A 288,358-nucleotide genomic window follows, 5' to 3' on the forward strand; every position below is an offset into this window, starting at 1 on the left:
ACTTCCAGCTCATAATGAGACAGAGGGACACTATCGTCTAACTGAGCCTTCTGTTTAGAATAGGCTTTGCATGCACACACTGCTGAACTTTTCCACGAAATCCTTCTAGGCTTTTGATCCCATGAGTGACATTCATCTTTTTTGCAGCTGCTTTGCAAGTTTTGCTGAGGATGAATTTTAGGGCTTTCAACTGTTAAATTTGTTATACTGTAAATCTAACCACTACTAAAATGGAGACATTTGTTCTGGGGGAAAAAGCAACACAGAAAAGGGTCTAAAGTAGACACTAGGGGGGAGGTAGTTTGGAGAGTGAATGCACTGATCTCTCTGGCCAGAGGCTAAGTGGGGATTGGGTCACTGTTTCTTGGGGTTCCCTTGAACCCCAAGCTTGAATAATGCAATAGCATCAATTATTTTACCAGCAAAGTGAGTTTATTCATTAATGCCAGAGGAATTGCAACCCGGGATACGGAATTATGGAAGACCACAGGCAAACCCAGGGAACGAGGAAGGGAAACTAGCTTTTATAGGGAAAAGGCGAGACTTGGGAGGACCTGTAATAACCAAGGAGCCATTGGAGGAAGCTGGGAATCCAAAGTATGGAGGCTTCTCATTGGTTGGACTGCTACAGCCTCGGATTGGCTGGGCTGTCCTTCAGGGAGAGGAGTTTTCTTCTTCCTGTTGGTTTGCGAAGTAGGCAACAGGTTCCTGTGGGAGATGCAGCAGAGGTGTAGGGGTAGTCCCTTCCGGTCTGGAGTAATTGAAGATGCATGGAGGGCGCAAGAGCTCCCCCTACAGGCCTGTGCTGACTCTATTTTAGCTGCGGCTTCTTTTAATTCCGCACCCGCCCGTTTTCTCTTTTTAGGAACTGGCATAAGGAGACCTTAGGAAAAAAATTTTAACTTTTTGATTGTTTAACACTCATACAGAGAAAACATTTTACCATGTTGTTTTAAAGCTAACACCCAAGTCAAGAAGCTTTTATCAGAGCTATCAGAGCTTTTATGGGAATCACTTCTTTGCTTTTTTAAATAATTATTTTAGCACCTAAATGTGCGTCTACATAGAATAGAGCTTAATTTTGTGTGTTGGAACTTTATAAATGGAATTCATGCCTTGTTCTTTTGTGTTTGGCTTCTTTTTGCTCAACCTCCTGTTTGTAAGAGTCATCCGGGTTGTGTGTAGCTGTAGTTCATATTTATTACAGCACACTTTTTATCTACCCACGTACTGTTGGTGAACATTCTGGTTATTTCTAGTTTGGGGATGTTGATAATGAAGCTGTTGGGAGCATTCTTGTGCATATACACAGGGAGCATGAGAATTTGCTCAGCTTGCCTGGTTGATATCAAACAATTCAATTTGAACACATCTTGAATCACGGCTTGTCCTAGTTTTAAAGGCAAAATGGGCAAGATCTGTCACTTGTTCATTCAATAAACACAAACCAAACTTCTACTGTAGGAATAGAAAATATAAGACACAGGCTGCCTGTCCTCTCTTCTGTGCTCAGAGCAGACATTACTAGTTCATAAGAGTGTGATTTCCTGTTACATCTGGATGTGGCTTCAAAATCGTTTGCAACGTGGTCCTCAAGGCAGCCACTGCTAAAGATTAGAGATGAGGGGTGTGATGGTTAATTTTCTGTGTCAACTTGGTTAGGCCACAGTACCCAGATATTTGGTCAACATTATTCTAGATGTTTCTGTGAAGGTATTGTTTTAATTGAGATTAACACTTAAATACTTGAGTAAAGCAGATAGCCCTTTATAACGTGAGTGTGTTTCTGCCACGGAGTTGAAGTCCTCAGTAGAAAAAAGACTGACCTTTCCCAAGGAAGAGGGAATTCTACCACCAGACTGCCTTTGGACTCAAACTGCACCTCTTCCCTGGGTCTCTAGCCTACGGCCTACCACCCCTGCAGATTTTGGACTTGCCAGCCTCCACAATCATGTGAGCCAATTCCTTGCAATTTCTCTCTGTGTATCTATAGACATCTTTTTGGTTCTCTCTGGAGAACACTGACTAATACCGGTGACATACTATTTGCATAGGGTTGCCTGGTGGCACAGGAACAGAAAGCCTCTCGAGCTAATTTAAATAAAGGAGATTTACTGTTGATAGAGTGGAACTTCTTAGCATCAAATACCAGGAAATACTTTTAATATTCAGGATTACCCCCTCAAAACCAATTCATTATAACACTACTTATGTCTGAGATATTTTCCAAAATAAAATTGCAGTGGGTGTCCCAGTTTTTGAGTGTCATCAGTTGCTGTCAGCCAATGAGATCTAGAGCAAAGAAGCCATTCTGAGTGTTAACACACGGTACCGCAGCTGCTTCCGTTTGGTGAGCTGAGTTGAAAGTGTCCTGGTGTGTATGTTATTTATTCTGCTCTGGGCTCCCTTTCTGCCATTGCTTTTGTGTTCTGGCAAACAGTATGACTCAGACTGGCTGACCAAAGGAGCATAGGTGATAATATTGGACCTACTGTAAAGAAAAGGAAGAGTATCGTGCTAGATGTTAGAACACAGGTTTTCCAGAGGCTATAGATTCTCCAAGTTGGGAGGTCCGCTTATAAATAATACTTATATTACAAAGTGCTAAGTTCTGTAACAGCGAGGTGTACACGTGTAATGGAAGTAAAATAACCATAGGTTGGGGCATCGAAGGGTGGGTAGAAGCTCACCAGAAGAAAGGGTGTAGAGAGGAAAAGGAAAAGGAAACATTAGCAAAGGTATGGGGCGATGAGAGAACACATACTACTCCTTGACTCCCTGGCTACAGCAGCACCTTCCATTTGTGTTTTGATTTCTCCCAAGGAGAAACAGTGAGACTCCATGAGAGAACTTCAGGTGCTCTGGTGAACTTCAGGTGAACTTCAAGCCTCCTGTTATTTTCCACATCTATAGGGAATGTGTCCACATGTTTTGAAGCCAGGGAAAATATTACTTTACAGTAAACAGAGAAAAGGTTTAGAGGAGGTTAGAAAATGGAAAACTGGAGCACAGAGTCAGTGATAAGAAGACAGTTTTATATGGCACATAGCAATTGCTTCTGGAGTCATTAGGAGTAATATTTATAATCAGGATAAGCTAATGCTTTGGATGAGTTCCTGTGATTCTTCTGTTTCTGAGAAGCCAGATTACCTCTGGCTCCTGCAGACCTGCAAGAGACTTGTCCTCACATGGAAGAGACCTGAGAGTAGGAATGACATTCAAAATATTTAACCAGTGGATAGTAGATACCCGACCAGTTGGAAACGACTGGGATGGCTGGACCCAGTGCATATAGGCTGAACTCCAGCCCTCTCTTAGGGACCATTAAACACAACACTTGTTTCACTGAAGAGACTGAAGGATTTACCTGAGACCATGTGGTGGTGGCAGAGCTAGGAGTGGAACCCAAGCCTTCTGTGTTCACCCTCTACCTACGCTGCAGCCGTGGCCTCAAAGCCCTGGTAAGGCAAGTGGGGCGTCCTGTTGGTTTACCATAGATTCTACTCACACCCAGGGCTGTCCATGGGGAGGATACAGCTCTTACCCTGTTCATGAGTAACATGCTGAAAATTCTTTATCCATTAGTAAATAAATACCTCCTGTTTATTTGTAAATATAGCTTATTTGCAAATACAGTGTATTACATAACATACTATAAAGGATTCAGGAAAATAGTCAGTTAAAAAGAAAGCTGCCTGGGCTTCCCTGGTGGCGCAGTGGTTGAGAGTCCGCCTGCCGATGCAGGGGACACGGGTTCATACCCCAGTCCGGGAAGATCCCACATGCCGCGGAGCGGCTGGGCCCGTGAGGCATGGCCACTGAGCCTGCGTGTCCGGAGCCTGTGCTCCGCAACGGAAGAGGCCGCGACAGTGAGAGGCCCGCGTATCGCAAAAAAAAAAAAAAAATTTACTGAACACCTACCAGCTGCCAAGGCCTGCTCTAGGAGCTGATAAGTAGCGATGTGCAAGAGGTCAAACCCCTGCCGTCTGTTCCAGGCTGGGCAGGTACACCTGGGGCCCAGGAGGGGCTCTGGGGCGGCTGGGATTGGGCCTCCCTGGGAGCACGAACAGCCCCTCCCCACTAGATGCTGCCCATCCAGGCACCGCCAGGAGGCAGGGGCTATACCCCCTCTAGACGACTTTGCACTCTTTCCTGACAGGGAATTTCTTCTCCCAGACTCATCACTTCTCAGAGACATCTTCCCTTTGCCCTCTTTCTCCAGAACTCACTTCGTAGTCCCTCAAGGTACAAAACTTTTTTTTATAGAAAATAAATGCTACATTTATTTCTTGTTATCACACAAATGTATCAGAATCCTCAGAACAAAATGATTTGTATTTAATCCAATCAAGTTTTTTTAAATTGTGGTAAAAAGCACATAACATAAAATTTACCATCTTAACCATTTTTAATTGAAGTATATTATTATAATATTCTTTTTAATTCTTTATGTTTGAGACCTTCATAATAATATTTTAAAAAATTAGTTACCAAATCTATATAAAAACATAAGAATGTTTATAATATTAGGTGAAAAAAGCATGTAGAAATTGTTAGTGATGTTCACTGATATTTTCAGTTCTCTTCCTTCCTAAGCACTTCCTTGGAGTTAGGTGTGGCCCTAGGACTTGCCTTGGCTAATTAAAAGTGAATGAAACTGATGTGTGTCACTTCCAGATGGAAGCCCTTAACAGCCACTGTATTTTCTTTCCCCTATTACAGCACTGATGTTCTTCCAATAGTCAAAGCTCCATCAGCCTGAATCCCTGAGTAAGAATCACACAGAGCAGAGGCCCTGCTGACCTGGGATGGACGTGTAGCATAAATGAGAAATAAACCTTTGTTTTTCCAAGCCACTGGAGGTTGTTTCTTGCTGCAGCATAAGGTAACCCATTCTGACTGGTTCAAAGCAGGAGGTAGCTTCTGGCAGTATAGATAACTAGATACTCAGAAGGCCTTCCAACTACAAAAGAACTGGATTACTGTTTTGCCCAAGGGGCTTGCGGGATCTCAGTTCCCCAACCAGGTACTGAACCCGGGCCACAGCGTGAAAGCACAGAGTCCTAACAACTGGACCACGAGGGAATTCCCTGGATCACTTTTTAAATGGACTGTTGGGCTTGTAAGTAGTAAAGTAATTGTCTAGGACAGCTCTTACCCTCAAATATGAGCTGAAACCAGAACTGGGAGCCAAGAGTGCTAAAAAAATAAGAAAACTGGGTTGTCCTAAGGGCCAGTGCCATTGTAGCACAGTATGAACTCTAAAGCATCAGAAAGTGGGGAAGCCAAAGGTCTGACGCTTCTGCATTAGGCCAGGACACTCCAAAAGGGGTGAAGTGTCTCAGGTTGGTGTTTTCCTTCTGCTCCCAACAGAAGCAAATACAAATCTTCACAGTAGGCCATTAAGAGCCATCAAATTTGAGTTCAAATCCAAGATCACTAAGCACAGAAGGAGGCAAACCACCAAGGGAGAGTGAGTTGATGGAAAAATAAGCATCTAGTTTAGACCCCAAGAACTTTGGATATATATTTTCATTTATAAAAGTGTACAGAGCAATTATTAAGCGCTAGACACTATTGTAAAGTGTTTTTTTCCAATTTTAACTTATTTAATTCCCATAACAACTCTATAAAGCAAGTACTATTGTCATCCCCTTTTTATAAAGGAAAAAAACTGAGGGACAGAGAGATTAAGTAATTTGTTCCAGGTCAACATTTCTTAAGTGGTAGAACTACAATTTGGATTCAGGCAGTTGGTTCTAGAGTATGCACTCTTCATCTCTACATTTTGTTGACTTTCTAACATAGAATGTCTATGTGTGACAGATTTAAAGAAATAAGGAGGACTTCCCTGGTGGCACAGTGGTTAAGAATCCTCCTGCCAATGTAGGGGACACGGGTTTGAGCTCTGGTCCGGGAAGATCCCACATGCCACGGAGCAACTAAGCCCGTGCGCCACAACTACTGAAGCCCTTGCGCCTAGAGCCCGTGCTCCGCAACAAAGAGAAACCACTGCAATGAAAAGTCCACGCACCTCAACAAAGAGTAACCCCCACTTGCCGCAACTAGAGAAAGCCCATGCACAGCAATGAAGACCCAACGCAGCCAAAAATAAATAAAATAAATTTTTTTTAAAAAAGGAGTGGAATACCAAAGATAACCAAGCGAAAAAGGACCATCAAAGGATGACCAGGTAGATTTGAAAAAGAATAAAAAAGAGACAAAAATAAAATGGTTGAAAATAAACATTTAATAAACATGTTAAATGTCTGAAGAGATACTTAGTGAATTAAAGAAATATCTGAAGAAAACATCCAGAATGTAGCTCAGGAAAAAAAGGGAGTGGAAAATATGAAAGAGAAATTTAAAGATATGGAAGATAGAATGACAGCTTCTGATATAAATTTAATTGGAGGTTTGGAAGTAGAGGATAGAGAGAATGGAAGATACATAATATCTGTAGCTGAGAGTTTTTCAGAACCGATGGAAAGACCTAAGTCCACAGATCTAGGAAATACAGCACATCCCTGGAAAGATAAATGAACAAGAAATTTATGCTTTAGACATGTTACAGGGAAACTGGAGAACCCCAAAGACACTGAGAAAACCTTAAAAGCAGCCTGAGAGAAAAGAAAGATCACCTGCAAAGGACTAACAATTAGACTGTCAGGCTTATCAAGAGTAATTGTGGATGCAGGGAGTCTGTGAAATAATTATTCAAAGTGTTGAAGGGAAATAACTATCCATTGCACATCCAGAAAAGCTACACTTCATAAATAAGAGTAAAATAAAGTCATTTTCAGCTAAACAAAAGTCAGCAGACATTTACTAAAGGAGTTCACATCCATCTTTCAAGATTCATCTCAAATGCTGTTTCTTCCATGGAACTCTGACCTTTGAATCCCCATAGCATTTTATTTGAGGCTTTCTCATGACACTTCCCAAATTCAGACATAGTCTGAAGTTATTTGTGCCTTTTCATAACATGCTGTCGCCCCTGCCACCGCTCTTACCCCACGCCCACCACCAATATAACGCCCCAGGAACTCTTTGTGTCTAACTCACTTTAACTCTTTGTATAGCTCGTATCATGATACTTGCATGAAGTATAGGTGCATGATAAGTATTTGCTGAAGCTTACTGGTCAGCCTTCTCCTATGGACCATCAGTTCCAAACTATGCTCCCTTCAAAAGGGGTTTTATGAAACTGGTATAGAGAGTCTTATTTACAGAGCAGAAATAGAGACACAGACCTAGAAAACAAACGTACAGATACCAAGGGGGAAAGGGGGTGTTGGGAGGAATTGGGAGATTGGAATTGACATATGTACATTATATGTATACAATAGATACTAATGAGAACCTACTGTATAGCACAGGGGACTCTACTCAGTGCTCTGTGGTGACCTAAATGAGAAGGAAATCCAAAAAAGAGGGGCTATTTGTATACATATAGCTGATTCACTTTGCTGTACAGTATAAACTAGCACAATATTGTAAAGAAACTATACTCCAATAAAAAAAAAGGGGGGGGGAGCGTTATGGCCAAACCCTCTTCCAAATGCTGAGATCCACAGTTTAATTGTTTTAAGCCTACATTTCCCCCAATTTTTTGCCCACAGAACAACTCCTTCCACTCTTTACTCCATGAATATCCCAAGAGACTGGTGTTTCTAAGAATACCTTTTGCAAAAATACTGCAGAAGGCAATAACTTATTTGAGTCTCCAAGGCCTGAAGTCAACATCTTGGATCCTGGTTCTATTCACAGCTAATCATATAATTAGTTCTAAGTCATTTATCCTCAGGTTCCTTATTTGTGACATCATTAGCAGGTGACCCCTTCTAACTCTAAAATTCTATGAATTAAAGGGCATTGCCTTAGATCCTTTTTGACCCACCTCCTAGAGTAATGGAAATAAAATCAAAAATAAACAAATGGGACCTAATGAAACTTAAAAGCTTTTGCACAGCAAAGGAAACCATAAACAAGACGAAAAGTCAACCCACAGAATGGGAGAAAATATTTGCAAAGAAGCAACTGACAAAGGATTAATCTCCAGAATATACAAGCAGCTCAATATCAAAAAAACAAACAACCCAATCCAAAAATGGGAAGAAGACCTAAATAGTCATTTCTCCAAAGAAGATATACAGATTGCCAACAAACACGTGAAAGGATGCTCAACATCACTAATCATTGGAGAAATGCAAGTCAAAACCACAGTGAGGTATCACCTCACACCGGTCAGAATGGCCATCATCAAAAAATCTACAAGCAATAAATGCTGGAGCGGGTGTGGAGAAGAGGGAACCCTCTTGCACTGTTGGTGGGAATGTAAATTGATACAGCCACTATGGAGAACAGTATGGAGGTTCCTTAAAAAACTAAAAATAGAACTACCATATGACCCAGCAATCCCACTACTGGGCATATACCCTGAGAAAACTATAATTCAGAAAGAGACATGTACCACAATGTTCACTGCAGCACTATTTACAATAGCCAGGACATGGAAGCAACCTAAATGTCCATCGACAGAGGAATGGATAAAGATGTGGCACATGTATACAATGGAATATTACTCAGCCATAAAAAGGAACGAAATTGAGTTATTTGTAGTGAGGTGGATGGACCTAGAGTCTGTCATACAGAGAGAGGTAAGTCAGAAAGAGAAAAACAGATACCGTATGCTAACACACATATATGGAATCTAAAGAAACGGTACTGATGAACCTAGTGGCAGGGCAGGAACAAAGACACAGACGTAGAGAATGGACCTGAGGACTCAGGGTGGGAAGGGGAAGCTGGGATGAAGTAAGAGAGCGGCATGGACATATATACACTACCAAATGTAAAATAGATAGCTAGTGGGAAGCAACCACATAGCACAGGGAGATCAGCTCCGTGCTTTGTGACCACCTAGAGGGGTGGGATAGGGAGGGTGGGAGGGAGGCTGAAGGGGGAGGGAATATGGGGATATATGTATACATATAGCTGATTCACTTTGTTGTACAGCAGAAACTAACCCAACAATGTAAAGCAATTATAAAAAAATAAAGTGCATTGCCTCTTATAGTCAATCAGTCAGTCATTCTACACATACTAAGTTCCTACTGTATGACAGTGTGCAAAATCCTGGGCATAGCATGGTGAACAAGATAGGCATAGTCACTGCTTTCATGGAGCTACAAGTTGAGAATGATTTTTCTAGAGCTCACTATTAGAACAGTGACTTCCAGAATCAAATGTCTTCTAGTTAAAAATGGGGAATTTACTGTTTCATGTATTATGTGTATCAGGTCGTGGCGTAAACCTTTAGAATCTAAACGTATGGTCTAACTAGGCTTATGATTCTATTTCACCCAGGAGCTCCATTGTAAGCATCGAGAATTGAACATGTCAAAGATTGAAAACTAAGTGTATCTAGTTTTTAATCTTCATCTTTAACTTTCCTTGTAATGGCTCAGTCCTCTATAGTTTAAAAAGCATATTTTGATCATACAGCATCAACTCAGCACTTTTGTGAGTAGACACTGTTCTAAGCACTTTATACCTCATACAGCTGGTGAAACTAGGCTTTGACCCCAGGAAGTATGGATTTGCAGTCTCTGTGCTCTGAACCTTAACTCTAAACTGCCACTATTCCTAATCATCAAACACTGTTCAGTAGGTTTTCTGCTGGAAATGTAAGGGTTAACGTCTCTGAAGAGCTGAACAATCATATGGGATTTTTAAATGTCTAACTCCAGCCAGGTAGTGTACTGAAGGGGTAATGAAAAATTAAAAGCTTTTTTTTTTCTTTTTGACTGAGCACTAATCTTCGTGGTTATGGATGTATCCATATGCCAGAGGATATTGAGATAATAAGTTAACATAAAATTGGTGATACAGCTTTAAAACTGACAGCTCCGTGTGTCTGATATGTTTTCTGAAAGTAATTTTAAGATAAGACTCCACTCTCAAATCTAAAATTCTGTCTTCAAAGACTGCTAGCACCGCACAGTATTTGTCACTGTGTCAATTATATAGAGAAAAACTACAGTGCTAGGAGTAGAGGACAGTTTTCATCATAAAACAGTAAAATAACAAAATAGAATCAATGAAATGCGAACCACGCAATGTCAGTGAGAATTCTTGGCATTTAGTTTTCGAAGCCATTCTGCATGGAAATGAATAAAATATAAACACAGTACTTTATCTAGGATATGACAAGAAACTTCAAGATTGTAGTGTGCATTAAGATAACATTCCAAACCTATCCTTTCAAGTTTTCAGCCAAGAATTTGTTTTTATAATTTCTTTGCAGTTGGCAAACAGCTAGCCTCTACTTGAGAATATCAATTTTCATGCTTATGGTCCCAATCCCATTGTGTGTAACTGTTAACTTGCTATGTGACCTTGACTAAATCACTCCCCGCCACCCCAACCCAAATGGAGGAGTGGGATCTCTCAGGCCCCTTCTGGTTTTAAAATTCTGTAGTTCTAGCCTATGGATCATGACATAAACACCATAAAAAATGCTTGCTAGAAGATTGGATTTTTAAAAATTTGTGCTATTTAAGCATTTTCAAACGACCGCTCTTATAGCCAGCTGTACAGACCATAAACCACGGCAGTCAGTTCCTATGGGTGATTTACTTGGTTTTGATGCTGGTTAGCAGCAGCTGTGCTGTCTCAAGTCACCAAGCACCTTCTGTAGTTCACAGAAACAGTCCGTCCACATGCTTCCCGAACTCCCCAACACGGACGGGGTCTGAGAGATTCTGGGCAAAAGAAGTAGGATCACAACCGCCATGGGCCATCAGATGACCTTGAACACCCTCCAAAGATGGAGGCAGTGTGGACCCCTTGATCCACTGCTTAGATCCCCACCTCGAGACTGAAGTGCTTATGCCCCCAGCTGCTGGGAGCGTTGGCTGCCGCTGGTTCTTCAGCGGAGACCCTCTCTGGAGATAGCCTTTGGCTGAAGAGAGCTGCTTTGCCCAAACCCACACCCCTGTTGGGGGCAGGCTACATGCAAGGACTGCAGATTCCACTAACAGGCCAACCCCTTGCCCCAGTGGGGTCCAACTCTGAAGGGCCAGGCCAGTGCTGGAGCTCTGGTAGAGTGGCCTTTCATCCTGTAGGGTGATGCACATGTGCTGCGTCACAGAGCACCTTCTCCCTTGGCCCACAGGTGTTGCCCCCGAGCACTCCCCTTAAGCTTCCGGCACCAAGATCTGTGTCTCAGAGTCGGCGCCAGGGATCAGAACCAGCCACAGAGACTTACAGACCTGAGTTCGAATTATATCTGCTTAACTCTGGGTCCAGGAGTAAATGTCCTCTCCATTGAAATGGAATAATAACTACTCGTAGAATTGTTTATTATATGAATATGAGGAAGTGAATCCAAAGCACGTAGTGGATGATTAGTAGCAACAATTTAACATTTATCAAGCAGTTATTATATGTCCGGTGCTGTTTTATGACTTCACCGCATAAGAACTCTATGAGAAAGGTAGTATCCCTATTGTACAGATGAGACAGCTGTGGCACAGAGAAGTTAAATAATTTCTCCAACGTTACACAGCTAATAAAAGTCAAGAATTCAAACCCACGCTGCTTGACTGCAGAAATAGCATTCTTAGCTTAAAAACTCTGCTGCTTCCCACTGAGAAAGGAAAATTGTTTAAATATTTGGATGATGGTACACAAAAGCCTAGTAATGTCACCTGATTCCGGAAGTATCTTTAAAACAAAACAGTTAGAAAACATTTACAAAGAATTTCTGTACTCCTATTGTTTATATTTTTGTGTTGCTATAGATTGTTTATTTTTGCTTCAGATCAACCCTTTTTCATCAAGAGAATGGATGAAACAGTTGGAGGGTAGGAGACCTAATCTGATGTGATAGTGGTTGTTCCACAAGATAACTTTTTGCTATTTGTTTCTATTTTAATGAAACATGTGCTGAGTTTCTATTTTAATGAAATGTGCTAAGTACAAGGTCAAAGAATAAATAAGACAATGACATGTTTCATTATTAGGTAGTAATTTTGTATACTAATAAGGTTTAGGTTGTATCATATTTCCTGCAATTTAAAATATCTCCCTCACCTGGGTCCTTATAATGGAAGTACATTATAACAGAGAAGAGCGCTATGACAAAGACCCCTACTACGCCCCTTCTGACCCCTCGTTGGCAGTTTACACTTGTATTAACTTCAAAGTAGTTATCTGTTAGCATCCGATGGAAAGCATTTGTTTCACATTTCACTTATTATCCGAAGGAATTTATACCATAATTTTTATCTCAGGGGATAATGTGTTAACAGTGCTTGTTTGGATCCCTGTTATACTTTTAAGGTCAGGAAAGTCTCTTTTACTCTTTAAGGCACAAGTCTGTTAAAGTTTTTATGATTTGCCAACAAAGTGGTTTTTCATCTTCTGCTATTCGATAACTAAGGTATAAGAGAGTTCCTTCTACACCAAATAAATTAAACCTCTAAATAATTTATAGCTCCAGGTACATTTGCCAGACTAGCATAACTGAATAAAGCCAACAGATTAAATGTTCCCTTGGCAATCAACAAGGGTATGATATACAGCACCTGGGCTGCCCCATTGGGTCTCATTATTAAATCACAGGCAAGAGCTCAGAATCCCAGGGTCCCGAGTGACAGGTAGGAGCAGACTTTGGGCGGAGCTTTTGCTCCTCCCAGGTATCATAGCAGTCATTACTCCTGATCTTTGGAAGTGGAAAACTCTTAGTACAATGGAGATAGAGAAAGAGAAGGGTGGAGGCAGAGAGGAAGAGAGACAGACTGCATGTTTCAATGAAGAAAGACTCCAGTTACTTATATATCACTAAGTTGGGAATTCATCAACATAACACTGTGTTTTTGCACAATCTCAGAGCAAAAGTTAAGAAGAGTTAGGGAATATTTTGTATATGGGACCACCGTTTATCACTGTCAAGGGTCAGAACAAGAACCGGCTTCAAAAATAGACTACATTTCCCTCTTTCTACTCTCCAGGTTTTGACCAGCACCTGCCTTTGTGTAGGGAAGGAAGGTTTGGTTTCCAGAGCTGATGGCAATGTTTCCAGAGAAACATTAGAACTCAGGATCTAGGGAGTTATGTGTAATATCCAGTCTACCTCTTGGAAAAGTTTTATGTGCCAGAAACCAGTCATCGGCTTTTTAACAAAGGGAATTTATTAATCAAAATGTGGTTTTAAATTTGCACATTTAATGATGGGAGGGTCCAGATGATCAGTAGAAAGATGAGGTGGGAGGCAGCAAATATATATTTAGTCAGTGGAAAGCCCACTTTTAGATCCTATTCTCTGCACCAGGCAGACAAGCAGAGTACCACTTAAAACAGCAGCAATGTCAACAACTTCTCTCCCCTCTTGAAAGGACTTATGGAAATCTAAGTGCCATAAGGAAAATACGGAAGGTAGAACTAAGCTTGTACTTCTTAACTATTGTTGACACAGCTTCTCTGAAGACGAACGGTATAGAGGAAAAGAAAAAACCAAAACATTCCCAGTGTATTGTATACTGACACCTCTAGCAATTACCTGATGTCTGGTCCTGTGATAGCCCCTTTGGGATGGGGGAGAATCGGAGGGAGCAAGGATAAGGGGAGTGGGGCAATGATTTAGAGCACCTAAACTCCTAAGTATCTGAATTTAAAGTAAAACCATTAAATTGGGTTCATTGCTGAATTCTCATGGGGTACACTAATTTTTCATTTTCATTTAGGAAGAAAGGGTGAAAGAGAAGCTTCCCATGCTTGGTTTATGAACGTGGCCTTGAAAATGTCCACAGAACTATTGTTGTCTTGTTGAGTCTGCAGCCAGGAAGGCAGAAATCACTGCAGCAAAGCAGGTGTGAACGTCCCCCTACTTCAGAGGCAGCTCTCTTTGAAGCTGGAAAATCAAGGACGCTGGTACCTTCAAGGAAACAAGGATATAATTATCACAACACCCAATTGGCCCGTGACCTTCCATTCCTCAGGCCTGCCCTACTCCCTTCACTGGCACCAGCCCAGGTCCTCACAGACTGAGCTCTGTCCCAGATCGCTCAGCCCAAGGAGCAGCCCACTCCCTCACCCTTTGAAAGTGTTCTTAATCTCTTTCTACTGCGCTGCTCTTGCTGACATAAATCCGCCAGCCCAGGGGGGCCTCTGAGCCCCCCACAGAGGGAGGCCCTTCAGGCCAAGTGGAGTCTAAGCAGCGAAGGCGTAGAATTTATGCTTCCTCTCACCTGTGCCGTCTGTCTGTGGCCTCTACTGCAGGCTGTTTTTGAAGGTTTGACCAGAACCTCCCAGCTCCCTGCCAAGTCTGCCATCATCACCTCAGTCACAGAAGCAGACTTCTCAAGGCCACTAGAAGCTACTAACAGGGACTCTCAACTTCGTTATTATATTTGAAATGTTGAGAGCCAAAGCCTAATAAAATAAGTTCAGAAAAACAAAAAGAGCTATAAATTATCATTTGAAAGTAGTGGCTAAAGAACTCATGTACTCAAAATACCTGGGGGCTATTTCTCAACTACAGCAATAATCCAGTATTTGGTTTCCTTCCCTTCACTGTGTGAAAGGCTTGGCTGTGTTCTCTTAGCACGGATTCTTTTCTGCTTCTATGATCAAGTGTCTAGAATCAAAAGTTACACAACAGACACTCTCTACCCAACTTTTTCACACACACACACGCACACACACACACACACACACACACATACTCCCCACCCAGCCTTAGTCCTAAAGGGTCCACTGAATTGTACTAATCCTTTTTGACCGCAAGGAATTATCCTGCATTATCACCAATCAATATTCATTGCATATTTACCTTTTATTTATTTTAAGATATGAGTAAAATTCTATTTCCTTCATTTCACAAAGACTACCTATGTTAAACTGATATATTAATGGAAAAACATAATAATGGAAGCATTACTTCCTGTAAAGTCAGAAATAAACGAGGGATGCCCATATCACAGTTATCATTATACTATATTTCGGAAATTCTAGACCAGTGGGTCTCAGCTGGTGGTAATTTTGCTTCCCAGAGGATATTTGACAACGTCAGGAGCCATTTTTGGTTGTCACAACTTTGGGAAAGCTGTTGGTATCTAGTGGGTAGAGGCCAGGGATTCTGTTAAGCACCCTACAATGCACAGCCCTCACAGGAAAGAATTCTCCAGCCTAAAGTATCAATAGTGCTGAGTTTGAGAAACCTTGTTCTATACAATGCAAAAAACATAAATAAAAGAAATAAAGTTTAGAAAATAACTAACTTTCATTAATGGAAAATAACAAGTATCACCTAGAAAAGCAAATAAGAAACAATTAAACATTATTAAAATTTATAAAATAATAAATAACATAGCTGGGTAAAATATTTTCAATTGCGTGAGAGACTAAGAGTCTTTAAATTTTCCTATGGGTCTATTTATCCATTCTACAAAAATTTTCTGAGAACAAAAGGATTAGTTTATAAAAAAATACTCAAGAGGTATGAGAACACTTTTGCATTTCAAAACTATGGAAACAACTAAGAAATTTTAATAATCTAGCCTATAATACTGTAATACAAAACATTATAGGAAACCTAAGTAGACATATCTTCCCAAACCATAAGTTGGACTTGAGGACTCTTTTAATAAATTTATTTATTTGGCTGTGTTGGGTCTTCATTTCTGTGTGAGGGCTTTCTCCAGTTGCGGCGAGCGGGGGCCACTCTTCATCGCAGTGCGCGGGCCTCTCACTGTCGTGTCCTCTCTTGTTGCGGAGCACAGGCTCCAGACGCGCGGGCTCAGTAGCTGTGGCTCACGGGCCCAGTTGCTCCGCAGCATGTGGAATCTTCCCGACCAGGGCTCGAACCTGCATCCCCTGCACTGGCAGGCAGACTCTCAACCACTGCGCCTTTTTTAAAAGGTTATCTGAAGCACCAAAAAATTATTTTGGGGCAGTGAAAACACACACACACACACACACACACATAAATGCCCCTTTGGCAGATAAGAGCTTTCCCAGTGTTTCTAAATAGGGACAGTATTCAAATGCATCATGGAAATCAAGGTCATCTATAACAATAGGTTATTATGATTCAGCAGATCATATTGTAGGTAGATGTAAGTTTCTTGAGAGAAGGGCCCATATCTTACTGATTTTTCCATCTCTGTAATTGACACATATCAGGAACCCAATAAATACTTGTGAATTAATGAAATAAAGAAAATATAAGCAGAGATGATCTTTGAACTCGAGCAGTTGTAATTCGGCATCTAAGAATACACATCTGAAAGGTTAAATGAAGAGTCAACATTTTAAGAGAAAGTTTTGCCTCATGTTACAGCTATATTATATAAACATAGGGTGAGCCAGCAAGAATCAACCAGTGATGTTCTACTGAGAACAGTAAACCCAAGTTTTAAATGTTGAAGACTTGAAAGAATCTATAAATATCTACACGATATACCTAAGTATATCGAAAATTTCCTTCACCTTTCAGTTCGTTTTCATAATAAGCCTTCAAAATTTGAGGGGAAGGAAGGGAGGAAAGAAGCAAAGGAAGGCCAGATGAAAAGTAAAAATAAGGAAATAATCAAAAGCCTTCCCTTTATCCCTTCCATGCAATCTCACAGCCATTCCCTAGAATCCTTGGTCCTGAATGTTTAATAACGAGTGTTCCATAGTTTCAAGGGGAGGAAGGCCCCACAATCCAGTTTAATATAAGGTCATTTGAAATGCTGTAGTGGGACAGGTTCATGGTCCAGGAAGCCTCAGACAGTTTCACCAGGGAACATATTCCAGAAGGTCATTGTTCTCTTTGATATAAACGTCAAAGATTAGGGACAAGAAAAATAATAGTTACTGTTCACTGAGCGCTTGCTCTGTGCCAGACATCTTCCTAAGGATGTGTTACATTTTTCTGGGCTAACCTTCATAACAGCCCTCATCTTCCCATGAGGAGACAGATGTTTTGGAGGTAACACGAGCAGGCCACCATGAGCTGGCAGAGCCACGATGGGAATCAACACCTGTAAACCTCCAAACCCAGGCTCATAAGTACCACACTGTAGATGTCACCACAGCATCACATTTCCCTCAGTAACCCGCTCTTCATGGATTAGTCATAAAAGCTTCAAGTCAGCAAGCATTTGGTGGGAAAATACATAAAGGAAGCACATGTCCTTGGCTAGAAGGACGTGCCATCTTCTTGAAAAGATGTGACAGGAAACAGGCAGCCAAAAGTAGCAACTGTACAGAGTGCTAAAGGAAAGTTCCAGCACATGTCAAGATGGATGCTATAGGCAAAAACACGTGGATGACCAGCGAGCAGAAAGATGAATCACCATATGGCATTAGTAGGGAAAGTCTCACTGAGAAACCGAGTTATGATGGGACTCTCACAGGATTTGGACAGAGAGAAGAAGCAAATGTTGTTCAGGTCAGTTCATGCTCACCTGGCCTGCTAGACCAAATGGTGGCCAGGCTGCAGAGCACGGAGCAGCGCTTGGCCGAGAAAGAGTATTCAGGGTGACAGCTTATCAGACACATAAGCATGTCTGGAGTTTGATGAGCAAGTCGACATCCATGTGATCGGTATAACTGTTTGAGACTTGAGTCCCACTTTGCGTTCGTCATCTGCTAAGAGTGAATCTCAGCTCTGCCATTTACCAACTGTATGACCTTGGGGAAATTACTTATCCTCTCTGTGCCTCGATGTCCCCATCTGCAAAATGAGCATTATCATAGTATCTACCTTCTAGGATAGCTGTGGGTTGAACAGGTTAATCTATATCACGTGCATGGCACGGAGCCTGGCACGTGCAAGTGTGATGTGAGGGTTTGCTATTGTTCCTTTTCCATTTTCACCATTCTGCACCCAATTTTGTGGGGTGTTGAGGTGGGGTGGAGAAGAAAGGAAGGTTTCGCACAGCAATTCCTTCTCCTAATCACCTGATTTATTTTAAATGCCTGTTTTGGATATGGTCCAGCTTCTGAATATCTTTCCTGTGTTCTCCAGAATGGCACAGAGAAACTGTCAAGTTTGCTATGAAAACTGCACCTCTATAACAGCTTTGGGTTCCAATATTCATCTCTGGCCTCTTTTCCCATCAGCAGTGTATTGGGCTGATGTCTAACAGTTACAACTGGCAGCATGGGGTCCTCCACCATTCCTTCTATGTCATGTGCATTATTTCAGCAGACTTAGTAAGAACAAGGATGAGAGTAAGGAATCAAAAGAGGATGAAAGGTAAAGAAGAGAAGAGAAATAAAGTGAGAAAAAGAAGTTCCTTGTATTTCTAGCATTTGAAATGGCTTCTTGGCATTACTCAAATTGGGAGAAGGCAAGAAAGTAAATATTTATTGAAATTACTGGAAGCCAAGCATGGCCCCATATATTTCACACATTCAAAGAGATTAAGTATCTTGCTCGTACTTGCACAGCTGTTAAGTGGGAGAGCCCAGCTTGAGACCCAGCTCTACGTTTAATTGGACTCAGTAAATATTAATGGAGCAGTTGACAGGCCAGGCACTGTTCTAGGAACTGGGGACACCAGAGTGAAGAAAACAGATCAAAATCCCTGCCCTCATGGAGCTCACGGTCCACTGGGCAGACAGATGATAAACCAGACAGGCAAGTAAAACATAAAGTGTATTAGACAGCAATAAGCCTTATATAGGAAAAAAAATAAAATGGAAGAGGAGGATAGGTTGGGATGGGGAGGCTGTAATTTTGGAAAGGATCGTCGGGGAAGGTGTCACTAAGAAGGTGACAATTGAGCAAAGATATGAAGAAACCAAAAGTATGAGACAGGTGTGCATCTGGGGAGAGAACCTTCCAGGCTGGGGGAAGGGCAAGGGCAGAGGCTTTGAGGCAGGAGTGTGCCTGCGATGGTGTTGGAGGAACAGCCAAGACCCAGGGTGGTGGAAGTGAGGCGAAGGAGGAGGGGAGCAGGAGGGAACGCAGCCGGTGGCGGGGCAGAGCGCCTGTGTCTGCAAAAGCCCCAGCAGGGAAACCTTCTAGGGAGGTGAAAGTTAGCTGGAGGTTTCTTTTCTTTCTCTCTTTCTTTCTCCCTTTCTTTTTCTCTCTTTCTTTCTTTCTTTCTTTCTTTCTTTCTTTCTTTCTTTCTTTCTTTCTTTCTTTCTTTCTTTCTTTCTTTTTCTTTCTTTTCTTTCTTTCTCTCTCTCTCTCTTCCTTCCTTCTTTCTTTCCTTTCTTTCTCTCTCTCTCCCCCTTCCTCCCTTTCTTTCTTTCTTTCTCTCTTCCTTCCTTCCTTCCTTTCTTTCTTTCTCTCTCTCTCTTCCTTTCTTTCTCTCTCTTTCTTCCTTTCTTTCTCTCTCTTTCTTTCTTTCTTTCTTTCCCTCTCTCTTCCTTCCTTCTTTCCTTTCTTTCTCTCTCTCTTTCTTCCTCTGCACTGCACAGCTTGCTGGATGTTAGTTCCCCAACCAAGGATTGAACCCCTACCCTTGGCAGTAAAAACTCTCAGTCCTAACCACTGGACCATCAGGGAATTCTCAAAAGGTAGCTGGAGGTTTCTGACATGATCTGACTTGTACACCTAAACAGGCTCATCTTCTTGATGTGTTTGAAATAGACTGAAATGATCAGGATAAAACAAGGGGGAACAATGAAGGGGATATTGTAATAACCAGGAAAGAGATGGTCATAGCCAAGGAGTAGCAACGAGAGTAGTTAATTTAAAAGGGTCAAATTGGCTTGGATATATTTCAAAGGTATAGCCAATAGGATTTCCCTGCAGACTGGACAGGGGTATAAGAAAAACAAAGCAAAACAAAAGGCCAGGAGACAAGAGGGACCCCAAAGTTTTCTGCTCCAGCAAATAAAAGAATGGAATTGTCACTAATGGAGATGGAGAGAGAGGTTCAAGATGACTGTTAAAACATCAGGAGGGGTAGAGCAACCTGGGCTGCAGGTATAAATCGGTCTCAAAGCCCATGCTCTAGCTAATAGCTTAAGAACTTGGAATTTGGGGATTTGTACCTGTTTTGGGGGATGGGAGGAATAGTTTTCCAGAGTAATGAGAATGAAAAAACTACTGAGAAAATCTCAAAAAAATAAGTCATAGTTTGAGCTATGACTTTTTTTTTTTTTTTTTTGCGGTATGTGGGCCTCTCACTGTTGTGGCCTCTCCCTTTGCGGAGCACAGGCTCTGGACACGCAGGCTCAGAGGCCATGGCTCACGGGCCTAGCCGCTCCGCGGCATGTGGGATCTTCCCGGACCGGGGCACGAACCCGCATCCCCTGCATCGGCAGGCGGACTCTCAACCACTGTGCCACCAGGGAAGCCCTGAGCTATGACTTTTAAAGTCCTGATCCACCCAAGCTTTTTCTGATTATCTGGGCCCTTTCCCACCCTCCCACCTCAAATAAAATCTGTATATGCCCAAGTTGGTTCTGGCCGTCACTCTCAATGGGAATGAATGGACCTTTCCACACTAAACTTTAGAGAAACAGTGGTTCTCTACTTGTTGACACTCTTTCGGGATGACCATGAACTCAGGCACCCTTTCCACTCTTCAGTTCGTCGGGCTACTGGCTGCCTTGCAGCTCTTGGCCATTTCAGAGTTTTTCTAGATTGACAAAGGAGGAAGGTGGCAGGTCAACTTAATCATTCAAATAACCCTGCAGTGTGTCAGGAGATTCATCAGTTTCCTTATCACTTGTGTTTTCTTATCTTGGTTATAAGTCAGGGTCACTGTGATTTTGCAGGACAGCATATGAAAGGGAAGACGCAATTGATCATTGTAGGAATAAAAAACTGAGCTAGACCCAAGAGTAGATGTCTTTTCTCATGAATGTAGAAAGTTTCACACGCTCGCATCCTTACTATTCATTGCTTGTGAGCTGGATCTGGGATTTGGATTCAACATTTATTGATCTCCTACACAACAGAGGTTAAGTGCCCCTGCCTGTGTTAACCTCATTTAATCCTCACAACACTGAGAGGTGGCATTACCTTATGTTACAGTGGGGGGAAATGAGGCTCAGAGAGGATGAGCAACTGGCCCAAGGCCACACTGCCTGTGAGTGGCAAGAGCCAGCCTTCCCACCCAGGTCTTTAGGGGCTCTTACTTCCAAGCCACATTTTTTTGCCTCATAATATAAGAAAATAATGAAAGATTCAAATGCAAAACAGTCTGTAAATCCAGTGTTAGTCAAAGATGACTTTTCTTCTCTTTGGAAAGGAATTATCCACGTAGAGAAATTTGACCTTTGAATATGGAAATTACACTCTTATTTGGCAGGAGAAAGTAGAAAAACACTTTATTCAATGCCTAAAAGATGTGATAACAAAGACAGGAATTTTCTTTTTTCCATTTGCTCAAAAGAGTAGCCAAATTCACAACTTAAAGTAACATATTGTGTGTGTGTGTGTGTGTGTGTGTGTGTGTGTGTGTGTGTGTAGAGAAAGAGAGAGAGAGAACACTAATAAATGCTTATTCTGGGTAGGTACTCCGTTAAGTGCTTTCCAAACGTGATTTCTCTGAATCTTTGCATCACTCCCGTGGGGCAAATACTATTATCTCCCCTGTTTTACACATGAAGAAACTAAGGTTACGGTTTGTGTACTTACCTGCAGTACACAAAGCTTGAGACCCGAGATTCCAATCCACGTGGACCTGAGCAACTCCCCATTTCCTCTGCAGCCCAATACACACCATTTGAAAACGGTACCCCTGTTGAAATGGCTACTCTCAAACTTCACGCGTGGGCATGTAAATTGATAGTTTTCAGGCTGGCACTTTTGATTCAATCAGAAAAGTAAGCATATTCTTTTGGCCCAGCAATTTCATTTCTAAGAATTCTCCCCAAGGAAATAATCAGGAATATGTGTGCAAAGATTAATATGTAAGTTCTATACATTCTTATTTAACTTATTTATCATTAAGTTATTAAAATAGATACTATGTTATTAGACTCAAATGTCTACTAGGAACTAGATTAGACCCATCATGGCACATCCATATTGAAATAATATGAAGTCATTAAAAATCAAGGTACATTAAGTGAACACAAGCAAATACTATCTCAATTGTATAATACACATGTAAAGCCTATAGTATGCACTGAAAAAATACCTAAAGAGATACACTAAACTTTCTGTAAAGACATGACCACGTTTAATTTGACCTAAGGCTGACAAGAGGCCTATTTTAGCCAGAGGTTCACTGCAGTGTCTTCGCAAGGTATTGTAGGGATCTCTACATCTTCCCATTGCTCAGGGAACAAAGTCCAGACTTCTTAAGTTGTACAGCCCTTAAAGGACTCTGGTCTTCTAATCATCTATCCTCCTTCTCCCTGCATTGCTCACTATGCTTGACCCACACAGGCCCTTTTTAGCTCCTGGATTGTACCTGCTCAATCCTAGTCCTATGCAGGGCCTTTGCACATGTTGTCCCTTCTGCTTGGAATGATCTTCCCCATTCTTCTCATGGCTGGCTTCTTTCTACAGGTCTCGGCTTAAATGTCACCTCTTCAGGGAGTCCTTCCTTGACTACAAAATGTAAAGTTGGCCTCCTCTTTTCTTCTGCCCACAGCATCCTGCTCCTTTTCTTTTTTAGCACATATGATAATTTGTAATGACATGTTTATGTGTTTCACTTGCTCAGTGTCTGCCTTCCCATAGAAGCGGTGCCCCGTGAGGGTAAGATCCACATCTCTTTTGCTCACCACCGTATACTTGACGCCTGCTCAGAGGTTATTCATGGCAGGTACTCAATAAAGACTTGCTGAATGAAGGAATAAAGGAACAAAGTTAACACCAAGTTATTAGGCACTGACTCTGTACCTAACAAGGTGCGGGGAACATTTAGAAGCTTGCTGGATAAAGAAGACTGGGCTGAGATAGTAGGCGGCTGATAACCAGTTTAAGTCAGTGTAACACACAGGCTATAGGAATTCATACAAGGAAATGCTTCACTTGTTTCTAAACCATTTTCTAAGAATGGCTCATTGGATCTGAACTGTGCCCTGCATCCTAGAAGGAATGTGAACTGGAGAGAAATATCACTGAGCACAGGTCTCCGATTTTCTAAAGGGATCTAGGGCCAGGTACATAGGTTGATGTGGAGTCATTGTACCACTTTGCATGTGTTCACAGCCTCTTTTGCCTCACACCGTCCCTCAAAATCTGACTTGCTTCTTTGCCCAGAGAAAGAGGACCTGCAGTCCTTCAGTCTGAGGGGGCTTGTCCAAATCCCTAGAACAGCGGTTCACAAATATAAGTCATGTCTCCGGAAGAACCGTTCAAAATACTAAAATAGTGGGGGAAGAAAACAGCAAATCACTTTTGTGTTGAAAGAGAAACTTTTATACGTAAAATCTTGTAGGAGGCTTAAGAACAATTATAGGAAAAATAAAATAGATAATTCTACATGTTAACTGAATATTTTCCCCCCTGCAGATTGGAAAATGGCAACACGTATCTGATTTTACAAACAGAACATGTAGGGCTAGCTTAGGGTCCATCAGCGTTCCTAGGGCGTGCTGTCTTCAGATACGAAATTGGGTGTTTGCAGTGGGGGCTGGCATGGCATAAATATTTTCCAAGCCCTATTCAAACAGCAACTTCTATCTGCTACCATGCTATCAATTTTTCCAACAGTTGATTGCAAATTCACCTCATAAATCAATCTGTACAAGAGGTCAGAAGCCAACCACAGCCAATTAAAACCTCTCAGCAATAATTCATCCAAGATCTGAGTAAGGATTTTTTTTTTACAAGTCCTAGGAGGCTCTTGTTTATTCTAATCAGATCAGTAGAGGAAGAACTAAATTGGGTAGGACCCACATTTTTCTCTTATCCCAGGACACAAACTCAGATGTTTTTATAAGGAAAGGAAGAGGAAGAGGAGAAAGATATGAGGAAGGAGTGGGCTGAAGAATTTAGAATGCTTTCTCCACATAAAGGAGTGTTCCCGCGGCTCTCCCCAAGGCTTGACCTCCTCTGACTGCTTCCCCTGCTTGACATGGGGAGCTTGTATGCCAACCTATTTGGGGTCTGAGTCCTGTCAGTGCTGTGTGCGACAAATAAGTACAACTAACTACTATTTAGTGAGGGCCTGTGACACGTCAGACCCTGTGGGAGATTGAAATAAATTCAATATGTTTGTTGATTTTTAGGAGACTTTAGACTAAAGAGGATTAACCAGGTGTGAGAAAGTGCTGGAAAAACTAGGAGACTATATAGCATGTACCATAAATATATAAACATATAACCACACACACATATTAATATACTATAACTCTGCAACTTTAACTACACTTTCACTATAGAACTGTGTTGGAAGCTGAGTGAACTTGGACAAATGACACAGGTTTCTAAACTTCTGTTTCTCATCCGTTAAGTGGGTAATAATAGCAGTACCAACTCACTGGCGTGTGGTAGATTAAAGGAGAGATTTGCAAAGCACTAGCATGCTCTCTGGGCCCCTGAGCACCCGCTCAGTGCTGGCTACGATTAAGAACGATGGTAGACTCTAGGCCTTGCTGAAGTGCTCCCTGCTTATCAGCTCGTTTGGTTTCAATATGCTCCCTCCGGCCCCGGGTCTAGCCAGACTCTTGATTGATTACTCCCGGGGTCTGCGATGCCATCTGCTGGAGGTCAGGACTGAGGACGTGCAGGCTCCCCCAGGCCCATGGTCCACAGCCACCTGGACCTCCTCCTTGTGGCAGCACAGCCCAAGGGGCAGCCCTGCTCTGTCGGAGGGGCCCAGTGAGGCTCAGCCCTCTCCCGTCTGATCAGCAAGTCTCTCGTTTAATCCCGCTCTCAGACAGCCTCGCGCGCACAAGCAAACCTTCCAGCTCCTTTTTATAACAGAATGCTTTATTTTCTGATTATAAATGTAAAATAAACACTTACTATAATAATTTGAACAGATTCGAAGTGTATAAAGGAGAAAATTAATAGTCTCCCTCCACCCTCTTTACTCCCTACTCGCTATCCCCATCCTAAGGTAACAAATGGCAATCATTCTGTGAATATCCTCCCATGACTTGTAAATACATAAAAAATACCTTTGAAGTGTTTATACAAGCACATGCAATCACACAGACATGTGATAAATATTACATCTCCAGTATCGCTTTCCTTTCCCCCACCGTGTAAAGTATTGTGACATCTTTCCCAGCCATTATTTAGGAACTCTAGACAAAACTGTGGGATCTTTACCCAAATTCTGCAGGACATTCAACAAAGTAAATAGAAATATCGGCTTTGTCTTCCTGGTGACTATCTTTTAGGTTTCATCCAAAGAGATCCAAGTCTTTAGGTTCCAAAAACCTCTGGGATGAGGAAGCAAGTCAAAGAACTCATAACTTTTATTTCTCAGTAAAACCGGAGTATTTGTGGCCATTTATGGTCTGTTTCCCATTCCTCAGAACTTCTCTGTCTTCAGCTTTTTTCTAGGTTTGGAGATGTGTCCAAAGGAAAGCTGGAAGCAAGAGACACTGTCTCCCTCTCAGAGGTCTCTCTGTAACTACCCACACATGGTCCTAGCTGAGGATGAGGAAACGTGTGTGCTGTGCAAATTTTGCCCACTCTGTGGTTACCCTGTACAGAGAGACCCAGCCCTCAACCTCACCAGCCAGGAGTGCAGGGCCCTTCAGGAAAACACATCACAATAAACAGGGTATACCTGAGACATTTAGCTGTTGGAACAGTTGGCATTTTCATGAAACTGGCTGAGGCGAGTCCGAGAGTAGTTAGAAGTCACCTTTCTCATCAAGTCCTAGGTAATTCCTGAGAAAATGAACATGAAGCCAAACCCTGCCCCATACCCAGGACTCCAGAGAGACAGGAGGGAAGAGTAGAAGTTCACGATGGTGGTGGCCAACCCGACTGTCCTCTTCCCTTGCTCTGAACTCATCCCCAGCATCGTCGGCCGGGACAGGACCATCTAAAGGGATGGTTTAGATGAATCTCACCTCTTTGGGACAAGAAGCCAACACATCCTCTCATCCACCCTGTGTTGGGGCGAGAGCATGAAGAGAAGCAGCTGAGTGAATCCAGATAAGAGCTAAGAAAAAGTAGTGTATCTTGGGAGAGAAAAAGGTGCTCTGACACCAAGCTTAAGCCTCTAAATCCCGCTGAGCACCAACAAGGATAAGGAGGCTCCTTCCAGCTGGAAAGAGAACAGCCCTCATAGAGTTATTTATCACTGGCCCACCGTGTTTATTATTGTGAGAGCCAGAGAAAGTGACCACGTTAATGGCAGGTTAAAGGGAAATCAGAACACGGGATTTGTGAGACTCCTGGAACCTGATGGAGATTAGAAAGCAAAAGTCACACGGCGTGGAGACCCACCCTGATAGACACACATACACATTCCCTTATCACACTCTGTGAATGTGTTTACCATTGGACTCTGAGCTTCCTGAAATAGGGGTGATGGTTTATTCCGTGTACATCCTCTCTCAATCACCCTTTCACAGAAAATGAGATTTATGAAGCCGGAGCTCAATAAATATTTGTGAAATGAACTCTATCACTGAACAGAATCTTTTCTGATTGTCAGTGAAAACAACTTAACCTTCAGCTAACGCTATTCAGAGTCTGGTATATGAGGGACAAGACTAGCCAGGGCACGAGGAAGAGACAAGCTGAAGTTAAAAAAGATGCTGTTTCCCACCTTTGCAGTGGATTGAGTAGATCAGCTTTCACAAAAGGGATAACTCCGTGTGTTAAAATACATTTTTTTTACTTTCTCACTAAAACTCTCTTAACATGGTGGTCAAATCCCTTCCATGTTTTCATTTTAGACATGAGCCTTAAGATATAAATATATATACCCCAGCACAGTGGCTGGTATATGCCTCCCCCCAAACCCCCCGACCAGTGCAGGTTTCCCTCTCCTTTCCCCTGTCCTGTGGACTTTAATTCATGGAAGTTGGAGTAAACTGAGGCAGATTCTTTCCTGAGAGCGCAATTAGGCAGGAAGAGGGAGGATGAGGGCCCAGGAGGACTATCAGTGAGAAACTGGGGAAAAGGTTCTGTTTTGGTGAACACTATAGTTTGCCTGCAAAAAAGTACACATGGGAACCAGGATGGACGTATTCAAGAAAAGTCCAGCTGATAGGGATCTAACTTAGACTCTCCTCAGAAATCCATTTCTACATTATACGTTGTAGTTTGTTCTAGCTCCTCATCTCTCCACTCTAAAGAAAGAAAACATGTTTACAGACTTTATGAAGAACCCCATGTTGACTTTCTCTGAACAGGACCTAGAAAAAAATTGACAATGGAAGGTGTCCCACAAAAGCTGATAACAGAAAGAAATGAAACCTTCCCCCAGTCCTCCAACCCCACCCCTTCTTTGAACAATGAAATTTAAATTATTTGGACATTTACATTATCCGTGGCCTATTATGGCATTTACGTAGAGGAAGCATGCAGATTCATAATGTTTAGTAATTAAATATGTTCTTTTGTTTGAAAGTGCTTTAAATTCTACAAGGAGACAGAAAATGGAAAGTAGATTCCTCAGATTCTATAAAATAGTAGAATAATATATATATATATATATATATATATATATATTAGAAAATGGTATTACAGGTAACTCTGCTTTCTGGCTAACATAAACTCTGATACGAGCGTTACTCAGTTTTTGAGAAGCCTTTGTCAAATTTGGCATTTCTCAAATTTGTGTAAGACTCCTTAGAAGTGCTTAATTGAAAAGCTACAGAATTAAGACAGAAAAGCCAAAGTGAGACTCTGAAGCCACTTTCCCCTCTGATTTAGTGTGATTCTGTTAATATTTTTTTCTTCTAAATTTTTCTTTCCCAGCCATGTTTTTCCAATGTCATCATTTTAGTTTCAAATACTATTGTAACTGTGTTTTTAGAATATCAACATTTTGCATCGACATTATAAATTAATTCTTTTATTCAATAAATATTGATTGAACTGCCAACACTGTACCTAGAACTGAGTTTTAAAAGATTAATAACATCTTTGAGTCTACCTTTTCCTATAGCCCTGCTTTTTAAACCATAGTAATATTTCATATACCTTGTTTTATATGCCCTAAAAAATAAAACAAAACTAACCAGGATATAGAGGGAACTTAAAGTAGATTTCAAACACTACAAATGAATAACATAACTACACTAAAGGAGTGGGGATGAAAAGAGCTGAGTTAAATAACCATGGAAAACAGTATCTCGACTGAATATTGTCAGGCCAAAGGCAACTACTGTAAACTACTGTATTCTATTTAGTAAACACGTGTTTCATTAAATGTTTACTAGAACAAATAAATAAATAGGTTGTAGATAATCACAGCCTGATTTCTCACTGTTGGTGAAAGACGTTGAAAATAAGGAAAGGGGAAAGGTTAAAATGAACGCTGTGGTGTTGAATTGAAATCCAACCTCTCAGTATAAACTCATAATATTATACATATGTATATGTGTATATGTGTACATACATACACCGACCAAAACATAAATATACATACAGAAATAGACATGGGTATAGATGGTATTGATGTGTATATATGAATGGTTTATAGATATATATATAATAATTTCCTAGCTGTCTGCTGAGAGGGCCTAGAAACCGTGGCACTCAGTCTCAGTGATCACATCTAGTGCCTAGATCTCGGTTTCTAAACATCATTCTCCAACCAGGGCTCCTTGGAGAAGTGGCAGGGCAGGGGCAGGGAAAACACAAGAGAGAAAATGCAAAGTCGCAAAATAATGTCCCTCAAGATATTTATTAGCTACAAAGGGAAAGACGGTCACTCTTCAGTGGAGAAGCTTTTCAGATACCACCTCATCCAAATGATCAAAGTTATAAAATGTACTGACATCATGATCCCCTTGGTTTGAGAAGGACACCACATCATTTCTAGCCTTCTGGCCAAAAATTTATCACCTCACTCTCATCGTGAGAAAACATCAGAAATCTAAATTTAGAGATATTCTACAAAATGAGGGTTACTCCTCAAAAGTGTTAAGGTCATAAAAGATTTAGAAAACCTAACAAATTGCTACAGACTATAGGAGGTTAAGGAGAAATAACAACCAGATGCAATGTAGGGTGCTGGATAAGTTCCTGGAACAGAAAAAGAACACGGGGAGGGGGGGGAATGGTGAAATTCGAATTGTATCGATGTTAATTTCCTGGGTTTGATAATTATGCTGTGGTTATGTAAGACATTGTTAACATTTGAGGAAGCTGGGGGAAGGGTATCTAGGAACTCTCTGCACTATTTTTGCAACTTTTTTGGTAAGCTTAAAACTAGTTAAAAACAAAAGTTTTTAAAAAGACATAAAAAAAAATGTAAAGATATTTTTGCCCTCAAAGAGAACTTAATGGGAAATAATAGTGGAGGAGATTGGGGGTTAGGATGCTTCGCCTACATAGTGCATTGCTGCTTCTGACAGCTCCCCTATTTACCTGTATACTTAACCACCTTCTAACGTATTACATAATTTATTTGTTTATTACATTTAGTGGTTAGCTCCCCTACTAGAAGACAAGTTCCTTGAGGGAAGGTCTTTGTTTACTGGTTTATCTTGAGATCCCAGAACAGTGTCTGGCATAATATAAGCAATCAACATATATGTGTTTGATAAATGAATGTAAACACATTTGCAAAAGAAGAAATGCAAGACAGTTTAATGTATAGAAGATGCAGCAAACTCATATGCTTCAAGGTTTGGCCAGGTAACTTAAGTATGTGAAGGGGTGACTTTGGTTTACTGGTGTATCTTATGTGACCCAGACAGTGCCTGCTACATAGAATACACTCAATAAAAACTTGCTAAAAGAATTAATATGAGACATTTTTTATTAGTTAGATGCAAATTATGCATCTGACATTTTAGTAGCGTTTTAATTATGTAAACATCACTATAATGACTTATACAAGATTTAAGGAGGATAAAACTAAATTTACTGTTCAATGCAAAGATATTTTGAATTTTACTCTTTTTTCTGCTCCATTCTAAGAATTTTACTTCCTCTGTGATTTAAAAAAAGAAACGTTTGTTGAAGGGAAGAGATATTTCTCAAAAATGCTGTACTAAGATGTAGTGATAGTATCATATATTGCTGATGGCAATGTTAATTGCTATAACTTTTCTAGAAAGCATTCAGCACTGTGTATCAGGATTCTAAAAAAATGTGCTTTGGTTTTCACATAGCAATTCCTCTTCTGGAATCTATCTTCCAAATTGAACAATGTAGACATACTCGTCACACAGTTGGTTATCTAATTGAAAGAGTAACCAAAAAAGTGTATCAACAAGGTGAAAATGGGTAAGTACATAATAATATATCCAAATTATGGACCATTTTGCAGGCACTAAAATGCATGTTTATGAATCACTTTTAGGACCATGGGAAAGTTCTTATGCTAGAATGTTAAGTGAAAAAGAGGAGGATACTAAATTGTATTGGCAGTATTATCACAATAGTACAAAATATTATTGTAAAAATGAAAATATGCACATATGTAAACTGAAAATTTTTTCTCTGCTTCTTTATACTTGCTTTTCATTCTGTCTACAATTAATGTATACTATTCTTTTTTTTTTTTTTTTTTTGGCTGCATTAGGTCTTCGTTGCGGTGCACGGGCTTCTCACTGCGGTGGCTTCTCTTGTTGTGGAGCACCTGCTCTAGGCGCACGGGCTTCAGTAGTTGTGGCACGTGGGCTCAGTAGCTGTGGCTCGCTGGCTCTAGAGCGCAGGCTCCATAGTTGTGGGGCACGTGCTTGTTGCTCCGCAGCACGTGGGATCTTCCCAGAGCAGGGCTCTAACCCGTGTCCCCTGCATTGGCAGGCAGATTCTTAACCACTGCGCCACCAGGGAAGTCCCTACTATACTTTTAAAAGCAGAAAAGATGCCTATGATAAAATATAAAAACATTTGACTGATTAATCTTAAAAATACTATTAAATAAAGAAAAAGTCAAATGCCAAACGAAATTTGTTTAAAAACGTACAGTATTACCAGAATAAATGCTAAATGGATCCAAGATCTAAATGCAAAAAATAAAACCAGAACATTACTAAAAGGAAACATGTTGAATTCCTTTATAATCTGCAGTGGGGAAAGTCTTTCTAACCATGACTCAAAGGCTGGAAGCAATAAAAAGAAAAAAATAATAAATTTAAATACATTAAAAACTTTTTAATGAGTAACAAAATAGCACCATAAGCAAACTACAGCAATAATAATAACAAAAGACAAATGGTGGAGGGGGGATATTTGCAACTTTTATTTATAATAAGGGCTAATTTCCCTCATATACAAAGGGCTCTTAAGAAAAAGTACAAAACTTGATAGAAAAATGGGCATAAAACATTACCATACAGTTTATAGAAACAGATATACAAATAACTCAAGTATATTATAAGATGCTCAACTTCTTTCATAGTAAGAGAACTGTAAACTAACACTGCATGAGATGCCATTTCTTACCCATTAGCTGACAGAAACCTAAAAGCTTGATAACTCTGTGAGGCTGTGGGGAAACAGGTTTCTCACACATTACTGGATGCACAACGGTATATTCCTATGGAGGAGAACTTGGCCATATCTATCAAAATTATACATGCAATTACCCTTCGACAAGCAGTCTTACTCCTAAGACTCTGCTTTGAAGACAAGATGAATATGAAACAACGTATGCATGAATGAATAGAGTTATTCACTATATCATTATTTCATGGCAAAAGATCAGAGATGGCCCACATGTCCATTAAAAGGGAATGGCTGGATCAACCACATAACAGCAAGTTTCACAGCCATAAAAAAGAACAATGAACCAATACAGAGACCTCTCCAGGATATATTGTTAAATGAAAAAAAAAAACTCAAGATGCAGAGCTGCATTATAGTACACTACCTTTTACGTGAGAAAGAAGGGGAATATGGATATATACATGTAGTTGCTTATTTTTCTAAAAAGAACTACAAGAAGGATAAGTTGCAATAGGATTAAAATGTTTATTTATGGGGAGAGGGGTTGGGGATGGGAGTGAGACTTCTCTGAGGATATAAAAAAGATACATTTTATATCATCTGGACTTTTGAAGACTGTAAATGTTTTATATATTCTAAAAATACACTTACATCAAATGGAAAAAACAAACAAGCCGTAAAATTGAGGCAAAATAGAAATAAAAGAACTAACTGTACATCAGATTGATATCATAACCACACAGAGAAAAGAATTTTTCAAGGTAACTTTTGAGCATAGTATTCTTTAATGGGATATATTGTAAGGACAAAAAGAATTGTACATAAGTCTTAAACTCTACTCAGGTTTACAGAGAGCAAGAGAGAAAAGTATCAAGCAAATGTGGCAAATATTGAATTTGTTGAATGCATGTAAGTAGCTAGTGGGTGTGGATCAAGAATTCAAACCCAAGACTGTCTAAGCCCCAATTTTATGTTCTTGATTCTTATGCCATGATGCCTGTGGGAAGGGGAAAGTCTGGAAAAGGTGCTTTGTTCCCTGACCCAAAGGAATGAGTTGACCTATAAAACTTTTTCTTTTGATAGTTTTGATCCATTGCTGTTTCATATTTAACATTATTTGTATAAACCAGGAGTTGAAAACTATTCCTAAGGCAAGTTTTTATAGTCCCCACCACCTCCTTTTGGCTTATACCTACCCTGCTTCCCTCATTTACATTACCTGCCTCTCCCCTTTGACAACTGAACTTATGACTTTACATGAACCTTTTACATTTCTTAGAGTTATTCTTGCAAAAAGACTTGGTGTGTCCACACAGACTTATACACAAATGTTCATAGCAGCTATATTAAAATAGAAAAAGACTGGAAGGAAAACAAATTTTGGTACATCCATACAATGAAATGTTGCTTAGCAATAAAAAAGAACAAGCTAGGGATACACATAGAAACACGGATAGATTTTTTTTAAATGTTTTGCTGAATGAAAGACAGACACAAAACAATATATACTCTATGATTCCATTTACATGAAATTCAAATCTATAGTGGCAGAAAACAGATCAGCGGTTGCCTGGGCCTGGAAAGTGGCATGGGTGGGGGCCATGGACCATGAGGGACACAGGGAGATCTGGGGGGTGATGAAAATGTGCTTTATCTTGATTGCACTGGTGGTTACACAACCCTGTGCATTTGTCAAAACTCATTAAACTACACACTTAAAATAGATGCACTTAATTGTATGTAAATTACACTACAAAAAGTTGAATTTTTTTAAAGCACCCTTGTGTCTATTTTTTTTTTTTAATTCTCTTTGCTCCATAACCATGTGTGTAATTTGTGACCATTGTGCTGTAAAGATGTTCTAAGGAGACTGGGTCTTCAACTTGCTACTTTCTACAAACAGATCTTTCTGGGAAAGATCAGATGGGTCTGTTTGGAAGTCAGCACTGTTTTTCCATCACCAAGGGGACTGCTGCGGAACACCGCCCCCAAAGTTCATTATCTCAGCATTTAATGTTTTGTTTTTGTTTTTTCAAAATACAGAAAAGTAATTAGAAGACATGATGGGCAACAACCTCTGTGCCAAATTACCTTGTTTTAATTTGATGATGCTTTTGAGTTGTTCAAGCTCAAATAATTAATTTTAAAACTGCCAGTCTCATAATAGGATTTGTTTTTTGGAATGTGCATGCCAAATATTATAAGGCATGTTTTTCACGGTAAAATCTTAACCCCCTAAGACACACAATGACCACCGGACCACTGATCTGCTTCAAATATTCAAAAGCTAATAAGCCACAAGTTCACAGGGGGGAAATTATTGCCTGACCAGCCTCTAGCAGTCTAGGTTGGACTAATTCTTTAGCGACATTTATAAAACCCCATTCCTTTAATCAGATCATAGGAAGACCGAATCAGGTTTCAGATTCACTCGGGGTTGATAATTGAGCTCATTCTTGAAAGGCCTGAGGAGCACTAAAGCACTGAGGTGAAACCATGGAAATTAGTGATTTGAATAGGAGAATCATGAACTTTGGTAAAGAAAACATTCCCCGTCTGGGCGTTCATGGAACAAGCTTTGCCGAAACCTAGTAAGATTAATGAAGGTAAAATTAAGGAAAACACCGTGAATCTTGTTTTCTGTGGGAGAAAAACAGGGAAAGGGGAAGAAAACCATCAACCTCATTTACAGCCTGAACTATGTAATGAGGGGCCCAAGTGGAGGGGCCCAGCCCCACCGGCCTTCTTGCTGAGGAAAGGCAGCCTCCAATTCTTTGTTCTGCGGCTGCGAGGGTTTGTCTTGGGAATAGCTGGCCTTCCTAAATGACACTGGAGCAAAATTCCACACCATCTTTTGTCAATGTTTGTTCTGCGCAAGGCCAAGGCGAACTACCTAAGTGGGTAAGCTGGCTGAAGATCTGAGCAAGAGAGTCAGGCCTGCCCTTGAACTCCGGGAGCTGAGCACAGCAGCTCACACATGCTCCACCCTGGCTTGGGGCCCGGAAGCAGAGCCCCAGAGCTCCAGAAAGGTCGGGGACATCCAAAAACAGGCCTCGCGTCTCCTTCTAAGTAGGCATTTTAGTGAGGGCAAGTAGGGGATGACCCTGTTTAAATAGGGTTTTTGCTGATACAGCCTTATAGGATGGCCTCTCAGCCCCTGAAAGGGTGGCTGAGTTTTAGTCTCATCTATAAAATGGTTGACAACCTCTCGGGTATTTCATGGAAGATGGATCTGTGAGCCACATAGAACCCATTAAATGTTCGGACTATTCCTTTACCATTTATACCTAGCGCCTGCCAGGCTATGGAGTAGGTACTCAAAAGTGATCGTTGAATATACAGATTTGACTTCAAATTTAGCCTATGAGCAAAGCCCTCCGTCTAATTTTAGCTTTTACTTTTCTCCCAGCATCTTCTCTTCCTCTGGAACATGTTCCCTGAACCTTCAAGTTTACCGTCCCTGCTCTACAGTTGACTACAGTCTCCTCCTACTGCCCCCTCATTCATGTCACCTGGGCCACACTGGCTTTCAGGGAGTCTGTAAACCCAGTAGGCACACCCCACCTCAGAAGCAGCCTTCCCCCAGACATGTGTGGCTGCACTTTGTGATAAAAATCACAAAGTTACATGTCTTTTATGGAGTCAGTGAGAATTGACTGAGGGGTCTCTACTCATTTATTCAGAGCCTTTTCAAGAGTTATCCCTTTGTCCTAAATTCTAGATCTCTGTCTTGGTTTCTAGTGTTGAATGCCACATCATCTACCAGTACCTCTTGAAATCATGAACTGAACTTTTGTCAGTTCTCATGGTAGGTGTAAGAATGGCTTTTTAAATAAAGCATCTGGTGAGATGCTTTAATATTCCTATCCTTAGTTAATACTTTCATGTTCTCACTGCTTTAAGAACTCATTGCATATATTTGGCTTTTATTACTCCGAACTTCCAAACCTGCCAGTGTTTTTCATGTGCTAAGAATGCCCACTATGTGGGCAGACTCTGGAAGCTGGGAACAGCCCTCCGATGACAGCCAGCGAGAAAACGGAGATCCCAGCAAGGTCTATTCTACCAACAAACTGAATAAGCAAGGACCCTCCGGAAGGGAACCCAGTCCTGCCAAAACCTTGATGTTAGCCCGATGAGACACACATTAGACTTCTGACATGTACCGACACGTATATGAACTTACGTAGAACTTCAGAACTCTAAGATAATACATTTGCATCGTTTGAGCTGCTAAAAGAAAATGCTCATGCCCTTACTGATTCTACATTCTCAACAGAAGAGGCATTAAAATATTCTGAGGCTGACCACATTCTGTTTTACAGTATGTTGTTATAACTGTTCTATTTTATTATTATTATTAATCTCTTACTCTGCCTAATTCATAAATTAAACTTTATCATAGATACGTATACATAGGAGAAAACATGGTGTATATAGGGTTCAGTACTATCCGCACTGGCATCCACTGGGGGTGCTGGAATGTGTTCCCTGTGGATAAGGAGAGACTACCGTATTATTTTTTGAGCCGCAAGCATGTAGTATGTGTGAAGCAATGTGCCAAGCATCATGGAGGACACACAAAACAATTCTGAACCATGATGTCGGTGTGCCCTATAACACAGCCTGAATAAGGATCAGATAAAATCCTGGCTCTTCCTCATGGAAGATCTTCCTCACGGAAGAAGCCTGGGGACAGAATTTGCAAACAATGGGCATCACTCAGTATCTGAGCTGCTGGCTGGAGTCCTGACTCTGCTGGAACAGGCTGTCCTGGGGGCAGGCAAACCATGGATCAGGACCTTTTGAATAAGGACTTCCACACTTTAGAACTTCCCTCTTTGTTTTGTAGCAGGATGTCAGAAGCATTCCAGTAAACCTCAAGAAATCAGAAGTGCGAAAAAGAAAGATTTTTAATTACTTCGTGTGCACAGACCTTATCCTAAAATGGATTTGTAAATTTTACCAAAGATCACAAATTCAATGGAAAAAAACCCTTATAAGTCTGTTTCACTACACCATGCCTGCTGATATCATGCTCAGCGCCTGTGCTAAACAGAGGCTTCATTCATTCATTCATTCATTGGTTTGTTCTTTCTTTCACAGATTAATTTATTTAACAAATGTTTACTGAGTACATACACTGTGCTAGGAACTATGGGTGATATAAAGATGAATAAGAGGGCTTCCATGGTGGCGCAGTGGTTGAGAGTCCGCCTGCCGATGCAGGGGACACGGGTTCGTGCCCCGGTCCGGGAAGATCCCACATGCCGCGGAGCGGCTGGGCCCGTGAGCCATGGCCGCTGAGCCTGGGCGTCCAGAGCCTGTGCACCGCAACGGGAGAGGCCACAACAGTGAGAGGCCCGCGTACCGCAAAAACAAAAACAAAAACAAAACAAAACAAAAAAAAGATGAATAAGATACTACCTCTGGCCTTAAAGCACTTGGAGGAAAGAAGGGAAATATAAAACATGTGCTTAAAGAAATATAGATGTAAAATGTGATAAATCATCCAAAAGAATTTAAGTACCAGGGAACAGAGATCTGGCTAGAGAAAAGGGCTTTGTAGAAGGGTTAGCTGGGGCCTTGGAAAAAGGGATAGGAAAAAGCTATGTGGGAATGGGAATGGGGTTAAGGATTGGGAATTAACAGAAATCAAGGCAAAGAGGCAGAAAAATACAAGACCTGGATGTGAAAAGTGAATAGTTTCATTTGACAGGAGCAGAATGTGTATCAAAAAGAAGGAAGTGACAGTTTCTCAAAAAACTAAAACTAGAACTACCATATGACCCAGCAATTCCACTCTTGGTTATATATCTGAAAAAAAAAAAAAAACGAGAACACTAATTCGAAAGGATACATGCAGCCCATGTTCATAGCAGCATTATTTACAGTTGCCAAGATATGGCAAACTAAGTGTCCATCAACACACGAATGGATAAAGAAGTGGTATATAAATACAATGGAATACTGTTCAGCCATAAAAAAGAATGAAATTTTGCTATTTGCAACAACATGGATGGACTTCGAGGGCATTATGCTAAGTGAAATAAGTCAGACAGAGAAGACAAATACTGTATGATATCACTGATATGTGGAATCTAAAAAATAAAACAAACTAGTGAATATGACAAAAAGGAAACAGACTCACAGATACAGGGAACAAACTAGTGGTTACCAGCGGGGAGAGGGAAGGGGGAAGAAGCAAGATAGGGACAGGGGATTAAGAGATACAAACTATTATGTATAAAATAATCTACCAGGATATAGTATGCAACACAGGGAATAAAGCCAATATTTTATAATAACTATAAATGGAGTATAACCTTTAAAAATTGTGAAGCACTATGTGGTATACTTGTAACATATAATATTGTACAGCAACTATATATATCTCAATTAAAAAAAGAGAAGAGAGTGGAGAATCATGATACCCAACTAGGGGAGCTTGGGTTACATTCACAGGTGAGGTGACCACATAATTTATCATCCAGATCACCATGTGAGAGTGAAAGGGGTGTAAAAATAATTTAAATTATATATATTTTTGAAATATTTATTTGTTGATCAAAACATTTTTTATTAGTAAAGTAGTAGTATAGTTGGATATTCATAAGTTTCCACTCTAGTCCTTTTGATACCCACTCTGCTCCCGTCAAGTGAAACTATTTTTTCATATGCTTGTTGGCCATTCATATGTCTCCTTTAGTGAAATTTCTGTTCAAACCTTTTGTCCATTTTTAATTGGGTTTTTGTCTAATTATTGAGTTGTAAGCACTCATTATATATTTTAGATACAAGTCCCTCGTCAGGTATATGTGTTGTGACTATTGCCTCCTAGTCAGTGGTTTATGATTATGGGTGATGCTAGAAGAACAGAAGTTTTCAATTTTAACGAAATCAAATTGATCAAATTTTTCATTTATGATTTGTACTTTGTGTGTGTGTCCTATCTAAGAAATCTTTACTTTCCCCGTTTCTTCTATATTTTCTTCTAAGAGTTTTACTGCTTAGCTTTGACATTTAAGTTATGATGTTTTCATTATGGGATTATAAATAATTTTTTATGTATGGTTTGAGGTAAGGAATGAGGTTCATTTTTTTCCGTAAGAATATCCAGTTGGAACACTTGCATTTGCTGGGGGTAGGGGGAGGTGGGATGGGGACTATCTTTCTTTGTTAGAGTACCTCAACACCTTTGGTGATCAACTTTCTTGAAATATGAAAACTCAGTCATTTTTATAAAACTAACCAACCTCCCTCCCTTCCTTCCTGCATTCCTTCTCATTGCTGCTGTAGTGAATATCGCGAGCTGTGCTGCCCAGACTCCCCCTGCAGGACTGTGGCGAGGTCACCCCGGCTGCTGGGAACATTGGCTGTTGACAGCTCACAGTTGATTCCAGCTCCAGGAATTGCCCTTGGCTGAAACATGCTGCCTTATCAAATGTCATGTTGTTGCCCCAGGGGCAGTTTCCAACCTATAATTGGTCACTGGTAAGGGGGGGTGGGAGATGTAGGTGAAAAATAAAGACCTGGCCTCATTTCAGGACAACCCTGACAGGGCCGCCCAGCACCAGGACTCCCACGGGATCAGCTGAGGCCTCTGCTGCGTCCGCATCACAGTTCAGTTTTCCTTCTGCCCAAACCTGCTTCCGGCACTCCCTCACAGGTGCGGTTCCCAAGAGCATTCCTGAATGAACCTCCATTTCAGAGTCTATTCCTCAGAAACCCAGTCTAAGACAGCTGCTGAGAGGGTTTATTGCAACATTTTAAGAAAGCATTACCAAAAAATAAATGCTATTTTCATCATGCAATAAATGGTAAAACTTCTAAACCCACTTCATGCATTTTTGGTAGGACTGCTCTCCCTGAATTTCCTGCACATGTCTCATGTACACCTAACTTATAACCTCCCCATTTCCCTCTGACCCAGCCCACTGATGGTCTGGCAAGTATACCAAGAGCCCAGTAGGAGCAGCATCGCTGACTGTCTCTCCCACCATCACCGGAGATGGAAGGAAAAAGCTGTCACTAGCTGCTCCTGTCTAAGGATGCTGGTTTTTATAGGCAAGAACTCTGCACACCTTGAAAGGAAGGTGGTGACTGCTTTGCACCTTGAAAAGGCCCAGTAAAGAGAGGAGAGTTAGTCTCCACATTGAACCATGTGTTAAAGTGAGAATTCTATTCATTACACATATGTCTCACATCCAGTAGAGACCATGACAAAAGCTGGCTTGTTCAAAGTGGAGGTCTGTCCAGCTACATGCAGAAGAGTCAAACTGGACTGCCTTCTCACACCATGTACAAAAATAAACTCCAAATGGATTAAAGACGTGAATGTAAGACCCGAAACCATAAACCTCCTAGAAGAAAACAGACAGTACTCTCCTTGACATTGATCTTAGCAATATTTTTTTGGATATGGATCCTCAGGTAAGGGAAAAAAAGGCAGCAAATAAACAAATGAGATTACATCAAGCTAAAAAGCTTTTGGACGTGAAGGAAATGATCAACAAAATGAAACTGCAGCCTACCGAACGGGGAAGATATTTGCAAACGATGTATCCGATTATGGGTTAATATCCAAAATATGCAAAGAACTCATACAACTCACATCAAAAATCCAATTAAAAAATGGGCAGAGGACCGAATAGATATTTTTCCAAAGAAGACATACAGATGGCCAACACACACAAAGAAAGATGCTCAACATCACTAATCGCCAGGGAAACGCAAATCAAAACTGCAGTGAGGGCTTCCCTGGTGGCGCAGCGGTTGAGGCTCCGCCTGCCGATGCAGGGGACACGGGTTCGTGCCCTGGTCCGGGAAGATCCCACATGCCGCGGAGCGGTTGGGCCCGTGAGCCATGGTCGCTGAGCCTGCGCGTCCGGAGCCTGTGCTCCGCAACGGGAGAGGCCACAACAGTGAGAGGCCCGTGTACCGCAAAAAAACTGCAATGAGCTATTACCTCACACCTGCCAGAATGGCTACCATCAAAAAGGCAACAAATAACAAGTGTTTGTGAGGATGTGGAGAAAAGGGAACCTTCCTGCACTGTTGGTGAGAATGTAAATTGATGCAGCCACTGTGGAAAACAGTATGGAGAAGCCTCAAAAATTAGAAATAGAACTGCCATATGATCCAGCAATTTCACTTCTGGGTATTACCCAAAGAAAACAAAAACACTAATTCAAAAAGATATATGCACCCCAATGTTCATTGCTGCATTATTTACAATAACCAAGATTTGAAAGCAACCTAAGTGTCCATTGATAGCTGAATCAATAAAGAAGATGTGGTATATATATATATATATATATATATATATATATATATATATATACACACACACACACACACACTTATACACATATACAATGGAATATTACTAAAATATGAAATCTTGCCATTTGTGACAACATGGATGGATCTAGAAAGTATTATGCTCAGGACTTCCCTGACGGTCCAGTGGTTAAGACTTTGCCTTCCAATGCAGGGGATGCAGGTTGGATCCCTGGTTGGGGAGCTAAGATCCCACATGCCTCAGGGCCAAAAAAACAAAACATAAAACAGAATATTGTAACAAATTCAATAAAGACTTTAAAAATGGTCCACATCAATAAAAACATAGAAAGTACTATGCTAAGTGAAATAACAGAAAGAGAAAGACAGTTACCACATGATCTCACTTATGTGTGAAATCTAAAACAAAGAAAACAAAACTAAAACATTCAGAGATACAGAGAACAAACAGGTGGTTTTCAGAATGGAGGAGGGGTTGGGGGGAAATAGATGAACCAGATTTAGAGGTGCAAGCCTCCAGTTATATACAAATAAATGACAGAGATGTGATGTACAGCATAAGGAATATGGTCAATAATATTATAATAACTTTGTATGGGGACAGAGTGTTATTAGACTTAGCTTGGTGATCATTTCACAGTACACACAGATGTCAAATTACTATGTAGCATACCTGAAACTAACATAATATTGTACATCAAATATATTTCAATTTTTAAGAAGTGGAGGTCTGTCAAAAACATCCCAAGTTTTCATTCCACTGTTAGTAAAAATATGCCATTAGAAAATGAAACATCTGGTAAAAATGCTAGGTGGGAGGCTGGGAAAATGGCATAAACTCAGAGTGTCCAAGGCAAACCAACACAGTGGTCACCCTAATTTATAGGTAAGGGAATGCTGCTGATGCTTTGCACCCAAGAATACTATTTCACACCTTGAATGGATGCAGGACTGCCCTTTGGCAATGCCAATAGAACCAAAAAAGCTCAGGAGAGAAACTAAAATCCCCTACTCTGTAAAACGCCCTTGGGAGATGTCTCAGAAGTTAGTGATAGCCCAATAGCCTGGTCTTGATAAACATTCTGTGGGTAGAGCTGTCCATCAATACAGGATGTAAGATAATCAAGGTCTTAAAGATGCATATCAACAAATGCAAACTGTGAAGAGTCAACAGCCAATTTCCAGAGTTTCCATAATTTGCAAATGTGTACATTTTCTCCAGGCACGTTGAGGATGATGGCACCTATGGCCATTGTGAGCAGACTCAGAGGGTCAGATGTATAAAACAACTATTTCAGACAAAGTAGATTTAATTGGACAGTTTAAATGTGCCTGTTTGAATGCTATTTATGTTAGAAAAAAAAGTAAATACTTCAAAAGGCCACACAGGGTTTCCCTGGTGGCGCAGTGGTTGAGAGTCCGCCTGCCGATGCAGGGGACACGGGTTTGTGCCCCGGTCCGGGAAGATCCCACATGCCGCGGAGCGGCTAGGCCCGTGAGCCATGGCCGCTGGGCCTGCGCGTCCGGAGCCTGTGCTCTGCAACGGGAGAGGCCACAACAGTGAGAGGCCCGCGTACCAAAAAAAAAGGCCACACAAACAAACTTTGGTTTATCAACACAGGTTCTGGAAGGATTTGAATTGGTTATTTATAAATCAGAGGCTTCTGGGAATTCCCTGGCAGGGCAGTAGTTAGGACTCGGTGCTTTCACTGCTAGGTCCCGGGTTCAATCCCTAGTTGGGGAACTAATATCCCACAAGCCGCCAGAAATAAATAAATTAAAATTAAAAATAAAATAGAATAAAATCAGAGGCTTTTGTAGCAATTGTAGAAATATGTAACTTGTACTATTGGAGGATTGGGAAATAGTGTCATTTCTCAGTTAAATTAAATTTAGAAAGATGTCAATTAAATCTCTTAATATTAGATACAGATTTCCATGTTTGTGTAAGAACTTTATACACTTTTAATCTTTATAGCAAACCCATAGCATTGTGATAATTAAATTAATACATGCAAAACACTTAGAACAGTGCCTGATACCTGTTAAAAACTTAATAAATGTAAGTTGCTGATATTAATTTTCTTTTTAAGAGAATTAGAAACAGGAGAAATTTCAGAAGTAGGTAGAGTTTACCGGAAAATTTCAAGCAACTATGTGGACATTTATTTGGTATTTTTTCCCATTCATTATTCATTTACTCAGCAAAACATTTATTGAGTACCTAGTCATTGTAACTATCCTGATTATTTGAGGCTGGTTGTCATGGAATCAATATAACTTAATTCCGTCAATATATGATCAATATAATTCTATTCTTGCATCTAATTTAATTTCTTTAACCAGTCTTTACTGAATCAAATAAACCATATAATAAGCATTTATGAAGAAAGTAGCTTTAAAAAGAGTCTGTAGATTAAATGAATTCATTCTTCTGTTCTATTTCCAGATGATAATTACGCTTCAGAAATGCCAGCAGGACACAAGATGCTGTAAAGCCAGAGAAATGTGAACATTAACGGAACAGCCTGGTCAGTTATGATGTCATTAAATAAAACACACACTCACATAACCCAAAGCCAAATAGACCATAAAACAATTTATTTCTTTCCACATAGAAAGACCAAATGCAGCTACCTTAAGAGCGAGGACTCTTTATGTCAATTAGGTTGTATTTTAGACATTTTCCATAAGTTGAATGATTATAATCAGAAGCTCCTAGGATTTGATAAAAATATATTTAAAGCATGTGGCAATATAAAATAACTTTAGCAAAAAAAAAAAGTATCAACAAAGGAGTTTTGAAATTAAAAATTTTTTTGATATACCCCAAATCTTTCTGAACTTAGTGGGTTAAATAAGATAACAGGTAGGTGAAAATGTAACAGATATAATTAATAGTCATCCAATAAGTTTTGCTAAAAACTTTGGGTTTATGTCCCAGCAATTGAGAAAGCAAATTATTCTAATAGCTAAAGCACAAATCCTTTTACAAAATTAAGGGAGCATATAATATAGTTGTTAACCAAAATAAAATTTTAAATAATTTTTTATGCTAGATAATTATGTTATTTTAAGCACTCATTTTGGAGGGAGCTCAAAGAATCAAATGGGGGGCTTCCCTGGTGGCGCAGTGGTTGGGAGTCCGCCTGCCGATGCAGGGGAGGCGGGTTCGTGCCCTGGTCCGGGAGGATCCCACATGCCGCAGAGCAGCTAGGCCCGTGATCCATGGCCGCTGAGCCTGCGCGTCCGGAGCCTGTGCTCCGCAACGGGAGAGGCCACAACAGTGAGAGGCCCGCGTACCGAAAAAAAAAAAAAAAAAAAAAAAAAAATCAAATGACGTTGCCCTAATAAAACTTTGATTCTGTTTGTGATTGAGGTTTTGCAATGCCTACATGTAAAAGAAAAATTGGAATAGAATTGATGCATTATCGCTATCTCATTTGGGTAATAATAACTATCCATGGATAATATAAATCAATTTTTATAAAGGCCTGTCTCATTAATCATTTACCTTTGTGGTTAATAATTATTTATTAAAATTTTGTAATATATTTTATAATCTTTTGCTTAATTGTGTACTGCCATGTGCTGTGTAACTGTAATGAAAACTTGATCCAGAAAAAAGAAAATGTAACTTTTAAAGGTTTGTGATCATAAGTCTTAAAATTTCAATTTATTTACATATTTCTGTGGCAAAGAACTATGAGTGATCAATAAAAGACTTCCAAGATTAAAATAATTTAATGTGGGTGAAATTCTATGGGAGAAGTAGAACGAAAATATAAATTCAAAGGGAAAGAGAAATGATACAAAATTTCAAACTGTTAAAGAGCGAGTCCATCCACTCTTTAAAAGGGTGATGAAAGGCATAAAATCACTGAAGTATTTAAAGTATTTAAAGTCCAGTTTTATTTTAAAATGTCAATGTTTCCAGCAAACCAGAAATTACCTCATTTGCAACTGTCTAAACTTATGATAACACTTTCTGATGGTCAACATAAATTGTGCAAGGGTGTGCATGGTTTTTTAAATGAATTTGGTACCTATGAAAGCAAAAGCATTGCAAGATCCCTGCTGTGAGATATAACGTCCATGCTGAATCCAAAAAGATGCAGAAGAGATATCCAGAGGAAATGGACTGGGGGCTGGTGGCAACCCCTGTAGGGCATGAGCCAAGGCTGGGAGACTAGAGAGAGAAGATGACATATTTAAGGGAAAAATGTTTTAGGACAGCTGGAGTGGAGCCCCATGAGGGCAGCTGAAGCCATGGGATTAGTCAGATCACCCAGGTAAAAAGTTAGAATAAGCAGAGAAGCAGAATCTAAGGATGGAGCCTAGCAGGTAGAGCAGGTAGAGAGGACCCCCTGAAAACACCAAGAAGGACCCCCTGAAGACACCAAGAAGGTGTCATCCAAGAAGGGGGAGGAGAATGGGGAGAGGGTATCATGAAGATCAATGGTGAGTTTCAAGAAAGGGAACTGACAAAAGTGTCCATTGAATTTAAAGAGAAAAAGGATTACTGATGAACAGGCTGGTTAAGAGTCTCTGGGTGGGAAGCCTCAGAAAGCAGTTTAAGCAAGAAAAGTAGTCATGTAAAAAGTCAGAGGAAGAGTTGAATCAAGGCAGCTGCAGGAACTTGTGCTGGAGCACCTGGTGGCCTCTGTCTCCAGTGAACTGCCATTCACCAGCTCAGCTCCAATCGCTCCCCGTCTCTGTATTTCTATTCAAGTTTCAGAGTTCTGGGAGATTGGCCCAGCTCAGGTTAGGTATCTACTCTTTTTTTTTTTTTAATTTTATTTCTATTTATTTATTTTTGGCCGTGTTGGGTCTTTGTTCCTACGCATGGGCTTTCTCTAGTTGGGGCGAGCGGGGTCTACTCTTCGTTGCAGTGTGTGGGCTTCTCACAGCAGTGGCTTCTCTTCTTGCAGAACACGGGCTCTAGGCACGTGGGCTTCAGTAGGTGTGGCACGCAGGCTCAGTAGTTGTGGCGCACAGGCTCAGTTGCTCCATGGCATGTGGGATCTTCCCGGACCAGGGATTGAACCTGTGACCCCCTGCACTGGCAGGCGGATTCTTAACTTTTATGCCACCAGGGATGTCCCAGATATCTACTCTTAAATGATCAGCCATTGTCGTGGGGTATGATAACCTCGTAGAGAATGGCCAGTGTGGGCCTGTTCCTGCGTTATTTGGGCTGAGTTAGAGAAGGGGGCACTACTGCCAGCCGGGAGTCCCCCTCCCCCCACCCCTGAGCTGGGGCTACCACAGACCGCCTTACCAAAGAGAAGTTTTGGGAGCAGAAGTCAGACTGCAGTGCCCAAGGAGTGAATGGGAAGTGAAAAAATGGTGTTTAAGGACTTGGCCGTGATGAGACTGAGGGACAGAAGGTGGTAATCAGATAGAGTGATTGGATTAAGAGAGCGTATCAGCTTTGCCCACCAATGGAACATTCTATATACAGCCAGTGTTCGCCTCCCATGCACATAAGAATCTGGTCTTAAAATTCACCTGTAATGGTTTCTCAATGTGCCCGAACTATAAAATAGTTGATGTGGGGGGAAAGAACATGGACTTTAGATACAGAAGACATGGGTTGGAGCCCTGGGCTCTGTCCTTGAGTAGATGTATGACTTTAGGCACCTCGCTTAGTTTCTCCAAGTAAAAAGAACTGAGGAATGATCAAATCACAAAATGTATGTAACTATTTTACAAACTGTAAAGAACTAAATAGATAATATGGTGTAATAGCCACAACAAACATACAGATTTGAATTGGCTCACCTACACCACCAGCAGCATCATTCACTCTTCAGAAAATTCTATGCGCTTGTTAGTCTAATAACATTTTTGTTTTGGAAAGCATAGAGCTTTGGAGGTAAGAAAGGTCTGTAGCAATCATCTAATCAAACTCCCAGATTTTGTCAAAAAGCAGCCGATGCTCAGAGAAGTTTAGTGACTCATCTAAAGTCACACAGCTAGTAAGAGACAGGATGAGGACTTGACTCAAGCTTTCCTGACTTCTAATCCCATACTCATTCCACTTTATTATGCTTCTTGTATTTGACTTATATGTTGAAGTATTACATACTCTTTCTGCTGTATCACATGTGATTTTTTTTCAAAGTCTTTCCACCATAGTAAAATCTACTTCTTTGGAAAAAGAGAGAAATCTATACTGCATAGTCTCAAATGAGAAGAGAAATTTCTGTTAGGTCATAGAGTCCTTGGCTTCCAGTCTTGGGGATAAGGAAATTGCACTGGTATAACTGAAGGGAATGGCTACTCAGGGCCAAGAGCAGTATCAGAACATGTAGCCGTCTTGGGAGCACAGGTCTGAATCTTGGCAAGGTCAACACGAGAGCTTAACCTTTTAAGACAGATAAATTGAGTTCTTGGAATGCCCCTGTTTAGTGGGCTTGTAGGGGTCTTTCGGATGAGCCCCTTGCTAAGTGAAGTTCGGTCTGCTTTGCATCAACTTCACACAATCTCAAGATAATCTCAGACTGGATCTCCATGAAGCCAAAGCCAGCAATAGGAAATTCAGTCTATCAACTCTTTATTTGGCATGGAGAAATTGCCATATTATCCATTGCAACGCTATTTATCTTAGTGAAGTTTAGAAACTGCCTACACATCCCCAAATTAGGAAATGCTTAAATGAATTATGATCCATTTCAATGAAGGAATATTGTGTAGTCAAAGAAAATTATGCTTTCTTAGAATCTAAGCATCTTATAGTTAATTTTTTAAAATAATTTACCTTATATTTTTGACAAATGTTGATCCCGTATTGACTCAGCCTGGGTAATATCATGTATGAAGCACTTTATAATGTTTCCATTTACCAATCATATTATCTGGCCCATCCTGTAGCCTCTTACCTATGACTACTACAGAAAACTTCTGAGTTCTGGTGGGATTCATGAGGATGGGGGTGTAGTTACATAACTCTAGAAGTGGGGTATTAATCCTTTACATTATACTGAAAGGTATGACAATTCTCTTAAAGTTAAAAGTACTATCTAAATTTAAATGCTATATCTCTGTTAAACACTTTTTTAGTCTTATTATTTAATTAAATATTTTTTCTACTAAGTAAATACTTTTTTAACGTAATACTTTTTCAGTGTCTAATTCTGGCATTGTAACAATGGTACAAATTAAACTCAGACAGGCTAAAATCAAAAAGACTGTAATAACAAGTTTGAGAAAGTATGTGGCGATATTGGAACTCTCATACATTGCTTGTAGGAATGCAAAAATGGTGCAACCATTTTGGAAAACAGTTTGGCATTTCCACAAAATGTTAAACATAGAGTTACCATATGACCAGAAATTCCATTCCTGGAATATACCTAAGAGAAATTAAAACACATGTCCATACTAAACTTTGCACGCAGATGTTAACAGCAGCATTACGCACCATAGCCAAAAAGTGGAAGTAACCCAAATTTCTGTCAACTGATGAATGAATAGACAAAATGTAGTATATCCATAGAATGGAATATTATTTGATCATGAAAAGGAATAAGTACGAATACATGCTACGACATGAATGAACCTTGAAGACATTATGCTGAGTGAAAGAAGCCAGTCACAAACTGCTACATATTATATGATTCCATTTATATGAAACATACAGAATAGTCAACTTTATAGAAACAAAAAGGAGAATAGTGGTTGCCTAGGGCTGGGGGTGTTTGGGAGAAAATAGGGATTGACTGCGATTGACTGCTAGTGAGTACTCAACTGTTGTAAAACTGATTGCAGTGAGGGTTACACAACTCTGTGAATATACTAAAAACCATGGAATTGCACACCTTAAATGGGTGAATTGTATGGCATGTGAATTATATCTCAATGAAGCTGCTAAAATACAAACTCAGATATTAAAGGGCTGTTCTCTGATTGAATGCAAGGTCACACACATTGGGAAAAGGAACATTTGTTTCTTCTCTGAAATTGAAAGATTCGAAGTCCCTAAAGTCAAGATTTCAAATGAATGAGAAAAGGCGTATGTGAAATCAACAACAAATGGGGAAAATATCCAATCTAAAACTTAGATCAGAAATGCAGTGTACCTAGCTTCATGTTTAAAACACCATCAAATGGTAGAATACAAACCAAAGCATTCTGTTTTATACATCTCTCATAAAAATAATCTAAAGTATCACAAAAGTCAGTGGAAAATGATAATTTGCATGGTATGTGGTGATACCAGCTCAGTGATTTCCTTAACCAATTGATCCTAGTTTTGCCTATCATAAGCAGAGGCAATTTTAATATATCTCTTGCATTTGCCGGAGGGAGGAAGCCATTCCCACATCATGATCACATCCTTATAGAGACTGAAAATGTGTGTTCAAGCCATGGTGGTCCTGCAAAAATGTAAACTCATAAAGGGGTTCTTGATTCATTGCCATCATTCATTTTGTTCACTGGAATAACCAGAGTTTTGCCAGGTTATACAATGACTGATAGCTTTTTCATAAAAGGGTATTTTACAAAATATTGAAACGTAGCTTATTTCTACCTGATAAATGCCTGGACCTGTAAACTTTGAACCCTCATTGGCCTTTGTTGCTTGTGACCTTGTTAAAATGATTAATGTTCTCTTAACAACTGCAGGCTGCGAAGGCAGCATGTACTTACTGTGCGCAGATTCTTTATTCGAGGCAAAATGAGGCCGTTCAAATATAAAATTGCTAATAATATTCACTCTAGTCCCCAGGGAGTTGTATCATTTTTTTAATTTCAGGTACCCTACGAGAGGGCAAGTATGTATTTTTGAGATACGTATTTTTTTTATGTTAGAAAATTACAAAGGACCCTCAGATTTTAATTTCAAAAAAAATGTATGTTAACACAATCTCCTCATCATCTCTAAATGAAAAGTAAATGAATGGACATTAGGATTATCTTATCACACATTTAAAGTTATTATTGTTTTATGAGTGTTTAGTAGCATTTTGTACCAGTGTGCTGTTATCATCAGAGTTGGTGAGTTATATCATTACTGAGCTATGTGAAGTCTCAAACCCGCCAACTCTATCCACTGTTAATATCCATCACTTAAATAGTAAAGAACTGCCTTTGCCAGCAGTCAGCAGCATTGCTTTCAGGGACTAGATGAGAAACGGACTGGCTCTTTCTTAATTAACATCACTCTGGAAATGGTGAAGATGTAACAAATTTTTCTCACTGGCTTTACACCAGAGTTGAAAACAAAACATAACAAAACAAAAAGTTCTGCTGGCCTACAAAATGTTTTATGAGCCCAGTGTTCCCTGAAAAGGTTCATGGGAAATAAAATTAGAAGACTTTAGCAACTTGCTCATGTACATCATTACTTCCAGTGGTTAAAAGGATATTTGCAACTCTGAAAATGAACGCCTTGGACAAAATACATTTTCTTATGACTATAGCAAGGAAGATCCTCCTTGTTTAGGGATAGGAGGAAGCAGGGGGTGGAGGGTGACCCAAAAGTATTAGGGAGAGCAACTTTGTTTTAAAGAGCTCATCTACAGTGGAATCAATGGATTATTACATCAGCGCTACAAACAAGGCATTTCCTACCTCATTCAGGATCCACATCACCATAGGCAGGGTTTTTGTTTGGCAATTTACATAAAATATTACTAGAGGTAAGTTTTTTTTTTTCCTTAATGGCTCCAAGGTTAAAGTTGAAAATACCAACTTGAGGTTGTGCAGAGATGTGGCCATACTGAATGTCATTCCACGTATTCCAGTAAATCATTTCATTATCCATAATAATAATCTTCACTGGCTTTAGAAATAATTGCTTTGCTAAACTTAAAGGAAGTCTGATTTTAATTTGCTATCTACATCTACATTCTCATATTCTTTTTATAGATTTTTTAACAAGTTATCAGTAGGATCTTCCTTCACTCAAACATAAGTGAAAGTTTTATCTATCTTGAGATATCACTAAAATAATTTATTGCTGGGGAAACAAAACCTTTTGTCTCAAAATATATTTCTTCCCGACAGCTGTGGTATTTCAGGGAAAGCACCAAAGCTATGATGATCTGGACTGCAATCAACCACTCTTAATAGGAAATTTTACAGACTTTTAATAAGATATCTTCAAATAATTTATGGGGCGAGGTTTTGAAGTGAAGAGGCATTGTTTGGCAATATGTTCTTCCTCTAATCTCAGGAAATTTAAATAAAAGAGTGCTCATTTCCTCTGAACTCAGCAGTTCTCCTTTAAAAAAAAAAAAAGAGAAAGATTAAGAAAAACACCTGCTACAACAGTCCCAAAACATGGTTTACTTGCTTCAAACAAAATTGTGCTAAAACAAACAAACAAACAAACAAACAAATACTTCAGTACTATTAAAGACTTCTCTTGTAGACTTCCTGGTTAGGAATTTCCACAAACAAATCCAGAGAGCCAGGATTGTTTGAAAATCATCAGAGAATTGTCCCCTGTTTACTAAATGTGTAGAATCATGCCCAGGTCACTCTGCTCCCTTGGACCAGTGGTTCCCAATCTGTCCTATATCTTGACCCCCACCTCCAGCTGTTTGTTGGTTTTGATGTTATCTTGATGTTACTCTGAATTCTTCCCATTAAAGTTTCTACATTCATCTTCTTTGATTTCCCACCATTTTGTTGTGGGTTTTGTCTGGCTGATTGGTTTTGGTTTATAATGTTGTTTTCCTACTTGACAATGGAACTTTAAACTCTCTTTACCTGTCACCACAATGATAATTTCACCATCTCAGGATATACTGACATTCATTCTATTTGGTTCCTACCTAGGGTAGGAGATGGACTACATCCAAGCCTCTCACGCTTTAATGTAGATACATGTAAATCACTTGGGTGTCCTATTTAAAATGTAACTTTGACTTAGTGGTTCTCCTGTGACGCTAGAAATTCTGCATCTCTAACAAGCTCCCAGGTGATACCAATGCTACTGACCCTTGGACCACACTGAGTAGCAAGGACTAGATGATATCAAAGGTCTCTTCCAAGTTTAAATGCCATATCCTAGGAGTTTCAGTGAGGTTCCTGTGGGGTCACTGAAGGCTCTATGAAACGACCCAAAATTCTTATCAGAAAAGTTTTTTTAATTTTGACAGCCACATATAATGCCCTTCTTCAAGAAATGCAACCAGGAGAATAAAAATAAACCAAACATTAGCTGATTAGAAGCAACCATGATGTTGAACATAATCTTTGCCTTGGGTCAAGAGAAAATTATTTTATTCATTTTCACACTAGATCTTTCTGTCCTTCTCTTTTTTCTTCCAATAACCTTGACCCCTCTCCCACACACACATTCAGTTGGATAGCTCCTGTACTTACATGAATTTTGCTTTCATTCATCAACCATCATCCAGAAACTCACAGCTGTACTGTTAAAAGAAAAGAAAAAAGATACTCAGCTACGCCTCTGATAAGATGTACACAAATTTACTCAAAGCCTAGTTGTGTTCTCAAGGAAGCATGGGAGGAAATGTGGATTCATCATGTATGTTCCCAAGATATCCTGAAGCTTTAGCCACTAATCCAGGAGAATTCTTTCTCCAATACCAACTCATTCCTATATCATTCAGACTGTATATAAGGCTAGAGATGGATAACTCTTAAACCTTCAGCCAAGATATAAATTGAAATTTTCTCCAAGCTTAAAAAAGAATTGTCTAGCTTAGAATCTATTGTTGGGGGCTGGGTTTCATGGATTTTTCCTTCTTTTCTCTTATGAGTAAGAGATATAGTAATTTAGAAACATGGAAAACTGATATCCCAGTTTTCTTTTTCTGTTTTCTGTATTTTTCAAGAGTAGAGATCAAGAGTGATGACCTCAGTTTTCCACCTCACCTTGTAGATGAATATCCAATTTAATGAAAGAAAAGATTTCAAGAACATTTATGCTATATTGGACAAATGTAAGTGGAAAGAATTTTTAAAGCCTTCAAGAAATTAACTTTTTGTAAAATTTCCAAATGCATTTGCAGACTATAGGCCTTAGAGCATATTGTTTGAACTATTCAGAGACCAACACAACCAAGGTCGGACATAAATTCAAAGGCCTTCAACAAGAGCAAAGTAAACAGAAACAAAACGATGGAGAATGGGACAGGGCAAGGGAGGGAAGAGCAAGCCAGAACTGAAACTGTTGTCTCTTTCTGGGAAGGCTGCTCTTTGGAGAACATTTAGAGCTGGGAGGGAGGGAGGGAGCGAATATCAGTTTAGCCAGTAGAATCAATCCAAGGGATCAACAGTGTAGCTGATGATGCAGACATTGCTGTGTAACAAGCTATCCTGAAACCTAGTGGCTTAGAACAACAGCTCTTCTTATTGTGTCTCATAATTTTGTGGGTCAGGATTTCGAGAAGGGCTTGGCTGTTCCATGTGGTGTCAACAGAATCCTCTTGGGGGTATTCAGCTGGTGGATAGGCTCATCTGTAGGATCCAAGACGGCTTTGCTTATATGTCAGGTGATTTGACGGGGATGGCTGCAAGGCGAGGCTCAGCAGGGACTGTCAACCAGAATGACTTTATGAGGTTTCTCCAGCATGGCAGCTTGAGGGGTCAGACTTCTTACAAGAGCCAGTGTCTCGGTGAACAAGGCAGAATCTGCATGGCCTTTTGTGACCCAGTTTTGGAAGTCACACAACATCACTTCTCTGTACTCTTTTGGTCAGAGTAGTCATAAGCCTACCCATACTCAAAGGAAGGGACATAGACCACATGTCTTGAGGGGAGAAGTGTCAAAGAATTTGGGGCCATCTTCAAAAACTGCTACACCCTCAAATCCATGAAATACTTCTAGAAATGGTAGAGATCAGTATTTAACTACTGGCTACCATGGGGAATGCAAACTCAAACAAATGTTATCTTTTTTTCTTGGTGTGTGTATGGAAGGATATATTTGAAGTAAAAGCTGTATCTCCTTATTCACAGGATATTCAGAAATACAGAATCAATTGTCTAAAATTTTATTACATAATTTGGCAATAATTCAGTTACTTATTTTTAGATTACTTACTACTGGTATTGTATTCCAGTGCCACCTGCTTTGTAAGGCATGCAAATGTTGTATCCACTGTCAACTACATGACAACATATTGTAGCTCTCACTAATAACGATATACTGTTAGCATATTGTGAGGTTTTATTCATGTTAGGATTTTACTCAATTCCCCTGAAAAATAGAAAATGAGTGGTTTACAAAGTCCTTTGATAGCTATGAATTAAATATTACATGGCACAAATCATCATTGTTAGTAACAGTAGTCATTGTTTGTTTAGTGGTTTGGGGCCAGATGTTGTTTTAGATCCTTTACTTAAAATTTCCAAACTCCTGTCCACAGCTTTGTAAGTAGCTTATTAAAGTTTTATTATTATTAACCAGTAAAATAAATCAAAAGCCAGGGAAGATTTTTTTTGAAAGGGAATGATGTAAAATAATATATAAAACTTTGTACACCACTCATTATCTGACACTTTTAACTGTTCACTGTCCAAATTGTTCTTCTCTGCTCCGGGAGCAGCTGAGATTTGCATGCAGCTAAAAAAAATTTGGCAAGAATCAAAAAAATCGAGAGCAGGCCACAAGCTGGTTCATCAGAGAAAGTGGTATCCTCACACGTCTGAAGGGTCCATCTTAAGTACCTGATTCTCATGCGTGATATATCCTTGAACAACCTCTTCTACCCTTTTATTTGTAGGTCAATTAAATAGAAAAACACTTGGCGAGTGACTGCTAATGGGGATGGGGTTTCTTTTGGGCTTGATGAAAGTGTTATGGAATTATATATGGATAATGATTGCACAACCCTTTGGAAAAAATCCCCACTGAACTGCATGTTTTAAAAGGATGAATTTTATGGTATGTGCATTATAGCTCAACAAAAATATAAATATACTGTTAATAATACATGATCCTTACAGAAAAATTGGGAAAGGACTATTATTAATGATCAAAAACCTTTAAAAATACTTAAACAGGAGGTCTAGTTATTACATACAAGATATCATAGAGCACGATCTAATTTATATTTTCTATCATTGTGTTGACAGTACCAGCCACAGTAAGGTATTAAATTCTGCACTTGGGCAAATGAACAGTGAGTTAATCTTTGCCACTTGTCCCCACTTACTATCACCACACCAGCCATACTCCCTAAACCGCTCATTAAAATGTCATGGAAAGAATGTGACCCAACCCCTTCAGCCCCGGCTCTAACAAGACTATCACTGCTACCAAATCAATATGTAAACTCACACACTCCATTTGATCAACTATCCAAAGTAATGTTTACTTTGAAATTCATTTGAAGCCCCAGCACCAAAAAACCCCACCAAACCGAAAATTGCTTCTCATGGTTATTACAGTTTTCTTCTTTTTTTTGTCTTTTCTCCACTTTAATGGTTTTATCCATTATTAAGGCTCACATTATGTTAAAAAATAGAGATTTTTATTTGACTACTGAAAAAAAGGCCGCCAAAATGCCTGCCAATAACTAGAACTTAGAGAGTGTGACAGTGGTGCTAAAGTACTGAGATAATACACACAAAATATCCAAGCATATACTGGTAAAGGAAAGTTCTTGAATTAAGTCACTAAATCCCAGGGTTGTAGCTATCATTCAATAGCTCCCCACCATATTCTTCCACAACAAATAAAGGGTCTCAGATTTTTGCCACTGGAGATCAATATACGGTGGTTTTGCCTCTGGAAATAGCTGGGCCATGGGGCTGCTAAGCTCACTGACAGAGTAGATCGAAGTCATACAGGCGAGCAGCAAAGAGAATGTCAGCAAGCTCCTCGTTCTGAGCTGGGGGTAAAGATGCTGACGTAGTGAAGTCACCTGGAGCACAGCTCTCCTTGGCAGCGCTCCCTCTCCTGGCGTTCCCAGGCCCCTGCTGGCCCCGAGTGGCCCCGCGATGCCTGGGGCCCTCTGATGCGTCTCTCCACTCTAGCCGTCACCTCTGACCATGGCCTCTGCTCCCAAATTAGTCCTCCCATAGCTCTCCATCAAAGCTCCTATTTCCTCCCTGATCTTTCCCCATAAATGTTAGAAAAGTGATACGGAATATTTACAAGATGATGCTTTGAAAATGCCACAGCTCTATAGAAATGGCCTTTGTTAGTGAAACTAATATGTTATTACTCAGCGTGGTTTATTTACATATGAAAAGAGGTTGTTTGTGGTGGTACCTTGGCATAGGAAGGAATTGGTGATGGTAGAATGGTAAATGGGAAGAATGTTTTGGGAGATAGAAGTTTCCCATCCATTCATCTAACCATCATTCCAACACATCACATCATAAAGCTGCTATCCACTCTGTGCTATTGTTAAACATGTAAGGGTTCCGAATTTCATTAATTTATAGTTTGAGGCTACACTGTGCATCTTTAATGCTAAATCGATTATTATTATATGTATACTATCCATATGGCTGAGAAAATGTGGATCACTTCAGTGAGTTTCTGACTACGTTTATTGAATGCTTATTATGACCCTGAAGTGTTCATTATCCCAGGGGTCCCTTCTACTCTGGCCCTTTAAGTTGCCTAACTCACCACACGCCCTAGCTCTTCCTGAAATGAAGGCACAAACAGCAGAAGCCTCCACACCTTATTTCAGTATATGCTACTCCCCCTTCTGTTTGAAGACCCATTACGTTCCTCTTCTAGCTTTTCGAACTGTGGATTTTCACAAGATTCTAAACTCTGCTGTCTCTCCTGGTTCTGGTCTCCCCACTAGTTTCAAATGAGAAATTCCACCTGCACAGAACCTAACAGGGACCAACCAGTCCAATCTCCCAGCAAAAAGGTGGTAGAATTCACATAGGCAGAATCTTACCTTCAACACTAGTAATTGTCATATAATAATTTGTTATGTAATGGCTTACTTAGATTCAATTTTCCTGGGACAACCTGAGAAATAACTCTTTTATTCTGTAAGACTGTTAACCCCATTTAACCAACCTCATACGATGCCAGAAACATGACATATTCTTGCATGTCTTAAATAGAATGTATATGTAAAATATACCATGGTATGGTATTTTATGCCTCACACTTAACTCCAGGAGGCTGTCGACTGAAAAACAATGTGCAACGTGAGAGTTGTGAGTTAAGTTTTATCTGGGGCAAAATGAGGACTATAGCCTGGGAGACAGCATTTCAGATAGCTCTGAGAAACTGCTCCAAAGAAGTTACAGGGAAAGGTTAATATATATGTGATTTTGGTGAAGGGGGAATACATGAAATCAAGCACATATTTTTTGCAGAAAGTTTCTGCTAGTCACGAGGAGCAGACTTCACCATGAAGGATTTTAGTGCTTTTCTAAATAGGAGGAGATGAAAGAATTGGGCTCATAAAATCTTCTCCTGAAAGTCTCTAACTAGCTAAAGCCTTGTTCTGCCAGTTTTCCCCAGATCACAGAGTGCCTCATTCTCAATCTCCACCCTGAACTCCTTTCAGGGGGTGTTGAAAGTCAGCAGCTACAGCAGCTCATAATTTAACCCTTGTAGAGGTAGATGGTAAGTGCCAATTTGTAATTGGCAAGGCATATACATACAGCAGTGGAAATAAATAATACCCAAGATTTTTTTTTACAAAAGAATATACCTCCTGATACTTCATAAATCAAGATAAATTCATCCAATTTATACTTGGCCCAAGATTCTTTACACAGGCAACATTTTTAAAGGAAAAGGAAGAACAATGCTATCGGCATTGTACTTTATGTGTGTTTGGTTGGTGTGAATGCATTAAGGGCATATATATGAGGGCTGGATCCATGGATTTACAAATGCAAACAAGATGGTTTGAATTTACCTATCACCGAGCAGACATGCTCAGAAGAAGCATGATCCATGTAATTTCTGTTTCCTAGTGGTAAACATGGTAGATTAGCACTCAGCATCCAACCAGCGTTCTTCTAGTAGTGTTCTTATATGGCAGGCTGGAAAACTGAAGTGAAGGACACTTCCTAGACTCACTTGAAGCTAGGTATATTATTTCCTAGGGTTGCCATTAACATACTACTACAAATTGGATGGCTTAAAACAACGGAAGTATATTTTCTGGAAGCCAGAATTCCAAAATCGAGGTTTTGGCAGGCCTGTGCTCTCTCTGGAGGCTCTGGGACAGAATCCCTCTTCCAGCTTTTGATGGCTCCAGGCATTCCTTGGTTTGTGGCTGCATCACTCCACTTTCGTCTCTGCCTTTATCTTCACATGGCCTTCTCTTCTTTCTGTGTCTTCTCCTGTCTCTTACAAGGATATTTGTCATTGGATTTAATGCCCACCCAGATAGTCCAGGATGATCTTATCCCAAGACATAATTATTTCTGCAATGACCTTTTTTCCAACTAATGTAATATCCTCAGGTTCTGGGTAGACATATCTTTGGGGGAGCCACCATTCAGCCTACTACACTAGGTTTCTGGATGTGAACTTGGTTCTGTCCATTGGATGGACTGCGTGGGAGTTGGAAGGCAGAAGTGAGGAGGGGGCTAGTTTTCTACTACCTTGGCTGAAGCTGTTGGCAATCACAGTTATTAAGATCTTCGGATTTTCTGCAGCAAGTTAGTTAAGGACAGCTTTTAAATTTGTAAAGAGCAAGGGCAGTTGCAGGACTTCCTGATCTCTAGAAGGCAGCTCCAAACCTGTCTTATTGAAGCCAAAAGAGTCCTCCTGATTCCCACCTTCCCAAATGTGGCAAAGGCAGCAGCTCTCCTGGCAGGTCAGTTCTTTGGTGGTGTTTTTGGAGTAATTCTGGAGATCCAACCTAGAATCCTAATTAAATCACTTTCTGCTTAAATAGCAAGTTAGTCAACTAAAACCTACCAATACCTCATGGCAATGAAAAAGAAAATTTTAGTATTTAAAATAGTATAGTTTTAGCTTGAGCTCCACACTGTTTCTTATTGTCTGACTCATGGTGACTAGACCAAAAATCATTTGAACAGTGAAGCACAGGGCAATTTTTTTAGGGTAGTGAAACTATTCTGTATGATACAGTAATGGTGGATAATTGATGCTATACATTTGCCAAAACCCGTAGAATTTCACAGCACAAAAGGTGAATCGTAATGTATGATGATTTTTAAAAACTCATTTAGGAGGCTGGGGGATCCTCCTGAAGAATGTGGCGAAACAGTCAACTCTATTACGATTGTATGAAACAACCTGTCTGAAGGTGCAACTTTGGAAATAAGTGGTCTGTGAGATTAAAGGCCAAAAGAACTTTTTTTTTTTTTAAGTATCATTTAAGATTTCCTTTTTAAGTGATTATTTTCCTTCTTCATTCTTACCTGGGACATTATCTACAGAAGATATAAGGGAACCCCAGCGTTTTCTTATAAATAACCAACATGTTCTTGAAAATGCAAAATTTGTTCTTAAGCTGATGTGAAAGATGTGAAATGGTGACCCAAGGCTCGACTCACCTTACAGACACAATTTGCTTAGTCTGCGCTGTGTTTTAAGAACAGGGCAAGTAGTTGATTATATTTCAAAATCAGGGGATTGCATATAGAAATTTGGATTTCCAGATTTTTGGAAAAATCAGAAGGTCTAGCAAGACTGAGCCGATACTTGCACCTGACAATGTGCATGGCAACAACGGACTGCAGCTAAGAAGATGCTGACCTCTTTAGACAAGACCTGCTATCCAGTTCCCCATGGTTTTCACTACTTACCTAACTTACCTTGTAACTAAAGATGCCCCATAGATATCTGAGCTAAGATGCCCCATAGATATTTCAGTTTGCATCCCCTGAGATAACGGGAAGATTCAGGGCATCCTATGAAAGATTGTGAAGAGGAGGCAGCTTGTCCTTTCAGCCTACATCTCCCCTTTCAACACCCTTTCCCCACCTTTCAACTTCACTTTACCCCTATTTCCCAAGGCTTCCTAACATTCTCCCTGTTTTCCCAGAGAAAAGTAATCTGATAATGTGTGACTTAACATAGCGTCCTTTGCATTTGCAGAGAAGAGAGTGTAGAAAAGCCTTTTTCACTGAAAGCAGTGGATTTTTAATGACAACATTCTAGGCACCATGAGGCATATTCTAGACCACAAGCCTTTACATCACTAGTCTACCTATTCATAAGACAGGTCTTGGGCACATTCTCTATGCTAAAGCTTGAGAGGCGTGTCCATTAGAATCGAGATTCTTTTTTTCTTAACATGGGCATAGTAATAGTGAAACATACTAGCTAGTGAGGCTTTAGTGTTGAAAACTACTCATTAAATATATTGGTTCTTTGATGTCCAACTCATAGCAAACTCTCACGGTTATTTTGCCAAAGGAAGTCAAAATTATCAAGTTGTGTTTTTTAATGGGGATTGATACACTTTTATGAAAGGGAGTTTGCAGAATTTTAAAGGAACATTCATTTCCCTTCTTCCTAAGTACAGTAACCTTGCCGTGGCCCCATGAGGCTGCTCGACACCAGTGTGAATTTGCTGCTCCCTCGTGAATTTCACAACCCATCCAACAAAGTACTCTGACTTTTTCACCTAAATATCAAAAACTTTCAGTTAGCCAAGAGAAGAAAACATCATTATCAAAAGCCTTTCTCATACTTGATTCTATGGAAACCGCTGACCATATATATAGGAAAAATAGCAAGTCTCTGAGATTTAGATGGGGGCATTCATCTTTCCTTTGTGATAAAAAGTTTGGCTGGTGACTTGGGAACTCACTACACGCTTCATTGACAGAAATGCTCTCTTTCTGCTTGAAAGCGTGGGCACTTCAGAAGTGCCTCCCCTCGCAGGATGAGTAAAAACAATATCATTTTCCCTGATAGCTGCTGAATTGAAGTGAAGGATTATTTATTTAAACTTTTGAAGCATGAAGCAAAATGCAGCCAGTATGTACTGTGTCTGTCTTAGAAACCATAAGTCAGAGGGAAGAGTTTACGAAGCATTCGGTCAGGGGGTTGATTCCCACTTTCTCGTGTAAACCACACAGACCGTAAGGTCGCAGCACCAGCCTCTGAACTCCTATTAAAGAAGCGATCGTTTTCAGCTCCCTGGTTCCTACTACGGCACAATCCCATTACCTCCTCTTTCCTCACAAAAATATGTTTCGAATTATTCCACGGCTGATGGTTGATGAAAAGCTCTTTTATTACTTGCTAACAGTCGTTGTTATTACCAAGAACCGTGGGTCTGAGCGCCTTTGCTGTCCCGCCTCCCATCCTGCTGCCAGTCCCATCTAACCCATCACATCAGTACCTAACTGCTCCTGTGAGTTTCACACATTCCTGAAAACCTGGTGTGGCTACCTGCAGTCAGGCCTCCTGCAAATCACCTCCACTGCTGCTTGAGCCTAAGTTCAAGATGCTAAAACAGATGTGGAAAGTGAAGTTTAATAACTACGCTGTTAACTAGTCCTTTTACTTTCTTTTATCTAAATACGAGCCTCTCAACAGATCCCAGAGGACCCCTAACGCACAACTTTTCTGCTTTTTTTTTTCTTCTCATTTTTAAGGTATTATTAGACACTTACACCTGAGAATGAATTAGTTTATCAGCTCGTTCCTGAGAACAGGGGGAGGAGAGCACCAAAGCATTCAGTGCTTGGTCGGAGCAGCATGTCAGAGACGTGAGGGAGAACAAAGCAGGGGACGAGGCCCAGAAGACAACGCGACTCCTCCAGCCTGGCAGAACAGGCCCGGGTCCAAATGGGGTGGACCGGACCTCCGAGAGGTCCACAGAGACACCTACTGGGTGCAGACCAGACAGGTGACCCTGGGGTTCTTGTGGGACAGCATCGCCCTGTCCCTGTAAGGGAGCTGGGAGGGGGAGCCGTCTCTGCACTGGACGCCGAGGCCCAAGGTGCAGATGAGAGCAGAAAAACTCCAAAATATATTGCCCTCCTTCTTATCTCTCATTTTAGAGTAAGTCTTTATATTAGTTTTCTGCTGTTGCTTTAATCAATTACAACAACTTTAATGGCTTAAAACACAGACATTTATTCTCTTACAGTTCTGGAAGATGAAAGTCCAAAATAAGTTTTCTGGGGCTAAAATCAGTGTCGGCAGGGCCAGTTCTTTCTGGAGGCTCCATAGGAGAATCTATTATCTGCTTCCTTCAGCTTCTGGTGGCTGCTGGCATTACCTGGCTTGTGGTCACATCACTTCCATCTCTGCTTCTGTTGTCATATCACCTTCTCCTCTTCTGTAGTCAAATCTCACTCTGCTTCCCTCTTACAAGGACACTTGGGATTACATTTAGGACCCACTTGGATAATTCTCGGTAATTTCCCCATCTCAACATCTTTAATTAATCACAGAATCTATGAAGTTTCTTTTGTCATATCAGGTAACATCTTTGGAGGCGGGATGGGGGTAACACACATTCAGTCTACCATAGGTGCCAAGTATGAAGTAATTATATTGTATTATTATTTCCTTCTAGATTTTAAACTTGGATGTTCCAAGAACACAGTGCTTTATCTAAGTAGTAACTCTCTATGGGAAAAAAATCTTCAGGAATCTTGAGAGCCCCTCTAAATGAATGGTGCTTTAAATATTGACAGGTTTTGACATTTGGATCTAGAATTTTTTTTAATTCAAACAAGTCCTAGTCACCCTAGTCTTCAGATTGTGGTTTCTTAGTACCATTTCCCTCTAAATGACTGGATAAATAGCTGATTCCAGGTCTAGGGTAGGAAATCTATAATATGAGCCTGAAACATCTCTCTGTGAAAGTTAGAAGGTCAAGAGACAACTTGCAAAAGATCCCACTGGTCAATAATCATAATGGATTGAAATATATCAAATATATATAAGTCCATGAGTTTGAACTGATTCCTCGACATCTTTGGAGGATGCTGGGGAATCAATTTATTATCTTAAAATATGGTAAATAAAGGGAAAGAATCATGCATTTGTCCTGCTTTTTTCATATGAACTATATCCTAGGGAAATCAAGTAGTTGATGAGAGCAATTTTCTCTTTATAGAATTATTTCAGCTGATAAACATTTAGGGAATTCTAGAATTAGAAAAATCAAGGTAACCCCTAATGAATCAGTGAATTGTGCAACTCCTAATGAATTAATGGATATAGGCAATGATGATCCGTGGCTGCTAATGTCATAAAAATTAAAATAACCAGGTATAGATGCCTGTTGATAGAAGTACACACCTCTGAACCACTACTTATAACACATCTTGCTAAAAGGAATCTAATCAAAACTCTAGAGCTAATAACCAATTCACAGGACATACGAAGGAGAAAGGAACATGCTAAAAAAAAAATACTTGTTTAGGTGCAATTCGTAAAATCCACCTGTGAGGTACTCTTCAGAACCAAAATTACAAGAAAAAAAAAAAGAGACGAAGGCGGAACCTATAAATTAACAGAGCCTCAGTGGACATTACAATCAATCACAAGGTATAGAATCTAGTTGTATCCTTATTAAAGCAAACTGCAAAAATCTAACAGTAAGACAATCAGGGAGACTTGAACTCTGACTAGATATTTGATGATGTTAAAGAAGTATGGTTAATTTTGTAGGTGTGGTAAGTTTAAGAAAGGAGTTTTTATCATTTAGAGCTACAATGATATGGTGTTTGGGTGTTTGGAATTTGCTTCAAATTAATCTGGAATGGAGTAAGGACCAATGGATGAAACAAGATTGGCCCCAAATTACTAACTGTTGAAAGTGGATGATAGGTACGTAAGAACTGATTATACTATTCTCTCCATTTCTGTCTATATTTGAATTTTTTCATATTTGTCTTTTGGTTTTGAGGTAAAATCTTGCTTTTGCTCTTGGCTTAAACCTAACAACAACAATAATATCAATACTACTAAACACAGATTATTCAGGGCATTTTATTTTAAGCTAAACACAGTGAAATGTCTTCAGCTGCAGTGCATTAGTGGTCCAAAATTCCCCGTGGACTTGTTAGTAAGGAACAGAAGTTTCAAGTTCAGGCATTGAGGCACTAGCTATCTATTCCATGCACCTTGCATTCTACATGAATTTTACTTGAATGTCCCACTGTGTTTTGTTATATATTAGGGCTAGACACAAGACTTAAACATGCTATAAATCCTACCAAGTTCATAGATTGCTCCTATTACCTGTTCTTAAATATCTTGATAATATACTAGTTTATAAATCTCAGATTGGTTCCTGCCCTATTGTACCCTGGCATTGGAGAGAAAATTGCAAGCAAAATTCAGCCCATTTCCTAATGTAGACTTTTCTAGGAAGAAAAGCTGAAAAATATATAAATTGTTCAAAATAACAGTATGCTTATTAGGCTGTAAGGATCTTCCAACTAAAGAGTTAGCTCTCTCTCAGTAGCAACATCCTTCTCTCAGCAAACCAGACTCAACGCTTTGGAGTCATCACTGATGTGTCTCATGTGCTCTTTTGGGTAAATATTTCTGAGTGGTTGCTGTGTGCTTATGTGCTGGGCACTGTGCTGGGCACTGTGGATACAGAGAAAATACAACACATTCCAGTCCATGAAGAAATCAGTCTGGTGGGTGGGAGAGGTACATGGATGAAAATATCTGGCAAATGCTCTGATGGAAGTTCCTAAGTTCTCCAGCTTTTGTATGTTCTCTTTCCCTCCGAGTCTCAATGGATGCTGCCTGAACCACCATGCTGTGTGTCTGCAGGTGGCATGCATGATCCCTTTTCAAGAGACTAGAGTTCAGTGGTTAAGAGCACAGACTTGAGTTTCCACTACTTCCTAGATATCTTTGATTTGTTTAACTTCTCTGTGCCTCTGTTTCCTCATCTATAAGGTTGGTTGTTGCTGGGATTAAAGGAATTAACATCTGTAGAGGTCTCAGAATAGTACGTACCTGATGTAATAAGGATTTTATCCACGTGTCTTAAGTGTCTTATTCATTTCTTCAGGATGCTATGTTCCCATAAGTCTACAGCACTTCTAGCTGTTATAGTTGCTTCCTTTAATTCTGCAAAGCGCTGCTGATAAATACTCTAGTGTTTATGAAAGCATTGCTAGAACCCAGAGTTCATTAATGACGCCCCTTTCCAGGAAGACAGTTACAGGGCATCTCTCTGCTCAGCCCTCAGCCTACTTTTGGATTGCAGGAATCAGCCCATAAACCTTAAGAGAGAAGTCCTCGATGGCCTGTTCTCAGGCCCCACCCAAGTCAAGCACCCCAAAATCTCTCCCTTGTCCCCCCCAAGTAAAAGCCCTGTTTAAATAATAATTTCTACAGAAACACTCCCTGATCACAGCCTGACTGTCTTTTACATTGTTATGTAAAGCAATTTAGCACCTCACCCTGAACTGCTTTATCCCAAAGCAGGATTTGCTTTTCCCTTTGCATAAGTCAAAAGGCACATTATAGGGCTTCCCTGGTGGCGCAGTAGTTGAGAGTCCGCCTGCCGATGCAGGGGACAAGGGTTCGTACCCCGGTCCGGGAAGATCCCACATGCCACGCAGCAGCTGGGCCCGTGAGCCATGGCCACTGAGCCTGCGCGTCCGGAGGCTGTGCTCCACAGCGGGAGAGGCCGCATACAAATAAAACAGCAATCCTCCTTTAAAGAAGAATTCTGCCGCACTCTTAGAACAAATGACATTAATTACATTACTTTCATTTGGTTTAAAATTATTTTGGGCTCCTGCTACATATGTACAAAATATTATAAGCACAGAGAATGAATCCTGCATGGAAATCCAAGAAGGCTTCCCAGAAGAGTGACATATAAGGTTTATATCATCTTTATTTCAAAATTCTCCCCCAATGTCTATTAGGGGTAATGAATGTGGAGGGACTCAGAAAAAAAATATGACAAAACATAAGCAATGAGTATCTCAGGGTGAAGGACTTTGATAATTATTTTCTTCTTTTGATTTTGTATACTTCCTGACTTGCTGCAATGCACGTGTTACATTTAGTATAAGAAGACAAAATGGTGTTTTTAAACGTCTCATATCTGATTTTTCCCTTCCATGCCCATCTCCCCCAACCTCTCCATGTTCCATCACTTTTATCTTGACACTTCCTTGCTCAAGCCCTACCAGTGGCCTCCTATTGCTTTTCTCCTCAAGCCTTAATAACTCTGCCTGACTTTCAAGCTTCTTCGTAATCCACCCCACCCTACCTATCCAGTTGTACTTCCTACTACACACTTTCTGTGGGGAGACATTATCCTAAATTTCAATAGGAAAATGACTATCTTTTCCTTGTTTTGGAGGGCTCTCAGGAAAATACTCCACACTGGCTAATTTTGGGGTAGGTGGTAAGAGGCAGAACTAAATACAAAGATGCTGACATATTACTCTTCTTTCTAGAAATTGCCATTATTTATTTACAAGAGTCATGATTGCTACTATTAATAGCTGCATTTCAGGAATTCCCTGTAGGTCCAGTGGTTAGGACTCCGCCATTTCACTGCCGGGGGTTCAATCCCTGGTCAAGGAACTAAGATCCCACAAGCCACGTGGCACAGCCAAAAAAATTTTTTTTAAATAGAAAATAATTTTTTAAAAATAGCTGCATTGCATGGATGAGGCTAAATAATTTGCTCAAGGCCATAAGGAAGGTATCAGAGCCTGGATCAGGACCCAGGTCGGCTGGATGCCGAAGCCACACTCTTTCCATTGCACCAGGCCCTTGGCAAGGGGAACAGTCATATTTATATTCACTATCAGTTGCACTTGTTGATAGATCAGCATCAAAACTAAAAAATTGTTTCTAACCAAGCTAATTCATTCTCATAGCTCTTTTAGCTTATGCCTCATAATTTAGCACATTTTATACTATAGTGTATTTTTGATAACTCTTTTTTATTTTATTTTATTTATTTATTTTTAATTTTTGGCTGTGTTGGGTCTTCGTTGCTGTGCACAGGCTTTCTCTAGTTGTGGTGAGCAGGGGCTACTCTTTGTTGCCATGCACAGGCTTCTCATTGCAGTGGCTTCTCTTGTTGCAGAGCACGGGCTCTAGGTGTGCCGGTTCCAGTAATTGTGGCCCATGGGCTCAGTAGTTGTGGTGCTCGGGCTTAGTTGCTCCACGGCATGTGGGATCTTCCTGGACCAGGGCTCGAACCTGTGTCCCCTGCATTGGCAGGAGGATTCTCAACGACTGCACCACAAGGGAAGCCCTGATAATTGTTTCTTATGTGTAAATTTTGTCTCCTTAATCAGGTTATTGGTTTAATGAGGTGATGACCATGTGCTAAGTACATACTTAGAACTAACCATAGCACATTCTAGGTACATACTAAGAACTCACATAATGAGAACTCCATTTCAGTTGAATGCTTGCTTTATTAAAGTAGTATCTTAAAGATTATATAATTCCTAACTAAAAACCTTGAGTAAAAGGATAATTCACCAACTCAGAGGGTGTTTAATAAATGAAATAATGTTTATACAAAAGCTAGGGAGAAGCTAATATATCTCTTATTAAACTAATTATTGGGCTTCCCTGGTGGCGCAGTGGTTGAGAGTCCACCTGCCGATGCGGGGGACACCAGTTCGTGCCCCGGCCCGGGAAGATCCCACATGCCGCAGAGCGGCTGGGCCCGTGAGCCATGGCCGCTGAGCCTGCGCGTCCGGAGCCTGTGCTCCCCAAGGGGAGAGGCCACAGCAGTGAGAGGCCCGCGTACCGCAAAAAAACCAACAACAAATAATTATTACATCATCCTTTATCAATATCTCCAAAACACCAAGGATTCTGCCAGTCATACAAAGATACCCACCTTGTACCATCATCTACAAAAGAAAATACAGATGGACATAAAATTGTCAATGTAATATATTTATGGAACAACATGGGCTAGCAGGAGATAGAAAGGTATAATTCAAAGGAGGAGACTTGCATTCATGAAGGAGCCTAGAGAAATAATTTAATATGCCTAGAGTCTGTTTTTACCTAAAACATACCTGAGAAGGGAAAAGCAGTTGGTAGATGGACTCAAGATATTTCTGTAATGAGGTTTACTCAAATTTGTTATCAAGTAACTCATAATTTTTAAAATGTCATAATTTATTAGCATTGCTTTTGGAAAGATGATCTGTATGATGCAACCAATTATGAAATAAAATTTTCTACTTGGTGAAATGTTTTCCTAGTTCCTCTACCCATTTCTGCCTCATCAGAGGGAGGAGAATAACAGAGATTTTGTTATTTATAAAATCATCATCTTCATTAGAGCAAATTACATGAGTTCCATTTCTCATAGGGTGTCTCTCTAGACTCCTTCTATTTCTGTCCCCCTCCAGCATTTTCCTTTTGGATTGGATATTTTCATGTACTTGTTTTCATTTTCTAGAGGTACTATATCTCTCCAGTTAGACCATAAACTCCCTAGGGTTGGTTTTCTCTATTTTCTATAAAATCCCCTTAGCTCTTTGTACAGCAGAGGGCCGAAATAGGCATTTAATAAATTAATAATTGGGTTTTATTCTTTCAGGAAGACAGAAATGGGGTCGTCCCTCTGCTTCGCTCCTTGATTCCTTGGGCTTCTCTAAAATCACATTCCCAAATGCAGCACAGCTGAAATAACAGCAGCACCAGCTTGCATTTTTACAGTACCATCTACTTTTCAAAATGTTTTTACGTCTCTTATCTCATTTATTTCTCACCAAAATCCTATGAGGTAAGTAGAGCAGATATGGCTCGTCTCATGTGATAGATGGTAAAACAGAGGAAGGGAGAGGTTAAGTGACTTGCCCAGTCCCTCACCACTCCAGTCCATCTGCCAGAATTATCTTCCTAAAAATAAATATAAACATGACATTCCCCTGCATAAAATCATCAACAGGACTCTGGCTGTCTACGGGGTAAAGTGCAAACTCTTTAGCAGGGCACACAAGTCCCTTCACATCTGGCCCCATGTTCCTCACCAGCTTCGTCTTCCACGGCTTCCGCCCGGCACGGTACCCTCCCCCAGCCACGCTGAACTCCCACCATTCACGTCAACGGCCCTCAAGACCGCAGGCCTTTGCACGCGTTGCTTCCTCTTCCTGGAATGCTCTTTGGGGTTTAAACCTCTCACTACCACCTTCCACCTTCAGAGATCCCTATTCAGTCCCCTATGTGTAGGTCAAGTGAAACTTCCCTTACAGTCTTGCTTCTGGCTTCGGGCCTGTGGGGTGAGTTGGCCGCTCCTTTATAAACCACCGTCCCCTGCCTGCTTGCTACCTCTTATCCTGATCGATTTTTTTTCTCAGTGGAACTTACCACCTTCCAATATAATATATGATTTGCTTGTTTATTAAGTCTTCTTGTCTCTCTGTGATGCAATGTAAGCCCCACAAGGGCCATGGACCTTTGCTGGTTTTGTTTGCTGGTGTGTCCCAGGTGCCCAGACGGTGTCTGACACACCATAAGTGTGCAGGAAATTCAGAAAGCATTAATTAAGCAACTGCGATTCTGGCACTGAGGCTACAGAGATGAGATACAGTCCTTCCGGCCTAGGAGAAGGAGAAAGGAACTAAAGCACCATGATGTGAGCGGGATGCTGAGTGCAGTGATAGTGGTATGTGCTGGGGGAGATGAGAGCACAGATAAGGAGCGGGGCCAGGCCGGGTGCAGATGGAAACAGCCCCGACAGGAAAGGCTTAGGCTTCATCCAGAGGGCAATATGTAAAGAGAGACTTGACAGCCGTGCGCAAGTTCACCGAGTTCAGAAGGAGGTGGGGAGAAATTACAAGGAATTTTTATAGCTTAATATTAGCGTGTATATGGGGGTGGGATATAAGGCCAGAGAAGTAAAATCTGTTTATATCCATATAGAAGAGGGAAACAGAGCTCCTGAGTGTAAAGGGCCAAGTCTTTGCCTCAGATTCAAATGTAATTAGGTTGTTTTTACCTCCAAAACAACTATGCTTCGGAACACCCTTTCTCTGTAATGAAAAATGCCAGAAATGATTAATTCTGATGTTAATAATTTAGAGAGGAAAAGTCTGGAGTCAGGGCATTAGACCTTGATCTCCTGAGACTTTAGAAGAAACTCCTAGAGAGCGTATCTTGAAATATTAATCCTGCTCATTCATGGAGCTTCTGGATCAGCAGAAATTTGATATGTTTTCCTTTATTAAGTTCTTTCTTTTGCCCTTTTATAGTTTGAAAAGAACTTTCATCGCTAGAGGTATATCTAGTTAGAGATGAATTGTGGTACTTGGCTTAATTTCAAGAGAGCAATATTTTTATTCTTTGAGCAGCTCAATGTTTTTAAGCCATCTGATGAGTATCAAGCACTGTGCTAGGCCCTTGCTACAAAGACCAGTAACCCAGGGCCATGGCTGTTGAGGGGCTCTTAGACTATACGGATAGGCGGACATATGAGTATAATGAAATGTTGTAGGGATCAAATATGGAAGTATGCACAGGAAACAAAGTGCAGACAAAGAAGAGAGTGCTTCGTTCCTCTGGGGAGACGGAGAGAGGGAAGTGTGCACACCACACAAGGTTCCCAGGAGAGGTGATGCTTGATCAGAGTTTTGAAAGTTAGTGTGTGTTCATCTGTGGACAGTGGACATTCAGGATAAAGGGAGAAGCACAAGCACAGGCTTGAGGCTCTGAAACAGGCTGGTGAGTAAGGAAGTACAAACAATTCAGTATGACTGGACCTGGTGTGTGTGTGTGTGTGTGTGTGTGTGTGTGTGTGTGTGTGTGTGTGTGTGTGTGTAGGCAGTGAGGTACATGAGTGTGTGTGTGTGTAGGCAGTGAGGTACATGACCCTTTATATGCTCTGTTAAGGAGTTGGGATGTCATTCAATCGGCCAGTGTTTCTCAAATTTTGATCCAAGGAACACTTGTCTCAGACTGTTTTAGAAGGTCCTCGTTAAAATGCAGATCCCTGGGCTCTAATGATACAGAATCTCAAGAAGAACGATGAGTGAGGTCAGAAAGACCAAGAGTCTGCAAAGCTCTCTCAGAGATTCCTAAGTTTGAAGACTGCTATTATAGGCAATGGGGAGACATTCAAAGTTTTAAATAGAGGACAACAATCAGATTTGCTTTTACAAAGATTTTGTTTTTAGTAGTATTGTTCAAGATCCTCATCCCAGATGCTTACATGGTCTAGGCATGTAAAATAAATGACTAAAGTAGGCTGCATGGAATGATCCGGGAGTGGTGGGGGCTGAGGCAAACCAAAGAGCACAACCTCGGCTAAGGGAGTGGTCACTGCGCAGCCTCAGTCAATTATTGACAAGTAGGAATTTTAACCCAGTGCTGTCAGACTGTTCACTTTTTCAAAATAAAGTGATTATCTATATTTTCATGTAAAATCTCCCAGTATTTACATACTGGCTATATCAGTAAGGTTCTTAGTTACAAAGAACAGAAACAGATTCTGGATGATAAAGCAGAAAATACGTTTATTAAAAAGATGTTTAACCTAGGAAAGCTACTTAGAAAATTATTTGGCAAACATATGTATACCTCGTGTTCCAACAACCTCATCCCTAGATACATACCTAATTAAAAGGTATGTTCCCCAAAAGACATGTAGTAGGATATTCATAGGAGCGCTATGAATCTTACAAGAAATGGAAATGTCCCAAATGCCTATTAACAATAGAAAGGATGATATAGTATAATGCCTTTACACAGTGGAATACTGTGTACGATGAGAATGAACGATCTACAACTACATGCAGCAAATGATAAATCTCACAAACATAACATTGAGCAAAAGAAGCGAGAAACCAAAGAGTACATACTGTGTGATTCCATTTATATTTAACACAAAAACAGGCAAAACTAATCCATGCTGTTTGAAATCTAAATAGTGTTTACCACTATTCTGTTGTGATTGTTGTGTTAGGAGTGTTGTGATTGGAGGGGCACACAACAGGGTATTTTGAGGTTCTCATGGTGGTCTCTTAGTTAGGCTCTGTGTACATTGTTGTTTGTTTGTGAAGATTTATTGAGCAATACATTTATGATACGTGCAGAGGTGTCCCTAGCGTGTTTGTTTTTAAACATCTACTCACCTACATGACAAAGTAATTTTCAATGATAGTCATGAAATAAAACTAAAATAGTGGCCATAAAAGAAATGTAGATAGTGAAATCTTTCTTTACTTAACTTTTATATACCTATGCACGCACACATATATGTTTTTAAATAATTAACAATCTAAAAAAAGAAATTTTGATTTTAAATATATTGTTCATATTCAGGAACATATATTATGTATGAAGTAAAATTTACACTTACCATACAAAAATATTACATCTTGCAGTTTCCTCTCTGTTTCATATTTTGAACACAAATAAAAACTTCAAGTACTCACACAGACTGATAGAACTGAAGTAATTCAAGTTCTGTTTCTTTGTTTTTACAACCACTGTACTACCAGTCATTTATTCTAAACCTCCTATTTATATGCAGAAGTCTGGAGAACCATAATCTGTGCTGAAAGCCAGCTCAAAAGGTTTCAGGACTTTAAGATGTACTCTTGAACTGTATACATGTAACTGAGCCCGGAGTTGTCAGGTCCTAACTGTATAACTGGGTGTCCTCCAAATTAACTTCTTTATAAAATACAATGCTTACTAAAGGATGGGAAATAAAACGGTGCTGATTTGACATGTGTGTGTGAGTGTGTGTGTGTATAATGTATATATAGTTCTCTACATATTATATATGTGCATATATATAGTTACTTCTAAATATGTCAGTGATAAAATAGTCCTCCCTGAAAAAAAATCTTTTCATGGTTAAGTTTTAAGCATTTGGTGCAGTTACTATTGAATTTTTTAATGAATATATTTATACTGATATTATATAATATTATGTTATATATAATAATATTTTAGAGAGATATATGTTTTAAAATGATCCACAGACAAAGCACCTCATTATTGTGCCCTTTTCTGCATGCATATTTTGTTTCAATAAAAGGGTAAAAAGAAGAAGAAAGAATATCTGGGGCAGCTCACAGAAGTGTTGGGCAAACTGGACTAACAGGCTTGAGGCTATTTTTGAAACAACATCCCGGACCATGTGGCCCACCTGGCCTAACAGAACCATTTCTGCAGCTGCTGCTGCCCCAGGGAACGTAAGAGGAAGTCACCGCTGCCAGTGCTGCCCCTGAAAGCCAGAGACCTCCACCACCACCTCTGCCCAGCAAACAGACATGCATAGAGCTTTCTTCTTCAATTGCCATATATTAGTTTCAAGTGGGTCTATCTAACTGACGGAGCCTAAGGTCAAATTTGGAGGAATTTGTCTTCTGGATTCCCCCTCAAGGGAGATGGGAATTAGAAGGCAGGAAATCATAACAAGTATGTCCAAAAAGTGATAGGTAGCCAAAAAATATGAGAAAGTCCACTACAGCATACTTCTTTAGCTGTTCAACATTAATACGTCATTACTTTAAACTTAATAACAACACGTGAACAATCACGATAAAATTCTCCTATTGATCACAGTGCAAACGTCCCTGATGCAAATAAAAACACTCTCTGTCCCAAAGGGAGACAATCTAAAAAACAATCTCATCCAAGTACTGTACCCAGCTGAATCTTAGCTCTCTGGATGATGTGCAGGTCCAGATATGACCTTAACACTAAAAGATAACTGCCCCCTATGTATTGAATACACAATAGAAAAGGAGCAGGAATGCAGTAATGCACTTTCCTTCGGGTCAGGAAAGTGAATAGGAAACGTTGCAGCCACAGGAAATATCAAACCCTGTATTCTGGCAGTGAGAAGGAGGACTCCGTGCCTTGGTGGTGGTATAAGATCTGGTTCTGCCCTCTGGAGGAATCCTCCGGGTCCATTATTATGCATGGCCTCACGGATAATAGGCCACGGATAAGGGCTTTAGAAAGGATGCCCTTCCTGGGGACCTCACAAGACCCTCTCAGTCCACTTCTAATAGGTGTGAGTTTAGGAACCTGGGGTGGCTTAAGCGGTTGAAGAATTATAGGCTGTTGCTAGACAAGTCTGGAATTTCTTTGACAACATACTGTTGTGAGACAATTTTCCTTGAGTTTCTTGTCTCTCTAATATCTTATATGCAGAGGCACTGATCACCCTTTGTCTCAGTCTATCTTTTCAAGGGTGTTTGTGTAGAAAACAGCCTTGGAAGATTGAGATAGTGTTTCCCTCCAGAACAAAGGGCAAACATGCTTACAGTCCATTATAAACTATTTGGGCTCCCTAAGCTCAGGGTTACTGTCCTGTAACGTGCACATCTGACACACATCTGCGCCCATCCACCCCATCTTTTGAGACTTTGCTGAAAGTGGCAAGGAGTAACCAGAATATGTCAACATGGATTATATCTACTCTTTCCCCCAACAACAACATAAAATATCATGGTTTATGTCCCAAGAAATAAAAGAAGACAGTTTTCCATGGAGAATGTTTTGACATCATTTAACAAGGTTCATGCTGTTTCTAAGCCTGAAAAATCTGGGTCCTCATTGTCAAATCCTTACTTCTTTCCGTAAGTCAATACCATACTTTAGGTTCTCTTGTTGGAAGCACTCTACTTCTGGTACCAAATCTGCTTGGTTAAATTGGCTCCAAGTAACAAAATAACACTGACGTATAGTGGCTTAGACAAATAAGGTGTGAATTTTCCCCACAAAGCTAGAAATCTCGAATTCCCCAGGGCTGAAAGGGTGGTTCCATAGTGAACCAAGACCCAGGTTCCTTCTAGCTTTCTACTCCAGCCCTTTAGCAAGTGAAATTCATCCTCAGCTTGCTACCTTGTGGTTGCAAAGTGGCTGCCCCACCTCCAGCTTCACATCTACAACCAAGATAGCAAGAAGGGGAAAGGCAGAAGCTAAGTATGCTTCCATTCAAAGAACTTTTGAAAAAGCCCATGTAGCAACTTTCGTGTCATTTTATCAGCCCAAAGATATCACATCCTCACCCCCAGCTGCAAAAGAGGCTGGGAAACACAGTTCTTTAGGTAGGCGCGATGCCATACTGAACAAAAGATGGGTTCTGCTAGTAAAGTAAAAAGAGAAAACATGTATTGGATACGTTACCAGCAATGTCTGCCACAGCAATTAATTTTTTAAAAAATTAAGTGCTATATAGGAGAAATAAACATACCTTTAAGCTCTATCTGTACTGCAGATTCTCTGAGTACAATCTCAGGGAATTCATGGCCAGATAGTGAAAGTGAAGGTAGGAGAACATATAGGAGACAACTTCAACAGTCCAGACAAGAAATGATGAGGGTCTGAATCGAAAAGTTAATCAAAAGGGTAGAAAAGCTGTTCAGAATTGGGGGAAAATAGTGCCTCCCTATTTCTGACGTTTCCTTCCAAGTGAAGAGAGCTGTACAGAGTGTCCATTTTGACACTTGTGGTTTCTCCATACCTTTACCTCCCTCTGCCCAATGGGCAGTTGAGTGATTTCTCTGACCAGTACCTGTGGGAAGAATAACTAGGAGCATTTCAGGTCCACCATTTTGCACTAGGGAGTGGATCCCCCCCTGTGGAGCACAGCCTTGCGCTGGAAACTGGAGGTTTCTTTCCTTACTGGCCTTGTGTAGTTGGGAACCAGTCCATCACTGCCTTTTCTCCTCTTGGCCACAGACAGCATGAGTTCTATCCTCCTCCACTGTGTAAGTCTTACATATCCGAGGCCTTCCTATCCAGGAGGCTAGGTGGATAAATCTTCCACATTCTGGAGTTGAGGTTTACCCAGCATATTTAGTTAACAGGTCAAAAGCCACATCATATGATCTACCTCTATCAACAATGAAGACGCTACTTCTTCCCCCATCTGCCTCTCCTGTATATTATTTATTTCTTTTTAAAAACAGCTCTGTTGGTATAATTCACATACCATACACTCCACCCATTTAAAATCTACAATTCATTCGTTCTTAGTATATTCACAGAGCTGTGCAACCAGCACCACAATCAATTTGGGAACATTTTCATCACTCCCTAAAGAAACCTCTTACCCTTTAGTTATCGTTCCCCCTTCTTCCCCTTCAACCCCTTCCCCTCCCAGCACATACACACACCACCAATAGAATCATACAATATGTGTTGCTTCTGGCCTCTTTCACTTAGCATAATATTTTCAAGATTCTTTCATGTTGTAGCATGTATCAGTCCTCCATTCCTTTTTATTGCCAAATAATATTCCATTGTATAAATATACCACGTTTTGTTTATCCATTCATCAATTGATGGACATTTGACTAATATGAATGTTTTGGGCTATTATGAATAATGCTGCTATGAACACTTTGTATATGTTTTTGCATGGACATATATTTTCAATTCTCTTGTATATATGCCTAGGAGTGGAAATTCTGCATCATACGATAACTCTATGTTTAGCCTTTTAAGAAACTGCAGACTGTTTTCCAAAGTTCCAAAGTGGCTGTACCACTTTATATTCCCATCATCACTCTATGAGCATTCCAAATTCTCCACATCCTCATCAACACTTGTTATTGTCTTTTATATCGTAGCCATTCTAGTGGGTGTGAAAGGGTATCTCGTTTTGCTTTCAATTTGCATTTCCCCAATGGCTAATGAGTGCTCTTCTTCTGACCTGGATGATAGTTACATGTATATGTTCACTGTGATAATTCATCAAAGTATACACAGGATTGGTGCATTTTTCTGAACATGTTACACTTCAATAAAAAGTTTATTTTGAAAGCACATATTCCACATCAGGTAAAGACTTCTTATATTCTATTTTTTAAAATGAAATCATTACCAAGCAACAAAAAAGGAGACAAGAGCAGCAGCTTTCAAGTGACACAGACCTGGATAGGAATCCATGCTGACTGATGCTCTGTGTCTCAGGCTGGCAAAGCTGCCTAACTCCTCTGAGCCTCTGTTGCTTCATCTTTCAATAAAATTGTAAAACTAATAGTACCTCACAGGATTGTGGTTAGTGCAGCTCATGTAGGAGCTAAAAATCATGTTTTTTCCAAAAATGTAAAAATTATTAGCTCATAAAACTACTATTGCATTCACATGGTTTGCAGTTGGTACGCCTCTTGACTAGCGCAGTAAGATTTTCCCTCTGGTATAGACATGTCTTTCTGAAATCATTTTAAAAACATAAATGATGAATGTGTCTTCTTTGGATTCAACAGATTTATGAATGTTTCAATAATCGGCTATGTCATGTGCAGAAGTTAACCTTATGAATTTGGGGAAGTTAATTGGGAAGATTAATGTTTTCTAATGGTCAAAATGTTTGAGATTTAAAGCACTGTATTAGTTCCAGTGCTGAACCTACAGCTCAGGTGCAATATATTCCAGTAAGCCACCAATTAACTGGCTTAAACATTAGTTGTTTCACCTGTAAAGTCACTATAATCATATGTTGTATCACTAGTATAAAATGTAATTATTAGTTATAAATCTCTGAGACCCTAAGATGATGGTTGCTTTGTAAATTCAGTGTTATACCACAACAGCACGAAGAGAGATTCCAAGATTCCCACCATAAACACACATTACATAAAGTTGTTGACTTACATTTACATAAACTTTTTATTTACAAAATTATGACTTTAGATTTCAAACTTTTCTCTCTGTGTCAATCAGGATTAGATTCAGTTGTATATGAGAGAAATCCTATATAATGGTAGATTAAATGAGATGGAGGTTTATTTTTTTCTTATGTAAAACAAGTCAAGAGGCAGGCAGTCATGGCCTGTTACTGCATCTTCCTGATGTCCTCAGGGATATAGGCTCTTCCATCTTTCCTTTCCATTATCTTGGCTTCTACCTTTAAGGCCACATCTTGGTTTTAGTTTGGTTACTGCAACTCCCACCATCAAGTACATGTGTTCTTAGGCAGCAAGAAATAGAAAAGGACAAAAGAGGCTGGGTCTGCTGCTTTTATAGAGCTTTCCCAGAAGCTCCTCCCAATATTTCCATTTACATCTCATTGGCTACCCCAGCCATAATAAGGCTGATAAATTTAGTTGCATGGAAGGGTTCATTGCATGGAAGGGTTCATTCATTTAGTTGTATGGAAGGGTTCATCTACACTATAGGGAGGACTTGCTACTAAGGAATAAGAGGATGGATAGCAGGCTGACAAGTGGCAGCAGTCTGTGCCACACTTCTTCCCCCCACTCTTTTCCATGTCTTTCTAGAATGTTGTAATCAGCTATTTTTCATTCAAAATTTAAAGCAATGATCGGATATCATTGCTTTATATCTGACATATCAAATATGTCAATTTAGTTAGTTAACTTTTATGATATCATTCACTAATATAACAAATGTTTATTACTCCTTCTTTGTATCAGCCACTTCCATAAGCAAAGGAATGAAATAATGAACACATTCCCGCCTTCTCAACGCTCCCAGGATATTGATTCAGTAAAAGGACGATGATTAAGTATTATAAATAATGCCCATTTCGAACGGGTTACCCTTTAAAATATAGCATTACTATTTAGGTAATCAACTACATGTACTATTTTAGTAGAAAAATATACTTTTATTTATCAGATGAATAATTCTATAGTTTTGAGATACTTGATATATACTTGAAGACAAATTTTGGATATCAATATCATGCAATGCATTCTTCTTGCAAAACAATGTAGTTTTTGTCCAATTATAAAATTTCAGGTGAATATATTAATATGGTCCTTTCACATAAGACAATTAAAAATAGAGCTAAATCCAGGTTTTCCAGAATTTTTCATCAGAAAGAACAAGGAGATATTACTAGAGGGAAAGCAGACAAAATAAACAGTAAAGAAAAACTATAAATATTTAGCTGTATTTTTCAGGTTAAAAAAATCAGCTAGAGAATATTGTCTTTCAGAAGATAGAGGACCTATTCAATATCTTGGTACTAATTCATTTTTTGAAAGTGCCTAGATATGTTTTTAAGAAACTAAGAATATGATACAATAAGAACAGGTTGCTATTGTGACAGTATAAACGAAAACTCTTATTTTATTGCCTTTAACACACCAGTTGACCTGTATTTTATTTTGGGCATAGGAGCAAGTTAAAATTGGCCAGCTCAAATTTCAACTGGCTCCAGATTTCTTCAATTGGCTCCAAACTTTTTTATCTGAAACATTTGGAACATATGGAATATGCCATATATAGAAGAATAGACAATATTTCTTATACCACTTGTCTAAGTTAAGGGAGATTTGTCTCCTTTAAAAAGGAAAACAAAAGTCCACAGAACACTTATTTTAACAAAACAGAGCTAAAATTTTTTGACTCATTTAAAAACCAATTAGATCTGAGATATTATTTTTAAATGAATATTCGTCCCCCTCATCCAGGCAATGACAATCTATAGTGTTGCCACTTAAGATTAGTTTGTATTTTCTAGAGATTTATATAAGTGGAATCATACAGTATGTCTGGCTTCTTTCACACAACAAATTATTTTGATTCATCCATATTGTTACATGTATCAATAGTTCATCCTTTCTTATTGCACAGCAGTATTCCATTATGTGAATATATAACAATTTGTTTATCCATTCACCTGTGGGTTGTTTTTTTTTTTTTTTTTTTGGCTGGGCTGCGCAGCTTGCAGGATCTCAGTTCCCCGACCAGGGGACCAGGGATTATTGAACCCAGGGCCACTGTAGTGAAAGACTGGAATCCTAACCACTAGGCCACCAGGGAATTCCCTTCTTATTGAGCTTTGAAAGTGCTTTATATATTCTGGATACAAGTCCATACCAGATGTGTAATTTGCCAATGTTTTCTTCTAGTCTGTGGCTTGTCTTTTCATTCTCTTAAGTGTCTTTCAGAGAGCAGAAGTTCTTAATTTTGATGAAGTCCAATTTGCCAATTTCTTTTCATTCATGGATCATGTCCTTCAGAGATGTATCTAAAAAATCTTTGGTCACAAACCCAAGGTCACAAAAATTTTCCTCCGCGTTTCCTCCTAAAAGTTTAATTAACAGTTTTAGATTTTATATTTAGGTCTAAGATTCATTTTAAGTTCATTTTTCCATATGGTAAAAGTATGGATTCCGTTTCATTTTTCTCAAATATGAATATACAATTGTTCCAGCACCATTTGTTTAAAAGATTAAACTGCCTTTGTATCTTAGGCAAAAATCAATTGACCATGTGTAAGTCTATTTCTGAGCTCTCTTTTCTCTTCCTTTGATCTGTCTACCTTGATGTCAGTATCACACTATCTTGATTACTATTACCATTTTGCATTCCTACCAGCAATTTATCAGAGTTCCAGTTGCTCCACATCCTTATTAGGACTTGGTATTGTTTTCTTTAAATTAGTTTTTGTGATAAGTGTGTAGTGGTATCTTATCATGTTTTTGATTTGCATTAAAACTGGGTTGTTCTCTTTCTTACTATTGAGTTTCCCATTTTTTTTTAAACTTAATTTTCCCTAATTTCCTAAACAATACCCATCTTGGGTGCGTATCAAGGCCTCCATGTTGTTTTTCTTGCTTTTTCAAATAAGAAGCAAGCTTGCAATTACTGCAAGTAGACAGTCTGCCCCAGAATATTAGAAGGCATTGGCTTGAATTCAGGCCAAACTTTGGAATCCCCTTGAGTTCCTCTTTCTCTCACCCCTTACCTGATCTGTCAGTAAATCTTATCAGTTTTACCATCGAGAATTCAATCAATTTCTCACCACCACTCCACCATCTTCTCTTGCTCTGTCTCTGTAATAGCTTTCTAACCAGTTTCCTCCCTACTTGGGCCCTTGCTCAACTTATATCATTTTGCAACACACCTGCCAGAGTGATCCTTTACAAGAAAAGTTGTTTGACCTCCTCACTCCTCTGCTCAAAACCTGTTAGAGGCTTGTTAAAGTCAAAACCAAATTTTTTATTATAGCCTACAAGACAATGATCTGGCCATGGCTATCTCATCTATTCCTCTCCTCCTCAAATCCAGCCTGCAGGTTTCCTTGCACCTGCCTCGAGTCCTTTCCTTGCTGTCTTCTGCATGAAAAGCTCTCCTGCAGATTTCTCCATTGGTACTTTCCTCATTTCCTTCACTTCTCAATGACATGTGAGCCATTTTCTTTGCTTACTCTATCTAAAATGGCATGCACGCACACTCATACACACACCACCCCTTTCTCTGTTGTTTTACTGGTGCTAATTAACATAACTACTGAATAACAGCTAATACATCTAGAGCTCACCGTGTTTTAATTGCTTTATATATTAATTTACTTAATCCTCAGAACAACGCCATGAGTTAAGTACTTGATCTAATTTTTCCAGAAGAAGCTGGAAAGCAGCGGTTAAGCAACTGTCCCAAATCACACATCCATCAAATGGTGCAGCAGGGATTCCACCCCAAGAAATTCAATTCTGGAGTCTGTGCTGTAAAACACTACACTATTCAGGGCTGCGTTTCTAATTACTTTGTACTGTTTGTGTTCTGTGTGCCCCCAATGGAATGTAAGCTGCACGTGGGGGAGCTTATTTTGAAAACTACTGCTGTCCCCGGGGTAGAGAGCACTGCCTGCCTGCTAGCTAGTCCCTCAATAAAGGCTGAAATGTGGGTTAAATTATAACTCGAAAAAAAATCGCACCCAAATTTCAAAAGGGTAGGTGGTCCCCGTGAGGCGCAAGCGGGGCGATAATACGGAACACAGACTACACCCCACCTACCAGAGTTGGAAGAGACGAGAGACCACGCAGGAAAGCAGCCCGTAGGGCTCGTTCCGCTTCCGCTTCCGCCTCCGCCCGGCCCCGCCCCACAGAGCGGGCGCTGCGATTGGTCTCCGTGGCTTCGCCCGTCCTGGTGACCCCGCCCCGCAAGACCCGCGCAGGCTGACCCGGAAGCGGTTGTGAGGCGCCGGCGCGCGGCCCAGCTCCTTTTTCCGGTCGGCGTGGTTTGAGGGCCGAGTGTTCTAAGTGCTCCAGCCTTCGCCATGAGCGTCCCGGCGTTCATCGACATCAGCGAGGAAGATCAGGTATGCTCCCGGAAGGCGGATGCCGCCAGGGTGGGGTGTAGGGGAGGCTCAGAAGTGTGAAGGACCGAGTCGGGGCCGAGCCAGCGCCGGGCGAGCGGGACGCCGCCCCGCGGAGCCCGCCCCGGAGCCGACAGCCGCGGTTCAGTTCTCCACACCTCGGAGTGCGGAGGCCGCGAGGCAGGGGCGCGCGTTCCTGGAGGCCTGGGGTTGCCCGCCAGCCAGCACTCCCAGTGCTGGGCCCGAGGCCTGACGGCCAACTTCCTGGTCGGCGTCGGGACTCTTCCAGCCTGGAGTCACTGCTGTCTGTCGACACGGTACTTTTTGACTCATTGCGGAGGGTATCTGCTCCGTCCTCCAAATGCAGCCACATCCGGCGTGGGAGGTGGCGAATCTTTAGACGGCGTAAGCAGTTCAGGGAAAAATAATTTGGTACTAAAGATCAAAATGGCTATATTATTATTGTGACCACAAGGGCACAGGTGACGCCTATTTTATACGTAGGCCCTATTTTACATTCTTACTTGAGCAAGAGTGAGAGTTCTGTAACCTGAACGCATAACGTCAATTCCATCCTCATACTTTGAGGCATACACTTGGTGAACAAATCTTAATATTTTAAAATTTTCTGTTTGGGGTTTGCTCTTTGGTTTGCATGGCTCATGCTTCTCATTTTCCCCATAACAAAAGTTAAACTTTAGTTGGTGGGAGTTAAACTAAACTTGAAATGATTTTCTCTAATTTTGCAGAACTGAAAACTATTCTGTGAAGTCGTTAAGAGTTGTCATTTTGTATTTTTCTGCTATTCCACTAACATGGAAATTTTGGTTTCGATAGAAGAGAAAATATCAATACTAGCGTAAGATAACTTTTAGAATTGCAGATGTGATTCCCCCCCACCTTGGTAGAAATGCAGACCTTCAGTCCTGAAGAGCAAAGGAAGAAGGGGAAAGAAAAATGGGGGGAAAAAAAGGCTAGGGAATGAGTTGAGCATAATTAGAAAAGAAGATGTGGAAGGAAAAAAAGGCCTGAGTAGGAATGGAATCACGTTATCAGCAATTGGCTATTAGGTGACTGAAAAAAAGTGGTTTTTTTTCCTAACATAGAAGAGGGTTTGTAGATGCAGGAAGTTCTTGTCATTGATTATATTAGTTTTAAAGTGTCATTTCTAGTTAGGTTATGCTAATGTTCTTGTTTCACAGTAAATAGGTGACTGCTTTGGGAGTTAAACTTTGGTCATATTCTCTGATTAGAGTTAAGTGGCGTTCACAGTCCTTGTTTCCTTTTCTTTGCTTTTACCACTCCATAACCACCTGTGGCCAGTAAGGATGACAGATGAAAACAATAAACTGTTGATTGAATAGTTTGCTTTGTGGGTACAAAGCAGGAACTGAACAGATGCCTTTGTGGGATAGGGGGTAACCATACCATGTTTCCTTCATAGAGAAATATGCAGTGATGTTTTTGTGCACTCTGATATGGTGAGGTTTGTTTTATGAAATCTTGTTTATGATACCAATTCATGTGAAGTTACTGTGTTATCTGAAATGATAGCACCATCAGAGCAACAGCTTTAATACACTTAGGTAGCCAGACATATTTGTGGGTTTAGAAATGTGATGCCTACATATTTACTAATGGTATCCCTACATCTCCATTTCAGTTCTTCATTTTATTATCTTAAACACTGTTTGCATTCATGTGTGGTTGCCATAAATACCAAGTCCTCAGAAGAATAAGTTGTTAAATATTATATATGCATTAGAGTAGAAAATATTTAAATATCTGGATGTAGTACTATAGTTATGTTTTTATAGATCCAAAAGTGCTTTCTGATCCAGGTATGCATTTTAAAAGAGTAATTACATCGTAGATGCTATTTGATAGAAACATTTTATTCAAGGTGACATTCAAAGGCATCACCTTTTTATCTTTGTGTCTCCCACAGCACTTATCTTAGATAGGTCCTCAAACATTTAATTAATGAATGATTACTTTCTTGCCAGGGTAATGTCTGTAACTTTTTTAAGTATTGTGTTATGTAGACCTGAGAGCAATAAAACTTCTTTAAAAGAAATCAGATCAGTTATTCCTTTTCCCCACTCCTCCTCCCAAAAAAAGCTTTCTGTTATAGTAGAAAGGTTTTTGCTGTATACTGGAAGTCCAGCAGGATATATAGGTGATATGAGGGAAATTTGACAGTGATCAGTGTGGGTTATAGTGGGTCTGTGTAGCCACTTGTTGACCTGTGGGGCTGTGATGGTGGATGAGCTGGGGGAAAGGCACTTTAACATAATTTAAAGTTATCATTAAGTGCTATGTTTACATTTTATTTTTTTAGAAATACGTCAGAATGGTTTGAAATCTTGTGATTTCTGATTCATAGATCGTTTTATAGATATATATAGCAACCCTATTTGATTCAACAGGCTGCTGAGCTTCGAGCTTATTTGAAATCTAAAGGAGCTGAAATTTCAGAAGAGAACTCAGAAGGTGGACTTCATGTAGATTTAGCTCAAATTATTGAAGCCTGTGATGTATGTCTGAAGGAAGATGATAAAGGTTTGTCTTTAATTTTTTGTAATATTTACTAATCATAGAGGACCTACTTTTAAAACCTTCATGTGAATTATATTTGTTTTGTTTTAGACCTTAGAACTTTTAAGCACTGTTTTTAATCTTTGCACACACTTTCAGTTTATTCTCATCTGTTTTACTCATGAAATAAGCCTATTTTGATAAAACATCTTTTTTACATGTTTTTTGAGTGTTATTGCACATGGTAAATACTGGTAATTTCAGAATGAACTGAAGGAAAAAATGAATCTTTTCATAAGGTTTAGATTAATATGAGATGGAATACAATTTCAGGTAATCTAAAAGCTGATTTAATTATTTGGCTGATTCCCCATTTATTGAGATAAAATGGGAAATTTTGAAAATTGGGAGTCCTAAAATCTCTAGTTAAGGTTTGAGATTAAACTTGGTGTACAATTAGTATCTTGCTAGTAAAATTGAAACTGTATACTACATAGACATGTAAATCAGTCTTCTGTTTTACTGGTTGAAAACCAAATCTTGGGTAGTAACTTCGTCCTTCAATAAAATGTGTGAGTTTCTTTCTGAATGATAACTATACAACAGAGCTGGTTTAGTTTGAATTCATGTGCACTATGTTTTTTGGTATAATGCACACCATTGAAGGAAAGGTGTTCTTTAGAACTGCTTTACAGTAGCCAGAGTACCTTTTAAGTGTTTTATGTTTAATGGTCTTTGGTGTATTAAAACACTGGAAATACATGTTTAACAAGATACATTAAATATTATAATATCGCTGTTGTGTCATCCATACTTGTGTAGATGTTGAAAGTGTGATGAACAGTGTGGTATCCCTCCTGTTGATCCTGGAAGCAGATAAGCAAGAAGCTCTGATTGAAAGCCTGTGTGAGAAACTGGTCAAATTTCGGGAAGGTGAACGCCCATCTCTGAGACTGCAGTTGTAAGTTAAGAACTGGAAGAGGCCCAGTTTTTCAAGGGGCTCTTCATGTTACTGTCATTTAATGGTTAAAAGCAAGAATTCTAGAACTTGACTGTCACCTGTGACTTATTGGTGGTGTGTCTTTGGACAAGTCACTTAACTCTCCTGTGCACCATTTCCCTCCTTGTAATGTGGCGTTCTTAATAGTATCCCTTTCAAGTTTGTTGTCAGAACATATAATCTCAATTTAGTTACCATAGTTACTGATCTCCAGCATTGTTTTATTATTTGTTTGTTAACCAGGCTAAGCAACCTTTTCCATGGGATGGATAAGAATACTCCTGTAAGATATACAGTATATTGCAGCCTCATTAAAGTGGCAGCATCTTGTGGGGCCATCCAGTATATTCCAACTGAGCTGGATCAAGTGAGTTACCATGTGAAATACTTGTTCTCCTTATAAGAAGTATAGTTTTAGAGCTCAAATAAGCAAATATGTCTTCTAAATGTTATCTTTTAAATTGTGAAAATATGTTCACTGTGTCACTAAATTTTCTCCTTTTTGTCAATCTCGTTGTAGGTTAGAAAATGGATTTCTGACTGGAACCTCACCACTGAGAAAAAACACACCCTTTTAAGGCTACTTTATGAGGCACTTGTGGATTGTAAGAAAAGGTATTCAGAATTAACATACTGACTTAAAACATAATGGCAATATAAGTAGTTGAGACGTTTTTAAGGACAGGTAGGATAAGTGATTTTGCTCTACTTCGTTCTCTAAGGAGTTGCTATAAATTTCTTTCTGTAAATTTCACCTACTAAATTAAAGATAACTGCAAAGTTTAAAATAGTCTTTCCCATCTTTATACTTTTTAAAAAGCAAAACTTGCTTTTGTTCTAAAAATGGTACAACTGTTAATCCCAAAGCTGTGTGTAATATTAGACTAAGTTATTTAATGGTGCTTTGATGTCTTAGTATAGGGTAGTGCTATCACTTTCGTTTAATGGTGGTGAGAGTCTATCAGTCATAGTCATAGAGTCTCTTAATATATATAACAGTGCCCCTGAGATGAAATTTTGCAATAGACTGTACTAAATGGTACTTAATTGTGCTTTTGCAAGGTCTTGAGTTTCTAAGGCTTGTATTCAGCCCAGCAAACTTCATGCCCAAAATATTTATTCTTCATCCAGTTTATGGATGCTACCAAATGATATATTTGGCCCAGTTTTTAGAATTAGGGTTGAAGGATGATCCTACCATTTTGACCTGGCTTTTTAATTTCTCTTTTCACATAGTGGTTAAAAACTTTTAGGAAAAGTAATCAGTCTTTAGTTTAGTTTTTTTTATTATTATTATTTTTTGCGGTATGTGGGCCTCTCACTCTTGTGGCCTCTCCTGTTGCGGAGTGCAGTCTCCAGATGTGCAGGCTCAGCAGCCATGGCTCACGGGCCCAGCCGCTCCGCGGCATGTGGGATCTTCCCGGACTAGGGCACGAACCCGCGTCCCCTGCATCGGCAGGCGGACTCTCAACCACTGCACCACCAGGGATGCCCTCCGGTTTAGTTTTATAGCACAATTTTTATAGTTGCTTTCAGTGTTAGGGTGTTTAATATATTAGAGACGATCAATAAGATTAATGTTTCTGTTATGTGAAAGTAATGTAAAGTTTTTGCAGATCATTTACATTTAACAATACAAGAGGAAATTATATTTTTGTTGTGAAAATTGCAGCATTTTATTATAAAAGAAGTTAAATAGGGAATCTTGCATTAATAGCCTATTTCATTTTGTATCAGTGGCTACTGTCTGTTACATGCTAGCACACTTGTGGCAGCATTCTAGCCAGTTGTCAGTAACTGTTAAGAGTAGGTAGTTTTATATTGGACAGTCTCAAATGGGGAGGGCATAAAAGCTATTGGAGAAAGAGTCCATATTTTAACATATGCTATAAATGTGCAGGCTGTGGAATAAAACTACTGGGATTTCAAATCTTGGCTTTCTTACTTGTATATGACACTAAATCTCTGTACCTCAGTTTCCAACTTCAGAGTGGATATAATAGTAGTACTTACCTCATAAGGTTGTTGAAAAGATTAAGCTAATGTACACATGAAGTTCTTAAAATAGTGGTTTCCTTATTGAGAAAGCACTCAGTAAATATTGGATATTTTATTCCTATCATCCTTTTCATTTCAAGCTCATCTTTAAATAGTCTGCACTTCCCTGGTGGCGCAGTGGTTGAGAGTCCGCCTGCCGATGCAGGGGACACGGGTTCGTGCCCCGGTCCGGGAAGATCCCACATGCCGTGGAGCGGCTGGGCCCGTGAGCCATGGCCGCTGAGCCTGCGTGTCCGGAGCCTGTGCTCCGCAGCAGGAGAGGCCACAACAGTGAGAGGCCCGTGTACCGCAAAAAAATAAATGAAATAAAAAGTTAGTCTTTTTTCTGGTACAGTAATTTAAAATGATGAGTGTTACTGTTTCCCTTTGAATGTCTAGTGCTTATCAGAGTTGATGACTACTCATTGGATGATTTCTCTAATTGCTGTTTAGTAGATCCTCAGTCTTTTCTGTGTAAAAAGGAAATAACTAAGGTAATTACAAAGAATTACAAAGCTAATTCTCAGAGAAATTGAGATAAGACATCATTACCCATCTTGTGCTCTCCTAGAAAGTGTCTGCAGCATTTGTCACAGGTGATCACTCTTTCCTTCTTGAAACACTTCCTTCAGTTGGCTTTTGGGGCACGTGTCTAGGTTCTTTGCTTCATTCACACCTCATTTGTGGCTCCCTCCCTTCTTCGAATCTGCTCAATTTATACCTCATCAGAAAGACCTTCTCTGGCTATCGGTAAAAATAACAGTATTCCCTTACCCTCACATTGCTTTTTTCCCCTCATCCCTATTTTATTATCAGCCCCACTACACTTATTAGTAACTGACATGCTATATTTTCATGTTTATTATGTGTCAGTCCCCTCTAGAATGTAAGTTTCCCAAGGGCAGGAACTTTTTCTTCATTATTAGAACAGTGTCTGACATGAGTAGGTACTTAGTATATAAGGGCTAAATGAATATTTCTGAAAAATGAACATGTTGCAAAAGCAGTGGATGTAAGAAGCAGTGACTTAAGGCAGTATGAAGTGGTTTATGGAACTAGAGTGTATGCCCTTCCCAGAGGCATTCAACCCGGGCTTCTCTTCTGAGCTTCAGACCCTTATGTCCAACTGCTTTCTACCTGGTTCTACTTAGATGTGGCCCATAGTTGCCTCAAACTCAATGTGACCAAAATGAATTTATCGTTTTCTCCCCCTAAATTAGTTTCTGTTTTCCTAAGCAAGACATGTTGAAGTGGTCTTCTGTTTATTCTCTCTACAGCGGTTTTGTGAAACAAAACTTTCAGCCTATCATTCTTTAGGTTTACATTTTTAGCATACAGTACAGAATTCTTTGTTTGGCATATAAGTCCTTTCTGACATGGGCTCCTGTTTATTGCAGTAGCATGGGCTTGGTGAATGTGATAATAATCCTCTTGCCAGTTTTGTATGGTGCAGTGACAAACCACAGAAACTTTGTTTTCTTTGTATGGATATTCCCTCCCTCCATTTCTCTCCCCCTCTCTCCCTCTTTCTCACATACACATGACCCTATACCCTTCCTCTTGGTATATCATACCCTAGACATAGTGAACCTGTGTCAGCTGCAAAAGCACTCATGCTCTTTCCCAGTCTGGACCAGAGGCTGGTACCTGTTTTTATATGGCCTACAAGCTAAGAATGGTACTTACATTTTTAAGTGGTTGACAAAAAAAATCAAAAGAAGGAGGATATTTTTTGAATTGTGACCATTATATGAAATGCAAATTTCAGTGTCCATAAAATTTTATTGGAATGCACCCATACTTATCATTTATGTATCATCTGTGGCTGCTTTTGCCTAGACTTGAGTAGTTGCGGCAGAAACCAGATAGCCTGCAAAGCCTAAGATAATTATTGCCTGGTGCTTCATGGAAAGTTTGCCTATGTTTGGTCTAGAACTACACTCAACTCCTTTTCTCTGCCTGAAATGCTCCTCCCATATTTACAGCACCCTGTACTTTTTTTTTTTTTTTTTAATTTTATTTATTTGTTTATTTTTGGCTGTGTTGGGTCTTCGTTTCTGTACGTGGGCTTTCTCTAGTTGCAGCGAGTGGGGGCCACTCTTCATCGCGGTGCGCGGGCCTCTCACTGTCGCGGCCTCCTTTGTTGCGGAGCCCAAGCTCCAGATGCGCAGGCTCAGTAGTTGTGGCTCATGGGCCTAGTTGCTCCGCGGCATGTGGGATCTTCCCAGACCAGGGCTTGAACCCATGCCCCCTGCATTGGCAGGCAGATTCTCAACCACTGCGCTACCAGAGAAGCCCACCCTGTACTTTTATCATGGCGCTTCACACACTTGGTTAAAAGGTTTATGAGGTTTTAGGTTCAGTGAAGGCTAGGAACCTTTGTCTGTCAACCATTGTATTCCCAATCTGTTGGTAGTGATGGGCCCTGAGTTGATGAATGCTACCTACACTTAAGGAACTAGGGAAGGATGCTCATTCAAATTTCTGTCATGCTGCTGATTTAAATTTTAAGATTTGGTTTTTGTCTAGTACACAGAAAATGGTCGTTTTTTGGTGGTTGTTTGGCTTTTTGTTGGTTTGTTTGTTTCTGCTTCTAAATAGAACTCTGAGAGTTGCCTTGCCCTCTTAGTAAGAATGCTTACGTTTATGGGTGCCCCCTTCATGATTTTGTTTATATTGGTGGTTGATGAGTGCAAATTGTGTAATATCTTCTGAGTCCTCATTATATGTCAGATATTGTGCACTTTAAATGGACCATTTTATCTGATCTTTGTGAATTCAGATTTCTTTAACTGATAAGATGTATTAGACTGAAGTATACTATGGTTGTTAAAACTGGAAAGTGTGCCTATGCTTGCAGTGTGGTGCAAGATAATAATTTAATTGAATCCTGGTTTTGTGGGGGAGTTTTAGAATATCATTTAAGTTTTTAAAATAAATAGTATAGCTCTTACTGATTTTACCCAGGTTGAATCCAGATGTGGGGGGAAAGAAGGGCTTTTAGAAAATGAAAAAAGGTGGTGGGGAACTGTTAAGCTTTCTGTAACTGGCTGAAGATTCATCAGTTTAAAGGAAGAAATGAAGGGTGAAGATAAACATTTACAAAGAGTTCAGACTGAGAGAATGCATTTAATTATTTTGTACTTTGCAGTTAAAATTGATCATCTACATAATTCTAAGGATGATTCAATTGGAAGGATATCATTAGTGGAGTTATTTAAATATCTGGTGTTGGCTCAACTTCAGCTGTACTATCCTAACAGTTTCTCAGACTCAAAACCTTTTTCTCACCTAGGGCTTTTTTAAAATTTTTTTTTATTTTTGGCTGCGTTGGGTCTTCGTTGCTGCACGCAGACTTTCTCTAGCTGTGGCGAGCAGGGGCTACTCTTCGTTGCGGTGCATGGGCTTCTCGTTGCAGTGGCTTCTCATTGCGGAGCACGGGCTCTACGTGCGCAGGCTTCAGTAGTTGTGGCATGCGGGCTCAGTAGTTGTGGCACACGGGCTTAGTTGCTCTGCGGCATGTGGGATCTTCCCGGACCAGGGCTCGAACCCGTGTCCCCTGCATTAGCAGGCGGATTCTTAATCACTGTACCACCAGCGAAGTTCCTCACCTAGGGCTTTTATACCTGGTCTTCTCTGCCTGGAAGCTCATCCAGCCCCCACCTTCTACCTCTAGTACGTTTCATGGCCAATTATTTTACATTCTTTAGATCTCAGCTTACATGTCATTTCCTCAGAGAGACTTTCCTTGCTCATTCTATATGAAGTAGCCTCCTCTTTCCTGTCTCTGCTCTTGTTACTCTATTACATCACCATTTATTTCCTTTATGGCACTTACTTGTTATTTTTCCTTAGTCGTCTCTCTTTCCTCCTAGAAGGAAAGTTCCATGACTTTTTCCATAGTGGAGGACTGTGTCTCTGGGTCACCATTATATGTATCATCAACACAGTACCTGGCACTTAGTAAATATTTTTGAATGAATGGATAGCAGTAATGATACTGTGAAATTCCTAAAGCTGTATTTCTTTTTAGTGATGCTGCATCAAAAGTCATGGTGGAATTGCTAGGAAGTTACACGGAAGACAATGCTTCCCAGGCTCGAGTTGATGCCCACAGGTAACGTTAAACACAGTGTTCCAATGATGACTGTCAACAGGGTAGAGGTGAGCTACACCGTTCAGTCATATAGCTGAAGTCATGTTTGCATCTACCAGTGATCCAAAGCCATTTGATACCATGTGCGCCATGAGGATTCTAATGTAGATACCAAAATTCAAGATTTGGTATTGAAAGAAACCAAAGAATGCATGTGAAATAGCCACATGGTGTTTGCTCTTTGGGGTATTGCTGCAGTGGGGGTTCCCAACCTGAGTAGTAGAACCTAATCTTGGGTTGATTTTACCTTAATACTAAGGTACGTAGATGGGGAAAGGCTGGTGGCTTTCTGTAAAAATTAGCCCATTGCTAATGGGAATAACTGCTTCAAACGGTCCTAGATCTATTTAGTGGCAATAAGAATAGTCAGTTTTTTAAATCTATGAAATGGAAATTATGATAACTTCTTTATAGGGTTATTCCATCATTGATAAAATGGGCATGATAATACCATGTCTCTCAGGGTGCTGTGAGGATGAAATGAAGTAATACATGTTAAAGCACTTACCTTAGTGTCTGGCATAAATAGTAAAAAAATACTGGTGCTGTTTTATTCTTTGATTACTTTGGTGGTGCTTTCTCTCCAGCTGTTTTTGTCTATGGTAACTATTTTTAAAAATTTATTTATTTTTGGCTGTGTCGGGTCTTATTTGTGGCACGTGGGATCTTTGTTGCCACATGTGGGATCTTTCATTGGGGCGCATGGGCTTCTCGTCATTTGTGGCACGTGGGCTCTAGTTTGCGGCACACGGGCTCTCTAGTTGAGGGCACAGGCTTAGTTGCCCCATAGCATGTGGGACCTTAGTTCCCCGACCAGGGATCAAACCCGCAGCCCCTGCATTGGAAGGTGGATTCTTAACCACTGGACCACCATGGAAGTCCCTCTACGAGTAATTTTATTAAAATGGACATCACTGATAGATTTATTGGCCTGTTTTAAGCCCAGTTTTGTAGCTTTTTTAATGCAGTGTGTATTGAACTCATAGATATTTTACTTAATTGAATATATTTTGCAGTCTGCAAAGGCAGTGAAAAGTACCTGAATTTCAAGACTCTGAGCTTGGGTTTTTGTTTTCCAATTAAGGTGTATTGTGCGAGCATTGAAAGACCCAAATGCATTTCTTTTTGACCATCTTCTTACTTTAAAACCAGTCAAGTTTTTGGAAGGCGAGCTTATTCATGATGTAAGTAGTTTATCCTTAATGTTAAAAATATTTTCTCCTAAATCTAACATACTGAACCGTAACTCTACTTCTTTGTATTAATGAACATGACTCTTAAGAGAAATCTAGAAAGAGAAGAACTATATTCATTTTTGTATCAGGAACAGACTGAAATTTAGGACTAGAATTCAGCTTTTCTCCAGCCACCAAACACATGCCTCCTGTTCTTCCTCCCTTTCCTTCATCTCACTTGCCTGCCCATTATGAACTTAGAGAATACAGATTTCTTCTTAGTGTATAGTGTCAGCTATCCCCAATTAGAAAGATAAATCTGATATTTAAAAAACAGATGAACGTACTTTTCAAGTGCAATTATAAATACATTTTGGATTATTTCTATTTGTACTGTCATTTCCACCATCTTTTGGGGTAGATCGTTTAGAGGACACTGTATTTACTGATTCTTTCATCTAAATGAGTTTTAATGAAAGCAAATTTAGATGGTAATTTGATCAGATTGAAATTTCTGCTTGAAGGAAATGTGGAGTCTTGTTGCTGGGAGTCAGTGTCTTAAAAGTATCTTGAGTATAAATGTTAATTCTGTATTGAATATTGTATCTTTGTCTTTTTGTGTTTATCTGTATAGCTTTTAACCATTTTTGTGAGTGCTAAATTGGCATCATATGTCAAGTTTTATCAGAATAATAAAGACTTCATTGATTCACTTGGTAAGTTGTGGGGATTTTTCTTTGGAGGGGTAGAGAGAGAGAGAGGAATGAAAGATCCAGCAAATATGATCATGGCCTTATGTGTAGGTTACCCTAACCAGTGGTGTAAAAGATCTTATTCCTTAGATGCTCGGTGATTTACATTTTTGGTACTTCTTTTAAAAAGCCATAGTCACATTTATAGCAAATAGCTTTTTTCCTTCTAATATAGTCTTTTATACTTGGTTCTCCCCCTCCCCCCATTAACAAATTATAGAAGTATATATATACACTGTGTTGCTAAGCACATCTACGTGAAGCTGAAGATAGAGTTAGAAATGGAGTTGTGATTTTGTGTGATAGGAGAAATTTTCCTAACTACAGTTTGTTGAAGACAGCATAGTAAGTTTAAGGTTTATGATTTTTATCTTGGAGCTTTCTTTCTAGACCAACAGAGTTCAGTAAATGTTGCCGAGTTGAATGTTATCCTCATTGAGCAAACTGCATAGTATATATTCAATATTTTCCTTCTGGAGCATGTTTTTATCATGCTAAAATTAAAAAGGGAAAACTTAGAAAATCTGTAGTTGAACAGGTTTAAATTGTTCTAAAACTACCCATTTTTTGAGAGTGAAGTCAACTAAAGCTAAGGTGCTTTGTTTTTCTACTGGGCAGTAATCAGAACACATTAGAGACTAGTTATATTTTCCATATTAAAATTGAATTTAGTTTTCCTGGTTGGTTGAAGTGTAGATAAAGAATACATTTATAATCTACTTTGATTATACTATTAGTCCTCAATTCGGTAATCATTAATTCCTGTCACCTGTAAATTTTGTGCAGCCATTGGAATTGGGAAGATTGAATTATTCTGAACATAATAAGGTGTTTGAAATACACCAAGATAAAGTAGATGCAAGTGTGTTTGTGTTGAATGCTTTGCCAGGTGCACTAGACCCAGAAAACCACATTCTGTCCCAGTTAATTTGTTTCCTGGCATGAAGCTATGTGATGGAATGTTAATGTCAGCAACCTCTTTATTTACGCACCAAAGAAAAAGGAGTAGTAATTAACACTTTGACACTCCCCCATTGATGTGTAATTGACTGTTTCAAAGGAGCCCTGGTTCATAAGCTATTGCATGCATTAAAATTACGTTTTCTATATTGCAGCATTTTAAGACAGGGGTCAGTGACAATGCAGAAATTGCTCAATGATGCACATTTTTTTATTACTGCATTAAGGTTTTGACATATTAGTAATGAATAAATGTTTCCATAAAATTAGATTTTTTTATAACTTTAAAATTGAAATATGACACAGAACACTGTGACTTACTCTTTGAAGGTAATATTCTACTTTCATGAAACAAAGCACAGCTTCCTACAAGTCTAAACTCAGACTTCACTAGCATAATAGTTTGATTTTGAGAACAAGAGTCCTAAAGGCTTTAAGTTTGGTTCTGTTTTACTTTAAACATCAGTTTGAAATGTTTTTAAATGCAGGTTTCTACGTGTTAGATCATGGTTTTACATAATTCATTCTAGAAACAATCTTCATTCCTCTAAGTTTTTTGATTTACGGTAAGCTTGTCACTGCACAGGGCGTAGCAGTAAAACAAATCTAATTTCAAGAGTATTTTTATATTAAAAATTTTAGGAGTTTCTATCATTTTATCATATTAAAAGAGGACTAAATATGTCCATTGAACTGGTAATGTTAAGGAATTTTCTTATATTGCCAAATATTGAGAAAAATCTTTAGTATTCTCTGTGATAGAAAAAACATAATAGAATTTCTGTGCAAACCAGAAATCAGATTCCTTTTGTTTCTCGCAGTCTGTGCAAATTAGCAACCATTTATTGGAAATTTGTTTGTGAAAGATGTTTCTGGGAAAACATCTTACTAAATGTTTATTTTTGGTTTTTAGATGTATTAAACATTTATTACAGCTGAAAGTCTGGTTACAAATGTCTAGGTTCCACAGGTGGCATCAGTTTATCTCAGAACACTTATTAACACTGACAACTTGGGCCAACAGTAGCACTATCTTGTGTCAGCTGAGTTGCCCTAACATGTCCACATGTAATCTGGTGTTATCCAGTTGCTGCCTTCTTGCTTCGGAAAGTTAATCAGCATCTAATTTGCATTTGTTAATTAGGGTTAATGTGCACTAATTGATTTTTTGATGCTTGTAGATTTCCATTAAACCCGGTTAGCAGTACTTACTTGGGTACCTCATTCATTTGAGTTATGGTGATCATGTTTTTGTTGAATCTGTGCCAAATAGAAAGCCTGCATCATAATTACAGCTAATTAACAATTATGTCCTATATTAATGGGCTTCCCTAGTCTTCTGCTAATGTTCTGAATATTGTAAATTTTAAATGTGCTTAGAACTTTTTTTAACAGTACAAACTTGAGGCTCTTAATTACTAGAGGGTATGTGATTGGTCATTTGCTGAGTTTACAGAAGTTGCAAGTTCAGAGAAAAGGAACATGTTAAGTATTTCTAAATTAACTTTAGAAACTTGTTTTTGTATTTAAGAAATAGCATCAAGTATGTTTGTGTTATAATGCAGCTTCTATTTAGGAATAGGTAATTTGGATATTCAGGATTTGTAGGTATTTGTATTTCTAGTTATTTATTTTATAAATGAACTTCTTTTCTAGGCCTAGTACTGCCACCTTGTTATTAAAAAGTAAATCACTTAATCTCTTTACTCAGTTTTATTGTTTTTTTAAAGTGAAAGGATCGGGACTAGGTAGTTCATTGTTCCTTTAAGGTTTAACAGTTGTTTGTGATCTGAATAATTGTAGCAGAATGTTTTATTATAAGGCAAAATTTGATTATTTGTATAGTTTTTCTACTTTTGCCTTAAAAGAACAGGTATCACTGTTAATTTTATCTAGTACTAACCATTTTAAACCTATAAATGTTAAATACACTTCTGCAGTTTTGGTTTTTAAGTATTAAGTCCAAAGTGGTCTAAAGGGAAATGGAATATTTTCATAAGTGAATGTATATTAAAATATTTTAAAACTCCATGTTTGCCAGTAACTCAGACACAGAATAGTAAGTAGATAAGGAATCTTGTGTTTAAATGGAGAGCCATTAGTAAAAGTAAGTTTAATTCAATTAAATGAGAATGTTCTTACGAAATGTACTTTGTATACTTTATCTCCTAAAATATATAAATAAATATTAAAAATGTAAAATGTATAAAACTTAGGGCCTAAAAATACCATTTTATAGCTTATTCTTAACTTTGAATCTATCACCTGTGGCACTGAAGCAATAAAGAAATGTAGTTATAGAAAAATAATTTTAACTGCTTCTTAATTTAATTATGGGGTTAGTTTATGGTTTGTAAATATAAGAAGCTTTGTGAAAATTACTCTGTATAAGTACCCAAACACAGTGACTTCCACGATTTTACACAACAGTTGTAATCATGCAGGACTGTAATTAGTATGGATACTCATCTGGCTTCACTACTGTGTTACTCAGGCCTACTACATGAACAGAATATGGCAAAAATGAGACTACTTACTTTTATGGGAATGGCAGTGGAAAATAAAGAAATTTCTTTTGACACAATGCAACAAGAACTTCAGATTGGAGCTGATGATGTTGAAGCATTTGTTATTGATGGTAAGGCAATTGGAACATTTTCGTTTTTTCCTAGAATTTCTCTTCCTACCCCATGAAACTAAAGATTTTTAATCTTGAAACTGAGCTTAGTAGATTAGAAGATTATATTTGTAGCGTAGTGAAAGTTCAGTGGAACATAAAGAGCTATGTGGTTTTTGGTGTGTGTCTATTCCTTGAAGTCATGTAGAACAAAGACCTTTAGGCAGTATATCATAGTGGTTAAGAGCCTAGATTTTAGTATTGGACCTGTGTTTGAGACTAGGTCTTCCGGTTGTGAGGGTTAAATGAATTAATGCAGGTAAAGCACTCAGCTCAGTGCCTGGCACATAGTAAATGATCTGCAAATATTAACCATTACCAATTTTTTATGATTGGCCTAGAAATAGCACCTTCTTCCTCAATAATTACATTATAAAGTGGTTTAACTGTTAATTAGGACTTTTAAGATTAACAACATGTATTATAATATCTTAAGAAACTAGCCCCGTTTCCCCCCCCCCCCGCCCCCATGTGATTTCAGAGAATGCCAGAATTCTTAATGAAAACCGTATGTGATATTTAATATAGATAGGCGCAGCAACCAGAGGACAAATTCATGGCCTTCCTTTTGGTTGCATTACATTGCTGGGCTTGTTATTAAATTCAAAGAGCCAGTTTGTAAAATAATGTTGGAAAACTGTAAAGTTTTATTATGGTTTACTTGGTCACAGCTTCATACCTTAGGCTGTTTTCCTTGGGAATATTCCATATAACATGTCATGTAAAACATCTTTTTTTCAGCGGTAAGAACTAAAATGGTCTACTGCAAAATTGATCAAACCCAGAGAAAAGTAGTTGTCAGGTAAGACACTTAATACTTTGCAGCATTTTGTAGAACAATTTATTCTATTTCACTTAAATGTTTAGAGAACCAAGGTGGTGTTAGCAGTTGACTGTAGTTAAATAGTTGCTATTTATCATAATTTTATTAAAGTTCAGACTGAATGTGATTAGCTTATTTAATGAAAGAGTCCTATTTTCCAGCACATTTCATTTAATGGCTCAGTACTGGCTAGAATATTAATGACTTTCGTGTCTGGTTTATGTAGTTCAGGAAAATAGATGGTTTAGGATCAGTATGGCAAATAAAGGTTTTTTAAAAAATAAGCTTCTAATCATTCTTACAACTCTACATTATGTCTTCTGTGTATATTTAACCTTGCTTTTAACTAGATAGAAGTGTGTAATATTGTAAAAACAAAAAAAAAAACCCAGAGGATAAAAGGTTGAGTAATAACTTTGTTTTTAATTTTTCCAGTCATAGCACACATCGGACATTCGGAAAACAACAATGGCAGCAACTCTATGACACACTTAATGCCTGGAAACAAAACTTGAACAAAGTGAAAAACAGCCTTTTGAGTCTTTCAGATACCTGAATTTTTATGCTGTATAATTTTGTTCTTTTTGGAAGATGTAAATCATAGTAAAACATTATAGCCTGAAATCTGACTACAGTCTGGATAGTTATTGTCTCAAATTTAAAAGAAATCACAATCTTCAGAGCGTACAAAGTAATAGATTACAAAGGGTCACTACGTCTGTTTTGTATAACACATAAGTTGTATTCTGTAAGGAAGGGTTTTGGAGTGTGCAGCAAGAGCTTTGATGAAAGAGTATATGGAGGAAAGACACATTTAATTAAGGGAAACAATGCTAACATCAAACCTTGCAATCTTAGCTATCTTAAATGAAGCATTTACTGAGAGAAAACGTTAACAGTAACACAGTTTCATCACAGAAAAAGTTGGAAAACTGACTACAGCTATAAAGTTTTAGATGTAACAGTCGTGTTCTGGTCTAAACCACATCAATATTTCAATTAAGTCAGTTCACCACTGAAAGCATTTATCAACATTATTTTAATCCGTTTTTCCTACCATCTCTTCTGCTTTTCTTTTTTTAGGTAGGTTGTCATTTTCGGAGCTTAGAAACTTTTCAATTTCATTTATTTGATTTGTTACCAAGCTCTGCCAGTCATCTTCACCAGTAGAAGACACAGCCAAACCACTGGTTTTGATCTTGATTTCCTGAAAATGGCTTTGTGGCAGGGTTGATTTCAGAGGCTTTGTTTTCACCTAGGAAATACCAAACTTGTTTTACCACTGAAATTTTTACTCATTTTCTAAACAATCATCAAGTTTCAAGAAAATCCTTAAGCCTCTGCAATTATGAGTATGTGATAAAAGCTACCGTTTTCTTGGCTAATTTTCAACAACTACCTTAGTCATTTTGGCACCAAAAAACTATAAAATGTGAATCTGTAGGCTTATGTAGTAGCTCTTCAAGATCCCTAATGTATTCCAGGAATACTACAAACGTTTCCTTAAAGGTCTTAAGCTTACATTGAAAGAAAACATATTTAAAACAATGCAGATAAAAATCTGTTTTGTCCTCTACTCCCCTTCCCTTCCCAAACATGTCTATGTTTTGTAACTTCTATCAAAGCCAGGGGAAAATTTAAAATGCTAACGGAAGTAAACTGCCATATAAAAACTGCCTTTTACTTCATGTTTCCTCTTACGCTTCAGAGCACCATTGTTGGAGAAACAGGAAAGAGCAATGAGGTATTTGGAAGTTGGCATGTTTCCAAGGCACCACATTGGGTTGTACTTCTAATACCGTGTTAAATAAGTTTTCCATTTTAAGGTTTCTTCTGATTATAAAATAATTACTGGAAATTTAGAAAATAGAGAAAAGTGTAAAGAAACTAGAAATCCACTATCCAGAGAGATCTGTCAACATTTTGGTATTTGCTATTAGTCTTTCTATTAGCATATTTGACCATTCTATAGAATTTTATATCTCAGTTTTTCCCTCTGTGAGTTGTTTCCTAGGTCATTAAAGTTTCTCGTAAGCAAATATCAGTGGCTGCAAAATACTTCTTATGGATGTGTGATCATTTAACTATGCTGTTGTTAACATTTGTTTCCAATTTATCCCTATCAAAAATTCTTGAAAAAAATCTTTTATGGACTTATCAGATTCTCAGATAAAATCCTCTGTTGAAAGGGAATATATTTTAGAGGTATGGAATAGGATAAGAATTAGATTAAAATTTCCCAAGATTCCAGCCACCATCAAACATTTTGATGTAAATATTCAGGACTCCTCTATATATACACTTCCAAAAATTTGTATCATATTTATATCATTTTCTATGTTGGGTTAAAAACATTTTTAACATTTCCCTCTAGAAACAGCATGGCTCCATCATATTCCATGTTCCATAATTTAATATACTTAAATATATAAGTTGTTGGAAAACAGTTACTGTTATAAATTAGGCTATAATGAATGTCATTTGTTCTTAAGTCTTTGTGAAGATCTTTGAGTACTGCCTTACATTAAAATCTTTTCCAGTCTGATAAAAATGGCATATTTGTAACATTGTGTTTTCAAAGTGAGATTATATAGTAATAATTTTTAAAATGAGTTTAAATGTTTACATTTAACCTCAGTTTCCTAAAGGGAACTTTTGGATTGCTCTCTTTGGTTCCTGAGAATTCTAGTCAGCCGCCAGTCCCCTCAGAGTCTTAGCCTCTGATCCTTAGGGTAATGCTGGGTTCTTATTTGTCTAATTGCCTATGTTCCTATGAAATAACAGATGAAAAAAGTATCAGCACAGGACCACCAAGAGACCTTTAAGTCGTTTAACTTTTGTGGGCCTCAGTTTTCTCATCAGCTTCTTTTAGTTAGAAAATGCTGTTATTGTAAAGAGTAACATAATAGATAAAAATGCACATAAATGTATATTTCTCATAATGTCTGGCATATAAGTGTTCAGTGTACTTCATGTAGCTCACAGGGCCAAAATGAATGTTAGTTATCCGTGCAACACTGAGAACCTGCTTCCTAAGTGCAGGGGGCAGTGTGTCAGTTTCATGCACTACTGAGAATAGTTACAGAGAAATAGACCAAATCTAAATGTAGGTTGCTACTGATTTTGGAGTAAAATGATTGATGATCTATATAACATAATGGTCCTGTTTTGCCAACAAAATGCTAGAAGCGTTTTGGTGCATTTGATATCAAGTACAAATCACCTAATTTTCCAAAATCCTGATTCCTTGACTCTTAATCTTGAAAAAGGAAGGAGACATTTATACATATCTGCTTTAGTTTGTTTCCCTTTACCTACTTGGTGGGAGGGGCAGGAAGGATTGGCTGTAGAGAGAAACAAGATGTAATTTTAAAGTTTACACTTAATAAAACTTGTCCTATTTAGCTCAATTTAGGTTTTGCAGCCTACAGAAGTAATTCTAGTTACAGGGGTGCTCCCACATATCTTTGCTCCTTCCTTTTCTTCTCATAAAAATCACTTGCCTCCTAACCTCTTTCTGCCTGGCTCAAAAGATCTACTCTGGCCTAGAACTTCCCCTACCCTGGTACTAGTCCTTTTTATTTAAGCCTGCAGCAGACGCAAGAGGGAAGAGATATGGGAACGTATGTGTATATATAACTGATTCATTTTGTTGTAAAGCAGAAACTAACACACCATTGTAAAGCAATTACACTCCAATAAAGATGTTAAAAAAAATTTAACTTAAATGAACCTAATATCACTGGCTGTGTAAAATAAGTGGCTTTCTTTGCTTACTCTGGCCCCTCTCTCCCATCATTCCTGGGTATAATCAAGATTGCAGCAGGCTACCAACCTAACCCCTGCTCTACGAATAAAAAACACTCTTCATGTTGCTCTGGATCTGTAGGGGAAAAGTGGATTAGCTCATAACTACCCAGAATTTTACAGGATTGATGTGGACAGTATGCATAAAAATATGTTGAAAAATGTAAAGAACTTATATTCCCTTTCTGGCTATAAGTCTTCATAAAATTCACTTTTCATTTGGAACAGAAGTTGGCAAACTTTTTCTGTAAAGAGCCAGAGTAAATTTTTTTGGCTTTGTGAGCCAAGTGGTCTCACAACTGCTTGATTCTGTCATTGCAATACAAAAGCAGCCACAGAACTACAGGCAAAGCAAAGCAGTCGGCTGCGTTTGGCCTGCCAGCTGTCATTCAACAGCCCCTGATTTTAGAAAAGTGTATGTAAGCAAGTAAACAGGCATCATAAAGAGACTAGATTGGCCTGGTTTAATCCAGGGATCAAAGCATTTTCAGTAGACTAGGCAAGAGTTCATCTGCTTTTAAATTTGTCCCACATTAGATGTTAATTGGTAATCAAGGTTCAGCTGGGACAATGATACATAGCATAGTGCGTGATGCCTAGTGATAATCACTTAGCTAAACAGACATTTAGTGTTTTACATACACCAGTATTTTGAGAAGAAATTTTTTATATTGTGAAAATTGAGAAGGTTATGTAGCATGCAACTAAGAGCCAAGATACCTAGTCAAAGTCCACTGCAGACTGTGTTCCTAATGACTTTGGAAAATTACTGAGTTTGGAAAATTACTTCACATTTGTGTCACTGCCTCATCTGTTTTTTGTTTTTTTGCGGTATGTGGGCCTCTACACTGTTGTGGCCTCTCCCGTTGCAGAGCACAGGCTCCAGACGCGCAGGCTCAGCGGCCATGGCCCACGGGCCCAGCCGCTCCGCAGCATGTGGGATCCTCCCAGACCGGGGCACGAACCCGCGTCCCCCGCGTCGGCAGGCAGACTCCCAACCACTGTGCCACCAGGGAAGCCCTGCCTCATCTGTTTTTAAAGATGTAGGACTGTTGTGGGAATACTTCTACGAAAGAGTTTTAAATTCTATAAATATAAATTCTTAACATTAATTAACAGAAAAGGCATTAGGAATCAGATACAAGAACTTCCCTATTGGGTTTATTATAAAAATGGGCTTGAAAGGGAGATGTGAAATGTTCCATCATACCCTTAAACTGTTTGAAACAGGACAATTAGAAGTATTAAGTATTCAACCCAATTAGAATGAGTGTCTAGCTTTGATACTCAAGCTTCTTTTTGTTTTTGCCTTGATTCTATGACTTATCCAATTAGCCAAGGTAAGAACTTAGATTTCCCAGTGCCCGGCCCACTGCGCTTTAGTTACCATAGTTTAAAGATTGTACACTTGAACATCAAGCTGAAACGATTTGTTTTTGAGCTCAGTTATGCAAAGGTGGAAAAGGTAGATCCTGATTTTAGTTTCAACTTTCCCAAAGGGAGAGTTATGCTATCTTGAGGTTTCTCCAATTTAAAAATGGAAATTAAATGTACTGTTAGAACCTATTACTTGTTAAGGCTGTGTTAGTATTATAATTTTCACTTTAGATGTGCTAAAGGAAAAGTTGTTTAATGTGCATCTCTAAAATTTAAAATATACAGTGACTATGCAGTTGTTTTTTTTGTCATTTTTCCTAAACTTTTTAGGTTACCTTTTAGCAGTTATACCTGTAATTGTTTTTTAGATTTTGAAAAATAACAGCCTTTTTTTTTAATACAGTCTTTTTTGCACTAAAGTTTTGCACACTAAGTTAAAAAACTTATAAATTTTCCAAAAAAAAATCTGTCAGTTGTAGTTACTTGCTTTTCATATGACAGATGGACTCTTGGAGCCAAATAATCTCTACAAATACTTTGCTTAATATTTATATCCATACTTGATATATTTATGAATATTTGATCCTTTCACATACTGTGTTTTAATAGAAATAATTTAAAATAGACAAATTCTTCCTTTGCAATAGTCAGTTTCCCAAAATAATATAAATTAACTTAAGCACTATTAAAAACAACTGAACTCTATTGATTAGATTATTTAAGGCATCTTCTATTAAAATTTTAAATGCTCAAATGAGTGAACTATTTTTTAATAGTTTAAATAAATAAATGCTCAAATGCCACTGTTCCTAAACTTAGGTGACTAAAAAATATAAGTACTTAATACACTACCTCACACTCTCCTTCCCAAAACAGGCTGGATTATATCTATTTGATTTATACACTGTGACTTTTTCCTGCTGTTTTCCATCAAACTTAATTGTGAAAAATGGTGCCATGTTGCCCTCTTGATATTATTTTGAAGATCAGTTAGGTCTTAAAGCATCCAGATGCACACAGTTCTACACATATCTGTAGAATTAGCTCACTAAGGTCTGCTCCACAATATTTTTAATTGACTTACATGTTCTGTGGGAAAAGAAGAATCACAAAAAGTCTTTGCAATTGCATTCCTCTCTTCACTGGGCTCTCTCCTGGGATCTGGATGGATACTCGAGTTATTCAAAATGTCAGCAACTCTGTTAATGCTGGTACTATCTGGTTGACAAAAAGGAAATGACAACTAAATTTTATTCTCCAGGCACTCATTTTAGTGACTAAACTTTTTTCTGATCCTATGCTTTGTATTTAAAAAGTAACAATTTCTATTTTCTTCTCACTTTGAACACTGGTTTCCATAGGGTTTGCCCTTACATTAGGCATTTCATTTCAGAAAACAATTTTTTTATTGCTACTTTCTAAAACCTGCTGATTTCACATTAAAATTAGTGACATGGTATAAATATCTTCTAAAGCAATATAACATACCTTAAAATGTTATCCTTATTCCCCTGGTTACTGCACTGCCTACACATATAAACATTTATATAGTGAACATCTTACCAATTCTAAGGGAAAAGTCTGAACCAACTGAAAGTCAGATTTGTAAAATATATTTAAAAAGAAATTGGCCATGATAAAAAATCCAACAAAGGGCTGTCTAGTAGGGGGTCATTGGGCTTTAATAAATAGATAACAATGATTTAGAGAAACATGTAAGGTTAAAAGATATTTAGGAGTATCTTTTATAAGTCTGAGTATTTTACAAGTTGAATATCTATAGAATTTTAGTCATCTCTCCTTCCATCCTAATTTATATGATTGAGATTTAATTTAGAAGAAAGGACTTGTGAGAAAATGGTAAATGTTAGACCAGTCCATTGACTAACAGCATTAAACTAACCACAGCATTTGACAGACAAAATTAATAGAATCTGAAGTTTAATACGTTTTATTATATCAGGAAAATTACAGTTTGTGAAGTGAGATTTTACAGTGTTTCGGTGTTTTCTATTTTCCCCTGTATTACTTCTCCATTCATGCCAGTAAACAAGATATACTTATTTTGCTTTTAATTCCCACATTTTCTTTTTAAAATTTTCTCAATTTCCTTTTTAAAAGAAGCCTGTTAAGTCAGAAGGCCATGCAAAGCTTTCCTTGTAATCCATATTTCTTCACTGGATCTAGACACATATTGTTAAACAGGCAAAGTTCCCGTAAAATCTAAGACTGTCTACGACAACCTCAACAACTTTAACTATGAGATTGCTATTAGCAAAATAAACATATTTTTATCATGATCATACTTCTTAAACAATAGTTATTTTTAAGTTACATTTATACAGCACCTATATATGTTATGTAGTATATCTCTGTTAAAATATCTTCAATATTAAAATTTTCAAATACACGAAAATGAAGGGTATGAACATCAATGTACTCATCACCCACCTTCAGTACTTCAATATTAAGTCACGTATTTCATCCATTTACCTCTCTCCCTATGTTTTTTTTAATTCTGGAGGATTAAAAAATTGTTTTATAATCTTTTGTTTCTGATTATTTTAAGAATGATCTAAGTTTTAGGTAAACTGCAATCCATTTAAGATTCTTTTGTTATAACTTACCAAGTTTCCTATACTTTGGTGTTTTTTTTTTAACATCTTTATTGGAGTATAATTGCTTTACATTGCTGTTAGTTGCTGCTGTATAACAAAGTGTATCTGCTATACATATACATATATCCCCATATCTCCTCCCTCTTGCATCTCCCTCCCACCCTCCCTATCCCACCCCTCTAGGTGGACACAAAGCACCAAGCTGATCTCCCTGTGCTATGTGGCTACTTCCTACTAGCTAGCTATCTTACATTTGGTAGTGTATATATGTCCATGCCACTCTCTCACTTCATCTCAGCTTACCCTTCCCCCTCCCCTTGTCCTCAAGTCCATTATCTATGTCTGCATCTTTATTCCTGTCCTGCCCCTAGGTTCTTCAGAACCATTTTTTTTTTTTAGATTCCATACATATGTGTTAGCATACCGTATTTGTTTTTCTCTTTCTGACTTACTTCACTCTGTATCCATCCACCTCACTACAAATAACTCAATTTTGTTTCTTTTTATGGCTGAGTAACATTCCATTGTATATATATGCCACATCTTTATCCATTCATCTGTTCATGGACACTTAGGTTGCTTCCATGTCCTGGCTATTGTAAATAGTGCTGCAATGACCATTGTGGTACATGACTCTTTTTGAATTATGGTTTTGTCAGGGTATATGCCCGGTAGTGGGACTGCTGGGTCATATGGTAGTTCTATTTTTAGTTTTGTAAGGAACCTCCATACTGTTCTCCATAGTGGCTGTATCAATTTACATTCCCACCAACAGTGCAAGAGAGCTCCCTTTTCCTGGAGGATTTTTAAAGCAAAACTTGCACATTGTTATTTCATGTGGTGGTTTGAAAGAGTAAAACAGTCTCCACTATCTGAACTATTTAATATTTGAATGTATTAATACAGGCATATAATTATTAAGGGATTCAATTTAAAGTGTTTCAAACAATGATAAATATCAATGATATGAAAGGTATTAATGTTACACCTCACTATTACTTGCAAAATAAAAGAACAAAGCTAGATTTGTGGTGCTGGTGAAGGGACAGACAAAAATAGAAAAATTAAGGAAAGAGGGAAAAAATTGGGAGAAGAAAGTGACAACATAGGAGAGAAACTAAAACATAGTTCTGAGAGAAGGAAGTTTGGGTTTTTTTTGGTATGTTTTTTGTTTTGGGGGGGTTTTTTTAGTATACAAAAAAAAGGAGTAAACATAACACTGGCAGAAGCTGTATCAACAACTTCACTGCATTTGCTCTAGAAAGTAAAAAAAGAGACTTGGATTAGGTAGATGTTCCTAATTTAAAATTAATGACCCAGACTTGTGGCTGTTTTTGCTATTTTCAGTTCTTTGATAATGAAATGTTTTTTTTTTTAATTTCCAAAATGCAATTGACCTCTGTACATGTTGATAATACTGGCTCAGATTTAGGTGAAAATAAGTCCATTTCCATTTAAATAAAACTTTTCCTACTTTTACATATATATCAATACGTATAAGGAGTCTTTTAGGTTTAGGCAAAAAAAATACTTATATATATATAGTAATATAAATAAATTTTCATTTTAAACAATCTGGAAAATTTTTACCAAGAATAATAAGTAGAAATACAAATTTTAAAAGAATTAAAACATAACCCTTATTTTCTTACCTGGTCCGCTATCCTTCCCGTCATCATCCACACCAACATTTGTACAAGGTGTCAACGAAACCATCTTTCTGTTTTCTAATAGACCTATTGGTCTCTTCTTCAGCAACAAAGGAATGCTAGATGTTGAAGTGCTCACTGTTTGACTTTCAATTTGATTTACTTTTGGCCAGGAACTGGGGTCTAAAAAATTCACATATACTAGAGTTTTCTCAGTTTTTTTATCTGAAGTTGAAAGATCAAAGGCTGACCTTCCACTTCTGTTTACTAAATCTCCAGATGGCTTTATGTGAAATGGACATGATTCTTCCAGCTGTCCTTCACTGTAAATTTTTCCTGAAACAATGTCATTTAATGACTCTGTTTTCTCTGTACTATTTAACAATGTATGCTGTCTTTCATTAGGGAAGATGTCATTTTTTTTTACTTCAGTTCTCTGATTCTCATCAATCTGGCTCTCTTTACTGGAAAACTGTATTTCTGTGGAAGTTTTCACATGGATAGCAGTTTTCATATCTTTGGCTTGTGAAGCATCTATATTCTCATTGTTAATCTGAAGATGGGAAACAGTCACATTGTTTTCTAGATACCCCAAACAGTTCTTAACTTGACTGTTATGCATATCATTCACATTTTTCCTATATATAGTTCTTCTCACAGGGCTTGAGTTGGGTGTCACCAACACAGGCATAATATTAACATTTTTATCTGAATTCTTTAAAAGTACGTTCAAACTGTCACTGAAAACAGCAGAAGAAATGGGGCGGTTGATTGCTATATCACAGGGAATAGTTAGTTCAGGTTGCTCTGAAGTACCATCACCAACTTGCTGAAAATCTGAAATTTCTTTAAATGGCAATATGCTACATTCACTTTTTTTATTTAACAGTTGTATTTGTCTTATTTTACATTGTTTATCATCTAACATAACATTCCTTGAATCCGGTAAATTATATTTCTGACACTGGACAAGAGTCCTTTTTACATCTAGAGATGAATCCAAATCTGCTTTGGTTTGGCAACTATTTGTAATTTCCTTCTCCGTGTCATTTTCTTGAGTCCCTGGAAGCAATCTGAATTGCTGTTTGAATGGTTCATCTTCAGAAACATCTTTTTTATGATTTGTATTGCAAGCCATCTCATCTAAAATACTGTTAAATGATGTTCTGTTATTTTCAACCCCCAGGTGTACATCTGCATGGTGATGATCTAATCCTTCAGTTCTTTCTGGATGTATCTTTTCTCTTTCTATTGATATATCTGCCACTAAAAAAGAAAGATTTGGTGATTTAAATTCTGTACACCCATTATCTTTTTCCAAGTCCACTTTGTCTTGTATTTCTATAGTAACCACTTTTGTAAAGTCAGTAACATCCAAGGTTTGTCCTTGACTAATTAATTCTTTTTCTATGCTGAGGGTTTCGCTTAGGGAGATTTCACTTTGATTTTCATTCTGAGGTACAATAGTATTAATTTTCTTCTTGGGGCTTTTTTCAAACGGTTGTAAGTCTGTTATAATGAGAACACAGTAAATTTTTGGGTTATACACAAAAGCCTGCTTTTATAAAATGCATGTTAACTATTTTTATAAAAACATATTTAGCTTTAAATATTTCACTGGCAAGCTATTACACAAACATAATGACACCAATTTTATATAAATATTGAGTTCCCTTTAATAAGCATGCTAAAATGTTCGACTGTATTCACACTAAATTTTTATTTCATAACAGCGAAAGTATTTTTGGTTTAAAAAAGCTAAGTTGAGGGCATTACAAAAAGTAAGTTGAGGGCATTACAAAATGGTTATTTCTCTAGTCTGTTGCTTCCTTTTGGGCATACGGTACAATTCCATATAAACACACAGCTGATTAGATAAAAATTAATTTACTCTAACGGTCAAATTGTAATTTCTCTTACTATGTAGATGCAGAAATTGCTAGCTGGTTTCTTCAAGACTAATAATCATCACTTTCTTACTCACTACCTTGTAAATATTTTTAAAATTTGGAATACTTTTGGGTAAAATATATAGAATATCTACTTAAGATATTAATTTTATTCATCTGGGTTTTAACCATAGATTTCAAAATTTCAGTATAGTTAACAATAATCTGGACTACAAATTTAGGGCATGAAGGGTCTTTTTAATCCAATCATTCTCTCTACAACATCTCCACCAAGTGGTTGTTCAGCCTAGGTTTGAACAAACTTCAAACTACCTTCTTTAAACCACTCTTTTTCAATATGGATGAATCAGTCAAATTTTCAATGGTTACAGAAAGGTCATTTGAACTAAGAAAAGTGCTCTGGAGTCTGGTCATCAAAAGGTTATTGGTAGCTCATTCTTGGCAAATCAGTGAAGGCAGAAACCAGAATGCAAAAAGCCAATGAATAAGTGATGAGAAGGGAAAGCAAAAATGTATTTTTCCCCCTAATATTGACTCTATTGAAGAATAGCTCAAAAGACATACAAGTACTTTTGTTAAGACACATACAAAGGGAAAAGTATTTCTCCAATTATACTACTAGGTCCTCAAAGCAAAGACTGTAATTGATATTCCCCTAAAATGATCAATATAAAAATTAGAAAATATCAATGTAACCTTAGGTTACCTTCATTACCTATAGTGATTTCTTCTATAAATGGGGCTTCTTTCTTTTCCTCCTTTTCTCTGTATTCAGTGTCTAAACAACAACTCTCAGTATTTTCTTCCCTTACTTCTTGCCTGGAATTATATTTCTGTATGATGGTATTTTCTGATTTTTCCACTGACATTTCAGTATTTACTTCTGGAAGGTTCTAGTGTAAAATAGAAAAGGTTCCTTTAATGTAAACACAGACTGTTAAAAAGTATAAAACATTTGAACAAACTTTGTTAATGCAAGTGGAATCTATATTTCAGTTCAACCATCCAGCAGTTTCTATTTGAAAGCCAAATGATTTTTTGGCTAAATTTAATATACTGTTCTTTGTAACAAGATCACTGTAAGTTAATTTTGTATAGTCTATCATATTTAAATAAAATGGAGAGCCTTAGATGTTTTCAAACATGCATTCCACATTATTATATAATACCACACATTAAGAACTACTCCTTTATTAAAAGCAAAGTAATCATGGCAGGCAAATTGTTTTGAGTGTTTGGTATTTTTATGTATCTTTAAAATAGTGAATCAATTCAACATCTTTTTATTCCCCCTAAATATTGAGCACATATTACATGGAAGCACTGCACTAGGCTTTGGGATACAATGATGAACAAAATATAGTCCCTATCCTCAAAAAACTTATGGTCCACTGGGGAAGATAGTAAAAGAAATGACAGGCAATTTTAATATAGATGGGGATAAGCAGGCACTCCAGGGAGAACAAATGGCATTCACAGATGTTAAAAGCAAACAAAATTATAGTCTTTTCATGTAGTTTTACTTCGTGGAACTACTTGGGATTTACTTCAGCTTGAGCTTAGATGCTGGGAGAAGAATGGAGAGAAATGAAGCTTGAACTAGGCCTAGGTCGTTAAGGGCCCAATATAGCATACTAAGGAGTTCTAACTCTACCAGAAGTCAATGAGAAGTCACTGAAGGATTCAGGCAAGGTGATTAATATGAGCTGATTGGAAAGACCATTCTGGCTGCAGTATAAAGAATGGATTAGAGTAATGTTTTCCAAACTTCACTGTTTAAAACCTGAAATAAGAAATAAATATGTTTTACAACACAATGAGCATACCAAGTAACACCAACTCAATGAGATACATTCTAATATTTTCTATGTTACATTATTTTATTTCATTTTTAAAGGAATGCCAGTCACGAAACCACCAGACTGATTTCCATGTACCACTAACAGGCTGCACTTAGAAGTCTGAAAAACACTGAATTAAGGGGAAGCAACAAGAGGCAGAGAGATGCATCATAAGAATGCCACAGTAGTCCAGGTGATATCAGCAAAGATGAAAAGCCTGAATAGATTCATGAATTATTTATTAAGCTAATATCAACTGTTGAATGATTGGTTATGAAAACTGAGAGGAGAGTCGAGACTGATTTGCAGAGTTTGGATTAGGTACCTAGGTGAGTGGTGGGTGTTATTTACTGAGCTAGAAAACAGGAGTAGGAGGTTTAGAGAAATATCACGAGTTCATTTTAAATCTCTTGATGGGACTTCCCTGGAGGCGCAGTGGTTAAGAATCTGCCTGCCAATGCAGGGGACATGGGTTCCATCCCTGGTCCGGGAATATCCCACATGCCACGGAGCAAATGAGCCTGTGCACCACAACTACTGAGCCTGCGCTCTAGAGCCCATGAGCCACAAACTACTGAGCCCACACACCACAACTACTGAAGCCCACGACCCTAGGACCCATGCTCTGCAACAAGAGAAGCCACTGCAATGAGAATCGCACGCACTGCAAGGTGGAGTAGCCCCTGCTCACCGCAACTAGAGAAAAGCCCGCTTACGGCATCGAAGACCCAATGCAGCCAAAAAATTTTAAAAATAATAAAAAAAAATTTTTTTAAATCTCTGTAGTTTGAAGAGTTATTAGTAAGACAAAAAGGTGGGAGATGTCTAATGAACATTTAGATGTATAGAACTGGAACTTTTAAGAGAAAACTGAGCTGGAAATGTAGATTTGAAAATATCTGGCAGATAGAGGGCAGCTGAAGACATACAAGTTGATAAGACTGATTAAGAGTATATTTTAAGAAGAAAGAGAATAAAGAATAAAATGCTAATGAAAATCCCCAAGGGAAAGGCAGGGGAAGGGAATCTTGCAAAGGAGGAGTTTGCAAAGGAGATGGAGAAAAATAGTATGGTGGTTACCAGGAGCTTTGGAGTTGGATAAATATAGGTTCAAATCCTGTTTCAGTACCTATTAACTGTGAAACCCTAGAAGGATACTTACAGAGTTGACCCTTGAACAACATGGCTTTGAACCGCACAGGTCCAATTATACGCAGGTTTTCTTCGATAGTAAATACTACAGCACTACACATCTGCTGTTGGTTGGTTGAATCTGTGGATGCTGAACCATCGATATGGAGGAACCGCGTATATGAAGGGTCAACTATAAGTTATACACAGATGTTTGACTGTTCTGAGGGTTGGTGCCCCTAACCCTGGAGTTGTTCTGGGGTCAACCATTTTAAGAGTTATCCATTGCTGTATAGCAAATACCTCAAATTTGGTGGTTTATAACAGCAAACATTTATTATCTCATAGTTTTGATGGGTCAGGAACTTAGGAATGGCTTGGCTTGATGGTTCTGACCCGGGTCTCTCATGAGGGTCTAGTCAAGCTGTCTGTCGTCTGAAACTTTAACTGGAGCTGGAGGTTCTGTTTCTAAGAAGGCTCACTCCCGTGGCTAGCAGCTGTGAGGGCTGTTGGGTGGAGGAGTGCCTCAGTTCTCTTTTATGTGGCCTTTCATCCTCCAGAGCCCCTCTTCACTATGTGGCCTCTCTGGCAGGATAGCTGGGACTTCCTTACATGGCTCAGAAAGAGAGAGAGGCGGAGAGACAGACACAGACTGAGAGACAGAGAGCGTGTTCACCCACGCTCTCACAGAAACCACAGTCTTCTTGTAACCTAATCTCAGAAGAATTGTAACGCATCACTTCTGCTATAGTCTATTAACTAGAAGCAAGTTACTAAATCCAACTCACACCCAGTAGATGGTATTACGAAGGAACATGAACACCAGGAGGTGGGAATCACTTGGTGCCACTCCTCAGTGTATACCTTCCAAAAATTAAAAGCAGAGATTCAAACAGATAGTTGTATGCTAATGTTCACAACAGCACAACATCCAAAAGGTGAAAGCCCAAGCGTCCATCAACAGAAGAATGGGGCTTCCCTGGTGATGCAGTGGTTAAGAATCTGCCTGCCAGTGCAGGGGACACGAGTTTGAGCCCTGGTCCAGGAAGATCCCACATGCCACGGAGCAACTAAGCCTGTGTGCCACAACTACTGAGCCTGTGCTCTAGAGCCTGCGAGCCACAACTACTGAGCCCATGCACCGCAACTACTGAAGCCTGCGCACCTACAGCCTGTGCTCTGCAACAAGAGAAGATACCACAATGAGAAGCCCGTGCACCGCAACAAAGAGTAGCCCCTGCTCACCACAACTAGAGAAAGCCCGCACGTAGCAATGAAGACCCAACACAGCCAAAAATAAATAAATTAAATAAATAAATTTATTTTTTAAATAAACCAAAACAGAAGAATGGACACACAAAATGTAGTGTATCCATACAATGGAATATTATTCTGCCATAAAAAGGAATGAAGTGCTACAACATCGGTGAACTTTGAAAACATCATCTAAATGAAATAAGCCAGACAAAGAGGACAAATATTGTACAATTCTATTTATATAAAAAATATAGAATAGACAAATTCATAGAGTCAGAAAGTAGATTAGAGGTTACCTGGGGAGAGGGGAAAATCAGAAGTTATTGATTTATGGTTACACAGTTTCTGTCTGGGATGATGCAAGTTTTGGAAATAGCGGTGATGATTTCAAAACATTGTAGTTGTAATTAATGCCACTAAATCATAATTAGTACAACTGAATTGTAATTTTAAGTTTAACCACTTTAAAATGGCAAATTTTATGTTATATATTTTTTACCACAATAAAAGAAATTTCTAAATAAAAGTGGTCTACAAAACATCAGAGAAAGTATGATTTATTTTAGTTTTTAAAAAATGCATATAAATGAATACCTATGTGTGTCTGTTTCTATACAAACACACACATAGAAAAACTCTGGAAGTCATATACCATAATTTTAACAATCACTATTTCTGGATGGTGGGTTATGGGTGATCTTCACTTTCTTATTTTAAAGTATCTATATCGTCTACATTTCTTAAAATAAAAACATGATTTATAATCTGAATAAGTTATTTTCAGTATGAAAGTGAATGAATGCTGATCAACTTTTTATGAATGCAAGTCTATATTCATTTCTATAATCAATCAGATGTAGGAATTACTTGCTATTTATAGCTCTCATCTATGTTATAGCTATGAATATTAAAATAACAATCAATATCTCTGGCCTGGACTATTGCAGTGTTCTCCAAGTTGGAATCCATGCCTTTAGCTTTGTCCCACTGTCTACCCACATCATCACCAAAATGACGTTTCAAAAAAGTAATCTAAGCACTTTACTCCTTGTTTAAAAGCCCCCAAATGGTAGTGTCAAGAACAAATTTCTATGAATGGACTATATAGCCCTCTACAGTCGGTCTTCTGCCTATCTTTTCAACCTCTTATCCTGCTACTTACTGCCTTGCTAACCAACATCTAGTTTACATATTGAATAACAATATTTCACTTTTCTGATTCTTGCTCACTTTACTCCATCTAATTTAAATCTCTATCTGGAAAATTCTTAGTTATTTTTAACAACTCAGCTCAAAAATGTCTTGCTGTGTGAGGTCTACCCTCATACACAAGTAAGGTGAAAAAAGCAAACACTAATCATAAAAGATGGAACAGCTATATTAATATCAGACAAAATAATATTACTAGGATAGGGATGGACATTTCATAATGATAAAAAGGTCAATTAATCAGGAAGTCATAATAACTATAACTGTGTATACACCTAATAACAGGGCTTAAACACACATGAAGCAAAAACTGACAGAACTGAAAAGAGAAATATAAATTCACAGTTATAATTAAAGATTTCCCACTAATTTATAGAACAAGTACACAAAAAAATCAGTAAGGATAGAGAAGACTTGAGCAACATTATCAACCAAACTGACCTGACATTTATAAAACATTCTACCAGTCAACAACAGAATACACATTCTTTTCAAGGGTACATGAAATATTTGCCAAGATAGACAATATACTTGGCAAAAAAACAAGTCTTAATATATTTAAAATGATAAAAGTCTTACTTAACTTTGAAGTCATTAACAGAAATATATTTGGAAAATTCTCAAATATTTGGAAATTAAACAGCATGCTTATAGGTCAAACTCATATTCATGGGTCAAGGAAGAGCTCACAAGAGAAATGTTAAAATATGTTCAACTGAATAAGAATGAAAACACATCAGAATTTGTAGAATGAAGCTAAAGCAGTGCTTAGTGGAAAATTAATAGCTTTAAATGCTTATATTAGAAAAGAAGAAAGGCCAATAACCAATAAATTGACAAGTTAGATGAAAAGAACAAGTTCCTTGAAAGAAAAATTAGCAAAATGGACTGTGTTGGAGGTCTCCAAGTCTACCCCCAGGTTTGGTGATTTGCTGTGAAGACTCATATGACTCAATATACAGTTGTACTCCTGACTAAGATTTATAACAGCAAAGAATATAAAGCAAAATCAGCAAAGGGAAAAGGCACAAGAGGTGAAGTCTGGAGGAAACCATGTACAAACCTCTTTCAAGAGTCTTCTAGTGGAGTCACATAGGACATGCCTAATTCCCACAGCAATGAATTGTGATCACAAATGTAAATTGTTGTCTACCAGAAAGCTCATTAGAGACTCAGTGCCCAAAGTTTTTTGGTTGCTGGTCACTCTCTGCCTAGCATGTGCCAAAACTCCTGACTCCCAGAAAGAAAGCAGATGTTCAAAGTAAACTACTTAATAGTTTAGGCCCAGTGAGCCATTCCTGTCTGTTAGAAAGTGGTGGGAACCCTCCCCAAATCCAAAGTACCAGGTATCAGTCAAGAGCCAAACTTACAAGCAGGTCTTTCAGAGGCCTTTCACAGGCCTGCTATGTCAACTATTTTCTGCACACTGACATAAAAAGAAATTGAGACTCTGAATAGCCCTATAAATAATTTAAAAACTAAATTTGTTATTAAAAATATTCCCACAAAGAAAAAGCCTAGATAGCTTCACCAATGAATTGTATATAATATTTAGTAAGTAACACCAGTTCTACACAATACTCTTTCAGGAGGAGAGAACACATTCCAACTCAATTTATGTGGCCAGTATTACTCTGACACAAAAAAACAGACCAAAAGAATGCAAAGAAAAAACAAAACCTATGTATCAATATTCCTCATCAATTCAAAACCCCTAACATAGCATTAGCAAATCAAATCTAGCCATATATAAAAAGGATAGTACATATCCCAGGAATGCAAGGTAAATTTAGAAATTAATTAATGTAATTAATTGGTTAATACTGACACATTAACAGAATAAAGAAAAAAATATGATCTCAATAGATACCGAAAAAACATTTGACAAACTTTAATACCCACTCATGATAAAAATTCATTCATGATAAAAACTCAGTGAACTAGGAATAGAAGGAAACTTCCTCGACCTGACAAAGAGCATATACAAAAAAATCTATGGCTAACATAATATGAAATGATGAAAGATTAAATACGCTCCATCTAAGATGAGAAGTAAGGCAAGCATGTCAACTCTTAGAACTTTTATTTAACACTGTACTAAAGAGTCCTAGCTAGGGCAATAAGTTGAGGAAAAAAATAAAATGTATACAGAGCAGAAAAAGAAGTAAAATTTATCTGCCTTAAATTCTCAGATGACATAATCATATATATAGAAAACTCCAAAGTCCAACCAAAAAAACCCTACTACTATAATAAGTTAATTAAAAAGGTAAAAGGATAAAGAAAAGGTAAAAGGATACAAGGTCAATGTACAAAAATCAATTTTAATTCTATATACTAGCAACAATTAGAAAAATTAATTTTTAAAATACTATTTACAGTAAGAGCACAAAACATGAAATATTCTGGGATAAATTTAACAAAATACTTTCAAGACCTGTGCAATGAAAACTACAAAACATTTCTGAAGGATATTAAAGAATATCTAAATAAATGTAAAGATACATACCATGTTCATGAATTGTATGTTATGATGTCAATTCTTTGCAAATTAATCTATACATTCAACACAATACAAGTCCAAACCCCAGAGACTTTTTCTTTTAGAAACTGACAAACTGATTCCAAAAGTTATATGGAAACGCAAAGGACTTAGGATAGCCAAAACAATTTTGGAAAAGGACAAAATTGAAGGACCTATACTACCACATTTTAAGACTTCTTATAAAGTTACGCTAATAAAGAAAGTGTTATATTGGCTTAAAGATGGACATATAATCAAAGGAATATAATAGAGGGTGCAGAAATAGACCCACATATATTTATTTGGTTAACTGATTTTCAAAGAAAGTACCAAGGCACAATGGGAGAAAAAATTGTCTATTCCACAAAGGTATGTGCTAGAACTGAAAATTCATGTCCAAAAAAAGACCCTTGATCCTTATGTTATATTGTACATAAAAATTAACTAAAAATGTATTACAGACTAAACACTTATACTAATTTTTTAAAGTTGAGAAATGGAAAATATGAAGCATGGAGAAAATCATCAGTGATGGTCCTAATTTCTTTAAGAGCTTATACCCCCAACATACTTGAATTTTACCTGAAACTTCTTGTCTTCCTCAAACTTTTTCTGATCGCATAATTCATCATAATGTTCTTGTAACTTAGTATGAGTTTCTTTAAGCGATGATAACTCATTTTTAATCTCATTAATTTCTCCATTAAGTTCTTCAACCTAATATAACATTTAACCAAAATGAAAACGTATATAAATTTATTTTGTATAAAAATACTTTATTAACACAAGTCTTTGGAAATAGTAAAAAATGAAAACATTCCAGAAGTAATTACTAATATTAAAAGCTACCATTTATTGAATAGTGCTGAGTACTTAATAAACATAATTTCACACTCATAAAAATCCTATGAGGGGCTTCCCTGGTGGCGCAGTGGTTGAGAATCTGCCTGCCAATGCAGGGGACACGGGTTCGAGCCCTGGTCTGGGAAGATCCCACATGCCACGGAGCAACTAGGCTCGTGAGCCACAACTACTGAGCCTGCGCGTGTGGAGCCTGTGCCCTGCAACAAGAGAGGCCACGACAGTGAAAGGCCCGCGCACCACAATGAAGAGAAGCCCCCGCTTGCCGCAACTAGAGAAAGCCCTCGCACAGAAACGAAGACCCAACACAGCCAAAAAAAAAAAAAAAAAAAAAAAAAAAATCCTATGAGGTATTTTTAGTCTCCAATTTACAGGCGAGAAATGTGAGGCTCACAGACGTTAAGTAGCTTGCCCAAGATCAGGTAGATATAAAGTGGTAGTCAAGAGTCAAATCCAAGGCTAAGTCTAGGGGTTGTGCTTTCAAGTACTACATTAAACTACCTCTTGTTACAAATGAAAAATTAATTTATTTTTAATCATAAAAATTCTATAAAAGTTACCACTTCATTGCTTTCTTAAAGTTTTATTTTCTTGTTGCAAATTAGATATACAGATTTTAACTCAATTAGATGAAGAATACTGAGCACTAAGCAGTACCACAGAAACTGACTCTTCAGCCTAATACTTGCATCTACACACTGGGCTTTTACTGGCTATAAAATTTCATAATCTTTTTCTTGGGGGGGGTTCTCCTTCATAGGAACCTCAAATGTAAGACAAAGTAAGTTCCATTGAAGAGAAAAATACCTTTTTGTCATAAAATATTACAAAAGTTTCTCTTAATTTTAAACGACTAAAAATTCCACAAGTGCTCTCTATCCCATCCTCTCCTGTCTCCCCCTCCCCCATTTTTTAAAAGATTTTTTTGATGTGGACCATTTTTTTTTTTTTTTTTTTTTTTTTACGGTACCCGGGCCTCTCACTGTTGTGGCCTCTCCCGTTGTGGAGCACAGGCTCCGGACGCGCAGGCTCAGCGGCCATGGCTCACGGGCCCAGCCGCTCCACGGCATGTGGGATCTTCCCGGACCGGGGCACGAACCTGTGTCCCCTGCATCGGCAGGCAGACTCTCAACCACTGCGCCACCAGGGAAGCCCGATGTGGACCATTTTTAAAGTCTTTATTGAATTTGTTACAATATTGCTTCTGTTTTATGTTTTGGTTTTTCTTGGCCGCGAGGCATGTGGGATCTGCTCCCCGACCAGATATCGAACCTGCACCCCTGCATTGGAAGGTGAAGTCTTAACCACTAGACCATCAGGGAAGTCACTTCTGTCTCCCTTAGAGCTTAGCTCTAGCAAAGATCTCTTCACTCCTGCCTAGTCTCAATCTTTCCCACTATACCAGTATATTTTCAGCCAACAAATATGCTCTTGTCACGTTCCTAACTTTTTTCTCCTTGACTCAATTACTCTAACTCTCTTACTTCTTAAAATAAAGTCCACTCTTACTACTTTCAAATTCTAATCTCTCACCACTCCTTAACACCGACTTCTGCCCTCATTGTTCTACTGATTATTTTTCTCAGCTATCACCTGCAAATTAGCCAAAGGACTTGTTCCAAGTTTCACACCATTTAACAGCACTGTAGCTCGACTATGTTGACTACTTATTCTTGAAATAGCCTCTTTTCTTCATTTTCATGGTGCTACTCTCTTTTTATCCTTCTACCTTTCTCACCATTCTTATCAGGCTCCCTCTCCCCTCCTGCCCCAATACACACACACTAACCACTCGCAAAATGTTGGTGTTCCCCAAGGCTCTTTCTTCTTTAGCCTTCTCTTCAAGTCTACCACTCCTTCCACAGATGATCTTATCATACGCTCAAATTTCATCTTTATGCTAATAAGTCTTAAATCTATATCTCATCTCCCAACCTCTCTCCTAAGATTAGATTCACGTTTCCAAATGCATGATATATATTTCAAGTCAGATGTCCTGCCGTCACCATAAATTCATCAGTTTCCAAATTAAATTCATTTTCATCCACCAAATGTGCTTCTCCTTTCACATTCCTTATGTCAATTAGTGACATTATTATTCTGCTCATTATGTTAATCTCAGAATCATGGTTTACTCCTTTTCCTTCTAAAATCCATTATACATAAAATGTCACTAATCCTGCTAATTCTACTTCCAAAATGCTTCCTGTATCTATCCCTCTTCTCTGTTCTCACTACTGTTGCCCTAATTTACACCCTCATAGGCTCGTGGTTAGCTTATTTGCAACATTCTTCTTACTAATCTCTTTCCATAATGCCATTCTCCATACTGTTGCAAGAGTTATTTTTCTAAAATGCAGATCTATGTCACTTTTCTGCTTTAAAAATCTCAATGGCTTCCCATTACTTATAAAATAAAATTCAACTTCCTTAGTAAAGAACTCTTCAGAAGGTGATCTCAACCTAATTTCCACTGTCACATTCTAGATCAGACTATTCATCATCCTTGAGAATGCAGTTTCATGCCTCCATCATTTTTCCCTTTCTTAAATGGAATACCCACAGAGTGGAATGGGAAGTATAGGAAGCAGGCACCTTCTGCCTGATGAAACCCTATTCATCTTTCAAGTCCAAATTCTAGTGTCATCTTTTCTCTAAAACTTTCTCCAACCTAGTTAAACAATATGATTTATTTTGTGCTTTCACAGTAATTTGTTAATACTAATGCTAACACTACTAAAAACACTCAACACTATTGTGGTCAACTTAATAATTACCTGTCTTTTGAGAGTGTGAGCTCTTTAATAATCTTTGTATTTTAGGCATCTTTGAAAATCCAGCACCTAGAATAGTGCTTAACACATAACAGATGCTCAACATATGTTGTGAATTGAATTCCTTTTGTGATACCCCCTTTCCCTAAATAATTTCTAAACATCCCCATTTATTATCTTTTTATCTATACACAACCATTGGCTGTATAACTAGCCAAATAAAAACAGATACACATACCATGTTCTTTAAGACATTTCAAAGAGTTTTAAATATATTATCTAGTAATAGTCACTGTTTATTTTTTTTAAACAGCAGTATATATGATTTCATCTTATTTTTGTCAGTATCTTTTAATGATTTTTAAAAACCCATCCTGATCCAATCTCAGTAGCAACACTATAATTGTCCTTCACTCAAGAATGGTGAAAAACTGATATCAAGATAGAAATACAATTAAAGAGTAGATCTGACCTCCCATTCAAGAAAACTCCTATAGAACCAAAGCAGCTTTTTAGAAATTTACCTATGTTCTGTTTAGTATGAAATCATATGGAAGTGAAATGATTTTAGATGCTAAAGATCCTAAGACAAAACCAATTTTATCCAAATTATAGACTGCGGCCTCACCAGTGAAGCTGAATGCTTATTTTCTTAATTCAATTGACTTTTTTTTCTTGGGGGAGGGACATACTTGAAATATCATTAGGAAAAATAAATGCTTAATTTTCTCTTATCTCAACTAATTATTTTTGGTGTGGCTGGCATATTCAAGTTTATATTCTCTTTTTACTTCATAGTTTTCCTTATCCTGACAGTACTATTTCCATGATCTTTTAAGCCTTAGAAATGAGAAGGAAGTGTTGGGATGCAGGGTAGATTAGCTGAAGCTAAAATGAAAATTACTATGCTTGTTGCTTAATGACAAACTTTACCTATTTAGGGGCCACTAAGCATTTTATAGTATTTTGATACAATTAATTACAAAATATTTTTTGAGAATTAGGTAACGCTTATCAAATTCATCAGTGAAGATTTGATCTCTTCAAAATACAGATTAAGAGAACATGTTAGCTGCAAATGGATCAAAAAATCAAGAATTACTTACATAACAATTTATATCAAACAAAATCATCTACAGAATAGTATGCATATATATATTATTATAGTATTAGAATTATATATTATAATTAGTATAATAGTTTAAAATATAATCTTACCCAAAATATAGCTTTCATAAACTCTTAAATAATTACCTTCTATTTTTTTTAGTTCTTTTAAAAGAATTGAAGGCAATAAAAATAGATAAAGTAGAGTAATTGATTTGGGGGTTCACCAGTCATAAAAGTGAACCTTATATTTCACAACTTTAATTTACATCACTTTTCACTTTTATTATCTACTTCACTGAAATTAAAATTTAATGTAAAATAAAGAGTTGTGCTTTAAGGAAATACGTTTATAACATAACAATTCTCATGATAAAATGTTAATACTATAGAACACAACTACTGTATATATGTTCTACACATGGCTTTAATACAAGTCAAGAAAACTGCTGAGGAAAGCTAAAGAGATCAGCTAACAATAAGGCCTATATAATTCTGTATTATAATCATTTACTAAAACACTATCAATGGTTTTGTGAAAAGGAAAATTAATTTTTATTTGTCACATACGAAAAGTCATACAAAATATACATAAATACACACATATATGTATGGTTTTTCATGCACGAAAGCATTACAGAAAATTTTATTAAATTTAGCTTTAAAAACATTCACTTCTTGGAAATATAAGTACAAGAAGACAATGTGTCTGACTTTATTCCTATATTATTTTTGCAATATTTTTTTAGCATTTAATAGTTATTTTAAATGTCTACTACTTAAAATATTTTAATATTTTACTGTTTAATAAACCTACATGCTTTTTCCAAGTTTCTAGTGCTTGCTCATGCTTGTTTTGAAGACTAAGGAACTTTTCTTCATTTTCTTTCACCTTCTCCCTTTGCAGCTCATTATCTCTTTCAAGGGTCTGCAATAAAATTAATTATCCAAAAAATAATTAATACCACATTAATGAATTTTGATGTGTTTTATGTTGCTTGGACCTTTGCTTCTAACATGCTGAAAGTGCCATACAGATCAGTGATAATGTGCTACCTCAACAATAATTTTCATAAATTAACAGAAAGGTGCTTATAGTTTAGTTAACAGGAAATAGGGGGAGGTTATGAAAAAGAAATGGCTATAAAAGGGTATAAAAACACTGCCATTATTCAGTTTCACTGCATAAGTTTTAATGTACTGAAAAAGTAATATAAACTACAGCACTGAAAAATATGAAATGTAGCACAATCCAGCCTAACCCTACTAAAAATTTTTATCTACCACAGAACATATTTTCCATATCTGTATATTTCAGAAATTAATTGGTTGGAAAACTCTTAAATACAATATAAATTTTTAATTTCAAATTAACACTTTTTTAGTAGAACTTCAATATTTACTATATTAACTTATTACTTCATATATTAACATATTATATAATCACCACCACACTCCCTCTCCTGTTCCCAAAAAACCTTTAAAGGGTAAAAATACTACTGTTTTCTAAGACAAGGGTTTAAAAGCAATTAAATCAGTGTCACCAATATTATTAGGTTTCTTCAGTGTCAGCTGATAATCCAAGTAAACTTCTCTAAAAGGACAAATAGTAAGAACTCTCCCTACATGTCTAATATATCTGAAATTTTTATGTTCATTTGTTTATCGTTATTAAAGCTAAGTACATTCAGGGTAAACATCCAAGCCACACAAAGGATAGAAAGAAAAGGCAAAGTTTTCCTCTACTGTTTTTCCAGCTCTCCTCCCCAGAGGTAACCACTCTAGTAGTTTCTTGTGTATCCTTCCAGAAATTATCTATAAGCATACAAGTACATAAAATATATCTTTTTAAGTAGAGATGAAACCACATCATACATACCATGTTGTTCTGCAATCTGCTTTTCTAAAACTATGAATAATGTATCTTGCTTAATTTCCATATCATTATATATAGATCTCATTTTAAAGGCTTCATAGGCCTAGGGGACTTTCAAGTTGGCAGAGGAATAAGACGTGGAGACCACCTTCCTCCCTACAAATACATCAAAAATACACCTACAGAACAGCTCCTACAGAACACCTACTGAATGCTGGCAGAAGACCTCAGACTTCCCCAAAAGTCAAGAAACTCCCCACCTGGGTAGGGCAAAACAAAAACAAAAACAGAGACTAAAGAATAGGGATGGGACGTGCACCTCTGGGAGGGAGCTGTGAAGGAGGAAAAGTTTCCACACACTACGAAGCCCCTTCACTGGCGGAGACGGGGTGGGGGGTAAGATTCGGAGCCACGGAGGAGAGCGCTGCAACAGGGGTGCGGAGGGCAAAGTGGAGAGATTCCCACGCTGAGGATCGGTACCGACCAGCACTCACCAGCCTGAGAGACTTGTCTGCTGACCCGCTAGGGCGGGTGGGGGCTGGGAGCTGATCAGAGGTCAGATCCCAGGGAGAGGACCGGGGTAGGCTGCGTGAACACAGCCTGAAGGGGGCTAGTGCACCACAGCTAGCCGGGAGGGAGTCCAGGAAAAAGTCTGGAGCTGCCAAAGAGACAAGAGACCATTGTTTGGGGGTGCGCGAGGAGAGGGGATTCAGAGCACCACCTAAATGAGCTCCAGAGACGGGCACGAGCCGCGGCTCTCAGCACAGACATCAGCGACTGGCATGAAACACTAAGACTGCTACTGCAGCCACCAAGAAGCCTGTGTGCGCGCACAGGTCACTCTCCACACCTCCCGGCCCGGGAGCCTGTGCAGCCCACTACGGCTAGGGTCCCGTGATCCAGGGACAACTTCCCCGGGAGAACACACGGCACGCCTCAGGCTGTTGCAATGTCACGCTGGCCTCTGCCCCCGCAGGCTCACCCGGTATTCCGTACCCCTCCCTCCCTCTGGCCTGAGGGACCCACAGCCCCCTAACAGATGCCCTCAGGCAACCCACACGCAGAGGTGGGAACAGATGCCCTCAGGCGACCCACACGCAGAGGCGGGGCCAAATCCAAAGCTGAACCCCAGGAGCTGTGAGAACAAAGAAGTGAAAGGGAAAGTTCTCTCAGCAGCCTCAGGAGCAGCGGATTAAATCTCCACAATCAACTTGATGTACCCTGCATTTGAGGAACACCTGAACAGACAACGAATCATCCCAAAATTGAACTGGTGGACTATGGGAGGAACTGTAGACTTGGGGTTTGCTTTCTGCATCTAATTTGTTTCTGGTTTATGATTATCTTAGTTTAGTATTTAGAGCTTATTATCATTGGTAGATGTGTTAATTTATCTGGTTGCTCTCTTCCTTTTATATATATATATATATTTTTTTTTTTTTCCCTTTTCTAAGTGTGTATGTGTATGCTTCTTTGTGTGATTTTTTCTGTATAGCTTTGCTTTTACCATACATCCTAGGGCTCTGTCTTTTTTTTTTTTGTTTTCTTTTTTTTAGTATAGTTTCTAGCTCTTGTTATCATTGGTGGATTTATTTTTCGGTTTGGTTGCTCTCTTCTTTCTTGCTTTTTTTTTACTACTTTTTTTTTTTTGCGATACGCAGGCCTCTCACTGTTGCAGCCTCTCCCGTTGCAGAGCACAGGCTCCGGACGCGCAGGCTCAGCGGCCATGGGTCACGGGCCCAGCTCCTCTGTGGCAAGTGGGATCTTCCCGGACCGGGGCACAAACCCGTGTCCCCTGCATTGGCAGGCAAACTCTCAACCACTGTGCCACCAGGGAAGCCCCTTATTACTGTTTTATTTTAAAAAAATATTTTTATTTTAATAACTTTATTTTCTATCTTTCTTTCTTTTTTTTTTCCTCCCTTTTCTTCTGAGCCCTGTGGCTGACAGGGTCTTGGTGCTCCAGATGGGTGTCAGGTCTGAGCCTCTGAGGTGGGAAAGCCGAGTTCAGGACATTGGTCCACCAGAGACCTCCTGGCCCCACATAATATCAATGGTGAAAACTCTCCCAGAGATCTCCATCTCAACGCTAAGACCCAGCTCCACTCAACTACCAGCAAGCTACAGAGAGGCTGCATAAAATCATAATAAGTTCACAGAAACCCCAAAACACACCACCAGATGCGGTCCTGCCAACCAGAAAGACAAGATCCAGCTTCATCTACAAGAACACAGGCATCAGTACCCTCCACCAGGGAGCCTACACAAGTCACTGAATGAACCATACCCACTGGGGGCAGACACCGAAAACAATGGGAACTACAAACCTGCAGCCTGCAAAATGGAGACCCCACAGTAAGTAAAGCAAAATGAGAAGACAGAGAAACACATGGCAGATGAAGGAGCAAGGTAAACACCCATGAGACCAAACAAATGAAGAGGAAATAGGCAGTCTACGTGAAAAGGAATTCAGAGTAATGATAGTAAAGATGACCCAAAATCTTGGATATAGAATGGAGAAAACACAGGAAAAGTTTAACAAGGACCTAGAAGAACGAAAGGGCAAACAAACAATGATGAACAACACAATAAATGAAATTAAAAATTCTCTAGAAGGAATCAATAGCAGAATAACTGAGGCAGAAGAACAGATAAGTGACCTGTAAGATAAAATAGTGGAAATAACTACCGCAGAGCAAAATAAAGAAAAAAGAATGAAAAGAACTGAGGACAGTCTCAGAGACCTCTGGGACAACATTAAATGTACCAACAGGGCTTCCCTGGTGGCGCAGTGGTTGAGAGTCCACCTGCCGATGCAGGGGACACGGGTTCGTGCCCCGGTCCGGGAAAATCCCACATGCCGCGGAGCGGCTGGGCCCGTGAGCCATGGCCGCTGAGCCTGCGCGTCCGGAGCCTGTGCTCCGCAACGGGAGAGGCCACAACAGGGAGAGGCCCGCGTACCGCAAAAAAAAAAAAAAAAAAAAAAAAAAATGTACCAACAATCAAATTATAGGGGTCCCAGAAGAAGAAGAGAAAAAAAAAAGGGGCTGAGAAAATATTTGAAGAGATTATAGTTGAAAACTTCCCTAATATGGGAAAGGAAATAGTCAATCAAGTCCAGGAAGCACAGAAAGTCCCATACAGGATAAATCCAAGGAGAAACACGCCAAGACACATATTAATCAAACTACCAAAAATTAAATACAAAGAAAAAATATTAAAAGCAGCAAGGGAAAAGCAACAAATAACATACAAGGGAATCCACATAAGGTTAACAGCTGATCTTTCAGCAGAAACTCTGCAAGCCAGAAAGGAGTGGCAGGACATATTTAAAGTGATGAAGGGAAAAACCTACAACCAAGATTACTCTACCCAGCAAGGATCTCATTTAGATTTGAGAGAGGAATTAAAACTTCTACAGACAAGCAAAAGCTAACAGAATTCCGCACTGCCAAACCAGCTTTACAACAAATGCTAAAGGAACTTCTCTAGGCAGGAAACATAAGAGAAGGAAAAGACCTACAATAAAAAACCCAAAACAATTCAGAAAATGGTAATAGGAACATACATATCAATAATTACCTTAAATGTAAATGGATTAAATGCTCCAACCAAAAGACATAGACTGGCTGAATAGATACAAAAACAAGACCCATATATCTGCTGTCTACAAGAAACCCACTTCAGACCTAGGCACACATACAGACTGAAAATGAGGGGATGGAAAAAGATATTCCATGGAAAAGGAAATCAAAAGAAAGCTGGAGTAGCAATTCTCATCAGAAAAAATGGGCTTTAAAATAAAGACTATTACAAGAGACAAAGAAGGACACTACATAATGATCAAGGGATCAATCCAAGAAGATATAACAATTGTAAATATTTATGCACCCAACATAGGAGCACCTCAATACATAAGGCAAATGTTAACAGCCATAAAAGGGGAAATCGACACTAACACAATAATAGTAGGGGACTTTAACACCCCACTTTCACCAATGGACAGATCATCCAAAATGAAAATAAATAAGGAAACACAAGCTTTAAATGATACATTAAACAAGATGGACTTAACTGATATTTATAGGACAGTCCATCCAAAAACAACAGAATACACTTTCTTCTCAAGTGCTCATGGAACATTCTCCAGGATAGATCACATCTTGGGCCACAAATCAAGCCTTGGTAAATTTAAGAAAATTGAAATCGTACCAAGTATCTTTTCTGATCATAATGCTATGAGACTAGATATGAATTACAGGAAAAAAATCTGTAAAAAATATAAACACTCTACTAAATAACCAAGAGATCACTGAAGAAATTAAAGAGGAAATCAAAAAATGCCTAGAAACAAATGACAATGAAAACATGACAACCCAAAACCTATGGGATGCAGAAAAAGCAGTTCTAGGAGGGAAGCTGATAGCAACACAACCCTACCTCAAGAAACAAGAAACATCTCAAATAAACAACCAACCTTACATCTAAAGCAATTAGTCAAAGAAGAACCCCAAAACCCCAAAGTTAGCAGAAGGAAAGAAATCATACAGATCAGATCAGAAATAAATGAAAAAGAAATGAAGGAAATGATAGCAAAGATCAATAAAACTAAAAGCTGGTCCTTTGAGAAGATAAACAAAATTGATAAACCATTAGCCAGAGTCATCAAGAAAAAGAGGGAGAAGACTCAAATCAATAGAATTAGAAACGAAAAAGGGGAAGTAACAACTGACACTGCAGAAATACAAAAGACCATGAGAGATTACTACAAGCAACTATATGCCAGTAAAATGGACAACCTGGAAGAAATGGACAAATTCTTAGAAAAGCACAGCCTCCCGAGACTGAACCAGGAAGAAATAGAAAATATAAACAGACCAATCACAAGCACTGAAATTGAGACTGTAATTAAAAATCTTCCAACAAACAAAAGCTCAGGAATAGATGACTTCACAAGTGAATTCTATCAAACATATAGAGAAGAGCTAACACCTATCCTTCTCAAACTCTTCCAAAATACAGCAGAGGGAGGAACACTCCCAAACTCATTCTATGAGGCCACCATCACCTTGATACCAAAACCAGAAAAAGATGTCACAAAAAAAAGAAAACTACAGGCCAATATCACTGATGAACATAGACACAAAAATCCTCAACAAAATACTAGCAAACAGAATCCCAAAGCACATTAAAAGGATCATACACCATGATCAAGTGGGGTTTATCCCAGGAATGCAAGGATTCTTCAGTATACGCAAATCAATCAATGTGATAAACCATATTAACAAATTGAAGGAGAAAAGCCATATGATCATTTCAGTAGATGCAGAAAAAGCTTTCGACAAAATTCAACACCCATTTATGATACAAACCCTCCAGAAAGCAGGCATAGAGGGAACTTACCTCAACATAATAAAGGCCATATATGACAAACCCACAGCCAACAACGTTCTCAACGGTGAAAAACTGAAACCATTTCCTCTAAGATCAGGCACAAGACAAGGGTGTCCACTCTCACCACTATTATTCAACATAGTTTTGGAAGTTTACCCACAGCAATCAGAGAAGAAAAAGAAATAAAAGGAATCCAAATTGGAAAGAAGTAAAGCTGTCACTGTTTGCAAATTACATGATACTATACGTAGAGAATCCTAAAGATGCTACTAGGAAACTACTAGAGCTAATCAATGAATTTGGTAAAGTAGCAGGATACAAAATTAATGCACAGAAATCTCTTGCATTCCTATACACTAATGACGAAAAATCTGAAACAGAAATTAAGGAAACACTCCCATTTACCAGTGCAACAAAAAGAATAAAATACCTAGGAATAAACCTACCTAAGGAGACAAAAGACTTGTATGCAGAAAACTATAAGACACTGATGAAAGAAATTAAAGACAATACAAACAGATAAAGAGATATACCATGTTCTTGGATTGGAAGAATCAACATTGTGAAAATGACTATACTACCCAAAGGAATCTGCAGATTCAGTGCAATCCCTATCAAACTACCAATGGCATTTTTCACAGAACTAGAACCAAAAATTTCATTATTTGTATGGAAACACAAAAGACCCCAAGTAGCCAAAGCAATCTTGAGAAAGAAAAATGGAGCTGGAGGAATCATGCTCCATGACTTCAGACTATCATACAGAGCTACAGTAATCAAGACAGTATGGTACTGGCACAAAACAGAAATATAGATCAATGGAACAGGATAGAAAGCCCAGAGATAAACGCACGCACATATGGTCACCTTAACTTTGATAAAGGAGGCAAGAATATACAATGGAGAAAAGACAGCCTCTTCAGTAAGTGGTGCTAGGAAAACTGGACAGCTGCATGTAAAAGAAAGAAATTAGAACACTCCCTAACACCATACACAAAAATGAACTCCAAATGGATTAAAGACCTAAATGAAAGGCCAGACACTATATAAAACTCTTAGAGGAAAACATAGGCAGAAAACTCTATGCCATAAATCATCCTTTTTGACCCACCTCCAAGAGGAATGGAAATAAAAACAAAAATAAACAGATGGGATCTAATGAAACTTAAAAGCTTTTGCACAGCAAAGGAAAGCATAAACAAGACAAAAAGACAGCCCTCAGAATGGGAGAAAATATTTGCAAATGAAGCAACTGACCAAGGATTAATCTCCAAAATTTACAAGCAGCTCATGCAGCTCAATATCAAAAAAACAAACAACACAATCCAAAAATGGGCAGAAGACCTAAACAGACATTTCTCCAAAGAAGATATACAGATTGCCAACAAACACATGAAAGAATGCTCGACATCACTAATGATTAGAGAAATGCAAATCAAAACTACAATGAGGTGTCACCTCACACCAGTCAGAATGGCCATCATCAAAAAATCTACAAACAATAAATGCTGGAGACGTTGTGGAGAAAAGGGAACCCTCTTGCACTGTTGGTGGGAATGTAAATTGATACAGCTACTATGGAGAACAGTATGGAGGTTCCTTAAAAAACTAAAAATAGAACTACCATATGACCCAGCAATCCCACTACTGGGCATACACCCTGAGAAAACCATAATTCAAAAAGAGTCATGTACCAAAATGTTCATTGCAGTTCTGTTTACAATAACCAGGACGTGGAAGTAACCTAAGCATCCATCGATAGATAAATGGATAAAGAAGATGTGGCACATATATACAATGGAATATTACTCAGCCATAAAAAGAAAACAGAATTGAGTTATTTGAAGTGAGGTGGACGGACCTAGAGTCTGTCATACAGAGTCAAATGAGTCAGAAAGAGAAAAACAAATACTGTATGCTAACACATATATATGGAATCGAAAAAAAAAAAAAAGTGGTTCTGAAGAACCTAGAGACAGGACAGGAATAAAGATGCAGACATAGAGAATGGACTTGAGGACACGGGGAGGCAGAAGGGTAAGCAGGGACGAAGTGAGAGAGTGGCACAGACTTATATATACTACCAAACGTAAAATAGATAGCTAGTGGTAAGTAGCCACATAGCACAGGGAAATCAGCTTGGTGCTCTGTGTCCACCTAAAGGGGTGCGATAGGGAGGGTGGTAGGCAAATGCAAGAGGGAGGAGATATGAGGATATATGTATATGTATAGCTGATTCACCTTGTTATATAGCAGAAACTAACAAACCATTGTAAAGCAATTATATTCCAATAAAGATGTTAAAAAATAATAACAATAGGGGCTATTCTGCAAAAGGTCATCCAGCAAGTCACTCAGAATTGCATGACAAGTCCCCTCAAATGGGAACTCAACATAGAGGAACTTGCCCCACTGAGGAATGGAAAATAGACTTTACTCAAATTCCCAGAGCCCCAGGAAATTTAAAATCCATGTTAGTGTTTGTACCTTTTTCGGGATGAGTGAAAGCATATCCCACCTGGACAGAAAAACATCTCTGAAGTAGTTAAAGCCCTCATTATGGAAATCACTCCCTAATTTGGGTCGTCTAACACCCTTCAAAGTGACAATGGACCGGCTGCTGTCTCTAGCATATCCCAACAAGTGTCTAAAGCGTTGTGTATTGATTAGAAACTACATTTATCCTGAGACTACAATCAACAGGAAAAGGTGAGAAAATGAGTCATACATTTAAAAAAAGAGCAATGCTAAAGTATGTCGAGACTAACTTCACTTGGGATAAGGCCTTGCCAGTTGCCCTGTTATGGATTAGAGTGGATTCCAGAAGCAAGCTTAAATTAAGCCCCTTTGAAATTTTGTGTGGCAGGATTTTCCAGGTGTCTACTCAGGCAGAAGAATCCAGTGATGTTTTAAAAGGACCTACTACTGCTAATTATGTCAAAATTATAGCCACTATACCAACCTCTGTTTATAAATGTGCTTCCAATAGGTCTGCCTATCCACCTGAAGTACCCCTGGACCCTATTCAACCCAAACACCTCATCCTCCTCAAAAGCTGGAAAGAGCAAGGACATGACCATCAGTTGGCTGTGAAGTGGACAGGATGGGGCCATATGAGGTCTTGCTAACCACTCAGTTATGAGTGAAAGCAGCTGGGGTTAAGCCGTGGATTCACCACACCCGTGAAGGCAGAACCCACAACGTCAAAGCACCAAGGAGAGTCTCTAAGCTAGAGGAAACTATAGTAGACAGTGGACTTGTGAGCCTCTGAAGATTTAAGATTTCTGTTCAAATAAAGATAAGTAATAAAAGCAAAAAAATAAATAAATAAAATAAAATAAAGGCTTCATAGTATTCCATCTATTTAGAGTTCTCAATTACTATACAGATTATCAATATGCAAGGACATAATTATGCAAAATTATGGAAACATCTAAAAAAAGCATTTTGCAATTTTAACATGAAGATTTTCCTCTAGCTCATAAAGAACTATGCACTTTGAGAGCACTCAATGAATACCTATTTTGACTGCCTCTACTTTAGGACAATGCAAATATTTTTATATAAGTCATGATTTCATCTTAATTTATAGGTACTAATTATAATAACAGGGCAGTCTCTGAATATTTACAATGGCATTTATTTAATAGATGCTTAGTACTTTAACATTGTAATAAATATTTGCAGTATTTATATTAATAACACTGTATTTTAAGACGGACAAATCAAAGTTTAGAGGAGACATGGGAGAGTATACCACAGACTTTATCCTAGCAATAATAAATGACCAAGAGCATTATGTTCTTAAAAAGTATATTAATATATATCAATCATTTCCTGTCCCTACTTATACCCCCATCTAAAAGAAACTGCCAGGTTTTTTCTCAGTTTCCATGTTTTGGAGACATTCCATCCTTCCCTTAGAATTTGGACCAATTGCTCTTTCATTCTGCTACACTGATCAGGTAATCTCTGAAAATTTCCTTTTTTCTTCTGTGATGGGTCTCCTGTTTCCTAGATCCCATGATTTCCTCTTGGTTTACTCCCTTGTCTTGATAAAGCAACCTTTCTACTACTTCTTGATAAAGGAGGCATTTTTTGAGACCCTGCTTATCTGAAAATATGTTTATTCTACCAATACTCAACAACTTCTTTGGCTAAATACCATACAATTCTGCTTTGGAACCTCTGAAGGCATGGTTCTATTATCTTCTACCTCCAGTGCTGCCAATGAAAAGTCTGAAGTCATTATGTTGCCATTCTCATTTTGGATCCTTCCTATGTGACCTACTTTTTTTTCTTCCACCGAGAGTTTTATAATCTTCTCTTTAAGCGTAGTATGAAATTTCGTAATGATATGCACTGGTGTTAGGCAAAACAAACTCAGATCCTTCAGTTCTGGGTTACTTTCCTGCATTATTTCTTTGGTCACTTGCTCTCCTTCCATCTTCTCTGTTCTCTCTGAAACTCACCAGACCTCTTGAACTGACCTCTCATTTTCTTCCTTTCCTGTTTTTCATCTTCTTGTCTTTTGGTTCTACTTTCTCAGATCATCTCGATATTATCTTCCAACTTTTCCATTGTACTTTTTCATGTCTATTAATACATTTATTTTAAGGGTTCTCTTTTATTCTAGGAATGTTTCTTTTTTTAGACTCAATTACTGTTTTGTGGATTAATAAATATATTTCTTTTAACTGAGTATATTTTCTTAGCTTCTCCAAGTTTTTTTCATTACCCTGTTTGTTTTGTTTGTTTCTCACATTGGAGACTTTCTTCAAATATCCAGTGATCCTTAACTGCTTGTTCATATTTAACAATGAAATATTAAAAAGCTGGCTGAAAGCTTTGTCAACTACAAAATTTTGTCACTATAATGGTGGGCTTCATTGTGCACTGATCTGGCTGAGTTGTTTCATCAGGAGAGCTTAACTGCAGCAGCTATAGTCTCTTCTCTTGAGCAGGTTAGTTGCCCCATAATGGAATCTTTCATTCTGCTGCCTGGATGTTACAAGGCTAACTGTCCTCTTAAGGACTAGGCTGGGAGGTTTCAGAATTCAGCATTTAGACTTCCCAAACTGTTTTCAATACAATACTCTTAGTACTGTGCTGGTAAATAGGGTCTCAAAAAAAAAAAAAAAAAAAAAAAAAAAAAAAGCCTGATTTGCAGCACTTGCCAATTTCATTAGTGTTAAAAACCCCACCATGGTCAACTCAAGCTACCACTCATTTGAACCAACTTACAAAATGACAACAGCTCTAACAACTAGCTCTCCCTGGTACCAGTTGCCTCTAGCACACTACTGAATCTCCCAAACCTCAGTTGCTCCTCAAACTCTCCAAAGTAATTCTCCAATCTTCTGCCAAACAGAAGGCAGGGAGTGCCTATTTGTGCAGGGTAGGGGAAAGAATCTGGATATGCAACAGCTTCCTATACAGACCTTCTAGCTTTTGGCTTCAGTTGTGCACCTTACTTCTAGAGGCACATGATGCTTGCAATTCCTGATTATTTCTGTATCTTCAACTTGGGTTTCTACTTTCTCTCATTTGCTAAGTAAATTACTAATTTTCCATATGGTTCCCACTTTTAAAACTTAATTTTTATTGTTTCTTCTCCCTATTTCCTCATCCTTGTGGATTTATTAATGTCATTTATTGCAGTTTCAGAAGGAAATAGAAGGGAATGTATAGGTTCAATCTGATATGTTTAACCAGAGCCCTGACCTAGCAATATCTGAACTTGCAAAGAGTCTGAATTTACTCATTGTTAATCATTCATTAATTTAATAAGATATAATGAGCTCCTACCATGTGGCAGATACTCTTTTGGGCTCTTATTAGTGAAAATGCTACTCTTTTTATGGAATTTACAGTCTACCAGGAAGTTATTTGCTACTATGTGCATCTGGATTAACAAGTCTGAAAACCCTCTCTGAAAAAATGTATATTGTGGAAAATCAAAATAAAACCACCTGTTAATGCTTTAATATACCAAAAACTAAGTAAATTATTCTGGTTAATACTATGTTAACACTATGACTATAGGAGCAAACTAAATAAATAAATTATTCTTCCTAACACTATGATAATAGCAGCATAACTATACTTTTATCTGGACTAAACTATGATTAAATCATAGTAGAAAATATTCTCTATCATGAGAATTTAGGTCTCTATGCTCCAAATTGTACTTAAAAAAAAATAAGACAGATGATAGCATGATTGCAGAGCACTGTAAAACAGTAGGCCATTATGAAGAGTAATGATCCCTTTTAGTACAGGTGGAATTAGAATGCTCCTCGGGAAAACACTTGCGATATCTATGCAGCATAATCCTCAGCAAGAGTTAAACATTAATATTTTGTTATACTATATATCAGTGGTTCTCCAGCACCAGTCTGTAAACAAGTACTGATCCATGACAAAAATCTCACTAGTCCATGGCAAGAAATGTCAATATAAAGTCATCAAGTGTGTTCTCTTGTAAAGGACTGTCCTTTATCTGATATTACATCCTTAATATACTTTTGGTGTTAAAACGTTAACTTTTATAAAATGAAAGTGATGATAGATGGTATTGTTTATTTTTTAATGCCCTTATCTGTTAAAAAGTGGACAACTCTACCCTGTTCTTGCCAATACTTTGTTTGAAATTTTACTATATGAAATCTAGTTTCTCCATGTACTATCAAGGCTCAGGCAATAATGGGGCTGGTAAAAGAGAGAGGCATTTGGATTATCTAAAATACTGGCAGTTATAGTTAAAAGATCCTGGAACCATAGTTACCTTCATCACTAACTCAAAGAAACACATGACTACATATATTTATGACTACTGTAGGCCCTGTAGAATTCAACAATACATAAACATTGGATTTAGAGCCGATGAAGGGCAATTTGAAAGTTGCAGTCTTTGTATAACTGATGTAACAAGAATGGCAGTTCTCACAGATCTAGGAAAAAATATCTTAACAATGTAATGTTGTAGAAATAGTGCTGAAGTAGAATCAAGACAAAGATTTAATTCTGGTTTTGCCACTAATTACAGGGCCTTGAACTACACTGCTTACATTTAGTGGATCTCTATTTCATCACAAAATGAAATGGTTGGACTGGCTAATCTCTAACATTTTGATCATCCTAAAAATCTATGCATCAACTCCTTTAAATGGATTGAAAGTTATCAGACAATCCTGATAACTGTTACTCATCAACAATTTGGATAAATTATATCATATGTTTCCTGAGAGAAAGTTCAACACCTTAGAGAAACAGTCCCAGTTATGCATCTATAGGGTGGGTAGAACAGGTGAGGGGGGGAGATGCTTGCTGATAACTGGACTTTAAGAGAAATTTTTTTAAACTTATCTTTTATTGGAGTAGGTGAAAGCGTTAAAAGAAGGGAGAGATTTGGCTCTAGTATACGTTTTCCCTCTCCCTAGTACTGGGGGCAGGCAAAAGAAAAGAGGAAGGCAAACCTCTCTTTACATGGCTAGTCATAGAACATCAATGGTAAGAAGATAAGTGTTTCATTGTTCAGGTTAAGTTTGGTTTCATTCAATGATGATGGACTCAGCATAATTTCTGGGGCCAGGTGACAGAAATTAAAGACACTTAGATACAAAACTTTTTCTTTTCTTTGTGGTTCCTCCCTCCTTCTCTCTTTCTCTCTCTCCCCCTCTCTTTTTTCCTTCCTTTCCACCTACCATGGTGCTTTTTATTTTCTACTTAATGCTATGGTCCCCTGGGAATATTCACAGGCCAAAGGCAGACCCTCACAGATGCCTAAGGGCCTCACCACATGACTCAGCACTGGGTTCTACCTCCTGCAAGCTGCTACACCTATGTATTATGTCCTGGCTGAAGTTGGTGAAGTCAGTCTCTCCATCCCATGGTTCCTCTGCCCCAACCTATAGTAGGTGGGTAACCTCTAAAGGACTGCAACTGCCAGGCAGGGATGCAACTCAGTACCTGGACTGGGGATTCACTCCCTGCCAAGGCAACTACCTAATGTGCCGGGGCATTGCCAACCTGGGACAGAGGATGCTTCAGGGCACATGTACTCAGCTCAGACCCTCCCTGCTACATCTAGGCCTCCACCTGTGTTAAAGGGCAACAAGAGAACACAAGCCTCTACCCACCAATGTGACCCAGTCGACTCACAGCAGTGGCAAGACAGGAGCAGGGAGGCTAAGGCTGTGCCGGGCTGAGGGCACCAAAGGGTAGAAGAGTCAGCAGCCAAGAATGGTTCCTGGTAGGCAGTAGGGGGCAGGAGAACGCTGGAGCTGAGGCTTCAAGCCCCAGTGCATGCTCCATTTTCTCATCAGACTTAATTTACAAAACATATATTCAAATATAAAATTTTAAAAAGGGGCTTGCCTGGTGGCACAGTGGTTAAGAATCTGCCTGCTGATGCAGGGGACATGGGTTTGAGCCTGGGTCCGGGAAGATCTCACATGCTGTGGAGCAACTAAGCCTGTGCGCCACAACTACTGAGCCTGCACTCTAGAGCCTGCGCTCTAGAGCCTGCGAGCCACAACTACTGTAGCCCATGCCTAGAGCCCGTGCTCTGCAACAAGAGAAGCTACCACAATGAGAAGCCGGCGCACCGCAATGAAGAGTAGCCCCCGCTCGCCGCAACTACAGAAAGCCTGCACACAGCAACGAAGACCCAACGCAGCCAAAAATAAATTAAATATATAAATAAAATTTTTAAAAAATGTTAAGACGGGGCTTCCCTGGTGGCACAGTGGTTGAGAATCTGCCTGCCAATGCAGGGGACACGGGTTCGAGCCCTAGTCTGGGAAGATCCCACATGCCACGGAGCAACTAGGCCTGTGAGCCACAACTACTGAGCCTGCACGTCTGGAGCTTGTGCTCTGCAACAAGAGAGGCCGTGACAGTGACAGGCCCGCGCACCGCGATGAAGAGTGGCCCCTGGGCCTTCCTGGTGGCGCAGTGGTTGAGAGTCCGCCTGCCGATGCAGGGGACACGGGTTCGTGCCCCGGTCCGGGAAGATCCTACATGCTGCGGAGCGGCTGGGCCCGTGAGCCATGGCCGCTGAGCCTGTGCGTCCGGAGCCTGTGCTCCGCAACGGGAGAGGCCACAACAGTGACAGGCCCACATACCGGAAAAAAAAAGAGTGGCCCCTGCTCGCCGCAACTAGAGAAAGCCCTCGCACAGAAATGAAGACCCAACACAGCCAAAAATAAATAAATAAAGTAATTAATTAATTAAAAATAATGTTAAGACAGTGACCACAGAATATTAAACCTGAACTCAAGGCTCCTCTGGGCTTTATGCAACTGTACTGGTTACATTCCCATGAAGCTGGCCCAGGCCTCTGCTGAGAGTGGTCTTTTTGTGGGAGGTGAATGTACTTTTCCTGGGAAATGCTCAGCTCCACCCTTCATTACCAAGAATCCCTTCAGAGGCGCACAAATATTTTCTACTGGCCACCCCAGTGGAACATGTCCCCAACGCCTTCTCTTGAGTTGAACATCCCATCACTTGGCAGTTCCTGCTCTTCCACTAACCTCCACATGCCTTCACGTGGAGCCAAGGAACCACCATATTCTCAATTCTGCACACTTCCAGGGCCATATAGCATTAGAACAAGCATAATATACACTTCAAGCTCCACTGGAACAGATTACTCCAAAAACTTTCCTCCTTGAAATTTCTAGACTAGCACTGGGCATCAGTCTATTTGTTCTTGGTATACACTTCAAAACTTCAAGAAACATATGCCAAGTTCTCCCACGTGAACTTATCACATTTTACTGGCAACACCACAGTGGACCTTCAGGTTTCGATAGCATCTCAAACATCCATCTAAAAAACAAGATGGCAGTTTCCCCTTTTTGTACCCCAATTTTTACACAATTTTCCTGTAGACTCCTTCACTCAGATTCATGAGGGGAAGTGTATCTCTCTCTATTAGGGATTTAAGAGAAAAATCTCTCTTAATGAACCTGCACTCCCAAAACATCAGTGGCCATAACTTCTTCTCCTCCACAATCATTTTCGTATATATACTGGGAAGAGGATGATGGGGTGATTGTTATGGTAATAGGGCCAGTTCTATCATGTTCCTGTGAAGAGGGAGCTTCCACCCCCCCGCCCCGCTCCATTTCTGTGAGGTCACAGATTCCTCTCCTAGAATGTGGTGACACTTGTCACCTTTTATTTTCAGTTTTGGATCTTGGCCACAATTCTAAGACACAGAAAAAAACCCCACAAACCCATCCAATCTGCTACAAATCAGTTACTTGATAAAACTGAACATTTAACTAGCAACTTAAATCTTAAAATAAAACATGCTCATAAATTTCACCTCAAAAAGCAAACAAAAGATCTGTCAAGTACTGAGCTCTATGTAATGATGCTCATGATGTAATATGGTAAGGGTGAAGTGTACAGATGACTGCAATTTACTTTGAAATGCATATTATAAAAAAGGGGTGGAGAAACATATGATAAAGCAAAAAGGTAAAATATTCATTGTAGAATCTAGGCGGTAGGTGTATGATTGTTTATGATACAATTCTCTCAACTTTCCTGTATGTTCAAAAATTTTCATTAAAAAATGCTGGGGAAAAATAAATAAATAAAATAAAATAAATGCTCATTACTTTGGACATTGATAACAAGCTGATGAAGGAGACCAGTATTTTACCCTTAAAATTCAAAATGATCTCAGATAAAGTTGGACAGACGAATGCAACTAAACAGGTAAAACTCATTAGATGAAAATATACTTATATATATATATAAAATCAGGATATGTATATATATCCTGATTATTTTCTTTTAGCACCTTCAATTCTTCTTCCATTTTAGTACTAGCTTGAGTCTGTTGCTGAAGTAACTGCTGCAATTGTTGGAAAGAAATGATGATGCCCTATAAAAAAGTATAAATATGACATATTAATTGATAAAGTTTTAAGGCAGTAGGTATGTTTCTAAACTCATTCTTAAAAATATATTTTCTAGTTTCTTAACTTATTATCTTTACAGTTAATTTCAATGCCATAATAAACAATATACTGAAATAAACTAATGGCATATTTTATTAATTTAATATTTAACATAATTTGTATTACATGATTTCTTACAAAGTATTATTTCTAAGAGTTCCTCAAATAATTAACAAAGTTTTTGAAATGGACCACAAATTCTGTGACACTACTGAAAAATGTAAAGAATTCAAAACTAAAACTTTTGTTGGTTTTCTCCCCAAATGGTAAATATTATCACTACTAAAATATATCACTGCTGGTGGGCTAGGATGGCATGGCATGCATTCAGAATCAAACAGAGGAAAAGCAGAAGAGAAAAAAAAGAAACAGGAGAAATTTTCTTTCACATATGTTTTTTTAGAATAGAATAAGTATAAATATCAAGTAAATGCAAATGAGAGTAAAATGTCCTGTAAATGCATGCTCTAAGCATACATACATTTCAATAATTATCTGCTAGTGGTCCAAACTAAGGAAAAAAACTAATTTATTTTTATTCTTTTTATTTTATTTATAAAATATTTTAATGTAATCTTTTTTCCAGCTTTATTGAGATATAATTGCCATATAACATGCAAGCTTATGGTATCCAACGTGATGATCTGATACACATATTTATTGTGATATGATTAACACAATAAGGTTAAAATCTCTATCACCACACATAATCACCAAGTTTTTTGTATGTGGTGAGAACATTTAAGACTCTCTGTATAAAATAAATAAGCTACAAGGATATATTGTACAGCACAGGGAATATAGTCAATATTTTATAATAACTTTAAATGGAGTATAATCTATAACAATTTTGAATCACTATGTTGTACATTTGAAACTAATATAAAATTGTAAATCGACTACCCCTCAACTAACTAAATAAATACTTTTAAAATAATATGTCTTCGGAGTCTCATAAAAAAAAATCTACTCTCTTAGCAACTCTCAAATATATGATACAGTACTGTTAACTAAAGTCATCATGCTATACATTCCATCCCCAGAACTAACTCATCTTACAACTGGAAGTTTGTATCTTTTGATGAACATCTCTCCATTTCTCCTCTGATTTATTTTTTAATGGGAGTATACGTGAGACCTGGTTAAAAGAGGTACACATGTATCCATTCAATACACACCAACTGAGTGCTTACTATGTGCTATGAATTGACCTAGGCATGATTCCATTTGTTACTTAACTTAGTTTATTTCCCACATTGTATTTGGTTTTTAAAATATTTACTGGCTTCCAAATTATCTTATGATTGCTTGCCTGTTTTTCTTCTTGAATATGGGTAATCTCTTCATTAATCTTCTTATTTAATTCCAATTCCTAAAAAATGTGAATAATTTTAAAGTTATGATACAAAATTCAGCAAATTGTACATTCAATTCAGTGCTTAACAAATTTGGGAGTGTGATGACCTATTATTACTCCAGAGAACCAATGTTTGATTACTGTTGAAGCAGTGACTCTAGTGAACTGAAGATGGTGTTAGATACCCAGTACAGGCTGGTGCAAACTTATAAACATTAATGTTAGAAATTACAGAATTTCTCATCTCCAAAAGCTTTCTTGAGGATACCATTATACCAGAAGATTACCTGATACCATATTAAAGTGAAAATAAAGTGGTTATAGCTAAATTTTATTATCTTAAAGTTTTGTTGATAATGCCAAAAGTTATCTAGCAGTTTTTTAAAAATTTGTAAAATCTTTACTATGTATATTAACTCTACAAAGAAGGAACGTTTTTGTATTATAATCCTCTTATTGTTTATATATCTCATAAATTTTACAAAAATGTTCATTTTATAAACATGAATATATTTAATTAAATACCATTTTGAGTCTTTCTTGAAGTTCTTGAAATTTTTGTTCTTTAATTGTTAAACTGATGTTTTCTTCTCCCATCTTATGTTGTTGACATGTGACCTTGGTCTTTATCAAGTCTGAGGTTACTTTTTTAAGTTCCTTAACATAAGAAACATCAAACAGAGAATTCAGTACACGTGTTTCATCAAAGCAAGGCACTTTTCTGACAGTTTTAAAGTTCATTTTAAACCTATCACTATAATTTACTATATTTCATATATTAAGATACTACTACTTGCCCATCAAGGTCCTTTTCCCCTAGTTTCCTTGCAAGATAATTAGCCAATGCTATTTGTAGTTATGGAATAGGCAAACGCAATGACACAAAGATAGAATGCATGATCTTTGTTCTTAAAAAGAATACACTAACTAAATGAACTAACCAACCAGAAGCAGGGTGTTTTCACTGATGACTTATTCAACAAAAATCCTTTAAGATAAAAACATGATATAAAAGATTATCAATTCCCAAGTTATTAGCAGCTAATAAGAAAAATTTATGTAAGAAATAATTATAACGTGATGAGTGCTATAATACAGGAAGGAATGTATAGAAGTATAAAGAATGAAACAGTTTGGTTGAGGGCATCAAGGAGGCATTACACAGGAAAGTGGTATTTGAACTGAGTCTTTGAAGATAAATTTTTGAAGAGGACAAAAAAATGAGTAGATATTCCAGGCAAAAAGATTCAGAAAGTACAGAAACATGAAAGAGCATATTTTTCAGGGAAACAGAACTAATATGATATGGTTGGAGCTAATATGTTATGGGTAAGGGGGAGGAGTAGAGTACTGGTAGTTGTGACTAGAAATTGGGCAAAATTCAAATATTGAAAGATTTGTAGGCCAAGCTAAAGAGTTTTAATTTTATCCTATAGACAATGAGGAATTAACCACTGAAGGATTTTGAATAAGAGAATGACATAACAAGATTTGCATTTTAGAAAAATAACTCTGGCATCATTGTAGAGGATAGACTTGAAGGGGATACAAAAGAAGTTTTCACTGTGAAGTTATATATCCACTGAGTTTAACAGATACATCCAAACACATTTAAATCCCGAAACACCAACTTCTGAATGGCGTGTACTTTATTGTACTGCTGTTCTGTGTATATTGTATATTAAATACTCAAGGATCTGATTTTCACATTCTTGATTACACAGCACCTGAACTCCCTTTGAATTTTGAAGGCCCACTAGAGAAGCCAGAAATGCCAAATACTACTTTTATAAGCATGACACCAGGCTCTGATAATCAGAAGCACTTGTCTTGGATATTGGATCAGGAACTAGTAACATAAGAACAAGAACTGTTGCAAACCTTTCTGTTGGTAGATAGCAGGGGCTGTGCTAGTTACTTCAACCTTCCATGGATAACAGTGATACTGCTGTAGCAGTAGCAGTATCTACTATGGTCAACAGTGATGGTACAAGCTGCAGTGTACAACAACTTAGTAGTGGAAGTTGGTTATATACCTTCTCTTGTTTCTGACAATTTTCCAAGTCTGAGATGACCAACATCCAAATTCCTTTGCTAAAAAAAATCATCTTACAATTAAGAATCTTGATTAATATACTTCAGTTTTTAAAAGGTTGTATTTAAGTACCGAAGTTGGTTAATTAGTGTGGTGAGATTACAGGAAATTTTTATTTTCTTCATTTTGCTGTTAAGTGTTTTCTCTTTTTTCCTACAATAAACACATATTTCTCATGTATCAGTTTTTAAATAGTATGTAAAGCTATGGAAACAGGTGCAGTCATTTAGTTATTAGTTAGAGAAAAGATGATGACAAATGACTGAGTCTTAAAGAACTCCAAGATTCATGGATTAAAGAAGCTGTTAATACAGAAGGCTGAGAAATACAGTCAACTGAGGCAGGAAGAAAACCAAGAGAATGTGGTATCAAGGAAGCTGAAAAAGGAACAGCAGAAAACAGGGCTGTCAATACCTCCACAGTTCTACATGTTATAACCTCAGCCACCTAGAGGGAAACTTGCCTGATTGATTACCTTTTACCCCCTAGTCCAAAATCCAGGAGAATGGATTCATTGGTCTTAGTTCACATATTCCCTTTAGATATGTGCACTACACAAAATGACTGCTAAAGTAACCGCGTGGGTTAAGAGATACAGCTTTATTTTCAGAAAAGCAGGCAGACAAAATAATGTACAAAGAGAACAATCAGCATGTACTGAATAATGAAAGAAGTTTTAATGAAGGAGGTAGGCCTTGAAGAATGAGTAGTATACTGGATAACCTTCATTTGTCGCTCCTGATTCACCCTCTACTTTCTCTGTGGCCTGTGTGGCATCCGTGGATACAGCAAGCAAGCTCCCTTCTCTCTGGCTTGTGGGGTTCAATCTCTGGGAGGCATCAGTAAATCAGTATGCTGGGAAGATAGAGAGATGGAGGTGTTTCCCCAGCTCCCTCCCTACATGACAACAAATTGGCAATAGCTCTGTACCTTTACCAAAGGTCACAGCTTCTGAACTGTAGCTTTCTTCTACAGCTTTACCTATAGCTCCCTCCAGGTTCCAGTATCTGCTTCCTTCCCTTGCCACCATCAGGTCTAGCTTCTATCCCTTGCTGGTTTCCCTTAACTCTGCCTACAACTCTGTAAATAGCTCTTTCATCAAACTTTTCTCAATTTCCCATACCAATGTACCATCTGTTTCCTGCCTCAATCCTGTTTAATACAAGTAAGCTGAGAGAAGGCATTTCAAGTTGGGGCAGGGAATATGGAGGAGAGAAAAGGTAAAAAGATAGGGAAAATTAAGAATTATGATAATGGCAACAAAGATTTTGGATTAAACAGAATGGAAGATGCTTATTAGGAAGTAGTAGGAAACAATGTTGAAGATGTAAAATGGGACCAGACCATGGAAGTTCTGGAAAGCCAATTTTAAAAGTTTGGGACTAAATCAACATGTTGTACACCTTAAGCTTAAACAGTGTTATATGTCAATTATATCTCAATAAAGCTGGAAAAAAAAGTTTTGGACTTGATTTGTTAGACAAAGGAGAACTATTCAATTTATCATTCCTTCTACATATGCTAAGTGTCAGTGGTTGAGAGTCCGCCTGCCGATGCAGGGGACACAGGTTCGTGCCCCGGTCCGGGAGGATCCCACGTGCCGCGGACCGGCTGGGCCCGTGAGCCATGGCCGCTGAGCCTGCGCATCCGGAGCCTGTGCTCCGCAACGGGAGAGGCCACAACAGTGAGAGGCCCGCATACCAACCCCCGCCCAAAAAAAAAAAAAAAAAAAAAACCACAACTGGAGAATAGAACACTGGCTACGAGGCTATTTTATTAATCCAGGCATGAGATGATGAATGTCTATACCACTGAGAAATGGATAATGAAAAATGAGACATTCTAAAGAAAGATATAATTGAATAGACAAAGGAAATGAAGGAAAAAAGATGATTTCAAAGCGTTTAGATGAAGCTAGAAGAAATAAGAGACCATGAAATGTGAAACAGAGATGCATGAAAATGGAAAGGAAACGAAAAATCTACTTTACTGATGAAATAGATGAAAAATCTATTAAAGACAAGAAATAAGAGAGGGACAATATTCTGAGATTCACTCTTAAGAAAGCCAAAAAGCACAAATCACAAAGCCTAAGCCATAGGCTGTTACTGTTCTAAAAAAAACCATTCATTTATTATTTTTCAAAGTATAAAAGGTTACATATGATGAATTCCCTCAAATGAAGTTTCAAGGTATCAGTGATGGTTCACCTTCATAGGCAGCAAGATGGTTTCCTTTGAAAGGAGAGTTGCATGATTTTTTTTTTTTTTTGGCAGCAGGAGGAGGAAGCATGGGGAGAATAAAGAATCAATCCAATGGGTGACCTACAGTAAGTCATAAAAGGCGATGACCTGCAGGCAGTTGAAAATACGGAACTGGAGATTAAAAGAAATGTGAGGCTAGAAATATAGATATGAAGTCATCTATATGAAGTGAATGATGGAATTAAGGAGGATGAGCTAATTGAAAAAAAGAATATGAAGAAAAGAAAGAGACATTATGATACAGCTTTGGAGGAATTGGAAAAAAAAAAAGATAATCTGGGAACCGGAGGAATTTACTTGTACCCAAAGACCCTTAAAAAGTGAACTATCACACAGATGTTCAAAATTAATACATTTTATATTTTAAACATCATTTTGTACAAAATACAATATTCTGTAATGAAAAGCATGAATTGTCAGTATAAGTTAGGATGCTTTGGTTATAACTATCAGAAAACCATACTTAAACCATTAAATAATAATGAGGTAATTTAGGTATTCCACAGCAACTGTCTCTTCCTGGAACTCTTACTAAAGAGTAAGAGAATTTTTCTTTGAACCACCTCCTGCTAGCCAGAATTAGATCACATGCTCATTCCTGAACCAAATACTGGCATAAGGAATGGAGATGATATTAATTGGCTTAGAGACCGACTGATCATATGAGGTGCACTAGATGTTGAGGAATTATCACAATATCCACTACATGAAGAATTTCAAATAACATTATAAAATTTATAGGTTGTTTAGAATATTACTGACTACAAATAGTACACAGTACAAAGTGAGGATAAATGGAGACTTTTTTACAAGATGCTTGACTCTGAATAATTCAACTAACTGTTGGATCCAGTTAACGGTTTTTAAATTGTGCTCTGAGAAGTCCTAGTGGTTCCATGGAGCCCCTCCACAGCTGCTGATAGAGAAGAAAGAGCCAACTTGCATGGCTCCAGTGTTCCTAAAACTCTCCCTTCAAGCACAAGTAGCTCTACTTTGTTTTAATACTGAGTTTCCACATCTTTAACAGAAGGTTCTACAACTCAAAGAAAGATAAAAACCAGTAGATCAGATGATCCTTATGATTCCATGAAATTTAGAGAAGATCTGAAGAAGACAAATAGTTGGGAGAGAACTAGTCATTGTAAAAACAGAATATAATTCAAGCACGAAGGGGGAAAAAGCAATTAATGAGTTGGAAGAAATTTCAGACTTTCCTATCTGATAAAAAATTTATCAGATGAGGCAATGTTTTAGTTGTCTTGAAAGCCTATGCATATAACCCACCTATAGTTATGGTGCAGAAAAACTGCACCATCAAAATATGCCTTAATTTTAACCTAATTTCACTTGCAAGTAACAATAATCCCATAAATTTCTATGCATGTTAAACTTTCTGAAGTGCTTTTCCACATATTATTTTATATTTGTTACACATATATAAAACAGGAAAGGCAGACATCATTAAATTCATATTGCAAATGAGAATATAAGGAGAAAAGCAACACTAGTTATGATCTAAGTCATGTACCTCCTTTGGATGACTATAGTTGAAAGGTTTAGTTTTAGAGAAAAAAGGTAAAGTATGAGTTAAAATAAACAGAATAAATGAGAAATATTATGCAGGGAATTATGTGTAGGCAGAAATAGGCCAATGGACTGGGTGAAGTAATGGAGACTAAAACACTAGAGGTCAATCTAAGAACAGAGTGGGGTATGTAAATGGTACAGGTGATAGAAAAGGATGCTCTGGTGGGAGAAGGAGAAGGGCTGAATGACAGAGCCCAAAGGAAGCAGTATTTAATGATAAGTTTCAAGGTAATGGAAATACTAGTCTAGATACAAAGAGTCAAGGTCTATGGGGACCTAGTAGTTTAGGAGGATGAATATTAGCAACTTCCCCTTTTAATAAACATATGCTTTCTAATGGTGAATGAAGCAGAGAGGAAACTTACACGGATGAATTGCTTATACTGTTACTGTTACCAGTAGAATGGTTAAGATCACAGGTTCTGGAGCCAAATTTGTTTGGGTTCCAAACCTCATTCTATTTTCCTTGTTGTGTAACTTTAGGTAACTTACTTAAATGCATTCTGTCTCAAGCTCCTCATCTGTAAAATGGAGATATAATTTTTTAAAACACTAACAAAGTGCCTGGCATGTAATAATCTATGCAACAAGTATTTGTTGAGCATCTGCTATGTTCTAGGCACTGTTACCTGTTATTACTACTAAGGTGAATTCAAGGGATTCTATGATTATTTTCTCTACTTTTAGAATAAAGTGGTCTGAAGTCCTAATGGTGTTATGAATAAGTATTCTTTATTTAAAGAATTAAGATTCATTATTTCATAACTGATTACAATAAGAGATTTTTTGTAGACTATGAACATCTCAAGGAAAAGAACCACGTTTCATACTTATCCCATAGAACGTAATACAGTCAGGGATCTAAGAAGAACCAAAAATTTTAATGAACATAAGAAGAAAAGAGTGATGAACATGATATTAAAAAAATGTGACACCTTTGCCTAATATAAGATTTGATGAAATCAAAGTTGATTTATTCAGGATAAAGCAAATGGCAATAAAAATACTTGGTGACAGCAGTCAATGTCAGCCAAATAAGACTATTGTTAATGACATGATAGTTCATAGTCAATTTGTAAAATTGTATAGAAAGTGGTAGGCGTAGTATAGTGCTCAGTGTATTGTATAGCACATAGGAAAGTACAGTGCTGGGGGTTTAATCACTGATTGAACGAGATGGCTTCCTCTGATCAAGGTAACAACCACAACCCTGTAGACCACCATGTTATAAACAGATGCTTCTCATTTAAATGTGAACAGACCACTAAAATTTTCTTATCGATGATAAAAAAATAAAGCTTAGTAGGTGGTGAGTCACTAACATCATGCTAACTTTAAAAGAACAGCAATAAATAAATAAAAGAACAGCATATTTTGGGGCTAGAACCTTGACTGTCTTAATCAACAACCCTAAACTTGTGAGATTAAAATGGGTTAATTCTGCATTACAAATTCAGGTCCAAGAATATTCTACAAAACAACAATTACAGACATAAGACAATATAATAAAACATTCTAGTTCATAAGCCATATGGTCATTGACTCAACAAACTTCCTGAATAAACGAATTTATTGATCTTATTATATCCACCTTGGATAAACATTCAAAAACAGGATGATAGTTAAATTGACTATGCGTACTGAAGGATACAAAACTAAAGACAGTCATTTCAGCAATTAATTTAAGTTTTTAAAAATTTAAAAGAGATTAGTTCAAAGGAAAAATATCTGTTAGAGTACCTCAAAGTTTTAATCTCAACTCAGATTTTCAGGATGTTTGACTAATACTTATGTTGTTTCTTGTTATTTAATCAAACACCACCTGAGTAATAAAAAATCTTTTATGCTGAACTGATTTTTTTAAAAGACACCAATGATATTAGGTTTAAAATAATGTACATCTTTCTTTGCTTTGCACATGGTGTTCTAAAACCTTGCTTTCAAGCTGCTTTTTTGTGCACTAAAATGGTAATTTTTAAAAGAAAACTTCCAACAATTTTTCTGAATTTAAAATTCTTTTATATTGGGTTTTCCTGGAGCAAGATACACCTGTATAAAGTAAACAACTTAGAAATTAATTAGATGGCTTGTTTTAAATTAGTGTTCTGTTCTAGATTCACTCCTAAGATACAATGTCCTATTGATAAAAATATAATTAAACTGAGGTATATGGCTAAAACGTAAAGTAGCTTACAATTCTCTGAATTAAAAAAAAGGATTGGTTTTCTAAAAGTTTTTCTTCTGCCTAGGTTACAAAGTGCAACAAATGTCTTATGTCTTTCTGTCAATACATTTTTCCACAACTGAAAGCATGGAGCTGTTGTAATCAGCTAAGTTTTACAGAAGATACTCTAAAATACATCAATTCCTATTACAATAACTGTTATAAAACAACAGGGAAGTGGGAAGGGAGTGGCAAGGGGCAAAAACCCAGTATGTGGCTGACAAAAGTAAAAACTAATCTTTTCTTAAGTCTTTCTTTTTCTTTTATATATTAATTATGTAATCTTAATAGCATATTAAATTAAAAGCAGAGACCTTCACAAAATGATTTTCGACTGAAAGTATGTTTTTGAATTTATAGCTCTTATAGCTTTTAAATATCCTGAACTTTTAGTACATTGTCTGTTTTCTAACCATTTTATTCAAAGCTGTTAGTGCAGCAAATAAGCATGCAGCACATGCTTTGATCTCATTAAATTACAACTTATAGTTCCTAGAGTCATAAATATCAAGCCCTTTTCTCCTTTACCCCTCCTCTTCTGGTATGAGGTAGTCTGTTAAATATCACTATCTCCTTGAGTCCTCTGACGTTTACTCAGACAAATAGCAGAGGTTATGAATGCTGCTCACAGATAGTATCAGGAATTCTTCATGATTGCCATAATGGTGAACCCAGCATTCAGAACTGTAATACTTAGTTTTATCTAACAAGTAAGTTTGGTCTGTTTAACTTTGTTCCACAAAAGGAAAAAAAAAAAAAAAAGAATTCCATCTTATCACAAACCAGTAACTTAACTGTCCTGGACATAATCATAGAACAGCATAAAAGAAAAATAAAAGTTATCTTTGGAAAAATTAATGATTAAAAGTGTTAACTGAGTAATGGAAAACAATGTTAGTAGGCTCGATTAGCCTCTGAAAAAGAAAATCAAAACAGAAAACACTATTCTTAAAGTTAAAAATTAAGGCTACACTAAAAACTACAAAATTATTGTACCTAGTATGTCTGAAATATTAAAAACTATCTGTTTAAAAATATATTTGTAAATTCTTACCCTTTCAGCTTCTCGAACTTGGAACTCTCAAAGGTAGTAACATTCTCTCACCTTACCCTTCTCTACAATCTCTCTTCCAAGAACTATTTAGCAGCATGATTACTGACTTAATGCTTTCTATAGAGACAGAGGCCACCATCACATGACACCTCAGTACATTTAGGCAGCCCTGGCCAAGGCTGCAAGACCTGGGAAAAGGGGGCAAGTGTGCTCATGAGCAACACTATTCCACTTGTGTACAGAGACATTCTTTACTCCTTTCACAAAAATCCAGCAAGGGAAATGCTCCATGGATGTACATGAGCCTCATCTCCATCTACAGGTCAGTCTTAAACTATACATTAGAAATACAAGTCTATTACATTACAATGCAACATTTGTTCTTATTTAATGAAAAAAAACATAATTTAATAGAGAAATTTATGAGGTATAATATTTTCATAATAATGCAAAAACTAACTGAATAAAGCACATATGACTATTTTAATATAATCATCAAATTAATGATCTAACCACTTAAGACACTGACAACAATATTAAACAAAAAATGAACCAAAGAGATATCACTGAAAACATGCTTATTCACAACTACTCAGTCAGTATTATTTATTTATATTTGCTTTCAAAGTTTATATTGATAAAAATGAATGGTCCATTTGACAATTCTGATTTGAAATGACAGACGAAATTTTCAAATTACAGCTTTTTCTCCTTGTATCATAAGAACCATCTCTAATATTCTTAAATGTGACTGAAAAGAAATATTCTTTACATATAAACTGTCCTCTTGGGACTTCCCTGGTGGTCCACTGGTTAAGAATCCACCTTCCAATGCAGGGGACGTGGGTTCGATCCCTGGTCAGGGAAGGAAGATCCCACATGCCAGGGGGCAACTAAGCCCGCACGCTCTAGAGCCCGCACACCACAACTAGAGAGCCTGCACGCCAATTAGAGAGAAGCCCGTGCATTGCAACAAAGAGCCCACGCGTAACAACGAAAGATCCCACATGCCACAACAAAGACCCCGCACACTGCGACTAAGACCCGATGCAGCCAAATAAATAAATATTTTTTAAAAACCTATCCTTTTAGGTAGTTTGCTAGATAGAGAGAAGATTTTTAAGGGCTAGGCACATACACTTATTACCATTCTAATATTCTGTACTGGGCTACCCCTATGCTCTTACTTTCTGATCCCTCGGGTATAAGGAGAGAGTCCAAGGAATTTGAAACCAATTTGTTGGCAGTTATAAGAACAAGACCTAGATATAACAGAGTTACAAATATTAATGGTCTTTGAACTCTGGCTTAGCATTCAGAAGTCACGTCAATCTTTAGCCCCTGTGGTCCTGCTTTCCTGGAAATGGTACTAAAAGATAAAGTAGTAAAATTTCCTGATTTCTTGAATTACATATTAAAGTATATGTCATTCATCTGGTAGCACAAACACTCTTCAAAACTTAAGCCTGTGTCTCTGTAAATAATAAGTTGTCTTAATAAATTTTTAATTTTTGTAAAATTATAGTTAAATATAAAAACAGAGGGTCTTCTGGTTTCTGGTCCAGCATGTAATGAGCTAGTTAGAAGTTTCCACTTGATCCCACCACAAGTAAAAAGCTGAACTGAAAATCAACAACTCCTCTTACATCTGCTAGACAAATGAGGTCATAAGGCAAATTGCTGCCTCAAAAATTGGAGAGATGGACAGGTAAATACAGAGAATCAGAAACAGAAACCTCCACAGGAACCAATGCCAGGGTAGGAAAAACGGAACTGTAATTGACTAATTCCCAGAGGCTCAGAGTGGACAATTCAGAGTTAAAAAATTCAGCGGACACAGTCATTGGGGGTCTCAAACTTTTGTGAAATTTTACCTCCAGGTCCTCTCATACTGAATATCAGAGAAAATTCCCTCCTGCTAAAAGCAGGAGGAAAAGGAGAGAAAAAGTAACCATTTTGAATACACCAACTCATTTTTTTCTTATCAACAAGTCCTGCCCTCAGGAGAAACTATTTGACCTGAGTCTAAACTACCTGAGGGAAGGGTAATATCCAACTCTATCCCCCTCCAACCATCCTTGTGCCGTATGGGGTGGGTGGGCAGGGACTGAGAAACACTGGTGAAATTCACAGTCCAGGGACAACAGGCTCATCTAATCATCGGGCACCCATCCCCCTATCTTACCACTACATTACTATATGCCTATTGACTGCAGTTTCTTTCACCCAGTATATCATGTCTGCCTTCCAACAAATAAATTACAAGGCATACTATAAGGCAAAAGACACAATTTGAAGAGACTGAACAAGCCTCAGAACCAGAGTCAGATATGGCAGGAATATTAAAACTATCAGACCTGAAATTTTTTAAAACTATGATTAATATGCTAAAAGCTTTAATGGAAAAAACAGACAAAACATGGGAGAACAGATGGATAATGTAAATGGAGAGATGGAAATTCTAAAAAAGAATAAAAATGAAATGCTTCATATCAAAAACACTGCAACAGAAACGAAGAATGACTTTGATGGTCTCAATAGTAGACTGGACAAAGCTGAGTAAATAACCTCTGAGCTTGAGAATATGACAATAGAAATTCCAAAACTGAAAACAAAGAGTAAAGAATGAAAAAGCATAAGAGACTATCCATCGCCTGCGGGTCAGCTAATGTAACATATGCAAATTGTAACGTATACATAATGGGAGTACCAGAAGGAGATGAAAGAAAGAAAAAGAAGCAGTATTTGAAGCACTGATGATTGAGACTTTCCCCAAATTAATGTCAGACACCAAACCACAATCCAAGAAGCTCAGAGAACATCAAGAAGAAAAAGTGACTAAAAAAATTAAACCCAGGGGCTTCCCTGGTGGCACAGTGGTTGAGAGTCCGCCTGCCAATGCAGGGGACACGGGTTCGTGCCCCGGTCTGGGAAGATCCCACGTGCCGCGGAGCGGCTGGGCCCATGAGCCATGGCCGCTGTGCCTGCGCGTCCAGAGCCTGTGCTCCGCAACGGGAGAGGCCACAGCAGTGAGAGGCCCGCATACCGCAAAAAAAATAAAAATAAAAAAATTAAACCCAGGCATATCATATTCCAATTTTAGAAAATCAAAGATATTTAAGTGACACTCAGTAAATGTTGTTTCAAAGCATTTATTCAGTGTCAGTAAAGACAGGTACTTAATTCTCTCAGGGATAAGGAGGTGGTCCAAAGTGGTATTATTTCAGCTGGGGCTTTGAAAAGATTAGGAAAAGGAAGTAAGTCATTCTCTGTAGAAAGAACAAGGCTTTGCCTACTTCACCTTGCTCTCATACCGTTCTCCCCTGTTATCAGTGGGGATATTTTTAGTTGCAAATAATGGAAAATTAAACTGGCCCTAAGGAAACTGGCTTAAAATAATGCGGATTTACTGGCTCACATAACTGAAAAGTCTAGAGGCAGGGCAAGTGCAGGGTTGGTCCATTCAGGAACTCAAAAGTGTCATCAAAGAACAGGTTTCTTTATATCACAGCAATTTGGCATCCACATTTCAAGTTCCTCCTTTTTAGCTTCTCATGATTGTAGGATGACTGCCAGCCCCAGTAGGAGTTACATTCTTCCTGGTTTATAACCACCGGGTAAGGTCATTTATCCACTCCTAAGCCAAAGACTGTGGCTAGAGTAATGAAATATGTTTATGGCCTTGTGCCAATTTAGAGCTCCTCTCTAAAGCTGGAGGCATCAAAACAAAACTCTGGATAAGTTTAGAAAGGAGAAAGGGGATATTGATGCTCAGTAAGCTACCAATAAATATCCAATGCACTCCTTCACTCAAAATGCTCCAGCCATACCAGACTTTTTCTTGTTCCTCATATACATTAAACTCTTTCCTGTCTCAAGGCTTTTGCTGTTCCCTTGCCTGAAACATCATCCTCTTCCCTCCCCCACCACTTTACCCCCAATGTAATGAAGTCATCTATGATAATGTCATCACATCCTCTACTTTTTCTTCATATCACTTATAACAGTTTTAACTTACTTGATCTGTGTGATGGTTTTATGTGTAACTCCTCCATTGGACTATAACTCAAAGAAGCAGGAGCATGTTTCATTTTCTTCATACCTGTACCCTAAGTGCCATATAGTACCTGGCACACAGAGCCACTCAAAAGTTGAATGAATGAATGAATGGTGCTAATGAGATTAACATATAGTGAATGCTTATTGGTTATTCATATCATCATAAAAATGCATGCCACTGGTCACACGTCAAAGAAACAATATTTTGAATGGGTTAGAACAAATTCATTCATTGCATTTATTGAAATCATAACTCAAAGTTTATAAATCTGTATTTAAAACATTTCATTTATCTTTATACAAAAAAACCCACCCAACTTTTCTGGTATTATTTCATAAAACTAGTTTTATATAATACAATAAACTATATCAATCATACCTTCTTTAAACTGCATATTTCAGATTCTTGTTTTTTATTTAAAGCTGAAAGTCTTTTGTTTAACTGTATTGCTTCTTGTACTGTAACATGAAAGACACTTAGGAAAACATTACATTCATTGTACATTTTAAGGAAATATTACTAACATGGACAAGGAAAATAGCCTCAATGCAATATATATAATTATTACTGAATTTAATAATATTAATTAAACTGCCATTTACTATTACCAGTATCAGATAAGTTCAATTTATTCATTATAAATAAGTCCATTTAAACATTTCCTCTTAAATATGTTAAGTTTAAATAAGATAGCACCTACCATTTTGCTCTAACTTTTCATGATTCTCTTTTACTAGTCCAAATTGACCTGTTATTGTAGCATAGTATTTCTCAATTTCATTCAGTTGCTTCTGATGATCTTCTTTAGCCAGAAAATGTAACTGGACTTTTTGTTCCTATTTTGAAGAGTTATTTTAAATGTTATACATATATAACACATACATACATATATATATATACACACACATATTTATTAAACATACATAACAATTTATTGTTTTTAATAACTGTTGTTATTAACATAAGTATGTCATGAAAAAGTACTCTCTGAGTACACCTTAGAGAGGAAATATTAGTTAGGTTCTAAATCTAGGTAAAATTAAAGCATTTTTTTTTTCCTGTAACAAAATAGTCACTTAAAGTTATATTTTCCTTGTTAATAATTTCTTTTTCAAAATCAATTGGTTGTTTTATTTACCGAAAAGTTAATTAGTCCAGTACAGCACTAAGCAAAGTGAGGAGAATATTATTAAAGCAATACTCCTGATTATTTAGGAAACAATTTTTTTCTCTAAATGCTGGCATAATGTACATTATCAAAACTCAGATAAATTTTCTGAGATTAATATTAATGAATATAGCACCTTCTCACTGCATTAAAAACTGGAACAATGAGAACAATATCTATCAGTGATAGGGAGACAATATAGTATAGCAGAAAGTTTACTTAAGCTAGGAGACACAGTTGGTAAAAATTAGACCCTATATATAATATAATATGGGCCTTCACTGCTTTCAGCTAAAGGAGCTTGTTTTACCATACTTAGAAAAATGACTTAAAATTTTTAGAAGAAATATTATGTTAACAGAATCAATAACACTCTTTGAAAGTTTTTATTCTGGCATTAGCAGAATCATTGATTTCACAACTTTCATTCATTTCTGCCACACATTTCAGTTTCTACTGAGAGAGGATAAACAAAGAACAGTGTAGCCCATCAATAGTCACTCAGTAATTACTTTCTGAATGAACTGTTGTCTCACAGAGTTCTGACAGTGGCAATTTGTTACATTTGCCTGGACAGCATCTATTTCCCTTACCCAAAAGTAACACATTTTCAAGTATTTCCTTGAAATACTTCTTCATTGCAATCTAGTAGATCAAATTCAGGGGTCCTATTCTCCCCCTAGTCAAGTATAGGGCATATTACTCCAAATAAACCAATTGATTTCTACATTCTTGGAATCTGAATCTTGATCAAAAAAGACTATAAAGCTAAAGAAATTCAGTGGTGATCCTATCCAGACTGATATGAGACCTCCTCCATCCTGGGTTCCTACATCCTGCTTCTCAAACCCCGGAATTAACCTAGTCCCTGTTCATTTTCAAAACCATTCTTGACTCTCTGATTGATTGCAAGTGTCTCCACTAAATTTCCTTTTGCATAAGTTAACCAGAGCCATTTTGTACTTCTTAACACCAAAGTACAGGCAGTATAGTAGAGTGGTCAAAAGCTATTCTGCCTATGTTTAAATCTTGCCTCTGTAATTTAGTTGCTGTGTGACCTCAGGAAAATTATCTACCCTGTCTTTAAAATAGAGATTATACCAGTATCTCCCTCATAGGGTTGTTGTGAAGATAAGACAAATTAATGCCTACAGAGCACTAAGAACAGAGCCTATCACATACCAAGTACAATATAATGTTTTGTTATTACTATTCCTTAAATGATAAAAGTGCCTTCAATAGCCTAATTTTTATTTGGACTAAGAATAGCCCTCTCTAATATTAATAAGGAACACACATCATAATTTAAGTTGTACCTAACTATATTAACTTGGCAAATCTGGTGAAAATCTTAACTTTTCAAAGATTTTTTTAAACAATTTTAAGCAAAGTGGTAAGTACACTGGCAATGGTTATGAAAGATGAGTTAAATTTTTCTCATGCACTTCTATGGGCTTTTCAAATTCACTACTTAGTCATTTGAATTAAGCATGCAGCAGTTATAAATTCAAACAAGTTGACAAGTGCACTTACCCCTGAGATCTTATGCTTATCTGGGTAGTCACTATTATCAATAACTAAACAATGAACAATAATGACCCATATTCTGTTCCTCTCAAATACCACTTAATTCTCTAGAGAATTATACTCCTTTCAGGAGATGTGTAGAAACCCAATACAATTTCACTAAAAATTGGTCTAAAGACATTTTTTTCAATTCAGTGAATTCTTTCAATTTTTCAAGTCAAATCAATTTTTAGATAGCCTTTATGAGAATACCATCTACTACATATTAATACACATTAATACTGTTAATGTCTGCAAAGGTTAACTAATCCCGGGAAGTAAAAATGCAGCAAAGATCAAAGTGAGTTCATAGGTGTTCTCTACATACATAGAACTCTGTACACATTAGATTAGTTTGTAACATACTCTATCCCAACATCCTTTGCTTGAAGCCAAATTTGAATTAAAATGCAGTTTCATTTGTTTGCATGATACAATTCTGATTTTCAAATACATTAGTCTATACAATGGCCATGATAAATGCTATAAAGACGTTTAAATCACAATGGGTACCTACAGCTCATTAGCTCATACAGGCCTATATGCGGCTGTTCACATATAAACCTACTTGGCTGCCCTGATTTAGTTTTGATAATGAGATGAAGAGGGCAGCTTGCCACTAACTGCATGACTGTCAGCAAATAGTTTAAATTCTTTGGGAAGCAACAACAAAAAGCAGATTGGTAACACCTGCCTGAGAAAGCTAAGAACATTATAAAGAATAATACAACTAAATTGATGGTGTTATTATAACTTTAACATTACATACTATAGCATAATAAAGATTATTTTATTGCAATGACTAAGAAATGGCTAAGTATGTAGTGCTTTTGTTCTTTTTACCTGTCTGAATTGGGTCAAGTTATTTTCTCTTTCATACACTTTTACTACTAAATGCAAAGACTGTCAACAAGAAAATAATATCAGGATTGCCTGCTTTCCAAATACATACGTACCTCATTTTAAACAATTTTAATCTTTGAAAATCAAGATTAGAGAAAGACAGCACATGCATAATTACAAGTGTGTGTGGGCTAAAAGTTTACTTAAAAGCCTCTTAAGGCATTTAAAATAAGAATAATTTAAAAATAACATTTACACCCAACTTTTCAGAACTATACTTACTAATAAAAGCCATAGCTGCTCATTTCCCTCATTTCTTATTTCCTTATAGAGACTGATTTGAAAACTTCTGGAGATAAAATTAATTTCCCTTAAAACAATTAGTTTGTTATAAGTAAATTGTAGAGAAAAAGATTCAAAACCCCAAAACAAACTTCATATATTCCTCATTTCTATTTTTGCAACTTACCTTTTAATTTCTTCAATATAAACCCAAAATAAATCAATGGATTATAAAACTCACTTTTTAAAAACCCATGGCATCTTTCCTAGGATATTGATACTTTCACCTTTTTAGTCACAACATTAGGTATATACTACTTAAAAAAACTAAAGTTACATATTTTATGTGTACAGATGTATATAATTATTATAATCATGAAGATTACTTCCAGACAAGTCTTTAGTCTAAAAATATTCTACTCTGAAAGAAAATATGTGGTAATTCCAAATCTCATCAAAACCTTCAATACTGAAAAATTGTTTTAATTTAATAAAGACAAAATAAATTATTCTTATAAGTCTTTTCTTTAAAGGAAAGTGATATACAAAAAAGAAACTATAACTAAGAGATGGTTGGATAAATTTTTATTTTGTTCGTTAAGCTCTATTGGCAACTCAATTACACAACATAGTCACCTATACAGTAATTATGGGAACAAAGCAGGGAAGATTTTCATCAATGACCAAATCAATTAATTTGATGTTCTATAGTTTATTTTTATCATATTTAGTTGCATTTGTTTTATTGGTAATGATCAATGTGATCATTTGTTCAAGAGAAAATCTGGGTACTTTTAGAGCTAGATGAATCTTTCCATTCATAATTGTGTTAATTTATCTAGAGACATACCACCTCTACATGAAAATCACCTTATTGAATTCCCACAAGACAGAAATTTTCTAGTAGTTAAGAGCTTGCCTATAGGAAATCATGAACTTGTTTAAAAGTGTCTTAATACTATTTTTAAAATTATTTCTTTTGGGACACTTATCAATTGCTCCCCAAAGTCCTGCCTTGGCACAAGTGACCATCTTGTTTCATGTCTTGCACATAGTCAAATAATATCAATATAAAAGGATAATGTGCTGATTTGAATAAAATTAACTGGATTACTGAATACTGTTTAGTACTTTGAATAAAGAAAAGGTCACCTGAATTATGTAAGAATAATGTAAAAAGAATAATGTAAGAATGTTTAGAAAAAGGTTTATTTTTAACTTTTAAATCCATCATCTAAAATATACATAATATTCTGCCAAAATTGGCATGAAATATTGTATATCTATCAATATATAAAATTATTTTAATGTAAAGTGATTTATTTAATGCTTTGAACTGTCAGAAAAAATATAACTATAATTCAAATTTTAGTAGGTTCTTAAGAGTCTTAAATTCACATTAACAAAATGTTCAAAAGTGACCAAAAACTATCAAAAGTATATTGCATGTTTCCATGTTTTTTTAAGATTATAAGTATCTGTTTGATGAAATTTTAAAGTGGAATAAAATAAAACACATTTTATGTTGCCTTTGATCTTTAACTTGTAGCCTTATCTCCCAGGTCAGAGGGTACATTATTCAATTTCACTATATTTTGTGTAAAACCACTGTAGCGTTGAAGATGACTTTCAGTACAAATGTCATGGTACTTAAAGCTAAACCAGAATCTAGTTTTTCAGCTCCTTAATTAAAATCATAGTTTAAAATAGTCTGACAATATTATCTGTAGTCTTTCCAGTTGAACAGTGACAGAATTTTCACATCTTTTATTCAATCAAGCTTAGCAATCTTTCTATGGCTCTTTTATTTTCTAACACACCAAAACATTTCAAGAAGCAAAATACTTATTTTATATTTTTGTATTTAACGTCATAAGGAATGATCTCTCATTTCTTACTTCTCATAGATATAATACATAAACCTTACTCAAAAATTACTTTTACTTGCCTTACAGTCTGCTCCAAAGAAGGAAGAACGAAATAGCATAAACCCACCCAAGAAGCCTTCTAAAAATATAAGTGGATATGGGAGAATTTTGCTCAATCAAAAATACAGAGAAAAAAATTCTTCTGAATCGAACAGGGATAGAAAGATAGAATATCAAAGTAAATATTTCATAAAATGTTATGCTGTAAAAATGTAAATATTAATTTTAATATACTGCAGAAGAGGAATGCACAACAAATTAACACTTGTTGAATGATAAGGGATGAGTACCATATCCCAAGTGTAGTATTCAAATGCTACTTCATATTATTTCAAATTTTCAGGCTAAAAGTAATAACTATGTGTTTACACAAATACCTAGAAAAGATATTAAAGTAAGGGGTTTCAGAATTCTGTTGTTTTCACTTCTTTGTTGTTCAATTTTCATATAAGACCTCTACCAATAATTTGGGAACTGTGTTAAATTTATTTTATAACATGTAAACACTATCTGGAAATAAATTTGTGAAATAAATTCATTTAAGCTATATCTGAAATTGTAATTCAGTCCTTTAAAGGGGATATTAATATCCAGTTTCAACATTTTTTTACAATAAATGTCACATTAATATTGACAAAAATACTGTGCACATTATGCACTAATCTGGGGTGGGTGTATATTTTGAAATTTCCTTACCATTTCACTCACTTTCTTCTGTAAAGAATATTCAGAAACCTTGAAAACAATAAGGGGAAAAAAATCTCATGAAAACTTTTTAGTTATTTGTTATAAATTCCTTCTGATATTAAAATTGTATGTTATATAATGTGACGTGTATCTTATATGCAATTTTTTCCAGTGACACTTTTTCAAAATGTTACTTACCATAACTTTATTCTTTATAACAAAAACAATACATTTATTTATTTATTCAACACATATTTATGGAGCACTTACTATATGCCAGCCATTTTCCTAGGATCCTGGGATACAACAATGAACAAAGTCCCTGCCCCGTAACAAGCTTTCTGTCTAGTGGGGGTGGTGGTAGACAGACAATTAAATATAAGTAAAAAGTAAAGAAGTTACAGAGTGACAACTACTATGAAGAAAAATAAAGCAAGAAGGACAGCAAGAAAACTCTAGGAGAGTCTGCTACTTAATATTAGCTCTTCGTTGAAAAAATTTTGATAAAATAGATAAGCATGGGGAAAAACATTGTCTTAAACCATCTCACAACCCAGAAATAACAATCATTAATACCGTGGTACTTCCAGATATTTTTCTATGTATTTATACTTTAAAAGAGAGTCAGTAGGGAGTAGAAAAATAATACATGTACTATTTTGTAACCGACTTTTACTTAATATAGAGCAAACACTTTTATATTACAAATTAATCTACAATACAAGTTTTTAATGGCTACACAGTATTCCACTGTTTAACTTTATACCATAGTTTATCAAATCACTCTCATTTTTGTAGATTTACCGAGTTTTCAGTTCTATGAAAGAATTCCGAAATAAACATGCTGTACCAAGAAAACTCTGTAGTTATTCATTTTAGCAGAATAAATTCCAAGAAGCAGGACTCCTAAGATTTGTTCATGTTTATAGACTTAACAGTTGTTATTACACACATAGTCCTCCAGAATGGTGGACCAAGTTAAACTCCAACTAGCCATGTATGAGTGCTTATTTACTTAAACTCACCTAATATTTGCTAAAATTTAAGCAAAAGTTCTTAAAATTACTTTACATTTCCTGTGAAATAAATTTTTAGCATACTGCCTTGAACTAATAATTTTATTTCATTTTGGTGGAATGAGTTATATGTGATTCATTTCTTCAACAAATACTGAATGCTTGCTATAAGTAAAGCACTAATGTAGACATTGGGGGTATAGTATTGGACCAAAAAATCCTGTCCAGCTTAAATTCTGGGGAATGTAGATAATTAGCAGTATAAATAAGTTAAAATATATAGTTCTATTAGATATTGATAAGTGCTAAGGAAAAATAATAAATCAGGGAAGGGAATTACACAGGATGGCTAGGAAAGTCCTTTCTGAGAGGGCAACTTTTGAGTAAGACTCAACAGAAAGTAAGGAAGAGTATTCCAGCAAGTGCAAAGCCCCTAAGGTGGGCAAATGTCTTGTGTGTTCAAAGAAAAAGAAGCCAATGTGGCTGGAAGATTTAAGCAAGGGGAAGAACAGCAAAAGATGAGTTCACAGAAGAGTAGGAGAGGAGGTAGGGCCAAATCACTGTAGGTCTTGTGGTGCATAATAATGGTTTACTCTGAATGAGACAGGAAGCCACTGAAGAGACCCAAGCACAAATGTGACAGAGCCTCACTTACTCCTTGAAAGGATCACTCTGCCTGTTATATTAAAACTGAAGGAGAACAGAAGTGGAAGCAGGAAGAACATTTCATATAACTACTGCAATTGAGATGAAAGAGGATGATGAAAGAGGACTAGGGTGTTAGTAGCAGATGTAGTGAGAAGTGGTCAGATTCTGGATATACTCTGAGGGAAAAGCTGAAAAAAATCTGCAACAGGAAGAAAGGAGTTGTAATTAACAAAAACAGAAAAGACAATTAAGTTAGTTAGCTTTCAGGGTGAGATTTTAGGAACTAAGTTTTGGACATGTCAAGTTTGAGATGTCTTTTAGACATCCAATAGTCAATCCAGGCTGGAGTTGGGGCTGGAGATATACATTTGGAAGCCCTCTGCATGTAGACCCCATTTTAAAGAAATGAGACTAGATGAGATCAGAGTATTTTTAAGGCATACAGACAAAAGCAAAGTAAAAAGGTAGAGGTCATCTAGAAAAATAAGAGGAAAAAAAAAAAGACTGGCCTTGGGACTCAGACTGGAATCATACCTCCAGCTTTCCAGAATCTCTAGCTTGCAGACAACAGATCATGGCACTTCTCTGTCTCCATAATTGTGTGATTGTGTGAGCCAATTCTTCATCATCAATCAATCACCCTCTTTCTTTCTTTCTCTCTCTATATATACAGGTTCTGTTTCGCTGGTGAACCTTCACTAATACAGCTACCATTAGCCAAAGATAAAACTGATAAACATAGAGCAAATTTACCAAATTCTTTCAGGTCACTGTTCTTCAAACATCAATATCTCTGCATTTTATTCTTTCTGAACCATGATTCACAGCTCTATTTTATCAACACCTCTAGAGCACTTTCCAACTTAAAAAACTACCATGTAGCTGCATTCCTATGTCAAATAAGTCAAATTTGAAAGTAACATAACTAGATTGACATGAAATCTTTTTACAGATGTTCTATATAATGATTACTCGTTCTGAAATCACATAAAACTGGTTTATAATACCAGGTATAGGCAGCTTTCTAATACTGGAACAAAACTATACTAACACTAATTAGTGTATTAACAACAGAAAGCAATTTGAAAGATAAAGTACAAATGTTTCCCTAGTTATAGCTATCCTTCACTTTTTGGAAAATTTTATGAAAAGTTTACTGTAAAGTACATTTGTTTAGAGCAAATCTATTTTCCCATTAAATTAATGGGATTTATGTTACTTGGGAATAAAGTCCTTTAAGTACTGTGCTAAAAATATTTAATCCCTCACCTTCCTGAACAACTCAGTCCCAAGTTCATTAGGTGGGGAAGAGGTGAAGGGGTAGTGGTGGCAGCATTCCAGAACAGGGTATGAGGCCTGAATGGGGAGTCAAAAGCTGAGTAGGGTGCTTAGTAGGCAGTGCTGAAAAAGGGCAACCCAGGTATCAGAGTTGAAGCAGGGAGAAGAGGGCATCCACATTAGGAAGGAGTAGCAGAATGGAGGCCTGATCACATACAGGGTAATTTATCAAATAAGTAAATATATTAAGAATAAAGAAAGTCATATTTCTTACTGTAACAGAAAAGAAATATATAAATATGGAAGGGAAATAAATTAAAATTAACCTTATGGTTTTGGATTGGAAATGGAAGTAATGTGAATTCATGGTTTTTGACATATTAGATTGATAGAGAAACAAACATAATTATAAATGTGTGTTTATATATTTGTGTGTATATAAATACATACACAGATTCCCTAGCTCTGTCTACTAAGAAGGTCTGAGACCAATGACACCCCAATAGCAGTGAGTGTAACAATGCCCAGATCTGGGTGTCTACATTCCATTTTCCACTAAAAGGAACCAGGGCAATGTGAAGAAATGCTGTATTCCAGGGCAAGGTTACATAAACTACAAGGTGATCCTGGAACATTTTGTTTTTACCTGAGAGCAGGAAAATGCTGAAAGAATGATAAAGTCATGTCCAAAAGAATAAAAAATCAGTCTGAATGGACTCCTACTGGCCAAACTAATGATCATGTGAGGATCAAAATAAATAATGATAGTCACAGATTTTTATCCATTGAATAAAATAAGAAACTACGATTCTAAACTGATATAAATAAATGAATATATTAAATGTTTGGAGAGAAACAGAACATTTCTATTCAAAGTACCTGCCTATAAAATACTCTGATTAGAAAGGGGAAAAGAGTAACTTTCCAGTGGAGAAACTTGTCAGATACCACCTAAATCAAATGTTCAAAGTGAACATCACCAATAATAAGACAAACTGAAATCATCAGCTATCTGATAGAATTCAATTATAGGAATAAGGCCTTATTTCTGTAATATTCTTGCCAAAAATGCATAAACTATCTCTATTCATGAGGAAATATCCAAACAGAAACTGAGGGAGATTGGCACAACACTGTAAATCAACTCTTTTTCAATTAAAAAAAAAAAACAAACAGAAATTGAGGGACATTCTACAAAATAACTAAACTGTGATCTTCAAGAGTTTCAAAGGCATTAAAATCATACAAAGACTGGGGAACTGTTCCAGACTGAAAGAGATCAAAGAGACATGACAACTAAATGCAACAGAAGATTCTAAACTGGATCCTTTTGCTAGGACAATTGGTGAAACCTGAACGGGGCATGAGAATTAATTTACAATTATATATCAGTGTTAACTTCCTGAATTTATGGTTGTGTTATGGTTTTGTAGGACAATGTCCTTGATTATAGGAGAGATATTACAGTATTTGGGGTGACAGGGCATCAGATTGGCATATTACTTTTATTTTATTTTATTTTTAAAAAAATATTTATTTGTTTATTTGGCTGCGTCGGGTCTTAGTTGTGGTATGTGGGATCTTCACTGCAGCATGTGGGATCTTTTAGTTGCAGCATGTGAAGTCTTAGTTGCTGCATGTGGGATCTAGTTCCCTGACGAGGGATCAAACCCGGGCCTCCTACATTGGGAGCACAGAGTCTTAGCCACTGGACCACCAGGGAAGTCCCTGGCATATTACTTTTAAATCATCCAGGAAAATAGTCCTCTGTAATGTATTTCTAACATCTCTGTAAGTTTATGATTCTCCAAACTACAAAATTTCCAAATATCTAAGAATTCCTTGTGGATAAATGCGCACAGTCAAAGCTCTAGGAATTTAGTTCCCTTGTATCACTGTGGTTAGGTAAGGCCTAATAAGATAAAGATTCAATAGTAGAAATAACACGTTATGTATTAAATATGCCTTCAGTTCTGTGAGAGGAATTAGTGTCTTAATTTATAAATTCAGTAAGTTTAAAATGAAGTGAAGTAGGGGCTTCCCTGGTGGCGCAGTGGTTGAGAGTCCGCCTGCCGATGCAGGGGACATGGGTTCGTGCCCCGGTCCAGGAAGATCCCACGTGCCCGTGGGCCATGGTTGCTGAGCTTGCACGTCTGGAGCCTGTGCTCCACAACGGGAGAGGCCACAACAGTGAGAGGCCCACGTACCACAAAAAAAAAATTAAGTGAAGTAGAGCATATAATACGTTATTGCTTCACAAAATGGTCTTGTTTGGGAAATGCTGATGTATTTCAATTTCCTCATTTTACCTAAAGGAAAATCGAGGTTCAAGAAGACAAAGAGTTACCACAGGATCATGTATAATAGTAAGCCTTTAACAGGCAGAAATAATTTATTTAAAATCTACAGGACACTCAGCAAAATTTAGCCCTTAGGCATACTGTTTACATAAACAAAGTTTAATTTGTCAGGTAACTAAGATATAAGCAGGTTGCCCTGCTCTAACTAATCCCTTTATTATTAGTTTTTAATATGTATATATTTTTAAATTTTTATTTATTTATTATTTTTGGCTGTGTTGGGTCTTTGCTGCTGCACGCGGGCTTTCTCTAGTTGTGGTGAGCGTGGGCTACTCTTCCTTGTGGTGTGCGGGCTTCTCATTGTGGTGGCTTCTCTTGTTGCAGAGCACGGGCTCTAGGCGTGCGAGCTTCAGTAGCTGTGGCTCGCAGGCTCTACAGCGCAAGCTCAGTAGTTGTGACGCACGGGCTGAGTTGCTCCACGGCATGTGGGATCTTCCCGGACCAGGGCACAAACCCGTGTCCCCTGCACTGGCAGGCAGATTCTTAACCACTGCGCCACCAGGGAAGCCCTAACTAATCCTTTTAAAATCAAGTAACAAGGTACCATTTTAGATAGAAGTTAAACACATTCAAAGAATCCATTAAAAGAAAAATAATTCAGCTTTTGGTGTGTTGTGGTTTTGTGTCTGTTTGTTTCATTTTAGAATTCAGTAGGTAGAGTGGCTTGGCTATGAGCTTTTCAAGAAAAGGCATTATCTGATTTCTTATTCCTGCACATGGTAGGCACAACCTCATGAAAGGAAAAAAAGTAGCAACCTAAGTAAAGGAGGGAGGGAGGTTGCTACATGATGGTTAAGAGGCTGTGAACTTTCTTTGCCTAATGGATTTATATCAGATCCATAATTAAAGAGGAAATTTTTTTCTTTAACTTGGAGGGGAAACACCAGAAGTATCTTCATTGTTCTACACTGTTTATATATCATGTTCATCCAGCCATAAAGTAATATATACATCACCTGTACTAGGTCACAGGCTGAACAAGGCAAAACAAATCCTTACAGCTCTTGCACAGAGGGTCAGCCATATGAAGAAATTTCTTTTGATTTGAAAATACTCATTACATTATCCAGATAATTAAACATGCATGAGTGGTATCAAATGAAATAATTTAAGAAAAAGTGCTAAAATAACAAAGCACTTATAACAAAATTGGCATATTTCTTTATTGACAACATTTTAGTAGAAAAAAAAAGTAACACTTTTTCAAGATTTATTCAGAAGTAAGAGGTAAGTTATGCCTAGTTCAAGATACTGTAAGAAAACACATTAGAGTCTTCTATAATCGCTATAATGGTAATTTCGGTATACTCAATTATAAGAACAACTTTTTAATTTAAATAATAAAAAAAAGTTTATCTACTGGGGTCATTTTAAACTGGATATCTGAGGTATGATAAGAATCACTAAACTGTATAACTACATAAACTTTAAATAGTAGCCTTAAACCTCTATTTCTTTTCCATCAACTTTAAAGAATATTTCTGGATATCACCATCAACTTCATCTCACTGCACCTTTACTTTTTCATCAACAAGGTTAGTAACATTTAAGTTTTGTTCTGTAACCACAATTAAGTCTCCCATGCTTTGCTTATAGGTTAATTCTAAAAACTGGAAGTCAACAGTGTTTATGTTATTACAATCAATATAGATATTGTTTAATGCCAAGCCCAACAGGGTGTTAATACCACCTTTCCTTTGTATAGGTCCAATGTGCTACATGAAGGATGATTTTACTAGGGTCAGGACCTAAATATCTTCTCTTGTTTTTTTTTGTTTTTTTTTCTTCTTCTTCTCTTGTTTTAACCCATCAATTGCTCAAAACCATCCCAAATTTTAATTTACTTTATGCTTTAGTTATACGGTAATCTGTTTTCTCTGGAGTTTCTAATCACTTACTGCTTTGTTGCTGTTGTTGCTGAAGAAACAAGATATAAGGAGTCTTTACGATATCACTAATATCTTCCAGCCTCTAATTCATCCAAATTGAGGCATGGAATCCATGCCCTTCTTTTTATTAAAAACATTCTTCTTGGAACTCATTGACATTTTGTTGTACTTAATTTTTATTCACTTTGTTACATCAAAGTAACAAATGAAATCCAAAATAAAAATTGCTTAATATCTCAAATGAGGAGAATCTAAATAGTGTTAAGACAACTGAATAACAACCTGAAAAAATATAGACTTAGATCCATATCTCATACTGTTACAAAGATAAACTTCAAATGATCAAAGATCTAATGTAAAATTTGAGTACTTAGATGTAATAAAAGAAAACATTGGCAAATCCTTTTTATAACTTTGTAGTTGTGAATGCCTTTCTAACCATGACAATCTCCAAAAGCCGTAAAGGAAAAATAAATAATTTATAGCAAATGTTAAACAAAAAGCCAAACAAACAAAATCAAAATACAAATGACAAACTGAAGAAACAATCTGAAACCCAGAACACAAACAAAAAGGGCTTATTTCAGAGAAATATAAAGAATTCATGGGAGTGACATCAGAAAGATGGTAGACCAGGAGGTCCCAGCCTTCCCACACCCCCACATGATTTAACAAGTACCTAAAAATGAAAATAGTTCTGGAAGAGCTCTGGAGTACTATTAAGAAGCTGCAGCAACCCAGTAGAGCACAAAAAAACAAGGATGTCTGAATAGAAAAGTATAGGAAGCATTTCACCTGTGTCATTCAATTGTCTAGGTTCATACAGCTTGGCGCCAAAAGAAATGCCCTCAGCAACAACTCCCCCCAAATGGGAGAAAAGGAGAGCAGGAAGACACCAGTAGCCTTCACCACCAAGGACCTCAACAGCCCTCATCACTACCATGGACACCAGCAGCTTTCACCTCCAAGGACACTGACAGTCTTTGCTAATGTCTACACCTACCTGAGCTGATGGAGCTGCCTAGAGCCCAGGCCACTGTGCCCTTTCTTGGAACCAGAAGCATCACTGCTCCCCAACCAAGCCAGAGCTGCTAGACCCAGCACTACACCTGGCACCACCACATATGCCACCCAGCCAGCATCCTCACATCCACCAGTAGGTCAAGGTTTATACCCACCAGAGCTAGTCCAAAAACTCTGAAAGAGGTCACTGCTCCTTCAATGCACAAACACCAACAAAGGGCTACAAGGAACACAAAAAATCAAGGAAACATGACACCATCAAAGGAATACTACAAATTTCCAGTAACTGTCCCCAAAGAACTGGAGATCTATGAACTACCTGACAAAGAATTCAAAATAACTGTTTTAAAGAAGCTCAGCAAACTACAAGATAACACAGATAGATAACTCAAAAAAATCAGGGGGCTTCCCTGGTGGCGCAGTGGTTGAGAGCCCGCCTGCCGATGCAGGGGACATGGGTTTGTGCCCCAGTCCGGGAAGATCCCACATGCCGTGGAGCGGCTGGGCCCATGAGCCATGGCCGCTGAGCCTGCGCATCCGGACGGAGCCTGTGCTCCGCAACGGGAGAGGCCGCAGCGGTGAGAGGCCCGCGTACCGCAAAAAAAAAAAAAAAAAAAAAAAAAAAAAATCAGGAAAATATTACATGAATAAAATGAGAAGTTCAATAAAGAGATAGAAGTCATAAGGAAAGAACCAAAAAAATTCTAGAGCTGAAGAACACAATGAATGAAATGAAAAATGTAATAGCTTCAACAGCACACTCAATGGAACAAAAGAAATAAACCAGTGAACTCAAAGACAGATCATTTTAAATTATCCAGTGAAAAGAAAAAAGAATGAAAGAGGGTGAAGAAAGGCCATATGATTTATGGAACAACATCAAAAGATAAAGGGAGAAGAATTTTAAAAATCACTATAAAAAACATCAAGTAACAAAAGAAGACAAGAGAGGAAGAGATGTACAACACAACTAAAACAGAAAACAATCAACAGAATGACAACAGTGATTCCACACCTATCAATAATTACTTAAATGTAAATGGATTAAACTCTCCAATAAAAAGGCACAGAGTGGCTAAACAAATTTTTTTTAAATCCAGTGATACATCTGTAAGAGACTCACTGTAGATTTAAGGACACATGTAGACTGAAAGTAAAAGGATGAAACAGATATACCAAAGAGTAACCAAAAGAAAGCAGGGGTGGCTAAACTTATATCAGATAAAATAGACTTTAAGTCAAAACTGTCTTTAGAGACAAAGAACGTCATTCTATAATGCTAAAGAGTCAATTCAACAGGAAGATATAATAAGTATATATGTACCCAACATCAGAGCACTTAAATATACAAAGCAAACATCAACAGATCTGAAGAGAGAAACTGACAAAACTACAATGATAGTAGGAGACTCCAGTACCTCACTTTCCATAATGGATAGAATATCCAGACAGAAAATCAATAAAGAAACAGTTGATGTGAACATCATTATAGGTTAAATGGACCTAACAGACATATACAGAACTTTTCACTCAATAGAAGAAGAATACACATTCTTCTCCGGCACACATGGAACATTCTCCAGGATAGACCATATGTCTACCATATGGTGTATCACAGAAAAGTCACCTTCTATGTGATAGGTCGTCAAAAAAGTCTTAAATTTGAGAAGATCAAAATCATTCCAAGTATCTTTTCTGATCACGGTGGAATAAAATTAGAAATCATTAACAGTAAGAAAACAGGAAAATTCACAAATACATGGAAACTAAACAACATACTCTTGAACATTCGTTATGTTAAAAAAAAAAAGGAGAATTTTAAAAGTATCTCAAGACAAAACAAAAACAATAACAACATATCAATACTTATGGGATGCACCAAAAAAATACTAACAGGAGATTTCATAATGATAAACGCCTACATTAAAAAAAAAACCCTCAAATAAACAACTTATCTTTACATCTCAAACAACTAGAAAAAGAAGAACTAGGCCAAAATCAGCAGAAGGAAGAAAATAATAGAGATTGGAACAGAAATAAATCAAATAACAAATACAAAAACAATTGAAAAAAAAACAACGAAATTAAGAGTTGGTTTTTTGGAAGAATAAGCAAAATTGACAAACTGTTAGCTAGACTAAGAAAATGACAGAAGAATCAAATAAACAAAATTAGAAATGAAAGGAGACATTACAATGGATACCTCAGAAATAAAAAGGATCGTAAGAGACTATTATGAACAATTATATGCCAACAAATTCTCCCATTAAAAGAAATAGAGGGCTTCCCTGGTGGCGTAGTGGTTGAGAGTCCGCCTGCCGATGCAGGGGACACGGGTTTGTGCCCTGGACCGGGAAGATCCCACATGCCCATGAGCCATGGTCACTGAGCCTGCACGTCTGGAGCCACCTGTGCTCCGCAACGGGAGAGGCCACAACAGTGAGAGGCCCGCATACCGCAAAAAAAAAAGAAATGGATAAATTCCTAGAAACATACAACCTACCAAAACTGAAGATCGATGAACTAGAAAAACTGAACATACCAATAGCAAATGAGGATATTGAATCGATAATTTAAAACCTCCCAACAAAGAAAAGCCCAGGACTAGATGGCTTCATGGAAGAACTCTACCAAACATTTGAAGAAGATTTCATACAAATCCTTCTTAAATTCTCCCAAAACACGGAACAGGGAACATTTCCAAACTCATTTTATGAGACCATCATCATTCTGACAACAAAACCAGACAAAGACACTACAAGAAAAGAAAACTACAGGCCAGTATCTATGATGAACATAGATGCAAAAATCTTCAATAAAATTCTAGCAAACAAAATTCGAGAGCATATTGAAAGGATCATACACCATTACCAAGTGAGATTTAATCCCTGGGTTAAAAGGATGGTCCAACATATGCAAATAAATCAATGTGATACACCACACTAATAGAATGAAAGAAAAAAAACCACATGTTCGTCTCAATAGATGTAGAAAAAGCATTTGACAAAATTCAACATCCATTCATGATAAAAACTCTCAACAAAATAGGTATATAAGAAATTTACCTCAGCACAATAAAGGCCATTTATAAAAAACCCACAGTGATCATCATAATCAAACCAGTATAAGGCAAGAGTGCCTATTCTCACCACTTCTATTCAACAGAATACTGGAAGTCCTAGCCAGAGCAATGAGAAAAGAAAAAGAAATAAAAGGCATCCAAATCACGAAGGAATAAGTAAGATTATCTCTATTTGAAGGTAACATAATCATACATACAGAAAACCTTAAAGACAACAAAAAACTGTTAGAACTAATAAATGAATTCAGTAAAATTGAGGATACAAAATCAGCATACAAAAATCAGCCACATTTCTATACACAAACAATAAACTATTTGGAAAGAAAATTAAGAAAATAATCACAATAGCAACAAAATGAATAAAGTATTTAGTAACAAATTTAAGCAGAGTGGCTAAGGTCTGTACACTGAATATTATAAAACATTGATAAAAGAAATTTAAAAGGCACGGATAAATGTAAAGGCATACTGTGTTCATGGATGGAAAATTAAATATTGTTTAAATGTCTGTATTACCCAAAGTGATCTACAGATTCAGTGCAATCCCTATCAAAATCACAATGCCAGTCTCTACAGAAATAGAAGAAACAATTCTAAAATTTATATAGAATCACAAAAGACCCTGAATGGCCAAAGCAATCTGAGCAAGATGAACAAAACTGAAGACATTATACTTCCTGATTCCAAAATATATTTCAAAGCTACAGCAATCAAAGCAGCATGGTACTGACAAGAAACAAAACAAAAGCAAAACCAAAACCAACATGAGACATATCGACCAATGGAACAGAATAGAGAGCCCAGAAATAAATCCACATATCTGTAGCCAACTGATCTTCGACAAGGACACCAAGAACACATAATGGAGAAGGGATAGTGTTCAATAAATGGTGTTGGAAAAACTGAATATCCACATGCAGAACAATGAAACTGGACCCTTACCTCATGCAATATACAAAATTTCATACCATAAACAAAAATCAACTCAAAATGGATTAAAGACTTAAACATAAGGCTTCCCTGGTGGCGCAGTGGTTCAGAGTCCGCCTGCCGATGCAGGGGACACGGGCTCGTGCCCTGGTCTGGGAAGATCCCACATGCCGCGGAGTAGCTGGGCCCGTGAGCCATGGCTGCTGAGCCTGCGCGTCTGGAGCCTGTGCTCTGCAACAGGAGAGGCCACAACAGTGACAGGCCCGTGTACCACAAAAAAAAAAAAAAAAAAAAAAAATGACTTAAACATAACTCCTGAAACCATAAAACTACTAGAAGGAAATTTAGGAAAAGAGCTTCTCAACATTAGGCAATGATTTTTTTAGACATGACACCAAAAGCACAGGCAACAAAACCAAAAATAGACAAGTGGGACTGCATGAAACTAAAAAGCTTCTACACAGCAAAGGAAATAAGCAACTGAGTGAAAAGACAACCTATGTAATGGGAGAAACATTTGCAAACCATGAATCTGAGTAGGAGTTAATATCCAAAATGTAGCAGGAAGTCATATACACACTCAATAGCAGAAAACCCCAAATAACCCAATTAAAAAATGAGCTGAGGACCTAAACAGATATTTCTCAAAGAAAGACATACAAATGATGAACATGCTCAACATCACTAATAATCAGGGAAATGCAAATCAAACTCACAATGAGATTACCTCACACCTATCAGAATGGCTGTGATCAAAAAGACAAGAGATAAAAAGTGCTAGTAAAGATGTGGAGAAAAGGAATCCTTGTACTACTGTAATCAGACTAAAGGAAGAAAGCTTGTCAACTGCTTAAATAAATCCACACTACAGTGTGAATTACCTGATTCAGGTAGTAACCATCAAGATCCTTCCACTGTAAAAAAATTACTTTGCTCTTTGTAATTAATATTATCTATAGGGTGATACTCTGAAATCACGTGAATATCTTTTCCCCCAACAATCTCTATTTTACTTTTTATCTCTTTTTATTGTTTGTCTTCCCCATTAGAATGTAAACTCCACAAGGGCAGAGGTTTTTGACCCTTTTACTCACAGCTGTATTCCCAATGCTTAGAGCAGGGTTTGGCACATAGTAGACCTTCATAAATATGTATTGAATGATTCATCATCTGTTGTATACCTCTGTATTCTGTTGTATACCTCATACCTCTGTATGAGACTGAATGACTTAAAGGCAAAGTGATGTTTCCTTCATCTTTGTATTTGTAGAAAATAAGCATAGTACTTAGCAAATAATAATAACAATAAATGCTATTTTATGTTCATTTTTAAGGACCATAGATAAATCAGTTATAATATACAGGCCTAACTTGCTTTTGTCATCTATAAAGTGCTAAAAATAACATATATCTAATTATATTACTGTGAGAAATAATGAAAGTTATGTTAATATTTCCTTTTAAAATAAAAGATAAAGCAAAAATCCTACTAATTTGAAATCCAAGGCTCTCAGGAAAAAGTACTAAATTATATATGAATTTTTTTCAGCTTCACTTTGCTACACTACATGTTTACAGCATTTTACTGATACAATGCTAAAATACCAAATTACTTTTCAAGCAATACTAAGTTACTTTACCTGTAATGCCTTTAATGTTTCCTTCAATCCTTCTATTTCTTTTTCTTTTATCTCTGTAGCAAGTTGATATTTTCCCTTCAAGTAAAAAACTATATTTCAGTACTTTCCAATGTAAGTGACACTATTAACAGGGAGAACAAGAGTTCAAGAACCAAAATCTCTACTTGCAACCTAATACTTCACAGAATTTAAACATGTATCTGTACTACAACTTGTATTTCTAATGACTTCAAGATATCATAAAATTACAAAAAGGTCTATACAAGGTTACAAATATCATGAAATGGAAAATCTCATTATAACAATAAATCATTTTATCAATAGAGCATTCCTGAGAACTTATGGATACTATATAATTAAGTATTTAATTCATATGGCTAGAATAAATATATTCTAATCAATAAGACACAAGTACATTTGTTTTATAAGTATAAGGATATGAGAAAAATTTTAAAAGAAAGTCTTTTGCTAAAAATAACTCTAAGTTTTAATATTATAAATGACATGTCCTTTGATATAATAAAAACATGTATGAACTATTGAATAGCTAGAGAAAACATTTAATGCCACATGAATTTCTAGCATTGTTCAGAGTTGTATACTCTTTTCCTGTTGGTCTGCATGCAGATGCAAATCATCTTACTGTTTTTTAACGAAGGTAGTTTCATTGAAAAGGCACTAAAAATATATTATACTTAATAGAAACACGGCAGTATAGTGGAAAGAGCAATTAATTTAGGGGCTGAAGAAATCTAGGTTCTAGTCCCAGCTTTGCCACTTCAAAATGGGAGCTTCAGCAAGTCATTCATATCTTACTAGGCCTCAGTACTCTCAACTGTAAAATGATAAGAGCTCAAGTAACATGATTCCCTTAGGTCCTTTCTGTTTCTAAAATTTTAAGAAATTAACAGTCTCCATTTGTTCATTACCAATGCTCCTTTCCATTATGGTGAACAACTGATAATTAAATGCATTTAAGCTATGTTTCAAATTATTAAAAAATTAATATATACCTTTTCTTCTTCCAAGGCACACATCTTCATATGCAACTGATAAAGAATTTTAAAAATTAAAATACAGGTAAGTGAAATGTTACCAGTGATTTGCACTGGTCAGTGAGACTACAGAAATGTTTTACATGTCTATATTGTTTGAACTTAGTACAATGTGATTATGCTACTTTTACACTGAGAAAATAAATAATAAAAGGTATAAAAGGGGGAAAAAAGATAGTCACCAAAGAAAATGAACAATTTAATCTCACGATCAGAGCACCAATCATCCTTGAAAGTTTAGTTTTTCCCTCCAGTTTTTTTTTAAATGTTTCAATATTTTGCCATCTACTCATAAACAATAACATATAACATTTTCTGAAGGCATACTTTTATAAAATTGATATCATTTGTATTTGCACTGACAGTATTTTCTGAAATTTTTTTTAAATGCATGTGTTAGTCTAATAAATAAATAATGACATTTTAAAACAGAAAAACTAGGGTGAACTTGCCAAAGGAAAGTAATTAAATATTCCAAGCAACACAAGGATACTAGGCAAAGTTGTCAAGAAATAAAATTTTTCTTTGGAATTTCTCCATCTCATTTTCCATATTCCTCACTTACCTTCAAGAATCCTTTTTTTTAAGAGAAAGAAAAGAAGAAAAGAAAATTAAAAAAAAAAAGAACCCAATAGCACTTTCTCCTTTACCCTTCAATTACCTGGATGTTTCTTCTTGCCCAGAGTCCCTTGTGGTAACAGAGACATAGAACTGCTCTCTCCTAAAGAATACTATGCTGTACATTTGGTTTCTGCTTCCTCACCCTTCAATTAAAACTCTCATAACTTAGGTAAAGCCAATTTCAGACTATAAGGAAGTTTATCATCTGCTTAAACAAATCCACACTACAGTGTAAATTACCAATAACCTTAACCCACTAGTGATTAGGTTATATAGGTTTATTTCTTTTTATGCATTTCTCTCTGAACACACACATTTGTATGGAGATAAAAACAAAAAAGGGGGAAGGAAAAAGGAAAAAAAAATGGTGATGTTGGCATGGCTATAAGGAAAAGCATTTCCAGAGTACATTTTCCATAGGCACATTTCTTACACTTCTATTTTATAATTAGGAACTGAAGAGAAATGTGAGGTAGTAAAGAAGAGCTACAGAATTCAAAATAACAGAAGGAGTTGTTCTTCATTTCTTTAAAATATATTTTTTTCAATTCTTCTACTGATCTTTCTTAGTTGTTAGTAGTTGATATTTATGGAGGTGCATGATAATCACATCTCTTCCTACTTGCATTTCAGCTTTTCACCAGTGTTATAATGTTAGCTTGGGTAAAGGAGTAATGTGGAAAAGGTAAGCTCCTAAGATATGCTAATTAAAGACAGAAAAGGGAGAAGGGAGAGAAAGAGCAAGAACACACATATCACTAACATATTTTATTTAGGACCAATGAAAACACATCTCCAAGAAAATAGTATTCCTAATTTCTTTCCTTAACTAAATCATTCTACCACATTACATTATTATCAGTTGTGATTCAAAATAATCTTATTTCCTGCTTCCAATAATAACATTTTTGTCTTCAGTGAGAATGGAGAACAACCTGTCATAATATTCATGAGAAGTGGGAAAAGTGCAATATTTAAAACTGTAATGTTTGTCTATCCTTATGAAATTACCTGCTTTCTAAAAACTGCCATTGCTTCTTTGTGTTGCTTTGTTAATGTTTCCTTTTGATTCTGAAGAGTTTCCTATTTTAAAATCATGAAAAGTTAAAACAGATTCTAGCCACTTTCAGTTTTAAATTTTAATTGGGTTCACAAATTAAAGTTAAACATATTCATTGCACATATTATTTTATGCTCTTAAAATGTAACTTATGACAATTTTATTATTTTTTTAACTGTCATGGACTCAGCATACAATAATTTTGCTTCCAGTTGCTTCTTCATGATAAAACATATTGCTCTCTAAAATTTTAAACTCTGAATATAGCTTACTTTAAAGTTTTCTTCAAGAAAATATCTTTCACCAAAAGTTATTAAAATTAAGTCTAATATACAAGCAGACTATAGTCTTATTACAGTTTCCAAAAACACCAATTTTATTATCTAAGCACAAATGTTTACATGGTAACATATGATTCTTTAAATTCACTGAAATAATTTTTTACAAAACCAAAACTACCACAGGGCATTTTTGAAAAAAAATCCATGTATACAATTCCATTTCTTTCCCCTCCACCTTTTTTTGGTACAAGTTGTGTGTCCTGTCCTTTAGATTCAAGATGAATTTTTTCTTCTATCTTTATCAAATAATTCTCATAATTTAAAAACTTAGAGCTAAAACTGGCAACCACTTTCAAATGCTTCTGTTATTTTACTCCGTGATTCTACAATTTAAAAAATTTATCTACTGACCTCCTATATGATAGCTTTCTTGTATAACCATAATCCTACATGTCCTCCGTCTATTCTTCCAACAGAATTATATAAAAATTGTGGCTTAAATCAACAGTCAGTATTTATACTCTTATAACTGCAATTTTTATTCAATGCTAAGCCATATGGTATATCATGATTACATTTCTTTTTTAAAATTTTATTTATTTATTTATTTTTGGCTGCGTTGGGTCTTCGTTGCTGCATGTGGGCTTTCTCTAGTTGCAGTGAGCGGGGGATACTCTTCCTGGACCCAGGCTTGAACCTGTGTCCCCTGCATTGGCAGGCAGATTCTTAACCACTGCGCCACCAGGGAAGTCCCATGATTACATTTCTATATATACAAGTTTTATTTTTCCTGAAGTTAGCAATTACTTTAAACTATTTTAATTCCCATAACTAATTTTGAAAAATAATACTGCCAGTTCCAAGGTCTGTATCAATTGGTTCATATGCTCAGAAGCAAAAAATAAAGAATAGAAAAGGCAAAGTGAGAAGATCCCAAGAATGACTTAGGAAATCCCGAACTGCATAGGCAAACAGACATTTTTTTTTTTAATTTTTAAAATTTTGGCCACGCCACGCAGCTTGCAGGATCTTAGTTCCCTGACCAGGGAATGAACCCAGGCCCTGGCAGTGAAAGCACCGAGTCCTAACCACTGGACTGTCAGGGAATTCTCCGGAAACCAGACATTTAGAAAAGCTGTAGATATTGGACAAAATTTTTCAGAGGATATTGCCCAGTTTTCTTATAAAAATATATTAGACTCTACTCCTGCAAACAAGGAAAGAATGAATTTATAGGACACTTCAGGGATAAATCCTTTGAGGAGCAGATTCTGAAGTAAACATGAACTCCAGCTCTCTCCCCGTTTTTTGTGAACAGCCGTAAATCTAGAAATAGATTTAATATGCAACAAAAACTGGAATGGGAAACAGCCCCATTACTAGATCTCCAAATTCAGATCTTCAAAAAGCCTTAGAACAAAAGAAGAAGAAACTGGTACCCTTACAGATAAAACAATTTAATACTCCCACTCCTGTCATCAAGCATGAGAGGAGTGAGTCTCATGGTAAAGACACCTGTAGATACTTATTATAAGCAGAAAAGACACTGGGGAAAAAAACATCCTGAACTAGCTAAGAAAATGAAGGGAAAAAATATCAGGTGGGCAAATCAATGTCACTGCTCTGACACACACCCAACTTCCCATTTATTCCTCAAACTTGCAAAGAGCAATTTCTCTAAATATTAAAAGAAACCTGGAAATTTTATTCATACCATAAACTCTGGCAACATCACATAACCTTTCCCTCAGGGTCAATGAGCTACTCAAATAGGGTGTATCTCTAATAATCCAAAGATACTCGTCCCATTTTAGCCCATAACCGTTATTCTTGGATTCTCAAGTGAGGAATATTATTTTCTCCTTTATGACGCCACACCCATTGACTTAAGAGATAGGAATCTACTATGCAAATAGAACTGAAAAATTAAACTCCTGTTTTTTTGGAGGAGGAGTTTTTTGTTTGTTTGTTTGTTTTTTAAGATTCCTGGGGATTCTATTCACAATCAGATCATAGCTTATTTGGATATTGACTTCGGTACCTGTGTGTACCATGGAACCAAATTAAAGATCTCCATGAAGTGGACTCTTTGTGGGAAAAATGTCTTAACTGATATTGGCAGCAGGGTTCAGACTGACCCATCTAAACCTCTACTTAACTTTATATAATACCTCTAAAACCAGAAACGAAGAAGAACTAAAGTCAATTGTCCTAAAGCCTAATAAAGAAAGGATGAATCAATCATACCTATACCAGTTTTAAAATTTTGACTTGTTCCCCAGTCAAAAACCCAATGGGTGAAGATTTAAGACCTTAAGGCCATAAATAAAATATCAATTTCCCCAATTCATTGAGCCCAGATACTATTTTATCTTTAGTGCCACCTGACTCTACATACTTTACTACTATATATTTATCTGTGTTCTGCTTTCTATGGCGTCCCTTTAGATCAAAATAGTTTTACCTGTTTGTTCTGTCCTGGGAGAGTCAACAATTTACCTGGACAGTTATGCCTCAGTGGTTTACTGAGGAACTTAGGAACCTTAAACCTCCCTGTAAACTCTACACTTATACAATATGCGGGCAAGCTTTCGTTATGTTCTAAAGATGAAGAGAGCTCTAAGACTGACTCCATTTATCTATGTACTGTTTTAGCTCAGAAAGGACATGAGAATTCCAAAAAACAGTTTAGTATTTTGTAAGAATAAAGTGCATTATTTAGGGAATAATTTATCCCCAGGGGGTAAATCTATTATTACTGATAAATTATGAGCCCCTCAATACTTTCCAAGGCTGGTTACTAAAAGAAAATTAAGAAGTTGTCCAGATTACACTGGCTACTGTAGACACTGGGTTCCAAACATCTCTGAAATTGACACATTTCTATATAATTTAAGTCCTCAACAATGGAACCTTTCCCTTAGGAACTTAAACATGGACAAGAATTTTGTGATTTAAAAATAACTCTCAACAGCCCCCCTTGCACCCCCGCAATTGGGGCCCTCCAAATTGTCATAAAGCTTTCCATCTATTTGTATCTGAGCAATGTAGACAAGTCCTTAATACTCTAACAGAACACCACAGGTATCATCAGGGCCCAACTGCTTACTACAATCTTCCCCTCAACCCAGTGAGGGGAAAATCCTACTCCTTATCTAAGGATAGTAATAAGCAGCAGCCAAACGAGTAGAGGCCTCTGCTGACTTGGTTTAAGGATCCTGTTTAAATTTGATGGTTCTGTATGCTGTACAATCCTGGATGCTACTGAAAACACACTTCTTGGCAAGCAGGCTTACATCCTATGAACTTTTTATTATTTTCTTCCTCACACATTTCAACTCAGTGCTATACTTTAAAGATTGCTACTCTTTTCCCATTATCCAAAGAAGGGGAATTCCATGAGATCTAACCTCTGTCCAAACAATGACTATGCCTCAGATGGATTTATTAGAAACTCCTCCTAGAAAATCTAGGTTTAATATTGTTTGTTGATATATCTATTTTTATAACTGAAATGGGAACTAAGGCAAGATATACTGGAACAGTCTCAACTGACCCCTAAAACATGACTCCTTACCAGAAGTAAAACCAGTCCTGATGACAGTACTTACCCCCTCAGCAGGGCTTGCCAATTGTCAAGAGATAAGAGAGTTAACAAAAAACTAATATTAGGTATATCTTTCAGAGTAGTCCATGATTTTGTAATACTGTAGAAACAATGAGAGTTTCCAACCTTAATAGGAATCCCAATGTAAGATGAACAACAGTTTTAAGTACTCTAATGCTTCCTAAGGAGGTGGCTATCATGAAGCCACACTATTAACGGATAACAAAGGCTAAAAGAAATATCCTAGGTTTATCTTTATGACACACAGGAAGCCCTCAATCAGGTCCTGGCCCCATTATACTCTAAAAAGCTAAATCTTTCTGGAGATTAAAAAATCCTATTTTGGAATGCCCACAACTGGCTCCAAAGTCTGAAAAGAATACATGGTTGTAAAGTACAAGAGAATCCCTGGCACTTTCAGGACAGACACTTGGTGGCACCAGAGAACCTTGACGAAACTCTGCAAACATATTTTACAAGGAATTATCCATCAGAGCAAGGACATATTGAAAATGATATTCAATTAGCATTGGTGGGGAAATTTTACTAAGATTTTTGAGGATGTCTCTGGTGCAAATCTCATCTGTCTCCCTCACAATCCTAGTAAAACTGTTATCCTTGTAAATCCAAGCTTCAGGACCCCACTGAACATGTCCAAATGGACTTCCTAAAATAAACCCCTACAGTGGGTTCTGAATATGTTCTGATCATTGCTTGCTACTTCTCTGGATGGATTAAAACTTTTTCTTGAGAGAGAGCTATAATTATGAGAGTAGGAAAAAAATTACTTGATTTTGTGTTCCCAACATGAGGATCTCCAGTAACAGAGGCACTCATTTTACTGGACCTGTTTTTAGAGAACTCTGCAAAGTCTTGTCATTGATTTAGAAATTTCATTGCCCCAATCATCCCCAATCTTGAGGAAAAGTAGAGAGAATTAATGGCACCTTAAATCTGACATTATTGAACTTCCATGACCAAGAAGGTTATGTCTAACTCTCAATACCATTAAGTCCACAGTCTCCTATACTCCACTGGCTTCTACCATACACACCTATTAGAGGTTACCACATGAAACTGGATACTTGTGCCCCAATCTTGGACATTTTCTTACTTCAGACAAACCTGGCAAAGTACTCCAAGGACTCAGGAAATATACTTCATAGTCTTATCACCATCTCACATAAGTTGCCTTTCCTCTACATGATCTAAAATGCAGATAAACATAAGTTGAGAGAGTTCATTACCATTAGACCTGCCCTGCAAGAAATAATATGATTCCTACAGGTTGAACTGAAAGGACAAGAGAGAGCAACTCAAAGCCGTATGAAGAAATAAAAATCTCAGTAAAGGTAAATACATGAGCAATTTATAAAAGCTAGTATTATTCTAACAGCAGTTTTTATTTCTTTTTAAAGAAACTAATGCTTTTTTTAAAAAGACAATTATTAGGCTAAAAGCTAGTATTACTGTACCTTTGGTTTGTAACTCCATATTTGCTTTCTACATAATTCAGAGACTAATGCATTTTTAAAACTACTAGTTTAGGGGCTTCCCTGGTGGCGCACTGGTTGAGAGTCCACCTGCCGATGCAGGGGACACGGGTTCGTGCCCCAGTCCGAGAAGATCCCACATGCCGTGAAGCAGCTGGGCCCGTGAGCCATGGCCGCTGGGCCTGTGCGTCCGGAGCCTGTGCTCTGCAACGGGAGAGGCCACAGCAGTGAGAGGCCCGTCTACCACAAAAAAACAAAAAAAACCCTACTAGTTTATTCTCTTGAGCACACAATATATAAAGATGTAATTTTATAATATCAACAACTGAAAGGGGTGTAGATGGAGCTATAAAGGAATAGAGTTCTTGTATGTTATTGACATTAAGCTGATACAAATTCAAATTAGAGTGCTATAATGATAGATGCTAACTGTAATCCCCATGGTAACCATTAAGGAAATAGCTAGAGAATATACACAAAAGGAAATGAGAAAGGAATTTAAACATCTCACTACAAAAAAATCAACTAAACACAAAAGATGATGGTAATGCAGGAAATGAGGGACAAAAACTATCAGACACATTGAAAACAAATAGCAAAATGACACAAGTTAGTTGCTCCTTATCAGTAATTACTTTAAATGTATATTTTAACTCTCTCACCTAAAGACAAAAATTGGAAGAATGGATAAAAAGCATGATCCAACTTTATGCTGTCTACAAGAGACTCACTTTAGATCTAAAGACACAAACAGGTTGAAAGTAGAAAAATGGAAAAAGATATTCCAATAAAATAATAACCAAAAGAACAAAAAAAAATAAAATTAAAAATGGCCTTTAAATTTTAAGAAGTTACATTAGACAAAGAAAGATATTATATATCCATAAAACGTTCAATAAGGAAGAAGATATAACAATTATAAGCATTTATGAACCGAATGACAGACCATCAGAATATATGAAGCAGGGCTTCCCTGGCGGCACAGTGGTTAAGAATCTGCCTGCCAACACAGGTTTGATCCCTGGTCTGGGAAGATCCCACATGTCATGGAGCAACTAGGCCCTTGTGCCACAACTACTGAGCCTGTGCTCTAGAGCCTGTGAGCCACAACTACTGAGCCCACATGCCACAACTATTGAAGGCCACATGCCTAGAGCCCATGCTCCGCAACGAGAGAAGACACCACAGTGAGAAGCCCTCACACTGCAAGAAAGAGTAGCCCCCGCTTGCTGCAACTACAGAAAGCCCACTCACAGCAACGAAGACCCAATGCAGCCAAAAATAAATAAATAAATAAATTTTTAAAAAAGAAAAGAATGGGAGAGATTCCCCCCTCCCTTTAACAGAACAGAAAAACAATAGAGAAAATAAGTGAGATTAAAAATTGGTTCTTTGAAAAGATAACAAAATTGATAAACCTTTACCCAGATGGACTAAGAAAAACAGAGAAGACTCAAATTACTAAAATCAGAAATGAAAGTGGGGACATTACTACTGATTCTGCAGAAATAATAAGTATGATGAGAGTACTATGAACAATTGCATGCTAACAAATTGGGTAACCTAGATGAAATGGAGAATTCCTAGAAATGCAAAACCTATGAAGACCAAATTATGAAGAAATAGAAAATTTTAAGAGACTATAGGAACTGAATCCATAATCAAAATCTCCCAATACAGAAAAGCCCTGAACCTGATGGCTTCACTGGTGAATTCTACCAAACATTTAAAGAACTAACAGCAATCCTCCTCAAACTTTTCCAAAGAGTTGAATAGGAAGGAACACTTCCTAACTCATGCTTGATGCCAGTATTACCTTGATACCAAAGCCAGATGAAAACACATCACGAATACTACAGACCAGTACCCCTGATGAACACTGATGCAAAAATTCTCAAAAAAATACTATCAAACTGAATTCAGAAGCATATTAAAAGGATCATACACCATGACCAAGTAGGATTTATCCCTGGGATAAGAGAGTTCAACATACAAAAAAATCAGTCAATGTAATACACCACATTAACAGAATGAAGGCAAAAAAGCACATAATCATCTCAACTTATGCAATAAAAAGAACCTGACAAAATTCAGTACCCTTTCATGGTAAAAAAGAAATTCAACAAACTAGGAATAGAAGGAAACTACCTCAGCATAATAAAAGCCATATTTTAAAACCCCACAGTGAACATAATATTCAATGGTAAAGGACTGAAAGCTTTTCCTCTAAGATCAGGAACAAGGCAAGGATGCCTACTTTCACAACTTGTATTCAACATAGTACTGGTTAAAGCAATGAGGCAAGAAAAAGAAATCCAATTTGGAAAGGAAAAAGAGTTATCTGTTTGCATATGATATGATCTTATATGTAGAAAACCCTAAATATTCCACAAAAAATTTGAATAAATGAATTCAGCAAAGTAGTATGATACAAAGTCACACAAAAATCAATTGCATTTCTGTACGCTAACAATGAACTACCCAAAAATGAAATTAAGAAAAAAATTACATTTACAATAGTACTAAAAAGAATAAAATACATAGAAATTAACTTAACCAAGGAGATGAAAGACTTGTACAATGAAAACTACAAAACACTGCCCAAAGAAATTAAATTAAAAATACACACACATCTTTTGCTCTGGAACTAGAAAACTTCATATTTGTAAAATAATACTATCCAAAGTTATCTACAGATTCAATGTAATCTCTATCAAAATCCCAGTAATATTTTTTGCAGAAATAGAAAAACCCATCCTAAAGTTCATATGGAATCTCAAGGAACCCAAAATAGCCAAATAATCTTGAAAAAGAAGATCAAAGCTGGGGGACTCACACTTCCTAATTTCAAAACTTACTGTAAAGCTCCAGGAATCAAAACAGTGCTGTACTGGCATAAAGAAAGACACATGGACCAATGGAATAAAGAGCTCAGAAATAAACCCTCACACACATGGTCAAGGGTATCAAGATCATTCAATGGGGAAAGAACAGTCTTTTCAACCAAAGGTTCTGGGAAAACTGGATATACACAAGCGAAAGAATGAAGCTGGGCTTCCCTGGTGGCACAGTGGTTGAGAGTCCACCTGCCGATGCAGGGGACGTGGGTTCGTGCCCGGGTCCAGGAGGATCCCGCATGCCGTGGAGTGGCTGGGCCCGTGAGCCATGGCCTCTGGGCCTGCGCGTCCGGAGCCTGTGCTCCGTGGCGGGAGAGGCCACAGCAGTGAGAGGCCTGCGTACCGCAAAAAAAAAAAAAAAAAAAAAAGGAGAAAAAGAATGAAGCTGAACCCTTACCTAACACCATATACAAAAATGAACTCCATCGAAACACCACCAAACAACCTGTTAATAAAGCAAAACCATGTTTATTGGAATTCACTGCAGTAAGTGAGGACACTACCTTGACAAATTCTTAGTAGTATCTCAAAAGGAACAAATTAGAACTGGGTTATATAGAAGGTTATGGGATTTAGGTGTTTGGGGGAACTTAAGATACTTTTAATTTACATTGCCAATAAGAAATATATGAAAGTTCTATTTTTCTACAACTTTGTAAAGTAAGGTAGGAATCTGGTTTTATTTTTCTTCAGATGGTATACCCAGTTCTAATATCATTTCTTGAATAATCTACTTTTCCCCCCTGATCAGCAATGTCACCTTTATCATTCACTAAATTATCTTATGTATTTGGATCGATTTCTGGACTCCATTATAGTCTATCTGTTCATATATACTACCAAGCTATTTTAACTATTATAGCTTTATAATATATTTAAGAATCTAGTGTGACTAGATTCCTTTTCAAAACTTTCCCAGCCACTATTGTAAGTTTATTTCCATATAAACCTTAGAATCAGCTTAAGTACACCAAACACACGCTTGGTATTTTAAATTGGATTGTATTAAACTTACTGATTAACTTAAGGATTCTGATAATTTTCTACTATTGACTCTATTCAAAACAAGATACGACTTTACATTCTGACTTTACATTCTGACTTTATGTCTGCTTGGAGCTTTAGATTGTATTTGGTGTTTACCTGTTTTTTCTCTCCACAAACAGGTCTCTTTATTTGACCTGTCCCTAATATGTAACCCACACAACCTTGTGGATCTCTCTGGCCTCAAAATTCCCATCGTTGGCCTATCCTCTGTCATTTGAATTCTATTTCTGACATGTTATCTCCAAGTTCCTGTTTCAATATTGCCAAATACTGAGAAGAAGGGTCATCTTAATTAAGCTTTCAATTTTTAGCTGTTAAGATTACTTTGGTGGGGGACTTCCCTGGTGGTCCAGTGGTTAAGACTCCACACTCCCAATACAGGGGGCCCGGGTTCAATCCCTGGTCAGGCAACTAGATCCCACATGCTGCAACTAAGAGCCCACAACCTGCAACTAAAAGATCTTGCATGTCAACAAAGACCCCACGTGCCACGACAAAGACCTGGTGCAGCCAAATAAATAAATAAATAAATATTTTAAAAAAGAAAAGATTACTTTGGTGTAAAGGCAAGAGAGGCACTGTCAAAAATGCCTCTATATGGATAAGGATCAAAAGAAAATCAGATATGATACTATTTTTTTTAAGATTTGGTTATAGTATATAACAACAGCCTAGGAAAATACAGTACTATTCTGAAGTTTCACTTCTTAAAAAACATTTTGACTCCTCTATAACACAAAATATGTTTCTCAGATATGAAATAGTTCATAGTAGTTTTCAGAGTTATCCTTGTCTATTTTCTTATCAGAAAGCCTGGGGAAAAATGGTTATTCTCACAGAAGAAACTAACACAACATTGTAAAAAAAAAAAAAAAAGTTATTCTCAGTTTTCTGGAAGCCTAAATGTTCTTAACAGTTTTAGTTGGAATTTTCTTGAGACTCTCTAAAATGAAGCACAATTCCCCAAATATGTTTAGGAAATTTAAAAATTAACTTCACAATTAAGGAATAAAATACATAAAATAAAATGCTAATTAGAGGGGAGAAAATACTCACCTTTTGCCATTTAAGTTCTTGTGTCTCCATAATAATTTTACCAATTTGCTCTTCATACTGAGCTTCTGCTTCCTAAGTCAAAAAGAAGAAAAATACTAGGAAAATTAGGACTTGAAAATTTCCAGTTTCAACTCTTTCTAGAGAGATAAAAAGAGCATCCTCCCACATTTACAACAAGGAAAAGGGCTAGAAAAATTGCAAATTAAATAGCCAAATCCATCAGAGAACTGAGGTCCCAGATCGACCAAGTAATCCAAAATCTGGATAGAGAAACGGGTTACTGCAGGGAGAACAGAACCACAGCATTTGCTTACCTGGGACATAAGCCATTGAGTACCGATTTTAAAACTCAGCTAAAAGTCCTTAATAAATTTTTAAAGGCAGAACATGGGCTGGTGTAAGAACATGAATCTCCTGAGGTCCCCAGAAATAAAGAAGTTTATATCTTCTAGAAATAAGGAGGTTTATACCTTCTAACAGGTTTTTCTTCCATGAAACCCACCAGGTGGTTACAGGGAAGGATGGGAAGAATCTGAGAAAGCTTTTCTCCTGTGGTACTGGCTGGGGAGGAGAGCAGTCACAAGCCTTCTTCCCTAAATCTTCTACAGACCAAAAACCTTAATCTGCAGGGGATAGGACAACAAAAACTATATCTAAGGACACTAGTGGAAATCCTCTGCAGCGGGGGGGAAAGGGACCAGCAGACACCACTGAAAACTCTACCTAGACAGACCTGTCTTTCTTATCTCCTCTAAGGAACAAAAGCCTTAATCTACAGGGGGAAGGGCAATAAAAACTAGCCCATGAGAGCACTTATGGAAACCCACTGCAGCTGAGAGGAGAAGGCTAGAAAAATAAAACAGCTCTATCTTTGGGGAGGGGAAGGAATACATGCTAGGCCCACAATTAAATATGAAAGAGGGATCAGAATTCTTGTGGAGGCCTCACCTTGAGACTGGGGTTCACCAAAAACTGAGGCTTAATAGAAACATCAGAGAATGTTCCTATTCCCCACCTGCTGCCACCACCCAACTAACAGTGAGACATAGCTGGGAGAGCTGAAAGGATAGACTCTCTCTGGGAAGCAGCACAAAAGGAAGACCCAAAGTCAAGGGGGGAAGCCCAAAGCCAAGCAAGAAGCAGTTATTTAGAAAAACCCTCTGATTTCATTTAAAATATTGTAATACTCTTGAATTAGCCCACACAATAAACACAAGGTATCACTAGAGAAATCTGAAGCTTCTGTCAGAAACTTCAATAGGTAGACTTGAAAGCTGCCTGGTTGAGTGTTGAAGGCATACCCCAACACACACACACAGAGCTCTTCTGCAAAGACAGAGTTTTTTTGTTTGTTTGTTTTGGTTCCAGGTATTTAAGGAAATCTATGTCAAACAAAGCACTAGCTGATCACTAAGCTAAGAGCACATGACAAAAACTGAAGACTTAACACAATTATTTCAGAAAAGTCACTACACAAACAAATAATGACAAAAACAAGAAGCAACCCTGAGAAGAGGTAGGAATCTTATTTCCAGAGTTGTCACATATTCAAAATATTCATGTCCATTTCTCAAAAAAAATTTACAAGGCATGCAAGCAAACAGAAAAGTGTGATCCAGTGCTTCCCTGGTGGCACAGTGGTTAAGAATCCACCTGCCAATGCAGGGGACACGGGTTTGTATTCTGGTCGGGGAAGATCCCACATGCCGCACAGCAACTACAGCCGTGTACCACAACTACTGAGCCTGCGCTCTAGAGCCCACATGCCACAACTACTGAAGCCCACATGCCTAGAGCCCATGCTCCGCAACAACAGAAGCCACCGCAGTGAGAAGCTTGTGCACCGCAACCAGAGAAAGCCCACGTGCAGCAACAAAGACCCAACGCAGCCAAAAATAAATAAATAAAATAATTATTTTTAAAAAATGTGTGATCCATACACAGGAAAAAAAAACAATTTAATAGGAACTGTCCCTGAGCAAGTGCAGACAACGGACCTAGACAAAGACTTTAATAAATCAATAATTTAAAATATGCTCAAAGTGCTAAAAGAACCATATACAAAAGTCCTAAAGCCATTAAAAAGTTAAGGGAATGCTACAAACAAGTTTATGCTCATAAATTTGACAACTTACAGAAACAGACCAATTCTTCTAAAACCACAAACTATCAGACCTCAACCAAGAAGATAAATAACAATCTTCAAAAGCCCTATAGTCATAAATTTAAAAGCTCCAAAAAAAGAAATGTACAGGCCCACATAATTTCACCATAGAATTCTGAATGATATGCATTCTGAAGTATTTAGGAAGTGCACTGATGCCTGCAATTTACTCTGGAATCGTCAAAAATAAAGCTGAAGGAGGGTTAAGTAGATGGATAGACGTGATAAAACAAGTACAGTAAAATGTTAATGGTGTATGAGTGTTCACTGTCAAATTCTGTTAGTTTTGCTGTATGTTTAACAATTTTCATAACAAACTGGGAGAAATCAAAGAGTGGATGTTAACAGATAAAATACATTTTGTTATGAAATATTTTCCTATGACTCTCTCACATGTTCTTTGTTTTATTACATACACACACTTATGCTATGGTATTCAAAGAGGCTTTCATGAAAGCTGTCTCACTGAAAATGCTTTCAGCAGCAAGTAGCAACAACAAACCCAGACTCACAATGGCTTATGGGACTTAACTGTTTCACATGACAAGTCCAAAGGCAGAGTCCTTCTAGAATTTATTTCAGTGGCTCAACAATATCATCAAGGACTATAATTCTGCCCATTTTCCATTTTGCCATTATCCAAGTGATTTTCCTTAAGCTTTTCACCCCTTGGCTACTTTAATTTTAAGCATCAAGGACGGAAAGGACATTATCCTACAGTAGAAAAAGTGTAATCTCTTATTAAAAGGATAACAAAACTTTTCCCAGAAGCTTCCTAATCATATCTTCTGATATCTCATTGGCCATAACTAGGTCACATGCCCACTCCTAAACCAGTTGCTGGTTGGTGAAATGCATTGAACCTTCCTGAGAGGTTAGGACAGTCAGGATTTACCTAACTCATATTGGTGAGAGTTGGACCCTAAGACACAGTCAAGGTTCTTCCAGCATGGAATAAGGGACAGAATGTATACAAACAAGGTATGCTATGTGATAAATAAAGTGAGGAGAGAACAGAAGCTCTCAAAGTAATACGTACCTACAGTCAAAACGTTGAAAAAAGAAATAAGTGTATACACATTTTTGGGGGGAGGTGTGTAGAACATATAACATGCATATCTTCCCAAAGCAGGTGGATTGAAAATGTACAAGATACAGCTTTCTTCATATGGGCCTGGTTATACACTTCTCTTTTATTTTTTTTTTTATTTGTTTTATTTTTAGCTGCATTGGGTCTTTGATTCTGCACGTGGGCTTTCTCTAGTTGTGGCGAGTGGGGGCTACTCTTCATTGTGGTGCGTGGGCCTCTTATCACAATGGCTTCTCTTGTTGCAGAGCACTGGCTCTAGGTGTGCGGGCTTCAGCAGTTGTGGCCCGCGAGCTTCAGTGGCTGTGGCTCACAGACTCTAGAGCACAGGCTCAGTAGTTGTGGCGCACGGGCTTAATTGCTCTGCGGCACGTGGGATCTTCCAGGATCAGGGCTCGAACCCACGTCCCCTGCATTGGCAGGTGGATTCTTAACCACTGCACCATCAGGGAAGCCCTACACTTCTCTTTCAGTGGCTACAGGGGATTCTCAGATCTTACTATGATTTAGATATTGTTCTAAGCACTTTTTATACATTAATTTAACCTTAGGTATAATTTTATGTGTTACTTGTATTCTTGTTACTGCCATTTTATAAATGAGGAAACTGGGTTATCAGCAAGAGGATAAATAACTTGCCTAAAGTCATATAGCAGGTAAACAGCAGAGCAAGTATTTGAACCTAGATGATCTGTCTCCAGAGTCTCTTAAACATGCCATTATATCACCTTTAAGAAACTGTGGGTTGTGTAGGACAGTATGAATTGCTATAATATACTCCTTTCCTTCAAAAACTTCAGAATTTAATCTTCATATCCCATAAAAGTTAGAAAACCATTCAAAATCACACTACCTATTTTAAATATACAAGTACATTCTGATTATTTGGTTGAACACTTCAAAATAAGAAATATTTATTGAAAGGAAAGGCAAAAAACTTTTAAATTGTTATGGATATTCTAATATTAATATTTTTCTATTTGAGAAGTCTTTGTAATAGATTAAGTTGACTAACATGAAAACAGTAGTTTAAATACGAATTAGGAAAGAGATTTTTTTTAAAATGTGAACTTTTAGGCTATGCCATGCATATTAGAGATATTTATCTTGGATATTTTATAGATAATCAAACCAAGAAACTCTCGGAAAGAGAGATTAGTATTGTATTAGACAACATGAGGAACTGAATTGGGCAATTTCGTAGGAGGTGGATTATGAGTTTGAAAAGGAGAATAAAAGTACCCAGTAACAGTTTTGGCTGCTTGGACAAGTGCCTGGTGTATGTACTATGTCCCTAAATCTGTTCAGGGTCAAGAATTGAAGAGGCCTGACCAATACACAGCCCATTTTGTAAAACTACAGCCTGAAGCAAGTACTTCAAAAAAAGCATGGCACTTTCTAAAGGTTATAAAGAGTAAATAAACCATCAAATTACTCCTCTTTTATTGTTTTTATAAAAACACTTAAATCCTTGTAGTCCTAAGGCAGCTAATAAAAAATAAACACTTTTAAGGTTCTATCTTGTATACTTTATTGAAGTTACACATGGGATTTTCTTACCAAATTTAATATATATTTTCTCATTGGCAATTTAATAAGAATTTTTATTAATAACTTTTGAAAGCTGCTTGAAGAATGAATAAAAATGAAAAGTTCAAATAAAATGTAAATAATAATTTTTAATAAAAAGCATGAAGTTAAATCAAAATCCTAATATAGTAGAAGCATATTATAATGTTATCTTTCAGCAATGTGGATAATACTCATTTTATCAGTTTTCTATGCAGTATAAAGATACAGATTCTACAAATCATTATAATTACAAAGGGGTATGATTTCACTCATAGCATAACTAACTTTATGGGGCATTAAAATGCTGCTTAATGTTATTTACCACATATTATACCAATAATTACCCAGTTTCCTTCACAATTTCCCTAGCAAATCATTGTGGGTTTTTTTGTTGTGTTTTGTTTTGGCTGTGCCCTGCCAAAAGGTCAAAACACCAAAAATGAAGAGAAAAAAAAGAGACAATAGAAATGGATCTACAAGGGGTCCAGATATTGGCGTTTATAGACACAGACCTGAAGTAGATAAAACTAATATGCTCAAGAAATTATATGACAAAATAAATTTCAGCAGAGGAATGAAAGTTATAAAAGTAGAACCAAATGAAAATACTAGGACTGAAAATTTAAGAAGTGAAATTAAGAACTCAATAGATTGACTTAATCATCAGATTAGGTAAACTGAAGAGAAAATTCATTAACTGAAAGAACAAAAAAAAAATAACCAGACTGAAACATGGACAGATAAAGAAAAAGAAGGAAAATATAGACAAAAAATCAATAATTATATAGAAGATTTGAACAAGACTGACAAAGTTGACCAAATTCACAGTCATAGTATACTGCACCCAAGAAATACAGAATACATATTATATTCATGTTCATCTATGTTGGAGTATTTACCAACTTGATTATATGCTTGGCTAGAAAGAAAAGCTCCAAAAATATTAAGTGGTTGAAATTATATAGTGCTTACAATCTGACATAGTAAAATCATGCTAAAATTCAATTTTTAAAAGTTAATAAAAAGTAAAATTAAAAAAAAGTAAAATAAAACTCCCAAACATTTATAAGTGAAGTAGTACACGTCTAAATAACGCATGGGTCAAAGAATAAATTACAATGAAAATTAGAAAGTGGGCTTCCCTGGTGGCGCAGTGGTTGAGAGTCCACCTGCCAATGCAAGGGACACGGGTTCGTGCCCCGGTCTGGGAAGATCCCACATGCCGCGGAGCGGCTGGTCCCGTGAGCCATGGCCGCTGAGCCTGTGCGTCCGGAGCCTGTGCTCCGGTACGGGAGAGGCCACAACAGTGAGAGGCCCGTGTACCGCAAAAAAAAACAAAAACAAAATTAGAAAGTAGGGCTTCCCTGGTGGCGCAGTGGTTGAGAGTCTGCCTGCCAATGCAGGGGATACGGGTTCGTGCCCCGGTCTGGGAGGATCCCACATGCCACGGAGCGGCTAGGCCCATGAGCCATGGCCGCTGAGCCTGCGCGTCCAGAGCCTGTGCCCCGCAACGGGAGAGGCCACAACAGTGAGAGGCCTACGTACCGCAAAAAAAAAAAAAAAAATTAGAAAGTAATTTGAACTGAATGATAATGAAGATAAAATCTACATAAATTTGTAGAATCCAGCTAAAGGCATGCTAAGAGAAAAGTTTAGAGCCTTAAATACTGTATATTAGAAAAGAAAAAAAGGTTAAAATTAATCAACTAAATACCATCTTCAAAAGTTCAAGACAAAAAAACAACAAATTAAAGTAAGGAAATAATAAAGATAAGAGCAGATAGTAATAAAACATAAAACAAATATGCAAGAGAATCATCAAAGTCAAAATTTAATTCCTTAAAAAGACTAACATAATTGATAGAAAGACTGATCCAAAATTCCTACTCATTCATATCTTTGCATGAGTTACTTCTTCCATGAAGCTTACCTCACTCCCCTTAGTAAAGTTAGGCATTTCCTTAGCCACACTCTCACAGTATATTCTGCACTCCTTTATTATTACATGGTATTATAATCTCTAAAACCTGTCACAGTAAGTGCTCAGGAAACATTAAGTGAATGACCAAATATAGTCTTGCTTACTTAATATCTCTCAAAAATAAAAAAAAAAGAATCACATTAATTTGTACTATACTATTTCTTGAATTTTCACTGTTTCAAAGTTCTAATTTCTTTTTACAAACTTTTTATTTTGAAATAATTTTAGATTTACAGAAGACTTGTGTAAAGATAGTAGAGTTTTTGTATACCCTTTACCCAGCTTCCCTAATGTTGAAATCTTACATAAGTAGGATATACTTATCAAGGTTAAGAAAGTAACATGGTAACAATATTATTGATTACACTATAAAGTTTATATATTTCACTAGTTTTTCCACCAATATCTGTTCCAGAACACAAAATGGGATACCATGTTACATTTAATCATGTCTCCTTAGACTCCTCCAATCTGTGAGAATTTCTCAGCCTTCCTGTTTTTCATGACCTTGATACTCTTGACAAGCATTGTTGAGGTATCTTGCAGAATATTCCACATATGGGGTTTGTCTGATATTTTCTCATGATTATACTATGTTTCGGGGAAGAATACCACAGAGGTAAAGATCCCTTCTCATCACATCATATCATGAGTACTTCATATTCACATGAATTATTGATACAATATAAATTCTTTCTGGGGATCTTAACCGTAATCACTTAGTTAAGGTGGTATCTGCCAGGTTTCTCCACAGTAAACTGTATTTTTAAAAACATACTGTGTTTTAAAAAAAACACAGTATTTTTCCCTTTATATTTTCTGTCTGTTAGAACTTAGTCCACAATCAAGGCAAGGGAAATTAAGCTCCACTTCCTAGAGGGAGGAGTATCAAACAATATGTAAACATGTATAAAACCACCACAGTAACTTATTAAATAATTTGGGGAAGATATTGTGTGACTATGCAACTATTGTTTCTCCTAAAAGTTTCATCCACTAATTTTAGCATTCATCAGTGGATCTTCCCTGCAGGAATTATTACTGTGATGTTCTAAGGGTGGTTTTTATTTCTCTGCTTCCTCCTACATTTATTAATTGGAATTAAAGATTTTTCCCGAACAATAGCCAGCTCTACCCACCACCAGTCGCTCCATTCAGGAAACTTGCACAAGCCTCTTAGATAGCCTCATCCAACAGAGGGCAGACAGCAGAAGCAAGAATTACAATCCTGCAGCCTGTGGAACAAAAACCACATTCACAGAAAGGTAGACAAGATGAAAGGCAGAGGGCTATGCACCAGATGAAGGAACAAGATAAAACCCCAGAAAAACAACTAAATGAAGTGGAGATAGACAACCTTCCAGAAAAAGAATTCAGAATAATGATAGTGAAGATGATCCAGGACCTCGGAAAAAGAATGGAAGCAAAGAACAAGAAGATGCAAGAAATGTTTAACAAAGACCTAGAAGAAATAAAGAACAAACAAACAGACGAACAATACAATAACTGAAATGAAAATTATACTAGAAGGAATCAATAGCAGAATAACTGAGGCAAAAGAATGGATAAGTGGGGACTTCCCTGGTGGTGCAGTGGTTAAGAATCTGCCTTCCAATGCAGGGGACACAGGTTCGTGCCCTGATCTGGGAAGATCCCACATGCCACGGAGCAACTGAGCCCGTGTGCCACAATTATAGAGCCCGCGTGCCTAGAGCCCGTGCACCACAACAAGAGAAGCCACCGCAATGAGAAGCCTGCGCACTGCAATGAAGAGTAGCCCTTGCTCACTGCACCTAGAGAAAGCCCGCGTGCAACAACAAAAACCCAATGCAGCCAAAAATAAAATAAATAAACTTATTTAAAAAAAAAAAAAGAATGGGTAAGTGACCTGGGAGACAGAATGGTGGAACTCACTGCTGTGGAACAGAATAAAGAAAAAAGAATGAAAAGAAATGAAGACAGCCTAAGAAACCTCTGGAACAACGTTAAACACAACAACATTTGCATTATAGGGGTCCCAGAGGAGAAGAGAGAGAGAAAGGACCCGAGAAAATATTTGAAGATTATAGTTGAAAACTTCCCTAACATGGGAAAAGAAATAGCCACCCAAGTACAGGAAGTACAGAGTCCCATACAGGATAAACCCAAGGAGAAACATGCTGAGACACATAGTAATCAAATTGGCAAAAATTAAAGACAAAGAAAAATTATTGAAAGCAGCAAGGGAAAAACGACAAATAACATACAAGGGAACTCCATTAGGAAAACAGCTGATTTCTCAGCAGAAACACTACAAGCCACAAGGGACTGGCATGATATACTTAAAGTGATGTAAAGGGAAGAACCTACAACCAAGATTACTCTACCCAGCAAGGATCTCATTCAGATTCAATGGAGAAATCAAAAGCTTTACAGACAAGCAAAAGCTAAGAGAATTCAGCACCACCAAACCAGCTCTACAACAAACGCTAAAGGAACTTCTCTGAGTGGGAAACACAAGAGAAGAAAAGGACCTACAAAAACAAACCCAAAAAATCAAGAAATTGGTCATAGGAACATACATATCTATAACTACATTAAACATGAATGGATTAAATGCTCCAACCAAAAGACACAGGCTTGCTGAATGGATACAAAAACAAGACCCATATATATGCTGTCTACAAGAGACCCACTTCAGACCTAAGGGCACACACAGGCTGAAAGTGAGGGGATGGAAAAAGATATTCCATGCAAATGGAAATCAAAAGAAAGCTGGAGTAGCAATACTCGTATCAGACAAAATAGACTTTAAAATAAAGAGACTTACAAGAGACAAGGAAGGACATTACATAATGATCAAGGGATCAATCCAGGAAGAAAATATAACAATTATAAATATATATGCACCCAACATAGGAGCACCTCAATACATAAGGCAACTGCTAACAGCTATAAAAGAGGAAATTTACAGCAACACAATAATACTGGGGGACTTTAACACCTTGCTTACACCAATGGACAGATCATCCAAACAGAAAATTAATAAGGGAACAGAAGCTTTAAATAACATAATAGACCAGATAGATCTATTTGATATTTATAGGACATTCCAGTCAAAAATAGCAGATTACACTTTCTTCTCAAGTGCGCACAGAACATTCTCCAGGATAGATCACATCTTTGGTCACAAATCAAGCCTCAGTAAATTGAAGAAAATTGAAATCATATCAAGCATCTTTTCTGACCACAACGGTATGAGATTAGAAATCAATTACAGGGAGAAAAACGTAAAAAACACAAACACATGGAGGCTAAACAATACATTACTAAATACCCAAGAGATCACTGAAGAAATCAAAGAGGAAATCAAAAAATACCTAGAGACAAATGACAATGAAGACACGATGATCCAAAACCTATCGGATGCGGCAAAAGCAGTTCTAAGAGGGAAGTTTATAGCTATACAAGCCTACCTCAAGAAACAACAAAAATCTCAAATAAACAATCTAAGCTTACACTTAAAGGAACTAGAGAAATAAGAACAAACAGAACCCAAAGTTAGCAAAGGAAACAAATCATAAAGATCAGAGCAGAAATAAATGAAATAGAAACAAAGAAAACAATAGCAAAGATCAATAAAACTAAAAGCTGGTTCTTTGAGAAGATAAACAGAATTAATAAGCCATTAGCCAGACTCATCACGAAAAAGAGGGAGAGGACTCAAATCAATAAAATTAGAAATGAAAAAGGAGAAGTTACAACAGACACCGTAGAAATACAAAGCATCCTAAGAGACTACTACAAGCAACTCTATGCCAATATAATGGACAACCTAGAAGAAATGGACAAATTCTTGGAAAGGTACAATCTCCCAAGATTGAACCAGGAAGAAATAGAAAATATGAACAGACCAATTACCAGTAATGAAATTGAATCAGTAATGTAAAAACTCCCAACAAACAAAAGTCCAGAACCAGATGGCCTCACGGGCAAATTCTACCAAACATTTATACAAGAGTTAACACCTATCCTTCTGAAACTATTCCAAAAAATTGCAGAGGAAGGAACATTTCCAAACTCATTCTATGAGGCCACCATCACCCTGATATCAAAATCAGACAAAGATACCACACAAAAAAGAAAATTACAGGCCAATATCACTGATGAACATAGATGTAAAATTCCTCAACAAAATACACGCAAATTGAAGCCAACAGTACATTGAAAGGATCATACACCATGATCAAGTGGGATTTATCCCAGGGATGCAAGGATTTTTCAATATCCACAAATCAATCAGTGTGATATACCACATTAACAAATTGAAGAATAAAAACCATATGATCATCTCAATAGATGCAGAAAAAGCTTTTGACAAAATTCAACACCCATGTATGAAAAAACTCTCCAGAAAGTGGGCATAGAGGGAACCTACCCAAACATAATAAAGGCTATATATGATAAACCCACAGCTAACATCATACTCAATGGTGAAAAGCTGAAAGCATTTCCTCTAAGATCAGTAACAAGACAAGGATGTTCACGCTCGCCACTTTTATTCAACATAGTTTTGGAAGTATTAGCCACAGCAATCAAAGAAGAAAAAGAAATAAAAGGGATCCAAATTGGAATAAAGAAGTAAAACTGCCACTGGTTGCAGATGACATGATACTATACATAGAAAATCCTAAAGACACTACCAGAAAACTACTAGAGCTCATCAATGAATTTGGTAAAGTTGCAGGGTAAAAAGTTAATAGACAGAAATCTGCTGCATTTCTATACACTAACAACAAAAGGTTAGAAAGGGAAATTGAGGAAACAATCGCATTTACCATAGCATCAAAAAGAATAAAATACAGGGACTTCCCTGGTGGTCCAGTGGTTAAGAATCCACCTTCCAATGCAGGGGATACGGGTTTGATCCCTGGTTGGTGAACTAAGATCCCACATGCTGCAGGGCAACTAAGCCTGCATGCCGCAACTACTGAGCATGTGTGCTCTAGAGCCCATGCGCCACAACTAGAGAGTCCACGTGCTACAACTACTAAGCCCACGTGCCACAACTACAGAGAAGACCATGCACCACAACAAAGAGCCTGTGAACCACAACAAAAGATCCTGCATGCTGCAGTGAGGATCCCACGTGCCACAACTAAGACCCAATGCAGGCAAATAAATAAAATAAAAATTTTTTTAAATATAAAATACCTAGGAAAAAACCAACCCAAGGAGACAAAAAAACCTCTCCGAAAACTATAAGACACTGATGAAAGAAATCAAAGATGACACAGATGGGAAGATATACCATGTTCTTTGATTGGAAGAATCGATATTGTCAAAATGACTGTACTACACAAGGCAATCTACAGATTCAATGCAATCCCTATCAAATTACCAATGGCATTTTTCAAAGAACTAGAACAAAAAAATTTTTAAGTTGTATGGAAACACAAAACCCCCGAATAGCCAAAGCAATCTTGAGAAAGAAAAACAGAGCTGGAGGAAATAGGCTCCCTGACTTCAGACTATACTATAAAGCTATAGTCATCAAAACAGTATGGTACTGGCACAAAACCAGAAATATAAATCAATGGAACAGGAGAGAAAGACCAGAAGTGAACCTATGCACTTATGGTAAATTTACCTACAACAAAGGAGGAAAAATATACAATGGAAAAAAGTCACTTCAATAAGTGGTGCTGGGAAAACTGGACAGCTACATGTAAAAGAATGAAATTAGAACACTCCCTAACACCATACACAAAAACAAACTCAAAATCGATTAAATACCTAAATGTAAAACGGGGTACTAGAAAGCTTCTAGAGGAAAACCTAGGCAGGACAGTCTTTGACATAAATTTCAGCAACATCTTCTTGGATCCGTCTCCTAGAGTAAAGGAAATAAAAACAAAAATAAACAAATGGGATCTAATTAAACTTAAAAGCTTTTGCTCAACAAAAAAATCCATAAACAAAACAAAAAAAAGCTACAAAAGGGAAGAAAATATTTGCAAATGATGCAACTGATAAGGGATTAATCTCCAAAATACATAAACAGCTCATACAGTTCAATATCAAAAACAAACAAACAAACAACCCAGTCAAAAACTGGGTAGAAGATCTAAATAGACATTTCTCCAGAGAAGACATACAGATGGCCACAAGGCACATGAAAAGATGTTCAACATCCCTAATTATTAGAGAAATGCAAATCAAAAACTACAGTGAGGTATCACCTCACACCAGTCAGAATAGCCATCATCAAAATTTCTACAAATAATAAATGCTGGAGAGGGTGTGGAGAAAAGGAAGTCCTCCTACACCGTTGGTAGGACTGTAAATTGTTACAGCCACTATGGAGAACAGTATGGAGGTTCCTTAAAAAACTAAAAATAGAGCTACCCTATGATTCTGCAATCCCACTCCTGGGCATATATCCAGAGAAAGCCATAATTCAAAAAGATAAATGTACCTCAGTGTTCATTGCAGCACTATTTACAATGGCCAAGACATGGAAGCAACTTAAATGTCCATCAACAGATGAATGGATAAAGAAGATGTGATATAGATATCAATATATAGATATACACACAATCGAATATTACTCAGCCATAAAAAAGAATGAAATAATGCCATTTGCAGCAACATGGATGGACCTAGAGATTATCATACTAAGCGAAGTAAGTCAGTCAGAGAAAGACAAATATCAGATGATATCAGTTACATGTGGAATCTTAAAAAAATCATACTTACAAAACAGAAACAGACTCACAGACATAGAAAACAAATTTATGGTTACTAAAGGGGAAAGGTAGTGGGGAGGGATAAATTAGGAATTTGGGAGTAACATATACACACTACTGTATATAAAATAGATAACCAACAAGGACCTACTGTATACCACAGGGAACTATACTCAATATTTTGTAATAACCTATGTGGGAAAAGAATCTGAAAAAGAATATATATATATATATATATATATATATACACACACACACACACACACACACACATATATATACTTACACACACACACACATATATATATATATATATATATACATACACACACCTGTAACTGAATCACTTTGCTGTACACCTGAACCTAACACACATTGTAAATCAACTATACTTCAATAAAAAAATAAATTAAAAAAGAAAGAAATCTAAAATATTCGTACTGAGCTAAAACCAAGGTGTTGGATGGGCTGTACACCTTCATGAAGTCTCTGTGGGGGAACTCCTTGCCTCTTCCAGCTTCCACCTGCACACTTTGACTTGTGGCTTCTACCCTCCATCTTCAAAGCCAGCAGTATAACATCTTCAAATCTCTTTGACCACACCCTCTACTTCTGACATCACATCTTTTGCTCTGATTCTGATTATCCTGCTTTCCTCTTATAAGAACCCGTGGAACAAATTAGGCCCATCTGAATAATTCAGCATAATCCCTCCATTTCAAAATATGTAACTTTATCATATCTGTGAAGTCCCTTTTGCCATGTTAGGTAACATATTTACAGGTTTTGAGAGTTAGAATGTGGACATCATTGGGGTGGCCATTATTCTCCCTATCTTAGTGGATATATGGGTGTTCACTGTGAAATTCTTTCAACTATTATGCGTTTTTGAAATTTTCCTATTAAAATATGGATGAAAAATAAAATCCAGCAATATGGATAAAGTGTTGCCATTATGGTAAATGTGAAAATCGTAACTGTCATTTTCCAATGAAAGGAGGAATTTCCCCCTTTTTAAGAATAAAGTTCTCCTTTCAGTGGGGAATGTTATTAAAAGTAGTATACATTCAGGACTTCCCTGGTGGTCCAGTGGTTAAGAATCCACCTTCCAGTGCAGGGGACATGGGGTTTGATCCGTGGCTGGGGAACTAAGATCCCACATGCCACGGGGCAACTAAGCCCATGCACTGCAGCTACTAAGCACGTGAGCCACAACTAGAGAGCCCTGTGTGCCACAACTAGGGAGAAGTCCAAGCGCCACAACAAAGAGCCCATGCACCACAACGAAAGATCCCGCATGCCACGACAAAGATCCCTCATGCTGCAACTAAGACCCGATGCAGCCAAAAGTAAAAATAAAATAAATAAATAAATATTAAGAAAACGTAGTACACATTCCTGCACTTGATTACTAAAAACCACTGTTCCTACTGTTACTCTGAAATTTTTCAGATTTTTTTTTTTTTTTTTTTTTTTTTGCGGTACGCGGGCCGTGATCTCACTGTTGTGGCCTCTCCCATTGTGGAGCACAGGCTCCGGACGCGCAGGCTCAGCGGCCATGGCTCACGGGCCTAGCTGCTCTGCGGCATGTGGGATCTTCCCGGACTGGGGCATGAACCCGTGTCCTCTGCATCGGCAGGCGGACTCTCAACAACTGCGCCACCAGGGAAGCCCTCAGAAGATTTTTAAGGGAAGCTTATTTTTCATGGAAGAAATATAAACAGACAAAAATATAGTGTTTAAAACATAATAAAACAGAATATAAAGCTTTAAATAGTTACCTAAACTTGCTTTACTTAGAAAAGATAACATCTTAAGTTAATTTTATAATAGTAGTTATTTTCAATGCTTATCTAAGATACCTTTTTTTAGCGGGATTTCTTCTTTGTTTAATAGAGTTTTGTGATACTGATAGTAAGTAGCTTTATTTTTATTTATTTATTTAAAGTAGAGGGAAGGATTATTTATTTATTTTTGGCTGTGTTGGGTCTTCGTTTTGTGTGAGGGCTTTCTCTAGTTGAGGCAAGCGGGGGCCACCCTTCATCGCAGTGTGCGGGCCTTTCTCTGTCGTGGCCTCTCTCGTTGCGGGGCACAGGCTCCAGACGTGCAGGCTCAGTAGTTGTGGCTCACGGGCCTAGTTGCTCCGCGGCATGTGGGATCTTCCCAGACCAGGGCTCGAACCCGCGTCCCCTGCATTGGCAGGCAGATTCTCAACCACTGCGCCACCAGGGAAGCCCGTAAGTAGCTTTATACACGATGAGCATTGTGGTAATTAAATTTTCTTATTATGACAACAAATCGCAATATTTTTAAATCCTAGAACAGGGTTTATATAATAAAAATGTTGTTTCAGATCTCTTTTTCTCTCACTTATACCTTATTTTCAGGAAGTTAGCAAATTCTATTGATTCTCCTTTCTGTCTCTTTTGTTCTATCTTCAGTTACACATAAGTCCTAGTGACCACATCCCTAGATCATTATTACAGTGTTTTAGAGTTTATTTTCTTCTTTTCAGAATCTTACTAACTCCAACCTATCTAAGAGCTGACAACATGCTCTGCAAATTCAGACCCACAGAATCTCAGAAATGAAATGCTTTTAAGGGTTTTTGTCCAATACAGATCTCCTGCTAAAACCAAACATCTTTTACAATTTTATACTAGATATCTCCTTTCTAAAAATCTCAAGGTTATCACTTCCAAAAATAAGGATAGTTTATTATTTGAACTCAGAATACTTACTACATACACTTATTCTGTCACTTAATCATGTTACTTGTTTCATATTTAATCATTTCATTGGCACCCATTTTACAGCCGTAACAAAACTATAATCTCCTGAAAGAGCAGTTCTTTTTTTTATCAGCCATAGTATCCAACTGTAATGCTATCTATGAATTCCAAGGCACTCAGTACTAGCTGACTTACCAAATCTCTGTTTTATTTTTCACTTTAGTTTATAACTTCTTCTTTTCCATCTCCTGATGTTGACTAAATCTGACCTTTTCTCTTTTACTCTGTTATCTGGGCTGTATTTCTTCTTTCTAAATAAGAGGTTATTTCATTGTCTTTTTTTCTCCCTTAAGACAAAATCAAGTTCTCTGATTTAAAAAAGCATTTTAAAAAGAAACTTACCCTTCTCATACGTAATTCTTCTAATGCTTCCAGTAAACTTGTTTTGAAATCTAATAGCTGAATAGAAAACAATGTCTCTGAAGAACTTTGAAGAGTGAAGACAGATGATGCTAACTCAGTCTTAAAATCATTCTCCATATTAACATTTATTTCCTGTAATATAAAAAGGTTTTTTTTTCTTTTGCAATTCAATTTATCTGCTGTTTTACAACTTATATTTCCAAAGGCTTTACAATGTCACATTTTCTTGTTTTTTGATACAATGCTTTAATAGTTCAATCAAGAGAGATATCCTATGATATAATATTTAGCTCTTCCTTGAAGCTGGAACTCAGCAATTTATTTCCTATGAAATAACAATGGAATACATTTCCTTAAATTGGTTGTGTAACAGATTCAAGATGTTATACAGAGAATCATTACCAATATCTTTAGTTTCCATTTTTAGGATAAAGCCAAAGGTCTTGAAATTTGTAGGGGAACTTGGTTTTTAATCTCTCACAGTTACCTGAGGGAAGAAATGATTCATACATTAAATAATCCAAATTGCTTAAAAACCAAAAGGAAAAAATAAATCAAAAACACATCTTTTAAGAAATTGACCTGTTTTTCATGATACTATTCTATATCATTCTATAGCTCTTGGCAGCAAAAATATCACTGGCAAAAATAATAACAGACAATTTATAGAAGAGAGACTTCAGTCTGGAAATTAAAATCTTGACTGTGTAACCTGGAGTAGACTGAAGCTCCCATTATCTTCTTCACAGGACGGCTCAGTCAGACTTTTTTTTCCAGCTGCACCGTGCAGCTTGCAGGATCTTAGTTCCCCAATCAGGGATCGAACCCGGGCCCTCGACAATGAAAGCAAGGAGTCCCAACCACTGGACCACCAGGGAATTCCCCAGACTTTCTTTCAGACATGGCCAAAGGAGAAAGTGCTAAAAACTACTAAACTACAGTATTAAGAAGGGGGAGAGGGAGTAAATTTATAACCAATTTTATTACCCAAAATAGAAAAAGATTCATACATGCTCTCATGGGAAGTGACATGGGAATTCAGAAACAGCTAAGACTTTGAGAAGGCTAAAGGTAAAGCTGCCGGTGTTTTAGTTTATGTATTTTACAATGTTAGACATCGTGATCTAGGGCTCACACACATCTAGAATGGTCCCATTCATTATGGAGCTTACACAGCGCTTCTTTCTTATGCATGAGGGGTCTCTAAGCACAGTGGTCCAGAACAGTCTCTCTTGCCATCTTTTATAAGCAGGGACTAAACATACCAAAGCCAAACAACTCTGCTCATATTGTTAAGTCACCGTATTTTTAAAAACCCCTTCCAAATTACTGAACATGAATAGAAGTCATGACAACAGTCCAGAGTTAAGATGTGACAGTACCCCAACTCTTAAATGGAAGTGGTAGGCATAAATATGTCAAATCTAAAGGTTTTGGGACTAAGACTGGAACTTATTTAAACTTCGCTGTGGCCCTTATACATCCCATTTTTCACTTAACCCGCTTTGCTTCATTCTTTGCACCCCAGAGGTAATCATTTCCCAAAGCTCTCCTTCGGGCTCTCCCTCCCTCCCCACTCCTGTCAGCTGTGGCCCACCAGTCATAGGATGGTCCAAACTCAAGCTTCAACCAGCTGTGGGAGGGCTGCTAGTCCAGTCCCTCCTCACCATTTTATGCCCCTCCCACCATAACCCACACAACAAAGCAAAACAACTTCTCTTCCCAAGTTAACTCTTTTCCATGGATGTTACCATTTTTTTCTATGTACTCAAGTTCAAACTCCAGCCCTTTTTTTAAAGATTCAGTCGCGTTAGTCCTCTCACATGTCTCTTTTTTTTTTTGTATACATAGTTGTTAAGCAGTTTAAATTTTATTGACCTCCTGGTTTTTTAAACAAAATTTAAATTTAAGGTCACACTTCTAAGTTTGATGCACTATATACAGATCGTGCAGAGTATGACTATGAAGAGATACAAATTAGTCCACACCGAAAAAGATTTACCAGAGTACAGAATCATTTTCATAAATACATGTCTCTATCTTATACTCCCAGGTGAGTCTGGACCCTCACCACTTTGTTGAATTATTGGGTTGGCCAAAAAGTTCGTTCGGGTTTTCTGTAAGATGTTATGGTACTTTTTGGCCAACCCAATACAACACTTTTTGTTGAATAAAACTGGTTTTGGGGGACTTCCCTGGCGGTCCAGTGGCCAAGATTCCACCTTCCAATGCAGGGGACCCAGGTTCAATCCCTGGTCGGGGAACCAAGATCTCACATGCCACACAGCCAAAAAATAAAATTAAAAAACAAACAAACTGGTTTTCAGCCATATAGGTACTCTCCATCCACTCTAATTTCTCCTATAAAATACTGCTGGTTGAAATTCCTACAGCACATTTGTGTCATTTCTCTACTCAGTCTGGATTAGCCCCTTATTGCCTACGGGATAAAAATCTATAAGTGAAGAGAAACACTACTACTTTACCCCATTCTCCTTGGCCTATTTCCCAAAGCCTCACAAGCCTTCCCTCTGACAGGATGGTCTCGAGAAGAATCCTGCGCTGGCTGCCCATTTGAGCTCATGCTACTGTCTCCATTCCCACTCCAAACTTGCTCCTCTTTTGTCTCCAAACTACAGAACCTAAAACTGTGTCGAAATTCTCTGCCTCCACATGGACTGCCCATTCTGTTTTAACTAAAAAAAAACTTACTTAGGTTTTTCAAGTAGAAGCACAGTTACCATAAAAATATAACAACCTGTATCCCATAACCCTCCAGGTTTAACACTGAATAACAGTTTTGTCATCATTGCTATTCTGATCTTCATACACAAAACAGCAACAATGATCCTATTCTATTTCTCTGTGGCTGAGGCTTTTTCTGTTACCTTAGTACCCTTGAGACCAAATTTTCTGCCCTTTAACACCCAAAGGCTGGGTTCCTAATGTTACAGACAAGGCTTGACCTATCACTAATCCCTTCATACAACGGCTGAGATGGATACTGTGCTTCCTAAACTTTGCTTTTATATAAAGCATTTTGTAAGGGTGGTGTGAATACTAATTAACAGCAATGCAATCCTTAAACCCAAGAAAGTTAAAAAAGAAGGACTGGGATAACTGCCTTTTACTAAAACCCAAGGCATTTCAATGTCTTTCTCAACCCAGAAAATGTATGAATCAGGCTGCAAGAAGCTCTTCTTTTTTTTTTTATTAATTTATTTTTTATTTATTTTTGGCTGCATTTGGTCTTCATTGCTAAGCGCGGGCTTTCTCTAGTTGCGGCAAGCGGGGGCTCCTCTTCATTGCAGTGTGCGGGCTTCTCATTGCGGTGGCTTCTTTTGTTGTGGAGCACAGGCTCTAGGCACGCAGGCTTCAGTAGTTGTGGCTCACGGGCTCTAGAGCACAGGCTCAGCAGTTGTGGCGCAGAGGCTTAGTTGCTCTGCAGCATGTGGGATCTTCCTGGACTAGGGATCGAACCTGTGTCCCCTACATTGGAAGGCGGATTCTTAACCACTGAGCCACCAGGGAAGTCCCAAGAAGCTCTTCTTTTTAACTTTTCATTTTAATAATTGATTCACAGGTGGTTGCAAAGAAATGTACAAGGAGTCCTATGCACCATTCACTCAGCCTCTCCTAAACATCTTATATAATAAGAGTACAATATAAAACTGTGTATTTGACATTGGTACAAGTCACAGAGCTTATAATGATCCTACCAATTATACATACACTAGTTTGTGTATGTGTCTTTGTGTGTTTATAATTCTGTGCAAGTTTATTATTTGTATAGCTATACCACTACAATCAAGATACAGAAGTGTACCATTAACACAGGCTCCCTCATGTAGGTTCTTTGTCTCCATACCCACTACACTGATCTTTTCTCTATCTAATTTTGTTATTTCAAGAATATTATAAATTGGAATCATATATCATGCAATCCATTGAGATTGGATTCTTTTCACTCATAATAATTACTTTGAGATTTGTCCAAGTTGTTGTGTGTATCAATAGTTCATTCCTTTCTATTGCTGAGCAACATTCCATGGTGTGGATATACTATGGTTTGTTTAATTATGCACTCACTGAAAGACATCTGAGTTGTTCTGTTTTTGGCTCTTATGAATAAAGCTGCTATGAACATTCATGTACAAGTTTCTAACATGAACACATGTTTTCATTTTTTAGTTGTAAGTGTCCAAGAGTGCAACTGCCAGGCTGAATAAATATTGAGTCAATTTTCCGTTTTAAAAGAAACTGCCTATTTTTCAGAGTGGTTATACCATTTTACATTCCGTTTGGTTCTGTACAAGTATCCAGTTTCTCCAAAGCCCCATCAGCATTTGGTGGTATCATTATTTTTTTTTAGCCATTCTGACAGGTATTATATTAGTAAGTGTTCTTCACAGAAACAGAGCCAATAGAATGTGTATATATAGAAAGAGATTTATTTTAAGGAATTGGCTCATGTGATTGTGGGGTCTGGCAAGTCTAAGATCTTTTGGGCAGGCCAAAAGGCTGGAGACCCAGGAAAGAGGTAATATTGCAACTCAAGTCCAGAGGCAGTCTGGAAGCAGAATTCCTTCTTCCTTGGGAAAACTCAGTCTTTTTCTCTTACATCCTTCAACTGATTAGATGAGGTCCATCCACATTATAAAGGGTAATCTGCTTTACTCAAAGTCAACTGACTTAAATGTTGATCTCATCTAAAAATTATCTTCACAGCAATATCTAGACAGTTGTTTGACCAAGTATCTGGGTACTGTAAGATCCTGCATGCCTAAGACCCAGCATAGCCAAAATAAATAAATAAACATTTTAAAAAGAATATATGCTTAGTATGTTTAAAGAAATAAAGTCAATAGAAAAGGAACAGTCTCTTTGTTAAATGGTGTTGGGAAAACTGGGCAGCCACATGCGAAAGAATGAAACTGGATCATTAACTCACACTGTACACAAAAATTAACTCAAAATGGATTAAAGACTTGAACAAAAGACCTGAAACCATAAAACTCCTTGAAGAAAACAGGAGTTAAGCTCCTTGACAACAGTCTTGATGATGATTTTTTGGAGTTGACACCAAAAGCAAAAATAAACACCTGAGACTACATCAAACTAAAAAGCTTCTGCACAGCAAACAAAAACAAAAACAAAAATAAAAAAACAAAAAAAATCAAGAAATGAAAAGGCAAACTACCAAATGGGAGAAAATATTTGAAAATCATATATCTGATGAGGGGCTAATATCCAAAATACATAAAGCACTCATACAATTCACTAGCAAAAAAAGCAAACAATCCAATTTAAAAAGGCAGAAGCTCTGAATAGACATTTTTCCAAAGACAACAAACAGATGGCCAACAGGTATATGAAAATATGCTCAACATCACTAATCATCAGGGTAAGGCAAATAGAAACCACAATGAGATATCACTCCACACCTGTTAGAATGGCTATTATCAAAAAGACAAGAAAGAACATGTGGAGAAAAGTGAACCCTTGTGTACTGTTGGTGGGAAAGTAAATTGGTACAGCCATTATGGAAAACAGTATGGAGGTTCCTCGAAAAATTAAAAATAAAACAACCATATTATCCAGCAATTGCACTTCAGGACATTTATCCAAAGAAAATGAAAACACTAACTTGAAAAGATATACGTACCACTAGGTTCACTGCAGCATTATTTACACTATCCAACATATGGTAACAACCTGAGTGTCCATTAATGGATGAATGGATAAAGAAGATGTGGTATATACATATGTATATAATGGAATATTATTCAGCAGTAAAAAAAGAAGGAAATCTTGCCATTTGCAACAACATGGATGAACCTTGAGGGCATTATGCTAAATGAAATAAGTCAGACAGAGAAAGACAAATACTGTACAATCTCACTTATATGTGGAACCTAAAAAAAAAAACCCCAAAATTAAAAATAAAAAACCTCATAGGTACAAAGAACAGATTAGCAGTTACCAGATATGGGGGTGGGGGTGAAATTGGATGAAGGTAATCAAAAGGTACAAACTTCCAGTTCTAAAATAAATAAGTCATGGGCATGTAATATACAGCATGGTGACTACAGTTAATAATATTGTATTGTATATTTGAAAGTTGCTAAGAGAGTAAATCTTAAAAGTTTTATCACAAGGAAATAAACTATGTATGGTGACAGACGTTGACTTATTGTGGTGATCATTTTGCAATACATAACAAATACTGAATCATTAGGTTGTACAACTGAAACTAATATAACATTACGTGTCAGTCATACCTCAATTTTTAAAAAGAAACAAAACATTTATTTAACTCAAGATTCTGAGGATTGGCAATTTGGGCTAGGCTCATCTAGGTAGTTTCTCTGTTCTCTGCTAGGGCTATTTATGAGTTTGTGATCAGCTGCCTGTCAGATGACTCTGCTTTAGGGGAATCACTGTCAGCTGGAGTACAAGGACAGTTGGGCCACATACCTTTCATCATTTATTAAGGTGGTCTAAGTTTGTTTTTATAGTGGCTGGACTGGGTTCCAAGAGGAAAAAAGCAGAGCATACAAGGCTTCTTGAGGCCAAGGCTCATATATCGTGTAATATTTTTTCTGTCATATTCTATTAGCCAAAGCAAAGCACAAAGCCATCCAAGATTCAAGAGGTGAAAAATACACTCCATTTCTTAACGTACAGCGATGCAAAGTCACGTTGCAAAGGGTGTATATACAGAAAGGGTAGAAATGGTGTCCATTTATGTAATACACCAGACACCCCTATGACCTGGGAATTACTTTCTTCTGTATATATCCCTACTCCCATTTTGATCTATAAATCTTACCATACTTCAAGGCTCCACTAAAACGTCTCTTCCCCCAAGAAGTCATTTTGGTCTCATTAATTAGAGTGGTTCTCTCCTTTTGCTGAGCAGCTATAATAATATCTAACTATCTTAAAATACATGTTATATCTAGAGTCACAGTAACTAATTCCCAAACATCTTCTTCACCATAGAAGATTAAACTAAACCAATTACATAATCCCATTACTCCTGCCATTGATGGATTTATAAATAGCAAGCAACTCAATCTTGGCCAAAGAGTTCAGAAGGAAAGTGTATTCTGAAGGGAGGCTTCTGGGAAAGCTCTCCTTGCTCCTAGAAGTCACAGGAAGAAATGAGCCTTTTCTTATGCTGGATATTGTTTTGTCTAGTCTTAACACCTGGAATTGCTGAAGCCACATTTCACCACAAGGTAAGTCAGCTTGAGGGCAGTGATAATAATATAGAAATAATAAAGAAAGAAACCTGGTCCTTGACAACACTGCTCAGGCACCAACTATACCAAACCAGGAATCTACTCAACCTCTACGCTTGCATAATGTTAGATAATAAATGTTCTTGTTTAAGACAGTTTCAGTCAAATTTTATATTACCTGCTGCAAAGGAATTCTAATCTACCATGCTACTATATCATTGAGAATCTATTATAACTATGTATATCTACATATATTTACAAGTAATTATTGTTATATAAGACAACTCTTACATTAGATGACCCCTAAGGGCAGGGTCATGTCTTATTTAATTTTCTTTCTTTGTTTTGTTATTTAACTTTAACCAAAGTAATATTTGCATTTGGTTAAAAAAGAAGAGCTGATAAGAAACACTGGAAAACAGTGATCATATGGTCTACATTTCCCCATTCCCACTTCCCCATTTCCCCATTCCCACTTCCCAGAGTCTGCTACTTTCAATAATTTTGGCCGTTTCTTCTGATATATACCTTTATATTTCCAAATAATGTAACTCTATTTCTTGATGTATCCATTTTACTGTACTTTTTATGTGCTGTTATAGTAATTGATTTAGCTCACTTACATCACACACAATTACCACCACTTTCCCTTCTTCCATCTTCAGTTTTTGATTGGCTCAAAGGTCACCTTACATCAGTAGTTCTAAAACTGTGGGAAGGGGGGTCTGCAAGGTTAAAAATATTTTCACTATAATACTACAGTGTTATTTGCCTTCTTTATTTTTATTTTCTCATTACTGTACTGTGGAATTTTCCATAAGGTACATACTATGATACTGCAAAAGCATGCAGAAGCAGATATGAGAATCCAGTTGTTTCCTTTTAAACCAGATATGAAAATTTGCAAATAGAAAATAATGCCATTTTTAACCACTAAATATTTTTGCTTAAGGAAATGTTATTTTTTATAAAAATGTTATTTCATGTTACAATTTCATGATTTGTTATTTTTATTTGAATAAACATTTTAAAATTTTCTGTTTTAATTTCTCATCTCATACAGAAAAGAGCAAAAGATATATCCCATATAAATAAAAGCCCTTTTTAAGGTCTTTAATAACTTTTAAAAGTATAAAAAGGTCTCAAACCTTTGAGAACTACTGGTTTAAATTATTAAAACTTTGTAAATATTGTTTACTGCCAAGCCAAGTAAAATATAATTATATGTCCTTTTCAGTTGTCCTCAAGTTTAATAACTGTTGAGACTTTTTTCCATTTCTCACTTTGCTTTGTACCTGCCACTTACTTTCTCCAAATGATCCAAAAAATGTCAGTCAATAATTTTTCTATGTTTTCAAAAACATCAAATGATTCAAGACTCTCCCACATCCTTGCATTCTGTTGTTCCAACCTAGCCTGGTTCAGATGTACAACCACTGTTTTCCAGTTTTCCACTGACATTTTCTTATATTGGAACTGCTGATTCCTGTCTTCTATGTCTTCTTCTTTTTTTTCTTTTAATTTTTTTTTTTTTTTTTTGTGGTACGCGGGCCTCTCATGGCTGTGGCCTCTCATGTTGCAGAGCACAGGCTCCGGACGCGCAGGTTCAGTGGCCATGGCTCACGGGCCCAGCCACTCCGCAGCATGTGGGATCTTCCCAGACCGGGGCACGAACCCGTGTCCCCTGCATCGGCAGGCGGACTCTCAACCACTGCGCCACCAGGGAAGCCCTAATTTTAATTTTTTAACATCTTTATTGGAGTATAATTGCCTTACAATGTTGTGTTAGTTTCTGCTGTTTAACAAAGTGAATCAGCTATACATATACATATATCCCCATATCCCCTCCCTCTTGCGTCTCCCTCCCACCCTCCCTATCCCACCCCTCTAGGTGGTCACAAGGCACTGAGCTGATCTCCCTGTGTTAGGCGGCTGCTTCCCACTAGCTATCTGTTTTCAATTTGGTAGTGTATATATGTCAATGCCACTCTCTCACTTCTTCCCAGCTTACCCTTCCCCCTCCCTGTGTCCTCAAGTCCATTCTCTACAACTGAGTCTCTATTTCTGTCCTGCACCTACGTTCTTCAGAACCTTTTTTTTTTTAGATTCCATGTATATGTGTTAGCATACAGTATTTGTTTTTCGGACTTATTTCACTCTGTATGACTGACTCTAGGTCCATCCACCTCACTACAAATAACTCAATTTCGTTTCTTTTTATGGCTGAGTAATATTCCATTATATATACGTGCCACAGCTTCTTTATTCATTCATCTGTCGATGGACACTTAGGTTGCTTCCATGTCATGGCTATTGTAAATACAGCTGCAGTGAACACTGTGGTACATGACTCTTTCTAAATTACGGTTTTCTCAGGGTATATGCCCAGTAGTGGAATTGCTGGGTCATATGGTAGTTCTATTTTTAGTTTTTTAAGGAACCTCCATACTGTTCTCCATAGTGGCTGTACCAATTTACATTCCCACCAACAGTGCAAGAGGGTTCCCTTTTCTCCACACTCTCTCCAGCATTTATTGTCTGTAAATTTTTTGATGATGGCCATTCTGACCCATGTGAAGTGATACCTCATTGTAGTTTTGATTTGCATTTCTCTAATGATTAGTGATGTTGAGCATCCTTTCATGTGTTTGTTGGCAATCTGTATATCTTCTTTGGAGAAATGTCTATTTAGGTCTTCTGCCCATTTTTGGATTGGGATGTTTGCTTTTTTGATATTGAGCTGCATGAGCTGCTTGTAAATTTTGGAGCTTAATCCTTTGTCAGTTGCTTTGTTTGCAAATATTTTCTCCCATTCTGAGGGTTGTCTTTTTGTCTTCTTTATGATTTCCTTTGCTGTGCAAAAGCTTTTAAGTTTCATTAGGTCCTGTTTGTTTATTTTTGTTTTTATTTCCATTTCTCTAGGAGATGGGTCAGAAAGGATCTTGCTGTGATTTATGTCATAGAGTGTTCTGCCTATGTTTTCCTCTAAGAGTTTGATAGTTTCTAGCCTTACATTTAGGTATTTAATCCATTTTGAGCTTATTTTTGTGTATGGTGTTAGGGAGTGATCTAATCTTATACTTTTACATGTACCTGTCCAGTTTTCCCAGCACCACTTATTGAAGAGGCTGTCCTTTCTCCACTGTACATTCCTGCCACCTTTATCAAAGATAAGTTGTCCATATGTGCGTGGGTTTATCTCTGGGCTTTCTATCCTGTTCCATTGATCTATCTTTCTGTTTTTGTGCCAGTACCATACTGTCTTGATTACTGTAGCTTTGTAGTATAGTCTGAAGTCAGGAAGCCTGATTCCTCCAGTTCTGTTTTTCATTCTCAAGATTGCTTTGGCTATTCGGGGTCTTTTGTGTTTCCATACAAATTGTGAAATTTTTTGTTCTAGTTCTGTGAAAAATGCCAGTGGTAGTTTGATAGGGATTGCATTGAATCATGTTTTTGTTTTATAAACATAAAAACCTCTCTTATCTGGTGATTATTTATATATTGTGTATATTCTTACATACATGTTTAACAGCGACAAATTCCTCCCATTCAATATTCACACCTCTTTGCAGTATGAGCTTTCTTGCTCCTCTCATCCAGAAATGAAATATATTTCTTAACCCTTCTGAATCTAGGCTAGCTGTATTACATTCTTTGATCAATACAATGTGAGAGAATTGACACTGTCTGAGTACCAGAATTTAGGTTTCAAGAAGTCTTGTAGTTTCTGCCTTTGAACTCTTGGAATACTTCCCAGAGATCACCATGTTATTAAGCAATCTGGGGTGAAAAAACATACAAAGAAAGCAACCCAGGAGTTCTATCTTTTCTATCTGAACTCAGCCCCAGGCAAACCCATCAATTAAATAAACTTGTATGAAACAGCTTACATAAAGTCAACAGATAAACATCCCAGTCAATCCACAAAATTATGAGAAATAATAAATTATTGTTGTTTTAGACACTAAGTTTTGAGTAGTTTCTTATTCTCTGCAACAGGTAACTGATACAGAAATGAATATTGGAAATGAAATGATGCCATACAAAACCATAGAATATGTAGCACTGATGCGGTGACTGCATGGTAAGCAGAGGCTAGAAGAGTGGCAAAAAGACTATGGAAACTGGAAGAGCCATGAGGAAGTGTTACTAGAGTCTGTAAAGATGGCACAAAATAACTGGCCAAAGTACTAAGGTAACTTGGAAGATAAAAAATGTACCTAATTAAAATGTGAATCTGACTAAGGAGATTACCAGGCAGAATGCTGAAGTGTCAACTAGTCTTTTTTTTTCTAGCTGAATATTAAAGCTATGTAAAGACAGATAAATTAAAGAAGGAATTGTTTAGGTTCATTAAGTCAAATTTGTAGGAAATATAAAGGGCCCAAGATGTGCTGTATTGGAAAATTAAAACCAGTTCACACTTCCAGTCTCTAATCAACAAAAATGTTCACAGTAAGAAAGAGCTCAAAATAAATATCAAAGCAAGACCCTTTAATGCCTCAGAAAATGCAAGGCAATGTTACTATATAAGAATCTCAAGGGCATTATCTCAGAGCAGCCTGATATGTCCAAAGCAGACAGAGGTCCATCTTGAAAACAATTATGGGTGTGGCTTTGGAGAAAAAATTCATAGGAAACTCAGAAAGTGTTATGATTTTTGTTTTGAGCTAGTTTATGGGTTTTTTGGTTTCAGTGTGTTTTTTTGTTTTTGTTTTTGGTTTTTTTGTTTGTTTAATAGTACTGGTAGGAGCACTGCCAGCTTGGACTAAAAAGGACTGAGACAGCTCAAAGTGAAGGAGCCTCTGGGCCACCAAAGTTCTACAGGTGGGAAACAAGACTGAAACAGTTACTCAGTTGCAAACAGAGACCATTTCTCATGGAAAATGAAAAGTCTTTCAAAGAACTGAGCCAAGAATCCAGAGGTAGAGCCAAGAAGAAACCAACAGACTAGAGGAACACATCCAGGGAGCAGAATGGAGACTATAAAGAAAAACACTATTGTTTTCCTTCATACACAATACTTCGCTTCTGACACTTCTGGTCACCAAATGTGTAGGGGTTTTCCACACATCAAGCATTTCTGCAACACTAGCTGGGTGTCCTACAATTTAACTCAATTCTGACACTATCTACCTAGAAATAGAGTCAGATCCCACAGGTTAAGGGCTAAGTCCTACAAGACTGCCCCCCACCACCACATCAGATGCCAATCACAAATCCGGGTTGTCACCTGTACCTCTGACCAACTGCCTGTAAATCATGTAAATCAGAGATTTCCATGACCCCCCTCTGCAGGTTTGATTAATTTGCTAGAACAGCTCACAGAACTCAGGAAAAAGTTTACTTACTAGATTATCAGTTTATTACAAAGGACATTAAAAGATGTGAATGAACAGATAAACAGGGAGAGACCCAAAAGGGTCCCAAGCACAGGAGCATCTGTCCCTATAGAGTTTGGAGTGTGTCACCCTCTTAGCACATAGATGCATCCTTGTTCATCAATCCAGAAACTCTCCAAACCCCTATAGTTCAAGGAATTTTATGGAGGCTTCATTACATAGACATGATTGATTGGCCATAGTGACCAAGTCATTCTCTAGCCCCTCTTCCCTACCACAAGGTCTAGTTGAGGGTGGGGAGGCTGAAAGTTCCAATCCTCTAATGATGTGGTTGGTTCCCCTGGCAACCAGCTCCCATCCTTTGGGGCTTTCCAAAAATCATCTCCTTATGGCCAACAGGCACATGAAAAGATGCTCAACATCGCTAATTATTAGAGAAATGCAAATCAAAACTACAGTGAGTACCACCTCACACTGGTCAGAATGGCCATCATCAAAAATTCTACAAATAACAAATGCTGGAGAGGGTGTGGAGGAAAGGGAACCCTCCTACACTGTTGGTGGGAATGTAAGTTGGTACAGCCACTGTGGAAAACAGTATGGAGGTTCCATAGAAAACTAAAAATAGAATTACCATATGATCTAGCAATCCCACTCCTGGGCATATATCCAGACAAAACTATAATTCAAAAAGATATATGCACCCCTATGTTCATAGCAACACTATTCACAATAGCCAAGACATGGAAACAACCTAAATGTCCATCAACAGATGAATGGATAAAGATGTGGTACATATATGCAATGAAATAGGACTCAGCCATAAAAATGAATGAAGTAATGCCATTTGCAGCAACATGGATGCAACTAGAGATTATCGTACTAAGTGAAGTAAGTCAGAAAGAGAAAGACAAATACTGTATGATATCACTTACATGTGGAATCTAAAATATGACACAAACAGAGTCACAGATACAGAAAACAGACTGGTGGTTGCCAAGGAGGAGGGGGTTGGGGAAGGGATGGAGTGGGAGGTTGGGCTTAGTAGATGTAAGCTTTTATATAGAGAATGGATAAACAAGGTCCTACTGTATAGCACAGAGAACTATATTCAATATCTTATGATAAACCATAATGGAAAAGAATTTTTTAAAAATATATATATGTATAACTGAATCATTTTGCTGTACAGAAGTAATTAACACAACATTGTAAATCAACTATATTTTAATAATAAATAAATAAGGCTAAAAACAAAAATTACCTCCTTAACATAAACTTAGGTGTGCTTAAAACAGGCTTGTTAAGAATAACAAAAAAAGTTTACAGTTCCTTAAAGGTTTAAACATAGAGTTACCACATGACCCAGCAATTCTACCTCTAGGTACTCAAGAGAACATTGTACATGAATGTTCATAAGAGCATTATTCATAATAGTCAAAAAGTGGAAACAACCCAAATGTCCACCAACTGATGAATGGATAAATAATATGCAGCATATCCATAAAATGGCAATGTCAGTCAGTATAAAACAGAACAAAGTACGGATACATGCTACAATACAGATGAACCTTGAAAACATTATACTAAGGGAAACAAGCCAGTCACAAAGGGCCACATATTGTATGATTCCATTTATGTGAAATGTCCAGAATAGGCAAACCCACACAGACAGAAAGTAGACTGGTGGTTGCTTAGGGCTGGGGGTTGGGAAAATTAGACGGGAATAAAGAGAGAATGCTAGGACTTCCCTGGTGGTGCAGTGGATAAGACTCTGCACTCCCAATGCAGGGGGCCTGGGTTCAATCCCTGGTCTGGGAACTAGATCCCACACGCATGCCGCAACTAAGAGTTTGCATGCTGCAACTAAGGAGCTGACAAGCCGCAACTAAGGAACTGACAAGCCTCAACAAAGGAGCCTGGGAGCTGCAACTAAGGAGCCCACCTGCCTCAACTAAGACCTGATGCAACCAAATTACTTAATTAATTTTTAAAAAAAGAGAGACTGCTAATAAGCTTGGGATTTCTTTTTCAGGTGATAAAAATGTTCTAAAATTGATTGTAGTAACAGCTGCACAACTTTGTGACTATACTAAAAACCACTGAATGAATGAATTGTATGGTATGTAAAATATATCTATATAAAGCTATTATTGTTTTAAATGGAATAATATACTAAAAAGCTGAATGGAAGATCTGGGGAGGGCTTACTGACTAACAGCCTCCAATACTGGCTGATTGGGTGGCAAGACAGTCTTTTCCTTAGGGGACCACCTCCCCAACATCAATATGTAGACATCGTTTCTCTCAGGACTTTCATTTTCTCCAGAGAAAAACTCCATTCTTCTGTCTTGGAACGAAAGAGGAAAGGAAGAGGATTTTATCTGTTGGTGCACTGTGATAGAAGTGTGATAGACAGGAGGTAAGGGTTCCACAATTCAGTGGACAGATTTTTACTCAATTTTCATTTGCAGTCCTATGCCTCAACCCTGTCCTCCACTGTGTCTGGTGTACTCCTGACTAGAACTGCCATGGTTTAATTTTTTTCAGAGCATAAATTTCCCATCTCCTGTGGGGAAGGAGACTGGGAAGGTTCAAGTATTCTATACCAAGATTTTCAACAAATCGTTTTTATGCCCAAGCCTTATTCCTGTCTTTAGTATTTGGTTTTTCCAAGTGCCAAGCATACTTCCAAACTTTTAAGTCAGTCACCACTTCTCTATTTGCTTTCTGAGAGATGCTACTGAATCATCTCCTGCTCTCTCTTGTCTGAGTTAATATTCCTTTTATGCCTTTTAATGAGAATGAGAAAAATAAATTTTGTGGTCAATCCATCATGTTTAACCAAAAGCCTCAAACAGGATTGCAAAACCCACATCCTATTTAATTAGAGAAACTGCTATGCATAGAACACCTTGAACAATGTTAGTCCTCAAAAAAATACATGATGAAATGCACAGAGCAGTTGATTAAAGAAACTTTTATTAGGTTAGCATATGCAGAGCACATGCTAGCGCATGCAGAGCACTAAGCAAGTTTCCCAGGATATGAGCTCACAAGCTGGTTGGAGAGACAGACATGGAAACCAACAGTGTGAAAAGCACTAAAGTAGATGCATATACAAGTGTCAATGAAAATGCAAATAAAGCAACTAGGGCTTCCCTGGTGGCGCAGTGGTTAAGAATCTGCCTGCCAATGCAGGGGACACGGGTTCAAGCCATGGTCCGGGAAGATTCCACACGCCACAGAGCAACTAAGCCCGTGGGTCACAACTACTGAGCCTGTGCTCTAGAGCCCGCAAGCCACAACTACTGAGCCCACGCACCACAACTACTGAAGGCCACGTGCCTAGAGGCCGGGCTCCTCAACAAGAGAAGCCAGCACAGTGAGAAGCCTGTGCACCACAACGAAGAGTAGCCCCCGCTCGCCACAACTAAAGAAAGCCTGTACACAGCAACGAAGACCCAACACAGTAAAAAATAAATAAATTTAAATAAATTAAAAAAAAAAAAGAAAGCAACTAATTCTGTCCACAGGGCTTAAAGAGAGTGTTACAGGAAAAGATAATAAGTGTGCTAGGCCTTAAATCTTGTTTGGCAAAGACTATGGGGAGAAAATAACATAAACAAAATGATAATTATATGTTTATATTGTTTATCATTTACATAAAATTATCAATTTACCAATAGAAGTGTCCAAGAGATAGTGCAAATCTAGATGATTTGCCACTTAGTTTGAGGAGCCAGTGCTGTTCTATTCACTGCTGTATCCCCCAGAGCCTAGCATTATGTCTGGTATATAACAGAAACTGAATAAATCTACTTTCAGTTCAAAAACATACAAAATTTACTTCAGCTTTAACCTCTACATACTTGCTGTTCCTCCTGAGATGTTCTATCTCCACCTTTACACAGAACTTCTTTAATGTTTTTCAAGTCTCCAATCAAATGTTACCTCTTCAGTGTGCACCATACCTCATCACTCTTCAGTACATCATCCTGTTTTATTTTCTTCACAGCACTTTCCATTACCCAAAATTATCTGTTATGTATCTGTTTACCTGGCTTATTATGTCTCCTCCTTTAAAATAATGAGCTTTGTGAGAGCAAAATCTCATCTCTCTTGGCCATGCTGTGTCTTCAGCACCTAGGACAGGGCCTGATATAAAGTAATATCAGAGATTAAATAAATATTTGTTAACTATTCAATGAATTTACGTCACTTTCCTACTCCTTAAAGGTATTTAGTTAGTGACCCCTGCACTAGGCACATAAATAATCATTCAAAGAGCAACAGACCCGAATCAGTTGATATTAACAAATCTGTTAATAGGTAGTCATGTGATTTCAGACAAACAAGCATGCTTGACTTTTCTAAATCTACTTTCTTACTTTACCTCTAAATTTACTTCCAGTTCCAAAGTTCTATCTTGTGACTACCTTGTGAATGATTTCCAATGTATCTTCAGTTATCTCAAAAGTTCTCACTGCACTTTCTCACCCCAGATTTAACAAATCAACATTTGCATTTCTCCCTGAAATCTTTTAAACTTTTAAAAATATGTGACATATTTAAGTCTCCAACGAACATTCATAAAATCTTTGATTTCTTTCTCTCTCCCTCTCTCTCTCTATCCCCACCCCCCTCTCTCAGTCTCATTTTCACTCCCCTCTATCCCCTAAATCTAACCTCTAAATGGACCTGTTTGTTCTTCCTTCTAATTGGCCCTTGGATTCATTCTGCATCACTACTCCTACTGCCATCAATCTAGTCAGACTCTCATTACCTCAGACATGACTTATAATCACATTTTCCTGTTATCCCTTTATTTAATCTTCTCCCCCACTTCAATCTATCCTGCATATTTTCTCCAGAATTATTTTTCAAAATACCACTTAAATCTCATCAATCTCCAAATTCAAGAGGGCTCCTCTTGTCTACAAATCAAGTCCAAATGCATCTGCCTGGTTTTTAAAGCTTCCCCACTCTCCAGTTTCATCCTCTGATTCAAATTTAATCTTCTTCTACACCAAATAGAGGTCCCAACAGATCAACTCCCCCCCCATTTAAACTCTATCTTTTTTTTTTTTTTTTTTTTTTTAATTTTTTGCAGTACGCAGGCCTCTCACTGTTGTGGCCTCTCCCATTGCAGAGCACAGGCTCTAGACACACAGGCTCAGCGGCTATGGCTCACGGGCCTAGCCGCTGTGCGGCATGTGGGATCTTCCCGGACTGGGGCACGAACCCGTGTCCCCTGCATTGGCAGGTGGACTCTTAACCACTGCGCCACCAGGGAAGCCCTCTATCTATCTTTTATGCCCAATTAAAGGCCTCTTTTCTCCAGGAATCCTTCCCTGACCACTCTAAATCACTCTGACCCTTCCATTTTCTAAATTTCTATTGAGTGGTTAAATTCAACACTACAAAGTATAACAATAATTTACTAGTTGTTCTATGTGTGTTCCAACTGCCTCTCCAAATTGGATGTTTCTTAAAGGCAAGAACTGTTCTACATGCTTTCATTTACTCCCCCCACAGCATTTCTAGGCACAAAGTACTCAATGAATTAACAGGCAATTAGAATAGCTTGTTTTTATACAACTTCTTACATATTACAGAGCAGTTTCACCTATATTTTTCCTTTGATCCTTAAATTGCTTCTCTGAGGTTTGTAGGATATTACTTCCTGTATGGTATATTTTAAAAAAAAAATCACTAAAAGTCAGAGGCCTAAACTTGAGTAAAAACTTGACTGCTCTATCAACTGTGTAACCTTGGAGGGAAAAGACTCAGTTCCCTAATCTGACAATAAATTTCAAGTTTAACCCCCAAAACACAGGCTCATATTTTAAAAGATCAGCACTGTTAAAGGCTTGAAATATATTTTTAGATGAATTAACAACTCCAACCAGTTAAATTAATAATAAATAATTCTGAAAAGAATACAGGAAATATTGACAACTATGTCTGATTTCATTTTCTATACTATTGACACCTTTAAAAATAATACACAAAATAATGGTAATGTTTAAGTATTATTAATATTTTATCAGAAGGCTATATTTCTTTAAATAGATATTATCTATTACTTATATCCCAACATATCCCAAAAGTGATTTTACATAGTGATCACTTTAAGAAGCTTGCTACATTTTTATTTGTGATTTTTATTACTATAGAAGGCTAAATTATTTCCATCAGAATGCTCCTTCTATTTTATATAGGAAGTCAATGTCAAAATATTATTCATTTATCAGAAATACACTTTAAACTGCATTTATTTAGTGACCTGGTATTTGCTTCTTGCTACATACAACACTGCTTGTCCTAAATGCTCAAAGTTCGAAATCATTAGCCAAATATCTGCAAAATTTGAGAACAGTATCTTTATGTTAAGAGTAGAAAATCATATTACCTATCGGCTAACTTTAATAATCAATAGTGTTAAGCAAACAACAAAAGCAATGAAATAAATCAGTGGTTCTCAAAATGTAGTCCCTGGACCAACAATATCAGCAACACCTAAGGACTTGCTAGAAATGCAAATTCTAGGGCTTAAGTCAGAGCCAATGAATCAAGAACTGAGGGCAGGGTCCAACAATCCTGTTTTAACAAGTCCACTCAAGTGTGGAAAAACACAGATACAAATTAACCTAAGCACGGGATACTTATTTGGTCATTGAATTTTATTTAAATATATAGAAAATGTAGATTTTAGATCTCATCTAGGAAAGGATTTGTTTCCTTGTTTTAGTTTACCAAATGCTGATTTAAAGGACTAAATGAAACTATGTGGACTATACTCAAGCCTCAACAATAGAAATGAGAAACTTGGTGACAACTCTATCTTTTGTATTAAGAATCAGAGAAAATTAATGCTAAGTACCCACAAATTTGCAAATATTCCCAAAATCTGAACCAGGGCAAATGATTAGGAAGATTTAATTATTTCCCCATTTGGTACACTTTTTAAATTCATAATCAGAGTTAGAGTGTTATAGAAGGAGCAAAATAAGCAAAGGCTATGGGAATCAATCCCATGGTCTTAAGTTCATAAGTATTTTGTTCTAACCCAGAATTTTCCGACTGGTATGCTAAGACAGTATACTACGAATAAGTTACAGGTTTGAGACTCATTACTCCTCTCAGTCATGCAAAGGCCAGGCACAGCCTGGGAAAGCCAAACACCCAGGGCTGTTTGCAGTTGGTCAGGAGTTAACTTTGTCCGCATGCCCCTCTGCACTGTACCAATATCATTTTTCAATTGTGCCATGATGTGAGATGTAAAAAAGTAGGAAGCACTGCTCCAACTATTACTGCTAACTCAGTGAGTGGGATACCTTCAGCTGCAAATATAGAAAACCCAACTCAAACTGGCTTAAAAAGAAAACTTATTGGCTTGTCTGATTTAAAGACTAGAATTAGATCTGGCTTCAGGCAACCAATGTGACCAGCACCTGGATTGTTATTGTTTTAATTTTTGATTATGCTCCCTTGATGTTGGCTACATTCTCCATAGACTATCATTTCATAATGCCAAAACGGCTGCAAGCAGCTACCAAGGCTACACACTTCCTTGTTCCTTCTTTCAGAAAGAAAAAAGAGAGCCTGTGTTCCAATGAAAGTCCTAAGGTTACCTATTAGGGGCTGCTTGGGTTACCTTTCCAGCCCTGAACCAATTACTGAGCTCAGGATTAATGGAAACACAGTTCTACCAGCTCATCCTTTGCAGCTGGAGATGAAGTCAATCCAGGTAATTCTCACAAACATCACATGCCCGAGAAAGTGAAGAGGACTACTTAGGGAAATGTCAGGTACTGTCATCAAGAAAGACGAAGAGGGAATTCCCTGGAGGTACAGTGGTTAGGAGTCCTTGCTTTCACTGCAGAGGGCCTGGGTTTGATCCCTGGTCTGGGAATTAAGATCCCACAAGCCATGTGGCATGGCCAAAAAAAAAAAAAAAGAGGAAGAATATATGTGGATCAATAAAACAACTTTCCATGATAGCTTACCACACATCTCTAAATGAGCTAAAATAGAAGATAAAACTGGCTGCTTTTCTTCTTGAAAAGTGTTATACTAGTAATCTAAAAAATGTATGTTAAAATGACATATTTTTGGGCTTCCCTGGTGGCGCAGTGGTTGAGAGTCCGCCTGCCGATGCAGGGGACACGGGTTCGTGCCCCGGTCTGGGAAGATCCCACATGCCGTGAAGTGGCTGGGCCCGTGAGCCATGGCCGCTGAGCCTGCGCGTCCAGAGCCTGTGCTCCGCAACGGGAGAGGCCACAACAGTGAGAGGCCTGCGTACCAAAAAAAAAAAAAAAAATGACATATTTTTACCTACCAAGTTAGCAAAGGTTTTTTTAAAAAATAATACTTAGTACTGGTAAAAGGACAGTAAAAAAAAAGCATTCGAACAGTTCTGGTAGAAATGTAAGCAGAAACAATCCTTTGGAAGACAATTAAAAATATCCCAAGAGTCATAAACTATACAGATAGACACTGACTCTACTTCTAAGAATCTATTCAAAAGAAAAAATCCTAAATGCAGGAAAAATTTCATGTTAACATGTTTACTACTAAATATTTGTTAATAAAAACAAGAAAGAAAAATTGGAACCAACCTAAGTGTCCAGTAATAAGAAATTAGTCAATTAAGTTATCACTACTTGATGAAATATATGCAGCCACTTAAAATGAAAATATAATAATTAATATTTATTGAGCACTTACTATATGCAAAACTTAACACTATATTTAGTTCTCCAAACAACTTTAAGAGATATTTACTATTAGTATTTCAGAAATGAAAAAAAAAAAAAAAACAGGGCTAAAAGAGATTAAGTACCTTGCCCAAGGTTACACAGTAAGGGGTGGAACCATGATATGAACCCAGTAAGAAGATTCTAGGCTTCACTCCTAACCACTACATTATAGTGCCTCTCAAAAATGTGTTTGTGTAGTTTATAGTGACAGAAAATACTTATGTTATAATGTTTTGTTAAAATATCAATAACAACAACAGGACTCAGAGTGTTCCAGTTAAAGATAGTGGGTTAAACACAGGCATTTCGTTTGGCCCCAATAAATGACAGTGCACGATTTAAGGCATAAACCTTTGACCAAGAGAATGAGAGATGAGACAAAACCAACAAAATTTTGGCTTTTGGCAGGCAGATAGGGGAGTAATAATATTTGCAAGACCTGAAAAAGCAAAGCCAGTAACAGGGAAAACTAAGAAGCAATCTGATTTACATCACTTGCCCCACTTCCCCAAACCCTTCCCTGGTCCCTCCTTTCCCATATGCAAACAAATGGTCTGGTGATACCAAGGGCTTCTAAAGTAAAGGTGAAGGTAATGTGAAGCCAAAAACAGGACAATTGCTCGAAAGTCTATTTAAGAATAGGCTGGACCCACAGATTCCCGCTCTCTTTCTGGGTAGCCAAATGGCTACTCTTCCCTTACCTGGACAAATTAGAAGTTGTTTTGAAGATGATAAAACAGGGTCTCTAAAACAGGAGATAACAGGGCTTCCCTGGTGGCGCAGTGGTTGAGAGTCCGCCTGCCGATGCAGGGGACACGCGTTCGTGCCCTGGTCTGGGAAGATCCCACATGCCGCGTAGCAGCTGCGCCAGTGAGCCATGGCCGCTGAGCCTGCGTGTCCGGAGCCTGTGCTCCGCAGCGGGAGAGGCCACAACAGTGAGAGGCCCGCGTACCGCCAAAAAAAAAAAAAAAAAAAACCAGGAGATAACAGGCACAGCTGAGAAGGGCGGGGGTGGGGCTGGGGGTAGTGGCTACTATACTGAAAAGTTTATCTACGAAATTTTGAGACACCCCTGGCCCACAAGCCTTCTTCCTCTACAGGGCTTCCACACCTGCTGACAGGCAGATAGCACTCAAAGCAGGAGACTGGAAGTGCGTTTTCAAGGATCTGACTGGCCAAGAGAAAAAACATAAGTAATATGACACTGGGAGTTTCCTCACAAAATGTTCTGGTCAGATTACCCTAAAATGAAGACCGCAGTCAGTAAGCCTTATGCATATAGCTAGAGCTTCCAATCCACTTTTTTGGTGCCCCATTCTTAAATACAGAGCAGAGAGCTTAAGACCAATTGACTTTGGGGGAAAGTGTCTAATTTCAAAGACAGACAAAATCTAATAGAAAAAATTTTAAAGCAATTTAGAGGAAGCAAAGATTAAGCAGAGAAACATCATTAATATTCTTATTAAAAAATAAGAGTATACACTGCATTTATGGAAAAAAAGGAAGATGCTAACGTAAAAGGAAGATTCACAGAAAGAAACAGTTCTTTTAAAAATTAAGATAGTAGGGGCTTCCCTGGTGGTACAGTGGTTGAGAGTCCGCCTGCAGGTGCAGGGGACACGGGTTCGTGCCCCGGTCCGGGAAGATCCCACATGCCATGGAGCAGATGGGCCTGTGAGCCATGGCTGCTAAGCCTGCGCATCCAGAGCCTGTGCTCCGCAACAGGAGAGGCCACAACAGTGAGAGGCCCGCGTACCACAGAAAAAAAAAAAAAAAAAAAATTAAGATAGTAGAAATGAAAACTTCAACAGAAGGATTAGAAGACAAAACTGAAGAAATATTATAAAAAGAAGAGCAGAAAGTCAAAGAAATACAGAATTGAAGTGAAAAAAGGATTAGATAATTCAGAAGGTCCAACAACTGTACTCTAGAAGTCCAAAATAAGCAAAGAGAGAAACTGGAGGAGAATAAATCAAATCACCAAAAATTTTCAAAATCAATTTTCTCAGAACTAAAAAATAGGAGTTTGCAAAGAGCTCATTAAGACCTGGCACCAAGAAACAACATGGTGAAATAATAAAACACTGGAGAAAATGGAAAGGTCCTATAAGCTTCCAGAAAGGGAAAACATTTTTTTCCATACAAAGGATGAAAAATTACATTAGAATTCCTCAATATCTACAATGAGGGACTTCCCTGGTGGTCCAGTGGGTAAGACTCCATACCCCCAATGCAGAGGGCCTGGGTTCGATCCCTGGTCAGGGAACTAGATCCCACATGCATGCCACAACTAAGAAGTCTGCATGCCACCACTATGAGCCTGCATGCCGCAACTAAAGATCCTGTGGGCCGCAACTAAGACCCAGCACAGACTAAATAAATTTCTTTTTTAAAAAACCTACAATGAAAGCTAGAATAAAGAAGCTAAGCCTTCAAAATTAACAGGAAATCACTACAAAATTGGAATTTCACCAGCCATGTCAAGTGTGAAAGTAAATGATACCTTCTGACATGCAGTGTCCAAAACAATTTCCTTCCATGCACCCTTTCTCAGGTAGCTACTTAAGGATTTCTCCAAGAAAGAGAAAGGTATAGGATGCAGGAAACAGGGTATCCTATACAAGAGAGAAAGAGGAAAGGAACTCCAGGGATGGTGAAGGGAAATAGCAGTATAGCTTCATTATAGAAGTTATGTATACTCTTCATAGAAAGCAGAATGAAGGGGAAAACGTCACTCATACCTTGATAGCTGAATGACAAATGCAGTTAACATTTTGATGTATTCTTTTTCAATATTTTTTCTGATGGTATTTATATTAGTATTGTTTTAACTATGATATTATGTAAATTTGAATCTAAATTTTAAAACTTTAGGGAGATAGTAGTAATGAAGGGAGACAGTAAGCTTTGGTAGAAAGCTCCTCAATAGGATGAAATTAACAGTTTACCAACTGTTTTTAAGTCATTAATAACAATTTTATATAACTGAGAAAAATTTGGAATTAGTGATGAATACATTAAAAATTAAGGAATGGGGGAAAAAAGACAATGGAGTTGGGAAGAATGTTGTATAAGAAAGGAAAAATAATCATAGCATACTACAATGGTTCGGCTGTGAAAAGCATTTATGCAGTCATAATAATATAACTCTAAGTACAGAAATAATCAAGATCGTGATGTAACTATATGGGGAGTATGGATAGTATGTGAAGGGGGAAGGGTTGGGGCAAAAGATGAAAGAAAGTTAAATCCTCATCTTCCATTATGGAAAGTCATTTAATAATGCCTAACTGGAAAATGAAGAAATAGTAGTGATAAGTATATTATTTAGAGCTCTGGAAGTAAATGTATAAAGAATCAGCTAAAATAGTTTAAAGTAGTTGCTCTGGAGAGTTGGAAATGGCAGGGGAGATTACTGTTTTTCTGAACAAACCTTGTAAAAGTTTTTTGATTCTTTCCATTACATGAACGCATAACTTTGATAAAAGTAAACACTAAATTTTTTAAATTTGGATTCAAAATTACATAATATCATAGTTAAAACAATACTAATATAAATAACATCAGAAAAAACATTGAAAGAAAATACAACAAAATGTTAACTGCAGTTGTCTTTCAGTTATCAAGGTATGAGTTTTCCCCTTCATTCTGCTTTCTACGAAGAGTATACATAACTTCTATAATGAAGGAAAAAACTTTACTGTGTATGTTTTAAGTTGGTACAGAATTATGTCAGTTGAGAATCCTTAGAGAGATATAAAATCAGTTTAGTTGCAAGCAGCAATTCTTATCATGAAAGAGAATAGAAAAGAACAGAATAGGTTAGATTAGAATATATCAGCAATCTTCACACGAGGGAAATTTCATAAAACTTTTGTTTTAATTATATGTAAATGTAAACACATGTATGTGTACTGGATCATGATGTGAAATGTATTTTTTACCAAGAGTCCAGAAAAAGTTTTCACAGTATGAATATAGCCAGCTTGATAAAGTGAGAAATGCACAGTTTTGAAGATCTGTGATAAAATGTAGATTTTTATTATGTATTTTGAAAACGACATATCCATCTTTGCAGATTCCTCTAAGAATCCCCAACAGGGCTTCCCTGGTGGCGCAGTGGTTGAGAGTCTGCCTGCCGATGCAGGGGACGCGGGTTCGTGCCCCGGTCCGGGAAGATCCCACATGCCGCGGAGCGGCTGGGCCTGTGAGCCATGGCCGCTGAGCCTGCGCGTCCGGAGCCTGTGCTCCACAACGGGAGAGGCCACAACAGTGAGAGGCCCGTGTAGCGCAAAAAAAAAAAAAAAAAAAAAATCCCCAACAGATGTGGATGTGGGTTCAAATTCTGTCTCCTCTTACCTACCGTGTGACTCCTCTGAGTTTCAGTTTCCTCATCTATAAACAGGGATAATTATTTCACAGGATGTGAGGATTAAATGAGGTAATATATTAAAGTCCTGGCATATAGTAAGGGTTCAACAGCCAATGAACAAGAAATGAGAATGCTTTTATGTACAAAAATACCTTTCTGGTCAGTTAGAGACACGTAATATTTAATTTGAGATTTCATCCACATTTTACTCTTTTTTCAATTTTTTTTTTAATTGGAGTATAGTTGCTTTACTGTATTTTACTTTTTTTTTTTTTTTTTTTGCGGTACGCGGGCCTCTCACTGCTGTGGCCTCTCCCCATGGCTCACAGGTCCAGCTGCTCCGCAGCATGTGGGATCCTCCCAGACCCGGGCATGAACCCGCGTCCCCTGCATCGGCAGATGGACTCTCAACTACTGCGCCACCAGGGAAGCCCTACTGTATTTTACTCTTAACAGATCAAAACATTCTCACATTTCAATACTGTTTTTATTATCTAAAAATGCATATGGCTTCCCTATTTTGAACCACAATTTGAATAGTTAAACCCAAACAATGATTCCATATAGGAAAGCAGTCATTAAAAAATGCTGACTGTATCTTTTTTTTGTTGTTGTTGTTTTTTTTTGATTTTTTTTGGCGGTATGTGGGCCTCTCACTGTTGTGGCCTCTCCCGTTGCGGAGCACAGGCTCCGGACGCGCAGGCTCAGTGGCCATGGCTCACGGGCCCAGCTGCTCCGCGGCATGTGGGATCTTCCCAGACCGGGGCACGAACCCGTGTCCCCTGCATCGGCAGGCGGACTCTCAACCGCTGCGCCACCAGGGAAGCCCTGACTGTATCTTTATTTTTAACGTTTGGCATCAAAGCGTTACCAACAAACTCTTGTAAATAGTTCATTTATAGTAATTTATAATAATAAATTTATTATTTATAATATTTATAAATACTTATAATAAATATACTTATAAAACATAGTTATGACATTTATATTATTTCTATTTCATTATTAACATATAGTTAAGTAAAGTCAATATAATATTATAAAATGCTTAAAGCATTACCTCAGCATTCACCATATAATTCAGAATTTTTAAAGTATTGCAGTTTTTTTTAAAAAAGAGATTTTTTTTCAGAAGCACATAATAAAAAATCTATATTTTACCACAATTTAAGAGCTCTAAAGGCTTTTTTATCTTTGAAAGTATTTATTAAAAATTACACTTTAAATACTCTACAGAAGAAAGTAAGTTAGCCTATAGTCCTGATAGGGGTCAGAGTAATAACACAAAATGGACAAATTACACTGTCATTCTACTTAAATTATTTAAGTTATTTAATTTGACCTGTAGATAGTCTCTTGTCTTCTCATCATGCCTGACTTTTAAGTGGGAGGTCTTCATTCATGATGATCCTTTAATAGAAGCAAAGCTTTCTCCATTTAACCCATGCTGTTATCAATCATGTACAGGGATAAATGAGCCTGTAAAATTTTGCCAGTATCACAAATGACACTGTGACCTGAGGCCAACATCTTTATTTGCTTCTCCAGTGATTCACTTCAGCAGATATTAACCAATTTTATAATCCATGAAAGGCAAAATTAAAGGACACCATCCATAAAACAGAATAATTCCTATCAGCAACAAAGTGATGTGTGTATTATCTTATAAATTATATGGCCATACAGTGTGGTAATGTAATGAAGTAAAGATGGTAATAATCAAATGCCTAGGGCAATCGCTAATATGCATTTAATCACACAGCATGAAGCCATTTGTCACTACAGTTGAATGAATGTGTACATAAAATACATGAGTCACGTCCTTATTGTTATACTATAACTGCATCAATTTCACACTATCATTTCACATAATAACAACTGGTAGGCTTTGACATTAGCTAAAACATTCAGATTATAAACAAAATCATCAAAAATCATTTTACATATATAATAAAGATTTGATTTTTCAGTTACTAGAACTTCTCAAGAATTTTTCCCCAAAAATTCTTTGTTAAAGAGCTCTAAATTCCAAGTTTCCTTTTTTTTTCCTTAAATAGCCCATAAGTTAGTTTTTCATATTGCTTTTTATTCTTGGAAATACTCTTATGACTTGAACTCAATGCTAAATCAGTTTTATAAGCATGTCTCCTTCATAAGTAATTATTAATATATTTGTGTAAAATATGGATGACATGTCACAAAAAGTGAACCCTTATGTAAAAAATTGTATTCATTAATCACACACAAGCTGGTGTATGTGTAGACTGAAAAACATTGAGAAAAAATTACCGAAGCAGGATTTAAAAATATATAATCACTGTTTAATTATCTGATCTTGGATTGCTATAAGATTCATTGGAAAATCACCTTAACTCCATCAGGACCGTTTATAACAGTATGATAACAGTATAATAAACATTACATTTCCTACAGTGTATCCCCTCTAAAAGTGAAGAACCAAAGGTTTGTTTTTTTTTTTTTAATTATTAATTTATTTATTTTTGGCTGTGTTGGGTCCTCGTTGCTGCGCGCGGGCTTTCTTTAGTTGCGGCAAGCGGGGGCTACTCTTCATTGCAGCGCTTAGGCTTCTCATGGCAGTGGCTTCTCTTGTTGAGGAGCACAGGCTCTAGGCATGCAGGCTTCAGTAGTTGTGGTGCACGGGCTTAGTTGCCCCGCGGCATGTGGGATCTTTCTGGACCAGGGATCGAACCGGTGTCCCTCATTGGCAGGAGGATTCTTTACCACTGTGCCACGAGGGAAGCCCCCAAAGGGTTTTTTTTTTTTCCCAAAGGGTTTTTTATATTCCACTTAGCACAGTGCCAAACGGGAACTGATTAAATTTGCATTCACATTCTATCTTGTATTAGCAATAGTTATGTGTTAGCTGTTACATTTTAAGTAGTGAGACTAGTGGCCAAGTCTCATTCTTTTTTTTTTTTTTTTTTTAGATTTAAAAGCATTTAATGACATAGCATATATTTAACAGATAGGGCAAAAGTTGACAGGTACAGGTCCTATGACTGAGCATGGGCCTGAGTGACCACCTCACCGCTCACGCCCATACTGCCTCATACAATAAATTACTAAAGTCAGGCAGTCAATTAATTTTTGTTGCGTTGCATTGCATGTTGCACTGAAAGTGTTTCTTGTAACTGTGCTTGTATCTTAAGAGATATTAAGATGACTACATTTTATAATAAGGTATATTAAGAAAGATTCTGTAACACTAGGAAGACCTAGGGAAGAACAATTATGTAATGAAGAAAAAATGGAAAAAGTGCCCCACATATAGATTTTTAAAATTAGACTTCTTACATATAGTAAACAGTGATATAATTAAATATCAGTACATCTCTCTGTTCAAGAAACTGCAAGTGATACAAATGTGAGTTAATGGTCTTTACCTTCAAAGTCGAGAAATGTAAAGCATTTATTCAAATAAGTGTAATCCCAGACATGATAACACTAGGCATGATAAAAAAGACATGATAGATAAAAAAGGGTTCTCTAAGGGTTCAGAGTTCAAAGCACACAGTGACTGAGCCTCATTTGTTCACCTATAAAATAAGGATGCTAAACTAAATTTAAATTTTAATTTGACTGCTAATTTGTAAATATCCTGTCTTGTTACCCAAATAGTTATAAGTGCAATAGCAAATTGAAGCAGATGGTGTCTAGTGCTAGTTCTAGCAGTAAATTTCTGATTTAATTAACCTTCGGAGAAGAGATTTAGACTATTGAGGAATTCCAGAAATAGTTCATGGAGGAGGATTCTGAGATATACCATGAGCAAGGGGAAATCAAATTTGGCTGAAGGATAGGAGGGTAGTTCTTACTGACACAAATCGATTTGGAAAGTAGGAGGTTGTTGATGAGCAGTTTTCACAAAATGATATGTTAAGTGAGATATAAGGTAGTAGTTTAAGGTCATAAGTGATCAAGGAAAAGTAGGGGACAGAAGAGAAGAAATTCAAACATTTTACATTTTATAGAAAAAAGCCAGTAAAGATCATGTGATTAAACATGAAGAGAGAGATTTGAAGAAGTGAGGTCTGAGAGAATGATTAGCCTTCAGAAAAAAAGGGAACAACTCTCCTTTCTTTCTTAGAAATTAGAGTGAAGAATAAGATCAAGGGCCAAGATACAAAGATTTTTGAGATTCCAGAGAGGAACAGGACATTATAACATTGTAGACCTGATCTTGTTCAATAAATTTCAAAATACCAGAACTAAGGAGAATCTTAAAGCCTGAAAATATTAATGTAAATAAATAAAGGAAACCAAAAAAAATTCATTCATTAAACAAACATTTGTTAAGCCCCTTCTATATTCAAAATGTAATGATTAAAAAAAATAGAGACCTTGTCCTCAAGGAACTAACTCTGGTAGAAAGCTACAGATATATACAGATAATTATAATACAATGTGGTTAAGTGTAATGGTAGAGATCTCTCCTACAGCGTATTATGGTATCAGGAAGAAGGGGCTTCTAAAACAGAAAGGGAAGATCAAGGAAGGCTTGAGAAGGTCAGAGACTTCCTAAGGGAGGTGAGTTTTAGGTTGAGACTTAAAAATCTTTAAAGTTAAGAAATTAGCAAAGTGGAAAATGAGGTGAGGGCATTTTAGAGGGGAAAAACCTCATAAGCAAAGACAAATGGATGAAACATCATTTTCTATAAGGAACTAAAAACAGTTTAAGGATATTAGAGTCTAACATGTAAAGCTGGGAGATGATGGGATGAGGCTTGAGAAGCAGGCACATCTTGAGGATCTTTCATGCCATGTTAAGGAGCTTGAACTGATTAATACCTTCACACATTCTGCTCTCATATAGAATGCCTTCCTCTACCTTTTCTGTTTAAACATATTTAAAAATCAGATCAAATTCCATATCCTCCATGAAACTTTCTTATGAATCCATCTGACACCAACTGCTCCTTTTCTGAACTGTACTTGCTGCCCATATCATATGATTAGTACCTTATTGTGCATACTGCCTGTTCTTACTGTCTAATTCACATAATCTTGTACTTTATTACATCAACTGATAATGCTGCCATAGAAGTTATTTTTCATTAACTGTTTTAGTTTATAGGTTTCTTTATTTTTTAAGTTAATTATTTTTAATTTTTATTTATTTATTTTTTGGCTGCATTGGGTCTTGCTTGTTGCACATGGGCTTTCTCTAGCTGCGGCGAGCAGGGACTACTCTTCATTGCAGTGCGCGGGCTTCTCATTGCAGTGGCTTCTCTTGTTGAGGAGCACGGGCTCTAGGTGCGTGAGTTTCAGTAGCTGTGGCGCACGAGCTCAGTAGTTGTGGCTCGCGGGCTTAGCTGCTCCGCGGCATGTGGGATCTCCCCAGACCAAGGATCAAACCCATGTCCCCTGCATCAGCAGGCATATTCTTAACCACTGCTCCACCAGGGAAGTCCCTAGTTTATAGGTTTCTTAAGCTCCAGTGGGAAATGCACTGTGGGAACACTTGATAAGTATTGCTCTAAATTTTCTATAAATTATGTGTAATTACTAAAACACCGAGTTTCTCACAGAAAATGTTTTACACTATTATGAGTAAAACATTCTCTATTCACATTTGGTAAAATCTTTGTCAAACTTCTCCTCGATTTAAGAAAAGGAGTAGGGATTTCATATACAAATTTTATAAAGTTAGAAATACCTAAATTCTAAAATTGAATGGTCTGAGATGTGTGAAGGAAATGAGAGAACTGGAAATTCTCTCCCTATGGATCATTATGGAACCAAACATGAAATAAACTATTAAAGGTACCATAAATTCAACTAATCTAAAGCAATACAACAGAGATCTCTGGATCAAATATATAACCGCTGATTTTGTCCAGCTTATAAATAAAATGTAGAAAATCCTTTAAGCATTTCTTAAACACTTATAACCTTTAACTAAACTCCAAATGTTTCCAAATATGAAACACAAATTGCCAAAATGTCTTAATACGGTTGACTCTAACACACCTGGAAATTTACTGCTCATTGAATTTAAACTGAAAATAAAAGTTTTAGTTTATATGAAATTAATCAGTGCCAGAGAATTTCATAAAGACTTTTCTTATTATTAACAGAAAGTTTCCATGGGTCAGAAGAAAACTAAGAAGCTAAAAGGCTTTCTGACATATTTCTCTGCCATGTATATTAGCAAATAGGATAAATGACTTACGAAAATTAAGTGAATAATTTACAATAAAAATTTTCAATTGAAATGCATACATTACAACAAAAACATTTTTGCCCTAATTATCAATATGATCGTTTCCCAAAGTGTATTCTAACAGGCACAAGAACCACAAGATCTAAAAACAGGTTTCATGGTCAAATAAATCTGGGAAACACTGCACACTAACTCCCCATCTCAGAGATTAACAATACCATTAGCATAGGTAGAACCTGTTTAACTTTAAACCGAATTTCCCAAGTTTATCTTGACTGTGGAACACTTTTTTGATAATTCACAAGGCCAACTAATATTCTGGGGAACATGTGTGCCAAAAAATGTATTCTGGAGAATTCTAACAATAAAATTGTTCCTGTGTTCTTACTTTGCTAGTGGCCTGAATTGATTATAAAGGATACCTTCCCAACAAGAAACACTGTGTTAATTCAACTATTACCAGGACTAATAAAAGAATAAATATCAACAAAGATATTTACCATTTTAAAAAAGACTGGAAAAAAATAAAATAGAAAATATAAGAGTATATTGCTCATACTAAAGGTAAGTATTGCCTCATGTGCATTTATTTTAGTATTTTATTTCAGGTGTATATACATATGATTATACTGGCCTGCATATAAAATGTAATTTTTAATGTGGGATATAATCAGAAAATTTAAGAACGCTATCAGTTCCAAAAAGTTGGGTTAAACAGGTTCCTTTTCTGCAGGATTTCTGAGAGCCTTTAATGAATCTCCAAGAGCATTTCTGGTCACAGGAACCTTTTTTTATTGAAGCATCTCCCAAGACTGGTGCTCCTTGGAACACAATTTAGGAAATACTGCCTTTTGGAAACCATGCACCCCCAACTGTCTTGAGGCACATTATATAAAACCAATGTTCAGTTCTCACCTCTTTCAGAATATCCAGATTTCTCATTTTAACTGTTGGTTCTTCACTATTTGGTCAAACTTACAATAACTTTAATTTGACTAGCAAGAAGTAGCAGTTAAACACCTGTATTCCAATTCTGGCTCTACCACTCATTGGCTGTGTAGTTTATCAGCCTTGTAGTTTATCGGCCTTGCATTATTATTTAATCTCTTTCCCACAGCTTCCTCGTATGATATAAGAATAATGGAAATACTTATGTCAGAGGGTTTTGGATTTGTTTTTTAGGATTAAATGAAATAATATGCATAAAGTACTTAGTCCAGTGTCTGGCATTCAGCATATGATAGGTATCTACTACAATCAGAATATCACTATTATAGCAAGAGGAAATATGAAATCCATAGTCAAAGCTAAAGAAACTGAAAAACACCATGCTGCCACCCAGTGGGCACTATAAGAACTGATGCTAGTATATGTATAGGTATAGGTATAGCCGGTTCACTTTGTCATAAAGCAGAAACTAAAACACCATTGTAAAGTAATTATACTCCAATAAAGATGTTAAAAATTTTCTTAATTTAAACAAATTTAAAAACTGATACTAGTTCCTGATAATATGGTATAAAATTTAAAATATTCTCTCAAGTTACATTAGCACACTTTATAAATCATCAAGTGGGGAATATAATTTTTTAAAATTCACTAACTACTCCAAACTAACCCTGAAACCAGGGAAGGTTATCATAAACACTCAAATTGGCTAAAGAAATGGCTAGCGAAGAAAACTGTGAAGGCCTGCAGTATAAATTCCACCTACATAGCATTTGCTGATTTTCAGGTTGGAATCTTTCAGCAAGGGTTTTTCCTTCAAGGTACAAAACAAACACAGCCATAGACATTTATCACAACCAAGACAAAATAGCAAACAATCAAAATCAAAGGATTAAAAAAAATAATCAAAGGATTTCACTAATCTAAGGGGAAGATTGTTAGTGGAATATTCACATTTTCTTTCTAAATGAACTACACTGCTCTTTTTTTTTTCTGGCCACACCAGGCGGCATGCAGGATCTTCGTTCACCAACCAGGGATCGAACCTATGCCCCTCTACATTCTAAGCACAGAGTCTTAACCACTGGACCGCCAGGGCAGTCCCCTAAATGAACTATACTGATTATAAAGGTTCCCATAAACGCCCTGAGAGTCATCACTGACTATGTCCAAAAGCAAAGCTAAGTGGCAGATTAAGACAATAACATGAGTAATTTAAATCTACAATTCATGGGGAGGGGGAAGGGTAAGCTGTGACAAAGTGAGAGAGTGGCATGGACATATATAATACTACCAAACGTGAAATAGATAGCTAGTGGGAAGCAGCCGCATAGCACAGGGAGATCAGCTAGGTGGTTTGTGACCACCTAGAGGGGTGGGATAAGGAGGGTGGGAGGGAGGGAGGGAGATGCAAGAGGGAAGAGATATGGGAACATACTGTATATGTATAACTGATTCACTTTGTTACAAAGCAGAAACTAACACACCACTGTAAAGCAATTATACTCCAATAAAGATGTTTAAAAAAGGGCTTCCCTGGTGGCGCAGTGGTTGAGAGTCCGCCTGCCGATGCAGGGGACGTGGGTTCGTGCCCCGGTCCGGGAAAATCCCACATGCCGCGGAGCGGCTGGGCCCGTGAGCCATGGCCGCTGAGCCTGCGCATCCGGAGCCTGTGCTCCGCAACGGGAGAGGCCGCAACAGTGAGTGGCCGTATACCGCAAAAAAAAAAAAAAATTAAAAAATTAAAAATCTACAATTCAGCATCATCAGGATGAGGTCAGTCATTTCATAACCAGGGAGATTCCATTCCAGTTTGCTTGTGCAAGGCACTTCAGAATAAAATAACCCTAAGAATAAAGAAAAAAACTTTCCTTGAGAATGTACACGCTTCGGTAACTGCTCATAGCCCTAGAAGGATTTTTGCACTATACTTCAAACGTTCCGCCAAGTAACATCCACCAAAGAAAATCGAGACTCACCAGTCACAGTCTGAAATGTTAGAAACTTTGAGCACCAGACTCATTCGAAATTTTTCACAAGAATGACCAACATGATTACATTTATTCAAAACGCGAATGCGAGGTTTAAAAACAAAACAAGTCTAAAGCACAAGTATAGGATGGACGCGTCTGCGCTTCCCTATGACGAACAGACAAGACACACACATTACTAACCCGCAGCTTTGACATCGTTTTCAGGAAAAGGCACGAGAAGCCCAAAGAGAGGGAGGTCCGAGGGTGCCGGCCTCTCCCTGATCCGGTGAGCGGAAGATTTTAGACGCCACCAACGCACAGTCAGGGGACGGACGAGGGGGCAAGTCAGCCCCTGAGCAGCCAGAGATGCAGGTCAAACTCTTAAATGGACCCTGGAGGAAAACAATCTGGACTGCTTCTAAACGGTCACCCGCAAGCTACTGACTGCTCTGAGTTACCTCAGCCAAAGGACTCCGGAGCCCCGCTGCCCTCGCGCTTCCGGTTCACCTTTCCCACCCCTAGGGCACTTCCGGTTTTCAGGCGTTTGGGACCCTAGTCGAGCGTGGGTGGGGAATCTTGAGCACCTGGGGCAATATGATTGTGGTTTTTTTGGTTTTTGTTTGGGTTTTTCTTTACAATAATGCTCCTGGAAAGTTGTCTCTGGATGTTCGATGCTTTTCTCTGTTTACTTTCAGTATTGGTTTATATATCCATGTTAAAAAAAAAAATCCTTCGGATTCTGCAGAGTGTGTGTTTGAGAGTGAATGGTTCACAGCTGACAAGTATCCAACAGAACCAGCTGTACAGGAGATTGATGAGCGGCAGCCATGGCTACATGATCTCAAGTTTTCAATGAGACCTCCTAAGTAGGAAAAACAAACAAACTTTGGAAGGATAAAGAAAATAGGAGCAATAGGAACTGCAAATGGGGACAGGAGAGAGAGGGAGGCCTCACTGAATATCGTTTTGTATTTTTATGTTTGAATCGTATGAAAGTGTTATGCATGCAAAAAATTAAACGTTGATTTTTTTTTTAATGAAATAATTAAGAGAAAAACTGTACATCTAATCACACTGATGATCACACCTATTACGGCACCTAACTAATATAGAATGCAATATGTCTCAGGCCTCCTACATAGTTTTTGCTCTGCTACCAAAATCTGAAAGAAATTGTCCACGTCCTCAAAATTTTAACCATATTTGCAAGTAAAAGTCTATCTGGAACTTTCTTTTAACTCCCTCACTTCCTTCAGGTGTTTGCCCAAATGTCACCATATTATCCCTGACTACCCTAAATAAAACAGTTACACACATACACATATTCTACTACCCTCTCCCTTGCTTTTTTATATAAACAGTGCCCCTGAGATGAAACTTCACAATAGACTGTACTAAATGGTACCTACTGCGCTTCTGCAAGTTCTTGAGTTTGTTTTGTTTTGCTGGCGGAGCCACGTGGCTGGCTTGCGGGATCTTAGTTCCCCCACCTGGAAACCCAGGCCACTGCCGTGAAAGGCGAAGTCCTAACCGCTGGACCGCCAGGGAATTCCACCCTCTCCCCCCCACACACACACACACTTTATTCTCTATAACACAATCACCATCTAACATGGTATATTTGTTTATTGCCTATATCCTAAAACATAAGCTCCATGTAGTCAGAGACTAGTTTTTTCACTTTCGTCTTTTTTTTAAACTGAAGTATAGTTGACATATGATATTATATGTTATGGGTATACAACATAGTGATTCACAATTTTTAAAGGTTATACTCCATTTATAGTTATTATAAAATATTGGCTATATTCCCTGTGTATTACAATATATCCTTGTATCTTATTTACTTTATACATAACAGTTTGTACCTCTTAATCCCTTACTCCTATCTTGCTTCTCCCCGCTTCCCTCTCCCCAATGGTAACCACTAATTTGTCCTCTATATCTGAGAGTCTGTTTCTTTTTGTTATATTCAGTAGTTTGTTGTATTTTTTAGATTCCATATATAAATGATATCATACAGTATTTGTCTTTCTCCGTCTGACTTATTTCACTAAGCATAACACCCTTCAAGTCCATCCACGTTGCTGCAAGCGGCAAAATTTCATTCTTTTTTATGCATGAGTAGTATTCCATTGTGTATATATACCACAACTTCTTTATCCATTCATCTATTGATGGACATTTAGGATGCTTCCATACCTTGACAATGGTAAATAACAATGCTATGAACACTGGGGTTCGTGTATCTGTTCAAACTAGTGCTTCGGTTTTTCGTGGATATATACCCAGGAGTGGAATCGCTGGGTCATATGGTAGTTCTGTTTTTAGTTTTCTGCGAAACCTTCATACTGTTTTCCAAAGTGGCTGCACCAATTTACACTCCAACCAACAGTGTATGAGGGTTCCCTTTTCTCCACATCCTCATCAACATTTGTTATTTGTCTTCTTTTTGATGATAGCCATTCTGACAGGTGTGAGGTAATATCTCACTGTGCTTCTGATTTGCATTTTCCTGATGATTAGCAATGTTGAGCATATTTTCATATGCCTGTTAGTCATCTACATGTCCTCTTTAGAAAAATATCTATTCAGGTCTTCTGTCTATTTTTTTATCAGATTGTTTGCTTTTTCAATGTTGAGTTGTACTTTGGAATGTTAACCCCTTATCAGTCATATCATTTGTAAATTTTTTCTCCCATTCAGTAACTTGCCTTTTAATTTTGTCAATGGTTTTCTTTGCTGTGTAGCTTTTTTCACTTTTACATACCAAATTCTCAAAAAATGCCTCGCACATATGACAAATAAATGAATGGATAGAATATGACCTTTCAATATGGTATATGCTAACTATAGCAGCTATACTCTGATAATGACTAATATTTACTGTTAATTTACTATGTGTCATACAAAGAGCTAAGTGTTTTACATGCATTCTCTTGTTTTAGTCTCCACAACAGCACTATTATTATATACTTTTTGCACATTAAGAAACTAAGGTGTTCAACCATACACAAAAATAAACTCAAAATGGATTAAAGACCTAAATATAAGGCCAGACACTATAAAACTCTTAGAGGAAAACATAGGAAGAACACTCTATGACATAAATCACAGCACGATCCTTTTTGACCCACCTCCTAGAGAAAGGGAAATAAAAACAAAAATAAACAAATGGGACCTAATGAAACTTAAACTTTTGCACAGCAAAGGAAACTACAAACAAGACAAAAAGACAACCCTCAGAATGGGAGAAAATATTTGCAAACGAAGCAACTGACAAAGGATTAATCTCCAAAATATACAAGCAGCTCATGCAGCTCAGTATCAAAAAAAACAAACAACCCAATCCAAAAATGGGCAGAAGACCTAAATAGACATTTCTCCAAAGAAGATATACAGATTGCCAACAAACACATAAAGGATGCTCAACATCACTAATCATTAGAGAAAGGCAAATCAAAACCACAATGAGGTATCACCTCACACCAGTCTGAATGGCCATCATCAAAAGATCTACAAACAGAGGCTTCCCTGGTGGCGCAGTGGTTGGGAGTCCTCCTGCCGATGCAGGGGACATGGATTCGTGCCCCGGTCCGGGAGGATCCCACATGCCGCAGAGCGGCTGGGCCCATGAGCCATGGCCACTGAGCCTGCGCGTCCGGAGCCTGTGCTCTGCAACGGGAGAGGCCACAACAGTGAGAGGCCTGCATACCGCAGGGAAAAAAAAAAAGAATCTACAAACAATAAATGCTGGAGAGGGTGTGGAGAAAAGGGAACCCTCCTGCACTGTTGGTGGGAATGTAAATTGGTACAGCCACTATGGAGAACAGTATGAAGTTTCCTTAAAAAACTAAAACTAGAACTACCATATGACCCAGCAATCCCACTACTGGGCATATACCCTGAGAAAACCATAATTCAAAAAGTGTCATGTACCACAATGTTCATTGCAGCACTATTTACAATAGCCAGGACATGGAAGCAACCTAAGTGCCCATCGACAGATGAATGGATAAAGAAGATGTGGCACATTTATACAATGGAATATTATTCAGCCATAAAAAAGAAACGAAATTGAGTTATTTGTAGTGAGGTGGATGGACCTAGAGTCTGTCATACAGAGTGAAGTAGGTCAGAAAGAGAAAAACAAATACTGTATGCTAACACACATATATAGAATCTAAAAACAAAATGGTTCTGATGAACCTAGGGGCAGGACAGGAATAGAGATACAGATATAGAGAATGGACTTGAGGACACGGGGAGGGGGAAGGGTAAGCTGGGAAGAAGTAAGAGAGTGGCATGGACATATATACACTACCAAAAGTAAAATAGATAGCTAGTGGGAAGCAACTGCATGGCACAGGGAGATCAGCTCGGTGCTTTGTGACCACCTGGAGGGGTGGGATAAGGAGCGTGGGAGGGAGATGTAAGAGGGAGGGAATATGGGGATATATGTATGCATATAGCTGATTCACTTTGCTATACAGCAGAAACTAACACAACGCTGTAAAGCAATTATACTCCAATAAAGATGCTAAAAAAAAAAAGAAACTAAGGTGTTCAGAGGTTAAGGAATTGAACTTAATGACCTCTGATCCCCTTATAATTCTATGCAAATGTCCCAATGGTTGGTAAATATAAAATATAACTTGTCCCTAGAAGAAATAGTTAAAGTAATTTTCAGAACTTTTTGCCACTTCTCCTTTTCTAAAATATTCATTATAGTTGTCTGGTTCAATGGAAAACACCTTGGTTCCAATTGAAGTGTCTATATTAAAACAAGAGTAGTTAATCACTTAAAAATAACCCATCATGGGCTTCCCTGGTGGCACAGTGGTAGAGAGTCCGCCTGCCGCTGCAGGTGACACGAGTTCGTGCCCTGGTCCGGGAGGATCCCACATGCCGCAGAGCGGCTGGGCCCGTGAGCCATGGCCGCTGAGCCTGCGCATCCGGAGGCTGTGCTCCGCAACGGGAGTGGCCACAACAGTGAGAGGACCGCGTACCGCAAAAAAAAAAAAAATAATAACCCATCGTTATGTTAACAACAATTAACAATTAAAATTAGGCACATACTTTGACCCCATAATCCCATTCTTGAGATAACATTCCAAAGGGAATAATCAAATAGAGACAGGAGAAAGGAGAACAACAATTGTACAAAGGTGTTCATAGCAGTGCTATTTATAGTAATGAAAACTTTGAAATAATTATTCTGAAATGTTGGATATTTAGAAAATTACATAGTATATTAATATATTCAAACCCTTCATAACCTTTAAAAAATAAGTATATGTTTCAGTGCATAAAAATATAAGTAATCTCAAAGAACACAGCAATGGGTACACTGATTAAAACTACAAATATATCTTTGAATTCTGAGAAGGATAAGAGAAAACTTTAGCACAGTGTAACTTGCCAAGTTTAAATGTAAACTTACGGAATTTTTTAAATTATTAAAATATTTAACAAAACCTGGTAAATTCTAACACCTTATTCTTTTAAGTTATAACTATGTAGATTTGCCTTAAGTCAAAATTGGAATTTTCTTTTACATACAGTAAGAGAACTCATGAAATGACCATCCTTTTAGTTCCTCAAAGAGTTGCAGGTCAAAATAAACTTGAAAAAAAAAAAAATAAATAAAAAAAAAATAAACTTGAGATTTTTTTTACTCCTATTATATCAGCAATTTTTGTTGTTGAATTATAACACTTGATGCTGGTGAAGTACGAGACTAAATCGGTCACTCATACCTTTGGTACCTTTATAAATAGCATACCCTTTTTGGAAAGCAATATGGTAATACATAGAAAAGCTATGAAAATATTATTTTTTTCCTCTCACTCCTGGGGGTTTATACTAAGGAAATAACATGTGAGAAAAAATATGTACACAGTGTTATTTATTGCAGCATTATCTATAATGGCATGAAATTGAAAATAACCTAAATATCATATTAAAGAATGAGTAAATTATAGTACACTAAAATTGAAGATTACACAAAAAATAATAGGGAAATTGTTGTGAGGGAACACCTTTCTATTATAATCATAACATTTTTATTGTATGTAACTATTTATCATATGATTACCATAATACTTAATTACATAATTATCACATGATTATTTAATGGACTCATACTAGATACAGTGCTACCTGCCCCTCTGTATCCGTCAGAGATCTAATTCATGGTATTAGTCAATTGTGTGGGGAAGAGGTAAAAGGAAGAGTCTAAAGACTAAAAGTGAAAAATCCTAAAGAGGGCTTTAGGATTCTTTGACCCCAGCCCCAGATTCTTTATGAAAGGGCCTGTAAAACTCAGAGGACCTAAGTGAGGACTCAAGCTAGACACCATTCCCCAGGTTGAGATTTTCTCTCTCATACCTCACAAACAGAAGCCTTAGGACTTCATTCTGTAAGTTATGTTGCCGACCTGTTTCTTCTGTCTCTGAACACCAGACCTTTGATGCTGGTAGCCAGATGGAAACTACCTGGTCCAGATATCTATGTCAAAATATCTAAGAGGTATTTTAATACAGTGTAATAAGATGGAACTTTGTTTTTTGAAATGTCTGTGTGTACAATGAATATCACCCAGAAGTGATATCCCCAAAGTGAAAGTGATACCCTTGAAGTGAAAATAACTGTTGGGAAAGTCTTTTACTTTTTAAAGTTTTTATCAAAATTGTTACATTTTATAATGAATTCTATTTAACGGATGGCTATCTTATCTTTGAATAAATTGCTAATACAGACATGCCTTATCTAAAAGTCAATAAACATAATAAAACTGTTTAGAATTCCATACACTTCTTCCACTTGCCTGGCATATCCTTGGAGTCCTCCTTTCCAGGCTCTCCCTCCCCAGTACCTCGCCCCAACTTGAAGTTCCCTTAGCTTTTACATATGCTGCTCCTTCTACTTTCACTATTACCCTGCCTGCCTAAAAATCACCTTCTCATTCTTTAAATTCCCGCTCACAGTTTGCCTCTTTGAAATTTCATCAACACTTTACTCCCATCTAAGCAGAATTAATCACTCCCTCCTTTGTATAATCACTGGATTCTACATATGTTTATCGTAGTGTTTAATCACACTGCAGGGCAATTATTTGCACTTTCTTTCTCCAGTAAGACTGTGAACTCCTTCAGGACAGGGAATCTGGTCATGTTTACTTTTAAATCCCCAAAGGCTAGCACAGTGGATGGCACATTCCTAGTGGTTAAGAGCAGATGGCTTGATACAAATTCTGACTCTGTCATTTACTAGCTGATGACCTAGGGCAAGGTATTCAATCTCTTTGTGCCTCAAAATCCACATCAGTAAAATGGGAATAATGATAGTAACCACCTATAAGATATAACTATGATAGGTAAGGTGCATAAAGGGCCCAGTACTGTGCCTGGTAAGTAGTAAGCACTTCATACCTGATAACTGCAATTATTATTATTATCATTATTATTATTACTATTATGTATTACTATTGTTATTATGCATGTTATTTTTAAGAACTTAATAAGTATTAAGTAAGTGAATTAATGAATGAATGAATAAGTATTAATTGATTAAGTGGCTATCAGCATCTAAGTCCTAGCCCAGTTGATGGGAAGTTCTTCCTCTTTCTTCTGTGCTCTCTCTTTTTCCCCTTTTAGCACTCTGTCCTCATCTCCTCCTCTCAACTAATCTGATGTAACTTTACATATATGCAAAGTAAAAGCTTTCTTCACTACAAAGTGTGTGTTCTTTAATAAATAGATTGTGAATCTTTATTATAATGTAGAATCACTTTTACACTTGACACAGATTAAGGCTTCAGAATGTCTTAATCCAACCTTAACCATAATTGTCAGAGAATGAAAGTATGTCATTTTTACCTGGTGTCGTAAAGAGAGTGAGCATATTTACATGTCTCCCAAACTAGGTTCTCTATAATCACAGTTTTCACATCCTATATTAATAGGCCTGGAGCTACTTAAGAGTTCGTCATGAATAAGCACAATGACTCCCTAGGAGAATAACAGGAGATAATATGTACATCAAATAAAAATGTTATATGCACAAAGTAAATGAACAGGTTTCTATAGCTTATATCAAAATGCTGTAGTGGAGCCTCGGTCCTGGAGGATCCCACATGCTGCGGAGCGGTATGGGCCCGTGAGCCATGGCCGCAGGGCCTGCGCGTCCGGAGCCTGTGCTCCGCAACGGGAGAGGCCGCGGCAGTGAGAGGCCCGCGTACAGCAAAAAAAAAAAAAAAAAAATGCTGTAGTGGAAATAAGTGCTTGTAACTTGTTAGTCACAGTGTTTATCACATTTCATCATAGTTATTCGTTTCCATGTTTGTGGGAAAGGATTGTATCTTATTCATCTTTGTATCTGCAGCCTCAGCACAGTGCTCAGCACATGATACACATTTAATAAATATTTACGGATATATACTTAAAGTCAGATTTGCATATAACTTAAAGAATTTCATGTTGGTAGTGTCAAATTGTAGTCGAAATTGCTCTAAAATTTGCGGTACATATTGGGTCTTCACTCTGGCTTTTCAATTTGACATATATAACAATGTAACATGTCAATTAGCTATTGAATTTTAGGTGTCAATATCAGGACAATAGATTAATAAACTACAAAACATTTACTATATGTACTACATATACTACGGGAGAGGTTTTATTGTGAGCTTATGATTTGGTGGGTTTTTTTTTTTTGGAGCTTATGATTTGTTGACTTTATTTAACCTTATGTTGCATGTATACTACATAGGAGAACAAATCAAAAATTCCTTGGGAATTCCCTGGCAGTCCAGTGGTTAGGACTCTGCCCTCTCACTGCCAAGGGCCCAGGTTCAACCCATGGTTGGAGAAACTAGGGGAACTAAGATCCCGCAAGCCCCGCAGCAAAAAAAAAAAAAAAAATCTTCATATCAGAAAATTTGCATTAAACATATTCTTCCTAAGACTTTTATTTTTTTTCCTAATATACCGGGTTTTTCTTTTAACTTCCAATCCAAATCTTAATGAAAAGCAATGAGACAAATCCAGCAAGTTTATAAAATTTATCTTATTTGCCCCTTCAACCAGATCCTCTTTCTCACCCCTTTACTTGTATTATGCCATTGCTGGCATTATTCTCCTAATCAAGATAAAGACTTCAGAGTAACAGTATTCTTGTCCTTTCCTGTCTTATTCCTTTACTCCAAGTTTTAGGACTTACTGATGGATTTTGCCTAGGGCTTCAAATACCAAACTATTCCTCTGTTCAATAGGCCAAGTATTTTTCTAAAATAGTGTGGATGGGCTGCTCTGAGCCTTCCACACTCTTCTTTCCTCTCTTTCTTTTATACTAGATTAAAGATTTAGTCCATAACCTCAAAACAAAGATTTACTTAAGCCCTGTCTGTATACCTTTGATGAATGAAGCTGGGATATTCCTCACTGAATATTTATGTTGAGATAAAAAAGAGACCCACTTAGGGCTTCCCTGTTGGCGCAGTGGTTAAGAATCTGCCTGCCAATGCAGGGGACATGGGTTTGAGCTCTGGTCTGGGAAGATCCCACATGCCTCAGAGCAGTTAAGCCCGTGTGCCACAACTACTGAGACTGCGCTCTAGAGTCCACGAGCCACAACTACTGAAGCCTGCATGCCACAACTACTGAAGCTTGCGCACCTACAGCCTGTGCTCTGCAATGAGAGACGCCATCGCAATGAGAAGCCCTCGCATCGCAATGAAGACCCAACACAGCCAAAAAATAAATTAATTAATTAAATAAATAAATCTATTAGGAAAAAAAAAAGAGACCCACTTATGCCAGAATGTATAATGGAATGTTCAACCTCCACCCCCTTCTTCCTCCAAAATTAGTTGTAGAATATAGATAAAACACCCACCTATTTTTCCCTGACTCAAACTGTGAGATAAAGGAATGGATGCAGAGACAAATCATCTTAAGAGAACAGAAAAGAAAAAAAAAAAAATTCATCTGGAAGAAAGTGGTTCTATCCTTGCAGTCCTTGATTTATTAACTCCAATATACAGAACCTTATATCTGAAAGAAGGCACTTCATTACTCAACCTGAGTAGTGAGCCTCTGTCCCAAACTTAAAGTGAAAAAACAAGGCAATTACCCAGATAATTAATTCAATTTCCTCTCCAATTCTCTTCAATTGCTAATACAGACATATCTTTATCTTATTTTATTCTGTTCATGTTAATGCTATTTAAACTTTTATATGTTGTTCATAAGTATGTAATATCTTTTATATATCTAAAGACTGCTTACAAACTTTTCAAGGACACAGACTCCCTTCATTTCAATCATTGTAAATCTCACTGACATTAACAGGAATTCCACATAAGTCGGGAAAGGATGAAAGAGCTCTTAAAACTTATACTGCTATAAAATACACTGCTTGTTGGGCTCCTTTATTCACAGAGTTCAGTAAAAACCTGTATCCAAAATGTGGATCTAAGTTAAATAAAGATATAAAACACAAGGCCAACTTGAGATAATTTTCTGAAGATCAGATTTATCTAATAAATTTATATTCTGGCCAAATGTGGCTTGAAACATCCCTATTAAGTCAGTTAAAAACAACTTCACAAGACCAAGTAAGAGAGATCTGGACCAGTCTTGGGAAAAACCATGGTATTACTTTTCAGTTATTTTCTACATCATTATGCCTTTCCCCCGCCTCCTAGCTGGCCCTCTGATCAACCAGGGCTCCTCTGTGGAGACTCGTTGGAGCTTAGCACTAGTACAGGCTCCAGGACTATACTCAAGTATTGTTATAGTAAAGGATTTTAGAGCTGGAAGGAGATAGAAGTCTCAATTCCAACTACAATTCTGAAGCTTGAATAACCAGAGGACAGAAAATTCAAAGATTTTTCCAGAAATCACAAATAAGCTAACACTAATACCAAATCTATGGTTCATTTTTTTCCTACTCAGGTCTAAGACTCATTTTGGAAAGTCCTCTTTTCTGGTTCTGAAGTAGCAAACTAATCTGACCTGAGATAATAATGGTGTTTAACTCACATTGCCCTGTGTGAATTAACATGCGTATATGTGTATAATCTATACTCTGAGTAAGAAACCAGTTAAAGGAGGTTAAAAATGCAAGTTTATTTTGGTTACTTATTATAGCTGTTTATGTCAAGCCAAAGCAGCTTAAAATAACACTTTGATTCCTATTGGTTTGTATTAACGTAGCGGAGAAACTGGAAAAAGCATGGAGAAAAAAACCAGTCTTCCAAGTAGACTATGTCCAGGAAGTTAGCCTCCCCAGTTACAAATTACACAGCTGGCCATAAAAGCAGATGGTCAGAGCATCTTCTTGACAGTGGAGCCAGGGTAGTGAGAGAAAGAAGGTTGGCACAACAGAGAATTCTGATTTGGTAGGTCTAATGTGGGTCCCAGGCAGGCAAAATTTGAAAGGGTCCCCTTTTGATTCTGGTACTAACCCTTTGTTCATAATCCTTGTTGATAGGCAAATAAAGAAAAATCTCTGGAATTATGAAAATACTCTGCAATTCAAAAGTAAGATACCACCTAGGAAAATGGTCAACAAACGTCTTCTATAAAGGGCCAGATAGTAAATATCTTAGCTTCTGCAGGCCATACAGTCGGTGGCAACTAGACAGAGTGGTATTGTAGCAGGAAAGCAGCTATTGTAGCCTTTATAATGCAACAGCAGCCCTAGACACTATGTAAATAGAGGGGCGAGGCTGTATTACAATACAACTGTTTTCAAAAACAGGCACCTGAGAGCTGTAGTTCGACCACCCCTGATCTAGAATGATCAGAGGAAAAGATCCCTCTAAAATAAATTTAATAGAAAAACAAGAAAAGTCTAGAACATTTTCTGATTCTTTTTCTCAATAAGATCGAAGAAGTGATTGTTTATGAGAACAAAATCAGCATTCATAAAAATGAAACACTTTGAGACTAGAAAAGATTGGATTTAAAATTGCATTGAAGACAGTACACAGCAAAGTTAGAAGCAGCATTAGTAAAGCAGGAGGCAAACTTAGAAATTTAACCAAAATAAAGGGATAAAGGCTAAAGGAAAGAAAAATATGAGAATAAGGTTTAAAGAAGTGAAAGAAACAGATGTTGATTAAGAATTCCTAAAAGGGAGAGTAACGTATGCAAAAGAAGGAATAATCAATTAAATGAAAAAAATCTTTCTGAGCTGATAATTTAGCATTAGTGGGAGTAAAGCATATATCGGATGAAACAAGAAAGGCCATGTGTTGGTAATTGCTGAAGCCAAATTATGACTACTTTTCTTTCTATGTTGGCAAAATGAGGTCTAGTTTTTTCTATTTTTGTAATGGTATAAAGTAATCAGATGAGGCCCAAGCTGGAGTCGCTCATGCTAAGCCCCATGTCAGCAAAACTAAACTTCACTATGTTTCTATGCTTGGCTCTCCCAAGAAAGGAAGTCCTAGGTCAACCAATCAGTACTTGCCTGCTCAGCACAAGTTACCCGACCTGCTCCAAGACGCTCTTTTGCTCCACATAAGGAAAGTAACTTTGCTTTAATCAACCAGCAAATGCCCAGTATAACTTCCTTGTTCCCCTCACTTTAGTCTATAAAAATCTCTCATCTTGTGCAGTTATTCAGAGCTCCTCTCTGTTAGTTTGAATGCTGCCTGATCCATGAATCGTTGACTAAAAGCCTACTAAATCAGTAAAGAGTCTGTGGAAATGTTTCTTTTAACAGTAAATTTCCATTTTTAAAAAAACAGAAATTTAAGTTATTACAGGTTTTTCTTAATTATGATATAATACATGTCAATTTTTTAATGTCAAAATAAAGCACAAAGAAATCAAACTTATATTCCCACTACACTTATTAGTGTTTGGAGTTTTGGGGGGTCCTTTTTTGTTTTGGGGTCCTCGTTGCTGTGCACGGGCTTTCTCTAGTTGTGGCGAGCGGGGGCGACTCTTCGCTGTGGTGTGCGGGTTTCTCATTGTGGTGGCTTCTCTTGTTGCAGAGCACATGCTCTAGGCACGTGAGCTTCGGTAGTTGCGACACATGGGCTCAGTAGTTGGGGCTCGCGGGCTTAGTTTCTCTGTGGCATGTGGGATCTTCCCAGACCAGGGATTGAACCCATGTCCCCTGCATTGGCAGGCAGATTCTTAACCACTGCACCACAAGGGAAGTCTGAGTGCTTTTATTCCCTATTCTTCCAGTACTTTTTTCTATTCACCAATATGTGTATAAAATTGAGAGTATTTTATACATTCTGCTTTGTATCTTGCTTTTCCTTGCTCGATATAATGGAAATATTTTCAATCTGTAATTCCATTTGAACTTTATTGATTAGGTCCAATAAAAAATATGTGGTTGACATTATCCTAAAGGCTATATACAAAGACTTATGAGTTTGCAGCTAGACTTCAACTAATATAGCAGAGAAATTTTTTAATTTAGTGCAAAACTTAAATATCCTAAGTATACAGGACAATTTAGTGATTAAAATATAATCCCTTTGGGACTTCCCTGGTGGTCCAGTGGTTAAGACTCTGCTTCCACTGCAGGTTTGACCCCTGGTCAGGGAACTAAGATCCTGCATGCCGTGCGGTGCGGCCAAAAAAAAAATCATGCCTTCAAAAGCAGTTAGATTAAGGGAATCTGTGCTCTTGTGTGCAAGTAATTGAAATCAACTCTGGCTAACATAAGCAAAAGAGGAATTTATTGGAAGGGCATTGGGCAGCTCACAAAATCAATGAGAAACCTGGAGAAGGAGATTCAGAAAATGGGCAGAAGCCAAGGAGGCTTCATCATCAGGAACCAGAACCCAGATAACACCAGAGGAATCATCTGGCTAGGACGCTGGGATAGGTCACACCACAGGACACAATTGACAGCAGACACATAACACCATTGTAGATTCTGGCTATCTTTTCTAGTATGTACAAGTAATTCTTAATTGTTTCTGCATCTGTGCATTACTCCCTCAAGATTCAAGGCCCTGACCAAAAAGTACATGAAAAGATGCTCAACATTGCTAATTATTAGAGAAATGCAAATCAAAACTAAAATGAGGTATCACCTCACAACAGTCAGAATGGCCATCTTCAAAATGTCTACAAATAATAAATGCTGGAGGAGGTGTGGAGAAAAGGAAACCCTCCTACACTGTTGGTGGGACTGTAAATTGGTACAGCCACTATGGAGAATAGTAAGGAGGTTCCTTAAATAACTAAAAACAGAGCTACCCTATGATCCTACAATCCCATTCCTGGGCATATATCCTGAGAAAACCATAATTCAAAAAGGTACGAAGGGTTTCCCTGCTGGCGCAGTGGTTGAGAGTCCGCCTGCCGTTGCAGAGGACACGGGTTCATGCCCCGGTCCGGGAAGATCCCACATGCCACGGAGCGGCTGGGCCTGTGAGCCATGGCCGCTGAGCCTGCGCGTCCGGAGCCTGTGCTCCGCAGCAGGAGAGGCCACAACAGTGAGAGGCCCGCATACCGCAAAAAAAAAAAAAAAAAGGTACATGTACCCCAATGTTCATTGCAGCAATATTTACAATAGGCAGGACATGGAAGTAACCTAAATGTCCATCGATAGATGAATCGATAAGGAAGATGTGGTACATACATACGATGGAATATTACTCAGCTATGAAAAAGAATGAAATAATGCCATTTGTAGCAACATGGATGGACCTAGAGAGTATCACACTAAGTGAAGTCAGCCAGACAGAGAATGACAAATATCAGATGATATCATTTATATGTGGAATCTTAAAAAATGATACAAATGGACTTATTTACAAAGCAGAAACAGACTCACAGACTTAGAAAACAAATTTTTGGATATCAGCTTGGTGCTTTGTGACCACCTAGAGGGGTGGGATAGGGAGGGTGGGTGGGAGACACAGAGGGAGGGGATATGGAGATATATGTATACATATAGCTGATTCACTTTGTTTTACAGCAGAAACTAACACAATATTGTAAAGCAATTATACTCCAATAAAGATGCTGAAAAAAAAAAGAAAACAAATTTATGGTTACCAAAGGGGAAAGGTGGGGGTGAGGGATAAATTAGGAGGTTGGGATTAACATATATACACTATTATATGTAAAATAGATAATCAACAAGAGCCTACTGTACAGCACAGAGAACTCTACTCAATATTCTGTAAAAACTTATATGGGAAAAGAATCTGAAAAAAATATATATATATATATATATGTAAAACTGAATCACTTTGCTGTATACCTGAAACTAACACAACATTGTAAATCAACTGTAATATAAAATAAAAATTAAGAAAAGATTCAAGGGGACTTCCCTGGTGGCTCAGTGGTTAAGAATCCTCCTGCCAATGCAGGGGACACGGGTTCCATCCCTGGTCCAGGAAGATCCCACATGCCGCAGAGCAACTAAGCCCGTGGGCCACAACTACTAAGCCTGCTCTCTGGAGCCCACGAGCCACAACTACTGAGCCCTCATGCCACAGCTACTGCAGACTGTGTGCCTAGAGCCTGTGCTCCGCAACAAGAGAAGCCACCACAATGAGAAGCCCATGCACTGCAACAAAGAGCAGTCCCTGCTCGCCACAACTAGAGAAAGCCCGTGCACAGCAACGAAGACCAAACACAGTCAAAAATAATAATAATTAATTATTTTCAAAAAAGAAAAAGATTCAAGGCCCTGAACTAGAATGTCCAAATCCTATATTCTGGATAATGTGCCCTTACTCTGGCTGCCCCAAGCCAGGGAGAAGGGATATCACTGCCCTTTGGTTTCAGTAGTGGAAGGCAGATCCCTGCATCCCACTAGGGTTGTGCATGGTAGGGAATTTCCCCTAAATGGGAAGTGGGTGGGGGAGGAAAAACTATATATATATATATAGAGAGAGAGAGAGACAGAGATCTAATCTTAATGTTCATGACAAAAATTACTGTATGATCATGACCTATGATCATTGACTTTTCATATTCTCCTCTAAATTATGAGAACAATACTTCTCCTACTAGCTTCACTGATATGTTATAAAGATAAATGATTTAATATCTGCTAACTACATTGAACACCTTAGGAAAATAAGGCATTATAGATACAAGTTACTTTAATTAGGAAAATTATAATTAGTAAAGATCATAATATCTGCTGTGCTTCAGACACAGAAGATAATAAATGCTATAAAGTCAAAGATACTGGAAACTGTCTGCAGGTATTTTGCTCTAACTACAGTACTATATATATACTTAAGTTTAAAAAGGCATTCGTTTTTAGTTAACTATTTAAACTTTGTTTATATAAAATATAGTTCCCAGGCTTGGAATGGGAGAGGGGAAGAAAGATGCATAGACCGTTCAGTTGGTTGAATCTGTTACATTAATTTCACAATCTGTGAAGGAGTGGATTGCCCCTTGAATGGTAATGGAAAATTAGTTTCTTTATTTCTTCATTAAGACTGTGGGAGGAAAATTAATACTCTCTTCTGCTTTTCCAAATTAATAGAATATATCTTTATTAAAATGATGAATTTTAATGAATGAAAATGATGAACATGCCTACTTTCTTTTTGGTTGAGAGGCTCTGTAACTCACAGAATGACTGAAGTTAAAGCTGAGCCTTTGGGGCTTCCCTGGTGGCACAGTGGTTGAGAGTCTGCCTGCCGATGCAGCGGACGCGGGTTCGTGCCCCGGTCCGGGAGGATCCCACATGCCGCGGAGTGGCTAGGCTAGGCCTGTGAGCCATGGCCGCTGAACTTGCGCGTCCCGAGCCTGTGCTCCGCAACAGGAGAGGCCACAACAGCGAGAGGCCCGCGTAATTCAAAAAGAAAAAAAAAGCTGAGCCTTAGAAATAATCTTGCTAAGGAAACTGAGATTCAGTGAGACAAAATTGTTACCCTACGTCACACAATTAATTAGGACAGAGCAAAACTAGAAACTTGGTTCTCTGACTCTTGATCCAGGGCTCTTTCAAATTTATCAAGCCATTTAAAGGGGAAAAAAGGAAATTCCTTTATTGTGCCTTTCACATTGTTAATGTATGTAATGTTTGCAGTTCCTATGCCCTGAGGGGTAGTCATCTCTTATGCAAAATAATTTTTAAAAACGTACATTTTCCCAATTCTTTGTGACATTAAGGTGTAAAGAAGTAGAATCCCTATCTTGGAAAAGGCCAACCTTAGGCAAAACTGCGAAGTGAAGACTTTCTTCAATACCTCCCTTCCGCATTTTATACTCCTACACAAACCCAGGTTCCCAATTAACCCATTCCTCTCCCCACTACCTTTCTTCATGAAAACTCCTCTGAGATTTTATTATACTACTTCATACATAAACAGTATGTGTATACACACACACATACACCCCATTTGTATACCACTTCTTCTTTATCCCTTCTCGATTGCATCTTTTCTCCCATGCTCAGAAGTAAGTAACTGTCACTTCTTTTCTACTATTTCTTTGCTTTTCTTTACAGTTTTATTACATGTGAATGTTCCCCTAATCAATACACTATTTAGTTTGTGCATGCTTTCAAACTTAATATAATTGGCATAAATGTAAATATGTTCCTACAACTTTCTTTTTTCACTCATTTCATTTGTTAAAAATTTTTATATGTTGCCTTAAAGTATTTGTTTTCAGTGCTGTATTGCTTGTCATTAGATAAATACACCAAAATGTATTTATGCATTCTTTGGTTGATGGCCACCCCAATTTTTTAATTACAAACAATACTGCCAAGAATATTATTGTACCTCTATCCTGTTTCATGGACTCAAGAGTACTCCAGCAGTGGAATCGCTGAGTGGTAAGGTATGGGCATCTTCAAATTTGAGAAAATGCTAAATTACTTTCTGGAGTTATTTTTACCAATTTCACTCTACCTAGCAGTAATTATGAGTTTCCATTGATGGATATCCTTTCTAACACCTGGAAGTGTCAGATGTTTTTATTTCTTCCAATCAGGTACTAGTTTTATTTTACATGTCTCTGATTAATAATGATATTGAACATGTTGTCATATATTCACTGGCCATTCTGATTTCTCCTTTGCACATTTTTTTTTTTTTTTTTTTTGCAGTGTGCGGGCCTCTTACCATTGTGGCCTCTCCCGTTGCGGAGCACAGGCTCCGGACGTGCAGCCTCAGCGGCCATGGCTCACGGGCCTAGCCGCTCCGCGGCATGTGGAATCTTCTTGGACCGGAGCACGAATCCATGTCCCCCGCAACGGCAGGCGGACTCTCAACCACTGCGCCACCAGGGAAGCCCCTCCTCTGTACATTTTTTATTGGGTTGTTTGTCTTTGTCTTATTGACTTGAAAGAGGTTTTTAAAAATATATTCTGAATACCAATTGTTTGTCAATTATGTGTTTTGAAAATATTTCCTCTTGTTTGTAAATTGTCCTTTCACGTTTTTTCATTATGTCTTTTGCTGAAAATTATTTTATTTCACTTACCTATATTCTTCTCCGAGGATGTGCTTTTTTGTGTGTTTTGCTTAAGAAATCCTTTCCTTCCCTGATGTTGTATATTCTTCGATATTTGTTCTTAAATATTTTAAACTTTTGCTTTTTACATGTAGGTCTTTAAACAGCCTAAAATTTATTTTCGTATACCATATGAGGACTGAATTTTTTTGCCACATGGATAACAAATTGTTTCAGCACCCTTTATTGAAGAGTCCTTTTATCCTTATGATTTGTAATGCCAGATTTCTTCACATACTAAGTCATGTGTTAATCTGGTAGGGCAACTCTCCCACCACCATATTCTTCTTCAGGAGTGTTTTGGTTTTTCTTGGCCTTTTGCTTTTCCAAATCAATTTTAGAATTATTTTGTCAAGTTTCCACAAAGAAGCCTGTCAGAATTTTTATCGTATTGCACTGAATTAGATTATATTAGGGAGAATTAAATCTTTCTATCCTTGAACATATTATTTCTCTTCATTTATTTAGGTCTTCTTTGATTTCTTTCAGTAAAGTTTTATAATTTTCCCCATGAAGTTTATGTACCTCCTCTATTTCTATGTGGAGTACATTATATTTTGATCTGAGAGTCAGTATTCACAATTAAGTTATGCCAAATGGCTTTAACCAGGACCTGAAAGCTCAATTATCTATGGAGACAAGTAAAAACGAACAACGTGGAAAGCGACCCAAGTGTAAGACAGTAGAAGATGATGAAGACTGGAGAGTCTCTACTCAGCTCCAGCCAATTGCTGCCCAGTATTACCAGAACTTCCAAATATTCTAGACTTTCTAGAAATGTCTTGATTTTTAACACACTGTGTAGACTGCCAACTTCAATCATCCTCAGATGATTTAAAATGAAGAATGATAAATGAAATATCAGGTTTCAGCCAGCAAATGAGATAGGACTTCAGAGAGAGGAAAGGAAGGGAAGGCACTAGGATGGCTGTAATTAAAAAAAACAAAACAAAACAAAAACAGAAAATGACAAGTGCTGGCAAAAAAATGTGGAAAAATTGTAATCTGTTGTTAGGGGGAATGTAAAATGGTGGGCCACTTTGGAAAGCAGTCCCACAAAAAAGTTAAACACAGAGTTACCATATGATGACCCAGCAAGTCCACTTCTAAATATATACCCAAGAGAAGTGAAAACATACATCCACACAAAAACTTGTAAACAAATGTTCATTGCAACATTATTCATCATAGTCAAAAAGTGGAAACAATCCAAATGCCCATCAAGTGATAGATGGACAGATAAAATGTGGTATATTCACATGATGGAATATTATTTGACCATATAAAGGGATGAAGTACTGATACATGCTACAACATGGATGGACTTTGAAAGCATGATGCTAAGTGAAAGAAGCCAGTCACAGAGGGCTACATATGGTATGATTTTGTGCACATGAGCTATCCTGAATAGGCCAATCCATAGGGACAGAAAGTAGATTAGTAATTCCCAAGGGCTATAAAGAGGGAGAATCGGGAATCAGTGCTAGTGGGTATGGGGTTTATTTTGGAGGTGATAAAAATGTTCAGGAATTAGTTGTGACAGTTTCATAACCTTGTGAAGATACTAAAAACATTGAATCATACATGTTAAAAAGGTGAATTTTATGGTATATGAATTACATCTTTATTTCAAGTTTTTTAATATAAAGAAAGAAAGAGAGAGAGAGAAAAGAAAGTATGTATTGGGCCTTCCTCCAAAGTCAAAATCTGCCAATATAAAACTACTTCTGACTTTGAGATTAAACAAATTCACTCATGACTAAGAGAGAACATTTATGTTTGTATTATTTTTCCTTTTCTAATAACTGCTTTTAATAGTAACACCTTTGATATTGTACATTTAGCAAACCTATCCTTCCAGATGGGATGGCAACAGTTTTGTAACATCTCTTTGCTTATTAAAAGACTGTGACTGGGGCTTCCCTGGTGGTGCAGTGGTTAAGAATCCACCTGCCAATGCAGGGGACACAGGTTTGAGCTCTGGTGCGGGAAGATCCCACATGCCGCAGAGCAACTAAGCCCGTGTGTCACTGAGCCTACACTCTAGAGCCCGGGAGCCACAACTACTGAGCCCGCGAGCCACAGCTACTGAAGCCCACGTGCCACAACTACTGAAGCCCGTGTGCCTAGAGCCTGTGCTCCACAGCAGGAGAGGCCACCGCAATGAGAAGCCCGCACACCTGCTAACCGCAGCTAGAGAAAGCCTACACGCAGCAACGAAGACCCAACGCAGCCTAAAATAAATAAATAAATAAATTTATTAAAAAAGAAAAAGAACTGTTTCTCTGTATGCTCTCCCACTTGTTATTGTGCTATGTCTATAATAACAAACATTGTACCTGTTTAAAAAAAAAAAAAGACTGTGACTTATGTTGCCTGGTTGTATGATTTTTTATTTTACTAATATTTCTAAAAAGAGATGGCCTGAGTGTTTCCTCCAGGTCCCTGCTTTGGTCCTCACCCAAACCTGCTTGCTGCCTTTGCTCTGAATCCCATCCTCTCCCACTTCTGCAAGGACATCCTTTCCAGCATCTCTTTAAAACCACATGGACCTACCACACTAATGTACCTGCAGTTTCCTCAGACAATCCAGTCCTCTTAGGTCTCTGTGCCTTTACACATCATGTACTCTCTGCATGGAAACTTCTGGTGTGGGTGTAGCAGTGGCTATAAAAAGAGATTGATGGCATTCTTTTGGAGGGAGTACTCAATGGACTTGCAAATAAATTGGATATGGGGTAGGAAAAAGGAAGGAATTAAGAATCAAGATTGCCTACTAAGCTTCTAACTTCAGTAACTTTTCATATGGCACAGCCATTTTCCAAGTTTAGGAAGACCAGGATCAGGGAGGACCAGGTCTAACATAGCAACTCTGAGCCATCTATGAGACATCAAGTAAAGATACCAAGTATACATATGTTAGTCTCGAGTGAGATAATATGTGTCTGGAACACAGAGGAAAGATTTGTGCTAGAGGTATACAACTGGGAGTTGTCAGCACATAAGTAATGTTTAAAACTGTGGAAATGAATACACCTAGGGAGAAAATGTTTCCAAAGAGTGATCACTCAATAAGTGTTAGGTAGTAACAAGCTGTGCCATAATTTATTCAACAAATCCCTCCTATTTTTTTTAACATATGTTTCCCAATGTTTTATATAATTCATAAGTAATTTTTATATCCTCCATAAATATTTATGACACTTTTTTTCTAATAGAAACCAGCTTTTAAAAAAAGAGGCCCACTTGCAATAGACTTTGATTCCCAAAATCAAGCAGAAGAAGTAATTTGGAACAGTAAAAGAGAGGAGGGGTAGCAGGGCTAAGTTCTGTGTAGGGAAGGGGCAGAGAGATGAGGATCCCTGCTCAGCACTGTGGAAGAAGCAGGAATGTCTAAGGAATATTTATCAAGTTTACTGAATTTTTAAAAAATTTATTTATCTAATTTATTTATTTTTGGCTGCATTGGGTCTTCATTGCTACACATGGGCTTTCTCTAGTTGTGACGAGCGGGGGCTGCTCTTAGTTGCAGTGTGTGGTCTTCTCATTGCGGTGGCTCTTGTTGTGGAGCACGGGCTATAGGTACGTGGGGTTCAGTAGTTGTGGCACTCAGGCTCAGTAGTTGTGGCTCTTGGGCTCTAGAGCGCAGACTCAGTAGTTGTGGTGCACGGGCTTAGTTGCTCCGCGGCATGTGGGATCTTCCCAGACCAGGGATCGAACCCGTGTCCCCTGCATTGGCAGGAGGATTCTTAACCACCGTGCCACCAGGGGAGCCCCCTAATGAATGCTTTTCAATTTTTTTTAAAGATTTTTTTCCATCTCCCCTACATAATCTTCAGTAAACTCAGCATTGCTAACTAAATGTTTTTCATGCAGTGTGTTCTCCACGGTGAATTAAATGCCAAGTCCTGACTCAGATGGGCTGGTGACAAGAGAAACTGCCCAACCAGTAACTGGGCTACATTTGTTTTCTAAAATGGCAATGCAACACCTTTGGAGCTACATCTCTGCATATGTTCAGAATTACTCCCTTGGCATAAATTTACAGATACTGAATTAAAAAGAATAAACCATTATTAAGTCTTTTTATACACATTGCTAAAATGTCCTCCAGAAAAGTTGAACCAATGTATCACCAGCAGAGTATTAGAGTGTTTATTTCCTCACACCTACATTTTAGTCTTTAAGGAATTAATGGGGGAAAAAATGGTAGTTCACTGTTTTAACATGACTTTATCACCATCTACTAAATTTTTTAACATTACCCTAACTGGTCTCCTTGTTTCTAACCTTTCTCCATGTCAATGCATCCTGTATGCCACCAGATTAATCTTCTTATAGTAGGATTCCTGTGCCAATATTACCCTGTTCGAAAATCTTCAATGACTCTCACTGTCTACTGAATTAAGTACAAACTCATCAGCCTGTCATCTAAAACACTGTGCAATATGGCCTCATCACATATTTGCAATCTTATTTTGGCCTCCACTTTCTTACACATACCCTATGATCCAGTCAAAATCATATAGTCATTGTTTTCTAGAACATGCCCCATAATTTCTCATCTCCATAGCGTAATAGTTCAGCGTTCATATCACGAGGTCTTCAAATCTCCACTCCCTCACCCATGGCAGATTTTGCTAATGACTCATCATACTCTTTCCCACTGAGCTGGCACCACACAGTGCTATAGACAGTCAATACCAATGAACTGGAATTGCCACTTGATGTAAAACTAACTTGCCATCCCTGTAATAGTCCTTTCACCTAGTTGGCTTTCACCCCAGCTCCTCTTCTTGAACTTGTTCCCATAAATTAAGGTTCCCTTCAAATATTCCCTTTAGAAAGCCTTTCCTGAATCTACTCTGCACCTCTATAATCCTCTTAACACATTACATGGGACTTATAATTCTTACTTCATTTCACCTTGTTTCATTATTGTGAGCTATCTTCTGCCCATTCGAACCATATGTGTCAAGGCAATAAGTAGTAAAGAGTTCAGATTCTGTAACCAGACTGCCATAGTTCAAAACCTGGATCTGTCCCAACTAGCTGTGGGTACTTGAGCAAGTTTTTTAACATCTCTGAGTTGCCCTCTTCTGTAAAATGGACATAATAATTGGACCAACCACAGAAAGTTGTGAGGATTCAATGAGAAAATGCAAGTCAAGTGCTTACTAAGTGTCACACACATATTAAGTCTTCAGAAATGTTATGTATCTCTCAAAAATTTAAATGTAGAGTTACCATATGACTTAGCAATTCCAATTCTAGGTTTAAATCCAAGAGAATTTTGTTCACATATGTTCACACAAAAACATATAGAGTACATGAATGTTCATAGCAGCATTATTTATGAGTAAAAAAATAGAAGCAACCTAAATGTCCATCAACTGATAAATAAATGAAATGTGGTATATCCACACAATGGAGTATTATTCAGCCATAAAACTGCATGAGGTGCTGATGCATACTACAACATGCATGAACCTTGAAAACATGCTAAGTGAAAGAAGTCAGCCACAAAAGACCATTATATGAAATATTCAGAATAAGCAAATCCACAGACACAGAAGTAGATTAGTGGTTGCCAGGGGTGAGGATGAGGGGGCGTGGCGAGTGATTGATTAAGGGGTATGAGGCTTCTTTTTTGAGTGATGAAAATGTTCTAGAATTCGTTAGTGGTGATGGTTGTACAATATTGTGAATATACTAAAACTCACTGAATTGTGCATTTTAACATGGTTAAAATGATAAATTTTATGTTACGTGACTATTATCTCAATTTTTTAAAATGTTGTTTATATTACTATTCATCTTTGTATCCCCTAGAGGGCCTAAAGAGACATCATTAAGGAAGTATGGCTTTCTTTTTAAGGAAGAGAGATTTAATATGACCTTAAATGCAAAGGTGAAATGATTTGAGCAACTTCTATAAATTACAGTGATTACAATTTGCACGTAGAACAAATCATAGATAAAAGGTAATTTATTGATCTGTAGAAATTCCAAGAATCAACTGGGCCCAACTAAAACAAAACAGTTCCAACAATCTTGGGATTACACTTGGCTAAAATACAATCCAGCAAAAAATATTAATAGGGAACTCAAAAAAAGAAGATCTATAAATATCCACTGAGTATGTTAAAAAAAACCCACAACTAATTAAAACAAAAAGGCTATTTTTAAACCATTTAAAAATCATTTTTAAAAACATTAATATCCACTGTTAACAAGGGAAAATTATGACCTTGCTTGTCATTTCCCACTGCATGTAGGTGGGCATATACATTTATAAGCTTTCTGGAGGTTAATTTAACAATATGTATACTACATACATATATTTATGGCTAGAAAAAGGTCTAAGCATTATGTCCTCCAAGTGGTACACTTGGAGGTGGAATAAGGCAACTTTCTCCCTTGTCCTTATCCCCTAAATTTTTCTACAATAAACATAAATATTGCTTTTGTAACAGAAAATGCTAAAAGTATTTCCTAAATTTTTGAAAAGTAATGGAGGCAGGAGAAATCAGTTCACTTTGTTGAAGTCAACTTGTTAATTTTTTTAAACTGTTATGAATAAACTAGAACTTTATTGAGGTTGTTAGTGGTATACCTAGAAAATGATAAATAGGTAAAATATAGAAATAACTGAGGGGACATTAGGTCTACAATTAGATGACCCATGAGATATTATCTTTACAAACCATCAGTACAAAAGTGCAATAGTTAGGTTGATGAAAATGGACAAGGCAATAATCTCTCATGATGTTTAAGAGCAGAATCTCCACATTAATTGAAGTGAATTGCTAAATTGCCTTCTAAAATGGTTATTTCAGTAGTGAACAAAGAATGTCCTTTTTACCACACCCTTCTCAGTACAGGATGTAACTAACAAAAAAGGAATCTCATTTACTTTTCATCTCTTCAATTATTAGTGAAAGCTGAACATTTTCTAAGGTTTATTTATTGGCTGTTCATATTTCTTCTTCTGTGAGTTGTCTGCTCATGTGTCATGTGTATTTTTTAAGATTTTTTTTAAAGTCTTTTTTGAATTTGTTACAATACTGCTTCTGCTTTATGGTGCTTTTGTTTTGTTTTGTTTTTTGGTGTTTTGGCCATGAGGCATGTATGTGGGATCTTAGATCCCCAACCAGGAATCGAACCAGCACCACCTGCATTGGATGGTGAAGTCTTAACCACTGGACTGACAGGGAAATCCTGTCATCTCTGTTTTTAGGTGATCTTTTTTTTTTTTTTTTTTTCGGCTGCGTTGGGTCTTCGTTGCTGCACGCAGGCTTTCTCTAGTTGCAGCGAGCAGGGACGACTCTTCGTTGCAGTGCGCGGGCTTCTCATTGTGGTGGCTTCGCTTCCCTTGTTGCGGAGCACGGGCTCTAGGTGCACGGGCTTCAGTAGTTGCAGCACGAGGGCTCAGTAGTTGTGGCTCACGGGCTCTAGAGCGCAGGCTCAGTAGTTGTGGTGCACGGGCCTAGTTGCTCCACGGCATCTTCTTGGACCAGGGACCGAACCTGTGTCCCCTGCATTGGCAGACAGGTTCTTAACCACTGCGCCACCAGGGAAGTCCCGATCTTTTTTTTTTTTAATATAAATTTATTTATTTTTATTTATCTAGTTTTTGCTACGTTGGGTCTTCGTTGCTGCGTGCGGATTTTCTCTAGTTGCGGCAAGCGGTGGCTACTCTTCATTGCGGTGCGCAGGCTTCTCATTGCAGTGGCTTCTCTTGCTGCGGAGCATGGACTCTAGGCACGCAGGCTTCAGTAGTTGTGGTTTGCGGGCTCTAGAGCTCAGGCTCAGTAGTTGTGGCGCACGGGCTTAATTGCTCTGCGGCATGTGGGATCTTCTTGGACCAGGGACCGAACCTGTGTCCCCTGCATTGGCAGGCAGATTCTTAACCATTGCACCACCAGGGAAGCCCGATCTTTTTTCTTGTTGATTTGTTACAGTACTTTAAAGGGTAAAGATCTTAACTCCTTATCTGTCACGTATGTTTCAAATATTTTTCCCAGTTTGTCATTTGCTTTTTAACTTTAATGGTGTCTTATAATGTCTAAAAACGTTTAATTTTTATGAGGTCAAATATATCAATCTTTTCCTTTATCATTTTTCCTTTGCTTTTATTATTAGAGAGTTCTTCACTCTAGGAGAAGATATTCTCCACCTGTATTTTCTTCCAATTCTTTTATGGGGTCATTGTTTTTCATTTTATTCTTAAAGCCATCTGGAGTTTATTTTGGAATAAGATGTGAGAGAGACAACTCTTAAAAACACATTTTTAAAACATTACACATTATAAAAGAGTCTGTGCAAAGAAAATATTTGCAGTATTAAATGTGCCCAAGGAGTCATCACTTAACATAAAAAAAATTCCTATGACAAAGCATTTAAACAGTTCTTCAGAGTTCACTAAAAAAGGATTGGGCTGTGTTGAAACCTACTTTAACAGTTTTCTTCTGGAGCAGTTGCCTTTTTACTAATTAACTTTTATATTATTTGGATGTTTTACAAAGCGTACATATTGCTTTCTTTAAAAAGAAAGAAAAAGTATGCACTTCATTGCATGAGAGGTTGATGCTGCGTGTCAGAGACAGATCTTGAATTTCACCTTTTCATGACTAAAAGAAAACAAAAGAAACTCTTCATGATTCATAGGGCATGAATCATAAACGAAATTACTGAATGATTAAGTAAGTCTAATGACAACGGGGTGAAGTGGAAATCCTATTGGGTAGAAACCACAAACCCTAGTTTCAATGCTCCCCCTGATTCACTTGCTAAATTTCCTTAGATAAATTTCTTAAAATATCTGCACCTGTTCATCAGTGCATGAAAAAAGATCTTAGTTGTCAGGAAACATGGGCTTATGAGTTAACATTTTAAAGTATTAAAAGCATCTTGAATTAAATATCTTCATGAACAGGGTCAGCAATTCTAGTCATCAGCAACTCAGGAAACCTAAAAATTTCCTCATTTAATGTCTCCTCTTCAAGGCTCAGCTGTTCTTTCAGTGTGCATAAATTCTCAAAGGCTCATTGAGGGTAGCGGAATATCAGAGGTGAATGTTTTGGGAATAACAGATATTTCATGTTACTGCTAATGAGGCTGAAATAGTATTTTAAGAAATCTAACCTTCCTTTCTATTTCTGCTACTTCTCTTTTAACAGATTTCAGCTTTTTGAGATGCTCATCATATAGATGTCCACAAAAGTTCACAAAAAGACACATGCTCCAGAAATTTACATTTACTTACATTCATGCAAATATGTATATAATAACACTGATGTGGGTAACCACATTCTTGTGCATAAGCATATCCTCAGGTTTACCTTGAGCACATCAATGAAAAGAACTAATAAGACCAGGTAATGAGCAAATCAGTAAGATTATTGATGATTAAAAATTTCTGAGTCCACAACTGGTAAAGAGTTCTCTGCTTAACGTTATCCAGGCCCTCAGAGAAACCAGTGAAAAGAATTTATTTATGAATTCATTCAACAAATATTAATTGAGCATCTACCAAGCACTGTGCTAAGCACTGAGGAAAACTATTAGGTTGAACCACTTGAAATTGCTGATAGTCAAGCATTTTTTAACTTACAACAATGGCAATTTCATGTAGTTCAACCTAAGAAAATTAAAGAAATTCCTTAGAAAGGGAAAGAAGACAGAGTTGAAAATCATGAGAAAAAAAAATTTTTTCCAAACTAGCAACTTAGAAGAAATAAGAGGGAATAAAAGGAAAAAGAAAAAAATAGGATTGGGAAACGGGAACAATGGAACATATAAACAAAAATAGAATAGAACAGGGCTTCCCTGGTGGCGCAGTGATTGAGAGTCCGCCTGCCGATGCGGGGGACACGGGTTCGTGCCCCGGTCCAGGAAGATCCCACATGCCGCGGAGCAGCTGGGCCCGTGAGCCATGGCCGCTGAGCCTGCGCGTCCGGAGCCTGTACTCCGCAACAGGAGAGACCGCAACAGCGAGAGGCTCGTGTACTGCAAAAAAAAAAAAAAAAAAAAAAAGAATAGAACAATAAAAACATATGGAGGGCTTCCCTGGTGGCACAGTGATTAAGAATCTGCATGGGGGCTTCCCTGGTGGTGCAGTGGTTGAGAATCTGCCTGCCAATGCAGGGGACACGGGTTCGAGCCCTGGTCTGGGAAGATCCCACATGCCGCGGAGCAGCGGGGCCCGTGAGCCACAGTTACTGAGCCTGCGCGTCTGGAGCCTGTGCTCCGCAACGGGAGAGGCCGCGATAGTGAGAGGCCCGCGCACCGCGATGAAGAGTGGCCTCCGCTTGCCACAAATAGAGAAAGCCCTCGCACAGAAGTGAAGACCCAACACAGCTATAAATTAATTAATTAATTAATTAAAAAAAAAAAAATCTTAAAAAAAAAAAAAAAAAAGAATCTGCATGGGACATGGGTTCAAGCCCTGGTCCAGGGAGATCCCACATGCCACAGAGAAACTAAGCCCATGTGCCACAACTAGTGAGCCTGCGCTCTAGAGCCCGCGTACCGCAACTACTGAAGCCCACGTGCCTGGAGCCTATGCTCTGCAACAAGAGAAGCCACCACCATGAGAAGCCCGAGCACCACAACGAAGAGTAGCCCCTGCTCGTTGCAACTAGAGAAAGCCCACGCACAGCAACAAAGATGCAACCCAGCCAAAAATAAATAAATAAAATTTATTTTTAAAAATATGGCAATAAAAACTAATAAATTATTTTTTAATTTTTTAAATTGAAATATAATTGACATACAACAATTAGTTTCAGGTATACAACATAATGATTCAATATTTGTATATACTGTTGTGAAATGATTACCATTATAAGTCTAGTTAACATCCATCACCATACATATTTACAGAAAAATTTTTTTTCCTTATGATGAAGACTTTTAAGATCTACTCAGCAATTTTCAAATTTGCAATACAGTATTATTAACTATAGTCACCATGCTGTACGTTACATCCCCATGACTTATTTATTTTAGAACTGGAAGTTTGCACCTTTTGACCCCCTTCACCCATTTCACCTACTCCCTACCCACTACCTCTGGCAACCACCAATCTGTTCCCTGTATCTATGAGCTTAGGTTTCTGTTTGTTTGTTAATTTGTTTGTTGAAAACTAATAAATTCTTTCTTTTTCTTTCTTTCTTTCTTTCTTTCTCTATCTTTGGTTACATTGCGTCTTCGTTTCTGTGTGTGGGCTTTCTCTAGTTGTGGTGAACAGGGGCTACTCTTCGTTTTGTGGTGCGCAGCCTTCTCATTGCAGTGGCTTCTCTTATTGCAGAGCATGGGCTCTAGGCACGCGGGCTTCAGTAGTTGTGGCACATGGGCTTAAGTAGTTGTGGTTTGTGGGCTCTAGAGCACAGGCTCAGTAGTTGGGGCACACGGGCTTAGTTTCTCCGCGGCATGTGGGATCTTCCGGGCCCAGGGCTCGAACCTGTGTCCCCTGCATTGGCAGGTGGATTCTTAACTACTGCGCCACCAGGGAAGCTCAATAAATTCGAAATAATTTAATTCATCCAATGTATATTGTGTCCAACACTATACAGATAATCTCATGGTAGGCACAACATGTATCTCAAAAGAAAGAGAAAACATTATTCTCCTTAGAGAAGAAAGACAGATCAATGTGCCCCATATTTTAAAATTCTAAATTCTGAGGATACAAGAGAAAATGAAAAAAATATTGAGGGAGTTGGAGAGCCAAAACAGGGAAAATGGTAGTAGAAATACCAAAAAAATAGATATAAATTCAATATAAATCCAAGAAAAAGCAAAGTTGGAAAGAAATAAAATAGGAGTCCCAATAATAGGAAAACGATTCTGCAGCAATGTCTCCTGATAACACAAGAATGAAAAGTGTAAATCAAGTTATCAGAGAAGCCAAAGAAAGTAAATTTAAAAATGTTTTACTATCTCTTTTGCCACATAGAAAATTATATTAACTTCCCATTTTGTACAATTAAGGGTGAACAAATAATAAAATAGGTAATTTGTGTATATAAATTCCAAATTTTATATTTTGATATAATGACTTCATTTGAAATAACATAAATTATATAAAAGCAAATAATCCGAAACTATCCAGACAGGAAAGAATAAATTAGAAAATTACTTTATACTTTCATGATTAAGAATGGTCAAAGACCCATACAATTTTAGCATAAGAAGGAGTCTTTCTTTTTTTTTTTTTTTAATATTTATTTACTTTTGGCTACGTTGCGCATGCAGGGCATGCGGGATCTTTCCTTGCAGCGCACAGGCTTAGTTGCTCTGCAGCATGTGGGATCCTAGTTCCCTGACCAGGGATTGAACCCGCATTCCCTGCATTGGAAGACAGACTCTTAACCACTGGACCACCAGGGAAGTCCCAAGAAGGTGTCTTAGAGTTCATTCACACCAAACCCTCAATGTCTCAGAAGAGGCAGAGAGAGTGATGAGAAGTGATTTGTTCAAAGCTAGAGAGAAGCAGACTTAGGACTAGAACTTATTCCTTCTTTCATTCACTTAGCGGTCAGGAAATCCTGCCATGTGCCCGACAAGGTACGAAAATTGGTGAACTTTGTTCCTGGCTCTCAATTTGCTGTCAGAGTGGCAGTGTTGAGGGTGGGTAAAAGAGACCCATAAACTCTACTAAAGCCATTAGTGTACATCAGTAAAATAAACAGTGCTTTAAAACCCACATTTTATATGTCAAAACTCAGTCATTGAGAACTCTCATTTTGAGAGCTTCAAACCAGGGTGGTACATAAAATAACAAAGGAGAATCCTTCACCAAAGAAGGATAAATAGGATCCTAGGTTGTAGATTTCCTAACAGGTCTTCCATACAATGTATGTCTTTAATCAGTACCAGCAACATCAGCACTCCGTTATTACCCTTCTTTGATGCAGAATAAATGAATGATTCTCTTTCTAAAAAATATTTATTTATATATTTGGCCGTACTGGGTCTTGGTTGTGGCACACGGGCTTTTAGTTTCGGCGTGCAGGATCTAGTTCCCAGACCAGGGATCGAACTCGGGTTCCCTGCATTTGGAGTGTAGAGTCTTAACCACTGGACCACCAGGGAAGTCCCTGAATGATTCTTAAACACTGTCAGCTGTGTAGCTAAAAATTCATGATTTGTCTAAACTCTCTTTTCAGACATTGTGCATGAAAGTATGGTTTTGCAATTGATGCCAAATAAACTTGTGTATGAAAAACAACAACTGTTTACTTAGCACATTATTACCTGAGCTTGGGTTTACAAAAAAGAGGCCAAAAAAAATTGTGTGGCAATCCGAGAGTAAGATTATGATGATAAAATGAGTCCAATGAGTGAAAGAACTAATCATAGCTGTGAAAATGCCAAGGTCTGAACAAAGAGTGAGAGTTTTGTGACCAGCTATGACATAGGTCCTTGTCACAGGCCCCAGAGGGCAGCTCAGAACCACACTGATTCAGGTTCCTATGTGCCCTGTAAGGACTCTAAGGATTACTATTTTTTTTAACATGACATGTAGTTCTCATTACTAACCACAGCATGACATAAAATCAGGTGACCAGGAAACCAGATAACCTCTCACACTGTTTTTTATTTTATTTTGTTATTAACAATCATTGTTCTTAAATGATAGAATTAAATGTGAGCTCTAGCCAAAAGTTCCTTTAGAGGGATTTAAGCAAATGATTAAAATAAAATCTTTAACCCCTCTGCCTATTTGTTGAATCTGAAAATACTTGCATAGAGACATAGAATCAGCCTTGAACAGGAGTCTTTCATTTTCCACCTACTGATTTTACGGGGATAAGTTAAAACACCAAACAACCAATGTTGAAATGTCAAGGCTAAAATGTCACAGAAACATAAGTTCAGTAAAGTAGCATCTTCTGTTCTGAGTAGTCTGATGACACAGTTAACGCTGTGCCTTTAAGGATGTGGATGTGACCTTAACATCGCGGAGCTTCATGGCTAAAACCTTAACATTTCCTGTCACAGTCTTTGAGTCAATCCTCATGCCCACACAATAGAGTGAGTTTCCATTTCATTCTTGAGTTCACACAGGTAAGTGGGTGGGTATGTGCTCAAACTCAGGGATGCATTACCATACTAATCCAAGTCTATTAATCTCATTGCTCTGATTTTTTTTTCTTTCTTTTGAAATTAAATAATTCTTTACCTCCTGCCCTCCACGGCTTGGTAATAACTCAAAGAAGCACTGGAAAGAGTCAAGAGCTGGGCTACTACTTGACCAATGACTCTCCAAGATCCTTTACTTCTTCATGCTTCAGTATCCTTTGTAAAATGAGATTCATAATATCCGGCCCAATTCTACAGATGGCCAGAATAAAAGCATTTAAAATGTTTTGGGAGAAAAGCATAAGAATACTGTGACTTTAAAAAAGCAAATGATACAAAATAAGAAGATGAATACAGCAAATAAATAACAGAAGAAATTGACAATCTTGAACAATGTCATTACTGACTAGTCTCTTCTCTCTTTGCTACCTGATCTCAAAATATCTTGCAGCTCCATAGTGGCTGAAGTTTGTGTTCATACTGCCAAATGCTATAAGTCATTATAGGTGGTGGACCCCAAAGAGCTTTTACTTATGTGAATTCTATCTAATGGTATTTATCATATTACCTGTTAAACTGAGAAGTTTTCAAAATATTATTTCAAATCAAGACAACAAAGTGTACTTAGTTTTTGTTGTCTTCCTGCCTAGGCTCAAAGAAAAGCTCAAGATTTCAGATGACTGCTTGTTTGAAAAAATGATGTTATAGCTATCCTGCCAGGTATGACTAAAGATAGCGAATAACAGTACAGAAAGCACTAAGAACAAGCAAATTTTATTAATCTCTTTGAATCTCTATAAAAATGTACATGTTGATACTTAAACCTACTACCATAGAAAATACTGGAAAACACAATACACATGCAGGCGCCCTGTTAGCTGAGTGATGACATCATTACACGTCAAACAGCCTCTGGAAATTTCCGCTGTATATTCATTTAGAGAATGAGAGTGAAAAAGGCAAATCATGTCTTTGTACCATAAAGGAAATCATTTTGACCTCGGAGACCCCTTGAAAGGATCTTGGAGATGACCCAGACCTGGGGGATCACGATTTGAGAACCAACGTAATCGATTAATTTTTAAGGTCACTTCCCAGTTCATAGTACTTCTCCGATGAATGTTTTGCTCTCCTTCGCGGACCACCCTTTGAGACCTAAGGTCTCAAGACAGAGCCCCTAGCCTAGTGGAACCCAAAGCGAAAAGCCCCGGACGCTCCGGGGGGCGCTCTGCTTAGCTACTGGGAGTCGAACACGCTCCCCTGAGTCGGCGGAGGACGCGGGATCTAGAAACCAGTCCCAAACCTGCCCCCCGCGCGCCAAGGCGGGGCCAGAACTGGCTGCGGGCGGCCGGGCTAGCCCAGGGCTCAGGGCAGAAGTGGTGGCGGCGACGGCGACAGCTACAGCGAGTGACGGCTCCCCGGAGACGCCGGCCAACTGCCCGCCCGCCGCAGGTGAGCCGGTCCCCGGGAGGAGGAGCGCTGCCAGGTACTCCCAAGGAGCTGCTTCCTCCTTTTCCCACAGCTCCGCGGCCTCCCGAGATCAAGGCTGGGCCTGCGCCGCGCGTCCCCGTGCCGGCCAGGGCGGCGCTCCGCGGACCCCAGGCGCATCCTCGAGCGTGCGGGCCACTGCGGCCCTACGGAGAGCAAGGCGAGGGTTTTGGGGGCGCCGAGACGGAGGGTCTGGCGGCCGCAGGGACTACCCAAGCACGGGGCTCCGGCCCGGGAGCTGCTGGAACATGCGCCCGGAGCTGCAGGTGCGGGGCCCGGCGGCTCGGCCCCGACGGGGAATGGGCGACTCGGAGGGGCCCACCTCGGCGGACCGGGCTCGATTCCAACGGAAAGCAGAGGGCGGCCGCGGCGATAGGTGCCCGCTCTGCCGTCTGCAGAGTCCGGAGGGTGGGGTGGGGTGGGGAGGCGAGGGGTAGGGCGGAGGCGGCATTTGTCCCCGGGCATGCTCTCGGGGCCGCTTTCCGGGCGCGGGTCGGACGCCGGCGACCGAAACCGCGCGCGGGGCGCAGTCGCGCGGTGGCTTTGAGCACAACAGGTAGGTGACTCAGTTCCCCCAGGAACTCAAAGTGCTGAGCCGGGGCCTTTTTTGACGTGGTTTTTGTTGGTTATTTTGTTTGTTTCGGTTTGTTTGACAGTTGCCAGACTATGTTTACACTCCTGGTGCTACTCAGCCAACTGCGCATACTTACCTTCGCGTTCCCTCATCTCACAAGAAGTCCAGAGGAGTCGAGGCATGCGGGAGAAGAAGGTAAGCCTGGCTTCCGGCTCCAGGAAAATCCTCCTGGAAACCCGACTCGGATTATAGAGCTCAAACCAGAAAGTGCAGTCTTTGAAACCAAATGCCCCCGTCAATCATAGAAGCACTAAAATGTCCTTTAATTTGTGGTTTATTTGGTAATGTTGTGGTTTGTTAAGTGCAATTTTTACACATTCATTTCTGTGAGTTACTTTTGCTAAGTATATATTTAAGACCAGGTTGGTGGTTAACTGAATGGAAAACCTATTTCAACTTCTGAAAATCAGTGAGTGCCATTTTTCTAGATGAAGCTATGTGGTAATTATAATGAGCATAATTCTTCCAGTTCTTCCTGGAAAGATGGACAGGGAGACCAGGATTTAGTCCGGATGTGTTAGGAGACTCTGGGCAAGTTACTTAACCCCTTTCAGCTTGTAAAATGATGGGGGATGGGGAGTGGAATGATCTCTGAGGTCCTTTTTAACTTTTAAATGCCTGGTTATCTGGGTAAAGTCAGAAGGTATGAGAAGATTAGGTTTGGGGCTTGCTAACCTAGAATTCCATACCTTGTGGACTCCAAGTCTTAGACTGATTCCTGCCCATATTTTGAAAGCCTAACCAGAAAAAACAGAAAAGGAAAAAAAAAATGGCTTTCATTTCTCCCTGCGTAGTCATTGTGCTTCCCTACCCAGTGCCAGTGCTTTGGATCTACCTCTCCACACATTCCTGTCCCTTATTCATTCTCATCAGATCCTACTCTTGTTTTCTTTTGGGAAGGATCTGTGACACTAATACTCCTGGATGACTTATTAATGATTAATACAGCTTAGTGTCTCAAACCTTCTAGGAGGGTGTGTGTGTGTGTGTGTGTGTGTTAAGATAGGGCAGTATCTTAACCTGAAGGAATCAAACACTGACGGCAGAATTCTAGGCAATTGGATAGGCTAGCCAGTGGGATGGGGGAGATTTGGAAGGAAATCCTTCTTGGTGCCTCCCAAGTTGCACCATATATGTAAGTCCACTCATACATAAGGTGGATGATCCATGCTCAGCAGGACCAGATGCTGATCTCCAGAATGCTTGGGAGTGTATTCATTCATTCACATGATACAGCATAAAAGACAGTCTCAAGGACATCACAAACTATGGAAGGAATTTAGAGATCATACTTGAGTGCAGAAGGCTGGAGATAGCTGTGGGAGATGTAAATGAAGAATCCTCTATATTTAAAAAGCTGATTTGTTCAGTAATAACCTCTTTATTAACATATACTATGTGCTGAGCTCTCTGCTAGGCACGGGAGATGTAGAAATGAAAGACTGTAATCCTGACCGGGAGGACTACTTCATCTAGTGGGAGAGGCAGGGTGTAAACTGATAACCTCCATAAACTCTATGACAGAAGTTAAAACAGAGAGTTTCAAGAGCAGAGGAAAGAGTGAGTTAGCAGTAACTCTGTCTCCGGAGAGTTGTATGGCACAGAAGCCAGTGCTCTCTATCTGCAAATGAGATATAATAAATGTAGATATGAAAAGTAATTAGGAAAATAAAGGACCTTCAGCTACATTCTGATAAAGCCCAAAGGTGGGGTTGAAATGACCTAAAAAGAATTTATTTAGAAAGCATGGGGAGACAGGGGAGAGGAGGAAAATGGAATATCTCAGTTGGTGGACTTAAAATAGGGGAATGCACAGGCAACTTCCTAGGATGGTCTAAGACAGGAGACAGAGATGGAAAGACAATCTGAGGCAGATACAAAGGTGCAAAGGCCAGTGCATCCTCCAGCAACGGCCAGAGGGAAAATAGGAACTCTCGCTGGAAGTTCAGGATGCTCCAGGGGCAAGGAAGTTTGCCTCTTTCAATTAAAAGCAAATCCAGGGCTACTTAGAACCCAAATAACAAAGGACAGTATTTCTCCTAAGATCATAAGGGAGGCAGGAAGATGTTTGATAAGGCACTGAAAGTGTAAGGTCAACCATGGACTGAGTCAGAACTTTCACACTCAGGGAAGTGGTAAACAGCAGCCCCTCCTGGAGGGCATGTTTTATACATCAGTGAAGACTTTCGTTGGCATAAATATCATTTCAGGAACAACAAAAATATTTTTTATTTTCGTTTTAAGTTAAAAGTCCCATTTGGAGGGCAGGGGCATTTTATAACTCAGAAAACTGACTTGAATAGGAGACCGACAATGAGAAATTTGGCACTGCTTTTCTAGCCAATAAAATGTAAAGATCTGGGCGTACCTGAGAAGTAGCAATACAGAGGCAGATTCTAATTCTCCATTCTGAAATTAGATTTCATGTAGTAAGTACAATATAGCTAAGTTAGGCAGGCTCAGAGTTACTTCATTACTGGTTTAATATTTTAAACCTATGCCAAGCTGAGTAACGGACTATACCTCTGAATTGCTTCAACTGGTAGAATTTAGGTCCAAGAGTTCCTTCCCACTACAGGAAAGTCAGGTTCATTCATTTATTTTTGTAAGTAATTTTTTTGGCATCTCTATGTGTCAACATCCCTTGCTTTAATGGAACTTTCCTTCTAGCTAGGGGAACAGAGTGGTAACAAGTAAGTAAAGCGTACAGAACACCAGATGGTGATAAGTGCTATGAAGAAAAACAAAATATAGTAGGAGATGGGGATTGCCAGAGGTGGGTGAGTGGGGATGGGGTTCAAGGTAACATTGAACAAAATCCTGAAGGAAGTGAGAGAGCAGAGTGAAAGAAGAAAGTTCTATTTAGAGGAAACAGCAAGTTCAAAGGCAGGAGAAAACCAGGCACATTGGAAACCAGTGTAGCTGTAGGGGACAAGGAGAGCCCTTAGAGCAGCAGTCCCCAACCTTTTTTTTTTTTGCGGTACGCGGGCCTCTCACTGTTGTGGCCTCTCCCGTTGTGGAGCACAGGCTCCGGACGTGCAGGCTCAGCGACAGTGGCTCACGGGCCCAGCCGCTCCACGGCATGTGGGATCTTCCCGGACCGGGGCACGAACCCGTGTCCCCTGCATCGTCAGGCAGACTCTCAACCACTGCGCCACCAGGGAAGCCCGGTCCCCAACCTTTTTGGCACCAGCGACCAGTTCCTTGGAAGACAATTTTTCCACGGATGTTGCGGTGGATGGCTCAGGCAGTAATGCTGGTGATGGGGAGCGATGGGGAGCGGAGCGGCAGGTGAAGCTTCACTCGCTGGCCCGCTGCTCACCTCCTGCTGTGCCTCCCGGATCCTAAGAGGCCTCAGACCGATAGTGGTCCATGGCCCGGGAGTTGGGGACCGCTGCCTTAGAGGGCCATTGCAAGAACCCCAATGAGAGATGATGGAGACTTGGAAAATTTTTCATTCTGTTTCCATTAGGTGGTAGTGTAAAATCTACAAGGAGACAAAGAAGAAGAAAGAACAAAAATATTTTATCACACTGGTCTACCCTTTAGAATATTTCTCAAAACATCTATCACCAATGATCCCATTCTGGCTTCCCCCTTGGTTCAAATAGCTCATATGTGTTATTCCTAACATAGAAATGAATACACTAGAATAGCACTGGCCAATAGAAATAAAATACAAACCACATAAAAAATTATCTAGAGCCATATTTTAAAAAGTAAAAAAAAAGGTGAAATTAATTTTAATAATGTAGTTAATTTAACCTAATATATCCAAAATATTTAACCCAGTATTTCCAAATATAAGCGATAGAAAGCATTGAGATATTTCATATTTTTTTAAACCATGTCTTTGAAGTCCCCTGTGTATTTACACTTACAGCACATCTCAATTCACACTAGCCACATTTCAAGTGGTCAATAGCCATACGTGGCTAGTGGCTACTGTATTGGACAAATCCAGCTCTGTTAAGATTCAGACCTGGGGCTTCCCTGGTGGCGCAGTGGTTGAGAGTCCGCCTGCCGATGCAGGGAACACGGGTTCGTGCCCCGGTCCGGGAAGATCCCACATGTCGCGGAGCGGCTGGGCCCGTGAGCCATGGCCACTGAGCCTGTGCGTCCGGAGCCTGTGCTCCGCAACGGGAGAGGCCCCAACAGTGAGAGGCCCGCGTACCACAAAAAAAAAAAAAAAAAAAAAGATTCAGACCTGCTTGGAAAAGTGATTGATTAGTAAGGAAAATATCTTGGCCAAGGTGTGACTGTTCTCAAAGGCTAAGAATAAATGGCCAACCTGAGGTCACTCTCAAATTAGTATTAGTCTTCCAGACCATGCACTGTCGTCAGTCTTTTTTTTGGCTGCATTGGGTCTTATTTTTGGCTGCACGCAGGCTTTCTCTAGTTGCAGTGAGCAGGGGCTACTCTTCATTTTGGTGTGCAGGATTCTCATTGCAGTGGTTTCTCTTGTTGCACAGCCTGGGCTCTATCTAGACGTGTGGGCTTTCGTAGTTGTGGTGCGTGGGCTCAGTAGTTTTGGCTCGTGGGCTCTAGAACACAGGCTCTGTAGTTGTGGCACAGGCTTAGTTGCACTGTGGCACGTGGGATCTTCCCAGACCAGGGATCAAACCCATGTCCCCTGAATTGGCAGGCGGATTCTTAACCACTGTGCCACCAGGGAAGTCCCTGTCGTCAGTCTTGATCCATCTTTCAGTTGCCCACTTTAATATATTCTTCCTTTAGTAATGGTTAGCAGTGAGAAATACCAAGACTTTTAAATTCTTATAAGCAGTTGGGGTAGTTCTCAGAGAGTTTCTGAATTCCAGTCTCAGTAATATGATCTGGAGCAAGATCACTTCAGCTTTGTGTGACACCAGAACGAGTTTGAAGTTTTCAGGTTTTGAAAATACTGCCTTGGTAGGATATTTTGGTTTTGTGTCAACCTGTGCTTAGCTATGGTGTTTACCATCTACCTTCCCTACATGCACACGTAGACGGAGTCTTATAAAACTCTGTTGACACATGTTTAGGGGCTGAGTGGAGGGAGCTACTCCTTTGGGAGGGACTGAATGGCTTTTAATTAATCTTATAATTAACTTATGATTTTATTAGCTTAGAAGTTTAAAATTTTTTGGTATAAACCTGATAGAACAATTTTAATATAAATGTATGAATTTATAATTTTAAAACATAAAGAGATCTTAGTTATTATTTAGTTCATATTCCCATTTTCCAAATGAGGAAATGGCAACCCAGGGACTTCCCTGGAGGTCCAGTGGTTAAGACTCCGTACTCCCAGTGCAGGGGGCATGGGTTCAATCCCTGGTCAGGGAATTAAGATCCCACATGCCACACAGTGCAGCCACAAAAAAAAAAAAAAAAAAAAAAGTGTTTCAGGAAATGGCAACCCAGAGCGATAAGTGACTTATCCCAGGATATAGCTGATAGCTAAGCCAAATCAAAAAGAAGAGTCTGTCTTCTAACTCTTAGTCCAGTACTCTGTCCATTACACCAGACTAATTTTTCTCAGTCAAGATAATAGGAAACCAACACTTTAGAAATAGAATAGTCTGGCCTGCCATTTATTGGAAAAATAATTGTCTAGAGGAAAAAGTGATACTCAAATAATTTTTATTTATGCTGATAATTTCGGACATAATCTACTCAAGTATGTTCTGGAATTTTGTTAGTATCTGTACTTCATAGTTAGCAGGAATTATTTTTACTGATGATATTTCTTTTTGTCAGATTTTAAAACCACACAAGAAAGTTTGGTATAATTTAACCAGATCAAAAGAACTATATGCTTTTACCGTAATTAAAACAGGAATTTTCTGCCTTATTTTTTATCGGTGTTTGAAATCTTTCTATTTTTTTGCTAGTCTTTACATCAAAAGAAGAAGCAAACTTGTTCATACGTAGACACCTCCTATATAATAGATTTGATTTGGAGCTCTTCACTTCCAGTGACCTAGAAAGAGAATGCAGAGAAGAACTTTGTAATTATGAGGAAGCCAGAGAAATTTTTGTGGATGAAGATAAAACGGTAATTTGGTTGATATGTTAATTGGCTAGACATCTATTAAATTGTACTTAAGAAAGTGGCACTTTCAGTCAGTAGAGATTATGTGCCTTAAATAAAATTCAGATTGCATACCTGTTATCTCTTTCTACTTTCTTATATTATAATTAGCCCATTTAGACTTGGCTTTATACTTAACTGGGCTTATAGTAATTATCAAATTATCAATTATGTCGTGATTTTCTGTGTTTAACTTTATGATATTCAAAGACAATAATGAAGCAGAGTGAATTAAACTTCAGGATATTATTTGAGTTAGTTCTCTGACTCAGGCTTCAATCATTCAAGACTCAGAGCAATTTTTTCTATTAGGACTTACCATTTTTGATTACTGTATTTATATTTCAAGTACTTATTGACGACCTACTATGTGCCAAGTGCTCTGCTAGAGACTGAAGATAAGATATATAGTCCCTGCATTCAGGATTTTATTGCTTGGCAATAAACCTTTAGAAGTTCTCCCTTAAAATACAATTAAATCCTATCTGTTAATCCTGAAAAGGTACAAAACAAACAACCAGCACTGTCCCTGTTATAATCTGGCATATTCTTTAAGAATGACAAGTGACCCAGATTTTTCACTTTTGTAGATTAAATAACCCCAGCTCCTTTTCCCCTTCCTCAAGAATCCCATTTTACTCTTTGGTCAATAAGAACCTCTCTAGGTATCCTTTAAATGCAGGTGTTATTGAAACTTAGTTCTTTTTTCTTCCAAAATTGTGCCCAGATTCCATTCCCTGCTATTATCTGCTGCATCTATTAGAGAAGGGAAAGAAAGTCTACTCTGCGTTGTAGTTGTGCCTGTTGAAATTCTATTGTTTTTCACAAACCCGTTTTCTAATTTTATCACGGTTCCTTGAAAATGGCTTCCATTCTCTCAAGTAACACTGAACTTAAACAGTCTCAGAGATGTCTTTCCAAATCAATAAATAACTTTCAATAAAATTTCCTAGGAGACTGAGGGCTCACCTAATGTAGAAAAAAATCAGACTCCTTTTCAAACATGATAATGAGTCCCCTGCTTCAACTTCCACCTCTACTACTTTCATCGACTCTCTAATGCGATAGTGTCCCCTGATGCCTGAGCGAGGGCTCTGGGCAGGTGAAGGGAGACTATCAGCGCACAGTAGTAGAGAGCTAGCACTGGCAATAATCCCCTGACCAATTCCAGGGTTGGAAGAAACAGTGGTGGATGGCAGTACTTTATTAGAGTGAGTCGCGCCCTCCAGCATGAATGAACTAGTATCCTACCTGTGGCACATGCCAAGCGTTTACCACCCCTAGTCTAGGTCATTGAGACCAAATGAAATGACAATAAAGAAATTAAATAAACTTGGAAATTTTACCTTTCTCTTAGATGGCATTTTGGCAAGAATATTCAATTAAAGGACCAACCACAGAATCAGGTGAGGCAAGAATTGATCAATTTTCATGTTTTTTCCCACCCTCTATCATAGTACATTTTTAGTTTCATTGTTTGAGTTTGGTTGTTGCACAACATACATACCTTGTAAAGCCACGGAAGATTTCTCAGTTATACACTGGGCTATCTGAGACAGAGAAGGCCACATTCATCTATTTACACACTGAAAATCAAGTTTGGTGAGATAGTAGGGAAATGAGATAATAGGCTTAATGCTATTTTAAACAGTCCAGCTAAGTCAAGACTTGCACAGAATAAAAGTAGTACTCTATTAGTTTCAAATAGTAAACTATTTTAATTTTTTTTTCTTTTTTACCATTACAAGTAAACAGAATACTTACGCTACTAGGTAAATTAGGATTGTTAGGTAGAATTAAGTAACTCCTAGAGAGGGGAGATCCTTTATTTTATCTACATTTATCATCTCTAGCTGCTTTTTAGTCAGGTTTGTTTTGTTTTGTTTGTGTTTGACAGCTCTTTTTTCACTCCCCCTAGGTAGGGCCCCAGCTATAGGGAGACTGTATTACATAGCTACACCAGAATTGCTTACTACATTTATCTTAGTAGTTAATACCAAAATGTGTATAGTTGAACAAAGAACATGTTTATCCCACTTAGTGTTGACCTTCATCCATTTAATATAACATTTAAAATAAATGAAGCTAAGGACTTGCCTGGCGGTCCGGTGGTTAAGACTCCATCTGCTTCCAGTGCAGATGATGCATGTTTGATCCCTGGTTGGGGATCCTGCATGCCACACAGTGTGGTCAAAAACTTAAAAAAATTAAAAATAAATGAAGTCAGAGCTAGGGCTTTTAGGAAGTGTATCTAAATTTTTTCTGGTCATGTTTCTAGCACAGACTTTTAAAAGTAATCAATATTAATTATTAGATGCCTAATAGCATGCTTACACCCAGCATTGAATTTATTGAAGTCATGGGGGTGCTTTTCAGTTGTTATATTCATGTTATTTTAATGATTTATCTTAAGATGCTAACAGAGAGAAAATCGATGTTATGGGCCTTCTGACTGGACTAATTGCTGCTGGAATATTTTTGGTTATTTTTGGATTACTTGGTTACTATCTTTGTATCACTAAGTGTCACAGGCAACGACATCCAGGGTAAGTACCAAATAAAAATATTTAATTTACTATTGTACGTTCTATACTGTCATTTTTAAATGGCTAAAAAAAATGGCTGCCTTTTTTTAAAAATACACTTTTGATTTTGGAATAATTTTAGATACACAGGGAAGTTACAAAGATAGCACAGAGAGTTCCCTTATATCCTTCACGCAGCTCCCTCGTTAACATCTTATGTTACCATAGTACATTTGTAAAACTAACAAACCAACATTGGTACATTACTATTAACTGAGTTCCAGCACATTAGTAAAGCTTCATAAGGCCATAATTGTTTGCATAATAGAATCTCAACATCCTTATTAGAATAAAAAGTTATTATCTTCTCTATTATCTTATCTGTAAGTAGAGATGAGAAAGTGAAGAATTAACCTTATTCAACAAAAAGTACCACATGTGAAACAGGCTATCGAAATTAATGCTTATATATCCCTATTTACACTTTCAAACTCTATGAAGAAGCTAATGATGGTAACCAGGTGATAAAATGATTATGGAAATAGATAGTGGTGATGGTTGTACAACATTGTGAATATGATTAATACCATTGAATTGTACACTTGAAAATGGTTATAACGACAAATTTTATGTTACACGTATTTTACCATAATAAAAACGTTTTCTTTATTGTTAAGGTAAGAGTTTAGGGCAACAGATATGGAATTAAGATAAATCCATTGGAGGATAAAAGCTGAAGCCATGAGAGTAGGCAAGTTCTCTGAGTGTGATGAAAGGACAGAAGGCAAGTGATGGAGTCTTAAAGGATGCCTACAGTAAGGGTGCGGAGGAGGACATGCCAGCAAAGGGGGCAGAGGACAGGGGCAAAGTATAGTGTAATTCTATCCCCAAGCTGGAATTCCTGAACAACTCCCTGAGGCATTAATGTGATCGTGGGCAGGGACTAAGGAGATTGTCTGAGACTTCTGTAAATCCTATAAAATTTTGAAAAGTGAGAGAAGATAAGGAAAATTTTGTGCAATTTTTCTTAAGCCACTATGTTTTAAGCTGAGAGGTTTCCCTTACTTAACAGACAGGAAATGAGCAAGTTCTTCCTGTTTTCTAGGGCTTTTGACTAAGATTTTATTCAATATGTCCTTCTCCACAAGCTGCAGCATACCTGGAAACTCAAAGGTTAATGAAGAAATCGGAAAATATGTCTTTAAAGACTCTCCTTGCCTTTTATCTTTCCTTCTTTTCCACCCCATTTATAGTATTTTCCCCCAAAAAGTCTCTGTATGCCCTCACATTTAATAATTTCCCTCAAGGTCTGTGAGCACAGCCATTGTTCAGTGTCCTCATGCTCGACATTGTCTTCTCTCCTCTTTCCGGTTTTTCTTCATTTTTCTACTTTTCTGCACCACTACACCTTCTTACCTTATGCCTTTTTTCTCTGAAACCTTCTAGCTTCTTTCCTGCATGAGGTTAGAAGCAGAATTCAAAGACACAAGGAATAAAGAGGTGCATTATTATGCATATTTTCTATGTATGTTGTTATAAAATTTTGAAAACCTGGATATCTCTTATTTTAAAAGTTTAGTTATACTTAATGTTAGTACAGTATAATGCTGTACTGTTTACAGGTCATTTTTACATCTACCGTCTCACTTTGATTCTCACAGAAACCCTTTGTAGGGGACATTTCAAACTAGGTTAACCAGACATTCACTTGTGTTAAGGTTAACTTTTAAATACTTAGTAAAGTACCGTTCATCAATTGTCCCAAGAAATTCTTGCAGCAGAGTTATGTGTTCTCTTTCTACATTTTGCAAGTCTGGAAGTGGGGGAAGGGTGAGGACTATTTGAAAAAGAAAAAAGTAAAAAATAAGATCATTGTTAGAATAGTTTGTCTCATTCCTCTGTAAAAACATGCCAAGAAATGGGAAACAAGATCTTTTCATTTCTTAGTCCCTATATTTTACGGAGGAAAATAGGCATAATATAATGCTCTCAGCTTATTTGAGGTGTTCCTGGTGCATACTTTCTGATTTCAATCTTGTAAGAAATCACTGTGGAGACACTTAATGACTTTAATATAATTATACTGTTCCTGTAACTTAAATTTTGAAGGTCAACGTGGAAAAATTCATTTCTTCAAATAAAACATCTGTCTCTCCTGTTTCCTATAAACAAACAAGTAGAACTTTTCGTCACAAGCTAATGAATGTGGCAAGTGACAAGCCTAGCATGAACACATTCCAGGTTTCTGACAGAGGAGGAATTGTGTTGACTCCTCTAAGTAAACTTCTGAGGCTATCAGTCACCTCTCAACTATTGAAGGGCTGATTATCCAGTTGCTAGATTTACACAGACTTTTTTCTTTTTTTCTCTCTGCAATTTTCCTCTCTCCTTCCGTCCAGTTCCAGATCTCATTATAACCTCCAAAGGAAAAGGCATTCTAAGGGGCAAATTGATTGATTCAGTTTGCAAAAGTTTGCAGTATTTTGGGTCTGCTAAGCTGTCTCTTATTGGGAAGAATACTGTAAATATTGACTAGAGGTTGGGGATTACCTTTACATTTTAATTATCTTATTAGTCATAACTATAAGAGGTTAATTTAGGCATAGATGCTTCATAGGCAGCCAACTTCACAGTCTAAACAGATCAATTTACTAATGTCTAAATTTTAATTTGTAATTCACAAGTGAGAAGGGAAAATGTAGTTTCAAAACACCAGACCTGTGTTGCATTTCAAATTTCAATGGCTGGTGGTGTAGGTGACAGAGTTTTGTGAAAACAGTGGCCATATTGAACTAGGCCTTTTTTTTTTTTAATTAAAAAAATTTTTTATGTAATTGTTGGACTTAAATCAATGGAGATCAATGGGGAAAAGATAATAATCTGAGAAAGGGAACAATGCAGGTGAAACCACAGAGATAGACCAGAGGATTCATTGCACATACAGAGGAGAGTAAAGAGGCTACCTTGGCAAGAGCAGAGAGCTATAAAATAAAGTGAGGCCAGAATAAGGGAGGCTTTGGAAAGGAGGCACAGGAGTTAGAACTTGATTCAGTAGAAAGTAGGCTGCAGGTTAGACTTTTGCGGAGAAGAATGATATGATAGAAGTCCTGTTTAGGAGGGATGGCCCAGGCAGCAGGGATTCAGTGGGGAACAGAGGAGAGAGAGACGGGCATCGCTGTTGTGATTATCTCTGTGGCATCAATTTCCTAGGCTTGGAGTTATGCTGCCTTTCAACAAAGCCTGGATTTGGTTTCACACCATACTTTGAGAAAATTTTAATTCAGGAGCAGGAGAAAAAGGGAATTCACGTGTTTTGAGTCCTTGTTACAGTGTTCCAGACATTGCGTAGATGCTTTACATAAGACATCTTTCTCAATCCACACAAAACATCTCTGTTGAGGTAGCTATTGTTATCCCCATTTTATAGAGGAGGAAAGCTGAGTTAGGTTACCTTGCCTCTGGTCACACAGCTATGAAATGACAAGATCCTGTTTCTTACCCATGACTGACTTCAAAGTTCTTGATCTTTCCATTATATCAAGATTCTTTCAGAGTTTATGGGTAAAATAAAACTGTTGTTATATTAATAAGTCAGGTTCAGGGGCTTTCCTGGTGGTCTGGTGGTTAGGATTCAGTGCTTTCACTGCCATGGACTGGGTTCAGTTCCTGGTTGGGGAACTGAGATCCCACAAGCCACGCAGCACGGCCAAAAAATTAAAACAATAAAAATAAATTGGGTTCACCTTTATCAAAATGGTTGGATTTTTTAATATTGCCATCTTAACCTAAAAATGCTGCCTTTCCTAGACCTCAATGCTGTCTCTGTTTAGTTCTTCAGCCACCTATGCAAGAAGGGGCAGACACACTCCCTCCATCATTTTCAGAAGACCTGAGGAGGCTGTCTTGTCTCCATTGCCACCTTCAGTGGAGGACACAGGATTACCTTCTTATGAACAGGCAATGGCACTGACCAGAAAACACAGTGTTTCGCCACCACCACCATATCCTGGGCCAGCAAAAGGGTTTAGGGTATTTAAAAAATCTATGTCACTCCCATCTCACTAAGCCCACCTTGTTGTCTTGGTGATATAGGACATTCACATTATTTAAATGGTTTGTTTTCCCTGAACCAAAAAGACATGTCGATTCAGCCCTTTATGACAAACTGCAGAGAGTAAAGGAGGAACAAGCACGTGTACTATGCCACTGGAGATCTGTTAGCATCCTGGACCTGAACTTGATCATCATCAGCTGGATAAGGAACTTTGTATCTTTGCAGTTAAGAAGAGAGCACTTTTTTGTTCCTTTTAATGGTTCAAAAACTCTGTTATGGGTGTCACAGCTACAACTGGGGAACTATCTGTATCCTCTGTACAGAAGAAGTTTGTAGAGTTCTTGTATTGAATACTAAAAAGGTAAGAATTTCTAACTATTAGATTATCCTAAGTCATAATATTTGACCTACTCTTTTTTTAGGATTTCTTTTTGGTTGGAACTACTTCACAGAATTTGGCATTTAAATATAAATTGGTGGCCTTAATATAATCACTTGTTTTTTTATTTTAAATTATTGCATAGCATTCACCATATTTTGCACGTTCCTATTGTGAACTCTTGCGATCAGTCATGTTTTATTATGGGGAGTGGGGTCAATAGTCTTCTTTAAGAAAAACCAAACAAATACTTGCTAGAGAGTTAGTTCTTCAGAGGGAACAGGGTTGCAATGTTACAGATTTGCAAGGGTTGTTATACCACCAAATAAAGATACAGGCCTCAAATCTAGGAGTGACAACTTGATAAGTTGTGCATATTAATGAAGAGTAGACACACCCATTTTCATTGCTACGTTGTCTGTATTGACTGTAACTATTAATCTGGAAAACTTGTTGAATTTTATAAATAATAGTTGGAGAACCTGGAAGAAGTAACTTACTTTTCTGCTATCAAAATAATATTGATTAAAGTTACCAGCAACCCCCTGTATCTCTTAATGTCTAGACACAGAACACCATAGGTAATCATTTTGACCTATATTTTGTATTTTCTTCTAATTGTATATATGACCAGTCTCCCCTTAAGAACATAGTAGAGTATAAGCTATAAATTTCTGGAATGAATGTTTGTGCACAAACTTATTTGAGTGGGTGTGTACGTATATGTGAATTTGTTTCCTCTTTGCAGGAGCTCGAAAAAAAACATACTCCTGAGAAATAGAAAATTCTGTTCTTTATGTTTTTTGCCAGGCATTGCTTTTTTCCTATTTAAGACCATTTATGAAATTGTATTTTGTTTTATAATTTTCACACAGGTGAGATTAAAACTCACATGCATTTGATAATTCCTTCCAAATTAAATGTTTAGAAAATATAAATCATATTATA

At 37.8% G+C, this 288,358-nt stretch overlaps 3 protein-coding genes across 4 annotated transcripts; 2 read left to right on the top strand and 1 right to left on the bottom strand.

Moving 5' to 3' along the window:
• Nucleotides 1-81,510: 81,510 nt before the first annotated feature.
• EIF3M (eukaryotic translation initiation factor 3 subunit M) lies at nt 81,511-98,383 on the top strand. 2 transcript variants are annotated; one of them, XM_065881968.1, is made up of 11 exons: nt 81,511-81,639; nt 84,066-84,198; nt 84,997-85,135; nt 85,418-85,541; nt 85,695-85,789; nt 91,245-91,328; nt 92,452-92,551; nt 93,177-93,258; nt 96,749-96,892; nt 97,673-97,733; nt 98,190-98,383. In XM_065881968.1, exons 1-11 carry the CDS (start codon nt 81,598-81,600, stop codon nt 98,308-98,310), a joined length of 1,125 nt encoding a protein of 374 aa, XP_065738040.1. In that variant the 5' UTR covers nt 81,511-81,597; the 3' UTR covers nt 98,311-98,383. The 2 variants fall into 2 exon arrangements, with proteins under 2 accessions (XP_065738040.1, XP_065738041.1); XM_065881969.1 differs by lacking the exons at nt 84,066-84,198; nt 84,997-85,135; nt 85,418-85,541 and having other exon boundaries at nt 81,598-81,639.
• Nucleotides 98,384-98,793: 410 nt separating this feature from the next.
• Nucleotides 98,794-204,970, bottom strand: CCDC73 (coiled-coil domain containing 73). Its single transcript, XM_065882877.1, has 17 exons — nt 204,833-204,970; nt 188,167-188,238; nt 177,737-177,808; nt 176,063-176,098; nt 175,050-175,124; nt 161,193-161,231; nt 155,410-155,545; nt 155,088-155,167; nt 141,951-142,082; nt 141,381-141,440; nt 139,891-139,992; nt 122,637-122,750; nt 117,660-117,794; nt 109,831-110,008; nt 107,209-108,714; nt 104,023-104,156; nt 98,794-99,009 (listed from the first exon to the last, which is right to left on the bottom strand). Exons 1-17 carry the CDS (start codon nt 204,968-204,970, stop codon nt 98,794-98,796), a joined length of 3,225 nt encoding a protein of 1,074 aa, XP_065738949.1.
• Nucleotides 204,971-274,408: 69,438 nt separating this feature from the next.
• On the top strand, nt 274,409-287,042 carry PRRG4 (proline rich and Gla domain 4). Its single transcript, XM_065883109.1, has 5 exons — nt 274,409-274,511; nt 280,253-280,416; nt 281,810-281,858; nt 282,866-282,998; nt 286,808-287,042. The coding sequence occupies exons 1-5, from the start codon at nt 274,409-274,411 to the stop codon at nt 287,040-287,042; spliced, it is 684 nt and encodes a 227-aa protein (XP_065739181.1).
• The last annotated feature ends 1,316 nt before the right edge of the window (nt 287,043-288,358 follow it).

The sequence above is a fragment of the Phocoena phocoena genome, chromosome 8 (genome assembly GCF_963924675.1).
Source record: "Phocoena phocoena chromosome 8, mPhoPho1.1, whole genome shotgun sequence".
Taxonomy (NCBI): Eukaryota; Metazoa; Chordata; class Mammalia; order Artiodactyla; family Phocoenidae; genus Phocoena; species Phocoena phocoena.

Excerpts from the sequence above, each read along its gene's own strand:
- CCDC73 (XM_065882877.1), bottom strand. The coding sequence starts at position 204,970 with ATGGAGAATGATTTTAAGACTGAGTTAGCATCATCTGTCTTCACTCTT. Across the intron at positions 110,009-117,659 it reads AGGAAGACAAGAAGTTTCAG|AACCTTCCAGAAGTAAATAC; the intron begins GTAAAATTCAAG and ends ATTTTACACTAG. Across the intron at positions 99,010-104,022 it reads CTTCTTTTCCCACAGAACAT|GTGAAAACAAAGCCTCTGAA; the intron begins GTAAGTCAATTA and ends GGTATTTCCTAG.
- EIF3M (XM_065881968.1), top strand. The coding sequence starts at position 81,598 with ATGAGCGTCCCGGCGTTCATCGACATCAGCGAGGAAGATCAG. Across the intron at positions 84,199-84,996 it reads TCTGAAGGAAGATGATAAAG|ATGTTGAAAGTGTGATGAAC; the intron begins GTTTGTCTTTAA and ends ATACTTGTGTAG. Across the intron at positions 91,329-92,451 it reads GCTCGAGTTGATGCCCACAG|GTGTATTGTGCGAGCATTGA; the intron begins GTAACGTTAAAC and ends TTTCCAATTAAG.
- PRRG4 (XM_065883109.1), top strand. The coding sequence starts at position 274,409 with ATGTTTACACTCCTGGTGCTACTCAGCCAACTGCGCATACTTACCTTC. Across the intron at positions 280,417-281,809 it reads TTGTGGATGAAGATAAAACG|ATGGCATTTTGGCAAGAATA; the intron begins GTAATTTGGTTG and ends CCTTTCTCTTAG. Across the intron at positions 282,999-286,807 it reads CACAGGCAACGACATCCAGG|TTCTTCAGCCACCTATGCAA; the intron begins GTAAGTACCAAA and ends GTCTCTGTTTAG.